This window comes from Podarcis muralis, chromosome Z, assembly GCF_964188315.1.
Source record: "Podarcis muralis chromosome Z, rPodMur119.hap1.1, whole genome shotgun sequence".
Taxonomy (NCBI): Eukaryota; Metazoa; Chordata; class Lepidosauria; order Squamata; family Lacertidae; genus Podarcis; species Podarcis muralis.
The window spans coordinates 39,679,705-39,898,562 of record NC_135673.1 but is presented as its reverse complement, the minus strand read 5'-3'; the positions used below and the strand labels follow the sequence as shown (position 1 = coordinate 39,898,562).

Sequence of the window (218,858 nt, the reverse complement as noted above, 5' to 3'; positions counted from 1 at the left end):
TGCGTAAGAGAAACCTGGTGGGCAAGCAGCAGCAAGGACAGGCCCATCTGCTTCATCCAACCAGGTCTCAGTCACACATGCCAGGTCAAGTCCTCCATCCACAATCAGGTCGTGGATGGCAGTGGCAGAAGTGACAGATGGCAGTGAAGACCGACCTGAAACCATTTTGATTCCCAAACTGACCAAATGTTTTCCCTGGAAGGAGGGGGGGAGGGTCAGGGAGCCTTCCCATTGTCTCAGGAATTGAGTAATCAGCATTTTAATGGGTGGCAGACTATCAAGAAAGGCAGTCAGATAACCTGGCAAACAGGAAAAACAACATTCAAATTTCTATTTTAGCCTGCCTTTTCTGTGATGTAGGTATGATGTATCTGGGGGGTGGTCTTAGGTTACATCCCTTCTGTGATGTATGATGTTTCTGGGGGTGGTCTTGATCTACAGGGTGGCAATTTCAAAAGTCTATATAAGGCCTTGCACGCCATTGCTCGGGGTTCCTCCTCCCTCTTGTGTGGGGTGAGTGAGGACCCCGTTGCAACAGATCAATAAAGATCAGGCTTACTAGCTGCTTCTCAATATTCTCTGGTTGGCCTCTGTTATTTTCTCCTACCAATATGGAGCCTACGTAAGGACTCTATACGGGCTCTTGGATACCCCATAAGGGAAAAGGGCAAATTTTTGTTTACAACATGAGTAAGCAAGCAAGCAAGCAAGCGGGTAAGAGAGCCCAGCCATCTATTTCACCAACCCTTGCTGTTGGGAATGGACAGACAAGTGGGAGACCAGGCAGGCAGGCAGGCACTGTGCTGGCCTTTCTTGTGCTTGCTGTGTGCAAAGACTGCCTGGGAGCTGAGTGCCTGATGCTGAAAGGGAGCCAGTCTGCCTTGGCAGTGCCCGCTGCTGCCACTGCTGCCTCCCGAGGTAAGGTGCTGGCCTCACGTTCACCTCTGGCCAGTCTCTGCTGGGTCACTAAGGCTGGGGGCAATTTCTTCCCAGCCCCCTGTGGGGCAGTGTGAGGAGGCACCTCTCACAAGGCACAGGCAGCTGAAATACAGTCATACCTCTTGTTACGTTTGCTTCAGGTTGCACGTTTTCAGGTTGCGTCCCGCGGCGACCTGGAAGTTCTGGAAAGGATTACTTCTGAGTTTTGCCGCTTGCGCATGTGCAGACACGCAAAATGACATCATGTGCAGAAGCGGCGAATCGTGACCCACGCAGACGCGGGTTGCGTTCTGCTCACGTTGCGAACAGGGCTCCGGAATGGATTCCGTTCGCAACCAGAGGTACCACTGTAAATGTTTAAAAGCAGAGGATGACTCCTACTATAGATTTGGGCTTGCAGCAGCTAAGCAGATAAAAGCCAGCCTGTTAAGTGAATCCTCAAAAGGAGAAGTGGGCAGCCACTGGATAAAATGCAGCTCCTGCTTTACTGCAGCCCACCAAACTCAGGCATTTGAAAACAAAGCTTTTAAAATGCTAAAATACTAACAAAAACCAAGATAAACTGTGGAGCTGCCTCTAACAGGGTCGTCCATTGTTCGATGCGTTGGTACTTTCACACTTACAAATAGGTCTAAAATGCTAATTGCTCTACTTTTTGCAGTATTGCAAGTGTAATAAAATCACACTAACTTTCGAGAAGTCAAAAAACATGGGTCTTCACAAAGTCACGGCCTATAAGCAGCTGATAAGAGGACATACCATTGAGCAAGTTAAGTGATTTAAATACCTGGGCATTTATATCCATTATAAGTCTGGCTGGGTAAGCTGCAGAGAATTTGCTATTAATGCTGCAAAAAGTAGTATGTCAGTGATCACTCATTTCCATTATTCCAAAGGGAACCAGTATGTTCCAGCAGCCCTGAGGGTATTCAACGCCCTCAACTACTGTTCAACACAACTGCATGGTATCCTAGTTTGAATAAATGCCTACAACCAGGCTACTGAAAGACTTCAATCAGTTTTCCTCTGAAATTCCTCCCCTCCCCAGCTATTCTTTGTCTAGAAATAAACCAAAGGCTTTTAGAAATTAAAGTGTGGCTGCTATGATACCCAGCTCTACCTCTCTTTCAAATCAGAACCAGTGAAGGTGGGGAAGGTCCTGTGTGCGTGCTTGGAGGCGGTTGGAGGATGGATGGTGGCTAATGGATTGAGGTTGAATCCTGACAAGACAGAAGTACTGTTTTGGGGGGACAGGGGGCGGGTTGGTGTGGAGGACTCCCTGGTCCTGAATGGGGTAACTGTGCCCTGAAGGACCAGGTGCGCAGCCTGGGAGTCATTCTGGATTCACAGCTGTCCATGGAGGCGCAGATCAATTCTGTATCCAGGGCAGCTGTCTACCAGCTCTACCTGGTACGCAGGCTAAGACCCTACCTGTCCACGGACTATCTCGCCAGAGTGGTGCATGCTCTAGTTATCTCTTGCTTGGACTACTGCAATGCGCTCTACATGAGGCTACCTTTGAAGGTGACCTGGAAATTACAACTAATCCAGAATGCAGCAGCTAGACTGGTGACTGGGGGTGGCCGCTGAGACCGCATAACACCGGTCTTGAAAGACCTACATTGGCTGCCAGTACGTTTCCGAGCACAATTCAAAGTGTTGGTGTTGACCTTTAAAGCCCTAAACGGACTCGGCCCAGTATACCTGAAGGAGCGTCTCCACCCCCATCGTTCTGCCCGGACGCTGAGGTCCAGTGCCGAGGGCCTTCTGGCGGTTCCCTCATTGCGAGAAGCAAAGCTACAGGGAACCAGGCAGAGGGCCTTCTCGGTAGTGGCGCCCGCCCTGTGGAACGCCCTCCCATCAGATGTCAAAGAGATAAACAACTACCTGACATTCAGAAGACATCTTAAGGCAGCCCTGTTCAGGGAAGTTTTTAATGTGTGATATCTTAGTGTATTTTTGGTCTTTGTGGAAGCTGCCCAGAGTGACTGGGGAAACCCAGGCAGATGGGCGGGGTACAAATAATAAATTATTATTCTTATTATTCTTATTATTATAGCATTTAAGTTTTGTTTGTAGCTGCATTACAGATCTGAACCAAATAGTCTTCTTGTGGCCATGTTAGCTGAATAACAATCATCAGGATGATTAAGGAGGATTGAGAACAAAATTAGACAGATAGGAATCCCATTAGACTCCTAATGTACTGCTTATTGGAAAACCCCTGCATTTGAGATAATTAAATGCAGATTGTTAAGACAAGGAATTTCAAGAATTTGGTAGCCAAATCAGGAATAGCATCTGTGCAAGTTTGGAGATGTGAAATGTGAATAGCCAATGACAACTTATCTCCACCATCCAACCAACCCATACCACTCACAGAAACATTGTGCCCGAATCAGTTGTGCATGTTCTTTTGCATTGCCTCTTGTGTTTAGACAATTCGATCCAAGTTCATTAATCAGTTGGCTGTTAGCAGGAGTGGCAGTCAGATGAGTGTAAGGTAGCCTTCCTAATGTTTACCCAGGGTGGGGATAAGATGGAAATAGGCAGGTTCCTGCAACATGCAATGAGGATTCGTGAATATTATACAACAGTATTTTTAATGTTGGGTGCAGATTTTGCTGAGTGATGTGATTGTACTGAACCTTTCAGAATTTTGTCTATATGCCAATAAAGGTTTGAGAATGAATTAAAATTGGCAAGTAACCAGTCAAGTTCAAGTTGCAGGTAGTATCTTCATATGTATTGTAAATCACTTTGAGATGCCTCATAGGAAGCCATTCTTCATAAATGGAAAAACAACTGACATGCAGCCTTTTAAAAATTAAAGTTGCAGTCAGCTGGGTGGACGGGCAGATGATTAACAGGATCATAAATGGTAGGATCAAGGGGGAATTTAACCCTCTACATCTTGCTGCAGCAGCCAGGTGGAAGATCTCTTTTCTTTTTTATATTTAAAATATATATATATTGAAAGATTATTGAAGTCCACCCTCATATGATATTGGACATGATAAAACTTCAAAGACACAAAGATGCTAAATAATTACATAAAAAATACTAACAAGCAATTTTAAATGCTACTTCATAGAGTTTTATTAAGTATCAAATAGGGTACTGCCACAAAGAGGAGGTACAACTCTTAGCAAAACTTTCCTGGGTTGCCAGATGCTCTACAGCTTCGGTAAAAACAGTGCACAATTAAAACGGATCATTTTTCCTATGAGATACCAGGAAACAAAAGAAGGTCGAATGCAGGGACTGTTGAGGACTATGCAGCTACCTTCAATATACATCTATATCTGGACTTTAGAAGACATGTGTAAAAAACAACAACACGATTCCTATGGCGAGGTTCATTTGCCTTCAAGCTATACAAATGTTAAGTGAAAGAACAAAGAAAGATATTAGCATCCATGCCTTGTTCTGAAAATTCATTTTGCAGTCGGCTACAAGCAGCACACCAGACAAAAAGATGTCTTCAGTACCAAGATTACGTTGGACCTTCCCACGCTACCTCCAGTTAATGAAACAGGTCAGAAGACCACACTCCACACAGCACAGTGGTAAAAGACATTTAACACTTGAACAAACATGAGGCTCCAACATGGCTGTATGTTAAGTGCAAATACTGGTTCGTGGCTTTTATCTGAAAGACAGCACTCATTCTGGGCAACCACTCGTCCTATTTTAGGGTGACAAGGCCTTTCCACTCTTCAGAGATGGAAGTTTTCTCCCCCTTGTGGTTTTGCTGCCACTACCTCCCACAACTGAAAATGTATTGAGGACGCCCAAGCCCACAGTCCCAAATGTGCAACGAGGACCTGAAACCAGATACATCCAAAAGTACTGTTCCCCCTTTATTCCCTCCTCTTTTCTACAAGGCACTTTTGGACTACAAAGTTAATGCTCTTTGGCTGCTAGGTCAGTGAGGAAGCACAACACTTGTCACTCTTCTTTTGTGTTACTGGTCTCGCACTCCTGCTTCTTATCCACTCCTTGATCGGGTGACTTTGCAGAGCTTTCATCATAGCCTGACAAACGACTTCGATTCCGAGCTCCTGGTTGGTAGAGCTGCATGGCTGGGCGATCCTTAAATTAAGAATACATAAAGCTGTGATGCATAACAGTGAAAGAGTACCAGACCTGGAACAGAGATATAGGTCCAATCCCCTTGCTGCCACCCCACCCCTCCGCCTTGAAGTTCCAGGGCTTTTGGTCAAGGGGAATATATGGGATAGCCCCACAGGTGCTACTCCTGAACTTCTTGCAAAAAAAGAGCAGAAATAAATGTCACTTACTAGATAAGCAAGCCAATCATTTCTACAATCCTGTAATTGCAATCCTATGCATTCCCAGTGGGAAATAAGTTGTACTACAAAAAAAACTTATTTTGTAATGTCCTTAGATGCAGTCATATTTTTTTAACATTCTGTGTCTATAATAAAGAGCTGCATACACCCACAGCCTAACAAAGAACAATGATTTTATTACAGAACCAATCAGCACCTTGTTTCTAATGCGATCCCTCTTAGCCATATCTTCTTTTTTCTCCTCTTTGGTTACTTTCTCGGATTTTTCTGCATTGCCCATGTACTCTGCCAATTCAGCTCTCTTCCCTTTCTCTCGCAATGAGTCTCTTTCCCTTTTCACATCTTCCTCCTTTCTTCTAAAAACCTTCTCTTTCTCGAAGCGCTCTTTCTGCCTCCTTCTCTCTTCTTCTTGGCGTCGGAGTTTGTCTCTTTCTCTTTGCATTCTCTCATACTCTCTGTCTCGGTCATATTCTCTCTCTCTTTCTCTATAGTCTTTTCCACAGTCATCTTCCAATCTGTATGAAAAGAGACTTGGGAGATTCAATCCGGAGAGAAGACAGTAAAATGAAGGCCTATCGCCACTATATTGCCATGCAGGCACTAAAATGACGCCCTGGAAAGAGAGCATCCTGGAAAGAGTTCTAACCAAGTATCAGCTACTGTACATTTCTTGAAAACCACAGCCAAAGATAACACAAGGCTATTTACTAAACCAGAAATTCTCAAGGCTGTTTCTCATGCTTCGAGCGGCAACAAACCCAGCTTTGCAGCTGAACAGCAGTCAATCGTAGTTCTCTGGCATTTGTAACACTTCGCTTTTCAGTTTACACTTTGAGAAGCGTACTTAAAAATAATTAAATTCTAATATGCGAAGGGACCCTAACTGAGCTGCATTACTGGCGATCTGATCTTCAGCCATTTGGAACTGCGAGAAAGACTGGAAAGACCAAAAGGTGGTCCCTCCACAGTTCTAATCTGGAACACGAGTCAACTATAGAATTTACAAGCAGATCTGGTACGAGGCAGCCTAATTAATAATCATATTCTGAGAAATAAGGATATGTACTGAAATGAAAGCACTGACTTTTTGGACTTCTCCTCCTTCGCCTCCCCATCGGAGCGCCTGGCTGGCATACTGCTGGTTGCACTTGCTGCCTTTTCCTCCCTCAGGCTCTCTTTCTCTGGTTTCTTGACCTTTTCTTTCTTTTCAAAGTCTCTTTCATCTTTTTCTGGCTTCTTAAGTAGCTAGGAAGAGAACAAATTTAGTTTTCCTTACTAAGTTAATTCTGCTGCTAACTGTGCTAGGATGCTGGTCTGCACTGAAAGCCAAGGGGGTACCTGGTGCATAATACAAGAGTAAAGATATTAGCATTACGTGACTAGCTATTTCCGTGATTCACTGTTTCTTATCATTACCAGAACTTTGTTTTTTTTAAAAAAAAAATCCTAACGCAATCCAATACTTCTGAGCACACATCCCACTGAGTCCAGTGGTGTTTACTCTCAGGCTTAATGGTATAGGATTATGGCCTTATTCTATGTTCTGCTTTTTATTCTCAAGAGATTTCTACTGCTAGCTTCTGGTGCAATAAATAAGAACTTGTCACCACTGTTTGTTTACACAGTGCCTTCAAAACACATGCTGTGCAGAACTGAGTACTATTCTATAATACTTTAATCTAAGTCTGTATAACTTAGTCCCAAGCATGGATAGGATTGCAACCTCAAATAACTGTGTGCATGCAAAAAAAGAGCACACTTTATACAAAGCCAAATGCAAAATTTCTCTCATATTTCACGAGTGTGAATACGAAAGCAACATATGGCCAATGCATCCTACAGGAATGAAGGCATACCTTAATCTTTGGTTCATCCTTTGATTTGTCCCTTTCTTTTTCTGGGCATCGCTCCACTTTCTTTGTTTTTTCGGCTTCTTTCCTTTTCCTTCTTTCTTCCTCTTTCCATTTTCTTCTTTCTTCTTCTCGTTGTCTCTTCCTCTCTAGTTCTCTCCTCCTCCTCTCCTCTCGTTTTTCTTCTCTAAGCCGCTGTAAGATGGGGGGAAAAGATGTAGTGAGACTTTAGCCAAGTCTTTATGGTGGGACAGGAGAGATTTTGCATCATAAACTGCTCCAAAAGCTCCAAACTGAGTGAATGGGTGGTAAACCATAGAATCGTAGAGTTGGAAGGTACCCTGGGGATCATCTAGTCCAACCCCCTGCAATGCAGGAATATGCAGTTGGCCCATACAAGGGTTGAACCTGCAACCTTGGCGTTATCAGCACCACGCTCTAACCAACTGAGCTATCCAATTGGCTAATGGCATATAGCACTAGGAACAGTTCTGTATATGTATTAAGAAGTTAGAAGCTCACAAATAGAAAAGATTTATTTGAGCACTGTAATAACAATCATTACCTTTACCCGACAACATAACCTATTGCTCTCCTACCTATTAACCATGGATCTAAGGACGTCAAATAAAAATTTTAACGGAGGATTTTAGATATAGATCTCCGGGAGCTTCAAGGAGCTGCAAGGGTACTCTGCTCCCCATAGTCACTGGGGTTACTATGAACCTTTGTAAAGATGGAACGCCATACTTGAGTTGGTAAATAATCCTTAAACCTAGGAAGTATTTCTCTCTGGCAAGGTTTAATGTTCTTCCCTCGAATTTATCAAGGTAAAGGTAAAGGTACCCCTGCCCGTACGGGCCAGTCTTGACAGCCTCTAGGGTTGTGCGCTCATCTCACTTAAGAGGCCGGGGGCCAGCGCTGTCCGGAGACACTTCCGGGTCACGTGGCCAGCGTGACAAAGCCGCATCTGGCGAGCCAGCGCAGCACACGGAACGCCGTTTACCTTCCTGCTAGTAAGCGGTCCCTATTTATCTACTTGCACTTTGACATGCTTTCGAACTGCTAGGTTGGCAGGCGCTGGGACCGAACAACGGGAGCGCACCCTGCCGCGGGGATTCGAACCGCCGACCTTTCGATCGGCAAGCCCTAGGCGCTGAGGCTTTTACCCACAGCACCACCCGCGTTATTAGATGGCAATAAAACTGCTAGCACATTTGCGAAGCTAAGCAGGGTCTAGTATGGTTTCAAATTAGATGGGGGACCACATGTTGAGATTCTTACAGCGGGTTGGCCTGGTTAACCCTTGGTGTCCCTTCCAACTCTACAATTCCATATTATAATGCTGAAGAACCACAAATGCTGCCCCTGTAACAATGCTGAGGTGAGGTCTGTATTGCATATCTTTTTCCATTGTAGTTTTCATCAAGGGGCTAGGAAAGACCAGTATATCCTATTACAAAGTCCCCCTTGCCCCTCTGCGTCTCTAAAGATCACTTTGCTTCACAGTTACAATTGTTCCAGAGTAACCAATTGTTAAAGAACAATTGGCAAAGTGTTTGAATATTTTTATTAGATGCCTTATGACCAATGTACATATATTATATCTACTATATATTTTGGAAAGTGGTTTGTCTGCCGCTTCCTGTTCTTCATAAGTTTCAGGATATTGTCACCAAACATGGCCTGAGAGTTCTGGAGCTGGCAGTCATCATCAATGCTTGGATGCTGGCTGCCATTTTGATTCAAGATGGCAGACCAAATCATGACCTTGGTGTTACCTTGCCCCAAATTTTTGGCATGATGGGTCCAAATTTACAAATCTCACTATCCATTTTTTTTTTAAGAACACAGCATTTTTTGGTTTCTACAAATTCCCATGCCATGCGCTTCCCACATATATTCATTCTAGAATTTTAATTCTGTGTTTTCCAGCTGTATTAATATTTTCATGAATGTTATCAAGACTAATTGTCAATTGCTATGTTTTAATGGTCTGCTGACTGCTATTTAACAAAATTAATTTGAGCAATTACCTTTACCCCAAAACATATATTCTGAAATTATGCAAAATTCAGAGTTGCTGTATTAGGACACCTGTGGGAATAATGATTTTAAAACATTCATTTCACCCTGGTAGCCTCTTCCAAAGAAAGCTGGAAATGCCGAAGTACACATAACAAGATCCAATAACAGGTTTTTCAATCTCACTCACTACTGCCATGAGATTAAGTGTTATTGGACAGCATTCAAATATTCAAAAATGCCAACATAATTAAGCAGGCTGTTCTGAAATAATTGTTACCTGTTTATTCTTCAAGAAGTTCAACAGAGGAGTTGTTTTTTTTGCTAAAGAATGTAAAAGAAAGTGCTTTTTTATTTATTTCAACACATTTTATTTGTGGAAATAATGCAAGAAGAATATTCATATGAAAATGTTAAGTTACAAAACAAAACTGAAATTATGTATAACCAAAACTCATCAAAATGTAGTACAAATACATATAGTTATGCTGAGACAACAATTCTTTTCTGTTGTTTCCGTATAGGGAAATAAAAATGCTGTCCATCTTCATGTATCTAACTAAATTAAGATCTTCCCTCATTACAGTGGTACCTCAGGTTACAGACGCTTCAGGTTACAGACTCCGCTAACCCAGAAATAGTACCTCGGGTAAGAACAGTTTCAAGTTAAGAACAGACCTCCGGAATGAATTAAGTTCTTAACCCGAGGTACCACTGTATTTGTTCTGGAGATCTGTTCTTAACCTGAAACTGTTCTTAACCTGAAGCACCACTTTAGCTAATGGGGCCTCCTGCTACCGCTGCACCGCCGCTGCACAATTTCTGTTCTCATCCTGAAGCAAAGTTCATAACCCGAGGTAATATTTCTGGGTTAGCGGAGTCTGTGACCTGAAACCTATGTAACCTGAAGCGTATGTAACCTGAGGTACCACTGTACTATTTCAAAAATAGTAATTGATTTTTTAAAAGGTAAAACAGTAAAAATGAAAAAATCACGACCATACTTTAAAGCATACAAAAGTTAAAATACTAAAACAGATTAAAACTACCTCAACTTTCTAATCCTCTAGGGAGGCTTGTCTAAACAACAGTATTTTTAGCAGGTGCTGAAAAAGGAGTGAAATTGCCTGCTTGGTTTCAATAGGCAGGGAGTTCCAAAGATTAGGCGCTGCCATGCTATGTTCTGTAACTATATGCTGTGTAACAATACTTTTTATACCTATTAATTCTTTGTTTCTTGCTTCTATTTCCTCCAGCAATGTCTCAGGGGTGGATGTTAATTTTTCATCATCAGCACTATAGTTTTCCAAAAACTTCTTATATTCTGGATCTGATGAGGAACCAAAGGGTAAGAACCATAAATATACGCACTTAAAAATGATACATAACACGTAAAGCTAAAAGAAACAAGACCTCCAGCTGTCATGTTAGATATATGTCTACTTTTGAATAAAGTATGTTGTTTCTACAGTACTGTTTTTATCTACCCGTAAAATACAACAACCTAGGGTGCAGTTCTATACATGCTTAACTGGGAACCAACCCCATTAAATTCAATGGACTTTACTTCCAGGTAGACATGCAGAGGTTTGTGCTGTCAAAAGGCTCTTTACACACCAGCAAGTGTGCATCAACCAAACATTAAATTCTCCCTAATAACCAGACAGAATAATCACTGTGAATAGAAATTGTGGTAATACCCTTAAAAATGGTTAATGGCAATACTGTGTAACATTATTAGATCACATTAATAAATATTATGCAGTATTGCCATTAAGGGACGCGGGTGGCGCTGTGGGTAAAAGCCTCAGCCCCTAGGACTTGCCGATCGCATGGTCGGCGGTTCGAATCCCCGTGGCGGGGTGCGCTCCCGTTGCTCGGTCCCAGCGCCTGCCAGCCTAGCAGTTCGAAAGCACCTCCAGGTGCAAGTAGATAAATAGGGACCGCTTACTGGCGGGAAGGTAAACGGCGTTCCGTGTGCTGCGCTGGCTCGCCAGATGCAGCTTGTCACGCTGTCCACGTGACCCGGAAGTGTCTCCGGACAGCGCTGGCCCCTGGCCTCTTGAGTGAGATGGGCGCACAACCCAGAGTCTGTCAAGACTGGCCCGTACGGGCAGGGGTACCTTTACCTTTACCTTTATTGCCATTAACTGTGGCATATGGACTTCTGACATGCAATAGGTCACTTTGATCACAAGATTTTATAATCTGTATCAAGGCAACAGCTTCTTCTGTTGGCAATTTTCAATTGGTTTTAACGGCAGGTGCAATAAATTTTGCTCCTCGCCCGCCCCACCCCCCACAATATCATGCCTAATATCTGCTAATAGAAAAATGACCCAACCCCTTCAAAGATCTGCCCAGACAAGGTACAAGAAGTGGACAAGCCTCTGCAAGAACTGCACTAAAAAGGCATCAAGTCCAATTTCCAACTTCATTGGACCTATACAGACATTGACACCCTGCGGAGGAATTTCTGCCATGAGACTATCAACAAAGTAGACTGTAAGGAATTAAACCTAGCAAGTGAAAAGACTTAGCTCCGTCAAGTTTAGTAAATGATCTAGGCGTGAGAAAGGTGAAAAATTAGGGCATGTGGGGACAAGCAGAGCAATACTATGGTATGCTGGTGGCCTGTATCTAAGAAACTTTGCCTCAGACACATTATGAATTGATTTTATGAATGTAGTGTCATTTAAAACTGTTTGTATGTGTGATTGCTCTTTGTATGTTTTTATTGTATTGTAAATCACTTTGGGATGGCTCATGGAAGTAAATGAAACCCTACACTGGAAGTATTTTCATCGAATGACAGCAGCGACTGCTACTACTCACCATCTTCAATGGTTCCAGCTTTGGCATCCTTTTTCTTACTCTTCTTTTTGGCAGCTTTTTGAAACGGCGCAAATTCCACTACGGCAGGATATTCTAGACCTGTTCATATATAAAAATATTAAAGACAACAACAAAAATGTTAAGAATGGAAAAACCTTTTCTTTTTGTGTGTGTGGGGGGGGGACGGGACTATATCTCAAAACCAAGAAACCCCACAATCAAGATAATGTTTTGAGACATGAGATTCACAAAACTCATTTCTTGCCAGACATGAGCTGTCTGTCCAGGCCTCCTGCAACAGCAGCTAATTGGAGAAAATACCTCCATTGCTACCCAAACCAATACTATGGTTTATATCCTGCTCACCTGGGAAAACAATTGAACTGGCCCTGAAACTACAAAATAGTTCTGATACATTTTATGAACTGGCAAATTGGATCATTTTTTTAAAATTTTTTAATCATGATATGAAAGCTACTTGTCTGGTTATTCAAAAGCAAACACTTACATGAGACTATCCTATCAGAAACAATAGAGGGGGGAAATTGGCAGTATGAAGAAGGGCAAGCAATCAAAATAATATAATTCTATTATTCTAGAGTGCTATTTCAGCTACTCTTGAACAAGTAGAGAATGCTAAAGCAGCCTCCCATACCATGCAGAGCTAATGAACTCTGTTTTGCATGTCAGTACTGTACAATTAAAGTTATTATTACCAGAAATTATGTGTGCCTTGCAAATCCATAAAAAGGATTGGGTCTCTCTGGATCCACAAGACAAATGTGGCACTAGCTGTGCTTCTTCGCCACACCCAAAGCCATCTGCTTATGCAGTGCAAAGCAGCAGCTATCCCTAATTAGATTAAGGTAGATCCTCAGTACAGTAGAAGATAGGATTTAGACAAGGGACAGGGTACTTTGAGCCTCCGCAGATGTTGTTGGACTCTAACTCCCATAAACTGAAGCAGAGATGGCCAATGATCAGGGGTCTGGGAGTTGTTGTTTAACAACATCTGGAGCGCCATAGGTTCCCCATTATTGATGCACACTACAAACCTAAGTGTACTTATTCAGAAGCATGTCCAATTGCCGCTTGTGCAATTTACTTTCGAGAAAGTGTGCTTAGGAGTGGGCTGTTAAAACAACAGTCCAAGAAAGATTACTTTGAGATGAACTGCACTAAAATCAAAGGTACCTACTACCACATTATAATGCACTGAATTGGGCTATAAGCTGTCCTTTGAAATCTTTAGTCAAGTAATAAATGCATGGGTTTTCCAGAATTACAGTTTAATTACGGTATAAATGTATGCCAACATGTTTTAAAGCAGATATGATATACAGAACCAAGTTTTAGGCTTACTTGCCTTTGTGATCAACAAAAACATAACCATCAAAGCGATCCCTGAACAGAACAATGTCTTCTTGGTTTTTAAAGTTGATGTATGCTCTGGAAAACATGTGAGGGTACAAACTGCAGAAGGACAGAAAATGGCAATGTATAAGGAAACGCCGCTGAGTGATGATTGTAAATATACACAACACAGACGGATGTAAAACAGAAAGACATTTATGACATGACATTGTTACATGAAGCACAGCCAAATGTTTATAGTTTCTTTTACCTGGAGTCATTAGCAAAGAATTCAAAATAGTCATGTTCAGGCAAAGGTTGGAGATGTTCTTCAAGCTGTTCCTTGGTCAAGCTGGGAGGCAGGCGTCGAATCACTACCTTAAAGAAAAAGTTGCATTTGTTTACAAAAACTAGGTGTATTATACAATATTTTTTCTTTTAAAAAAGCAAGGGGTGCCTGGGTTGTCAAACCACTTAGTTGTCGAACAAATCGGCTCCTGAACCTGGAAGTGAGTGTTCCTGTTTGTGAACGTTCTTTGGAAGCCAAATGTCCAGCACGGCTTCTGGTTCAGTGCAGGAAGTTCCTGCAGCCAATTGGAAGCCACGCCTTGGTTTTCGAACCGTTCCGGGAGTTGAACATTTTCCCGGACTGGACTAAGTTTGACAACCAAGGTATTTCAAAACAAAGGAAAATACCTTAGATAGGGTCACATTTCTACCACAGATTTCATAATAAACCAGCTTCTCTGCAGCCCGTGCTCTTCTGGCACGTAAATCTCTGTGTAATTAATTCCATCAAGTAAAGAAAAAATGCTGACCTGTCCTACAACAGTCTGATTGCTATAGTTTTTTTGGATTCACACTTGTATATACACCAACACACACACACACACACACACACACACAAAGATCCACTAGACTATATGCTTTGTACACAAAAGGTTCCACGTTTAATCCCTGGCATCCCCAGGTAGGTATGGAAAAGGTAATCTTATCCGACATACTGCTGGAGCCACTTGCCAGTCAGCACAGAGAAGACTGATAGGTCAATAACGTTAATCAGTACAAGGCAGCTTCCTACGTAATCTTTCAACCAGTCTGTTGCATCATGTTCGTTACAAATGAAAGACATTTTCGCACACCAATTATTTACTGAATAGTAATGCATGGCAAGTAATAATGCTCTTTGGTGACCAGAATGTGAGTATTCCCTAATAAGAGTTTTATCAAAACAGAGATTAAAAAATGGTGCAATCTGAGGCCAGTTTATACAATGAGCAGAACTGAAAAGAAAACCCCTGTTCTGGGACCACTTCTGGTATAGGCCAGCTAAACCAGGTGAGAGCAAACCCTTGGTGAGTTTGGAGCACTTCCCCTGCTTACGAAGACAAGTTCCAGCAGATTTGGCAGATGAGACCAATAATGGATCCAATGGTCAAGAAGGCTGTCTCTGCACATTCTGTAGAAGGAAGCGAGGGGCAGGTGGGGCTGGGAAGGAGCAGGAAAACCCCGATCCCAAACCTCCTCTGCCTTGTGGGAGATCTTGGGAAGAAGAAAAGGCTAAAACACTGCACATATCCGGACTGGGGTTGTACGCCTTCTTCCAACAACTTCTGCAGCCAAGCTGATGCCAAACGTTTTGCTCTGATTTCCTTTGGACTGGCGAGTCAGCGGTGAAGCCCAGGACCTCTATTGCACAACACTGCCCAGCAGTGGCGTAGCGTGGGGGGTGCAGGGGGGGCCGGCCGCACCGGGCGCAACATCTGGGGTTAGGGCAAATCCACAGGTTAGGGGGAGCAAATCCACGGGTTAGGGGGCGCAAATCCACAGGTTAGGGGCGCAAATTACTTGCCATGCCCCGGGTGCTGACAACCCACCCTACGCCGCTGCTGCCCAGGCTTGCAGTGACCCAGGCAGGTGCTAAATGCAGCACTTTGACTTCACCCCAGGCGCTCCATCGTCTCTCGGGGTACAGACACAGACATTTCAGGCTGCAGGTGACAGTGGTGGCCGTCAGCAGAGTTTATGCGATGGTAGGGGAATGGGGAATAACGCACGCGCGCGCACCCGTCTTTTGAAACCTTGCGACTTAAAAGTATTCCCGCACCTCCTCTCTCGCCCCCCGACCCCCAAAAAGCCATCGCGTCAGGAGAGGCGAAGAGCCTAGTTCTCCATGCACTGCTGGGGGAAACCGCACGCGAATATTTTTGCGCTTGAACTGTCGCCCCACGAGCGAGAGGGAGGCTGACGCCACGGGGCTACGATGCGCAGCAAGGCGCCGTCGGCCCCGCGGAGTCCAGCCCAGCCCGAGGGAAAGGCGCCGCACCTGCCGGGGGACCCCGACCCCGACGGGCCCCGCGCGGGGAGCTTCTCTGCTGCGCGCACCTTGCTCAGGATCTCTTTCTTGTCCTTCGGGCGCTCCAGCCTGTCCGGTTCGCCTCCCGCCTTGGCGTCCGCTGCCACCGCCCCCGCCGCTGCTCCCACGCTGCCGGTCGGGGTGACGGGAGCCCCGCGCTTCTCCTTCGGCCGCGCGTTCTCCTTGTCTTCCTTCATTGCGAACGCGGAGAGCCCCACCAGGCCTTCGCCCGTCAACGCCCCCGCCCGCGCCGCCGATGCCTCCCTCCGCCCGCGCCTCGCCAGATCCGCGCGCCCATTGGCCGCCGCTGCTCTCGCAGGAACCGGAGGGGGAGAGCGGGACGCCGGCGGAGGCGGCAGCAGCATAGTAAACAACGGCGCCACAGCGCCCCCTCGGCCGGCGAGAGGAGAGCCCGGCGCTCAGACCCAGTGGAGAGGCGCTTTCCCGCGACTACATCTCCCAGCATGCTCCGAGGTTGCCCGTCTTAGTGGGGCTCTTCAATTCGCTTGAGGCTTCGGGACTACATCTCCCAGCATGCACCGCGAAAGGTGTCCTCCTCTTAGTGGGGCTCTTCAATTCGCTTGAGGCTTCGGGACTACGTCTCCCAGCATGCACCGCCCCGCGGAGAGATTGCCTAATTTTAGTAGGGCGTTTCAATTGGCTGGATGCTTCGGGACTACATATCCCAGCATGCACCGCCCCGAGGAGACGTTGGCTCATCCCAGTGAGGCGCTTCAATTCGCGAGATGCTTCGGGACTACATCTCCCATCATGCTCAGCCCCGCGGAGAGGTTGCTTAATTTTAGTGGGGCGTTTCAATTCGCTGGATGCTTCAAGAATACGTCTCCCAGCATGCACCGCCCAGCGGAGAGGTTGCCTAATTTTAGTGGGGCGTTTCAATTCGCTGGATGCTTCGAGACTACATCTCCCAGCATGCTCCGCCAACCCCCAAAAAAGTTTCCCGCATCTTTAAAAGGTTCAATTCCCGGCATGCACTGCGGCCTGTCAGGCACCTAACAGTTGCAGTATATATCGTGGCTTTTATATATAGGTATAAATATACTGTAAGATATAGTGTAAGATATATAGTGTAAGGGCGGAGAGCGATATCCACTGAGCCTTTAAACAGAAACCAAACAAATCGCCTCAGAGCGTTCCGCGGGGCTTGTCGCCATAGCAACATCACCCCTTAACCCTGTCGTGGCCATGACAGGGGGGCGGGGGGCACATGCGCAGCTGACGCCTTTGGAGCGGGGGAGGGAGAGAAGGTTGCCTTCTGGGCCACGGTGCCTGAAGCTCGCGATAGTAGGGCTGTTGGCGGAGCATGCGCAGGAGCGCCAGCTCTTCTTTGAGGGCGAAGTCGTGTGGCAGCTCTGCTGACTGAGAGGTCGCCAGGGTCGCGGAGGGAAAGAGCCGCGCAGCCGTCGGGATGTGGTACGAGATCTTGCCCAGCTTGGGCCTGATGTACGTGTGCCTGGTCATCCCCGGCGTGAGCACCGCCTACATCCACAGATACACCAACGGGGGCAAGGTGCGTGCCATGGAAGCGGCTCCTCACGAATCCCCATCTCCCCTCTCCTTTTCTGAAATCCCATATTGCTGATTTAGGAATTGCTGTACCTTTAAGAACTTGTTTTGCGTTTATGTGATCGATAATGAACAACGGATTTAAGAGCTTGAGTTTGCTCTTCCCTTCCCCTCCCCCCATTCTTTCCCCATGACTTTTTAGAGAGTCTCTTAAAACTGGTGGGGTTGGGGGGGTGTTAAGCTGCCCTGAGAACCTTTTGGGTGTAAATAAAATTTTTAAGTGAATTGCACGCCTTCTTTGAAACTCTCTGAAGAAGTCGTTTAATATGCACAACCCCAAATCCAACGTGCAGTACTTGCGTATAAACGCCAGGAGGCCTAAGAGACCGAAGAAAAAAAGCAAGTGACCCAGAATTTCTAAAATGTAATCAAAGCCAACAGCAAAATCATAATAATGAAAGCAATACATTTCAGGAGAAAGCTAGCAAGAAGAAAAAGGAAAATTGTTTTCAGACCTTTAGTAAAAGGGCTGCAGTGTTGATTCTGTTGACAATGAACTCCAAAGCTGTGGGGCTACCATGGAGAAGGCTTTAAGAGAGGGTGGGACAAATGTATGGAGGACAAAGCTACTCACCATCATAGCTATGCTCTGGTGCCTCCACAGTCAGAGGCAGCAATGTTTCCAAATATAAGTTTCTGGAAATGACAGGGAGAGTGCTGTTGTGTTTGTGTTTATAGGTTTCCCATATGCATCTGGGCAGCCACTGTGAGCAAAAGAACGCTGGATTTGATGGCCCATTGGCCTGCTCCAGCACTTTGACTTATTTCTTAGACTGCCTTGTGCCTGGCAATTCACCTTCACCTGGTGGTTGGTCTCAGAGAATGGGCAGCTGGGTGTGGGAACTGACAGCCCTTCGAATAACTGACAAAAACCTTTTTAAGGCTTTAAAACCCATAAGGATAGGGAGAGGGAGAGTCATGTTGTCGTCCCCAGTCCCCATTTCATAATATTAAAACCCAGGGCCATCCAATGAAGCTGAATGCTGGAAGATTCAAAGCAAACAAAAGAAAACACTCTTCTACTATGGAATTCACTCCCAGGAGATGCATTGATGGCCACCAGCTTGGATAGCTTTAAGAAGTGGTTGGTCGAATTCACTGAGGCTAATGCTTTCAAGGGCTATTAGCCACTGGTATGTACTACCTCATGTGTCAGAGGCAGTATGTCTCTGAATATCAGTTGCTGCGGTTCACATGTTGGGAGAGTGATGTTTTACTCAGGTTCCCATAGGCATCTGGTTGGCCACTGTGAGAACAGGATGCTGAAGTATCCAAACTTTCTTTAATGGCAGCCCTATGTAGAGTGCATTTCAGCAGCCCAGTCTGAATGTGACAAAGGCACAATACATGAGGCCTGGACAAGTTTTATTTATTTATGTAATTTATATCCTACACCAGAGGTTTTCAACCTTTTTGAGTCCATAGCTCCCTTGACCAAGTACATTCTTTCTGCGGTTCTCCTGTGGGGCTCAGAAGCCCAGTTATGTCACCCCTTGCCTGCAGAGCTGGCAGCCTCTCACCCTTTCTCAAACACCCTCCCTTGTAGAGTGTTCCCTCAGCCTCTTCCTCTCCTCTCCTCTGGCCAGCCCAGAGGCACCATTCACCTGTGGTGCTTGTAGTCAGGGCTGCTGCAACAAACAGCTGTACAAACCTTTGGGAGGCAGAGACGTGATAGGGCATTAGAGGAGGAAGGGAAGGAAAGAGGGACAGAAGCCATTGTTGCCCGCGGCACTCCTGACCACCATTCAACTCACTCCATGGTGTCACGGCACACTGGTTGAAAACTACTGCCCTACACTATCATTGTAGGTTTATTCTAAGGCAGTTAGTAGAGTATTACAGGAGAGGAAAATAAATATTTTAAAAGTAGTTAACAATAACAGATGGGACGCAGGTGGCGCTTTGGTCTAAACCACTGAGCCTCTTGGGCTTGCTGATCAGAAGGTTGGTGGTTCGAGTCCCCTCGACGGGGTGAGCTCCTGTTGCTCGGTCCCAGCTCCTGCCAACCTAGCAGTTCAAAAGCACGCCAGTGCAAGTAGATAAATAGGTACCACTCTGTCAGGAAGGTAAACGCCGTTTCTGTGCACTGTTCTGGTTTCGGTGTTCCGTTGCACAAGAAGCGGCTTAGTCATGCTGGCCACATGACCTGGAAAAACTGTGGACGAACGCTCCCTCTGCCTATAAAGTGAGATGAGCGCTGCAGTCCCAGTCTGCGACTGGACTTAATTGTCAGGGGTCCTTTACCTTTACCTCTTACCTTTAACAATAACAGACAATAATTGCCATTTGAAATGTGTACCTTTCAGATCCCTGTCCCAGTAGATAGGCAGATTGATGCAGAAGAAAAGTATCCAACTGGTGTCTGGGCTCTAAAAAATAAAAGGTTACATATAGGCCACCCTGAACTCTGATTGGATGAAGGGAGATATAGCAATGTTTTAATTAGTAAAGGTGAGGATTTTTTTAAAAAAGGAAAATAAAGAAGAATGGTAAATGAGGACTTGTAAAAAAAGCAAATTGAAATAATAATAATTGTAAGAAAAAGGCTCAGTAGGATGATTTTTTATTAAATTTAATAAAAATTAAATTAACAAATAAAGCATGAACAAATATGTTCAAGCTGAAACTCTAGTTGATTTTCTTTGTTTATGAATAAGTTCTTTTTGGGGTGGACATATTAAGTGAAACGAGCCTCACTCACACCTGCAGTTTGCAGCAGTGCTGTTCAGACATAGGCTTTCTTACTGCATCCATTGAACCCCACAGTGTTGTCCCCTGAATTGCCCACGACATCCAGATAATCATACCTTCAGCTAAGAATGACAAGGACAGTCTGTCATGTGTATATCTGAGCCTCGGTGCTAGGCTGGGAAGCAGGGCTGAGCAATCTGCTTTTCATCTCAAAAAAGGAATAGGTCTGCCCGCACCGGTTGAATTTTTCAATATTTCACATTTTTTGTCAACTTTGCTTTAAGTCTTCTCACGTTATCTGTCTCCCACTGCCTCTTGTTTACACATTGTCCACCTTATTTCTTATGTGCCCAGGAGAAGAGAATTGCTCGGAACACCTATCAGTGGTACCTGCTGGAGAGAGACAAGCGTGTGTCTGGAGTAAATCAGTACTATGACTCCAAGGTTGGTTTGAACAAACTTCCTTGCATGCTGCTGTCTAGTTGCAAAGTCACAACACTACTTTTTGGTGGGGGTGGGGAGCTAAATGCCACAACAGTTTACATTTGTTTTGATCCCTAAATGATTTATGTACCTCTGCACAATGTTATTTTTATCCTTAATCTGTGTTCAATACTATAATGCGCACGGCATGTTCTGCTCATAGCAGAGCCCTTTTCAGATGTGTTTCTCCACATTATGTTAATGATGTGAAGAAAGAAACAGGGATGACCATGCATGCTCTGTCCCCTCTTGTGCATTCCTGATCATCTTCCACAAGTTGGAGAACAGCTGTCATTACTTGTGTAGATTCCCCATGGGTAGTTATGTGGCATCTTTAAAGACTAAATAACTTTCCAAACTACAGCTCCCATCATGCTTGGCCATTTGTCGTATTTGCTAGGACTGATGCGAGTTGCAGTTCAACAACATCTCAAGGGCCAAAGATTCCCCACTCCTGCCCTAAGGAGTCTTCTTTCCTAGTCCTGTGATGGCAGAGCACTTCTGTCAGTGGCAGCCTGATGTAGCAAAGGAAAGCGCAAACCTGCCTGCGCTTGCTAGTATTAAAAGTTGAGCAACTTGCTATGTGTTTGCACAATTAGTATTTTTCTGTTTCTGGGATTAAGGAGGACACCACCTTGAAAAGAGGTTTGTTAAACCTGATTATATAGTGTAATTTGATAGCAGCAGCGTTGTGCACAGCAGACACATTTAACTCATTTGCTTCACTTTTTATTTTCCAGGGTTTGGAGAACATTAAGTAAAACCACGGTGCAATGAAAGCAACTTAATAAACATGTATTTGACAAAGTGTGGAGCATATTGATCATAATCTCACGAGGAGAGAGGACAATAAGCTTCTAATACTGTACCAATAAAATTGCAATAAAGAAATAAAATACAGATTGAAATAATGCAAATGTGAGAATGTTGACAAGACAGACAGAATACTGTATTGGGTTTGTTTTTCATGCTGACCTTCATGAAAGGTACATTTGATACATTACTCTTAACACATGGTTGCTGTTGTTGGCTTGAGTGATGGCACTTGTAGTCGAAAACATGTGGAAGGCATCATGTTGACTTATCCCTATTTTAAGGGGTGCCAGATTGTTCTTCTTTGCTCTTTGATTACTACGTGAAACCAGTGGGAAACATCAGCTGCAGAGTTGGGTATACTGACAACAGTTCATTCTCATTTTCACCATCTAAGCCAGGTGCATCATTGGCCATGTTTGCTAGGACCAATGGGAGTCACAGTTTAGCAACAATAGGAAGGCCAAAGGTTTCTTATCCCTGGTCTAAACCTAAGGAGGTGGTGGTTATCCTGAATCAGTGTTTTGAAATTCCTTTTTGGCATGATGAAACTAGCTAAAACTTAATCCTGATAAGATGAAAGTACTATGTTTAGGGCTTATGACTTTACTATTCCTGAAGGAACAAATATGCAGGCATGGTGCTCCTGGACACAGCTTTATATTTGGATCCTCAGGTAGTATCTACCATTTCACAAGCTGTGGATGTTTCTAGAACAGGCCTATTTTGGCCCTTTAGGTTTCTATGCAGCCAAAGTGACTTTCCCTAGGCCAGTTCCTCACCCTCCCTGAGTAGTTTTGCCTGGCCGGAATGTTAACTATAATAATAATGCCTCCCACTTGCCTGGATAGAAAAATGTGTGGTATGGTATGGGAGTATAGAAAACTTTGACTTCTGCATGGCTGAAATGTAGCCTCCTGTTCAAAGGTGAAAGTCCACCACTGGCATGTGCCCCCATTCCAAAGGTTGCTCATAAAGGAATGTGGTCCCTCCACCCCTGATCTAGAGAAAATATATCTATGACACTGGAATTGAGTGGTCAGAATAGAATGTTTGTGGGTTTTCAAACTTGGAGCATATTGTGCCAATTTTATATCAATTGGCTAGGTTGCCTGTTTGCTTTTAAGCCTAGTTTAAAGAATTAGACATTGACCCTTAAGTCTGTTAATAGCCTGGGACAAAGTTACCAGAACTTGCCACATGAATTTGTCTGAGCCTCCAGTTGGTTTCAGGGGCTCTGCTCTCAAACATGCCTCTGTTAGCAGATACTAGGTGCAGAGCCTTTTTATGGTAGTGTCATCATAAGTCTGGGATACTTTCCCTGGAAGATCCAGCAAGCCTGTTAATAATAATAATAATAATAATAATAATAATAATAATAATAATAATAATTTATTTATACCCCGCCCATCTGGCTGAGTTTCCCCAGCCACTCTGGGCGGCTTCCAATCAAGTGTTAAAAACAATACAGCATTAAATATTAAAAACTTCCCTAAACAGGGCTGCCTTCAGATGTCTCTTAAAGAGAAGATGGCTGCTTATTTCCTTCACATCTGAAGGGAGGGCGTTCCACAGGGCAGGCGCCACTACCGAGAAGGCCCTCTGTCTGGTTCCCTGTAACCTCACTTCTTGCAATGAGGGAACTGCCAGAAGGCCCTCGGCGCTGGATCTCAGTGTCCGGGCTGAATGGTTGGGGTGGAGACACTCCTTCAGGTATACAGGACCGAGGCCGTTTAGGGCTTTAAAGGTTTCACCCTTTAGGTGAGTTAAGGCTCTTTTGGAGACATCCAGTGTCATGGGAATGAAGTCTGCTTGTACAACAGGACTGCTTTGTTCTCTCTGCAACTCCATCTGTAGCCCCAAAATCTGTTCTGGAGAGCTGAGGGATGCTTTGGAACAGATATTGTGGGGATATGAGGAGCTGTAGGGGGGAGAGAGGAACCAGAAGTCCTGTTGCAAAAGGGAATTTCCTATGTACAAGTGGATGAACATCACTGGATGTTGCCCAGTTTTCATTAAACATGCACTTGGGAGTGTAAACACTTTTATTTTTTTAATCTATCCCATCCCCAGTGTCTTAAAGATTATATTAGAAGGAGCAGAAAAGCTGTACACAAAATGCCAATTGAAACAGCAAGCACAAGTTTAGGAAAGTCTTCACTGCAGTGAGCAGAGCTTTTTATTATTTAATGCATAGCCCACACAAAACAATGTGTTTAGATTACTAAAGAATGCGAGTAAATTGCTGTAGGCTGGTTTCTAAATGTATCCCAGTAAAATCGGGAGCAGAGAGAAGATTGCTGCATTAGCAGATAGTGACCTTGTAAATGATTCCACTCCACAGGTAGCTTTGGAATCTGCAATGGTGGAAAGAAAATCAGAGTCATGAAGATACAGGTTAAGTTGAGATACAAGTGGAGCTTGCAACAAAATGTTGTGGTGTGAAATGGGCCTGTTTGGGTTGTCAGACCCCTAACCAGGCCCTTTCCAGTATATTTCATTTCCCCCCATTTTCACCTGGTTTTCTGTTTCCGCCCCATCCATCAACAATCGGTCAGCATGTCATGGCCATGCTCCTCATTGTGTTAGTGTGCATTAAGAAGCAGGCAAGGCACATCATTCAGACCATTGGGCATTTTTTCAGTGCTGCTCCAAAAATTACATCAGTACATTGTGCATCTTTTCCAGTTAATGTTAGTTGCTTTTGGCTCCAATGGGGCACAAAGCATTAAATTTGCAAAACTACATCCTGACACCTTTTGAATTTTATTCAGCATTCAGTTTCTGCCCCAACAATAAGGTGTCTTTTTAAAATGAAAGGTACACGCATCAACTTCCATCATAGCTAATGATTTTACTAGGGCCAGAGACTATCAAACAAGGCAGTCTCATGTAAACCAGTAACCCCTTCTGTCTCATAATAAAACAAGGAACACTTCTCATGATCCCATGGCGGGGTATCAAGTATCCAAGCAAAGCATTATACCAGCTGATACGTTATTGCCCTTCCCCAGTCTTGTTCCCTTCAAATGTTTGACTACAAGTCTAAAGCCATCCCACAAGCAATGCTGGCTGGGGTTGATGGGGCTTCTAGTTACTAGCATCTGGAGGGCAGCAGGTTGGTGAAGGCTGTGTTATTGGGATATATTTAACCCAATGCCATCTGTACTTGTGGCCTATTCAATTTCAGGGGAGATGCGTAGTTACCTTAAGACTGGGAACTTATTTCACATAACAGAGTGGTAAGTTACTCACTTCTCCAGATCACTTTGGATTTGACGTTGGTCCAGTAGATGTCATGAGACTGGGCGACTGTAGCCCTGATACAATAGGAAAAGGGACATCACAATTACAATGCATATTGAGATTGGGCTCTGCCTACTCCTGCAATCATCATCATCATCATCATCATCATCATCATATTATTATTATTATTATTAAAAACCCCTCCAGTTTGTAATTACTTTGATGCAGTTCCTAAAGTTCATTATACGAGGGTTAAAGATTTCCCCTGATATACTTCCCATAGACAGAGACAAATGAAACTCGGCACAGTTATTAGTCCTTCTCCACATAGATACCAGCAAGAGTCAAAGCACTTTCCTCATCACTCTATGCAGTTGTGGAGCCTCGTGAGTAGAAGTCAGCAGGTTGTGTCAGAAGCCACGACTTGACCTCAGAAATCAGCATTTCATCATCTGGAAAAAGCTTGCCCTTCAAAAATAACTTAATGGTTGGAAAGAGGTGGAAGTCTGATGGTGCAAGGTCGGGAGAATAAGGGGGGTGAGGAAGGATTTCATAGCCACAGGACCATGCTTCCGTCTGAGCAACATGTGAGTTGTGAACCGGGGCATTATCCTGCAGGAGGCAGACGCTTCTGGTCAGCATACCACGCCTCTTGGTTTTGATGGCCTTCCACAATTTCTGCAGCAGCGAAGCATAATATGTCCCGGTAACTGTGGTAGCCTTTGCCAGGAAATCCATCATCACTATTCCACGCTGGTCCCAAAAGACCATGAGCATGACCTTGCCTGCTGATGGTTGGAGGTGGTGAGGTGGAATGTTTCCATTGTTTGGACTGGGATTTAGTCTCTGGGTCATAATGATGGACCCATGTTTCATCCTGAGTAATTAATAATTAGTCTGGCAAAGAAGCCATCATGGTTTTTGTGACACATGGCCAAACAAGCCCATGAGCATGTGGCTTGTTCCTGCTTCTGGAAAGGCAGCAGCCAGGGAACCCACCGTGAGGACACCTTTCCCATGAACAAATGGTCATGGATGATTTTTTTTCTACAGAGCCCACACTGATCTTGACATCTGCAGCTAGCTGGCAAATGGGTATGTGATCTTCCTCCAGAATGGTGATCTCCACTTCATCAATGAAGTGGCTTCATCAATGACGGACTATGGTCGCTTGGGAATTGGAGCTGTTCCACCAAAGTCTGACCACACTTGAACTGACGATGCCAGTGCTTGACTACGTCATACGATGGGGCATCTTCCCCATAAGTCCCTTTCATCTCATCGAACGTCTGCCGTGGTGTGTGCGCTTTCAAGTACAGGAACCTGATGACTGCCCTGCATTCAAGTGGTTCCATTATCAGACTTACTCCACGTTAGCACCCGTAACAGAGAAACTGTTAGGAGCTCAAAGCTACAAATTACCACATTACCTAGGGAGAGATGTACATGTGCAATTTCATCCTCCTATGATAACCGGAAGTGGGTCAGAGGAAATCTTTAATGAACGACCCTCATACTCTTAAAATAAACTTGCCTTCTGCCTTCTTGCAGAATGAAATCATAGCATGCAGACAGAGAAAATTATCTCCCATTAATTGCCTGGTAATGTTTGCAGCCATCAAAAGAGGCTTCTGAAGCCATGGGAAGGAGCTTAAATCCAGATCAGGAATGGGGAGCCTTTCCCTTGAACTACAATTCCCATCAGCTCTAGCAAGCAAGACAGGGATGGCCAGGAACAAGAGTTGTATTTCAGCAATATCTGAGGATTCCTCACAATTGTCTTATGATTTAGGGAAGGCAGTATTTTAGAGAACATGTGAAACTTACACAAATATAACTACTGAAGGGCAGCCAGAGTTGGGTGGAAGCCATGTGTAACTGTCTTGTCCTGTTTTTAAATTGGTATTAGAATGAGTCACTGCGCCTTGTGGATTTCCAGAACACTGCAAAAGGAGACACGTCACTTTAAATAAGCTTCCTCAAATTTATCTATTTTAAAGCAGAACCAAGACCCCATCACACTTTTTATAGAGCCAGTCCAGAAATATTGGGAGATAAATTTATTTAGTTCACCATCCATTAGTAAACAAAATTCATTTCCCCACATTGCCCAGGTTCCTGCTCTGATTTTTAATATTGCAACATTTTTTTTTAAGCAGCCACTTAGTATTCATCCTTTACAGAGATTCGTTTGCCTTTAAAAGCTAACCAGGCACGTTCAAATTCAAATGTTGAATTTTACAATCTGAGTTAAATTGATGGCATTATCTTGAAGGTTATGATTCCTGACACATTTTATAGACCAAGAGTGGGGGGCCATCCCCCCTCTAGCTGTGGCTGAACTACAACTCCCATTATCCCATTATCTGGAGGGCTAAAGTTCCCCCAAACCTGTTTTGGACATTTGGAACCAGCCATTTTAGGACTTTTGGTCACTTCTGCTGTCCAGATATCAGAAGTGTTGAACTTCCCACTTATTTTAATAAAAGACACGTGGGCCTTCCTTTCTGACTTATGATGCATTGCTCTCCTGAACATGTTGCCATTTCTTCACAGACAGGCTGTTTAGGGCAGGGATGATTAATCTGCGGCCATCCAGACATTGTCAGACCCCAGCTCCCACTAGCCCAAGCCAGCATGTCTAATGATCAAGGATGATGGGAGCTAGAGCTTCAACAGCATTCAGAGGACCGCAGATTAGCCACCCCTGATCTAGGATGTGGCCAAATTCTCTAATGCAGCTGATGGGAAGTGTAGCCCAAAACATCTGGAAGACACCAGAGTGAGGAAGTCTAAACTAACCTCATCCCCACATCCCAGAGATGGGGATATTTAAGTTGTCCAGATTTTGGGCTACAAATCCTATCATCATCTCTGACTACTGGCCATGCTGTCTGGAGCTGATTGGAGTCCAGCAACATCTGGAGGGCCACACACTCCTTAACCACTGGCATAGGGTCTCATCAAACTGTAAGTGCAGGAAAAATGAATAACTAGCTGGATCAACTATGAGTTATATCGTTCAATCTGTGACCCTTCTCTGGTTTGGGGTGGGAATGGGGACTGTTTCTGGCAATGATTTTGCTACAGCAGACACTAAAGAATGACCGTTTGTCTCTTACCTGTAATAATTTAGTATTATTGGGAGGAGTTTGCCAAAAACCTAGTGCAGCTGTGGAACCAAATGCACGAGCTTCCAACAATAACCCTCTGTATGCAGAACCAAGGATCTGAACTGGAGAAAGATGACAGGCATCAAGTAACAAATAAGCCTGGTTTGGTTAAATCGCTTGTTTTCCGCAGCTGGATCTATAATGGTGTTTATAACCTGTCCAGGAACAGGCTATATATTATGTTTGGAGAGCCTTTGGTGGTCCAGATGTGGCTGAACTACAGCTCAAAGCCGTTGGCTATGCTTGCTGGGACTGATTGCAATTTTAGTTCAGCAGCATCTAGAGGACCAAAGATTCCCCATTCCTTATATATTCTCTGGCTGTTTTTGACCAACTACATTCTTTCTTCGCCCCCCCTTGTGGGGCTCAGAAGCCCAGTTATGTCACCCCTTGCCTGCAGAGTTGGCAGCTCCTCACCCCTTTTGAAACACCCTCCCTTGTGGAGGGTTCCCTCAGCCTCCTCTCCTCTCCTTGGGAGTCTTGGGGAGCTGCAGCTGCTGCCAATGGTCTCTAAGCTGCCTCCTCACACTGCCCCACCGAGGCCTGGGAAGCAGCCGCTGGCCAGCCCTAGAGGCACCATAGCCTGGGGAGCTTGTATGCGGCACCTCTGATTATCCTTAAGTGCCATGGCAGGCTGGTTGAAAACCACTGGCCTACACCATCCCTGCTGGAACCCTAACCTTTTCCTTCTCTGCCCACTGACACACACATTTGGAAGAGAGCCCCCATTCCCTGTCTTTCACAGGCGCCACCCAATTGAAGGGTTGATGCCTGGCCATCACCAGCCTTTGTTGTTCTTAATGACTTATACCCAAAGTGATACCCTGGTCCAGAAAAACAAAGTTAGGCTGCATTGTCCCACTGTTAAATGAAACTGTCTATGAGCCCATCTTAATTCTCAAATAACTGATTAAACTCCAGCACTGAGGAATCTAGAGGAGGTCAGGGCACCCAAAAACAGGGTAGGGTGGGTGGATGAGGGTACCCATATACCCACAACAAACTAGAGACATATGCAGCAACATTATCAAAAGCCTTTTCTGGAAAGAGACTAAGTGCAAACTGTAACTCTATCTGGTATTCAATTAAGTTTTACTCCAATTACACCTATGGAACTTAACGGACAAAACTTAGTCACTTTGATTAATTTCAGTAGGTTTACTCTGAGTAAAACTTAGTTGCATACCACCATTATGATGAAGTACAGAGAAGGTTGCAAAGGGTTTTGCATTTGTGCCTACCTATATCTTAGGAGGAAAAACTTGATAAATATGTTAGCTCGGGTTAGTAATTACATTATATAACATTTTTCTTTTGTGTTTTTTTAAAAAATAATTTTGTGAGTTAATTAATGAGAATATATAGATTTCTTCTCCCCTCATTTTTAATAAATTATTGAATAAAACAAAGGTATTATTACAGACATCTATCTATCATCAACCAAAGTTTTTAAAATCCAGTTTAGGAACTTACCATTAACAGGCTGCCCGTTTAGGAAATAGGGTGTACTAACTAGGAATTCATAGGGTGCTGGAGTCTGCTGAGGCTGGGTCCCTGTGTGAATAGGTAACATATTCTCACAGGCTGATGCAGGAGCACCAGTTGGAAAGGCATGAGATGGACAGAGCATGATCCAAGGGGCCATCAAGCTGAAGAGAAGGAAGGGGTTCCAATAAGCCATGTCTGCAAGAGAAGTAGCTGCTAGTTCTCTCTCACTCTCCCCTGCTCCTTGGAAGCAAGAATGAATTCTCAGAGGCTTGAAGAATCTTCAAAATGATGAAAGCATGAGCTTTGCTGAGTCACTGACCCATAACAGATTCACTTTCTACTCATTTCGGATGCAATTATAACCCCCTTCTCTTGCTCACATGACTTCCAAATTGAGAATTGCATATTGTTTCTTAAGGTTTCCATGTGGACACGAGCTAAGGAAATGGATTATGGAACTTGCACGGTGAGGACTTTACAGTGCTTTTGCCTGTTTCAAAGGGGCATTAGTTTTCTCCACTGTCCACTTCTATATTAAAACACACACACACACACACACACACACACACACACACACAAGTATTGTGTGAACTGCATCTGTTGGGAAACTGCAATCGGTTGCTGCTTCCTAGTGTGTGTACACACTACACTGACATGTCATAAAACAGAAAAGTGTGCAAACTTTTGGTTCATTTGTTCATCAGATAGAGCACAGGGTTATCAAGACCACCACAGCAGAGAAAAATATACATACAAATTGCATGGAAATTGTGCCTTTTAAAATAAGAGTATAACAAAACCCACAGATTTAAAGTACAGTTTTGACCCACAATTCCTATTTATTTTAATGATTACCGTATTTTTCGCTCTATAGGACGCACCCGACCATAGGACAAACCTTGTTTTAGAGGGGGAGAACAAGGAAAAAAAAATTCTTCCCCTCTCTGCTTAGCGCCCCTTCAGCGAAGCGGCAGGAAAAACGGAGCCCCTTCCATTTCTCCTGCCGCTTGGCTGAAGGGGCGCTGCGCAGAGAGGGGGAGAATTTTTTTTCTTGTTCTGCCCCTCTAAAAACAAGGTGCGTTCTGTGCATTCAAGGTGCGTTTACCCAAAGCCTCCGGAGCAGCTCTGGAGGCTTCAGGCGGCTACCTTGGAAGCCTGGAGAGCGAGAGGGGTCGCTGTGCACTGATCCCTCTCACTCTCCAGGCTTCAGTGAAGGCAACCCGAAGCCTCAGGAGTGCGGCGGGAGTTCCCGCTGGGCTCCAGAGGCTTCGGGTTCCTTTCGACCTGCTCTTTGGGGTTGGCGGGGGGGGCGGAGCGCTGCTTTCCCCCACCGCCAGCCTCAAAGACCAGGTCGGGGAGCAGCGCAAAGGCTGCGCGCCACCTTCCCGCTGCCCCCCGAGCTTATGGGGCTGGTGGTGGGGGAAAGCAGCGCTTCCCCCCCCCCAGCCTCAAAGACCAAGTCGGGGAGCAGCACAAAGGCTGCGCGCCACCTTACCGCTGCCCCCTGAGCTTGTGGGGCTGGCAGTGGGGGGAAGCAGTGGGGCAAGACTCTCCTGGCTTCAGCGAAAGGAACCTGAAGCCTCCGGAACACAGCGGGAACTTGCACTGCGCTCCGAAGGCTTCAGGCGGCTATCCCTGAGAAGGCACTTCTTATGTCCTTACATGGTTCAAGGGTACAGATTGTGAGAAGGCATCTTCCAAAGCAATCCCACCCCGCAAATAGCTTTGGAGCCTTCTTGCCTCTAGCCTAGCCCTCACCCCTTTTCGTGTTCCCGCTGGAGTCTTCTTTTGCTTGCCACGCCTGCGGGCTCTCTTCCAACCAACGCTGCCAATGACAGATCTTAAAAACTTGGGGCCGGTGAGATTCGGCAATCGCAGCACCTTGCGCCTGCTGGACCTCCTGAGCGGAGCGGGTTGTGTCTTGCTCCTCGTGAAGTAGGGTGAAATGTGAGGAGTGTTGCAAGCCGGTGCCGAGGCAGAAGGTCTGGCCGAGATGGTAGAGCACAACTTCTCTGTCAGGGGCTTCTTCCTAACCCAGTGGAACACCAGTATCATACGCCTCTTAGATGGGTTGGACATACTGAAGAAGGTGCTGGAGGCCCAAAGACCAGGGTGACTTCAAAGCGGAGGATGCAGCAGGCAGTTCCCTATCAATGGTGCCAAATCCAAGCAAATGTTAGCTCCAGTCCTGTTAAATCGATCCAGCAATTATGAACGTTAAATAAGGGATTAATTCCTCAGGCAGTATGAAAAGACTTTCTGTGGCTTTTTAATAGATGGGAGCCCCCAACTACTGCCACTGTTGACAGCCTGTTGCCCCTTCACTCTGCTTGAATGGGTTATGTCACAATGGTTCCTTCATCAGGTGTTTGTGAGCATGAAAATGCTGTTGGGAGTTTCAGCAATGAAGGCTCAGGCATAACATACTGTTTGAACATTTCCTCTTTTTTTATTTAACAAAATTTATATACCACTTTTATAATTTATATACAAATTATTAGGAGAGTAAGTTAAAAATATACTGTGGTTTATTCACTTAATAGGCTACTTTACATACTTTATTCCTTCTTATACTTCTATCCCACCTTTCCTCCACAGAGCATACACACTTCAGCCTCCACCTTCTCCATTTTATCCTGACAGCAATATTGTGAGCTAGGGCCATAGCTCAGTGGTAGAACAACTGCTTAGAATGCAGAAGGCATCAGGTTCAGTCCCCAGCATCTCCTGGTGGGTACTGGGAACGCTTCCTCTTGGGAGGCTTTGCGTTGCTATCGCTGAAGCCAAGGAGCCTGCATTCGCTCCATAGGACACACACACATTTCCCCTTAATTTTGGAGGGGGAAAAGTGCGTCCTATAGAGCGAAAAGTACGGTACATCCTGGTTTTGATGGATTCGGCAAGGAGCTTGGCTGCGTAGAGTTCCCTGGGAAGAGGGACTAATTGCTAAAGGACTCTGGAAGTTGCAGCTTTGTGAGGCAGATACAGTTCTTTGAAAAATTATTAGCACCCTCAAATCACAGTTCCTAGGTTCTTTAGGTGAATTCAAGATTGTTTGAAGTGATAATGCTGCTTTATATGTATGGTACAGATGTGGTGCTGGTGGAGGTTACCTGTCAGCAGTTAGCACTAGAACAACAGCTTAAGCCAGGGGTCAGCAAGGTTTACCTCCCCTGGGTCGGTTCACTCCAGCGGAGATCCCTCCGTGGGTGGATCGTGCACATGTGAGTGTGCGCACCCACTATTTCTGATGTCTGCGTCTGTGCAGACACAATTTCCAGCATCCGCGCAGACAGGATTTCCAGCATCTGCGCAGACACAATTTCTGGCGCCGCAGAATCAAGTCCCCGCACCACGCTGGTTTGGTGCAGCATGCGAGGACTTGCCAAGTGGATGGCTCAGTTTGGGGGCGGCTTGTGGGCCAGTTAAATGACCCGCGGGGGCCGCTTGTGGCCCATGGGCCTTAGTTTGCCGACCCCTGGCTTAAGCACATGGGTCACTTGGTCAAAAAACTTTCCCATTACAGTGGAATGCACTGCATTTCTTTTAAATAACTGAGTTCTTCTCAGGGTAGACACATTTAATGGACCTGAATGAACCACATCTATTAATCCAATGGTTCTACTTTAAGTATGACTACCAAGCATGGGCATAGTCAGGAGTTTTGTTAGTGGGGTGCAGGACTTATGTTAGCGGGGGCAGAACCTCAGTTAGCTATTGGTTTTTATTGATTAGGGGGAGGGTAGCTGCACCTCCCTGCCCCCCCCCAGCTATGCCCATGCTACCAAGGGATAGTACCCATTATTTATCATTTGCATCTATACTTATTGATTAGCATATGCAACATATTTTTTCAACCATTAAGCACTCATCATCACCTTTTTACATTCCTCTGATGTCTGGCATACAGTTGCAGCTGTTGGGTTAGATCAGCTCCAGTCCTTGAAAGTCTTCTTCCTTTCTTCCCTTTCAAACTCACCCACCCCCAAAGTGTTTTTGGGCCAAAGCAATATTAATAGTAGGACAAATTTGCAAATGCTGATCTGAATAGAATGTGTTAGTAGTGGGTGAAGATAAAGCAGCAATGGTGAGTGGCTCCACATTTTTGGAACTGTGGGACATGTACCCAGAGAAGATTAAATGGCTTATATTATTAACTATCTCTCGAAAGTCTCTGTGTCATTGGCTCTCCTTGCAAGCATCAAACCACCTGTGCTGGCTTTGTAGTCCAACACCAACAAACGAGTGTTTGTTCTCAGTCTTATTGAGGTATTTCCAACTAGGGAGAAACAGAAATTCTTTTTTGGGTGATCATCATCTTTGTCAAAAACATCACCGTATTTGTTATTATGTCCAACCTGCTCTTCTGTTTTCATACCCAACAACAGTAAGTGAAGGCAAGCATCATAAAGTACAGCACAAATAATCAAATCATGTCAAAGCAGTGATAAGAAATGCATTCAAGCGAATAATGGGGAGGAGTGAAAAATCAGACGACATAATGGAAGTGTATAACATTATGCATGACATGCAGAAAGAGAAGAGAGAAATGCCCTTTCTCCCTCTCTCATAACACTAGGGCTGGATCTACGCAGCTATTAAAAAAACACTGAAAATGCTCTGCGAAAAAACGTTGCAAAGCTCACAATCAAAAATATTGAGATGTGATTTCAGCTCTACAGCGCCATCTGGTGTTGCAGTGTTATAACGCATTTATCATGCTGTGTTTTGACAAACGTAGCTGAGTCCTAGAACTTGAGGCTATCCAATGAAGCTGAGCATTGGAAGAGACAGGAGACACAAAAGAAAGTACTTCTTCACACAGCACATAGCTAAACTATGGAATCCATTCCCACAAGAAGGAGTGATGATGACCAACCTGGATGGCTTTAAAACAGGATCGGAGAAGGCTCTCAATGGCTACTAACCCTGATGTCTACATCTTACCTGTACAGTCAAGAGGTAGTAATGCTTCTGAACAGTGGCGTAGCGTGGGTTGTCAGCACCCGGGGCAAGGCAAGTAATTTGCACCCCCTAACCCGTGGATCTAGGTAGGGGCAGAGAGCTGTGAGTGCGAGCGCGCCCCCCCCCCATGTTGCGCCCGGTGCGGCCGGCCCCCCCTGCACCCCCCACGCTACGCCACTGCTTCTGAATACCAGTTGCTGAAACCTGTTACATTCAGGTGCTGCTTGTGAGCTTCCCAGACGCGTTTGACTGGTTGCTGTGAGAAGACTGCTGGACTAGATGAGTCATTGGCCAGTAATAGGTACAGAAAGGACTATTCCCTGGATGCCAAGTTCCAGGTTTGGGGCGGCGTGTACTCTTTGCTGAGAGAGCCCCAGTGGAGATTTAAAATCACAAAACATGCAGCAAAGTCAAGCATGGAAATATAGGCTGTTAGACCCTTAAAATATGCCCTTGCGAGTTCCAAAAGTTTCCTCGTCCCCCAGCATAGGAAAAGATGGCGCATTTGGTAAGCTAAAAATGGTTTACTTACAAACTTTCTAAAAGTCAAGATTCATGTGCTTTAGAAAGTTGCACAGGCAGTAAAACTTGGGATTACGGTAGTTACAGTGGTGAAAGTTCCTATTAGTATAGGAATTTAAGAGTAGCTTGTGAGAGCCATCCAGTCTCAGCTGCAGCACCCACCTCAAACCTCTTTACACATTGAGCTTCTCAGGTAGATTGATGGTGAACAATAGACTTGATTACTTATTTTCTTCCAAGATAAGGGGAAGTGACCTAAGCTAAGACTGGCAGAACAGCTTAATCTATGGTCTTAACCCCTTCATGCGTTAATTAGTCTTAATAATGTTGGTTATATGAGACTGGTTATCCCACACTTATAACACTTTAAAAGCTTGCTAAAAGCTCCAGTTTCTGGTGAATTATGTCTAGTACTTAATACTAATACTAATAAACATTTCCAGCAAGTGAGAGACTAAAACCATTTCTGCTCTGAGAATTTGTGGATGTTCCTTCCCAAATGAGTGACAATATTTCATCTGTGTTTCAGTTTCTAAAGTTTAGTTTATTGTTTTTAAATAATGATTGGGATTGTAGTTCAAAATCAGTGAAAGAAGAAAAAAAGACCACATTGCTTGCAAAAAAAAAAAAAAAAAGATTGTTGTTGTTGTAGAAAACTGTTTGTAGGACTTGGCCCTCTAATAATGGCAAATTCATTGTGCTTCCTATCCGCACGTGTCTTTTGCAGCAGTTGAGGTCACTGAAATAAATAAAAAGCCTGGTTTGTTTTTCAGAGAAATCCAGAACAAGCGTTTGAAAATTGATTAAAACTGGAAACCAGATTTCCTGTCACAAGCAGTTAGAGGAGATGGCTGATCTGGAGGCTAAATATCTCACACTCAAAAACATGAAAGATCTCGATCATTGTTTCCAAAACTTCTGAGATGACATTATTGTCGCTTCTAAAACTGGGGGCACCAACATGCATTGATTTCTTTTAGAATGTGCAAGAACTAAGCACCTGCACATGAGATGATCCACTGTGGTTTATTTTATTTTATTTAATCCAAACGCTTTTACCCTGGGTTGTTTTTTAGGGGGGTGGGTGGGGGTGAAAGAGACCGTAAAAGCTCTTCCAATCCAATCCAAAATTAAAATGGTAATTTCCAGAAGACTTCACAGCAGAGGTACTAAAACCCAATGCAGACTAAAGTCCTGGGAAAGCTGGGTGTTCTCTTTTGTTACAGCTAACAAAAAGGCCATTATTGAAGGGGCCAATCAAGTCTCCCAGGGGAAGGGAGTTCCATATCCTGGGAGCCATAACCAAACAGGCCCTGCCTTGCATCCCAGCCAGAAGTGCCTTAAAAACAGGAGTGGCATGGTGAAATATACTTGGAGTCGAGTGTGGATTTCATGCTCTTTATTCAGCTCATAGTAGTGAGGAATGGAAGTTCCTCCAAACTGTCTACTTTATATACATTATTTACACAATGGGCCCCACGTGATTGGCTAATTCCGGGATTCTCCTGTAGGCCAATCAGGTTGCGGATTCACTTTCACCTGGAGCTGGATTGGGTGGCTCCTGCAGACCAATCAGACTGCTGCATTTTGGATCCTATTCAACTCAGTACATAACACGTGGCTATAGGCCTCCAGGTGTTGAAGCACTACAGCAGGGGTGGGAAACTTGGAGCCCTCCAGATCTGGTCAGATTCCAGCTCGCCAACCTGCATGGCCAATGGGCAGGGCTGAGGGAGCAACATCTGGAGCGTTGCAGATTCCCCCATCCCTGCACTACAGCTTCCAGCATCCCTGGTGTTTGGCCAGGCTGGTTGGGGCTGATGATAATTTCAAGTATTATATCTGGGCCACGAGTTCCCTGTTCCTGACAAAAAGGTACAGGGCCTCTGATTACAAACAGTAAGGAGTCATTATGCATGAGTCATTGTTCTTGGCATATCTCCTGATATGCTTGTGAAGAGTTGCAGTATGTAGCCTTCTGTAAAGGCAAGCTATTCTACAGCTTCTCTGAATGAGTAGGGATACAGGCATGATAACATTCTATGCAGAAATGTCACTTGTGTGCTTTCAAATGCCAATTCAGGCTCCACCCTGGTGTTGGTAATCTAATAGGATTATACAAACATCACTCCCTGTCAGGATTTTAACACAGGCTTGCGACAGGCTTTGTTTCAGGCCATGGGAAAAGAGGGAAGGATGAGTCTAAATTATGTTTTAGGGAACAGCACACCGTTAATTTCCCATTCCTGACAAGTATACAGCTAGGAGACAGAGGCTGATTCGATAGTGGGAAAGCCAGAGCAACAAATCTTGCAGAGATGCAGTTGGCCTCCTCTTCTGTGGTTGTTCACACGTAATACATTTAATGCTCATTTAAAGCATTTGACTGTACCCAGAGAATCCTGGGACCTGTGGTTTGTTAAGGGTGCTGGGAATTTTACCCTGGGGAGGGGTGTGAATTATAGTTTTTTGGGGAAGCAGTGGTGTGTACGCAGCCTATGTTTGGCTATTTAATGGTTAGCGAGTTCACAAACTGGGTTGCTGCATGCCCAAATTTTGTGGCCTAGAAAGCACCAATAATTTTCCTCCCTCCAGTCAAATGCATCTTTTAACCATGGTCATTCTAAAGGGCTTCACCCCCAATTCCCTCCCACCCCTCCAAAAAATTAACATGCAAAAAGTGCACGTATGATGTGGGCTGATATGCCCTGCTCTATAACGTGAAAACACCACCCAACTCGCATTAATCCCTTCCCAGCCTCTTGAACGCCTAACAATATCATTGGCTGCACGCTGTGTGCTAAGAGCTGATCTCCACCAGCGTTCTTTTTTCCTTTCAGTAGGATGGAATGCCTGTACATCAAACCTGCAGCTCTATTGGATGAGCTGCTGTTGCCCAGGCAATGATTGTGACCAAACACTTGTCACAGAGGCCTGAGAGCCCGCTGCTTAATGAGCCCTGGGAACCTGGATCTCGGAGGAAATAAAGCAGCTCCGATCACAAGAGAAAAGCATCTGGAAAGCACTTTCAAGCTGGTAATGGAGTGATCTACTATCCTTTGCGGGATCAGAGGAAGTGCTGACTTTCGTACAACATCCCTTGGTGATTATTTCTCAGAGCAATGAGTACCCACTTTCTCATTCTTAATTATTTGCATTTGTGGCTGAACGCAGTGGAAATGAGAGGACTAAAGGAATGCAAAGGCACAGGCTTGTTCATGATTTCTCATTCCCTCTTTGCAGATTATGATTTGCAGGCATACACCGAATACTTTTCAAGGCGTACACTGCAAAATGTCATGAAAGAATGTGACAAAGGTGTGTTTGAGCCATAGCTCGGTGGTGGAACCACATGCTCTGCAGCAAAAGGGCCCAGGGTTAAAAAAACAACAACCCATCTCTAATTGGGGTTGGGAAAGAATCTTGTCTGAAACCCTGGAGAACTGTTGCCGGCCCGTGCTGGCAAGCTAGGTAGGCCAATAGGCTGACTCAGTATAAGGCCCTTTCGGTGTTTTTACAGGGAACCAGGATTAGTTGCAGCTCGCAAGTGAGCATACACTCAGTGGTAAACCAGGTCTGCCCTGTGTAACAGCCCAAAATGTTTTTCTTAAGAATGGCGATGGGGTTTTGATCTTTTCTATGATTAGCAGTGGCAGAGTAGGTTATTGCTTGCTGTGTAGGTCAAATTCTGAGCAATGATCCTTATGACCCTGTGTGCTATCCTCGTCCTCTCCTTCTAGACTTGTGGACAATGGAGGAGTTGACCAGTAACGTGGAAGGCAAGGATGCACCTGTGAAAGCTGTAGATGCATCCATGGAAGCTGAAGATCCAGCTCTAGAAGCCATCAGGAAGGCAGCAGAGTCTATTGTGAAAAATGTTATCAGAGATGCAATATACACTATTAGACACCTGCAAAAGACAGAGGCAGGTATTGCAATATTAACTTGCTATGATTTTGATGCCTCCTGGATGGTATAAAAGCCACCCATACCGGAGATTAACTTATTCCCTTCCCTTCAGTTCCAGGAATCAAATATCCAGTACCAAATATTACATGGATGAAGTGCAAGGATTTCACAGTATTTAATGGACTGGCACAGATTGAGGATTATTTAAAAGTAAGTTTAAAATTGGATACTTACTCAATGCCTTTAGCCAAGTGACATGACTGTCTGGATGCATGAATATGCTGTGAGAATCAGCTGGAAAGGGCCTGTATGTTTGGTGGCATTGAAGGTAACACACAGTGCAATCCTTTAGATCAGTGGTTCCCTCAAGGGGTCTGCATAACCCACCCAGAGTGTCTGTGGCACCCTTCACATAACAAAAGCTACCATAGAGATTTCAAATTTTTCAAAAGTCCATAGCTTGGCTATGTACTTAGTACTTAGCTATTTGGGAACCACTGCTATAGATGTGTATGTGGAAATAAGTTTCACTGTGTTCAGTGGGCCTGAGTCCTTGGTAAGTGGGTTTAGGATGGCAGCTTTATTGTACCAAATAATTGATACTATGTTAATAAGAGCAACAATATTTCTTTATATTTTTTTCTAAATTTTAGTGGGTAGGTGCTGCAAGTACATCAAATATACAGCAATGAATGACTAATAGCATAGGTAAAGGTAAAGGGACTCCTGACCATTAGGTCCAGTCGCAGACGACTCTGGGGTTGCGGCACTCATCTCGCTTTATTGGCCAAGGGAGCCGGCATACAGCTTCCGGGTCATGTGGCCAGCATGACTAAGCAGCTTCTGGCAAACCAGAGCAGCGCACGGAAATGCCGTTTACCTTCCCGCCAGAGCGGTACCTATTTATCTACTTGCACTTTGACGTGCTTTCGAACTGCTAGGTTGGCAAGAGCAGGGACCACGCAACGGGAGCTCACCCCGTCGTGGGGATTTGAACCGCTGACCTTCTGATCAGGCAGTGAACCTGGCTGTTATCATTAATTGCAAGTTCTTCCGCACCTCATGTGAAAAAGACCAAAGGAACGTGCAGTCAATGTACATCCTCAACCACACAGTTAAACATTTATGCTCATTTATAGTCATCGTTTTTCCACCATGGAATTCACGGCAGAGTACATGCACAAACCCCACCCAACCCTGTTTTTCTTCACTATCTGGCTGCTGTGACAGAAGGTGGGGGAGAGGCCTTTTTCTCTCCCATCCTTTAATGACCACTAGTGCAGGCAATCCATTCATGCCAGCGGCTCTCAGGTAGGCCAGCACCACATTCCCCTTAGGATCCATCTATGGCAACCCTATCTTTGGGCAGGTAACACTTTTGTCACATCCTTATAAATAGTGGTGCACATTTTTATGTGTATGCAGGTTCACAAATGAATCATCTTTTTATATTAGGTAACAATTATCAGCTCCTATGGGGAAGCCTCCACAGACTTTAAGCAAGGAGCAAAGAACGGTTTGTGTTTGTAAGACTTTTAAAAAGTTGCTGCTGTTGTTAACTGCCCTTCACTAGTAGGTCAGTTCTATTGCAGCTACCTACAAATGGGCTTCTGATCTCCACATTTGTTGCAGTATAGATGGGATGGTCAATTGGGCAGACAAGGGACTGTATGGCAACAGTCCATTTTGAAGAGTTTCTTACCCAGGTGGGTCTTAACTGACAGCTGGCCTGCTCAGCCAATCACAAAGGTATTGATTGCCTACCATGGACATAGCCAAAAGATTCCCAGAGGCTGTGGGTGATCAGTACTGGGCCATCTTAAAGTGAAAGGCAGCCATGAATGGGGCCTGGATCACACCTGCATCATGTGCCCTCAGATCACAGCCTCAAACCTTCACCTGCTTCTAATCCTCCTCACTACAACCTTGTAAAGTTGGGAGAAAGCGAATGGCCCAGTCAGTCAGAGAGTTTTTGCAGCCTGGCAGGGGATTTGAAAGCAGGAGTCCTTATTGTGTGACTCATAACATTGCAATTCTGATAACACCAAAGGCTTGACATGTGCTTGACACAGCAGGTTGTACCCACTATGTTCAATTGCTGGCAAAGGCGAGCAAATGCTTGTGCATGGGGCCACATCATGGCTTATGTTTATTCCACAGACATGGGAGCTTCATGAGAGCTGGCTACATTGGACAAACTATATCAGCGAAGAGGAACTGGAGTATTCCACGAGATACTTTTACCGGGTCCGCTGGAGTATCCCAACCTGTAGAAAGCCCATCCCACGAGCAACAGCATGTGTCTATTTCGTCATAGAGATTTCCAAAATCAGACCACCAGTAAGTATTTTGACATTGCCTCTGAAGACCTATAAGCCCAGAGGATAATTAAATATTCTTATATAAAATAAAAAAAGCAGGAAGGGGGAGAGAACACCGTCATTAGGATCAAGTTTGAACTTCTGAGATCTATAAACTTGATCATTTGCCAAGTGCTTGATCACACTCCCTTCATGCCCTTTATTTGAAGGCTCACATATTTAGGCAGAACAGTCCCCTGAACTTGAACTTCCTAAGAACTCCAACTAAATAATTGTGCTAGTGGCAGACAGTCTAAAGACTCCTGTCAGCATTATGAGACTTCCCCCCCCACTCTTCTGCCCCATCATGTCCCCACATCCCCCACAAATTGGAGGAGAGGAATATCAGAAATACTTGTGCTGACGAAATGATTATGAACCATGACATTGAAATCCACCCTCCTCATTTAATTGTTTATAAACTATTTAAACTGTTGTACATTTATAGTATAGTCTAATTATGAAAGCTTTTAAGGCTTTGATGGAATTGTTTTGTCATGTATTTAAATTATGTTTTGATTTTGTAACTGATTTTATACTTGTAGAAGCCATTTTGGCATGTAAGCAGTTTCTAACTTTAACAATACTAGTTGCAGTAATACTTCCGTTAAGGGGCGCAGGTGGCGCTGTGGGTTAAACCACAGAGCCTAAGGTTTGCCGATCAGAAGGTCGGCAGTTCGAATCCCCACGACGGGGTGAGCTCCTATTGCTCGGTCCCTGCTCCTCCCAACCTAGCAGTTCAAAAGCACATCAAAGTGCAAGTAGATAAATAGGTACCGCTCTGGCAGGAAGCTAAACAGCGTTTCCGTGTGCTGCTCTGGTTCGCCAGAAGCGGCTTAGTCATGCTGGCCACATGACCCGGAAGCTGTACGCCGGCTCCCTCGGCCAATAAAGCGAGATGAGAGCCGCAACCCCAGAGTCGGCCACGACTGGACCTAATGGTCAGGGGTCCCCTTTACCTTTACCTTTAATACTTACATTGCAAATAACCAATAACAAGTTTGTAATGGTACCAACAGGAAAGGATCTTCTCATATACTTCTGTCTCTAGGTATGATTTACCTTGTCATCCACCCAAAAAACAGCAGAGGCGGGGAATGTGACCCCACATGTCTCTAATGTGAATTGGTTTATGTATAGAACTTACACTGCTTCAAGGGGGTCTGCAGAAGCAGTGAAAACAATACAGTACAGTAAACCAGACTGCAGCAAAATGCCAGGGATAAAAACAGCAGAACAAGGCAAGAGAACCTCAGCTAAAAACCAATAGAGCAGGTATGGGGAACTTTTGGCCCTCCATTTGTTGCTGAATTACAACCCTCCATGAACCCCAGCAAGAACAACCCATAATGGTAAAGGATGATGAGGTCAGTAACATCTGGAGAGTCAAAGGTTCCTTAAACCTAGGAGCACTTCCTTTTGCCTGTCCTGCATCTCTCTATCAGCTTCATCAGATGTCCTGGCTTCTTGTTTTGTAAGAAGAGGAAAACTGTTGCTGATCCACCCAACTCATAATTTTACACACTTTGACCAAGTCTTCCTCTCCTTTTTTTCCAAGTTAAAAGACTAACTACTGCTGCCTTTTTAGGATACTGTTCTTTTATTATTATCATTATTGCATTTTAATCTGCATATGCAGTACACCATCCTGGAATTTATTTTGATGAATGTTTAAAAATAACTGAAATACAATTTTGTAACCTTTCCCAGTTGGAAAGGTTGAGCCGCAGAGGCTTATTGTATACATAGACCCTAGAGGCGCGCCCATCAGACCCCAACATTCTTCTCTTGCTTGCAAATTTCCTATTGCTATTACATTTTGAGTTTACTAGTGTCCATGAGGACCAGAATGCCCTTGTAGGGAAGAGTGATTTTAAAAAGCAAAATGGAAGCCCAACATTCTCAGAGTGTGTTTTTTTCCTCTCCCTCATTTAATGCAGACATTACCTGTTGAAGTATTCTTTGTGGTGGAGACGAATAAGCTAATTCACAGGTATTTTCTATTTTAAAAATAATCCATGAAATAATGGTGGTATGATAAATTCTGCTGAATGTTTTGTTATGGGAAAAGATCTGCCCATCTTGCAAACCCATCTAGGAGTGAATTGTACCTGCCTTTCTCTGTGTCTCTTTGATTTGCAACTAGGACAGCTGGCTTAGAAGAGGCCAGGCCTGCTCTTGTGCAGAAATCAGCTGCAAAAAAATGTACCATAATCTGCTACAGTTTGCAGGACACATGGCTGTTTTTTGTTTTTTTTCAACTACATTCACTGAAGATTCATCTCTTAGCCTGCAATCCTATACCTACCTCCCAAGAATGTCTAGGATTCTGCTGCTTAGTGCTAAAGGATTGTTTATTCAATATGTGCCCTGAGTTTAAGAGGCTTCCTCAAAATTTGATCACATGCTCATTACTGGACACCATGCCTATGACTGACTGAGATTTGTTTTACATTAGGGACCTAAGAGGGTTGCATCCAATGTAGTGTTAAGTAACCCATTCTGGTAGTGCAGGAATTTACACTTGTGTAAAGTGCGCACCTTTGTATACCCCTGTGTGACTCGAAGATCTGTCCTGGGTTTCCCCCAACTCTCAGGAGTTGATTATGAGTGTGCAGAGAGGGGGCAAAATTCAATTGTGCAAGTGTAAATCCTTCTGCTAATGTAGGGTTGCCATATTTCAAAAAGTAAAAATCCGGGACACCCAGAAAGTTGTTGAGCTTTGACAAAGAACGCCCCCCCCCCCAAAATCACGATTTTTCGATTGACTTGCCTAAGATCCAGGATAAAGTACTGCCTTTCAGAAATTGCCCCCAGACATCAGCTTTGAAATTCTGGACTTATGGCAGCCCTAGCTCATGGAACAAGTTCACTGGATACCATCCCTTGACACAAATTTTGTTTTAGTTTTTCTGTGTGCAAGAGCACTCAGTTTTTGGTTGCAGAAATTTAAGTTTTTTTCCTGTGGGTTTTTTTAAAAGTCACCATAAATGGGTTAAAAGGCACAAATCAGTGCATTAAAAGTACAGATGTGTGCAGGAACAAGCTAAAGGTGGCACAGACATCAGGACAGAAGTGTTAGCACATAGTGCATTTGAGTAATGTCAAAACAGGCCATTTTTAAAAATCAGGATCCACCCTATTCATGTGACCGTAATGTTTTTTATTTTAAACTGTTGTAACCCGAACTTAAGACCTGCAGATAGTAGATGATTATGATGAATATTGTAAGGGAATTAAATTTTCAAACAAACAAACAAACAAAAACAAACAAACAAACCATAGTTCCCAACTCAGATGTGTTAAGTAACCCAACTCTTGTGTTATATTTCTTCTGCTGTCTCTCTCTATAGGCCAGGAGAGTCTCGATTCAAAGAAAAATGGCTCAAAGATGTGATTGAAAGCAAAATAATCATGATGGAGACCATCACTTTTTAGTTCCTCTAGAATTGTTACAAACTAAAAACCCTCTTTTAGGTTTTCTGCTAGTTTTTATAAATAAAAGTTGTGCATATCTGTAGTCAGCTTCTCAGTTTTGGTCTTTCTGTGTTGTGTTAGAAGGCTTAATTCCTGGAGAGTAAATGTTATTTGATCAAACCCGCAAAGCATCAGTGCCCTTAATCTTGCAGTAGACATGGCAGAGATCTCTACTTACTGCAACCTTCCAAGTCTATGTAGGCCAAGGGTAGCAAACGTGGTGCTCCCCTCCCTACATAATTCATGACCATTCACCAGGCTGGCTGGGACAGATGCAAATTGTACTCCACAACATCTGGAGGGTACCATGTTAGGAAACGAAGCTTTGCTTACACAGATATGGCCACACTGCCAATGTCTGCAAAACTCTTCTTAAGGGAATTTGCAAGGGGTTATATTTGCATGTCACTCTGTGTCATAAGCTAGACCGCCAGATGTTTTGGACAACAACTCCCATTATCCCTTACTATTGGGAATCCTTAATTATATTTTACTGTTGTATTGTTATTTTTGTTTTCCTCTACCTTTTAAAATGTTTTATGTATTCTTTTTCTTTAAACTCATTGAAATATGCTTAATGGTTTTTGTGGAAATGCTAAGGATGGTAGGGAAGGATATACAGTGGTACCTCGGGTTACAGACACTTCAGGTTACAGATTCTGCTAACCCAGAAATAGTACCTCGGGTTAAGAACTTTGCATCAGGATGAGAACAGAAATCGTGCTCCGGCGGCACGGTGGCAGCAGGAGGCCCCATTAGCTAAAGTGGTGCTTCAGGTTAAGAACAGTTTCAGGTTAAGAACGGACCTCCAGAAAAAATTAAGTTCTTAACCCGAGGTACCACTGTATTTATAAAGTATTATGATGTAGCAGAGCAAATTCCCCTCAATATAGCTGGAAGCTAGTTTGCAGATTCGTTTGAATCTCGTAGTTAAGATTATTTTCTGGTGTTGCCTTTAATTCCTCTTAAAAGAATAAAGACACGAGCGTCTTTCTGAGTAAAATAACAAAAAGTTTACTCACATTTCAGTTCACAATATGATTCCTGAAAGGCAGACTTTAATTAGTAGTTACACAAAGAAACTGAGAGTTCATCTCATATGGAGACTGAACTTGTGCTGCTGGCTAAGAGCCAGCAGACAACAAAATTACATGAAGAATAGAAAATGGTTGCAGGAGAGCAGCGTGGCAGCAAAAGATCAGCAAGGAAGATAAGAGGAAAAACAAGAAGTGAGAAAATGGCTGCATGACTCGGCTCTTTTAAGGAGTCAGCCAGAGCCATGCCCATCTCCCAGGTCACAAGCAGCGGAAGGAGCTCCCGACCGGTGGTATAGGAAGTTACACTGACTGGATGTCCCCCTGCCTGTGTCCACTCTAGGAAAACAAGGAATGTTGCATTTGACTGCACCAATGGATTACATCCCACAATTTTATTATTGGGAATTCTTGCTCTCAACAGTCCCAGTTGTTCACCTGTTTGAGTAATAGTACCATAGACTGCTTAGTCATGCTGGCCACATGACCCGGAAGCTGTCTGCGGACAAACGCCGGCTCCCTCGGCCTATAGAGCGAGATGAGCGCGCAACCCCAGAGTCGGTCACGACTGGACCTAATGGTCAGGGTTTTACCATAGACTGCAACATGCACACTAAGCTGTTGACATGTGATCTTTATTCAAGACCTGCTTGTGAGCCACAGCCCCGAGTTCCAATTTTCCAAATGGCAAGTGCTTTCAAACACTGTCAAATGTTTATTTTTATAGTTGTTTGAAAGAACGAGTCATGGCTTGAAACTGACAAGCCATAGATAAAAAACAACTAAGGTGCACCCAGGGGAACAATTTTAAATGTAACTTTCCAGAAATAATACGTGGTTTTGGAATTGTGAAAGGAATGGTACACAGGATGCACATCAAGCCCACTCCCTGTACACATTTTATGACTTCACCACTCCCTCCCAAATTTTGCATCACAGTTCCTTGTGCCCCTGACGGTCCCCTGAACTTGGGAGGGAGATTTTTTAGAAGGGGTTTGAAGCTTCTGAAAGAGCAGAGGTGCTCAGAAGTCACAGTGGATGGCACATGCCAGACACATTTCAATACTGGCATAAAGACTTTGCCTACAATAGGGGTCATGTTTTCAGCCCATCAAAGCCTGTGGATATCTATCCTGTTTCATTCCACTGAAACTCTATTTGCACAATGAAGTCAGGTAGGAAGATGCTTCCAATCTTCAAATAGTTCTCTCTCTTGATGAGCTATCAGTCAGACTCCCCATACTAGTTAATGTACAGGATGATGAAAGCAAATCTGTACTAAGAGAAACGGGAGGGCGCAAATGCCCATTACACTGCTGGCTCAGTAACAGGCTAGTCACTGGAAGACACTCTGCTGCAGCATTATACAGCTTCTCATTAAAATTATAAAATATATTAATACTTAAACTGTACAAATCTGCACAAAGTGAGCTGCTCCAACTTTATTTACAAGGAATCAGAGCCACTGAAAATGACTATAATTTAAGTCACTTAAAATCTAGTAAAAGAGAATCAAGTCTCACTAATATACAACAAACAAATCTGTTCTGAAGCTTAAAAAGGCTGTGTTAATGACTTTTTGTCTTTGTGCAATCAATGGTGCAATCAATTTGCACCATCTGTTATTGTGGGATAACTAGCCCCATATAACCAACATGCTTAAGTCTAATTAACGCATGAAATGGTTAATACAATAGAGTTAGCTGTCCTGCCAGGCTTAGCTATGTCAGTTCCCTTACCTTGGGAATCAAACCTATCATTTCCTCCCAGTCTACCTGAGCACCTTAGCATGTGAAGAGGTTTGAACTGGTTACTCCAGCTTAGCAGCATGGCTTCTCACAAACCACTCTTCACTTCCTATGCCAGTTCCTAGGCCAGTTCACTTCCTATGTCTAGGAACTTTCATCACTTTGTAACTAAGTTAAGTTTTACTGCCTGTGCAACTTTTCTGACTGATGTGTGGAAGAGCACATGAATCTGACCTTTGGAGAGTTTGTTAGTAAACAATCTTGTAACTTGCCAAATGTGTGGTCATATCCCATTCTGGGGGAAGAGGGAAAATTTGGAACTCACTTGAAAGCGCATATTTTAAAGGTAAAACAGCCTATATTTCCATAGTTTACTTTGCTGAATATATTGTGACTTCCATTTCCCTGCTGGGGTTCTCTCACCAAAGAGTACTTGCCCAGAACTTGAGATGTTGGCATCCAAGAATTCATATATATATATATATATATATATATATATATGCGCACCAACATTTATTTGGTTATCTAATGCCATTTGAAGATCACTCTGATCCACTCTGTGACTCGTACTATACACTCAACATTCTCTTAGCAAAGGATTGAAAACAAAGCAACTTTAACAAAATGCCAAGTTTCAGTTCCACAGGTCTTGATTTGCTGCTCAGAATTTTACAAAGTGTCTTTTAAATCCACCAAGTGGCACAGTACCTTGGATTCCTAGCAATATTTTGGGATAGTCTGCAATAGAGCCTTGTCTCATTTCATTTAGGTCATTGTCCTTCTGCTGCTGTTAATGCCGTACAGCAAATTTGTGAACAGGCTATCCACATACACCTGTCAAGGTTCCTATTGATACATATAAACCATTTCCTGAAGTTCAACCAGTAGTACACCCTACAAGTAGGGCTGTGATGCTGGACACCTGTTTGTGAATCGCTGTAATAGGAGACGGTTGTCAATATGCACAAGAAGAGCATCCTGCTCATTTGTCGTCTTTGCCCTTGGTTTTCCTGTAGACCATCTCTCGGAAGCTTGCCAGAATCTTGTTCTCTCTCTTCCGCCTCTCCTCCTGGTTGAAAGATGCCAGGGCCCTCTTTTCATCTGCACTGTAGATCTGGTTCTCCTTACGCAGACGCACGGCTTCCATTCTCCGGTGCCTGAAGAGAAACATGATGCACATCAAAAAACCAGTAATGTTCAACAGGAAGAGAAGACTTCCTTCATTACTAGCTCAATTTCTATTAGCCATTACCCAAATGTCTCCCCCTACACTGTAGAACAGCAGCAAAATTTCACAGCAATCCCCACCAGAACGCTCACCTGCTGCCGCTCATCACATAGCCAGACTTCTCAAATGATGCAATCTCTTCACTGGTTAGACCAATTTCACCTCTCCTAGGGATGCGTTTTCCAGCTTTTACATATTCCGCCATGGCAGCGCCTTCACCGGGGAGTAAAGCATGTCCATAGCTTTAAGAAAGAGACAGGATCATTACATTACCAAAAATAAAAATAAAAAATGGCATCCCAAAGCCCTGCTGACTTCTCTCTCAAGCTATGGATACAGAGAAGCTGCAAAGGACAAAGCAAGACAACTTAAAAGTATTATTTCATATACAGGCCCATTTTGTGCAAGAAGACCTAGATAGGTAAGGGAAGCCGGAACCTTGAATCCCTTCTCAGTTCACCATTGCAATCCTAGAATCCTTACAAAGTGCCTCTAAGATAGACAGGGCAAAAGGAGGTAGGTGGGTCTTTTCTCCATTATCTTAATTCTTTTGGCCTCATTATTCCACCTGGATTTCCTCCTGTTAAACTCTCCATTTTGTCTGGGCACCAATAAGAAAATGCTGGGACAAGCAGTGCAGCCAGAGTTTGTTCTTTTCCACATTGCTACCTGTTTCCTTTCACTGTCAAGGTGAGACATGTTAGAAAAGGAAGTGTAAGAACATGTAGTTTAAGCATATGTCACAGCATCGAAAGCCAAAATATAGAGAAGTTTTCATGAGGCTCTAGCACAGTTCTCTCGCGTGCATTAGCACTGGGAAATTAGGGAGATTATAGTCCACCAGAAGGTCAGGGCACACAATTGTGGCCCATATTTTCAACTCATGAAACGACCCCTTCTGGAACATACATCCAAGTGCCAATGAGAGCAGGAAGTTCCCACATCAAATTTCACCTTAGTCACAAATGAAAGAGACGGACTTAAAGCAAGCTACCATTTTTTCCAGACTCACTCAGCTGTAGTAGTTGTATATTGGTTCTCAAATGGCTTGGTTGTCAAACAAATCAGCTCCCGAATGCTGCAGACCTGGAAATGTTCTAGTTTGCGAACATTTTTCCCTGAAGCCGAATGTCTGACGTGGCTTCCAATTGACTGTAGGAAGCTCCTGCAGCCAATCAGAAGCTGCACCTCAGTTTTTGAATTGTTTCGGGAATCAAACGGACTCCCGGAATGAATTAAGTTTGAGAACCAAGGTACCACTGTACAGGAAACATAGTATAGATCTAACTTATAGGATGCTTGCTGAGGATTATTAAGGATTATATATGCTCTGTTATCTGAGCTCTGTGAACTCTGTAAATGTGCTATATAATAGTTAAGAACTGTATTTGGATTCCTGGCTACCTTGGATTTCAAATGCTGAAATAAGATAAAGGTGCAGCACTTACTTCAAGGGCCGATCATCTTGAGAGGCATGAGTAATGGGAGCTTCTGGTCCTATGAAATCCACAGCATCTGCATTTTCTGCAAGAAAGCAATAAAAGGAAGAATGAAGCCAAAACCTTCTCTAATGCATTATTTAACCAGTTTTTTTAACCCAACTGTACAAATTTTATCCTTGCCACCCTTTCTGTGGGGTTTGCCTGGCCTAACTTCCATCTTCTCCCTCCCACTTTGAGCTCCATCAGCAGCCAGCCACTCTATACAAAAGGAAGGTAGCCTTCCAGTGGTCTGCTCTGTTTTGTATGGCATATTCATTTTATTAGCCCACCTGATTTTTTTCTGTTGGAAAAGGTAGGGTATACATATAAACTAAATAACCATCTTACAAAAGGAATAAATTTAAAGCATACATCAGCTGACATCTCTTTAGGGATGCCTTTCCTTAGCAAAGACCAATCTAACAGTGAAGGCTGTTCCTGTGTGCAGGCTTTTCAAATAAGCTATGAGCATTCAAAACCTACTTGATCTCTCAATCCAGAGATCATCCTCTTGCTGTTCGTCGTCATCAGAATCTTCGCTGCTTGACTCGCTGAAGTCTTTCCTGCTCTTTTTACTCTTTTTTTTCTTGGACTTTTTTCTGTTGAGAAGTGAGAGGGAAATGGGATAAATATGTAAAATCAAAACAAGAAAGAAGAAAGGTTGGAAAGAACAAGAAGAAATGTTTTGGCTTCGTGTCGCTTACAATAATATTATCAATATTAATAATATTATAAATGAAAGGGTTAAAGAAAAGCCATGTGTATAAAGGATACTATTGGGGGGGGGGACCATAACCCAAGAAAAAACAACCTTTTTGGGGCCAAATAAAAATCTTGGGCCTTTTGGGGAGCATACAGAACACACAATGCAGAACAAAGCTTGCTCACAAGGAAGATGTGAAACACTGAGAGCATAAACACATTTGGTCCCCCTTCTCTTTTCCTTTACAACACAAACTCAGAAACCACTCTCATCAAGTTCAGTGAGGCTTTCTTTCAGATGAACGCCGTCTTAGTTTTGTTCCATATATTTTTACTAACAAAACTTTAACTACATTATTGACATAACTGGTGACAATAACCAGACCAAAAGGAAAGCAAAATAAAATCCAAAACAGAAATAAACAATGCAAAATGAAATAAACAAAAAAGCAGAAGTTGAAAGCTGAGTCAAGAGTTCTCTTGGTGACAACATAGTAGCTGGGGAAACAGGGAGTTTGATACTAGTGTTATGAAACACACAAACCCTCCCCAATTTTACAAGTTTTTTTTTAAAAAAACAGCTCTTACTTCCTATGCTTCTTTTTCCTCTTCTTGGATTTCTTTTTTTCCTCATCACCTGAAATGTTAATAACAAAGAAAAACAAAAATAAGCAGGGGTAAGGCATAAAATGTTTGAGTGAAAGAAGGGTGGAAAACCAGTGTGGTATAGTGAATGGTGTTGTGTTAGGACTGGGAAGACCAGAACAGAAATTCCAAATCAGCCAAGAAGCCGACTGGGTAACTTTGAACCACCTGCTCACTTTCCCAGCCTAATATACATTACATAGCAGCTGAATAAGGAATTCAATTATTCCCCAGTGCATAATGCATTGCAGTCCTGGACTATTCACAGTAGGGATGGAAAAGCAGCGGCCTTCCTGATGAGAATCTGCAGCTGTCATCACCCCTGCATTGGCTGAGGCTAATGGGAGCTGGAGAGCCCAGCACCACTATGCCACATGTGATATTCATTTTTTAAAAACCCACTATGATTTTGGACATTCATGCAATATCATTCAATTGTAGCTCATCTTCCTGAGAGCTTAAGGGTCCAATGGATCAATGTTACTATGGGGTTATTGTGATATGATTCTCAATTTGCCAAAATTCTTGACAACTGAAGAAGTTAATACTTCAGAATGAATGGAATAATAAATATGACTTTAAAGACTATGGGAATTTGCTATTCCTTATTTGAACTATAGTGTAGGTGGGTTGGGAGAATCCCCTTTAAGTGTGCAGCTCAAAAGAAGAAAGAGGCCAATTCCAAGCTGGGAACGCAAGTCTTGCACAACAGGTTCACACATACGTGAAGCAGCTTTTCTCTTCCTTTTCTTCTTTTTCTTCCTCTTCTCCTCCTCTGAAAATAATTTGAAAATGAAATGTTTTTACAATCAAGCCAAACAGTCCACTCCATGGGTTGTTACTTCCTGACCAACAGATTGCATCTGCTACACCTATGAGGCCAGGCTGCAGCCTTGTTTTCTAGAACAGGTAGGGGACTGCTGTTGCATAGGGATGGGAGACATCATTTGCAAATAATATGACAACTGTTAAGGCAATGGGAAGGGTCACCGAGTCAGGAACTGGTGACATTAATTATTATTGATGCAATTAACTTTAGCAATTCCATTTGGAGTGCATTCATTCTAGGAAGGAAAGACAACTCAGTCCCTACAAATACTAATGATGGTACCCAAATGCCACCAAATCAGTGCAAAATACCTTCTGAGCTGGAATCAGAAGAGCTGCTCTTTTTAGATGTACCATCTTCATCTTCTGCAGGAGTGTGTTCATCAGAGCTAGATTTAAAGGCAGAGCACAAAACAATATTAGTGTAGGTAGAAGTGCAAAATATATAATCACAATTTGAAAAGCTGCGGTCAAAAGCATATAAAGACTTCAGTGTTAAGTATTTCAATAAAATAAATTTCTGTATGAGAGCTTACCACTGTTCAGATTTTAAAATATTAATTATATATATGGGGCTAAATATGCCAAGGGATTCTACCATTTGGTTTTAGGAATGCGGCAAAGTTGAACACAAAATGCATTTGACAAAACCATGATGCTAAATAAGCCAACATGGGGGGACAACAAAACAAAATGGATAAAGGTAATCACCATCCTCCTTATTAGAATTCAGGAGAAGGTCCTCAAGACAGGTTACAGCAATGAAAACAGAAGTATTTATTTATTTATTAAAAAACCACAAACCTACTCTGGGTCAGGAACCTTTGGTGAGAATCCCCAAACTTCAGGTGCTCCAAGTTCACCTATTCTCTCTCTCTCGTTTAATCGCCTGTAAAAGATGCATCTCTGTTAAAACCCAGGACATATTTTCCATGTATAAAAATTAAGCACAACACAGGGATAAGAGACGGCGTTGCTATAGAGCAAAAGGGTGGCTGGAGTGGGGAACTGTTTTTCAGCCTGAGAACCACTTTTCCTCACCGACAACCTTCTGGGGCCCACATGCCAGTGGGGAATGGGGTCAGAGACAAAAATGGGTAGAGCAATATTAGCTTTGCGCAGTAGACTATATTCCTGTCATGCAAACAGTCAAGAGATTTCTGCACACACACACACACACACACACTAGGGCTGTGCAATATATTGCCATATTGTATCAAAATAACAACATAAGTGTTTCAATAAGGCAGAGACTTGACAGTTTTCCAGAAAGTAGCTCAGCTGAATGGATACTTTGCAGCAGATACCGATACTGCTGCAAAGTATCCATTATAATAATTTGTAGAAAAGTGTATACAGCTTTGTTTGCTCTTTCCCTCCTCTCTCCTAACCCATGAGAAATGAAGAAAAACCTTCACACAAACCAGCAAGCTCTTTCAGATTCACTGGTCCACTTAAGAGCTCAGTCTGCTAGCAATCCAGGAGGGACCCTCCACAGCTAGTCAATCAAAGAGGCAAAGTAAACAGAGAACTGGAAAGCACATCTTTCTTCCCTCACCAGTGGAAAAAAGAGGGGGAAGAGTTTTTGTTTTTATTTTCTGGTGCTGTTTATGTTGTTGGTTCCCCCTAAAAAGCTTTCCTCCATATTAAAAAGGGTGCTTTTTTTTTTTAGTTTAAAGGAGACTCTCTTTTTGCTTGTTTGCCTTCCTTCCCTCCCTTTGATAAAAAGGGAGTGATTGGTAGGATGAGGGCTTGGGTGGGGGGCCGTGGAGGGTAGAAGATTTACCTGGCTGCCTTATGCTGAAATGGGAGGTTGGGTACTGTGTGAGAATGATGAGGAGAGTGTTTTTTCAGTATTAGTTGAACTCAATGGGGCTTAAGCATGCACAGATTCCACTTAGACCTCTGTGTGGGGAAGCAGATGCAACATGACTAGTAAATCACTTAAACTACTCATAAATTAGTTGAAAAATATATTAAATATAATATATGGAAGTTCATTTACATTTTTTATTAAATCTACTACTTTTACATTTTTTAGGGCCTCCACTGCCACAGGGAGCCTCGTCAAGGCCCTCAGCTGCTGCAGGGAAGCATAGCGCACCCTCCACCACCATAAGGAGCTACAGCGGCACCCTCTGCTGCTGCGGGGATGCACAGTGCACTCTCCACAACTGTGGGGAGGTACTGTGATACCCCTACTGCTGCAGGGAGGCCTGGCAAGGCCCTCTGCTGCTGCAGGAAAGCAATGTGCACCCCTCAGGGCTGTACCTAGGAGGTGGTGAGGTGGGCCCCCACCAGGGGCGCAGGTGAGGGAGAGGTGCAAAATCGGCTACAAATATGTCCATAAATATGTCCATAAATAAAAATATCAATTATTGCCTCATAAGAAAAGCTTTTGAAATAGAGGGTGTATTGAATGGGGGGAGGTTGGAGGAGAGGTGGAAATAATAATTTGTCCATGGGTAGGGGGCGGAATCTGGACGGTTCTGCCAGGGGCGCAAGATCACCTAGCTGCGGCTCTGCACACCCTCCACCGCTGCAGGGAGGTATGGCAGGACTCTCTGGCTCCGCAGGGAGGCCCAGCAAGGCCCTCCGCCACCACAGATATATATTGTGCTATATCAAGATATTGTGATATTTAGCTGGTGATATATTGTGATGTTGAAAACCAGATACAGTATTGCCCATCATTAATACATACAACACACACCTCTCTGTCTGGGTAATTAAGAAGCTTTATCACAGTTCAATGATACATTTAAGCCAGCAAGGAGGGTGTGAACAGTGCAAGTTTGGGTGTCTCAGAAGGAGAGCATGATGTAGGGAGTCCAGGAAGACTGTCTTTGGACCTGGGCTGAGGTTCCCCACAGATGAATGGAACTGCTAAGGCAAGAAACAACTTGAATTATCAGTAACAGTATTTGAATTTTTTCTTAAAGGGAAAACAATCTCCCCAGATCAGAGCTTTCCAAACATTTCATGTCGGTGATACAGTTTTTGGACATGCATCATTTCGCTACACAGTAATTCAGTTTTACTAGCAAACCAGAGGTTAAACTAACCCCTTTCCAATCCAGGGAGGAGCGCAGGGAGTATTTGCACAACACACCTATGCACTGCAGCCAACACACTAACAAGTCACGACACAAAATTTGGAGAGCTCTGCCTTAGATGCATAGCATTGCTGAACACGCTAAAGAGGTTAGACAAATTAATGTCCAGAGGTCACAAGAGAGGTGAGATCATTGAAGGCTCGTCTTAACTGTGAGTCCTGGGGCACCTGCTCCCTCTGTGCATGTCTTTTGCCACTTGGCCTGGGAGAGAAGGGCCTTGACTAGCTACAAAAGCTGAGACTTCTGAAGAGGCCAAAGACCATCTCGACTGTCTCTTAGTACAAACCCAGGTCCTCAAGCCTGAACTTCCACAACTGCTATCTGCCATGAAACCCCACTGGCAGGATTAGCAGCAGTGGCAGTAGTAACGTTATGTGGTTATAATATTTTAGTCTCTTGTTAGTTATGCTGGTTTAAATGTGCATTTTATATCTGAATTCCTTTAGTAAAGTTTTATTTTGAAATCTTTAAAATAATATTTAAGCTTCCTGTTAATTATATTGCTTTGGATGTATACTTTATACTTGACTTTCTTCTGTAATGTTTTATTCTGGATTGTTTTACTTGATGTATTAATGCGTTGTAAACTGCTCTGATATTTCTCCTCCTTAAGAATATAAAGTGATACAAAAAAGATATAAATAAAAATAAATATATTGTTTTAAATCAGAACAAAAGTTACACAACAGCAAAATCAACATACAAGATGCTTGCATCAATGGACTAACATTTAGTGATACGTTGCACAATCAAAATCACTACCCGACCTAACCTTTGCATATGTACTCAAAAGCAAATCCTCTCTGAATTGAATGAAACCTAGTTCCATGCAGGTATGAACAGGGTTTATGCTTGAGACTGAGTCAATTTAGCCATGACTTCATCAGTTTAAATTGCACTATGTATCACACCTTAAACCTCCATGGCTAGGAGTCATGGTAATAACTTTCTAGCTGTTATGATATAACAAGGGTAAGGGATGAGTTGGAATACTACTTGCCACAGGCAAAGTGCTGCCACCAAGAAGATCCTATTCTCACATCTCTTCCCCATCCCAAGCTCTAAAGTCAAAGATGATCAAAACTTCTGAAGGCGGTAGGCTGTCAGCAATCTGGTCCCAATAAGGATTGGAACCCATATAAAGCCAACATATTAGATCTTATGTCTCAAATGGTTTTGTTATGGTTTAGAATTAGAATTGTCATAAAACCCCCAAAACAGCCCTGCTTCTGTGCTTTTTAACAGCAACCCTGGTATACAGAAATAAGGGAAGCATGGAGACCTGCAAATATGGCAAAACTAACCATATACCTACATTCTGAAAGGGTGGGAGAGAAACGACTCGGGGTGTAATAAAGGCACAACCACTCTTTGTGTTAACTTTTTACGAGAAACTGGTTAAACTTGGACACTGATTCGTATAGATTGGGGATGGGGAACATGGGACGTTTCATATGTTGCCGGGCACCAACTTCCAGTCTGCATGGCCAACTACATCCAGAGAGCCTCAAGTTCCTTATCCCTGGGTTGAGATCCTCCACACTGATTTCACAGTTGTCCGTTTTGTAGTACAGCTAGCAAAAGGGGGGAAATGAACAGGCACCCGGGGAGGAGGCGGGAAAGGGAAGCCTCAGCCGAAGCTGCACCTTTCCCTGCACAGCTTGCATGTAACTTTCCCCCCTCTCTCTCTCTTGGTACTTTATTTAACCTTCCGATGTTTTTAAAGGAGGGCGGCGAACGTGCCTCGGCGCTGCTCTCTTTTTGAAAGCCTCAATCAAGCGGCGCATTAAATAACGCGAAACAGGTAAGGATGGGAGGGAGGGATGAAATATTCGAAAGGGGAGATATTCAAGAGGGGAGACCCCGCCAGGACCCTTTCCCGGATGAGGCCAGCAAGCAAGCCTCCTCACGTACCTCTGCCTCAGCGACTCCTCCTGCTCCTTGCCGTAGTGCTCTGGGCCATGGCGGTGGCCGAAGTGGTGAAGCGGGCCGGGCCGCTGACGGAACCCGCCTCCGCCGCGCTCGCGGGACCGAGAGCGGGACGGAGACCGGGCTCGGGACCTCTTGCTCCGGCTGGACCTGGGCGGGGAAGGGCTGGCTGAGCTGCCGCTCCGATCCCGCCGTGACGGCGGCGGCGGCGGCGGCGACTCCTCTGGGCTCCGCGAGCGGGACACCGGCGCCATGGCCTCGGCAGGAGGTCCTCCGACACCTCGAGTAGCGGAAGCGTCGCCAACAGTCAACAGAGAGGCCTTTTCCTTCCGCCGGATGTGGCGTCAGGGTGTGTGTGTTTATTGCCCCTTCACCTCACTTCCGGCGCTCTTTTCAAACTCCTCCGTCAAGCGTTTGATATCCTATATTGATGGGTCTAAACGTCTAGTTTTTCTATTTTCTGTGGCATTTAAAAAATAAAGGCACATACACACACACACACACTCTCTCTTTATATATATATATATTTAGCCTCTGTGTGAATGATGCCGTTTATAATATTCACGGGTCAAATATTACGTAGATTACGTTTCTTTAATTTTTATCTCTACGGTCACCCTTTGCATCCGGGCGCAACACCGTATAGCGCTCGTGCTGCTACAAGGTGACTCGCAATGGTTCCTAGAGACGGTTCCTTTGTGCTTGGATGGGCTGCAGCCCCTAAGGAGCGATGGAGGCTGGCGCCATGACCGAGGCGGGAGGCCAAACTCCAGGTGAGAACAACCTTTCCTGGCAATTCATTGCGCTTCGGAGGTGCGGCTAAGGAGCCGGGCAAACAACTGAAAAAGGCGGGGACGGGGGAGGTTTATTAGGGACCATTTGACCCAACCCCTTTGGATAATAGAAAAAGCGAAGCAAGGTCCTGGCTGGGTTGCTGCGCGCCTTTCTTTTCTGTGGGGTGCACAGAATACTGGGGATTCAAATACTGGGGATTGTTTTTTAAAAAAATAAGACTAAGAACCGAAGGGCTTCTTGTTACGTTTTCTGATTCTGGGTAGCAAAATATAGGAATAAAAAATAGTTCTCTTGGCGTTAAGAACCATCTCAGTTCCTGTTATCATATCTACCACATAAGAGTCTCTCAGATATAAACACACACACACACACACACACACATAAATCCAGACGTTCATAAAACCTTTTATCTCTACAGATTAGTTGAACTGGCAATTCTGTTTTCCCAGCTAAGCTTTACCAGGGCTGAGATCCACAAAACCCATTGTTGTAAATAAAATATGCCCTTTTCCCTTATGGGAAAAGAGCCCATATAGAGTCCTTACATAGGTTCCCTATTGGTAGGAGAGAATAACAGAGGCCAACCAGAGAATATTGAGAAGCAAAGCAGCTAGTAAGCTTGATCTTTATTGATCTGTTGCAACAGGGTACTCCCTCACACGCAGGAGAGGAGGAGGACCCACAAAAATGCTGTGCAAGGGCTTATAAAGAGTTTTGAAATTCCCATCCTCTAGATCAAGACCACCCCCAGAAACATTACACATACATCACAGAAGGGGTGTAACCTAAGACCACCCCTCAGATACATCCCACCTACATCACAGAAATTTAAATGTTGTTTTTCTCCTGTCTGGCAAGTTACTTGATTGGATTTTCTGGGGAGCCTGGCCATTCTTTTGTAGTGGTAAAATACTTATTTCCTGGGCCAGGTCACAGGCTCACACCTTATTCATATCTTAAATGTGTCCTTAAGACAGGATTTGTGAGGAAAGAGACAATGGGGAGACTTTTCCAGTTTGACCTTGCAGAGAAAACATTTGGTCAGTTTAGGAATCAAAATGGTTCCAGGTTGGTCTTCCTGTGTTGATCTATGTATGTGCAGTTATGAACATTACCATATATCTAAGACCATAAAATTCCTATCACACCATAAAGGAAAACAGTGTTTTGATATTCAGCATTTTGATACCTATCATATATGCAGGATAGGTGGCAGATTCATTGTTCATTTTGAAGTTCTGGAATGTGATTCTCAGGATAGGTTGGATCCTAAAAGTTACTAGAGAACATTGTTGGGAAGCTACACAAATACTTCTCTTGTACCCTAAATGTAGACAACATAATTAGGAAGTAGTTTCATAGAACTGTAGAGTTGGAAGGGATCCTGCGGATCATCTAGTCCAACCCTCTTCAATACAGGAATGTGCAGCTGTCCCATATTGGGATTGAACCTGTGACCCTGGTGTAATCAGCTCCATGCTCTAACCCAGTGGTTCCCAATTAGCTAATTGCTGAGGGACCCCCCCCCCTATTTTTCAAAAGCCAAGCCACGGACCCCCTACTTTCAAAAAGCAATTTTCTGAACAAAATGTGGGGTAGCCCCTAATAAGCAAAGGATTTTAGGTATACTGAAAAACAGACTAGGGCTGAGCGATACCTGGTTTTCAACATTGTGACACATATTGCTAAACCTTGCGATATTCTGATACCTGAAATTGGGGGTGAGGGAAGGAGCAGTCACATAGATCCAGTGGGTGGGGTGTGTGCAGAGATCAGAATGGGTTGGGGAGGGGAGAAGAGGAAGCAGAGTCACCTCCACCACATTGTTTGAGGGGGATGGGATGGGATGGATGGTGTATCAAGCCCCCTTCAATGGGACAGCCAGCAGTGGCAGCCAGCTAAGATGCCCATCCACTGTGGCTGCTGCTGCTTTCCTGCTGACTGAGAAAAGCTGCTCCACCTCAGTGCCAGGGGAAGATAGTGCCATGGTGCCTTGAAGTGAAGGCGATCAGTTGCTCTGTTTGTCAGCATGAGTGAAAGGCAGCGCCTCACAGTTAGATACCCTGTTTTCCCTCAGTGTGAGGGAAGACTGCAGTGTTATCGGCTGCCTTTGTCTCCTTCAGCATGAGGAAGGCAAGCTCAGATCAGCCGTGTTAACGGCTGAGTTCATCATGCGGTATCAGTGGTGCCTTGAAACTGGCTGCCTTGCTCTCACTTGCGTGAGGAGCAATATATTGCTGCGCATTGCTGGGTCAAAATTGTTATCGCGATGTGATATCCAAACCGAATTTGGCCAATTTGTTGAAAAATCACACAGCACTAAACAGACCATAAAATGTGAGATATTACCATGCAAAAATGACCCAAAATATAGTTTGGGTCCCCGAACTCCCTGGGTGTGTTCTGCAGACCCCCAGGGATCCCCAGACTCCTAATTGGGCGCCACTGCTCTAACCAACAGAGCTTTCGTAGTGCAGTTCAACAAGCATTCTTCATTATGTGTTTGGGACTAAAGAAATTACAGTGCTTATAACGCTTTTCCCTACGCCTTCCCATTTTGCGAAAGATGAAATATCATTAGCACCTTAGGCAACTGAGAGAAATTTTATTTGAAGCCTGTCTTACAGGAGTAATAATAAAAATGTGAACATTAACTGGACTGAAGTATAATAGGTAGAGCTATTTGATTCACTTCAGTTAAAGCCTTCTTCTTTGGCAATCGCTTGTAGCTGAGTAAGATTGTCTTCCATGAACACGGTTTTAACAGTGAGTCCGTAAGTGACTGTGGAGGCCAATTCTGGATCCACACATCCTTCCACATAGGTTTCTGGGCGGGAGTTGAACATGGTGAGGGTTTGTCAAACGTGCCTTCCTCTTAGCATGTTTCTTCCTTTTGTCCTGAATTCAAGTGTCTTCAAAGCCCATGACACCTTTGGTAAAAGCTGTTCTCCAATTGGAGCACTCGCAGGCCAGTGTTTCCCAGTTGTCGGTGTTTATACTACTTTTTAAAGATTTGCCTTGAGAGAGACTTTAAACCTCTTTTGTTGATCACCAGCATTACGCTTTCCATTTTTAAGTTTGGAATAGAGTAGTTGCTTTGGAAGGTGATAATCAGGCATCCGAACAACATGACCAGTCCAACGAAGTTGATGTTGAACAATCATTGCTTCGACACTGGCTATCTTTGCTTCTTCCAGTACACTGGCATTAGTTTGCCTGTCTTCACAAGTGATGTGTAGAATTTTTCATAGACACCGTTGATGGAATCTTTCGAGGAGTTGGAAATGGTGTTTATAAGAGGTGCATGTTTCACAAGCATACAGTTGGTAGTACAATAGTAGTGTACAAGCAGTTTTGTTTCCCTGCGACTGTCCTGGTCCTCAAACACTCTGCACTTCAATCTGGAGAAAGCTGCACTCGCAGAGCTCAGGTGATGTTGGCTTTTGGCATCAATGTTGGCCCTTGTAGAAAGATAACTGCCCAGGTAGGAGAAGTGATCAACAGTTTCCAACGTTACACCATTGGGTTGGATTTGTGGCACTGCAGAGGGGTTGCTTTGTGCTTGTTGGTGCAGCACTTTGGTTTTTTTGGATGTTGAGTGAAAGGCCAAGCTTTTTGTAAGCTTGCGTGAAGATATTTAAGATGGTTTGGAGGTCATCCTCTAAGCATACTGAAGCTCTATGACAGAAGTTAAGGTAACCTTACTATTTGTTTTCAGCCTACTCAGATTAAAGAGATTTCTATCTGTTCGATATATGATTTCTACTCCCCCAGTGGGGAGTTTTCCTTAGACAAAGTGTAGGATCATGGCAATGAAAATAATCAATAGAGTTGGGACGATAACACAACCCTGTTTATCACCTGGTCCTAATGTGAATGGTTCACTTTGAGAACCATTGCTGCTGTTGCTGTCATATCATCATGGAGGAGCCAAAGGATGTACACAAATTTATCTGGGCAGCCAATTTTCAGAAGGAAATGCCAAAGGGCAATAAGATTTATAGTGTCGAAGGTCTTAGTCAGGTCAATAAACACCATATACAGGGGCTGGTTTTGTTCTCTGCATTTTTCTTGAAGCTGTTGAGTGGTGAAAATCATGTCCACTGTCCCCCCTAGAAGGTCTAAAACCATTTTGGGATTCAGAAAAGGTAGCCTCGGATATTGTTAAGAGATGGTTTGCTAAGATCCTTGCCAGAATTTTGCTGGCCGCAGCTAATAAAGAGATGCCTCAATAGTTTCCACAATCCATTCTGTCACCTTTTGATCATTTTGGCATCCCTAAAGTCTGCTGGGATCTCCTCTCTCTCCCAGATTTTTTTGATGAGCTTGTGAAGTTGTTGTGTAAGTTCAATTCCACCCACTTTGAAGATTTCGGCAGGTATCCCATCAGTTTCGCTGGCTTTGTTGTTTTTCATTTGGTTAATAGCTGTACACAACCCTCCCAGATTTGGCCTTTGAAACCATCGACCCTGACATCCTTCTGGACCGTCTAGAGGAGCTTGGAGCTGGGGGCACTGTTATATAGTGGTTCTGCTCCTTTCTCCTAGGCCGTGCCCAGAAAGTGGTTTTGGGGATTGAGTGTTCAGTCCCCTGGGTTCTCACTTGTGGGGTGCCTCAGGGTTCTGTCCTCTCCTCCATGCTTTTTAACATTTATATGAAGCCGCTGGGAGAAATCATCAGGGTGTTTGGGCTGGGTGTTCATCAGTATGCGGATGATACCCAGCTCTACCTCAGCAGTGAAGGCGGTGAATGTCCTGTGTGAGTGTCTGAAGGCTAACAGATTGAGGCTGAATCTTGACAAGACAAAAGTAATGTTTTGAGGGGACAGGGGTTGGGCAGGTGTGGAGGACTCCCTGGTCCTGAATGGGGTAACTGTGCCCCTGAAGGACCATGTGCACAGTCTGGGAGTCATTTTGGACTCACAGCTGTCCATGGAAGCGCAGGTCAGTTCTGTGTCCAGGGCAGCTGCCTACCAGTTCCATCTGGTACGCAGGCTGAGACCCTACCTGCCTGCAGACTGTCTCGCCAGAGTAGTGCATGCTCTAGTTATCTCCCGCTTGGACTACTGCAATGCGCTCTACGTGGGGCTACCTTTGTGGGTTTTTTAATAATAATATTTATTAATTTTCCAACAAATTGAACACAACACTACAAAACACCAAAAAAGAAAAAACATACAATAAACATACAATAATACAATACAATAATAATAAAAAAACAAAAAACAAAAAACACTAACATAAAACTAACAAAACAAAAATCCTTCTTACACTAATTTCCACGACCTCCTCACACCTCCCTTTTTGTATTCTGCTTCTATTGATTGTTTCAGCAATTCCTTTCCATCTTCCTCTATTTTCTATCCTATAATTGTCTTAACACATTCTAACCTTATTTTTCCCTTTAATGCTCTAATAATCTATTTATACTTAATTCCTTATAACATTTCTACTAATGCCATATAACTTCATTGCAACATTTTTCTAACATTCATTAATTTTACAGTATTTCTGTAAATAGTCTTTAAACTTTTTCCAGTCTTCTTCCACCGACTCTTCTCCCTGGTCTCGGATTCTGCCAGTCATTTCCGCCAATTCCATGTAGTCCATCAACTTCATCTGCCATTCTTCCCTGGTGGGTAAATCTTGTGTCTTCCAATATTTCGCAATGAGTATTCTTGCTGCTGTTGTTGCATACATAAAATTTTTTTCTATCCTTCTTTAACACCAATTGGCCGACCATGCCCAGTAGAAAGGCCTCTGGTTTCTTCAGGAAGGTATATTTAAATACCTTCCTCATTTCATTATAAATCATCTCCCAGAATGCCTTAATCCTTGGGCATGTCCACCAAAGGTGAAAGAATGTACCTTCAGTCTCATTACATTTCCAACATTTATTATCGGGCAAATGGTAGATTTTTTTGAAGCTTAACTGGTGTCATGTACCACCTATAAATCATTTTCATTAAATTTTCTCTTAAGGCATTACATGCCATAAATTTCATACCTGTGGTCCATAACTGTTCCCAGTCAGCCATCATTATGTTGTGTCCAACATCTTGTGCCCATTTAATCATAGCTGATTTCACCGTTTCATCCTGAGTGTTCCATTTCAACAGCAAGTTCTACATTCTTGACAAATTCTTAGTTTTTGGATCTAACAATTCTGTTTCCAATTTTGATTTTTCCACCTGGAAACCAACATTTTTATCCAATTTATATGCCTCCATTATTTGATAGTAATGGAGCCAATCTCGCACTTTGTTTTTCAATTTTTCAAAGCTCTGCAGTCTTATTCTCTCTCCATCTTGTTCCAGAATTTCCCAATATTTCGGCCATTTGGCCTCCATATTGAGTTTTTTCTGTGCCTTTGCTTCCATTGGTGACAACCATCTTGGGGTTTCCCCCCCTAACAAATCCTTATATCTTATCGAAACATTAAACAATGCTTTTCTAACAAAATGATTTTTAAATGCTTTATGTGCTTTTACCTTATCATACCACAAATATGCATGCCATCCAAATACATTGTTAAAACCACCTAAATCCAACACTTCAGTATTTTCAAGAAGCAGCCATTCTCTCAGCCAACAAAAAGCAGCTGATTCATAATAAAGTTTAAGGTCTGGCAGGGCAAATCCACCTCTTTCTTTAGCATCCGTTAATATCTTAAATTTTATTCGAGGCTTCTTGCCCTGCCAAACAAATCTAGAAATATCTTTCTGCCACTTCTTGAAACAATCCATCTTATCTAAGATTTGCAATGTTTGAAACAGAAGCAACATCCTTGGCAGCACGTTCATTTTTATCACAGCAATTCGGCCTAACAATGATAACTTCAAATTTGTCCATACTTCTAAGTCCTTTTTCACTTCAGTCCAACATTTTTCATAATTATCCTTGAATAGGTTCACATTTCTAGCAGTCATGTTAACCCCTAAGTATTTCACTTTTTTAACCAATGTTAGTCCTGTCTCCTCCTGAAACTTCTCTTTCTCATTCATAGTTAAATTTTTCTCTAGAACCTTGGTTTTCATCTTATTCAACTTAAAACCTGCAACCTGTCCAAATTCTTGAATCAGCTCCAATACCCTTTTAGTACTAGGTTCTGGCTCCTGTAAGGTCAATACTAAATCGTCAGCAAATGCTTTCAATTTATACTGTTTAGCTCCCACCTGTATACCTTACTTGGGGATACCTTTGAAGGTGACCTGGAAACTACAACTAATCCAGAATGTGGCACCAAGACTGCTGACTGGGAGTGGCCGCTGATTCCATATAACACCGGTCCTGAAAGACCTACATTGGCTCCCAGTACGTTTCTGAGCACAATTCAAAGTGTTGGTGCTGACCTTTAAAGCCCTAGATGGCCTTGGCTCAGTATACCTGAAGGAGTGTCTCCACCCGCATCGTTCACTGAGGTCCAGCTCTGAGGGTAGTTCCCTCCCTGCGAGAAGTGAGATTACAGGGAACCAGGCAGAGGGCCTTCTCAGTAGTGGAACGCCCTCAGTCCCTGTGGAACGCCCTTCCAATAGTTGTCAAGGAAATAAAAAGCTACCTGACTTTTAGAATACATCTGAAGGCAGCCCTATTTAGGGAAATTTTTAGTGTTTAGTGTTTTATCATGTTTTTAGTATTCTGTTGGGAGCTGCCCAGAGTGGCTGGGGAAACCCCACCAGATGGGTGGGGTATAAATAAATAAATTAGTTATTTATTTATTTCTATCTCTTTGCCATATCTGAAAAGCCTTCCTTTTCTTGTCAATAATGTCTCCAATCTTACTGTTATTCTCATCAAACCAGTCCTGGTGTTTCTTGGTTTGGTATCCAATAGTTTGTTCTAATGCTGCAGTAATGGATGTTTTTAGCTTGGTCCAGTGTTCCTCAATGTTATCTGGGAACTCCAAATGCAGATGGTCCTTAAGAGTCGCTTGGAAGCAATCTTGAGGGGCTTGAGTGTTCGTTTTGCACCTTGGTTTCCTACCTTGAAGCCTACGTTGTGGTATAATCTTGATAGCCATTGTGGAGTGTATTAATTGGTGATCTGTCCAGCAGTTGTCAGCACTCATCACAGCTCTGGTAAGGAGCACATAACAGCGATCTTCTACTCGGACAATTACATAGTCTAAGAGGTGCCAGTGGTTTGACTGAGGGTGCCTCCATGATGTTTTAAATTTTGTTGTTGAAAGAGTGTGTTGGTAATAACAAGGTTGTGTGCTGCAGATATAGTCAAAAGTAAGATTCTGTTCTGGTTGCTGTTGCCAGTTCCTTCTTTCCCAATAGTCCAAGGCTACAGATCGAAATCTCGCCCACCTTTTGCATTAAAATCACCCAGGAGAATAACTTTATCCTCCTTAGGTGTCTCTGGGAGGATGGTATCCAGCTGAGAGTAAAAAAAATTCTTTAATGCCTTCATTGGCATCCAGTGTTGGTGCATAAGCACTTAGAATCATCGTCTGATGGTTTATTGTGAGTTTTATTCGAAGGGTTGAAAGTTGCTCATTAATGCTGATAGGGACTTCTGACAAGAGCTTCACAAGCTCTTTTTGGATAGCAAAGCCTGCTCCATGTATTCAATGTTCTTGTTCAGGTAGACCTTTCCAGAAGAAGTGTAGCCTCCTTTCCGTCCTTCAATTGTCCCTCACCAGTTCTTCGAGTTTCTTGAAGCACTGCAATATTGATGTTAAAACGTCGCAGCTCTCTTGCAATGATGGCAGTTCAGCGTTCAGAATGCTCATCATCTGTGTTATCCAACAAAGTCCATATATTCCATGTTCCAAAGATCAATTGTCTTTTATGACCCCTGGGTGACCCCACTGTGCAAGGTAATCCAGTCAGGGAAATAGGGACTCAGACTATGTTTAGGGCACTTTTTCTAGCCCCTCCCTCTTTTTGGGATGAGCAGAGTGGATCCTAAATAGGGCTGCTCAGTCATGGATACAGCTGCCGAGCTGCTCAACTGCCTCATTCCTTGAGTCAGAGTGACTGAATCTGTATCCACCGCCCATGTACTGGTTCATGACTAGGGGCTTCCAGATTTCACAGTCCTGCCCCTGTTACCATTTGCCGATCACCATGGGACTTTTGGGGTTTGGGTTTGGGATGGGTTTTTGGAAGACACCTGTGCATGAATTTGTTTTATGTGTCTAGATTAGTGCACGCTGACCAACTTACAGTCTTCGCAGTAAGGCTCTATTGCGATGGCTACTCACGGTAGATTCTTATCTGCTGCAGCCTTCATCTGCCTTCACAGCCGTTGTATCTTCGCTGTATGTTCTGCCATTGAGGACTTCTTGGATCATTCTTGGTCTAGTTCCTCCCTTTTGACCTTACCGCCTTTGGTGACCCTGCTGGGAGTATGAGACTCCCGATGGCTTCGCTCACAAGGGTCTTAGGAATGTGGAAGCCCACTCACCACAAGGTGATGATCCAGCGAGTCACGCAATAGGACTCCCTGCTGCCGACACCATCTTGCCCAGGAAGTGACCTGGGGACTTGTAAAGTTAAAGTAGTATTGGAGTTACAAGAGACTGTGGAAATAACAGGCACTACCACAATTTCTCTCTCTCTGAGGAATTGACTCTGTCTTAAAAGGGAAAAGAGATGTGGGTAGGGAGGAGTATTAGAAATACTTACCCAGAAAGAAGGAGAATACATCTACATTCTCTTAACTATTGGAAGGTCCACACTTATTTTCTAGTGGGCAAGCATTCCAAGGGCTGCTCACCAGTTGAGCCTCTCCCAGAAAACAATAGAGAACACTTGCAGATTCTACTGAGAAAGCAGGGTATGAATCCCAGAACTGTGCTAACTGCAAGCGAAGAAAGTACATTAGCAATACAAACAAACGGCAGCCATTTCTATTGACACCATCAATATGCAGGTGGGAATTAAATGACAATAGGTAATTACAATTAAATGACAATAGGTGATTTAAAGGATACTTCTGCTTTTTGTGTTTTTTTTCTGTTATTGAATCAAGTTCTTTTTTATATATATGTTAGGACCCGTTGCCTAATCTGAAGTGATTAATAAATGGCTTGCATTGTCAACTTGTAGGCAGCTCATACGCTTGTGGATTGACTGGATGTGCATAAATCAACAGTTTCCACTAGTAAAAGCCAAAGCCTAGCTAGGGGCAAGCTGCTTTCTAGGCCGTCTTTATCAAGATTGACAAATGCAGGTCAGGGCATTAGCATAGGTATCTAGCATTTGAAGTGGCTCCTGGGACACCCAGATAGCATTTTGCAGACTTGGTAAGTAAATCTTTATTTTTGCCCCTGCTGAGATTAGCTGCAAGGTATGTTTTTAAAGAATGTCGGAAGCATTTTACATGCAAGTTGTGTTTTGACTATGCATCATAAAGTGAAGTGTGCCCAGCTACCTCCAGTCATTCAGTGGCTGCCTGGAATAAGCTTCTGTTTCTCAGGACATTTGATCAACTTGCTTTTCTTTCTCAGTACAGTACTGGCGAGTTTAACACCAGCACTCTTGACTGGAGTGGGACTTGTATTTGTAGTAGGTAGTCAGGTGTAGCAGCAGCATAATTTTTTTTTATAGCCAAAGTGAACGAGTATTTAAATGCTGATTTTTATTTAGAGTCTGTGGGCTTTGAGGGTAGAGGCGCTGTCTGATTATGCCTCCCCTTCACCCCCGACCCGAAAAAACAACAACCCGGTGCTTGCTGTACTCGGAAGTAAGCTTCAAAGAGACTCCTTCCCAAGTACAGAGCACGCATAGGAGTCCGCAGCATTCTCCTTTTTATGTTTACACGGAAGCCCCATTCTTTAGTAAGACTCGGACTTTCCCTGGGTTCTGGGGCACACGTGGCTTGAGAGCTTGCGATGATGCTCTGATGTCTCTCAGCCACGTGGGCGGCGGCTTTCTAGGACCTGGCTCTGTGGTTGCTGAGCCCCATCCATCCATCCATCCATCCCTTAATTCTTTTTATTCATGACTTTAATTACTTTTAATTAATGAAATTTCGGCTTTTGGAGTGTTCGAGGTGACCGCATTCTGGCAGCTCCATTTTATAATAATAATAATAATAATAATAATAACAATAATAATAATAATAATAATAATAATAATAATAATAATAATAATAATAATAATAATAATTTAACCACCCGATCGATCAATTAATTTTTTATTTTCTTTAAAAAAGATTTGGAGCCGCGCAGAATGCGGACCTCGTCCCAAAAGCCGAAAGTTGCCGAAGAGCTTTCGGGGTTCCTTCCTGGATTTCCTTTCTTTTCGCCGGAATTTTCCGACAGCGGCCGAGCGCGCTCTCCTTAAGGCTCTCCCTTCGAACGCGCCCTTTCCCAACGTTGCCGTGCGCGCTCGGGCGAAGTCGCCGAAGCCTTCCGAGCGCGCGCGCGTGATCGCCTCCCGATTCTTGAAACCGGGAGGCGGGGCGGGGAGAGGAAGCGGCGCTGGCGCTACGGAGAGCCCGCAACAGCGGCCCCTGGCGGCGGCGCGGCTAACGGGGAGGCGTCTTGGACGTCTGCGGACGGCGAGTTTTCGCGTGCGCCTGTCTTCGGGGCTGGCGGCTTTGGGCGACGGTGCAAGGAGCGCGGCGGAGGTATCGGGCCCGTATATTCTTTCTCCCTCTCTCTCTCCTACCTCCCCACCCCCCACTTGCGCGGGGTGCGCGCGGGGTCCCAGGGAAGGTTAAGCGCCGGGTGAGGCCGGCAGGAAAAGAAGGCGGCGCGCTCTCCTTTGTGCAAGCCGGTGCCGCCTTGCGCGTGCTTCCCCCACCGCCCCCAGCATGCTACGGGGAGGCGGCTCAGCGGCTTCCCCCATTAGCTCAGCTGGAGAAAGAGGGTGGGGGGAGAAGGAGCCGCGGGGAGAGGAAGCAGCCCCCTGGGGTGTCCCCTGGGGTGTCCTGGAGAGCCGCTTCCCCTTCCCCCGTTATTTTTTGCGCCCCCCCCCACCCACTCCACCAACTTGTGCTGAACCCTCAGAGTGTGTTGGTTTGCCCCTACTGGGATTCTTCCGTTCCTTTCAGGGATAGAGCACTCCCCCCCCCGCCGCCGCCGATTTATTTTCTTTTTGGAATCAAAGGGTAAATAACAAATAAGAGGACAGCCCCCACTGATCAGGGCTTGTTCATACTTCCGTTTGCATCTCCCTGTCCCCCCCCCCCCCACCCCCCTGCCCGCCAGGGAAACACATGGTTTTGTGCTGAATCGGGGCAAACAACAATTGAGTTTTCTGCAGATTGCCTTTTGTTCCAATTCAGTGGGGGGAAGTGGCTGGTTAAAGGGCTTATCCCTAATTCCTCTTGTAAAGGCGATTCGGGTTTCCCCTGGATGGCCATCTATCGCTCAAGAGCAGGTTTGCCCTAGGAATGGAGAGGGACAAAGGGGAAACCACTCAGACATATGCCTAGAATGTGGGAAAGCACTTGGACCCATGCTTTCTAGGTAGAAGTGTGGACGAGCCCCCTGGTCCAGCTATGCTTGGGGGGACAAGGGCCTAGAGAGCATACTTGAGCTGTACAGTAGATGCTTAGTGTAGGGGGACTTGCAGTGTGAGTTGCTCTGCCATGACCCCACCCCACCCCCTGCTTTCCCCAGTAGAAGAGCTGCAACTCAAGGGGTAGAGGACCTCCTTGGCGTGCAGAAGTCCCGGGTTCAATCCCCAGCACCTCCAGGTAGGACTGTCTGAAATCCTGGAAAGCCCCTGCCAGCCAGTGTATACGTTACTGGGCTAGATAGACTCATAAATCTGATTTGGTATAATGCAGCATCCCATGTTCCTAAGGTGCTACAGCACATCCCCTTCCTGAGGTTGCTGTTTGCTTCTTCCCTCCCAGGTGCTCATTGTTTCTTTTCCTCCCAAGTGTTCTCCCCCCCATCTCTGCTTCTGCTCTTTTTCCACCTAGCATCTTCCTCTTGCAGTTGCATCTCACCCCTCACTCACTTCCCCCCACAAATGGCACCTTAAAACCTCTTCCATTTCACACACTTACAATTTGAATACCATCATTTACACTTGAAAGTGTTACACAGCAGCCACCCAGAAGTTCTCCTTGCTGCTGCTGCTGCTGCTGCTGTTTGCAGTGATTCGGTCAGCCTTCAGTTTGGGGCATGTATAAAGCAAAATCGCAAAAGAACTGCATGCACTAGCTGATTGTCTCTGGACACAGTGTGAAGCTGAGTGGAGTTGAGCATAGAATATGTGTATGTAGCATGTAGCAATCAAAGATTTCCCAAGGTTTTTGCTTTTCCTATAGAAACTTGTTGCTCCAGTTTGACAAATATATTCTGCATGATAATCCTCTATGCTTCACTCCTAAGAGTTGATGCTTTGTTTACAGGTTCTGTTTCTCCAGCTTTGACTGCAGCTGAAACTTTCCCCAGCTGTGGTTAGGGTTAGGGTGCTGTTTCAATTAGGGTAGGAGTAACTGAGCCAACTTGGCAAAGTGAGCTTGATTTCCAGGTGATGTAGCCCTGAATTGAGTCTCCAAGGGGGAACCTCAAAACTCTGTTCTGCCCTTCCCTCTGCAGCCAATGGAAGCTTCAGTCTGGTTATCCCTTTTTACATGTGCAGCACAGGGTGAGAGGGAGCTGGTCTACAGCTCTCTTTGCCATTGATGGTGGTAGTGGCTGTGGTGGAGATAGATTTAGTCCTGAAAGTGGGCCTTTCCCAGGCTTCATGCTCTCACATGCTCTCCTCCCACATATCCAGTCTATAGTCCCTTTAAGTAGTTTATTTATATATATATATATAAGCAAACACCTCCAAGGATATGTCTCAGCATGCCTATACTATTTAATCAAGCTGGCTTCTCAGTCTGTAGGATCTTACAAGCACTGAATTTCTGACTTCGTTCTCACTCTCTTTCGTACGGGACAGGAGCTGCCTGCACTTTAATTATTCTAATATACAACGTTGTCTCACTGGGCCCATCCTAGAAAGCACAGGTCTAAGCAGTTTCAGCTATAGATCGGAACAAATGACAGGTAACATATGAGGAAAAGCCAAATTGTCATTTGTTCTGACTGGTCGCTAAAGAGCAGTTTTTCCCCAGGGTAAAAGCAGCTGCACAAGAAGAAGGTTGGATAAGCTCTTTGCTCTAAGGATGCAATAGGGAACTGGGCTCCCATGTCTTTAACAGTTGCCCAAGACTGAGTATCACAACAGCTGCAACTTTTCTCTCCAGTTATGGGAAAGGTGCAATTGTTAAGATGCTCCTTTCACCTTGTACTTAAAGGCTTGGGAGCTCAGTGACTTGTTTGCTCTGACAACCTGACTAACAATACACGTGTAAGGTAGTAGCCCTCGGTTGTGTAACAATATATAAATGCCGCCTTGCATTTTCTTTGCTTCAGTTAACAGTATTCTTTAAAAATATTTTTAGTTTTCCTCTTAATTAGGAGAATGAGAGATGCATTTATCCCCAAAGAGGCTGATATAATATAACCAGTCTTCTTTATGTATTGGATTTGCACAGACATTTGAGGTTTGTAAATATTTATCATTTTTCTGCAAAACAGTTCTAGGAAAAGCGTTGTCACTGACAGCGTTGCTTAGATATTTTTCAAAGCTGCTTTTCCGTCAACCAAGAGGCTTCAGCCTTATAACATTTGGCTTTATTTGAAGGGAAACAGTATTTAGTTTGGGACATTAATAAATTATTTGGTTTTTTAAGCACAGCTTTTCTATCTGATAGTATCTGGAACTGAACCCAGTCTTTGTACACACACTCTCTTAGATGATTCCCCCCTCAGTAACACATGCAACTTTAAACACATTATGCAAAAATAAGGGCCATTATTGTTAAGAGAATTTACTTTTAAAATAAGTACAGTCATACCTCAGGTTGAATATGCTTCAGGATGAGTGCTTTCGGGTTGCGCTCCGCGGCGACCCGGAAGTAATGGAGCACTTTACTTCCGGGTTTCACTGCTCACGCATGCACAGACGGTCAAAATGATGTCATGCACATGTGTGGAAGTGGCGAATCGTGGCACGCGCAGACGCGGGTTGCATTCGCTTCAGGATGCGAATGGGGCTCTGGAACGGATCCCGTTCGCATTCTGAGGTACCACTGTAGTTTAAGATCGTAGCCCAGGTTACTGGGAAATGTAGTAGTAAATATTCTTAATGCTTTCCGTTTTGAGGAACTCTGAGTTGTTCCTTAATACATGGCTTCCAAGCAAGATAATTTCATAAGCAAGATAATCTCAAATTCATTAACATTCCAACTTAAAAGCTTTCATTCTGGTTCAAGATGCTGCTACTGAACATTCAAGATGATATTTGGGGCACAGAGTATAAGCATCTCCTTCTGTTTCTCATTGTAGGAATGGAGACCAGGAAGCTAATCACCGCAACAGACAACCAGTACTCTGGCATGTTGTTAAAGGCTTTGGATGAACAGCGAGGACATGGACTTTTCTGTGATGTTACCATCATTGTGGAGGACCGGAAATTTCGAGCCCACAGAAATGTCCTCTCAGCCTCCAGCACTTACTTCCACCAGCTTTTCGCGCTTGCAGGTCAAGTGGTTGAACTGAACTTCATCAGAGCAGAGATTTTTGCAGAAATTCTCAATTACATTTACAGCTCCAAAATAGTCCGGGTAAGATCGGACTTGCTCGATGAGTTAATTAAATCAGGGCAGTTGCTGGGAGTTAAATTCCTTGCTGATTTGGGTGGGCCTTTGCAGCAGGTGAAAAGTATGTCAGGAAGTGTCAAGCCTGGCGCTTCAGAATGGCCCAGCTCTGAAACTAATGGCCTCGAAGTACAGAAACCTCCAACACCAGCTGGGGGCCAAAATCTAATTGATGAGAAGCCCGCCGTAACGGTCTCGTTGCATGGGGGAGCGTGTGATTCTGCAAAGATTACCATTAGTGATTCTGACGATGACGATGTCATTTTCTGCTCCGAGCTTGTGCCTCCAAAGGACTGTCCCCTGGAGCCTACTGTAGTAGCACAGAGCCAGCCTTGCCTAAATCCTGTGGGAGTCCCTGACCAAATAAATTGTACCAGCAGTTCCCCGCCTCAGTCAGCGACAGTGACAGCTCCGAGGCTTGACTCATGCCCTGGCCAGTCAAATGCAACTGAAAACCAAGTACCTGCTGAGCCATTTGTCCCCTCGCTTCCAAAACCTGCGGCTTCAAATATGCTTGTGTTAAAAAGGCCGCAGATTGGAGCTTTGCCGAATGCTGGCTCATCGCATGAAATAGAGGTATCTCCTATCCCCGAAGAGAATCAGCAGCCATCTATTAACGACTCCTTAACTGACATGGAGACCAATGCCATTGATGAAGAAGAGGATGAGGATGAGGATGTTGAAGATGACGACATCCTCGGTTCGTCCAGCCCAGGGTCAGCAAGCAGCAGTTCTTTGGTCCAGCAGCCCACCACCCCTAAAGCAGCCGCTGCACCTGATGCCACAGGACTACAGAAGAAGCACAGTCCTAGCTTTCCCCAAGAAGCAGTCTCCCAACCCAGGAAGTTCAAAAAGGAAGTTTCTGATGTTCTTCCTGGGAGCAACAAGGAAGCTCCAGTGGGCTCTGTGCCGAAGCACGTGACGGAAGGCCAGAAGACCATCACTTTAGATAAAGCTACTGAGATAGAAGGCTTGTCGACAGGTTGCAAGGTTTATGCAAACATCGGTGAAGATACCTATGACATCGTAATTCCTGTGAAAGATGAAGCTGATGGAGAAGTGCAGTCGGATGACATGCCCAGAACATCGGGGGACGATTCTACAAACAGGAAGCGCCTCAAAGTGAAGCATGATGATCACTACGAGCTCATCATGGATGGCAAGGTCTACTACATCTGCATTGTGTGCAGGAGGTCTTACGTTTGTCTTACAAGTTTGCGGAGACACTTCAATGTGCATTCTTGGGAGAAGAAGTATCCATGTCGCTATTGCGAGAAGGTTTTTCCTCTTGCAGAGTACCGCACCAAGCATGAGATTCACCACACCGGGGAGCGGCGGTACCAGTGCTTGGCATGTGGCCAGTGTTTCATCAACTATCAGGTCATGGCCACGCATGTAAGATCGGTTCACAGCCAGGATCCTTCTGGCGAGTCCAAGCTATATCGCCTGCACCCCTGCCAATCTCTGCAGATCAGAAATTATGCATATATTTCAGGTAGTTCCAGCAATATACCTATGGTAAATGACAATGCTCTTGTTTATCCTGTTGACCCTGCAAAAGAAGCCCCTCAAGAACCAGCCCCTAACCCTTCAGCAAAGCCAATGACCTGGGATGATATCTTTGTTCCGCAGGGAAATGAATCACTATTCAAACAAAATCCATCGGATGGCAGTACTGAATTTGAGTTTGTTATACCGGAATCTTACTGAATCTTCTCTCTGATCGAAATAGAAATATAGATATATATATATAGATATATATAAAGAAAAACTTCTTTAAATGGGCTGCTTGAAAAAAGTTGTAGGACATCTCATGTTATATAACAAGTCAGTGTGTTAACTCCTAGCCAACAAAATGTAGTATGTTAAGACTAGAATGCCTATAAGTTTCAGAGATGCTTGTGAAAGAAAATTGGTCAGGGAAAGAAAAACGCTTCACTTGAATATGGGAAAAGGCACTTGAGAAGCTAGGTGTTAAATGTGTTTGGTTCATTATCATGGATCGAAATCTGGTGAAATAGTTGTTTGAAAAGGTGTGGCTTCTTTACAGTAAAGGTAACTCACAACTTATGCATTTATAACCCATGCGCATTCAGCTTCATGTGTTTGGCAAAAAAAAATTTTTTTTAATTAAACAGGGGGCAGATGTCCAGGAAAAAGGACTGTGACAATCCCTCCTGCCATTGAACCCAGTGTGTTTTGACCAAACATGACTTTGGCATTAGGTGCAATCCCTGGAACATAACCCCCACGTAAGTTGAGAGTCTTTTGTAATGAGAAATGACCCCGATAACTTGTAGAATAATGGGAACATTTCTTGCCTCTTTAACCACTTATTATGTAATCCCTTCTTTCATGCTAGCAATTTAAAACTGATTTTTTTTTTAATTGTTTGAGACTACGTAAAGGCAGTCTGGATAGGTTTCCTGATTATAGCTAAGTTCTTTTTTTATAGTAGAAATCATTGCACTCCTTTTAACTTAATGGAAAATACAGTGTTGTTGCGGGAGGGTATGTGAAGGTCCAATCATCCTGTCCATAAATCAAATTATTTTCTAAGTGGCATCCTAAATCTGTTCTGCTCCAAAATAACCATTCTGCCTTCACAAAAATTGCGCATAATGTAAGCTTGTTATCTTGGAGGAGAAAAGATGCTATTTGTTCGAAGAAGCCTGAACAAGTTTTATTTATATTTGGTAATTAAAAAGACACAGTGGCTGGACCATTGTGTTCTATCCTTCAACACAGGAGGGGCTTTGTCAGCAAAATTGTCCAGTGACATTGCCCTTCTTCAGTCTGCCCACATTTTCTACCCTCCAATATCAAGGAATTATGTCAGACCCTCCTTTTGCTGAAATCATGTTGGTGGTTTGGATTAAGCTGCCGTTTTCCATTTAGCTTACTACCATGGGAAAAGGTGGTGACAGATATAACTGTATAGGTGGGTTTTTGTTTTTGTTTTGTGCTGAAGGGTGTGGAAGCTGTTTCCCAAAGTTACGCTTCAACTTACATTTAATTAGCGTGCATTCATGTGCTTGGCAAAACGTTTTTTTAAAGGGAGCAGAAAGGAGGAGAGTGTTCAGGGGTAAAAAAAGGCTGGCAATTACAGCTGCTATTGCACCCAATGTGCTTTGACTCTCCCCAGAACATAACCCCCGTGTAAGTTGCGGGCTTACTGTCATTTCCCCCCTAATTGAACTTATAGTTTTTCATGAACTTAGTTTGACTTCATTTCAAGGTAACTGTCAGGTTAGTTAGGAGTTCTGATAAGGATTTAACATCTCACATACGTTCACTGGCAGGGGTGTGTCAGGTCTCAGACATTGTGCCTGTTTACTCCCCCCTCTTGCACAATGTTACACATTTTTTAAAAATGCTGTGGTTATAGTAAAAGTCCATCTTTGGGTGGGGGGGGGGGAGCTTGTCCCAAGTAAACTGCTCAGCAGTCATGTAGTCTGTTGCTTTACACTGAACGACGTCCTAAATTTTTGTAAATTACGCGGGGTTGTAGGGGGTGTGTGGAGACGTTATAGAAGACAGGAAAGGATTGTGATGAATAGAAGTAGCTAGAAATCAGTGGTATGTCGTTAAAATCTCTTCTTCCCACCACTTTAGAATTCCCTCTCCCCATGTTTTGTGAAATAAACATTTCATTTTAAACGCAACCACCTCTGGACCTTAATTTTAAGAACATAAGAATAGCCTGCTAGATCGTGCCAATGGCCCATCTAGCCCTGCGGCCTGTGGCCAACCAGGTGCCTGCGGGAAGCCAGAAAGCAAAACATGAGCACAAGAGCACTCTTCCCTTCTATGGTTTCCAGCACAGCTATTTGGAACCATTGCTGCCTCCAACTGTGGAAGTAGAGCATATAGCCATCATGGCAAGTAGCCATTAATAGCCCTCTCCTTTAGGTACTTGTCTAATACTCTTTAGGTACTTGTCTAATACAACCATCCAAGTTGTTGGCCATCACTGCTTCCTGGGGAAACTAGTTCCATAGTTTGACTATGTGCTGCATGAATAAATATTGAACCTTCAAACGTTCAGCTTCATTGGATGTCCATGAGAGGGGGAGAATTTTTTAAAAATCCACTTCTTTCACTATTTTATAAACTTTTATCATCTTTCCTCTTCCTAGCCCTTTCTCTAAACTAAAAAGTCTGTAATCTTTCCTCTAAGGAACGTCACCCCCATTTTTCATGGCTGTTGCACCACTGGTTTGACGTCTTAGCCAAGCCCTCTGCCATGACCCCCCAAGGTCTTGCTCCTGGTCCTTCACCTTTAGATTTTAATCCCTTGATTAAAAAAATATATATCTACTTTTCTGGCAAGAAAGTAAGGTCTGTTGAAATGTGATAAGCTATGACAAAAAGGATGTTGGAAATCTATGTTTGCAGTAATGGGCAAAGGTCCTTTGTTATCTAGACTGAGAATACATTTTGTTTATGGGGGAGGGATTAAAAAGAAAATATTTCCATAAATCATGTTTTAAAGTGAGTGGTTCATATTTAAATCTGTCATTTGTGGTGGTGATGATAATTTTAATCACTAGTTGAAATTGGTGTGTTCCTTCTGGTACAGGAGGCATGCTTCAAGTTTCTCTAAAATTTAGGAGTGAACCAGATCCCTGTTAAAGAGAAAATATTAGTAGTTCTTAGCAAAAGAAAAGTTGCTTTGTGCTAAGTAAGAATTGCTCACTATTGCTTCAAATGATAGGTTTTGTGCATCTTATAGCAGATGCTGGTTAGGGAGTTAAACAACCTACACTTCCAGAGAATACTAGTGGCAGCGCAGAGGAAGGAGTACAGAAATAAACCATGATACACAGCTGAGAATAATAAAGGCCACAACTTTATTGATTGATTACAGCGAATAGATTTAGTGTAGGCCCAGGGCATGAATCAAAAGACTGAACAGCCTGAGTGCTGGTGGATACTCATACAACCAACAGGGGGTTGTCCAAGGTCAGGGTCCCCTATAGCATGTACAGCTTTGAAGCAAACATGGACAACCTGGTAGGGAGTGCTGTGACCCTTCAGCCCCCAAACTGGTCTTTTGGACAGGGAGCACCACCCTTCCAAGTTCCCTTAAGGGGAACTCCCCCTTCTCACTTCCCTTCTTAGATTCCAGACCCAATGCCTTTGCTGCCACCAAAGGAAAGATGAGGGCAAATGGAGAGGGTGCCTCTCCATTTAACACCCCCCTGCAACTATACCTGAGAAAGGGCGTCTTATTCCAGTCCCGGGTTGGGCAACAGATTCCTGCATTGCAGGGAGTTGGACTAGATGATCCTCATCCCTTCCAGCTCGCAGCTCTGTCCCTGTCCTACACTGCGCCCACTGCAGATCTAGGCTCCCTGGTAATTTCAGGAGAACCGGGACATAATTGCTGAAACTTTTTAAAACTTAAAGGGATTGTATCCTACTCAGAGTAGGCTGATTGAAATTAATGAACCCAAGTTGTCCACGTCCATTATTTTCAGTGGTTCTACTCTTGATGTTGGATACAGCCCCTTCATGTTGGATACAGCCCCAAATCATGCCTATAGAAGGCGTCTTTTTCTTTTTCTCCTTTTGATTAAGTGTAAAAGAAAACTGGACAATAGGGTTCCAAGCTGTATGTTTTTGGTAGAAGAATCATACATGCAGGCATCTCAGGTTCCTTGCTTTTCCTAGGAAGAAAGTTTCAGTATCCAAAGTTGAAAAGTCCGTATAAAGTGTGTTTATATTTTTGAAATCCTCTGCTTTTAGTAATTATGGGTTGTAGATGACGCCTTTCTGTACCTTCAGCCATTTTTGTGACACCCTATCGTTTCGATATTAAAGCACCTACCTGACTTTTGCTTTTTGTAGGGTTAAAAAGAAACACCTTTGGTTTCTATCCTCACTTATCACCTTTCTGTAAATATTAGCATGTTGACTGTGGGGAGGAAGGTTACTGTAACCTAAAAATGTGTTTGTACAGAAGAGCTAGATATTAACCAGAAACCCCATAGCAAATCTGTACTCAAGGTTAAAATAATAGTGGTTTATTGACACCATTCCAAACGTGTCCTGCTTGGAACTAAGTGCCCTTGATTTTGGTTGAACTTGTTTCAGGCGAGTTCTGCTGCGTCCATCTTGCACGTTACCCAGAATAAGGTGGCACACTTCTGGAAGTACCACATCAGTCTGCATTCGTGTTTTTCGAGTGCTTTGCCCATCACCTTGCATACAGCAAGGGAGAACAGTTCAGCATATCCCTCTTCTTGCAAGTTTAATGCATGACACCTGACCATAGCTGCCAACCTTCCCTTATTCCCTTATTCCAGCGCCATTTCCCACTGCTTCCCGCTATCCCAGATTGTTAGATATCCCGTAGACTGTCCCCGGGACAGGTGAGGCTGCTGATCCCTTATTTTCGAGGCTGCTAATCCCTTATTTTCAAATCTGAAAGTTGACAGCTATGCACCTGACCTACCTGCAGACTGAGGTGGTACAGTCTTTGATTCTGCCACCACCTTTCTGTATACAGTTGTACCTCGGTTTACAAACTTAATCCGTTCTGGAAGTCCGTTCTTAAACAGAAACCATTTTTAAACTGTGGCATTCTTTCCCTAATGAGGCCTCCCACCGCTGGAGCCCTTCCACCGTTCGGATTCTGTTCTTAGACCGAGGTATAGTTCGCAAACCAGGACACTACTTCCAGTTTTGCAGAGTTCGTAAGCCGAATAGTTTGTAAACAGGGCTGTTCTTAAACCGAGGTACCACTGTAATGTATACAAACAACCCTTAAGTCCAAGTAAGTGGTATTGCGAGGGTGAGGTGGGTAGGAGAGTGTTAAGTTCTCCTTAATGATTTCTTTTCATAATCCATATCATGACATTCCAGTATAAAATTAAAACACGTAAGGGGGGGAATATCAATGCATTGCGTATTTATTTCCTACTAAAGCATAGAACTTTCTTTAAGGGGTGTGGGCCGTGGTTTATTCCATACTGGTTTCTACTGAGCTTTATCCTTTTTAAAAAATAATATTGAATCAATACAGTACTGTAATGTATATAATTTGTAGTTTTTTTCCTTAACATACTTTTTTGGGAATTGTGTTTTGCTTTTCATTAACCAATACTTGACCTTTAGTTCTTAGAGCTTTGTATGGCAAAAAAATAAAAAGCTATTAATTTTCCCAATGCGCAAACAGTTTATTATTGAGAGAAAAAAACAAAAACAGTTGTTTCTGGGATTGCTGTTCATGGATGGCTTTTGCTGCTGCCCAGTTTTTGAAAGTCAGATTTGGATTCCTTTGCAGGCATAAACTGAAGGAAAGAGGCGATTAATCTGAATAGGGACAATGACAAGTCTGCAGGGTCCAATGTCAGGTCCAGAAGCGGTTTAGTCATGCTGGCCAAATGACATGGAAATCTGTCTGTGGACAAACGCTGGCTCCCGCGGCCTAAAAGCGAGATGAGCGCTACACCCGAGTCGCCTTTGACTGGACTTAACCATCCAGGGGTCCTTTGTCTTTATTTACCAATGAAAAACCATTGTTTTAGCTCATTTATATAGTATGTCTCAAAATCTAATTGGTTTTGCTGTTGTTGTTTTCAAAAAATATTATTTATTCAGACTAACCCTGCAGTTTAGCAAAACAACAACAGGAAGTATCCCAGAGCACTTTACATAAGCTTATCAAAAAGGCTTGCATTCTAGAAGACATAAGGGGAGCCAACAAGCAGAATTCTTAAACAGGAATTATAAAAAGCAGCTGAGATTAAAACAATTCAGGGAGAAAAGGCAATGGAATGGCTCTGCTTTGCATCTCTTTATTTGCTGTCGCCTGATGCCAAATGAGGAAGGGAAGCATGGTAGAGCTGGCATGGTAGAGCTGGTGGCAATCAAGTTACCCAGTGTCTCTTCTCCCTTGGGAGTAATTCTCAGAGCTCTACATCCAACTCAAGGCGCAACCTACTTGTCCCTTATGACAATTGGTGACCCTGGGTCGAGCTGCACATCAAAAGATGGACCTATCAGTTCAGGAGAGTTAAACTGTGATGCAAACGGGACATTGGTACCAGCTACGCACGAGAGAGGCTGCTTTTGTGCACATATTTTTGGCTGCATCGGGGTAAAAGAATGTGGAGTCATTTTGTTATTATTCCATTCATTTAGCTTGTGTTTTATATAGGTGATTGGTTTTAAAAACGTTTTTGTTTAGGAAGCACTTTCCACGTCAGCCCCTTTACTGTGGAACTTCAGAGCATCTACTGCAGACACACACACACACCATTTTGCAGCAGATGGTGTGTTTTCAAGGGTTCACACAATTCGCTGGCTAGGCCTTTATTGCCCATGTGAGCTGAGAAGGCACCCTGTAGCAGCACACCCAACATTTCCCCCAAATTTCCCTTGTTGAGAAAGTCCCTCAGCCCCTCTAGATTGGTGTCTTTTTGTGAATGTGTTCTGCAACATGTCTTTATGCAATAATAGTGCATTATTATTCTGCTGTACTAGTAGTTCTCTGATGCTTCCCCAATGTTATCTGGAGGGGGCACTCTTGCACTACAGCAGAACAACTAGGACAAAAATAAAATAAACCAGGACATCTGTAGTACGAAACGTGCATGTTCTGTTAACAGGGCTTGATGCTACGTTGCTACATGTCCACTTAGGGCATGTTCTGTATCTGTCCCCAGACTGTTGCAGGCTCGATCAGTATGGAAAGCACGACTGCGTATAACTGCCCCAATACCATTATGAGCAAAAATAATAAATAAGCTGCTCAGAGTCGTTCGCGACTGGACTTAACTGTCAGGGGTCCTTTACCTTTTTTTTTAGGAGCATAGAAAACTGCCTTGCTCCAAGTTGATGCATTTGCCCATCTAACCCAGTATCAAGCAGGCATTTTCCCTATCACCTGCTGCTACCTGATCTTTATTTAAACTCTAAGCCTGGGATCTGAATGCTACCTACCACTCATTTATTGGCCCTCCATTTGTTTGCTAGCTGTGAAAAGAAGCAGCGTACTTTTCATGTTCACCCTCAAATGCTTCTCTTTGTTACCAGTGCCTTAAATACAAGCAGCTCACCTCACCTCTCTCCTTCTCTGTCAACAACCCTTTCTTGCCTAAGTTCTTTTGGTCAAAAGCCTGTACTTAAGAATTCTTGCAGTTATTTACAGTGACCAAAATTCAGATGCAGAAGCGGGATTATAATGGAAGCCATGTTTCTGTGCAAACACGGGGGGGGGGGGGTGTCCCCAACATGGTGCCCCTCTATATATCATTAGACTACATCTCCCAGTAACCCCTCTGCATTGGCAATGCTGGCTGGGGCTGATAGGAGTTGTAGTCAAACAGCATTTGAAAGGCACCATGTCTCCTTAAACACTTTGTATAGCTGGGAGTGAAACCCTTTGTACTGCCAGCAGATGAGAGTTCGGGGCCAGGCTGTTTAAGCATGCTGTTCCTTTTAAAAAGCATGCTAGGGTTTGCTGTTCCTACTTGTATTGCTCACCTACTGCCTCCCTTTATTCCTTGCCCAACCCTCCACAGCTCCTTCAAGGCCCCCCACCCACCCATATACACAGCTCTTCTGCATCCTTCCAACCCTGCTTTATTCATACCTCTGCTGTTGTTTATAACCACCATTCTAAAACCTGTCTTCTCCCCTCCTCCACCTTGAATCGCTGCAAATCCAAGTTAGGAGGTGCTACACATTCTCTTAATGGGGCTGTATAGTGACAGCCTTACGTTTTTATGTATATAGGCAGATATGCCGTTTATAGGGATAAGAATTTGGGAACGAGCTAACCCTGCCACAAAATTAAAACGTAAACAAAATTCTTACCATTTTTATTTTTATAAATTATTCCGAGGGCACATGAACCATGTGTGCATTACATTCTCACAAGAAATGGATTTGAAGATGATAATACAGCGCATGTGACTTCTGTGTTTACATTTACAGGTGATTGCATACACTTCTATCAAAGCTAAAAAGCAACCTGGTCACCAGGGTGGAGATAACTGCTATTTTCTTCATGTAAAAAAAGAGACTTTTTTAAAAGCAGCAAGGACACTGTCACATAACCATTCCATTTGTTCAAATGTATTTGGCACTCAATGATAATGAAATCTAAAGGTACTTTTAGAGGCCAGCCCTGTTCTAGAGTAGACTCTTAAAGAGTATGATAGCAGGGATTGCTATACAAATGAGGTTAACACAATTAATGAAATCTTAGCGCAGAGTCAAACCCTCCCACTCCAAAAAGCTTGTGCCCCAAGATATTCTGGAGAAAAGGTGGACATGGGGCAAGGATGTGTTTAACTGCTCTGCTGAAGTTGCTTTGAAACCTGACAAACCTTGAGCAAAGCCCTGCAGATGGGAATGAGAACGCCACAACATTTTGGCAAACCTTGGGCTTATGATGCAAGAGAGCACGCCCGTTTTATATAATGCCGAATGAACTAGAAGCTACACTGAGGAACCTGTGGACTTCAAGTTGCCGGTCTCCAGCTTTTGGCGTCGCTGATGACGACTGCTATCTGCAGCTGATGGAATTTAGAGTCCAATGCCATCCAACGGGCCACAGGTTCGTGTGGATGGAAAACATCTCTTAAAATCCTCAGATGATTTTAGGCAATGGGTTTTTTAGGCAATGAAAAACTTTTATAGCACATTCCTATCTTTGGCTATTTTGGAAGTAAAACTCACCGAGTTTGATTAGGCTTACTGCAAAGTAAGTAGATGCAGCCTTGCAGCTTTAGTGTGATGTCGAGGCAGTGGCATTAATGAGAAGAGAAGATCCAGGCTATTGAAATGCACAACTCTTCAGCTCAGGCTTTTTTACCACCTGCTTCTGTGACTTTACACAATGAGGTTGGCCTGGAAGATAGGGGAGGTGCCAGTGTCTGGAGTCTACCTTGCTGGCTAACCCTGGTTTGTGCAAAGCATTCTGTGAATCCCAAGCAAACAGTGAACCAGTGAATGAATTGACAAGGTGAAAAGAACATGCTCTGATACCTGTTTTTGTACAACTCTTTCCTCCCCACCTCCCCAGAATGAATAGCATTCAGTCTCTGGCCACAATCCAGAACAGCACTCAATTGGTGATAGGACACACAAGCTCACAAAGTCTTGAGAGCTCCCTAGTATCAGTATTAAGATGCTTAGCACATATATTAAGCCTGTGGTAGCCAATGTAGCGCCCTGGAAATGTTGCCGGACTACAACTATCACTCCAGCAGGCATGGCTAATGGTGTAGAATGGTGTAGCTCAGAAACATCTGGAGAGCACACTGGATACCCCTCTATTAAGCAATGCAATGCATGGCTTCCCAAACTCCTCCATCTCTTACAGCTTAAAATACAGACTTGATTAGCTACCATGAAGCAATTACACAATTCAGGTATTTAAATGTTGCAGTAAAATCTCTTTCATGTGTTTTCCTCCCAAACGCCAAAAAGTAGGTTAGGCTGGCAACTCAGTGGGAATTTGAACCTAGGTCTGCATTGCTGTTTGCAGTGAACCATGGTCCGATTCACGAAACCGGCCACACATACAAAATGCAACATTCTAAATTGCTAGAGCTGTGAAAGCTAAAAGTTTTCCAATTGCATTGTTCTTTAAAATACTAGTTTTTCTTATTCGGGGCAAATCCCTTTGCTTCGAACTCAGTCACAAGCAGAAGCAGCTCTTTATAATAAATTCATTAAGGTGTTTGTTTGTTTTTTAAAAGCAAGAATCTACGGTCCACTTCATACTGTGGTGGACTTTGCAAATAAGGGGAGAGATCTGTAAGAAGACACAGTGAACACTCACTAAGTATCCGTGGTTTTTTTTGGGGGGGGGGATGACGACTTGCAATTATATACCGTATTTTTCACTCTATAAGACGCACCAGACCACAAGACGCACCTAGTTTTTGGAGGAGGAAAGCAAGAAAAAAAATATTCTGAATCTCAGAAGCCAGAACAGCAAGAGGGATCGCTGCGCAGTGAAAGCAGCAATCCCTCTTGCTGTTCTGGCTTCTGGGATAGCTGTGCAGCCTGCATTCGCTCCATAAGACACACACACATTTCCCCTTACTTTTTAGGAGGGAAAAAGTGAGACTTATAGAGCAAAAAATACGGTACATACCTGCTTCAAACATTTGAGTGTTCCCTATTAAGATGTATGAGAGACTGCAACATAAAGTGTAAATCAGACCACGATTTCCTAGGATTTGTACAAGCTGAAGATTCTGCATGCAGAGTTGTGTGTCATTTGAAGCTGACTATGTAAGCCTATGAATAATGCAGGCATGCAGTGTAGGTCTGGCTGCACAGCTTAGAGGACAGTTAATGTTAGCCTCAGTTCCTGATCACCTAAGAGTACCAAAATGGCTACACTGAACACTCTCTACTTGAGGGACTCCAGTGGTGTGAAGACAGGTGGGGAGCCTCCTCTTCTTGTGGAGGCTGAGCTGCTTGCACTATTTAAACCCCCCTATTTGTGTCAGTTTCACGGGGAGCCGGCCTTATAATGAATCAGAACAATGGTCCATCTAGCTGAGGACTGTGTGTATACTGCCTGGCAGCAGCTCTCCAGGATTGCAGGCAACGGTTTACACAGTAATGCCAGGGATTGAACCTTGGAACTCCTATATGCAGGGCAAATGCCCTACCACTGAGCAGCAGAAGCAGCCACTGTGAGTACGGAAGACCTCCAGTTGCAGAACTTTAATATAAAATGGGGTGTGGAGGATGAGCTGTAAGGGGTGGGCTTTGGCACCCCCTCCCCACATCTCTTACATGTGTTTGTTTACATGCAGAGTGCCTGAACACCCAAACAGGGCTTATGTTGGAACAAATGATGGAAATCCAGTGCTTGAAGGTGCTAAGCAGCTTAATTAGCATCCTCTTGCAAGGAAAGAGGGGGAAGTTACATTTGATCATGTGCATCCAGCCAAACTGTGTGGCTCTTGTGCTGTTCAAAAGAGCAGAAAATATTTGGCATAGCACCTATTTTTGATTGTGGCTATATTAAAAACCTAACGAGGAAAATAAAGGCTGGTTTATATGTATCCATCACCAACATATGTAAAGATAAAAACTAGTGTGTGAAGCAACCTTTGTTTTTCTACTGTGAGGTAATGCTCACAGAATGTCGCTAGGTGTCAGTAGAATGCCATTGCCTAACAAACAGCTGCATCTACAGTGACCTTCAATTCCCATTCAAAGGCCTATTTTCAGTGTGCAAAATTAAGGCTTCATATATCTATTATTATTATTATTATTATTATTATTATTATTATTATTATTATTATTAATTCCTCCTACTAGTCTAGAGCAGTGTTCCCCAACCTTGGGCCTCCAGCTGTTTTTGGACTACAACTCCCATCATCCCTCCTTAGCAAGACCAGTGGTCAAGGATGATGGGAATTGTAGTCCAAAAACAGCTGGAGGCCCAAGGTTGGGGAACACTGGTCTAGAGCATTCATTTCATACACTCAAGCTCTTGGGTTCCTCCTTTAAATCTTCACCGTCAGCTACATTCCACTGAGCCCAGCAATTTTGTTAAAGAGGACAAAAGGAATTAGGAACACCAGTTTATCAACACCTTTTGAGAAAAGCAGGGTGTGCCTGATTAGCCACACAGCACTTTCAGCAATTTGCTCAAAGTGACCAAACCCTCAAAGCAACAAGTCCACAGCGGCCAACTAATCATGATGGATTTTGAAGAAGCAAACAGAGCAAGACTGCAGGTGCTGAATGCAGGATTTGTCCCTTCTTGCTGCTGGCACTTAGCATCAATTTGGCCTAGGCCTGGTCTATGGGAAGACTGTTGCAGGGTTCCCCTATTTTAAATGGATTATGTATGCTATGTAATAAGTGTGCCCCCTCTCTCTTCCCCACCCTCCCTCCAGTACAAAAAGGTTTCACAATTAGTGGCACAGTTTCTACCCGTTCTTCATGGCGTGTAAGGTGGTGGCTTTTCAAAAGGTGGAAAATACGGTGGGGAGTAACGAGGAGGAGCAGTAGGGGACCAGACGTAGCTTGGCGACGGCGACACCGACAGAGGATCGTCAGAAAGGCCAGATGGTGTGGAGGCCGGGAAGACACTGGAATGCTGCAACGAAAGGGAGAGAGGTGGCTTCAGCACAGAGAAAGCTGCCTCAAACACAGCCCAATCTTTGGTCCTTCTAGCTTAGCATTGTCAACACCACCGTGGGAGGGGGAATCCTAGTCCTGAGAGCCAAATGCGGACTCTAGGCCCCTATTTCTGGCCCTCAGGTCTCTACCTGGGCAGGCCTCCCCAGCCCAGGTGATACCTCTTACCTGAGAGCCACTGCCAGTGAGTGCAGCCCGTACTGAGCCAGGTGTAGCAGTGATATGACCTGGAATTAAAACAGCTTCCTAGGTCATGCACTTCTGAATTATATACAGTGGTACCTTGTTTTGAGTCCGGGATCCGTTCCAGAGCCCTGGACGCTCAACAAAAGGGATGCTCGATAAAGCGCCGTTCTGCGCATGCGCGTGGAGTGGTTTGTGCTTCTGCGCATAGCACAATTTAGCGCTTCTGCGCATGCGCAAGCAGCAAACCTGGAAGCAACCTGTTCCAGTACTTCCGGGTTTGCTGCGGACATTCGCCAAAATGGATAGTGGACGGGGCGGATGTTCACGGAGGTATTACTGTATATAAATCCCTGCTTCATAGAACTGTAGAGTCGGAAGGGACCACAAGGGTCATCTAACGCCCTGCAACGCAGGAATCTTTCTGCACGATGTGGGGCTTGATCCCGCCACCTTGAGATGAAGCATTTCATGCTCTGCTGACTGAGCTATCCCAGTAGCCCGGTAGCCCAGTTCAAGGTCCTTACAAGAATTCCACACATGACGAGGCGCTGGTTGTTACCTTTTACGACCTGGCTATTAGGCATTTCAGGGAGAGTTTATCTTTATATCACCTCCCTTGCTAGGGCATGTTGAATTTTTAAGCTTTTGAATTCCAGAATGAGGGGTGCAAAAAAGTTGTAACATGGCTTGGGAATTCAAAAGATATTTTGGTTAAATTAATATAATTTAGTTTCGCTTGGTTAAGTAAAATGTGTGTGAAATTGCATAGAAATCATTAAAAGAGACTGTCAAGTACTTGCAGTTATACTGTATGTTTATATTATTTGTATTTATTATTCCTATTGTTTAGCACTTGACATTTTCAGAAGGTAAAATTGGAATTCTTTGGTTTTCCGAAAGCAGTTTATGTGCTTCTTCATCAGGCACAGACTTGCCAAGCTAAATGTTGTCCAATCACAAAAATAATAGCAGATTTGAATTCCTCACACCCCAAAACACATATTCTTACTGAAGAAATTTGTAAAAATTAAGTTTCATGCCCTACTCCCCCATGCCAGCTTCAAGGACCAACTTGGTGAAATATGAAGATCATCGCAGGAAGAGGAGGATCAATTTACCCCAGTAGTGAGAACCCTGATGCCCTCCAGATTAGAACTATAGAATCCAACTCTGGGCAATACAGGAATGTTTTGCCCAACGTGGGGTTCAAACCCACAACCCTGAGATAAAGGCTGGAACTACATCGATCTTTTAAACATTATTAAAGGTAAAGGTAAAGGGACCCCTGACCATTAGGTCCAGTCGTGACCAACTCTGGGGTTGCGGTGCTCATCTCGCTTTATTGGCCGAGGGAGCCAGCGTACAGCTTCCGGGTCATGTGGCCAGCATGACTAAGCCGCTTCTGGTGAACCAGAGCAGCGCACGGAAACGCCGTTCACCTTCCCGCCAGAATGGTACCTATTTATCTACTTGCACTTTGACGTGCTTTCAAACTCCTAGGTTGGCAGGAACAGGAACCGAGCAATGGGAGCTCACCCCATCGCGGGGATTCGAACCACCGACCTTATGATCGGCAAGTCCTAGGCTCTGTGGTTTAACCCACAGTGCCACCCGCTAGGACGATATTAAAAGTAACATTCTATAACGTTTAACATGCATTCCCCCTTTGCATACATGAGTGTATATCTTCCCAAAGAGTCTCATGCTCTACCGACTGAGCTAAACTCCCATCATTCCTTGATTGTCAGCCATATCATCTGGGAGCTGATGGGAGTTGAAGCCGCATAACAGCTGAAGGCCCACAGGTTCTCTACAATTAAACAGGCTGAAACTGAGCAGAAAAGTGAAATGTGTTTCACCAAACTTGCAAAAAAAAAAAAAGGTGAAATTTGGAGCCAGGAACAGAGGCGAAATGACAGCAAGATGAAGGCAAAATAGTTTTCTGTCCTCCAAAAGATGGAACATAAAAGACTGCATAGAAAAAAGAGGCAGTTGTAACATAACTGCTTGATGGTGCACCCCCTCTGTAAAAAAACAGATTACTCTCTTAAGTAAGCACAGCAGCCATTTGACCCAACATACCTGGAAGTCATAGGCTGAATATGGCGGCAGGTGAGGCGTGCTGTGGTAATATGTATTGTATGACGTCACCTGGGGTCTCGAGTAGTAAGATACAGTGGGCCGTGCATTTTCAACTGTGCAGTTTATAGCAGGAAGTGAGGGAGTCTATGAACACAATGGAAAACAGAAAACTCACTTAGCTTGTGGTCCATTTATTCAAATGGCCGGAGGAGATCAGAATACTGCAAGAGAAATGGAAAAAGTACAGATCTTGCCTCAGGGGTCCTTCTCAAGTGTCCCACTGTTGGGAACCTCCTGGCCATGGGCCAAATCTGGCCTGAGAGGCCTTCTCATTTGGGCAGCTGGGCTGCTCTTCCCAAACCGCAGCCACCAGCCCCACCCCTGACATCCTATATGACATCAGGTATATGGCGGTAAAAAGCAAGGTTGAAATATTCCTGTGCATCATCTGAAATGGGAGGAGTTCCGTCCTAGTTGGTTCAGGTGTGTAAGGAACTCTTCTCTGCACCAAAATCCTGCAGAATGTAAGATTAGATCCCTCTGCCCATTAGCTAATGCATGGGGGAGTTCAATCGCCTTTACTCTGTGGGCCAACTCTGACAGGTGGGTGGGACGATCTACCCGAGATCAATAGGATGACAGAAGATGGAAAAGGTGTGTAGTCATGTTCACCTGTCAAAGCTGGCCTACAGGCGGGAGGATATAATTATCTGACTTGCCAGGACAAAAAGATTCCCCACCCATGAGTTTGGTCGTCATGCACAAGAAACATGGCCTTTCCTGTAGTGGCTCTGAAAACTACGAAACACCTTCCTGATGGACTTGCACCTTGCCACTTGAATTCTGGCATTTAGGGAGGCCACAAAGCCTTTCACACTTCATGGCTGCCTTTAGTAGCTACCAAAAATGTCTCATCACCTTTAACTGGTGCCCACTCAAAATTGCTCTGGTCTCCAGAGCAGCTACTCATTTTTAATCTCTCTATCTTCTGCTGTGTCTATTTCAGTGTTTCCTACCTTGGGTCTCCAGCTGTTTTCAGGCTACAGTTCCCATCATCCCTAACCACTGGTCTTGCTAGCTAGGGATGATGGGAGTTGTAGTCCAAAAACAGCTCAAGGCCCAATGTTGGGAAATACTGGTCTATTTTAACTTGTCTCTCATTCCTTTGCACACCACATGGTGGGCACATAGCTCTAAAAAGTGGCACAACACGCTTGAAATAAATAAAAATTTCTACTTGTCTACGTTTCCTATGGACATCCTCTTACCATATCTTTAAAGCCTCCTAGGATTGCAGCAGTGATGATCCCGAGAAACAAGCCCACGATGTTCAAAATGGTTGCTGACCAGAGCAGGTGGTAAAGGTGAATGATATCTTGGCAGCTGCTGACGTCAATGTACTCGTAATAACCACCGGAAATCTCCACTCTGTTCAATCCAAAGAAAGGCAAAACATCTTTCAAAAAGGCAAAACATATTTCAGTAGATAATCCTCATTTTGGGACACCTTTGCTAGAGGGACGTAAGAACATAAAAGAGTCCTGCAGAACTACTGTTTTGGGGGGCAGGCAGGTATGGGGGTCTCCCTGGTCTTGAATGGGGTAACTGCACCCCTGAAGGACCAGGTGCACAGCCTGGGAGTCATTTTGGACTCACAGCTGTCCATGGAGGCGCAGGTCAATTCTGTATCCAGGGCAGCTGTCTACCAGCTCCATCTGGTACGCAGGCTGAGACCCTACCTGCCCGCAGTCTCCCAAGTATGGTGCATGCTCTAGTTATCTCCCGCTTGGACTACTGCAATGTGCTCTATGTGGGACTACCTTTGAAGGTGACCCGGAAACTACAACTAATCCAGAATGCGGCAGCTAGACTGGTGACTGGGAGCGGCCACCAAGACCACATAACACCGGTCTTGAAAGACCTACATTGGCTCCCAGTACGTTTCCAGGCACAATTCAAAGTGTTGGTGCTGACCTTTAAAGCCCTAAATGGCCTCGGTCCAGTATATCTGAAGAAGCGTCTCCATTCCCATCATTCAGCCCGGACACTGAGGTCCAGCTCCGAGAGCCTTTTGGCGGTGCCCTCACAGTGAGAAGTGAGGTTACAGGGAACCAGGCAGAGGGCCTTCTCGGTAGTGGCGCACGCCCTGTGGAATGCCCTCCCATCAGATGTCAAGGAAATAAAACAACTATCAGACATCTGAAGGCAGCCCTGTTTAGGGAAGTTTTTAATGTCTGGTGTTTTATTATGTTTTAAGTATTCTGTTTGGAACTACCCAGAGTGGCTGGGGAAACCAGCCACTCTGGGTAGTTAGTTAATTAGTTAATTAAAAATAAATTATTATTATTATTTGGCCAAAGGCCCATCTGGTCCTACATTCTCTTCTCATAGATGCCATTGGCAGAACCGCACTCCTTCACAGAGTGCGAAGTTAAATGAGTGGGATTTGCTGTCACAAGTTGTGTGATGATGGCCACCAACTTAGATGGGATTTAAAGGGGGGTTAGGCCAATTCATGGAAGATAAAAGTTATCAATGATTACTAATCAAGGTGGTTAAGTGCCATCTTTAGGATCAGGGGGAGCATGTCTCTAGAGATAACATTTGCTTGAGATGGGAAACAATGGGAGATGGTTTATTGCCTTTTGTGCTCTGCTTTGTGCTTCTAAAGAAGGCTGATCGCCGAAGAATTGATGCTTTTGAATTATGGTGCTGGAGAAGACTCTTGAGAGTCCCATGGACTGCAAGAAGATCAAACGCATCCATTCTTAAGGAAATCAGCCCTGAGTGCTCACTGGAAGGACAGATCCTGAAGCTGAGACTCCAGTACTTTGGCCACCTCATGAGAAGAGAAGACTCCCTGGAAAAGACCCTGATGTTGGGAAAGATGGAGGGCACAAGGAGAAGGGGACGACGGAGGACGAGATGGTTGGACAGTGTTCTCGAAGCTACAAACATGAGTCTGACCAAACTGCGGGAGGCAGTGGAAGACAGAAGTGCCTGGCGTGCTCTGGTCCATGGGGTCACAAAGAGTCGGACACGACTAAACGACTGAACAACAACAACAAATTGTGCTTCCTAGAGGCACTTGACTGCCTACTGTAGAAAACAGGGAGTTGGATGTGTTAAGCCAGGTGTGGGGAACCACTGGCCTTCCAGATGTTGCCAAACTACAACCCCCATCAGCTGCAGCAAACATGACAAAACGCCAGGGGTGATGGGAGTTTAATTCAGCAAAATCTGCAGGGACAAAGGTTCCCCACACCTGATATAAGCCTTGGTCTTTTCCAGCAGGGGCTCTTCTTATATCACTGTATCATTTTCTCTGCATGGTAAATTTATAGTATTTCAGGAGGGCCTTTGGGGACCAGTTAGTCTTTCTGTTGCAAAAAAAAGGAGTCCATTGTGGATTTTTCTGCTGCTCTGGTTTCAGATGGCTGTGATTGTTTAACATTAAAAACAGCTATCTAACAGGGGTTTTTTTGCACTTTCAAGTGTTCAAATCTTTTCACAAACATAATTTAACTGTAAGGTAAATCAGTGTTATTTTCCCCATTTTGCAGATGTGGGGAATAAGGCACATGACAACGCTGCTAGTCTCTGGTCAGTGAGTCAACAAGTCTGAACCAGGGACTTTTGGATCTGCAGCTCAGGCTGCAACCCTATATACCCTAGGGGTGGGGAATCTTCTTGGGCCAGATCTTTATCTCCCTCCACCCTGTGGGCCAACTTTGACAGGTGGGTGACACCACCCACCAGTTAATTACCTAATGATGCTTACCCAACCTTGGTAGGCTGCATTAAACCCTCCTGACTTTAAGTAAACCACCAAGAACAGTAAACAGAAAAGAGTACAGAGGGACGATCTGACTTTGCTGGCTGCCAGCTGAATGACATGACCCACTAAAAGTTATCTCTGTAGCACAAAGCTCAGACCTCATTTGCACTTTACACTTAAAGCAGTATAATGCCACTTTAGTCATCGCTTGCCTCTAGGAATCCTGGGACCTGTTTTTTGTTAAAGGTGCTGAGAGTTGCAAGGAAGCCCCTATTCCCCTCACAGAACTATCATTCCCAGAGAAGTCTAATAAGCAATCCCTTTTCCCAAGGAATTCTGGGAAGTGGAGCTCTGCGAGGGGATAATCCTAACAACTCTCAGGGATGTGGGTGGTGCTGTGGTCTACCACTGAGCCTCTTGGGCTTGCCGATCAGAAGATCGGTGGTTTGAATCCCCATGACGGATGAGCTCCCATTGCTCTGTCCCAGCTCCTGCCAACCTAGCAGCTCAAAAGCATGCCAATGCAAGTAGATAAATAGGTACCACTGTGGCGGGAAGGTAAACGGCGTTTCTGTGCACTGCTTTGGTTCACCAGAAGTGGCTTAGTCATGCTGGCCACATGACCCGGAAAAACTGTCTGCGGACAAACGCTGGCTCCCTCGGCCTGTAAAGCGAGATGAGCGCCGCAACCCCAGAGTCATCTGCAACTGGACTTAACTGTCCGGGTCCTTTACCTTTACCTTTTCACAACTCTCAGTGCTGTTAACAAATTACAGTTCCCAGGATTCTTTGGGGGAGAGCCACGGCTGTTTAAAGTGGAGCGATACTGTTTTAAATGTATAGTGCAGATAGGGTCTCAGCCTGAAACAACTCCTTCATACTCAAGACTGCAGGATTGACCCAGGGGCTTGAGCTCCCCCATTTCACTCTCTGCCTACAGGTGAGGCTTTTCCATGTCACTCACCTCCCACAGTTGTAGAGGTCGCAGCAGAAGCAGGTGTTGCCTTTGATCTTGGGCGTGCAGGGGCTGCGGTGCTGGGGGTGGCAGACTGCCTGTTTGAACAACAGAGACAGGGCTTACAGAAGCTGAAGGCCACCTCTTTCGGGAATTGGCAGGTTTGCTCCTACAGCATTTCCAGAAGCCCATTTCTGATTTGTACCACTTCTGCTTAATTGCAAATGGAAGAGCATGCAACAAACTCTTCAATATGCACTGATTTTATTTTTTTAACACAGAGGAGCATGTGCTTTCCTCCCCCTGTAGTCGTACAGTCTAGAAACATCATTTTCTGTTTATGAGAACAGGATTTCTGAAGGGCTGGAAAAGTTTGGTTCCTGCAGACCAGACAGGTGGAGTATTTGAACAGGCAACTTTAGAGATCAACAAATCTGCCAATTTGGGTTTTTCTCTCTTTCTCATTTTTCCAGCTCAGTTCTCCATGTTTCTGCATCCTCTCAAAAATGCTTATCCTCTCAAAAAGTCCTCTCAAAAATTTAGTGCAATTTTGTCCTATCATGCACATTTTTGTAGACAATTTTGTCTGATATACACATTTTTGCAAAGCAATACTATACATGATTTCCACACATTTTTAAATGCACACTTTCCCTTAACATGCACATTTTTTTACACAATTATTTGGTTGGAGAATTGCATCCCAACATTTGGAGAAGTGCAGATTTCAAAGGATGGCTGTGTTTCAGTTTGTGTATTGTTTTAGAAAGCATGAATTAGGTAGGTTTGCATTAAAATTCCAGCCAAACTGCATTTCTCCCCCATTTATCACCCAGAATTTCCTGTTCACTCATGTTGCAGAAACTGAGAGAACAGCAGCACAGTTACCTACCTCTGGCTGAGCTGTACTTTTGGAATAGTAGTGACATCGTCCTGCATACAGTGGTCTGAGATCCTGTAAAAAAAAAGAAAGAAAGAAAGAAAAAGAAAAATAGTAGGGTAGAGTTTAAAAAATTGAAAAAAGAGGAAGTGAATCAACCCTGATTTTTTTTAAAAAAATTTGCTGAAACAGTGGGCAGATGCTCAAATTAACCATATTTTCAGACATCCTACTGCCTGCTTGAAGGAAGCACAAAGGAAAACGACACCCAGTAGTGCACAAGAACATAAGAACTGGCTTGCTATCAGAAAAATTCTGGGAATCTATTTATAATGAGCTAAAAAAAATTCTTAAATACACCTTCATAAAAAACCCCGAGGCATTTCTGCTGGGGATAATTGGAGAGGAAATCAAAAAGGAAGATCAAACACTTTTTCAGTATGCAACAGTGGCTGCCAGAACTTTAATAGCGCAGAATTGGAAGACATCAAAAACCCCAACCATAAATGAGTGGCAATCTAAACTACTGGATTATTTAGAATTGGCAAAAATGACACAGAAAATAAGAAACCAAAAAGGCATAAAGTTTAATAACGAATGGAATAAATTTATGGTATACATGGAAACAGAACTAAAAAATTTAAAAACCACAGTAGGTGTGACATAACGCCTGTGACGCAAAGAGTTTTTTGAGGAAAAGAAACTGCAGATAGAGAAATTCTTAACACATTCCGAAACCGAGATGAAGGGAAGTCAATTAAGTGTTGTGTAAGTTAATGTAAGGTAATTTGTTGATGTCTTATGTCAGGTGATGTTCTTTTTCTCTCTTTTTTTTCTTTTCTCTCTTTATTATTATTATTTTTAAGTTTGTCTTATGTATTTTTTCTCTGTGTATTTATGTTTTATATGTTGTCTTTGTTTTATAATGAATTAAATCCAATAAAAAAAAATTAAAAAAAAAGAACAGGCCTGCAGGATCAGGCCAAAGTCTACCTTCCTGAGTGCTATCTGCAGCTGCTAGGGTTCCCATATGTCCCTCTTTTTCCAGGACATGTCCTCTTTTTCATGCATATGTAAAATGAGAGTCGTCACAGCGATCCACAGTTGAAAGTAGAAGTCGGCAAATGTGTCCTCTTTTTTTTTTTTTTTTTTTGCTCTTCAAAATATGGCAACCCTAACACTACAATACCACTAAGCACTATAATACCACTTTAAACAGCCATGGCTTCCCCCAAAGAATTCTGGGAGCTGTAGTTTGCTAAGGGTGCTGGGAGTTTTTAGGAGACCCTGCTATTTCCTACACAGAGCTACAATTCCCACAATTCACTGGGAAAAGGCACTGATTGTTAAACCACTTTGGGAAGTGTAGATCTGGGATGGGAACAGGGTTCTAATAATTTTCAGCACCCTCTGCAGTTACTTGTAATTATTTGTGATTCGGCTAGGAGGAGTACACTCCCAATACAACCTTTCTATACATCTCTTCCTCCATTCTCAACCTATTTTTTATCACTTTGAAAAGCTCTTTGTTTGGGCTTTTATTGCAAATTACAGCATCCTTAATGGCTAATATCAGGAAAAGCCTCTGCAGTGCCCTTCAGCCAAGGAAGATAAGTGCAATAACACCCTCCTCATTGGTGCTCCCCAGCAACAGATACCTCTGATACTGGAGTCCTCTTGTGGAACACTCTCGTGTTATAGCAGAACAAAAGTGGCACAGAAACAACAAGGCAATGGAATATTTGTGGTTTGAAAAATGTGAGAGAGGCAGCCTGATATAACTAGCATGTTTTGCTCTAGTTAATGCATGAAGGAGTAAAGACTGTTGTTCCTAGAAGTGACCAGGTCACTTCCGCTAACTTCCTCACACAAAGAAAAGTTGGATTCTGCATCCCAATGCAAACTGATAGGCGTCTGTAGAACTTTGCATTTTATCTCACTATTATAACTACTTCACATAACTTATTTTGATTCTGCTAGTCATAGCAAGGGGCAAGCTGCTATAGCAGGCACTGACTTCACCCCCCAAATGCTACGGATGTTAAACCTGTAGCTGAATGAGGTGGTAAAACAGGCTATACCACGTGTGTGTGTGTGTGTGTGTGTGTGTGTGTGTGTGTTTGTGTCACATTTTGAAATGCTTTTTCCTCTACAATGAAAACGAAAACACACCATGCAAACAGAAAATCAGCAAAGCAAACTGGGCTGGGCTATCACCTTTCTCCCTGGTGTGTTAGGTTAAGGATTTTTTTTTTTTTTAATTGGTAAGGTGTTGTGTGTTTTTTTTAAAAATAGAAGGTAAGTGTTAAAAATCGGCACCTCCTCATCTGAAGCCTGAAATGGAACACCCTATGCTGCCAACCAGGGGCACCAACTTGGGCCCCAGGTTATGGATGGCCAGCACACCGATGTGACTTCATGACATCATGTTGAAATGTGATGTCATGACGCCCCACAGCCTCAGAACCTGACTTCCAGTGGCACCGCAAGCCAGGTTCTGAGACCTCACAAGGCGTTGGACAGCATCTCTGAGGTCTCGGATGTGACTTCGTCTGCTTTGCAACGCACTGGAAGTTGCATCAGGGGCCCTGCAGTGCGTGCTGAGCACCCACAACCAAATTTTTGTGCGTGCTCGGGCCCCGCTACAGATGGCGCCCCTGCTGCCAACTCATTCCATTGCATGCATAGGCCAGGTCTCATGAGATCCTCTGGACTCCCCACTGAGCAATGCCCACATGCTTTCAGGCATGTTCATTGGCATGAGGACTAGTCTCTGGCTTTTTAAAAGCAACGCTGAGAATACCAAGAAACTGGATTCTGCACGCAAATCCTTTATTTTGTGCTTTCCCACAGCTCTCTCTGGCGTGCAAGTATACAGCTCTGCTCACAAGCGTGGAGGACGTGGCAACGCAGTCACATATCGCAGTCGGCTGGTACTCACTATGTGCCTGGCAGCAAACACACCATCCACAATGGCACAGCAGAAGGCAGCGATGACGCCAAAGCTGATGAACACGATTGAAGCAACCAGCTGTGGGAAAAGATAAAGCTACATGGAGTCATCTGCTTCTATATTAAAAGAAAACATGCAAGGTTTTGCCCTATCCCCAATTATATTTTCTGGAGTTGCTGATTTATTGATATGCTGGCTGACAACTGCCCATTCCTTTTTTAAGCAGGTTTGTATAGTTTAATAACCCAGCTCAATCTGCTAATAGGGGCTAATGGTTAGATTTCTGCCTCATGAAATATCCTTTAAAATATTAATGTTTGGATATGAAAATGACAAGAAAATCACAGTATTTATTTTTTTTAAAAAAATCACATACCACAATACATCTATGCATATGATTCTTAAACACTCTCTCTCACACTAAATAATTAATAAACATTCAATGTGTATACAATTTCTTATTTTCACGAAAAAGCTATTGCTATTATTTAATATTATCATACAAAAATAGATTACAGCAATAAGCAACTACATTTTGACCTAGTGAACTTCTAGAACAGGAGTGGGGAAACTTTGGCCCTCCAAGTATTGCTAAACTACAACTCTCATCAACCCTACCAAGTCTGGCCATGATGGGAGTTGTACTTCAACAACATCAGCAGAGCCAGAAAGTTCCCCACACCTACTCTAGAGGTCAGTTTCTATTGCTGTTCATCCTTTAGTTGTCATTTTTTAAAAAGACATATAGGGTGATGATGAATTTATTAATACGGTCACAGACCAGCGTCAACACACACAATATCACAGATCATAAAAAATATCAGAAATACAAGGGAAAATATGAATACAGCGAGGATTTAAATATAAAAATTAAAATTAATTGTTAGCATGCCCCTGTAATTAGCAATTAGGGGTTTATGCATTATGGGATACCACTTGCTTCCTGCGATTGATTGCAGACGCACAGAATTTAGCTACATTTAGTGTAGTCTTGGGGTTCTTGTCCTCTAGCAGTAGTTTTAAACTATGGTATTCCGATTCTTTCCTGGACTTTTGCAAAACAGGTGTAATAAAAGTCAAACGTATATCCTCATAAAGACAACAACGTAATAGAACATGTGAGGCAGTTTCAACTTCCAACGAGCCACAAGGACAGACCCGTGCTGTATATGGTTTACCCTCAAATCTGCCCTGAAGTAAGGCAGAGGGGAGAAAGTTAAATCTGGCGAGGGTAAAAGACCGTCTGTATTTGGGTACCTGAAGACCTGACAGGTAGTTAGCTGGAGAGAAACCTCTCCCCTGGTCCCTTATTGCTGGATGTTTGACCATTTCGCTCATGTAGGTAATCTACTCCCCTCCACAAGATTCTCAAGTCTTGTTTTATATCTTTGGCTAACGAGTCCCAAACCATAGTTTTCTTGATCAATCATCATTGCAGCTTGCTCAAGTACTTTTAATTGCTCACAGAGCTTTCTCAGTAAATCAATTTTTTTTAAAAAAGGCTTCCATGAGTCCTTGCTCTATGTAATACCTACAAATAATAGAGGCTCCCTTCAGCTCAATGCTACAGCAATTGCCAAGCCATGTGTGCAAAATGCTACTCTCCCAAGTTTTGGGAGGGTTAGGACTGGAAGCATCGCCCCAAGTCTGTGGTTGGCAAAAGGGAAAGAGCCAGTGTCTTGAGCTGATGACAGAAGACAGAGGAATGGAATTCTGAAAGCACAACTCGGAATGCAAGATGGAACGGAATGACCAAGATTAGCTGATCCCTGCATGACTCCTGCAGCCTGGGCAACCGGCCACTGAGGAAGACTACTGGGGCAGCATCCCCTGGGGCTGCCAGGCCACTGCTGTTCCACCTGACTACTTCCTGATTACCTGCCCCAAGGTACTTGCATTATTACATAGAACTACTGCTTCTCTGTCACAACGGGTCGTTTATACAGTTTAAGAGAAGAGCTGTGGGTTAGGAAAATGGGAGGAGAAGGGAAGGGAAGCAAGCCAATTCAAGATACCGGCTGTTTCACAATGTTATTATTTGCGAAATAGTTATATAGTGGAGCTCCAGGAGTCAGTTCTGGGAAGAGAAGGGGCCTAGAAGTGGCCGTTTATTTGATTATTTTGACATAACAGCAGGGATCGGATTCTGAAAGCTGCTTATGCCAATGAAAACCCCAGTAGAGATATATACAACCACTGGGGTTACACAGATGTCTTTCTTTTTATGTATGGCGGCCTCTTCAGGCCTGTGGCAGTTGATGACATAGTCTGGATTCTAGGCTCCTCCCTATAGAGCAGTGGTGAGGGACCTATGGCCTTCCGAGATGTTGCTGGACTCCATCAACCCCAGCCAGCATGGCCAGTGATCAGGGATGATGGGAGCTGCGGCCCAACATCTGGAGGGCTAGAGTTCCCCCCACCGTGGCTCCAGGGAGAGGGATTTGCAGGTGGACTCAGGGTTGGCCTGGCTGATCTTGAGGTTGCTAACCCACAGAAAGCAGCCGTTCAACAGACGGGAGGGCCCTGCTGGACCACTTTCCCCTGAGGTGCAGCCTGATGGAACTGCTACCAACGGAGGCAACGGGAAACTGATAGCTCTAAGTCCGAGTTGAGTTGATGGGGTAACCGCCTGGCTGGGGGGTCTGGCTTTGCTCCCTGCTTCTCAGACCCATCCATCTGGGGAAAGGTGGTGGCCGTGTTTAAGGGTTACTGCCAGAGGCAGGAGTGACATATCTTTTGGGGTCCACGGGCACCTTGGCAAGCCACAGCGAAGCACACAGCTCAATCTGTTGGCAACCTCTGGCTTGAGAGGCAATGCTGAGCTTTTTAGGAGAAGGGTTGCTTCTGCTTCAACGTTTTTGCTGTCTTTTATTATCTGCTGTTGATTTTTATTGCTATACAGTGGTGCCTCGCAAGACGAAATTAATTCGTTCCGCAAGTCTCTTCGTCTTGCGGTTTTTTCGTCTTACGATGCACGGTTTCCCATAGGAATGCATTGAAAATCAATTAATGCGTTCCTAGGGAAACCGCCTTCAGACCAGGTCCGGGGACAGACTGTCCCCGGACCTCTTCTGAAGGCTGGGGGGGGGGGGACAAGGGCTTTTCTTCCCACCCCCAGCATTTTAAAAAACCCTGGGACAGCGGAGGACTTCTCCGCTGTCCGGGCGATCTTAAAATGCTGGCGGGCGGCATTTTAAAATCGCCCCGGGACAGCGGAGGACTTCTCCGCTGTCCGGGGCGATTTAAAAGCCCCTGGGAAGGCAGGCAGGGGGGACAAAGACTTTCGCCCCCCGCCCGCCTTCAGAAGGTGTTCCTGCCCCCCCCCCCCGCTTCGGACTGCTGCCAGTCAGTGTCAGGAATATTGAGCCAACATGACAATTAACTTAACATTAACTTTACAACAGTAACTTTACAACTGTTAAAAAACTTACCATTTGCCTTTTATTTTCTATCAAATTTGATCCAATAATTCCAAGAAATGACCCAAAGCCAAGCTGGAAGGCAAGGTTTTAAAAAATGTTTTAGATCTTTTAGAAGCTATCCATTTTTAACCATTTAGTACAGATGCAGAATTAGAAACCAGGGCTGGGGAGGGGGGGAAGACCACACACCACATACTCAGTCAGAAGCCTTAAAAATCTGAGGATTTTTTTAAAAAAAGAAACAAAACAAAACAAAAAACCAGAATCACCAAAATATTGCAACAGTATTCCTGATTTTTACCAGTGGGAGTAAATCATGTAATAAAGAGGAGCTTTTAGAAATTAGGCAAAATGCATGCAAAAATAATTTTTAATACAGGTTGACGGCAATAATGCAGCAATGGTCTTACAAATGCTTGACATAACTGGAGTAGCCAACTGAGGCAGACTTCCAATTGAGTCAAGGACTTCTTATTCATACATCTCTTATGATACCTGCTTAATAAATGTAGTTGGCAGACACCACCAATCTCAGAGCCATCACATGGATCTGGCAGTAGCATAAAGACTATCCCACCTCAGGCAGAATTTTTGGTCTTTTTTCTGCACCAAAGCAACAACTATTGCTACACGCAATGCTGCTTCCACAGGAAGAGGAGAACGGCTTTAATCAGCCCAGCTACACAAGCTGCTGTTTACTGGGAACCCAGAAAGACAGGCATGCTAGGTATTAGGGGCAAAACAGCAGAACAGAGCCAGGTGCTTGCCTCAAACAGCTCTTCCGATTCTCAACTTTGACCTCTGGGTGCAAGAGTAGGAAAGGATGAAGTTGTAAAGAAGAGGAGGATTCTGCAGGCCTCTTTGCAGAAACTAATATGATCATAACATGGGTTCATTCCATTCTATCCTCTCATCAAGCAATAACTTGCATGCATAAATGTGCAATCACTAGTTAATTGTCACAAACAGGGTTTCCATACCAGCCAAGGAAGAAATGCTTCCTCGCTGAAACATTTCACACGTGTCTTGATGAGAGTAAACACATGACATATGTGCACGTGTAAACCAACCTGTTAGCAACTGACCATGTGCTGATTAGTAAACACCACTGCTACATGAGAATTAAGACTTCAGAGTGGCCAAGATCCCTGTAGAAATGTGCAACTTTCCGTTCAGTGAGCAGTGCATAAGGTGACTTAGTGAAAGTCGCTTACTCACCCCAATTGTGATGGGCTGCCTTGTCTTGTCCTCCTCTATATAGTTAGTGATTATGGATGGGGGCAGGGAGAAGAATTCAATGCAGCACTAAGTTCAAGTCCCTTAGTGGTGCACTAGTTGCGCGAGCGTAATATTTGACACAGGATATGGTACAGCAAGCCAGCGTGGTTCTCATGGCTGATCAAAGAATAGACTGCTGTTGCCCCAATACATCCTGTTGCATAACAAGCTTCTGCTAGCAAAACTGTTGCATAGGACATCATGTTATGCAACCATTATTCTCACCCTTGTACTAGCACATCATCCTTGATCAGAGAACACTGAATCCAGATATGGATTCCATCTGCCTGTGCATCTAATTACCCATAACCTGGGTCATTTGCCGGGCGCAGTGGTTGCTTAGTGAGCTGTCCATCCACCAGAGCGTATAAGTGCCAAAATGCTCTTAATGGAATAAATTAGCAAAAAGCCCATGATGGATGACAGATGGGACATGATTGAAGGAGCGAAGCGTTATTAAGGGCAGGGTAACCCTGTGTCAAAGGGTGGTTTTATTCTTCTCTGTTGCAAATGTTCTCAAATGCGGCACCTCACTTCCCCAACAGTAGCAGATGTGGCAGGGAGGAAAATGAGATGTATTTGTATACTAAGTTTGCTCCTAGTGGTTCCAGCTGCAGGGGTTGGGAGTCAATCAACTGAGAATGAAGTTGCTTCTATCTGCGCACAACTCCTTCCAGCATTTTGTTGCCCAATCATGCTAGAATGTGACAGAATGGTGGCTCACTGTATGGCAGGAGTGGAGAATCTGTGGTCCTTCAGATGTTCTGTGCTACAGCTCCTGTCATCCCTAAGAACTGGGCAGGCTGACTAGGACTGATAGGAGTTGCGAGTCCAGCAACATCTGGGAAGTCACAGGTTCCCCTTCTCAGCTGTAAGCTGTGGAAGTCTTATAGTACATAAGAGATCCTTAAAACTGGATGGGATAACTTCCAGATCTGTTTCTATGATTTTGTTAAACACTGGCAGGAAGTAACAGTGGACTTTAGAGTACTAACAGATAATATTATAAAGGACTTAAACAAGATGTTGTGTAATACAGCTGTTTAACACAGAGGTGAGGAATCTGTAGCTCTCCAAGCCTCAGCTGGAATGCCTCATGGTTAGAGTTGAGGGCAGCAACATCTGAAAGGCCACAGAGTCCCCATCCTTGATTTAATGCATCAGTTTATTCAGTAGAGTACTGATTACATTAGGGGCTGGTTCATATGCATGGTTAGCATGGGAACGAGAGCTAAGCAGGTAGCAAAAGCACAGATACCCAAATATGGCCCCTTCTGAGAACCTCTTTGAGCATTCATCCTTATTTGCATGCAGAATGCTCATGCTGCATGGTGGTTAGACCAAGGGCACCTCCAGACTAGTGTTTCACCTCCAGTCACCCATGGATGCATTTTGCAACATGTCAATTATCATGCACTGGTGATGGATTCTGACTGGACCTCCCCAACATCATTACGCTTTGGTAGTTCTTTGATGTTTCCCCAACATGACCACATTACTGCCACCTGGAGGGGCACCCTTGCGCTACAGTGCAACAGAAACGGGACAAAGGAGCATTTGTGGTATGAAAAATTACAGGACTTCAGCAGGAAGCCACAGTTCTTGCACCAGTTGAAACTAAAACTTTTGCAGGTGCAAATGGGATGACGTGTAACTGCCTCAGCACCTTCATGAGCCCAAATCATCATGAATGCTCAATAAACAGAATGTCTGCAAGGGCCCTATATCTGGTCTTTACTTAGCAGTCATTCCAATTTGTTTGTGGGACAAATTATAATTATTGTTATAATTATAATTATTGTTTTAAGATAATGGGCATTCATCCTGACTTCCCTGTGGGGTGTTTACACATCTTCCCACTAGTCATTTGTTCATCCCACACTTTTAAATGCATTTTCTCATCACTTTCCAAATGACAAAAATGTTATGTTTTTATTTTTAAGTGGGTTTCTTGTGCTAGGTTGACAGAGTGCCTTAACCCATTTTAAGTGTGCCAACCTAAAGTTCTGATGTCACTACCAGGCTACAAAACCAGCTTACACTCTCTCTGAAATGCCAATTCATATATGACATTAGGATTGCAGCATCGGGCTTGCATGTGTGAACAAGAGATTAGAGGTTTACATGCCAGGGAGATAACATAACAAAGCGCAAATGGTCTGCTAATGGAAACAATTACACATTTAACTGAGAAATAAGGCATTGAATGTGAACCAACCCAAAGTGTGCTAAGCTAAGAAACACTTGCTAGCTTGATGGTTTCTTTCTGCAACCTAGAGATCAGAGTGGAAATGTCCACAGTCTTGTACCGTGTACTGACATTTTGAATCATTCCAGCTGAAATGAGAGTATTTGCTGTGCAGTGCACCTACATTATCCTGCAGCCAAGATTGCATGGACTGACATTTAAGGGGCCAGAGTAGTAGATATTCTGACTCTGCCCTTTTGACGGGATCACTTTCCAACATTCTGATGAGAAAAACGAGAGCAGAAAGTGTTTCAATATTATAAGAGCAGAATGAAGATCCCTTCTGAAAAGGGTTGGTGTATTCCACCCAGAAGAGATACAGAAAAGATATAGAGAAGGGGTAGGACATTGCAAAGACCCAACTATCTTAAGCATGCACTGGGCAAATCCAACATTGGCTTTCTGAGCTCTCATATGTACTAAGCTATCTCAGGACACCCTGCATTCTGAGCCAGCTTGCTAAAAACAAATCCAGATGGCAGAGATAGGCTACAAATTCAGCAGATATAAGTTCAGCAGCAAGGCATTCTGTGGGCTAATAGAGACATGCATGGTACAGGACATGCAACATCAAAGGCAAACACGGACAAACAGTTCAGCATAGAGATTTAACACCAGAACCAAAAAATTTTGTAGCACCCCACACCACACTAATCCAACATGTTTTCATGGGACTAATTCACATGTTCAGCTGTAAAGCAACAAGGTCATAGTACTTAAGGGCTGAGCAATGGAGGCTGGTTCATGCATGGATGTACCAAGCCACTGTCTTGTGTCCTCAGTGTGACATCAGAGGAATAGCTCACACGTAACAGCAGCAGATTTAAGACTTGTTTGTGGGGCACTTGTAGCATGTGAAGAGGAGCTGAATGCCTCTAAATGGGTGCTGGCCTGTCAGTTAGCTACAACCAAATGCAGCTTCCAGCTAGTTTCCTCCAAGTGATTGGAACCATCTGTGTAGCCTCCATTATTTTATGCACCTCATTAAGTGAGTAGGGGCATAAATATGGCAGATGAGCCTGCAGCAGTTAATTGTGAATCACACCTTGGTGCGACTGCAGACATGGGTTTAGAGGCATTTCTGCATTTTCCTGCTCCAGAAGACTAGACCCTTCCAGTAGTCCCAGGTGATCTTTCCTCTGCATTGATGTTGCAGTTTTGGAAGGAGTTGAGCATGCATTCACTGCACATCTGAAACCCACAGCACAGGCACATAGAGGCTTTTTCCATGGTGGTCCCTTTTTGATCTACTGGTGACGATCTACTCACCACCAATGGAAGTCATTGGGAGACTAGCACAAATACCCAGTTCTCACCATTAGTTCCAGGTATGAGCATAACACTAGTTCACACTTGCATGTGTGGTGTGGCACTAGGCTGCAGGTGTGAGCCCTCAGCTAAATAGCCACAGAAACAACTTGCATATGAAGTTGAGTGAAACACATTGTCAACGGAGGTGGGTCACACATTTGGTGGATGAAGCACTAAGTGACAAACCATGGACTTGTTCAGGGGCACATGTTTCTCGCTGGATAACCAAGGGGACCTTTGCATGCATAAGTGAGCCACCACAAGCCTAACACCACAGACAGAACATCCATATCACTTCACTCCCAACACTACCCAGCGGAGTCAGGTCAGACACTCAGCTACCAGCCAACAAGTGAAGAGCAATCTGTAGAGCAGAGATAGACCCTCCAGATGCTACTGAATTCCCACTGTCACTGAACACTGACCTTGTTGGCTAGGGATGATAGAAGCTGGAGCCCCACAACATCTGGAGGGCCACAGCTCCTTCACTCCTCCTATCAGGGGTAGATACTCATGTGTGTACCAGTCCCAAATGATTTGCCACTAAATGTGACTCCATATGGAAACCATTGGCTCAAGGGTGTTATGCCCACACATGCAAGTAATCGTGTTGCAGTCACCCAGTGATGAACATGCATGTGTGGACCAGACCCCCACCCCCATATTTTAAGGCAGAAGTAAGGAACTTGTGACCCTCCATAGGATGTTGGACTTTGAGGCCACCAGCTCTATCCAGCATGGCCAATGGTGAGGAAGGATGGAAGCTGCATTCCAACAAAATCTGGAAAGTCTCAAGGAAACAAAACATTCAATGAAGGCAGAAAGCAAATGAGCAGAGGTTAACACTTAAGACATTCTAATCAATTTGGAAGGTTTGTGGGGACTTGGGCGGGAGCAACACAGCTTCTTGACCTACCTAGGAGTTCTATACTTACAATAACCCCTGGGTAATAACCTCCAACAGTCACATTTTGCGTTCTTGTCGTGGCAGCAAGACCAACCGTAAGAATTAACAGAGACACAATGAGAAGAGTCACCGTTACGTAGAGGGAATTTCTTTTTCTTCTATTGAAAGACCCTAAAACACACACACATATATACATATGCAAAAAATGTGCTAATTCCATCAGCGTTGAATAGCAAAGCATACCCTCTCCCCATAAGCATCATATTCAGTTTAAGTTCTCTTGGTGGTATCATGAGATACCATATCAAGAACATAGGAAGCTGCCTTAGACCAGGCCAGGCTATTGGTCCACCTGTCTAGCCCAGGGGTGGGGAAACGTTTTGGCCACCTGTCAATCATCTGACATCACAACGTTGTTGGGTGATTGGCAGGTGGGTAGTCCTGCCCACCTGTCAAATATAACCTGTGTGGGTGGGAGGAAATACTGTCCAAGGAGGATTGAACTATATTCTAATGCAGCCTTCCAAGGTTCTCCATCTGGACCTCAAGACTCTTCCCAGCACATGCCTTCTCCCTGGGCCACACATCTCACTGGCTACACACCTGCTGGGAAGGTGTCCTTGAAGTGTTTGCCTGGATGGAGAATGGATAGATGAGTGGGTACAGAAACCACTGGCTTCTTTATGGCTATACAAAGTTAAAAGCCACATCTGTTGCCCCCTCCCACCTTTTTGCCTCTGGCCCTGCCCAGCACTGGCATGTGGCCCCCGGAATGTTGTCCATGAGGGCAATATTTTATTGGACATATTGTTCTCAGGATATTACAACAGGAGAAGCAGGAAGCTCTTAATTCCCACAAGAGAGAATCCCCCATTTGCATAATATGTTTAAAACACAATGATTCCACTTTAAACAGTCATGACTATCCCCCAAAGAATTTTGGGAGCTGTGGTTTGATAAGCGTGCTGAGAGTTATTCCTCGCAGTCCCAATTCCCAGAGTTCCTTGTGAAGAGGGACTGATTGTTAAAAGCACTCTGGGAATTATAGTGCCGTGAGGGGAGCAGGGGTCTCCTAACAACTTCCAGCACCCTTAGCAAACTACAGTACCCAGGATTCTTTGTGGGAAGCTATTACTGGCTGAAAGTGGTACTACGGAGTTTTAAATTGAAATATACTCAGAGTCGAGTAGTAATTTCATGCTCTTTATTTCAGCTCATAGGAACAGTGATTGAATCCTGCCCCCCAACTCAGGCTTTATATACCTTATTTATACAATGAGTACCATCTGATTGGTTGATTATGTTTCCCTCCTGGAGCCTGATTGGGTGGCTGCTGCAGGCCAATCAGTGGGTGCATTCTAGTATCCTACCGGCCTAATAGGCTGATAAACTTCCTCCTGGGGTCTGATTGGGCTGCTCCTGCAAGCCAATCAGGTTGTTGCATTCTAGGATCCTACCTGCCTATTCTTCTAGGATCTAAGCTTAGTACATAACATAAATGTTATTGTGATTGTAGCCTAAGTCATTGCACAAACAGAATTACTTTTGCTCAGGGAACAGTGTGCCCCTTCCTCCTCTTCCACCCACATCACCCCATCCCCTGATCTGTCCTGGGTTCTCCCAACCCTCTAGAAAATATCTGGGAACAGTGCAAAGTTGGTAAAGTTCTGTAGTGTGAGCAGAAGTTGTTCTGCTTACACTGTGACTCAGATAAGATTCAACCCTATAGAAATATATAAAAGGCTGGCACACTTGCAAATCCCCACCAAGGCAGTTCGAAGAGTTGAACTAAGGACACAAGTTATGGCCCTAATCCGATTCCAGCATAAAAACAAACAAATCTCGAATCACCTTCCTGACATCAATAGCTTCTCAAGGACACTTTGCAAAATACCAGGAGCAATGGTACGTGCTCAGTTTTCAGCAAGCCAGCATAGTTTATAACCCACCGAACTAATTAATCCATCAGACAGGGCAGGTTAATCATTATTTTTAAATAAATAAATAAACCCAATTTCAAAAAAGAAAATTCTGTTAGGCATCTTTTTAAAATACCCTGGTTTAAATACAAAATCTGAATTTAACAACAACGAAAGTTAATGTCTGCACTTAAGGTCTCTTAAAACTGAATCTGTGGCCCTCTGTGAAATAAACCAAGTTAAAAGTCTGTTGAATGAACTGGGCAAAAACTAGAATAAAAGCTGACTTTTGCAGTGGTGTGATTCATGCAGAACATTATGAATTGGAAGAATCCCACTGCCCTAAACTCAAGGCAATTTAGTTTAGCATTTAGTAAACTGATTTTTTTTTAAGGATGCCATGTTAATCTTACATGCTGTATACAATATATATATATTTCAAGTTACTGAAATAATCATAACTTAGCTGAACAAATATTTGATTAGGCAAAAGAATTCCATAAAGCACCACTACAGCATGGTTTAAATGTTATATTCAAACCAATCTGAGGCTTAACTTGGAAATTATTTTTTATTCTGATATTTATAATCATTTTAAGACAGGACAACCCAAAACCTTACACTTCCTGTTCATCTTGAGGTGCTGAGAAGTGGTATACTGATTTTTAGAATGCCTGAAGAGCTGTGTGCATGAATATTATTTATTTCATTCCACTCCATGTATTAATTGCTTCCTATAAAACACCTTGGGACGTGGGTGGCGCTGTGGGTTAAACCACAGAGCCTAGGACTTGCCGATCAGAAGGTCGGCGGCTCGAATCCCCGCGATGGGGTGAGTTCCCATTGCTCGGTCCCTGCTCCTGCCAACCTAGCAGTTTGAAAGCATGTCAAAGTGCAATTAGATAAATAGGTACCGCTCCAGAGGGAAGGTAAACGGCGTTTCCATGCGCTGCTCTGGTTTGCCAGAAGCACTTAGTCATGCTGGCCACATGACCCGGAAGCTGTATGCCGGCTCCCTCGGCCAATAAAGCAAGATGAGCGCCGCAACCCCAGAGTCGGTCACGACTGGACCTTATGGTCAGGGGTCCCTTTACCTTTACCTTTATAAAACACCTCAAAGCGATCTAGCAATGAAAACACCAACTGGGGGGAGGAGGCAGACAATTACACATATAAAGACAAAATCAAAACCAACACAGAGCCAACTGGGATAAAAAGTGTTCAGTTAAAAGTCTTGTTGGAAAAGGAAGGTCTTTAAAAGCTGCCAAAAAGACAATAGAGATGGCACCTGTCTGACAAGCAACAGGATGGGGAATTCCAAAGGGTTTGTGTGCTTTCTAGAGAAAGTCACCTTAAAAAGTTAATAACCACTCTGATATTAGATCTGTCAAGAAGTAGTGTATCTACTCTAGTTGCCCAATTTGACCTGCTCTGCATTTTTCACTGGCAGCATTCAGATGATCAAATCTCAGCCAGGATATGAACATGCTCCATGTGTCTACACACAGATGCTCTGGTCTTCCCTTTGTGTAAGCAAGGAACCATTATGTCCATGGTATTCCAAATGAGCAGAAATATGAAACCATGGTATAACGTCAGCACCCATCTCTTGGCTTGCTTGTTTTATTGTTATTTATTTTATGGAATTTGTAGGGTGCTTGGTTGTGAACAGAGCCTCTAAGCAGTTTACAAAAAATAAAAAAAAACAAGCATTAAAATTATCAATAGAAGACACTTAAAAAAACACAACAGGAATTGAAAAATCCCAAATATAATTAAAACCAACAATAAGCTAAAAACAGGTTAAAGCACGTTTCCTTTTACGTGTCTGGACAGGCTTGACCACAAAAAAATGTTTTTAGCAGACACCAAGAAGAGTACAGCAAAGGTACTAGCCTAATGTCCTCAAGCAGGGAGTTTCAAAGTGTAGACACTGCTCCACTAAAGGACTGGGATTTTTAGTTTTTTACAAGAGTGGAATGAATATTATGTGGCACCTGTAAACAGAGCCAGTTCCACAGATTGATGCAATTGAGTAGGCACATACAGGGTAAGGTGATTTCTCCAGTAAACAGGCACCAAGCTGTTAAGGGCTTTATATAATAATATTAATACTTTGAACTTGGCCTGGTAACAAATGCGCAGCAACTAGCACAGGTCTTTAAGCAGAGGTGTTGTGTGCTGACAAGGTCTCAGTAACCCAGCTGCTGCATTCTGCAGTAATGGCAGTTTCCAGATCAAACACCATTGTTTGCAAGCCATTAACTAAGAGGCTCATTCCTGTCTCGGCTTATTAAGCAGAGATCTGATTGTCTGCCCACAGCCATTATGTTACTTATTAATTTTATGAAGCACTTGATTCTGAGAACTCTCTTTGGAAAAATACAGCAGCAGAAAATGTTCCATCCCACATCGCTGGGCGTTTGAAGTCAAACGACTCTAAATATGACACAATAAGTCGTGTATATTGCATTGATTATTTGCAGACTATGAATATTTAATCCGTCAGCAAAAGAACGGGGCCATTTACATCCCATTCCCTGCAGAGAGTAGGTGTTGTCCAGTAATCACCAACTCTTGCCTCTAGAAAATTCTGGGCCCTTAAGAATTCTGTTCTGGGAGTGTTTGGTGTTTAGAGGGGAGCATCTAGGGAAGTCAAGTCAGGGCAGGTAAAGCCCAGTCCGGTTAAGCAGGTCAAATCACAACAGACAAGATCACACCAAGCAGCTAAAGTCTAGCCACAAGCAAGCACTCTTTGCATAGATAGCGAAGAAAAACAGGACCTTGGTTAGCTCCAAGTGTTAGGTAATGATTCCTTCTTCAAAAGCAGCTTGAAGAGTCGTCCCAGCGGGAAGCTATTCTCAAAGGAAGGGTTATGCAGGTTGCTAATGTGGCTTACTCTGCCTCTCTAGAGCAGCTGCCTAGGTTCTTTAAATGTTATCATGCTATTTTCCTTTCTTTGACTTCTGCAAAGCTGGGGAAGTGGAGCAAGGGACTCATCCTGTGAGTCTGCAAATGGGCTGTATCCTCCAGCTGGGAGTGACCCAAGTAGGGTGCTGATAATTTAACTCAAAAGAGACCTCCATTGAACACTGCAAAGTCCCAGGATTAGGGGTTACAGCATTAAATGCCGCAAATATAAATAAACGTGGGACTTCCTTCAGAGAAAACATATTGGCTGTGAGTCCTGGAAGACCTGCTCCCTGCCTTACAGGCTTTTTCTACCTGGCCTGGGAGGGCAGGGCCCTGACTGACTCCAGCTACAAAAGCCAAGGCTGCTGAACAGACTCTTGTGTTGGGGTGTAGTTTGCTGGAAAATTGTTGCTCGTGGTTTTTATACCTTTATTTTAGATCTTGTTGCGATTTATGTGGAAATTGTTCTGTTTGTTTGCGTATCTTCATTTATTTATATTAACTTTGTATACTGCCCTTCGTCTGTAGAACTCAAGGCAACTCACAGCATAAAAACACAAGATTAAAACACAAAACACATGATAAAAAACCGTAACAAGAAACTGAAACCTTTAAACTGAAACACTTAAAGGTATATAATGAAGGCGCCAGCCAAACTTCCCTGGGAAGAGCATTCCACAAACTGGGAGCTACTGCAGAAAAGTTCTTGTGTTGGCACACTCTGGACCTCTCATACAGGAGGCGCACAGAGAAGGGCCTCGGGGAATGATTGCAGGAATCGAACTGGTTCATATGGGGAAAGGGCGTCCTTGAAGTACTGCGGTCCTGAGCCGTTTAAGGCTTTGTAGTTAAAAAACAGTGCTGTGAATTGGACCCAGAAACAGTGCTGTTTGGCCAGAATTGGTATAATATGCTCAAACCGACCTGTGCCAGTGAGCAACCTGGCTGCAGAATTCTGCACCAGCTCAAGTTACCATACCCTTTTCAGAGGCACCCCTACGTATAAGGCACTGCAGTATTTTAAATGTTTTATTTATTGTTTATGACTGCTTTTATTACGTTGTAGTTATATATTGCTTTAATGTTGTAAGCCACCTTGAGCATGGTTTGAATTGTGGAAAGGTAGCATACAAATAACATTAAGTAGGACTTTGCCATTGGTTTTCCAGGAAACGATCTTTCTTAGTGTCCTTGCATATGTACAACGAACCAAAATAGAGCTCCTTAATTTTATTGTTGTTCCCCTGCCTAATTTTTTTCTTTTGAAGTGCAAAAGCCTTGCGGGCTCTATCACAAGAGGTGTGGGATTATGATCCTTGGCAAAAGAAAGGCTGTATTCAGTCGTAATCATCTTTAAATGATCAAATAACTTTGAAGTAGACATTTTGAAACTTCATTTAAACCTGCCTTTTCCCTTAGTGATTTAAATAATGGCCCAAATCAACCCATCCCCCCACCAAAGGCTTGAGAAACAAGCATGCCAGGAAAGGCAAAAATAAGGGGAATTGTCAAGAACTTAGCGGGTGACTATATGTGACCAGAGGGACGTGGGTGGCGCTGTGGGTTAAACCACAGAGCCTAGGACTTGCCAATCAGAAGGTCAGTGGTTTGAATCCCCGTGACGGGGTGAGCTCCCATTGCTCGGTCCCAGCTCCTGCCAACCTAGCAGTTCAAAAGCACGTCAAAGTGCAAGTAGATAAATAGGTACCACTCTGGCGGGAAGGTAAACAGCGCTTCCGTGCACTGCTCTGGTTCGCCAGAAGCAGCTTAGTCATGCTGGCCACATGACCCGGAAGCTGTACACCGGCTGCCTCGGCCAATAAAGCGAGATGAGCACCGCAACCCCAGAGTCGGTCACGACTGGAACTAATGGTCAGGGGTCCCTTTACCTTTACCTTATATGTGACCAGCAGGCTGTATTCAGGTTGGCGAGTCACAAATTGTGCAGGTTTGCGTCACCTTCCTAAAATCCTGACTTCCCAACTCAGTGCAGGAAATCCAGAACAGACTCCCAATGGGTGGCCGTCCATTCTTGAAAAATCTCCTGTGAAGCACAGCCCACTAACCCTCTAGGTCAGAGGTGGGGAACCTTTCTCAGCCTGAGGGACATATTCCCTAACTGTGTGAGCCACAGTCCAGAGGAGGGCAGAGCCAGAGGCAAAACTGGACAGACCAAGTGCTCTAAATCTATACTCTAGCCTTCATCTGGGCAAACAAGAAACATGGTTCGAGTTCCAGGACACATTCCAGCCAGGCAAAAGTATTCCAGGAGGGTAAGCAACAGGGCTGGTAAGGGGCATGTGGCCTGGGAGAAACCAGAGGGCCAGTCATCAGTCTGATGTTCGCCATGCCTGCTCTAGATAGTTATTTTCGTAGTTGCTCTATCAAAAAGTTTCACCCAACACTCAACTTAAATGTACCCTAGCACAACATTAGATCTAGCACTACCCTCTACATAAGAGAATAGGAAGCTGCCTTATACCAAGGCAGATGACTTAGTCATCTAGCTCAACGCAGTCTGCACTGACTGGCAGCAGCTCACCAGGATTTGAGGCAGAGGATGTTCTCAGCCCTACTTGGAGGTGCTGAGGATTGAACCTGGGGCTCTTCTGTGTGTAAAACAAATGCTCTGCCACTGAGCTATAGCACTTTCCCTCCAAGGCAGCAGAGAGAAGCAATGCTTTGCCCATTGAGGGACTCAAACCATTGACCTCCTGAGTGTAGTAGTGGCTGGCCGGCCAAATACACATCACAGAGGTCCCGTAGTTCATAAAGGCTCATCTCACTGGCATAATCCTCACAGAAGAGGATTAGAAAAATTCTTGGAGGCTAAGACTATCCATGGCTACTAGCCATGAGGGGCTATGCTCTGCCTTCATAGCCAAATGAAATAATGCTTCTTCAGCTCTGAAAACTGCAAGAGAGGAGAGTGCTCTTGTTCTCGGGTCCTGCAATTTGGCTCCTCATAGACATCTGGTTGGCCACTGTGAGAACAGGATGTTGGAGTAGGTGGGCTATTGGTCTGATCCAGCTGTCTCTCCTTATGTTCTTATGCTCCCAGCTAAGAAAGCTAAATCACATTGCAAAGCACCAAATAATGAGGCATATCCTCCCTCAAAGAATGCACTCAGAGTCCTAACCAGTTCTGCATCTTGAACCTGCTTCAAGGGGGGCTGCCCAGCATTCAGTTGAACGGCACAAACACGCGCTTGCACAGGCTCCCAAGCTCACGTGAAAAGACTTTGCATTTTACGCCCCCTCTCCTGTGGGATTTTTAAGTCTGAAGATTTACTCCTTTCTGATGGTACCACACCAGTTGTGCTATCAAGGCTAAGTACATTAAATGTGGGGAATGCTCTTGCTGATCTTTGAGAAAAGGGACATGAATTCACATTTGCAAGCAGCAAGTAGTGCCTCACATTCTCCAATAGGTGAAGGGTAAAGGGACTCCTGACCATTATTAGGTCCAGTTGCAGACAACTCTGGGGTTGCGGCGCTCATCTCGCTTTATTGGCCAAGGAAGCCGGTGTACAGCTTCTGGGTCATGTGGCCAGCATGACTAAGCCGCTTCTGGTGAACCAGAGCAGCGCACGGAAACGTCATTTACCTTCCCGCTGGAGTGGTACCGATTTATCTACTTGCACTTTGACGTGCTTTCGAACTGCTAGGTTGGCAGGAGCAGGGACCGAGCAACGGGAGCTCACCCCGTCATGGGGATCCGAACCACCGACCTTCTGATCGGTAAGCCCTGTGGTTTAGCCAATAGGATGTGGCAAATAAGAAAACCCATGGCAAGGAAAAACCTCATTCAGTTAATTTGTTAAAAGAGAAGAGGAGGAAGAACACAACCAGATTAGCAGCAAGTTAACTCTGAACTAACAGCTAATTAGATTTGTTAATATCCAATATGACTTCTTTCTTTCTTTTCCTTCATTTTCTTTCTTTCTTTAAAAAAACCCTTCTCTTCTGCAATATGTCTGTCCTGTTCCCACAACTGGCATCAGAAGTTGGCACGGTAGGGCATCTCCCTTAAGACCACACCACAACAGAGGGGCAGCTGATGACCCTTGAATCTCTTCCCCAACCCTGAGCCAACTCCTTGCTGTTGCTGCAGCTCCCTGTTCTTCTGCTGTTCTCTAAGTGCACAAGCATTTCCAAAAGCAAGGACAGGTCCATTGCTCAGCAGCAGAGTACCTGCTTTGCATACAGAATGTCCCATGTTCAAGCCCTGGCATCTGCAGGTAGGCCTGGGAGAAGCCCTCTCTGAAACGGTGGGGAGCTGCTGCCAGCGTAGACATACTGAGCTATGTGGACCCAATGGTCTGACTCAGTATAAGACAACTCTCTATGTTTCTAACAGAAGGTTTTGCTTGCCTTTCTATTTCTTTATGCCCAGAGATACAGACTGGGTTCAGAGGGAGAGGGCAAATGAATGGGCGGGGGGGGGGAGGAGCAGGGCAGTTGCAGAGGCAGATTTAGGGGAGTGTGACTGGTTTGGTCACACTGGGTGCAGAGACTTGGGGGTGGCACAGCTATGATTTAGAATACAGTTAAGAGTGCAGTAAGTTTGGCATGAATTTGGTGCTGAATTTTGGCATCACGCAGGGCACCACTAAAATCTGAGATCCCAAGGTCCATCACTGGCAGTTGGCCCACTCAATCTGTCCCCAGGAAATCTGCCTCCCTGATTTAAGGAATTGTCAAGTTCTGCCCAGCAACGAGGCTTCCATATTCAAAAGCTTGTGATATATTGTATTTCTGCATCTTATTATATCAGTGTTGCAGAAATTCTCTCTTAGCACAATCCTATGCAACCGGGATAGAGAAATGGTGGCCCTCAAGATGTTCCTGGGCTCCAACTCCTCTTAGCACCAGCCAGCAGGACCAACGGTCAGGGATGATGGGCGTTTGAAATAAATAACAAGGACACAGGAAGCTACCTATGAGAGATTCAGACCACTGCTCCATGTAGGTCATTACTGCCTTTCCCAACCTGCTCCCCTCTAGACCGCTGGACTACATCTCCCACCAGCCTCAACCAGAAAAGTAACTGCAGCAGTTATCTAGGCAGGAGTATTTCCCAGACCTACAAGGAAATGCCAGACTGAATTGAGGCTCTTTGGCATGGAAAGCACAAGTTCTACTGAGTTAAGGCTCTCCTCCACCTTGTTTTACATGAAGCCCACCTAACAGGGGCTGAGGAAGGCTGGTCTACACTGGCTGGCAGCAGCCCTCCAGGTAGGAGTGTTTTGCAGCACTGCCTTGGGGTTGACCATGGGACCTTCTGCATGCAAAGCAGATGCTCTCCCACTGAGTTGCAGGCCTTGCTCCAATAAATGAATGGAGTAGCAGCCTGGTGACCACATATTCAGCCTACTCACCAATAGGGCAAATTAAATCCTCTAATAACACAAGGCCACTCAATCAGTGGGGGGAAACAGCCCCGTGGCCTCCAGACCAAAGGAAACCAAGTGATGCAAACCAAGGGTCTCCAAACAGCAATAACCTAAGCCTCCTCCCCACAACCCCCTCCCTTATTAAAAACAAACAAGCAGTGGCGATTTTAAATAGAAACGGTCCCAAGCTTCTCTGCTCAGGCATGTGGAAAACAGCAAGGCTCGCCTTTCACCCGGGGCCTCCTCCACTCCCGTTGCAAGCTTTTTAAAAAAAATTATTTCTGGCCTTGAGCTGCAATGCGAGCGCCGGGGCTGCAGGTTGAGAGAGAGCAGCGGGCCTGGGGCGCGTGCTGCATGTCCAGGCGATCAGGACTTCCCCAAACGACCCAATACCCACCCCACGACTCTGGTTTTTGCAAAAAAGAGGGGAAAAAGGACCCAAAGAGTGTTGCGCAAAAGGCGACACCCAGTTACACCCCGTTCCCGCGCGCGCTCCTGCCCCACTTGCTATGGGAGCCCCTTCCCCAAATCCACACCCTCCTTTCCTTTCCCCTCGGCGAAGAGGCGCCTCACCCACAGAATCGGAGAGGGGGATCGCGCTGGGGCGCGGCTGAGTCAAGGCCTGGCGCATAGTGGCGGGCCCTCAATGCAAGGTGTCCGGCGGGAGCTACCGGCCGCGGCGCATCCTCCTGCGCTGCTCGAGGTTCATGCTCCGGGCAACAGCAGCGGCTCCCTCCAACCACCAGAGCCGGTCTGTGGCGCTTGCGCAAACTGGAGAGACAAACCAACCAGACCAGCTCGCTATAAAATGTGGGCAGGGGGAGAGGAGAACCTTCCTGTTTCGCCACGGTTGGGTTGCAGGCGGGTTTGCTACCTGTCGTCCCGTATATTTTCCATGCGTTATTCGATGCGCAAGATTCCAAGCTGGGTGGCTCCTTTCCTTTTTTTAAAAAAAGAAAGAAAGGCGCAAACATGCAGAAATCAATAGGAGAGCTCGAGAAATCATGTGGTATGTGTGTGTGTTTTTAACCGATTCAATAACTTTTGCCGCGCTTGGCAGCCTGATCCTATACAAATCGACTCGGATGTCTCTCCGGGTTCCATGCGACTTAAAAACCTTTGCCCGAGGCGCGTGTGCGGTCTCTCCAGGTTCCAGGGCGAGTTGCCGCAAACTAAAAATCAGTTATTAAAAACCATCAAAACAAATTGCAGCGTGGGTCCTGAATGGCCCTTGGACTGAAGGAAGTGAAAGAGAACTTACAATTTAATGCACAAAAATTACTAATCTTTGCAACAAGGAAATGCCACTTTTCATATTAGTAGTTTACTGTTACAGTAACGTGGTCAAAATAACCTTAGAAAAACACAAGTGTGTTCCCAGCTCTTAGTCCTAATGATTAAAAATTTCCTCCTTGATTAATTTACTAAATTGTTGGTTGATTTGTCGATCAGTTGAGCCAATTAAATATTGCTATCCTAGATATTATGAAACAACAACCACCCAAAACTCTTATTTTTCTTAGTGGTGATGATAATAAAATTGGCAGTACTAGTAGTAATAAATCATTATCAGGAATGCCTTAGTGGTATAAGATTTCCTGGTTGGTCTAGCCTAGATGACATATGAGATACTTTTCTATTACTTGATTTTACAGTAATTATTCTTTTGGAACTTTGTGGGCCAATGAAAAAAGAAGATCTGGATTTAGGGGGGCATTTTGAGGAAAAACACAATTACTTTAAAAATATTGTGAATCTGCAAGTGCTTCTATATGGGGTAATTGGTTGCAGTACTTAGCTTTTTGCATTCATAAATTATTCTTTGGCATCTTTTAAATTAACGTACATTAACCTTTTTCTAAAAAAAGTTTAGCTTTGGATTTCAAACATGCAAGTGTACTAAATGTGAATTAATAACCAAGGCATAGCCAATGTCCTTTTTTTGTTCTTGGTGATTAATTTCTAAAAAGAGCAACATTTGCAAGCTCCGGCCCACCTAGGTATTCTACTTTCCAATCCCAGAAGTATGGAGGTTAGCTGCAGTTACTCTGTAATGGAGGAAAAATGCACTTGGCACGTGATCAGAGGCATTCTGATAATTACGACTTTGCATTCTCAACCAGATCTACTGTTGATCCACAGCTCAAAAGAATTCAGCATGTAATACTGTGCCTCATTTAGTGATAGGCACATCTATTTTGATGCCAAAACGAAAACCAGCCCACGTATTTACTGAAATGTTATTCTTTTTGGAGCTCAGCCAGCAGCTTTAAAAATCCTTGGTTTTTGTGATCAAGGGACACTGAGTGGGGCAAGGTGGTGATATTATACAACCCTAACTATGTCTACTCAGAAGTAAGTTCTATTGAATTCATTGGGGTTTCATTCATTGCATCAAAATATGTGGGATTAGGATTGCAACCATAACTGGGTTAATTTTTGCATTAAGACTAAGGTTGCAGGCCTACCCCGCTTAAAGTAAAATCTATTTCTTCCAAATTTAAGCAGTTTTCTCCTATTAATTCAGTAGGAAGAGTGAAGGATTTCCTTAAGACTGAAAACCCATGCACACATACCTGAGAACGTGAATATGTGGCTAAGGGGCAAAAAAACGCCAAGAATACTTATTTAATAATACAACAGAAGTCTAAATTAAGAGTGGGGAAGGCAAATGTCAAACAAAACTGAAACAAAATTTGGAACCACCGAGTCAAACCATCACAATTTGTGGGACAAGCCTAGCTGCTTAGTCGTGTACGCATCTACTCAGAACTAAGCCCCATCGAGTTGGGGGGGGGGGGTTACTCTCAGTTAAGTGTGTACAGTGGTACCTCGGGTTAAGTACTTAATTCGTTCCGGAGGTCCATACTTAACCTGAAACTCTTCTTAACCTGAAACACCACTTTAGTTAATGGGGCCTCCCGCTGCCGCCGCACCGCCGGAGCACAATTTCTGTTCTCATCCTGAAGCAAAGTTCTTAACCTGAGATAATATTTCTGGGTTAGTGGAGTCTGTAACCTGAAGCGTATGTAACCTGAAGCGTATGTAACCTGAGGTACCACTGTATATAGAACTGTAGCTTAAGTTTATAGTTAATAATAATAATAATAATAATAATAATAATAATAATAATTGCAAAGAAGTAGGAAAGTACAAGATGAAAAAAGCAAGGCAAAGGAAAACAACAAAATATAAACCTCAAAAGGAAAAGTTAAAATAACAACAGTGCAAAAAAAATAGTGGGGAAACCACATTAAGATTAAACCATGGGTAGACAATGTGGCCACCTCCAAATTCTCTTAAGACACAAATCCCATATTTCCTGGCTACTGAACATGCTGACTAGGGTCGTTGGGTGCTGTGGTCCTGCAAAATCTGGAGGGGACAACAGAGGTGGCAAATCTGAGGGACTCCCAGAGTTGCAGTGGACTTGGGTTGATGTGATTCGGAGTCAAAGAACACCTGGAGGGCCACAGGTTCCCCATCATTTCAGAAAGCAGAAGATTACCACATGTTGACAAAGTTTCTTTGCAACGAATGTCTCTATTGAAAACAGCTGCTGCCAGTTTATAACCTGCCTTTTTCGGGTTGTGCCCATGTTTGGATGTGGCTGTCACTGGAAGAGATAACAGTGGCACATTGCCGCAGAAGATCCAGTGCCTCAGGACAGAAGGGGGCAGAAGGGAGTCAAACAAGATATTGAAATGAAACCTGGGCCATCAACTACTGTAACACGACGCAGCTAATGCGGACAGCAGCCTCAAACCAAAATAGAAAGCATTTTGGAAAGCATTGCAGAGGAGACAGTGTGTGTGTGCTGCTTCATGGAGCAATGCAGGAAAACATGCTTCATTGAGGCTGTAATTCATCTGAGCCTTTAATTGCGACAGGATATTGTGTGTCACAGAATGTCCCTATTCGAAAGGACTTTCTTGTTTTTACTACTCTTGGGAGGGGGGGCTCGGGGGCGGTGAGAAGTGTTTGACTTGGTGTTTTTAGGAAGAGCTAGGGAGGAGAACATAGTGGGAAGTTAATGTCATGATAATAATAATATAATAATAATTGATTATTTATACCCCGCCCATCTGGCTGGGCTTCCCCAGCCGCTCTAGGCAGCTTCCAACAAAACACTAAAATACAATAACCTATTAAACATTAAAAGCTTCCCTAAACAGGGCTGCCTTCAGATGTCTTCTAAAAGTCTGGTAGTTGTTGTTCTCTTTGACATCTGGTGGGATAGCGTTCCACAGGGCGGGTTATTGGTAAGTTAGCAGAATAAGTCCATTTATTTTCCCACCTCTGTCCCTATTTTCCAGGGACAGGCTCAGAATTACGAAAGCTATCCCAGCTTCTGATTTGATCCTGGAATGTCCCTATTTTCCCCGGCTATGCATCTCAGAGCCAATGTGTCCCGTGGGGCTGGTCCTCGGTGGCAGCATCCTCTTCTCCTCCTCACCTGCTTTCCAGCGGTTGCTATGAGCTGCCCAAGGGAGGAGGCCAGCAGCAGAGGACACGGAGAGGCAATGGGATGCTGCCTCACAGCTGCTGGAGCCGCTGACACCTGGGACAAGCGCCGGTTCACCCTTTCTCCCAAGCTTGGTGGCAGCAGCACTTGCGGAGAAATAGGAACATTCCAGGATCAAATCAGAAGCCAGGATGGCTTTCATAATTCCGGACTGTCTCTGGAAAATTGGTACAGTTGGAGGGTAAGTCATTAATATCACCAGACCGACCTTCTCAGTAGTGGCTCCCTGCCTGGGTAATTCTCTCCTTTGGGAGGCCTGCCTGGCACCATCACTATCTACTTTTACATGCCAGGCAAGAAACATGCTTATTCACTTAGGATTTTGGACCCTAGATTTCTGGTTGTCTTTCAGTGGGGTAGGGTTGAATTGGATCTCTCTCTCTCTGTATTATATATATATGTGTGCGTGTATATATATAGATAAGCATTTTAGGTTGTTTTCAAGCTTGCTTTTACACTTGTTTTCAGTGTTTTATTTTTGAAAGTCTCTTTGAACAGAGAGCTTTCTGCAAAAAGCGACAAACAAACAAGCACATACGATGGTGATGCCTTTGCTTGTTGTGGCAGGCATGTGGATAATGGGATATGACCACTTCTAACCTGATAGTGCCCCTCCAAATTCCCTCTCCACACTGTCCTTCTTGGCTCTTCTCCAGGGATCTTCAGATGGTTCCTGGAATTATGGGTGGTTGGGAAACTGACACTGCACGAACCCACCTCTGGCCTGTCTGAAGGCAAAGTGATAAATATAGCAATGTCGGACCGTGAAAGCAATTTTGGAAGCATTCAGATAAGGGGCCTCCCCATGACTGACAGGGACATATTGGCACGTACATTTCTGTCTGTTAAGATCTGATTATTTTGTAACGCTCTATAAACAGGTGATCCTCAGCCTCCCAAGGCAGAAAGATTTCCTTCCGGGCAAGATTCTTGGTCTTTCCCCCTCTCTGGGATATTTCATGCGATAGGCTGCTTTTTACACGTGAATGACTTCTGGTGGACGAGGGCCTGAATTCTTGTATGGAATCCTGCTGCGTGATCTCAGTTGCCTGATGAGAGCAATCGGCTTGCTGGTCTCCAGCTTACATGCTCCGTCTTCGCTGCAGTGTTGAAAAGCAAAACTAGTCACCTGGTGATAGTCACAAAGCCCCTGCTCCTGCTTGATTTTTCTTTTCTTTTTAAACCACTGAACCAGCTTGTGCAATGGGATTGCTGGATAATTCCAGGGAGAGGGTTCAGTGAAGAGACGTGACCTGCATTATTAGACCAGGAGTTGACATCCTGACATACTAACCATCTCATATTTTTTTCCCTTTTTTCCTTTTTTCACCATGGAAGTGAACGCCACCTCTGGAGGTGCCAAGGACCACCCGCTCAACTATCACCAAATGCCAGTAAGTAAACAACCCCTTAGAGTAATGAGGAATAGATTTCCAGAGGTTCCTGTTAGCAGAATCGTACCCATTGTTTCTGCTGTTGATGAGCAGGGCAGAAGGTTTGTCCACACTCTCCTCCTAAGTGTTGGAGGAAGAAAGGGGGAAAGTATGACCATGCATCAAACAAAGCTAGATTCCCGCCCCCCGCCCCAGATGTCAGGAGGAAAAGGCTATCTAGATAATTGAGAATTAGTCAAATCATAATAAGAAGAAAGGTCTGCATGCGTGAATTGGCTCATTGATGCAAATAATTAACTTGTCTGTCGAAGATGAAAAAGAACCAAGCTCATGGAACAGTGCTCCATCTGAGTGCTTTTATTAGAACCAAAACATCAGCTCAGAATGGTACGTTCAGGACCAGCTCTACAGTTAGGTAGAGTGAGGCGTTTGCCTCAGGTAGCACATACTGGAGGATAGGAAGTGGTGGTGAGGTGCTGGATAACAGAGCTGTGCTGCCCTCAGAGGTGGTGAAGGACACTGTTCAGTTGCCAGTGTTGAAGTGAGATTATTTATTTATTTATAATAAACATTTCCCCAGCCACTCTGGGCGGCTTCCAACAAAATATTAAAATACAATAACCTATTAAACATTAAACGCTTCCCTAAACAGGGCTGCCTTCAGATGTCTTCTAAAAGTCTGGTAGTTGTTTTTCTCTTTGACATCTGGTGGGAGGGCGTTCCACAGGGTGGGTGCCACTACCGAGAAGGCCCTCTGCCTGGTTCCCTGTAACCTCACTTCTTGCAGTGAAGGAACTGACAGAAGGCCCTCGGCGCAGGATCTCAGTGTTCGGGCAGAATGATGGAGGTGGAGACGCTCCTTCAGGTAGATTAAATGCTGGGCCAACTGACTTCTGTACATGGAATTAGGAGGGTGCACCATCTTGTCCATCATCTCAGGCATCACAATGCCTTGGGCTGGCCCTGGGTACATGGGGTTCCAGGGCACTTGACTGAGAGCAGCTTAGCAGTAACTGTACAACAGCATCTTGCCCCACGTGGTGGCACTCTTCCATCCAGGGTACATCAGCTCTGGTGTGTATCTGGTGTGATGGATACAGCACATTGGGTTAGGAGCATTAAAATATGTTATCCATTCCACTTGGGATGCAACTAAAGGAAGGGGTGGTGTGTTTTTTGGGTTGACATAGCAGAGGTGATACCTAAACTAGCTCAGAGCCAGTTTGAGAACATGTTATGGGATGGGGGACTTAAAGCTGCCTAACTTCCTATATTTCTGGTTGTGAAGTTAGAATGGTTGTGGTGATGTGGAACTCTGAGATCACCCAAACTGGCAAAAGAATAACTTCTGATACCAAAAGGCAGCCTCTGAACCTTTGCAGATGGCTTTCGCCAGTTGCCATATTTAGACAGGAAGGGAATTCCTCTTCCCAAGTTCATATTGGCTAGTAACTGTAGGGTTGGTTTTTGTGCTTTCCCCTGCAGGCTCTGACTTGGCTTGCTTCCACACTAGCATTCAGGAACTTGGATAGGCACCTGTCTTTTGCTTGTCTCAAGTGGTTGGCTTGATCAGTGACAGTTGGTCAGAAAGAAAGCTGCTGTACAGGATACTTGATAGTTCTAGAACTGGTGTGGGAAAGGTGTTGTCCTCCAGATGCTATTGGACTCCAACTCCCATCAGCTTTAGCCAACATAGTCAATGATAGGAGATGATGGGAACTGTAGTCCAGATACACGGGGGGGGGGGGGCGGCACATCTCCCCCACCACTGGTCCAAAGGCTGGTTCTCATATGTATTATAATGCTTGATGACTCACCTCTTGAAGACTCATTGTTTCAATGAGTTGCAGGAGTGCTGAGCATGGTCATTGGAGCTCATGCATTGGAGGCCATGCAAGGCAACATGGACTTTCTGTCAGTGGCAGCTCGTTCACACATTGAACTTGTCACTAGAGGGACATACATGTGGGGAACCGGTCTGAAGGTTCTTTGAATCAGATGCACTCTGCACTTGTGAAATAAGATCTCACACACCCACACAAGGGGGAACAGATTTAACTTTTAAGCAGTTTTTAAAAAACCTATTCCTTAGCTGTTGAGTGATTTTGCTTTGAGTTGATCCTTCGTTGGCAAGGGAATGGTGAGAATTTGACTTTCCACACTTTGCTAGCCCAGAAGGAAAGCTACAGAAGAGAAGGGGCAACCTTTGGGCATTTTTATGAGACCAGATTTCATTTCTATGGGAAGGAAAACCTTGCAAAAGCATAGTTAAGACCCATTGATTCAAATGAGAGAGATTAATGCAGCAATTTTATGCACAGGTCCTTGGCAATAAGCCTAATTAGTTAGCTCAGTGAGACTTCTTCTTTGGCACGCCTAAAATTGTACTATTAATCTGGTGTTTAATTCTCCCACTGAAACTCAGGGAAGTGCTTTCAGGGGGGCCAGATTGTGCTTTTAATTTCCTGCATTAATTTTTTGCTTTCTCTCTCATCTTATGTGACTCATGCACTGATGATCCATTGATGAACAGGCTGGCCTATGTGAACCCATTATGTAAGTGACAGGAAAGGCTTTTTCCTGGGTCAGCCTTGGATAGATGGATCAAATTGTCCTAGCCAAGTTGCTCCATCATCAGGTCTGAAGTGACTGACTGATGGCAAGTTCAATGTTCATAAGTAACCTGTAAAAACTCTGGGTGGATTGTTGAACGGTGGACTTCATGAAAAGATGGCCGAATATGAGATGGACTTGGCAGGTTCAAGCTTGGAACTTTTTTGGTCATACAGTCAGAGAACTTGGAGAGGGCCTCAAAGGGCTTCTAGTACAACATGGAGCTATAATACACCTGAAAAAGACAAACATCAATCATGTCTCCAGGTTTTCCAGGCAGCAGGGGATCCAGTTAGAGGGGGAAGAGAAACTTGATTCTGATGGCAGTTAAAATTATCAGTTTTTCTGATCACCTCCTCTGTAGCTTTCTGTTGCTTCAGGCACACCTTGGTGACAATTCTTGCTTTGGCATCTTCTTCTTCTTCTGATCATCTTAGAAATACAGGGGGTTAGGAATAAAAAGGAAGCACCACACACACAAAAATGAGGTGTGTGGGGGTTCAGGTTGAGGAGGTGCTGCTGGAAATATCACACAGGGAACAACATGCCAAGTAAGAACAAGATAAAATGTTTTTGTCTGCAACAAAATGCTGCTGCTGCTGTTCAGGATTCCAGCCTTCCCATTCGCCCCTCCACTGGTTTTTCCATGTTTTCATCAACAGTGAGTCAAAAGAGAGTCAGCATTCTGTGGCCACTGAGCATGCCTGGTCTTCATAGGAGAGACTGGGGGTTGGGGTTTCTTCCTGTAGGTTTCCCCCTAAAAACGTTTGCAGTTTTTGCAGATATTGCGGTTTCCCAGAGCCTTGTGCTATTTCTCTTTAGTGTGCTTTGGTGCTGCTTTGGCTAAATAAGGAATGGCACTCACAGCATGAAGATTGGAACTAGAAGGAACGAATAGACATATAGGAAGCCGCCTTGTACCAAATTGGAACATTGGTTTGTCTAGCTCAGTATTTTCTCCAAGAAGTATGGGGAACCTCTGGTTCTCTAGATGCTTCTGGACTACAACTCCTATCAGCCCCAGCAAGCATGGCCACCTGATCTACAGTGATCAACAGCAGCTATCCATAATAGTTTCACACAAGGGTCTTTCCCAACTCCACCAGGAGATGTGGATAGAAGGGACCATCAATTTTTGTTCTCAGTTTCTTATTTTGCCAGTCTTAACTTCAGTTCACCACATTTTGCAGCAATTTGCATATTTAAAAACCTCATGAAAATTCACTAGCATTTTAGTGCATTGTTTCTATAAAGACATTTTTATATGCAGTTTTGACATATTTTTGCAAGCAATCTCACCATATATAATGTACTTTTAAATGTTATCTTCAACAATATATTTAATTTTATGCATGTTTTCTCCTTAAAAGTGCATTGCTTACTTGGAGCACTACATTGTGAAGCTTAAGCGTGAAGAGATGGCTGTGTTTCGATTCACATAATTTGTAAACAGGATAGATTTAGCTTTACATGTGTACTGAATCAAAATTCTCCTCCATCCCTACCTGGTGCTGCCTGAGCTATGGACCTTCCCCAAAGGATAGCAAAAATAAGGACAAACCATTTATTCCAAACCATACTCTCGGGAGGAGAGAGAGAGAGAGAGAAGTAAATAAACTGTGCCTTTCTCAGAGGCATACTGTACGTAGAGTCCCTTGTGCCCTTGGCAAGGAACTATATTGCTCCCTGAAAACTGCAATAGAATTGAGCAATTACTACATTTTACATGACCCAAGTGCTCAAAGCATCCAGAGTGAGGACAAGGTGAAATAGAAGGGCGGAAAAAATTGCGTGTTTTTGTGCCATGGTGTGAGAAAGACATAAAGCTTCTCCCACATTTGATCTTGCTGCAACAGCAATGGCACAGCACCACACACATAAATGTCCTACACCCCATAGTTTGATAGGTGATTTTTGCACACCTTGCCCTGGGCTTGCACCCTTGACAAGAGCTGGTTTCACCAGCCCCTAGGTACTTCTCTGGCCTTTCTGTAACATAAGGAGCAATGATGAGAAAATGGAAAAACTCCAGCTAGTGAACTCACTGGAACTCACTGGCATTTATTTTTGGCTAATGGAATACCCTCCATTAGTGGGGAGGGTGGGGGAGTGGAAAGAAAGACAACAAAAACACTGTTCACATGGTGTGTGTCTGGGGTTTGCTTTGTCATCATTCCAGGGAAATAAGAATGAAGAGGCAGCTCAGCGACACGGCAATGAGGAGGAGGAGGAGGAGGTTAAGAAAGAAATGGGCAAGAAAACCTGGGGCGATATGGCCAAGGGTATGAAAACCTTCCTTTGGAATCCTGAGACAAGGCGGTTCATGGGCAGAACAGCTCACAGCTGGGGTAAGTCCAACATTTCCTCCCACCCCATCCGAAACGGGAGGCAACCGCAGCAGGATGTGGACAGAGGAATAAATGCAGGAAAGCCTTGCGCTGATATCATTTGCACCCGCTTAGGCTTGGCTACTGTTGGGAATCATGGACTGGTGCCAAAGATGGGGGTAAAGAAATGAAGGTGGTATGAAGGGAAATGGAATTGCAGAGGCTGTTTTGGGAGGCTGTTCCAAGCCACAATGGGCAGTGAAAGAGGCAGGGCAGAGTCTTGTGAAGAAGCATGAGATCTTTCAACGTCTGAGGCTGATGTGGAGTTGAGTCCGTGAAGGTCATGGCAGGGATGTGTCGGGGTTTAAGGGCGATACGAGAAGGGCTTTGAAGTTATATAGCAAGAATGGGGACCCTGAAAACTTTAGGGTGGCCATTTATTTATTCTGCCCCCAAAGGCAAAAGGAACCTATAATTGCAGGTGGTAGTGCTAAATGTATGAGCTACGATTTCTGGTGTTCTTATACCCTACAACATTTATCTAATGAAAATAGGGACGTCCCATTCCATAATGATAATTTTACTATTTGTACCCCACCTATCTGACTGGGTTGCCCATCCATTCTGGGCAGCTTCCAACACATATAAAAACATAACAAAACATTAAACAAACTTTCCTATACAGGATTGCCTTCAGACGGCTCAGTGGATCAGATAACTCCATACCCTCTAACATTTCTCCAATGAAAATAGGGACGTCCTAAGGAAAAGTGGGACATTCCAGGATCAAATCAGAAACTCAGACTGCTTCTCTAAATCAGGGACGTCCCTGGAAAATAGGGACACTTGGAGGGTCTTGTGTTGTACTTCCACTAACAGAGGCAGTGTGCCTTTGGGTACCAGTTGCTGGGAGTCACAGGTGTGCACAATACTGTTGCCTTCAAGTTTTGTTTGCAGGCTTCCAATGAGCATCTGGTTAGACACCAGGCTCTTCTTATATATATGAGAAAACTGGGAGTGATCCTGCTTCTTAAAGGAATTATATTAGTGATGATTACCATGTTGAATAGAAAATTGTGATCAGCGATGGCTGGCACCCATTGGAACCGAGTGGAGCAGAAGACAGGGAGACCAACAGAAGGTGGATCCAGAACCAATGACAGGCAGAGCCCAATCATTCTTATTTTGTCCCCATCCTCCTCCCTGCTGAGTTTTACAAGGACGAACGCTAAGACTAAGGAAGAGGAAGAAAGCAGACAATGCTGCTTCCTGGAATGGTTGTAAGTAAGAAGGCAGGCAAGTGGCCAAGCCATGACTTGTAGGGCAGTGCCCCATTTGCCCTAATGAACCAGCCTCTACTGATTCTAGTACCCACATGGGTGGATTCCCAGGCTGCTGGAAGGGGCAGAACCTGGTAGTATGGTACCCAGGTAGTGAAGAGCTCAATTGGATAGAGTGTGGTGCTGATAGCACCAAAGTTGCAAGTTCAATCCCCATATGGGACAGCTGCATGTTCCTGCATTGCAGAGGGCTGGACTAGATCAGCGTTTCCCAAGCTTGAGTCTCTCCAGCTGTTGTTTTTTTAACTACAATTCCCATTATCTATAGCTAGCAGGACTGTAGTCAGGGTTGATGGAAACTGTAGTCCAAAAACAGTTGGAGCCTCAAGTTTGGGAAACACTGAACTAGATGATCCTCAGGGTCCATTCTAGCTCTACAATGCTATGATTATATTTGCCAGGCTAAAATTTGACACCCACACCCTTGGGGTGGCTTCCCAATGCCAGCTAAGCAAGGCACCGGACTTTGGGAAGGAGGCACGAGGCTTTAGCAGGGTCCAAGAGCCCTCAGGGCTATGGGTGCCGCTGTGGTCTAAACCACAGAGCCTAGGACTTGCCAGTCGGAAGGTCGGTGGGTCAAATCCCCGCAACAGGGTGAGCTCCCGTTGCTCGGTCCCAGCTCCTGCCAACCTAGCAGTTCGAAAGCATGTCAAAGTGCAAGTAGATAAATAGGTACCTCTCCGGCGGGAAGGTAAACAGTGTTTCCGTGCGCTGCTCTGGTTCACCAGAAGTGGCTTAGTCATGCTGGCCACATGACCCGGAAGCTGTACGCCGGCTCCCTCGGCCAGTAAAGCGAGATGAGCACCGCAACCCCAGAGTCGGTCACGACTGGACCTAATGGTCAGGGGTCCCTTTACCCTTTTAGGGCCCTCAGGCCTCCTTCCAAAAGCTAGGTAAGCACTAACTTGGCCAGCAAACTTTTTCAACAGGAGGCCGGTCCACTGTCCCTTAGACCTTGTGGGGGGCCAGACTATATTTTGGGGGGGGAAATGAACGAATTCCTATGCCCCACAAATTACCCAGAGATGCATTTTAAATAAAAAGACACATTCTACTCATGTAAAAACACGCTGATTTCCCAGACCGTCTGCGGGCCAGATTGAGAAGGCGATTGGACCGGATCCAGCCCCCGGACCTTAGTTTGCCTACCCATGAACTAGGCTTTGGGAAGGAGGCAGAAAGGTAACCCTCTGGCTCCTGCACCCTTTGTGGTGGAACTGGTTGCACTGCCCTCAATCCACCACCGCTGCTGGTAATGGGTGTTGGAATTTATGACATCTGCATGACATTTATTTTCTGTTACCCCTGCCCAAGGAATGCAGGGCAATGCACATTCCCCTCAACATTGGAAAAACAACCCACGATCCTCTGAGGTAGATTAGAATAAGCAGCAGAGAATAATCCAATGGCCGCCCAGTGATGTTCATGAAGTGATTCAAAACCAGGACTCCCAGGGTTCATTCTGACACCCTAGCCAAAATGCTACACTGTCTTTCAAGGCAAATTGGTGAATATGAGAGAGAGAGAGAGAGAACTTGGGTGCAGGTTCCAGATCTGAGGGAATGCCAGAATTAGCACCAATTAGCTTGTCCTTGTGAATTATTAAAAATGTTTTAAAATAAAGGAAAGAACAATCACAGTTGTTCTATTGCCTATTGCATTGATGCTTTTCTATGCTCCAGTAAGGATTTCTTGCCCTCCCCACCCTTGCTGGCCCCTTGCCAAAGCCACTAACAGGCCCAAATTAAGTTTGCTCTCCTCCCCGCCTGCCCCAGTTTGTTCTCAGACCTAAAAGTTCCTCTCAGCGTAAAAGCCTCGGGAACGTGGAGGTGAAAGGGCACATCTGCATTCTCAAAGATTGTCCTGAAACTGGACTTGGGCTTTTCCTGGGAAATAAACACACAGAAATGGGTTGGGTTAGAAGTTTGCTTCAGTATCATTATTATTTCTAAAGCCCCTGGGATTTGTTCTCTTGAGACAATCTGTCCATCATCTTAGGTCTCTGGTCAGGACAGAGCCTAAAGGCAAACAGGCATTTCTGTGCTGTAACCACACGTCTATTTTTAGGGAGGGCTCAACACTTGAGTTTTTGAGGCTGGGTCCCTGGTCTCCTGACCCTTTCTCCTTTTGAGGAAGGGTTGTAGCTTAGTTGCGGAGTATCTGCTTTGCATGCAGAAGGTCCCAGGTTCAATACGCAGGAACTCCAGGTAAGACTAGGAGAAAACCCCGATTGAAACCTTGGCGAGCTGCTTCCAGTCAGTGCAGACAGTACTGAGCTACACACACTACACTTGATCTTAGCCAACAAGCTAAATGGATGCATGTCTGACTCAGTATAAGGCATCTTCCTATGTTTTAAAGAACTTACTTTTAAGAAATTTACTGACATGCAGCAAGGCGTAGGGGCAGTAAGATCTCTGTCACTACCATTTTAATTTGCCCAGAGGTACTTTACACCTGTATGCAAATTTGTGGCAATGGGACTGCACATAGAGTCCCTTAAGTACCTAGCAACCCCCCTGGTAACATCAGGGAAGAGCATTTAATACCATGCACCCCAAATTATTTTCTTCCACATGGCTTAGGTTTGCTAAGCAAATGTGCTTTGAGTACTGTTGTTGTTGTTCAGTCGTTTAGTCGTGTCTGACTCTTCGTGACCCCATGGACCAGAGCACACCAGGCACTCCTGTCTTCCACTGCCTCCTGCAGCTTGGTCAAACTCAAGTTCATAGCTTCAAGAACACTGTCCAACCATCTCGTCCTCTGTCATCCCCTTCTCCTTGTGCCCTCCATCTTTCCCAACATTAGGGTCTTTTCCAGGGAGTCTTCTCTTCTCATGGGGTGGCCAAAGTACTGGAGTCTCAGCTTCAGGATCTGTCCTTCCAGTGAGCACTCAGCGCTGATTTCCTTAAGAATGGATAGGTTTGATCTTCTTTGCAGTCCATGGGACTCTCAAGAGTCTCCTCCAGCACCATAATTCAAAAGCATCAATTCTTTGGCGATCAGCTTTGAGTACTACCTGATCCAAATTACCGTAATAGCAATGATAATTTAGAATTACCATCATTATTATTATCACCTCTCAATTACCAACCTACTTCCACGCAGAGTGGGGAAACATTACTTTATATATATTTCCTTCCATTTTATGCTTCTCCTTCTCCCACCCACAACAACCCTGCGAGGGAGGGAGGTTAGGTCAAGAAGTAGAAACAGCCTCAGGTACCTAGGGAGCTTTATGGTTGAGTGGGAATTTGAACCTAGGTCTCCAAGGTCCTGGTCCAATACTCTAACCACTACACACTACAGTAGCTCTGGAAACAGGAAATGCAGCACCCTCATTACCTTAAACATATATCTATCGATCTGTCTGTCAATCTTATCTCCTTAAAGGCATGCCTCAATATTGCTTTTTATTCAGGCTGGCACCCCTATCACCCAATTAAATAAACACCCTCCTCAACCACACTATCTGCATCTTAATGCAGAAGCACATAGGGACAGAGGGAGCTGCCTTGTACCTCAGACCATTGGTCCCTCTACCTCAGTACTGTCTGCAGTGCCAGGGGTGCCATCTCACCCTCAAGGTTGTGGGTGCCTGCTGCCATAACATGGACGTGCGATGTCACACGCCTGCACTTAGAAGAGAAGGGGGGCTCCTCTTCTCCTCCACTCCACAGCCAGTGAGACACCCTTTTCTGCAGGGAAGGGCCTGGACTCGGGGGCAGACTCTGCCTCCACGTCCAAGCCTCCTCTCTGCAAAGGGTGACTCGCTGGCTGGCTGTAGAAGGTGGAGCTGAACTGCTTCTCAGAGGCAGCGCCACAGAGGTTGGCTGGCTGTGTCCCTCTAGCTTTGCTCATTGACTTTGTGGGTGCCCAGCCCCCACAATTATATTATTGTGGGTGCCCAAGCTCCCACAGTCCCCTGGAGTTGGCTCTTATGACCTGCACTGACTGGCAGTGGCTCTCCAGAGTTTCAAACAGAGATTTCTCCCAACCCTGTCTAGAGATTATTGAACCTGGGACCTTCTTCATGCAAAGCAGATGCTTGACTATTGAGCTATAGCTCCTTTACAAAGTACCAGGGGGCAGCCGATCAAGTCTAGCATCCTTTTCTGTATGCCTGGATAGAGAGCTTTACTGCCCCCTACTCTGTGTTTGTGGGACCAGCATAATTACTGTTGCTTCTTCATACAGGTTACTTCTTACCTCCATGGGAAGTCAACAGTGTTTCGTCTTCTCTTGTCTTGCAGGCCTGATACTCTTATTTTACCTCGTTTTGTACTTGTTCCTGGCTGGGATGTTTGCATTTTGCATGTATATGATGTTAATGACTCTGAGCCCCTATACACCGAAGCACAGGGACAGAGTTGCTCCACCAGGTAAATTATATACTTGAACTCAGATCGCTATAGCTCAGTTGCCTCTGAGCGCAGCTTGCTAGGCTCATGGAATTTGTATCAACCCTACGTATGTTGGTGGTGGTGATGCACCATGTATATCCCAGGCGCATGAGACCACCACCTTGCTGAAACTAAGCAGATCTGGGGCTGGCCAATGCCTGGATGGGGGGGGTGACTACCTAGGGACCACACGTGCACCACATTGGGTTCTATACCAGAAGAAAGGTGTGGGATGTTCATGTTAGAAAGGAAGGCCCCATCTGCACTATGCATTAAAAGCAGTATCATACCACTTTGACAGTCATGGCTTCCCCCAAAGAATCATGGGGATTTTAGTGTGTTAACTGTTCTGGAAGTACCATATTTTTCGCCCTATAGGACGCACTTTCCCCCCTCCAAAACGGAAGGGGAAATCTGGGTGCATCCTATGGGGCGAATGCAGGCTTTCGCTGAAGCTTGGAGAGCGAGAGGGGTCGGTGCGCAGGGTTGTCTAGGCTGCGGATAGCAGCCTGCCGCCCGGTGGGCGGGGCGCCCTCAAGCAGAGCGCCCCGCCCTCCGGACAGACATCCGCAGTGTGGGGAGCCCTGCAGGAGTTCCCCGCAAGGCTCCCCACGCTGCGGATAGCAGCCTGCCGCCCTGCGGGTGGGGCGCCCTCAAGCAGAGCGCCCCGCCCTCCGGACAGACATCCGCAGTGTGGGGAGCCCTGCAGGAGTTCCCCGCAAGGCTCCCCACGCTGCGGATAGCAGCCTGCTGCCCGGCAGGTGGGGCGCCCTCAAGCAGGGCGCCCCTCGCGCCGGGCAGACATCGGCCAGCCCCACAAGCTCGGGGGACAGCAGGGAGGCGCAGCGCTGCCACCCCGCTGTTCCTCGACCTGGTTCGGTTTCCCTGACCTGCTTTTGGGGGGGAAATAAAGGAAAAAATGTTTTCCTTTATTTCCCCCCCAAAAAACTAGGTGCGTCCTATGGGACGAAAAGTACGGTATGTAGGAGACAAATCCCTGTTCCTGGGAAGAAGAGTTGACTGATAAACCCCGCTGGGGATTGCAACTGAGGGTTGTTTGGAGGCCCTATTCCCCTCTCAGTACCAACAGAAAGCCTAGCATGTGGTTTTGGGCTATTGTTACATCCTTGGATAGTTTCTGAGGGTCTGCCTCCTGGGGTGGGGTGGGGGGACATTTCACAGTTGTCCCCTGACCTTCCACTGCTGTTCTGCATGGGGTTGTGCCTCTGAATACCAGTTCCTGGGAAACATGGTTGGGAAGAGTGTGGTGCTCTCAGGTCTGGCTTGTGGGTTTCGCAGGGGCATCTGGGTGGTCACTGTGAGAACAGGATGCTGGCACAGATGGGCCTTTGGCCTGATCCAGCAGCCCACTTCTTGCATTCTTTTGAGATGAGGAGCTATAGTATATCCACTGCAACCTGCTGCCCAAATGGGCAAGGCAGGGGGCAGCCGCAGGTCCTTGCTGCCATTGTTACCCGTTTGCTTCCTCTGGTGCTTGAGCAATGAACAGCTTTGGAAGAAGGAGCAGCATCCTGCTCTCTCGCTCTGGATGGTGGGTTCAGTTGAGAGAGCAAAGGGAGGAGGAAAGAAGGAGGAACCACCACAACTATAGGAAGCGGTGCTATAGAGATGGGGCATCAAAGGGCAGGGAAAGCCCATCAGGGAACTTCTTGCCAACCTCTGTTCAATTAAAAAAAGCTCCATTTTGGATTCACACTTCTGTTTTCTGGCTTTTTCTGTTGCAGGAGTTATGATTAGACCACACATTAGCAGCTCAGTCAACATTGTGTTCAAATCCACTGACGCCAATTCGTGGCAGAATTATGTGGATAACCTGCATGCGTTCCTAGAAGGTGGGCTTTCTGTTTTTTTGTATATTACTCACACCCCGCCCCACCCCAGCTCCATATAAATTAGCCAATCTTTTTTTTTAAAAAAATGTTTTCTATTAAAAGATTTACCATAAGTAACAAAAGTACATTCAGTGTCTCTGTTTTTAAATGGTAAGAATCCTTCATACAGGTCAATTACAGTCAGTTTGAGACATTTTTGTTGCAGGCAATATGGGGTTGAGGGGGAAAGAGAAGTGGGGATAGAGAGAGTGGAGGAAATAGAAAAAGAGGGGAAAGAAGGGGGAGGAAGAGGATAAATTAGCCAATCTGATGAAGCCAAACTGGGAAGAAGAATCAGTTAGTGATGACGTTCAAGTCATGTGACTCAGCCAACCTGTAGGAATCTTATGTACCTGAAATATACTCAGAGTCACTGACCCATTAGTAGTGACTAATGCTCCAGCCAGTCGTTGAGCTGGGGGTGCTGTGCTGTGCTAGAAGGAATGTGGCAAGGCGGTACTCCCAATCCCCTTGCGTCATGCGGCGGAGGGTGTCCTTGGTGGTCCGCACCAGGTTGAACGGCGAGAAGCTGCTGTCGGTTGCCATTCTGAGTTCCTTGAAGCCTGGATACACGGTGCGAGGCAGCGGTGCGGCAGGTGGCAGTGCTGCGGTGCTGTGTGTGGCAGTCAGCTCAGCGAGATCCCATCCTCGTTGCCAGTGAAATATACTCAGAGTCGCAAAGTGATTTCATGCTCTTTATTCAGCTCATAGTGGTGAGGAGTAAGTCCCCTCAAAGTATCTGCTTTATATACATTATTTACACAATGGGCTGCACGTGATTGGCTAATTCCAGACTTCTCCTGTAAGCCAATCAGGTTGTGGATTCACTTCTATCTGGAGTTGGATTGGGTGGCTCCTGCCGACCAATCATACTGCTGCATTGTTCTAGGACCAATCAGACTGCTGCATTTTGGATCCTATTCAACTCAGTACATAACAGTACCCACTGGCCCTGCCTACCACTGGCACGTGGCCTTTGGAAACAGAGGCCGATTTAGGGCAGCACAACTGGTTCACCCACCCTGGACGGCAAGCCATTAGGGCCCCACAGGGGATGCTGCAACAACAATGTAGGACAGAAGGCGGGAAGCAGGGGGTGCTGAATTCTGGCATTGCACAGGGTGCTGCTGAATTTTGAAATCCCAAATTCTGCCACTACTTGGAAGGATAACCAAGTGAACGTGGAGCCCTTTGGACCTTTCTGCCTCCTGTAGCAAGAGAAAATGTTGCGGTGAAAGACATACGGAATATTAACGTTCGCTGTATTATTACCTTTAGATTATGATGACAAAGTTCAAGAACAGAAGAACATTAAATGCAATGAAGGCAATTATTTCATCCAAGACGGTGAAGAAAGTGGCCAGAGAAAAGCTTGCCAATTCAAGCGATCCACATTAAATGCTTGTTCTGGAATAGATGATCCATCGTTTGGCTATTCAACAGGACAACCTTGCATCTTGCTGAAGATGAATAGAGTATGTTCCCTTTTTATTTCTTTTTATGTCTCCTGGAATGGGAGAGGTGTATGCTCACATACATGTGGTTAATGAAGAAACACAAGAATTGCCTTGCTGTTCAGAAAAATAAGTCTTTTGAAGTGGCATGCTGTTTGCAGTGGTGGCCAATTTTTGTGCAGATCAAGGTGACACGCATGCTCCTAGAATACGCATGTTTCTGACTATGCAGGTTTCATTTAACTCACATAGTTCATGGTTGTGTCAGTGCACTATCCTCTTAGTGTAGGGATGGGGTTCCTGTGGCTATCTAGATGATTCTGGACTACAGCTTCCATCATTCCTGAACATTGGCCATGCTGACTGGGGCTGATGGGAGTTGGAGTTAACTAACGACACTATTGGTTCCCCTCTTAGTGATTAAAAACAACTGTTGTCTCGTATCTGCTTATTTGCTTTGAATCATAGCACAGTAAATTTGTGTGAGAGGTGCAACATATTTCATTTAAAATGCTTCTAATTTTTGGTAAGAAGTTAAGAGAAGGAACATTACTCTTTGCTGGGCTCCTGTTTTATTAAATTGATTTAAATGAATGTACATTGTGTGATCCTGACACATAGTGGTGACTAATGTTGCTTTCATAAGCTTGCCTTTTCTGGACATTTTACTGAAACCACTGGATTTGCTTCCCAGTAAATGCACTTTGGAGGAGGGCATTAGGCTGTTCTCAAAATTGGCAGTGTGGTTATGGGGTTGGGAAAACCCCAAATCATGGAGCTACATCACAATTTGTTGCAGGGAATTTAAAAAGAAAGAAATCTTTTTAGTCGCACATTTCTGATGAACAGATTTTTTTTTAATCAAATCACCAGCTGATTAAAATGTGTTATACTAGGGCTGTTACTTCACTGAATGCACACTAGGATACTCAGGTTCCTGTGTGTTGTGTTGACTGCTCAATAGCAAAAAATACTTCTTGGACTGGTTTGCATATAATGCTAAACCATGACTAAGTGTTATGTGTAAACCCTACCTAGCAGCTTAACCAATCTGATACCATGGTTTGTGGATGGCTAACAAACCTTGGTTTGCTATAACTATGGCTTGGCATTTTGTGTAAACCCTGCACCCTTCCTTAACCATGATTTGTTTGCCCACATGGTTCCAGATGGCCACTAAACTATAAAGGCACGAGGCAAAAACAACTGGAAAATATACAAAATGTTAGAGAAAAGGCCCACCCTTTGTTTTATTGTCTGGGAGACAACTCATGATTTGCCAAACAAACCATGGGATACTTTATGTGCGAACCAAGGCAATGTATTAGAGATGTGTATCCTCCTGTGCTTTGCGGACCTGCTAAAACCATATAGCAAAATAGGGCTTCATCTTAATCATAAGCTACCTTTTTTGTTTTTAATTCAAAGATAATTAAAAATACTGTCTTTTGTCATAGATTGTAGGTTATAAACCTGGTTATGGGAATCCAGTGACTGTGAGCTGCAATGTACACGTGAGTCCTTTTCCACCTGATTGTATTGCTTATTGCAGGGCTGGCATCAGCACCATGAATCCATACTGTGTTTATCTTACTCATGCCCCTATTTTCGTTAATGCAGAAAGGTGATGCGGCAGATATCAAGACAGTGGCTTTCTACCCATCTTCAACATTTGATCCCATGTACTTCCCTTACTATGGCAAGCACACACATGTAAGTAGAAATGCAGCTGTTGGGCAAACGTGCCTTTCACTTGCCTGGTTTTAGCAGTTCGCCAAGTAGCAGAGAATAAGAAGAGCATTTTTTAAACAGAAGAGGAGAAAAAGGTCCAAAGTAGGCAGTGGGTAACTAGAGTTCTGAGATAGCAGAATGGACTGCACCACTTCAGAGTGCAGTGGGTGGTGGGTCTCATTTTTTTAATGCTTCCACTTAATGGAAGTGTAGCACAGCTTCTTCCTGATGTGCTAGAGACCATTTGGGGTGCAGGGCTGGGAACAGGGATTCTTTATTTAATGTGGGGAAAACATTCAACAGTGGCATACCCCCCTGTATTCTAAAATGGCACAGTTTACAGATGTGTTCAGTTGTAAGTCTAGACAAGGTCCTAATCTCCTGCAGTTGAATGTGTAAACTGACACCATTGTGACATATTGTAGTTGAGAGGATGTGCCAAAGTCTGTGACTTGTGTGCATGGTAGATATACATTAAAAACTTAGAAAGGGGGCAGCGTTCTGGGGAAAAACTGACTTTGGTAATCACACCTACCCTTGAACCCAATACGCGATTTTTGCATAAGGTGCAGTTCCCGGAACGTAATCCCCACGTAAGTTGTGGGCTTATTGTAAAGCAGGGTATTTTAGGGAGGGTGTAGGGCAGGCCAGGTGACACCTACACCTCTGTCCTCCAACACCTCACTGCTCTTTGCCATTCTCCAGCATCTGCCGCCTGAGCCATACGCTTCCCTCTGTCTAACGTTGGGACAGGCCATGCCAGTATACGCAATGAAGTATCTAATGCACTCATTCCTTTAGTGTAAGGATGTATACTTACACAATGGAACTTTCTTCCTTCTCCCCACCCCCTACACACCCCACACCACCCCCAGATCTGCTTCAGTCTATTGCACAAGGGTAAATCCTTGTGCTAATAGATTGAGTGCATTAAATTCCACTCTGTGTATACCTTGGAAGTTGAACGGAATCTGTTCCGGAAGTCCACTTGACTTCCAAAATGTTCAGAAACCAAAGTGTAGCTTCTGATTGGCTGCAGGAAGCTCCTGTAGCCAATCGGAAGCCGCAGAAGCCCGGTTGGACATTCGGCTTTCAAAAATAGTTCGCAAACCGGAAGAGTCACTTCTGGGTTTGCAGCGTTCAGGAGGCAAAACATTTGAGAACTACCGGTAATCCGTTCAAAAACCAATGTACAACTGTACAGTGGTGCCTCGCAAAACAAAATTAATCCGTTCCGCGAGTCTCTTCATCTTGCGGTTTTTTCATCTTGCGAAGCACGGCTATGACGTTTCGTCTTGCGAATCAAGCCCATAGGGAAATTCGTCTTGCGGAACGACTCAAAAAACAGAAAACCCTTTCGTCTAGCGAGTTTTTCGTTCTTGCGAGGCATTCGTCTTGCGGGGCACCACTGTACCTGTATCTGGCTCACGTGACATATATATTGGATTCAAGCCACAGAGCACTTCAGCTGACTTGCCCCCTGTTTACGTTTTAGCCCAATCATTCCCCACCGAGCTATTCTGAGCCATCACTGGACATTCCTATTTCTCTCATCTGCTTATATTTTTTCCAGGTAAATTATACACAACCATTGGTGGGCATTCATTTTTCGGACGTGGCAAAGGACAAAGAGATAAATGTTCAGTGCCAACTGAACGGCAAGGGTATCATCAACAACTTCAACAGTGACCGGTTTCTGGGGCGAGTAGTCTTCATGCTGAAAATCACAACATAGGCCAGAGCAGCATTTGCTATCGCTCTTCCAATGGAGGAGGGAAAAGAAGAAGAAATAGGCCTTTCGCACACACTAGGAAAATTCAAACCTGATTTTGGGGGGGGGGGGATTATTTGGCTTTCATAGCAAACAAAAAGAAATATGGATAACTCAAATCTAAATCTAAGCATAGGTGACATATTTTAAAACATCCATCCTACGAGCAAATGAACACATGTCATGTTGGAAAACTTTTATTAAAACATAAACACACACAATGTATTTATGTTAGATTTTTCACTGGCACATCAACAAGTGTGGTATTTTGTATGAAGCAGGCAATTTGGACTCTAAAAGGAACCATTGCTAGTGTCACTCACCCCCCACCCTCACTGGGCCCAGGCAGATGCAAATCAGCTGCTCATCAATTAACAAACACCCCAAAGTTAATATGTTGTATGTGCACTTGAACTTGAGCAAGGGAGTCTGGAGATTATATAAACCCCGGAAATCTCCTCTCTGGATAGTTGTGTGTGTATTAGATTATTAAAAAGGCACCTGCTCCAAGGCTCGCTGCTCAAATGGAATATTCCATGTCCACAACTCCTCTGTTTGAGGCAGGCAGTTCACAGACATACCAATTTAGAAGTTAGAAAGCATAAATGTCATGTTGATGACTATTGGCCTATCTACTGAGACCTCCTGGCTCTGATCTAGAACAGGAGAAATACAGCGTGTTGGTTGCCTTTTGCTTTTCAAGCTCAGTTCTAAGTAGTGGCAATGACCTCTAAACAGCCCTGGGCCCACCCTAGCCAAGAGATCATTTCCACCCCTGCATTTGCCTACAGAGAGAATGCTCTCATTTAGCTTACTGTTTCTGTGCACTGTAAACACAAAGTGTACATAGAAATAAATTATCTGGGTCTGCCACTTGGCTCTGGTGTTCCCATCCTCTGACAGCTCATTGTAGCCCAAGCCAACATGCTTTCTGTTAGTGCTGTAACACTGATTTTTTTATCCATTTTGGCTGTGAGCAGCAAGGGCCAGGGCCAGGTGGTAGGTTTAATCAGTGTAACTGGGAGTTTTGTTATGAATGTATTTTCACTTCGACCCCACACTCTTTGGAAAGGGTGGACTATAAATCAAAATGAATTAGTAAAAATCTTCATAATGTGCACTGACCCCATTTGTCTCTTTATTTGTGCAGCGTTTCAGACTGGGAGACTAAGGGTGGGGGAACGTTGCCATCAGAACAGGCATCAAAGGTTGGTGTGGGATTGGGCTATGTTAACATGCACGCACAACACTTAACCTGAACTTGGAAAAGCTCATTCAAAGTTACACGTTTGTGCTCCAAGAATTATTTAACACAAAGTCAGGTTAGACAACCATGGTTGACTTTATTGTTTAGCACAGACATACGTCCATCTTCATTATCACTTGTCATACATACTATGACAACATTTAAAGTGCTGGCTTGTTTTCAACACCAGAAGAAACCTAAAGTAGCTTTTGACAATTCAAAATACCATTGAGGGATATGCCATGCCTTCATGTTAAGTCATAGGGCAATTCAATTGAGTTGAGCTGGGTGTGCGTTGCACAATCCAGCTTGGGTACCACCTCATTCAATCATGAAGAAAATGGGCTAGGATGGGCTGCTGTGCGAAGCAGCAGGGGCAGACTTTGGTAATCCTTCATAATGTGGTGCCCTGTGCAAGGCCAAAATCTGGCATCTCCAAATGGATCTTCTCAATTTTGCACACATCCACAGCTTTACCTTGCATGGAGGAACCACCTGCACTGCCCTAAATCCAGCACTGGAAACACTTGTGTGAGAGCCCCGGTCACCAGAAAGAAAACTGTGCAATGGCAATGGCATCATGAAGAAGGAGAGTAAAGTAGTGAGTCAGTAATTGAATGAATGAACACAGACAAAGCAACTGAGCCCCTACATTCTGGTGCTAAGTCACAGCATAGCAAGAGCCTGTGTCCTTTCAGATCACTGCATAGCCTCCTTCCCCTTCCTATCCCTATTCATCTGGACGTGAAAGTACATACCCATTCACTTCTGTCAGCAATGGGAAACCTCCAGCCCATGAGCTTAATCTGGTCTGCCAGGTCAACCCATATGGCCTGTGAGACCATTTTGGCCCAAGCCACACACACAACTTGATGTTATGTAAAGTCGGGTTTGCAAGCACCGCTGTGACTCTTGAGTGCTTGCATCACAATCAGATGATGTCTGGCACCTGCAAAGTGCTGTGTCTTTGCCTATGTGGTATTATTTCAGACTGTGCAAGGAAAAGAAAACATGTCAGTTGATTGACTCACACCCACTTGTCAAATTTGGCCCAAGGGGTGTAGTGGGAAGAGGTAAAGATTTGGCCTTGCCAGTCAGATGCATTTCCCCATTCCTGACTTAGGTAACTAGCCAGGGCAAAAACAGATGGATCAGTGCTCTCAGCAAATCCATCTGCAAGGACAACTACCAGCGTATACATTCCAGGTCTTTGTCAGGGATACAAGAGAGCAGCTGAGAGTCATGTGGTACCACTCACAGCACCTTGCACTTCCGCCTGATTTTATTATTGTGAACTGCTCCGAGTAGCCTTGGGAATGAAAAATGACATACCAGTATGATAAATCAAGTTGTATTTACATTGGAGGGAGACTCTTCACATTACCTTAAGGCTAGGATGAAGACAGTGTGACTGTCCAAATGCTGGCTGACTCCCAATTCCCACCAAACAAGGCCAATGGTTGGGGCTGATGGGAATTTTATTCCAACAGGGCTACAGATTCCTCCCCGACCCTATGGCATAGTGAAATGCCTACAAAAATAACCATCTGTGATGGGATCTCTAGCCAGGCAGCCAAAATTCTTCAGGCATACATGTATGGTGACTATCCTATGTTTTATGTGTCTTATGCAAACCTATTTATAAGTAAGTCTCATTGGCCTCAACAAGACTTACCTGCTTATACATCTCCAGAATGAGTAGCAAACTTCCATAGGCATTCACATTTTGCCTGTACTGTAATAGGTAGTACCTTGGTCACTGTAAATGAAGTATTTTGGACCTACCCAAAGCTAAGCTTCTGTGCTGTAAGTAATTGTACTGTGGGATAAATAACCCACCTGTCCAGTAAACTTGTTTGACCTTTTCATTCTCTTTGAACAGGCATGTCTCCTTCCATGCAGCTTTGGTGTCAGAAGTAGTTTGATATGTGGGGTGACGTGGTTAAGGGGTGAGGCTCTTGCTCCAGAAATTCAAGTCCAAAGCTCCCGTGGGTGCATAGCAATTTGGGCCTTGTGCAAACTACTTGGGAACTTGTGACCTTCCTGATGTTGCTGGACTACAACTCCCAGCATCTCAAATCACTGGCCAACAGTTGACCCAACAGCAGCTGGAGGTTCCCAGTCCCTGGAGAAGACACAGGGAAGTGGTAGAGCATCTTGTTTTGCATGCAGAAGGTCCCAGAATCTCGAGGTAGGGTCTGGGAGAAACCCATATCTGAAACCCTGGAGAACTGTTGCCAGTCAGACAATACTAGATAGAATTTTGAGCTGTCTCGGTATAAGGCAGCTTTCTATGTTCCTACTTTGCTTGATGACCAAATAGCATAGTCTGCTATAAGGCAGCTGATTTACTTTCATCTACTAAGTCTGTTGCTTACAACTTGCATCATCCTCAACTACCTGCCAAACATTGGAATCCAATAGCACCTTGGAGGGTCACAGTTTCCCTACCCATGTACGAAGTGGCCACAGAAATTAAAGTTACAATCGACCTTTAACTAGAGCCTCACTCCCACAAATGTTGAAAACCTTTAAGGGGAAAAGCCGTATCTCAGCAGTACAACATCTGCATTAAATGCAATAAGTCTCTGGTTAAATCCAAGGCATCTCCAGGTAGGGCTGGTTAGTTCTCCTACCCGAAATCCTGGAATGCTGCTGGTGGTCAGTGTAGACAGTATCAGGCAGTGCTTTTTTTTCTGGGGGTACGCAGGGGGTACACATACCCCTAAACATTTTGTGAATCTAAGTTTGGCCTCATAGGATTTCATAGGATTTCAATATGAGTAGGAAAATGAGAGTACCCCAAAACATTTTTTAGGCAACAAAAAAGCACTGGTATCAGGCCAGATCAGGGTGGTTCAATGCATAGCCTGAGAGTTGCCTGTGGCCCTTGGGACCTTTTTTGGTGGCCCTCAGCAACATTTGACACCTCATCCCCAGCCCTCCTGCTGCCTTCCCAAAGCTTGGTAACTGAGGCACTGGGCTTAGGGAAGGAGGCTTGAGGGCTCTACAGGGTCCTAGAGTCCTTCATCCTCCTTCTCAAAGCCTATTTAGTGCTTTCACAGCTTTGAGAAGAAGGTTGGAGAGCTCTGGGACCTGCCCAAAGCCTTCCCAAAGCCCAGCCCCTTGCTTATCTGGCTTTGGGAAGGCAGAATGAAGGCTGGGTGCATGTGTCAAATTTTGGCCTCACTCCCGTTCCTGTGCAAGGCAGTGTACAGCCCGTGGGTTCCATGTCGAAAACTCTTGCGGCCCACTTGGTATGAAAAGTTGGACCGCCCACAGTCTTACTTGGTATAAGGAAACTTCCTCTGACATTTACTGCTGCTCCCTAAAGCTGTAAACGCCCCCTGAAAGTTTGCTATCTGTTTCAATACCCACACCATAACTAGAATCCAGGAAATGCAAATCGGAAGCATAAGCTGAAGAGGGATGAGATTTGTTTCCAACACTTCTTTCTTCAGAAAACAATCAGTCTTGTTTTCAAGTGGTGAAGGGGAGTCCAAAAAAAGATTCTCAAAGTAGGCAGCAGCCTCAGTCAGCAGTTCCTACCTCCTGTTGTATGCACAAAATATATTTACCTTGCTTGTGTGTGTTTTCCTTCTTCTTTTCTTTTACTGTAAGAAAACCATGAGCTCGAAAGTCTGTTAAGGGTACGGGGCGAGCGGAGACAGAAAGGAAGAAAAGCAGAAGCAGCAGCACATAACAGGGTTATACAGCTTGGTAGCCACTGTCACTTTTCCGCCTTCCGATCATATAAAAGACAAAGGCAAAAACAATAAGGAGTCCGATGACCACACCCACCACAATGGGGATGATAAAGAGGAAATCAGAACTGGTACATTCTTCAGCTGTAGGAAGACAAGATTGAAAAAGAGAGGAGGGAGAGGGAGAACACAGAGCGAGGGACAGGAAGTTAGTGAAGAGAGCAAGCATCTGAGCACAAATTAGCAAAAGCACAAGTGACATATTTGCAACTCTTGTTTCCTAACGTAGGCCCCATCTACACTACACATTTAAAGTGGCATCCGGTCAGTTTAAACAGCCATAGAGGCTGTCCCCCCCCCCAAAAAAAAAAACATCCTGGGAGCTGTAGTTTGCTAAGGGTATTCAGTGTTTTTAGGACGCAGGTGGCGCTGTGGGTTAAACCACAGAGCCTAGGACTTGCCGATCAGAAGGTCGGCGGTTCGAATCCCCAGGACGGGGTGAGCTCCCATTGCTCGGTCCCTGCTCCTGCCAACCTAGCAGTTCAAAAGCACCTCAAAGTGCAAGTAGATAAATAGGTACCGCTCCAGTGGGAAGCTAAGCGTCGTTTCCGTGCGCTGCTCTGGTTCGCCAGAAGCGGCTTAGTCATGCTAGCCACATGACCCGGAAGCTGTACGCCGGCTTCCTTGGCCAGTAAAGCGAGATGAGTGCCGCAACCCCAGAGTTGGTCACGACTGGACCTAATGGTCAGGAGTCCCTTTACCTTTATTCCCCCTAACAGGCCTACAATGACCAGAGTAGTTTAACAGTCAAAAGGCTTCCTACGAGGGAAATCTGCGAATTCTGGCTGTGAGGAATTGGGGTCTCCTAACAATTCTCAGCACCCTTAACAAACTACAATTCCCACAATTCTTGGGGGGGGGGAAGCCATGCCTATTTAAAATGGTATGCTGTTGCTTTAAATCTATAGTGCAGGTGGGGCCCAAGTTTATGATTTCGTTTCTCCGGCCAGCCACCTTTGAAATTTTGGAACATCTACAGTGCTTGGTGTGTAAAACGGAACCAGTGAAACTTGCGCCGATGTGCCCACCGGCTAGACTCACAGGGATGTCAGGAAAGCCAACAGATGACCTTAAGATTTGCCTGTTTTATTTATTTGCTGCATTTCTAACCCAAGGATCCCAAGGTGGCGCACATCTTTCTCCTTCATCCCTCCATTTTACCCTCACAACCTCCCAGTGAGAAAAGGTTAAGCTGAGAGATGGCGACAGGCCCAAGGCCACCCAGGGAGCTCCATGGCTTGTGTGGGGATTTGAACTCTAGCCTCAAAAGTCCTGGCACAACACACTTAACCACTACAGTACGGTGTCTCTAAATATAAAAATTTGCCAGTTTTATAGGAAAGCACACAGCTAAAGAAAAGCAAAAAACCCCACACCTGAAGTCTAGATTTAGATTAAATATGTAGTTCCGTCTCTTTTCCTCATCACTACAGGACACCCCATTGCCTCACTCCTGATAAATAGACCGCAGAGTACTTATCTAGTGATACGTGCAAGTCACTTTAGCATTGTGATCAGTGAAGTATTAAAGCTCAGCTCTGAATGCTTTTGCAGTTAGCACAGATTTTCTTCATTCTGTTTGCAGTGGCTTCCACGCTCTAGGAGGAGGAGCATATTTCCTTTGACCTCATTCTTAGAACTTGTGACCGGGTTTAGGAGCAGAGCTAGCCGTCCTATGAGACAAGAGTGAGGCTGCTGCCTCTGCGGATAAATGCAGGGAGTGGGCAGGGCAATGTCTGCCAAGCACTCCCTCAGCCAGGCAGCTGACCTCAGCTGCAATGGAGTACATTCTGCTGCCAGTAGGTAGGATTGAACTGCTTTTGTACACATAATAGGGAAGAGACGTCACTTTGTTCTTTAGCCACAGGCAGCAAATTGTCTTGGACTGGTCCTGGTTAAGAACTGGAGGGTTTCAGCCCCGCACAGGATCTTAGCATGTTTTAAAAGGGAAATCTCCCCCAATTGTCCATGCATCACTTAGGTTGCAGTCCTAAGCATCATTACTAGGGAGTACATCCCACTGAACTCAGTGGAACTCATTAAGTAAACATAATTAGAATTGGATTGTGAATTGCTGTTAGCTGTTAGGTGATGTATGTAGTGTTGCTTTCAGCATGAGATCAATGACATCCACACCTTTTAGAAAGCATGGTTTCCACCAAAGAATCCTGTTAACTGTAGCTTACCTACCCCACAAAGCTACAATTCCCAGTACCCTTAACAGACTGCATTTCCCGTGATTCATCAGGAGAAGCCACGTGCTTTAGATATACGGTGTAGATGTGACTCAAATATTTTCTGTAAACAGATCACTTTGCCATCTGGCCATCTGACAGGGAGATAACACAAGTCTGTGCTACAGAAAGGAAAGTAACTCTCTACATTTATCCATGAGTTACAATAAACTGAAGATTTAGCACCATCCTGCAGAAACAGCAGGAAATACTGTATTAGGCAAAGAGGAATTTTAAAACAGAAAGCAAGGAGGCAAAGAGAACAAAATGGTCAATCGTTGGCTGCACAAGGAACAAGTTATTAAATTTTCTCAGCATGTACTTTATTATTATTATTATTATTATTTACATTTCTGTACTGTCCTTCATCCAAAGATCACAGGGCGGTTTACAATATAAAAACACAAAAAATGCATACCATAATAACAAAAACGATAATCCCATGCACAGTTTAAAAGCTCATACATTGTTTACTAAGAGTTAGCAAGCCGACAGCAGAATTTTAAGGCAATGCAATGTTTGGGCTACTGTGCCATCGAAAAACAAGCTCGCTCATTTTGTACCTTCCTTTCTTTTGGTATATTACCTTTGATCTGTATAGGAATGGACTGAACTGAAAATTCATGGCTAGCTTTATTTCAGAACCCTACCCACCTGCCCAAGGGCAGGCAGGGATCTCTTTAACCAGAAAGGGGTAGAAAATAGGGTGGGGCATATAGAGGGGGCACTGCAGGGCTCATATGAGGAACCTTGGCCCTCCATGCTTGCCGGGGCTGATGGGAGTTGTAGTTCAGCAACATCAGCATCCCCAAACCTGCCCCAAAGTCTTGAACCCTGATAACCTCCAACCCTTCTTGAAAGGCCAGGTTTTTTTTAGCATAGCCTTTGGTGAAGAGGCTGCAATTCTAACGCCACTTACCTGGGAGAGAGCCATATTTTACTGGGTAGATACAGTTGGGACTACACCATTAATCCTAATTCCCAATTGCAGAAAGGATTACTTTTTTTTAGATTATAAACTCCTTGGGATCAGGAGCCTATCTATATTGCCCCATATAACTCTACCTGGGGTCAGGTGCATTGGTGACACTTTAAAAACAGTAATGCAAGATTCAATGTTAATGTAACATTGGTCCAGAGCTTTATGTACAAATTTGGCATCACTGTTTGCTTTTAAGCAGAGGGCAGTAACAAGCCTGGCATGGGGAAAGAGAACATCATGCAATGATTTGGGAGGTTTGCTCAGTTCTCACCAAGTCCCAGCTAATCTCACAACCCTAGCAGATGTCGCTATTTTGCTGTTCTCTGCAGGCAGATGTGCAGGAAAAGGCGGCAGGAATAATATACCTGTCTAGTTGTGTTGAAACAGCCTTGCAAAAAGCCACTAGCCCATGATGGGTCGAAGTCTCCTCCAGGATGCCAGGTAGCAAATCTCAATGGAAGTTACCGGTACTTCGTTTTAAGTAAATAATCCATGCAACAGATATACTAACACAGGTACATAGCAGCAAAATAACTAGTCTGTTTTCGGGTTAATAACTTTTTTTTTTTTTTTGGCCAGGCTGTACTGACTCACCCCCAAAGGTCTAAACTCTGTTAAAGCAACTTATTGTAACTTGCTTAATTCACAAAATCCCAGCATCATTCTAGCCTCAAAAAAGTCTGATGCTGGTGCCTTGAAATTGGGAACTGACCTCTAGTCTGAGCCAGGAAGTTCCCTTATCTCAACACAAACAAGACAGGAGAAATATGGCATCTCAAACTCCATCTGTGTATGAACTGCAAGGCCACTACTGCCTGTCATGATGATGTTTGCCTCAAGGCAAGAACAAGATAGAGCATGAGATAGGCTCTGTGCCCTGTTCTCCTTTTGCAGAGTTGATGGGAAAGCTAAAATATTATTATGATTACTTATTGCATTACATCCTTTTTTCAGAGAAGGTGACACCAAGTGACCCAAAAATTAAAACCAAAACATAAAAACCAGAATAAAACTAAAACCCAACAGCACATCTGTAATATATATAAAAGGGCAGGTATAAGTAACTCAACACCCCCGCCCAATAAAAAGACAAGCAAAAAAGAGACCACCATAGAAATACCCAATACCCTCCACATTTAACGATTGAAAGCTTGGGTGAATAGGAATGCCTGATGCCTGAAAATGGGTAATAATGGCATCAGGAATGCCTCATGGGGAAAGCATTCCACAAACAGGGAGCCACCACTCAAAAGGCCTATACTTGTTTTGCCACTTTCTGCACATGGAGAAGGGCCTCAGATGAAAAATGCAGGCTGTGCGGTGGCTTCTGTGGGGAGGAGAGGCAGTCTCTAAGGTATTGGGGGTCAAGAACTGCATAAGGCTTTGCATAGGTTGAAGCCAGCACTTTAAATTGAGCCTGGAAACTTAACTGACAGCCAGCAGAGTTGTTCCGGAATTGGCATCTTATGCTTGGACTGCCTTAAACAGGTGCACAATCTTGCTGCGCAATTCTGCACCAACTGCAGGTCCCAAGCAGTCTTCAAAGGCAGCCCCACGTGTAACAAGCTTCAGTAATCTAACCTGGAGTTTAACAGCGTGTAGGCAACAGAATGTCAACACTTTAAATAGCAAGAGGCTTGGATTTCAGAAGCAGCCTTGGGGAAGATTTTCAAGGAAGCCTCTGGAAGAAGAGCCAGATAATAATCCTAAGGCTTCACCCAGCTCCCCTGCTGCTTGAATAATAAGGCAAGTCAGTTTATTATCATAACATTTTCAACTTCCAGAATATTACAACATCCTCATAAACATTTTTTTGTTTTTGTTATTACAGAAAGTCCTTAAACAAAGTTAAGGATCCTGACTTACTTTCTTTCCATGTACGGTACTGAAACATAGTTATGATGACCCAAAGGCTATCTTGCCTTATAGCAGGAAGGGGAAGCTGTGGCCTTCCAGATATTGTTGGAGTCCAACTCCCATCATAGCCAAAGGTCAGGTGGCAATCGTACTCCAGCATCATCCATCTGGAGCGCCACAGGTTTCCCATCTCTGCTTTACATAATTGAATGTTTCTTTCAGTAACAGTGTTCATTTTTATTTAAAAGCATATATTCTGTTCTTCTGCCCCAGGAAGGGACGTCAAGGCAGCTATTTTAGTAAACAGTGCACAAGATGAAAAGCCAATTCTGCCAAAATGATAGGCAGTGTATTACATACACAATGACTCTATAAACACAGTTATTTAACACAACCCACAGCAAGACAACTGGTAGTCCTTCACAAACATTAGAATGAGGCTACAGCGAGTGCCCTATTTTATATAATGCTGGCTGGCACAACCAGAGTAATGTTTGGACTATTACTATTTTTTTAGTAACAGGGTATAAGTCACTTCTGAAAAGTAGAAAACTCAAAATGCTCAATTAATGGTAGAGGGACCCAATAATGCAAAATATTTACTTCACAAAATCAGGAGGTAAATGGCTTAAGGCCTTTTTAATACACATCACTCAAGAAGCCCCATAATGAGTCCACAACATTTCATTCATCAGATTCTCACCTGAGCTTTAAAATACGCTCAAGACCTGCTTGCTTGTGTTTAAAGCTGTTGTAAAGTCTGGTTTCCTGCACAGCCAGCCTTGTGTCTGTTTGCAAACTACGGCATGCAGGAAATCAGTATTAGCTTTGCATCAGGTCTGAGAGGACAAGACATCTGAGGTGGCTTTGTGCCATCATGGTAGTTGGCACTGCAATGATTTTTTTTTTTTTTTGGAAAAAAGTACATTTGGCTTAAGCTGGCCTATCCACATTCAAAACAAGTCACTTCACACTTAATTATTACGAGCACGCAGTAGGCTTGTCTCTCTGAACAACATGTGTGTGACAACAGAACTCTCTTCTGGTGCAAATCACTCCTCAGCGGGTTGAAAGTGGAAGTGCTCAGCCCAAACTGCACCCCGCTTTTACAGCTGCTCATAGCTAGCATTATGACGAGTTTTGCGGCCGACAAAATAAGCCATAAGAACGAGAGCAATTAATCCTGCCAGACATGCTCCCACCATAATGGGCACAAAGAAGTAGTCCACCTCTGGGATGCAATCTTCAGCTGGATGGAGAAAGGGTAATAGGAATGTTAAGCAGTTGAGAGGTCCCGTTTGGATGACAAAGTAATTCTGCCCCCTTCCCATTTGCGGCATGTGTGGGAAACCTAGAGGCCTTCAGTGTGGGCATGCAAGCACCCAAGCTGCCTTCTCAGTTGACACTCCTCCAGATGCACTATCTCCAGCCCACCAAATAGCCTTTTGGTGGCTGAGGGGGGGGGGCACAACTGTGATGGGAAGGAGGGATTGTGTTGGGGAGGATAACATACCGGGATATTTATCCCCAACAGTCATATTCCTGGCATAAAGCCCATTCCTCCCTGAGCAGCTATCAGCAGCAGGTTATAACCCAAACCCAAACCTTTTCTTTTCCCCCACCCACCCCACTGTGTGTACATGGTCTCACTGCTGGGCCTGAGGCGCAAAAAGGTTCGGTATCAAAGTAAACTATTCTGCAATGCATTTCCACCATGGATATCAAAACAAAGGAGAACCTTACTGGGACAAAAACTGTTTTCTGTTGCTCAGAACCCTGTTTCCATAAATAGTGAGCTAGATGTTTTCTGGGAAGGCCAAAACCAGGGCCTTTCGCTTTTGCAAAAATAATTTCCTGGGCTAACCCTGGCCTTCCGTGGTCCTCATCACTCCCCAAAAGCCGTAACTTAGCTGAAGGGAGCATACTAACACGAAACATCTCTAGGGCTATTAGAAATGTGTGCAGCTTTCTTGCATACAAAAGGCCAAGGATTTGGTAGAATGTTAGGGTATCATTACAGACCACGAAATTGGGCCCAAATCTACCCAAACATGGAGGCTCAGAGAGCCCATTTTATGAGGTACAAATTCAGGCAATCTGCAAAATTCCTCCACTTCGCTCAGGAGTTACTGAATTAGGATGTCACAGAGTTTACCCCCTACAGGAAATACTACGCTACCAAACATAGAAATAGTTTACCCATTTTATAGTACAGAATGTGTGTCTCTAGCTGCAGAAAATACAAAGATTATTTACAGATGCAGTCCTTCCCACCAACAGTAGGAACTTGGAAGCTCTATTTCCTTCTTCCAAATGCACATGACAACATAGTCTTGCAAACATTCTCTTTCCCTAACTGTCCAATCTTTTTGTTATCCAGCAACTGTTGGGGTGCCGGACTATTGCCCCTCCAGATGTTGGACAACTCCCATCAGCATGAGAGCTAGCTTTCACCAACAGCTGGAGGATCAAAAGTTCCCTGCCCTATGGCATTATTGGGACTGTGACTGTAAAAACGAGCAGACTGTAAAAATGAGCAGATAATTCTGCTGCCGCAAGAAGCAACACCTACGTATACTTAAAAAACTACCCTTTTTATACTGGACATGTATTACAAGCAGAGGAGGGCACTAGTTCACTTTCAGAGTGCCTGTGATTTTCTAGAGCTAGCCTAACACAACTGAAAGGAGCTTCTCTTACTACTATGCGCGTTTCCAGGATCTGCAGCCTGATCCCAGCCATGCTGATTTGAAAGCCTTGCCTCTACTTCAGCGATACTTCAAGCACAAGGTCAGACAGCTCAGCCTTAAGCCCATTTAGGCAGGAGATGGGGAACCAATCACCATTCAGATGTTCAGTTGCTGGGCTCCCACTCCCCTCTTCCATGGCCATTAACTGCAATGGCCAGGGCTTCCAGAAGCTGCAGTCCAATAGCATGCGGAAGAGCACAGGTTGCCCATGCCTGATTTAGACCATGCACATCTTATGGCAAGGCTAACGATTTTCCTAATGCTACTCTCTAGGGATGTGGCTGCCCTGAAAGTGTCCTAACAGCAGCCCAAATCTTAGCTCCAAATGAGTGCCCAGATACAGACAGTAAGTCATACATGTGTACCTTCCCGGATACCACCTAGTCTAAGGGGGTTTCAGGGTAGTTTTGAAGGACATCAGCTAGTTTATACACCTGATGCCTTCTAGTCCAAGCCAAAGATAGGAAGGACTTGGCCCCACATTCTAATCCTCCATGCATAAGGCAGCATGGCCATCTTAGCTGCAAGCCACCATTTTACACAATGCAACTGATAAATAGTACAAGCACACCCTAATTGAGTGAATCAAGCTGCCCTGATATATACTACCTGGACACTGTAATAGGGTCCAACTATTGATGCTGCAAATTCTATGCCCAAGTGAGTGCTTTCAGAACATCTGAGCATGCAGGGTTCAGCTATTAACATGGTTTTCCCAGCTCTTCCTGTTTCTTTTCAGATAGGATAAAAATATGGTATTAAAGACATCTAAGTGTATAAAGAGGATTTATGGAGAGGCAGGATCTAGGCAATATTATAGTCTGCACTGGAATGATTCTTAGGAGTCTAATCCTAACCACAATCCAGTCTTGCGTAGCTTACATACTTAAACTCTGCAGGATTGCAAAAGCTGCATGTAAGTGTATCCTGCTGGATGAGCTCAAGGTCCAGCTTGCCCAGGATTATTTACTCTGTCTGGTCTACTTAGTCTACCTTTTAGCCATCTCTGCTTTTAGAGCCAACTTTTGGACTTGCAATCATATTAGTTAAAAATAGCAAGGAAGGATTTGCCAGGCCCACAGAACACGGGGAGTGGAGGTTTAACCTTTTCCTCTCATGCCATGGTCCTGATGTCCCCACTCTGTTATTTTTAACTGATGCATCAGCCCTCGCAAGGAAGTCTGCACTGGTGCCAACAGAGGCTTTTCTGTCCAGACCAGGAGCAACTTTTTAGGGTTCTTAAATTTCTCAGGATTGCATCAGGGAGGAAAAGTTTTAAACCTCCCCATCTTCTGCGATCCTCATATGCTTCCCCCTGCCCTCACAAGCTTTTGCTATTTTTAACTGCAAGTGATGAGTTGATGTCATCTGGCTTAGCCCTTGCAGCAGTAGCTTTCAAACTGTGTTCCAGGAAAATGGAGAAAGAGGCAACCGTGGAGTTTCAAAAATGGAGATAAGACAAGGGACAAAACATTCTTAAGAGACAGTTTCCCCACCACTGCAGATCATCTTCTATGCTGTGCAAAGCAGACACAGGATGCATTATAGGGTGCAGTCGAAAGAGAGTGGACAGCAGCCCCTCACCCCAATCTGTGGGTATACTAGGACTTCTGTAGGGTTTCCATGATAGATGCACCAATAATTCAATCAGCAGGTAAGTTACCTGGAAGGAGCCATCTGGAAAACCAAAGCTTTATAGTAACACATAATCTACTGTCCAACCTTAGAGAGAGGGCAAAGGTGATTGAGGAGATTTTCCAGAAAAGCTTTTCAATCAAGCAATGTGACCAAGCTTCCTTAGGAACAGAAGATTCTTTATTAAAGCATTTTGTGCACAGACAATCAAGTCCTTACGTAGAAATACAATTATATAAGAAAGACAGTGGCTTCAACAGATTAAAGCAGACATTAAAGTTTCAGGTGTTTTAACACAAACCAGTCACTTTGAAGCTGTACAGGTTTTAAGTAGAAAAGCTCGTGTGCTTAGCAGAAGCATTTCTATACCTTCAAGATGAAGGTGTGCACTTTGCTTAGCTTTCCAGGACACATTTTTGCCATCATTTCTGACTCACTGCGTCTGGTCTAAATCTGTTATGGCATATGTGCAATGACAAATTGCTATGACAAATTCAGTAAGCTGGTTAACACAAACACACATGCAAAAATCATCAGATTGCCAAGTCAAGGAAAGACTTTTCTAGCAGACAGCTCACAAGAGAGATTTAAGCAAGTTGATTTATGTTTGGAGGAGGAAACACAAGCAGATAAATTGCAGCATGGGTGGGGATTGCCACCTTGTTCTCTTCATTCTTAACATAATGAGCCACGAGGGCTAAAGGGCCACAGTGAATTAATCCTTGATTTAAGGGGAATCCCACTCTTACTCATCTAGGCTAGAGGATTCCAAACCGAGGTGGTTCTGAACAGACACAATTTAAACTCTCAGAACAGATAGCTCACTTTTGGAGGGTGCTCTACACATTTAGAGAATCAATTGTTGCAGAAACGTATTTCAGTGGTCTTTTATGTAACTAAATCTCTTACTGGAAACTTGAGTAGTACATTGTACACCAAAGTCATTTGCTGCAAAATGTAGAGCAGAAATTTATTTTTGATCACGTTTTCTCACCCTGCCCATGGCAGTATACTTCAGGTAGCAGCTTGCCCCAAATGTAGTGATAATCATGAATCTTATTTTTTTAATATCCAAGATTGTATAACCAAGAACATAATTTTCATTTTAGCACACAAGTATAAACAGACTTTTAACAGCTTCAAGCCAGTATCAATGGCTGCAATGGAACCAAAAGACTTTTAACAGCAAGCCCAGTTATTTGCTGTAAAAGTTAAGGGCACTTTGAACTCTGATTCTCTCTCTCTTTTATTTTAAAGAAAGGAATGAGAATGCTAAGATGAAGGGTTCCTCCTCTATCCCTGCAGATAGCAAGAAAGCAATACTAAGCTCCCGCAAGATCCAGCTCTGCGGTTTTCCAAATGACCAGGTAGGACAGGACAGTAATTAGGATTTACAAGCTTCAGAAGTTACTAGTGCCATGGTGCTAGTAAAGGAAAAGCTTTTACATCCTTGCCGGCATTATTCAGGTTTGCTTGGGCCGAGGTGGCTACAAAGGGATTTTAATGAGCTGGGAAAATGCCGCTTAAGCACTGTGCAGCTCCCCTGGCTGGTATCCTAGGCTACAGTCACTAAGTCAGCCAGGTTACCTTTCAGTTGTAAAGGATGGAGTGTACAAAGCAGTAAGTATAAACCCCAGCTTTTCCATGCTGTTCTGATACTCTAAGTGGGTCACCCTAAGTGTAATTCCTTTTTGTACCATTGCCTGTTTTGCAGGTATATTTCCACACATGAAATTCGCACACAAACGTATTTGCAAGGTTAATTTTCCATGGGCTGGTTTTGCCATGGCCATTAGTCAGTCCCAATACATTTTTATGATGTCCTTATTATGTTCAGAAGAGGTACGTTCTTGATCATGTTTTGTTTTGGGGGGCCATCTCCACAGTTTTAAGGAGGAGAGAATCGTGGACCTTTTTGGTGGCTGGTTTCCATTTGGGAGCTTGCACTTTTCTTTAGACATCACAGCCAAAGCCAAGAACAAGTCACACAAAATTTACAAGGTTTGATATCCGGGTTGGCTTTGTCTTCTGCCAAGCGCGTAAGCAATCACTATAAGCATAATCAAGCCCATAAGACCAGCGCCAACTATAACTGGGATTAGATAGGTGTCATCATCCAGCAAACATTCTCGTGCTGTAGACAAGAAAGGTGGGAGAAAATATATATATGATGTCTGCCAAGAGCTATGCCTTCGCCTTTATGCGAGCAGCATTACAATCCTACATGCTAGAATTCTGGCCTTTGGTCTGACAAACAACCAAGTTATCCCAACCCTCTCTAGACTTGGAAAACAGAAGATTTATTAGATAACTAAAATGATTCAAAATTTGCAGATTTATGCCTGAAGTTACTAAGCTTACAAGAAAAATTTGTTAGAAATCAAATGCTTGTCATAATAACATTAAAAAGAATCCTGATGGATCAGTCGAGCATCCTGTTCTTGCAGTGACCAGGAGATGCTCGTGGGCAGCTCACAGGAAGTGTCTGGGTGCAATAACACCCTGTTGTTTACAGCAACTGGTATTCAGAAGCATACAGCTTCTGGGAGTGGAGGGAGAATGTAGGAATCAGGGTTGGCAGTCACAGGCAGGCTTATCCTTCATTAACTTGACTAATCCCCTTTTTTAAAGCCAACAATTTTCACCTTAGATGACTGATGGAAATACCAAAAGATTGCACCAAAGGGCCTCGTTTCCTAGCACTAGTTTAGATCAAGGGTTGAATTCATGTACTGGGACACTGGTTCATCCAATTAAATTAAAATCTTTCGGCTGTAGAAAGGATTTTGTGGGTATGGAGAATGAAGCAAGTTTAGAATTCATTTTTGGGGAGCTCACAGGTAGCATGTCAAGATTAACCCTGATTATGGCTATAAAAACTATGAATGCTATAAAGGAAAAATCTATTTTTCTATATTATAGTAGATCGATTTTTGCGGTAAATAAAAGATGCTTATTCCTAATTGCAGAATACATTATGCCTTAAAGAAATGTTATCTGAATCCTGAAATACTGGGGTTGGGGGTTGGGGAGCAAATTTACATTTATATCTTTAATCACTGTTGCTCTTGCAATATAGTTGTTGTTTTTTTTGGGGGGGGGAGGTGACAAGCAAGTCTGATGCCTAAAATTTATTATTCTGTAACTACCGGGCTCAAAGGCTTTTTGAAAGCTAACCATCAAGCCAGATTCAAATAAATGAATGAATAAATGAACAAATGCCACATAGAAAAAGCCTCTGCTTTTGGAGAGTCACCTGCCAATGGTTAGAACGTGACATGCACTTGTCTGAATCAGGTTTGCTCTTTAAGATCCACTCCATCCTTCAAATAATTCCCCCTTCTCAGAAAACAAAAAATAAGTGTAACCTTAGAACCACACTAACAGTACACAAATACAATCCCAGGTTATGTCAGAACTGAAAGCTTTCGGCTGAAATAAAACAGGCTTACTATTTAATTGCAAGGTTGATCTCTGCCAGGATATCCCTCCATAGGAATGGTGCAGCTGGGAGAGGGCTTTGCCCCAGCTCTTACAGATCTCAAATTCAACCGCAGCAATTTAGTCAAGATATACTCACTCCCACCAATAGTACTTTTGACAAAACCTGCATTTCCATTATTTCTAGCACAGCTGTAAGTTTAACTACTGCACAGCATCCAATTGCTCCCTGAGAGCCAGCCAAGATACTATTCATTGCATTTTATTGTATTATCTATATATTGTAAATAATTTTAAGAGTTAAGCATAAAGCAATATACAAGTCAAATAAAATTAAACGGCTCACTTGCTGGGCTCAATAAATCACTTGAAAAGTGAACAGTGAGTTTTCTTTGCTGTTTTATACCTATCTAAAACTTTGGTCTTTAAACTCAAAAGCTTCCGAAGGCTGCTTTTCTGGGGGAGGGGATGGGGAGAGGGATTCATTCTTACCTATGGAGAACTGGCCATTCTGTACTTGAAATGGCTGGATCCTTAAGTTGAAGACGTGCAGGCTACATGAAGGAGTCACTACAAGAGTCTCCTTTTTTCGACACATGTATGAGCTTCCGAGGGAGGCCTCCCAGAAAGTGAGATTGTCACTTGCAGCAAACTGCGTTCCTGTGGAGGAAAAAGACGTTTGCGTGAAGACTTGCAGGGGTACAGTTTATAAGCTCCCATTTCTAAAAGTACTACTGCAGGCCAGTTTTGTTCGAGGGGGTCTATTAACTGGGGAAATTTACCTGCTGTGAAATGTGTACAAAATGAGGAGATCTGAATTGAATTTATTAGAGGATAATCAGTTTTCAAATCAGGGCTGTAGTAAAATGCCATGCTCAAATTTGCTACTCCATTTGTGTGTGGCAAAACAAGGAGAACTTGGCTGATTTTGTGGGTGTCTGAATTCTGTGAACAATTTCAGAGGGAGCACCCACTTGCATTTTTTAGGCAGTAAGGTATTTTCTCATGGTGCCTTGATGCCACAAGGTGATCTCTTGTTGACACTGCCATCTTGGGTGGCAAGGAAACAGCCACCCCCAAAAAGTCGCTGCATTTTATGGCCCGTGAAATCTACCTTTCAGTTTCTCACACAAGGATACCTTTGACTCAAAGCAGAGTGGCCTTAACTTTGCATTAGCCCTAGTATGCATACAGCCAGCTAAGTACAACCAAGGTGTTGGCACACTAAAATGTTGCTTAAATATTGAGACTCAATAAAAAGATCTGACTTGACAGCTTACAGCTAGAATCTTACCATTTACAGGGTTGGTCACAGTGACGTCCACCGCTTTCAGGTAAAATCTTTCAAAGCTTGTGTTCTTCTGTTTAAGCAAGCAATTCATCAAGTTACATATACAACCTAAAAATACCTTTGCAAAACTTTCTAGTTCAGCATCAGACAGAATTTAAGAAGTTTTAGGGCCCCAACTTAACAATAAACGGGTGGTGCTGTGGGCTAAACCACAAAGCCTAGGACTTGCTGATCAGAAGGTCGGCAGTTTGAATCCCCGTGACAGGGTGAGCTCCTGTTGCTCAGTCCCTGCTCCTGCCAACCTAGCAGCTCAAAAGCACGTCAAAGTGCAAGTAGATAAATAGGTACCACTCCGGCGGGAAGGTAAATGGCGTTTCTGTGCGCTGCTCTGGTTCGCCAGAAGCGGCTTAGTCATGTGCCACATGACCCGGAAGCTGTACGCCGGCTCCCTTGGTCAGTAAAGCGAGATGAGCGTGCAACCTCAGAGTTGTCTGCGACTGGACCTAATGGTTAGGGGTCCCTTTACCTTTACATTAGCATTAATAAATCTCAGTTTTGACACTAGAGAAGCTTCTTCCCTCCTTAGTCATCTTGAAAAAGAGATTTTCTTCAATGGCTTATCACCAAGCTGCTGAACTTCTTCCTTAAAAACTAGGAGTTGAGGGCATGTGACATAGCAAGTAAAACTTAATTGCAATGTAAGGGTGTGCTGTAGCTCAGAGGTGGAACATCTGCCTTGCATGCAAAATGTTCCAGGTTCAGACCTCAGTACCTGTAGGTAGGGCTAGGAGAGGCCCCTGTTTGAAACCCTGGAGAGCTGCTGCCAGTCAGTGTACACAGTGCCGAGCTAGATGGATGCAATGGTCTGACTCTGCACAAGGCAGCTTCCTATGTCAACCGTGCCTGGCAATACTGCTGCGACTTTGTCAACACGCAGCAGGAGTTTTTTAAAAAATAAAAGTTTGCTTTCTGGTTATCCTCCTGCACTTTTGTAAGAGGCACAAACAGGGCTCTTAACACTCATGCAACCCCTCCCAATACAATAGCAGAGTTGTTATGCTGCTCTTGCGAGAGCGACTAACAGTAAAAGGGTGATGCAATCTGAATGGAGAAATAAGTTTTCAAGAACCTGCAATGAAGCTGAATTCATTTCCCACATACATGCACACAGAATAATGAGTTACTTACGACAGCAAAAGTGAAGACAACCACGATGTCGGTATCTGTCAGGGTGAGGACAGAAGTTCTATTGCCACAACGCCCGCTAGCTGTAGTTGTGTTTGGATTAATGTTCATTGGAGTCTTTGGGAAGAACAGTGCGATATAAATTCAATAAATGAATTTAATAAAGAAATGAAAACCCAGAGCAAACCGAAAATTAAGCAGCTCACAACGCTTCTTTCACCTTGCTTCCCCATGCCCATAAAGAATGTCAAATGCTTGTTCATAAACACTGAATAGCTTCTATACTCTGTTGTAGAACTAGCTTGACTATCCAAGCAGATCAGCACTGCTAGATTCCAAAAGAATAAAAGGGGATGCTTATTTCCCCTTCCATTTTACAGTTCCAAGGAGAGTAACTGATCTAAACTGGTACCTTAACAAGCACCAGCTTCTCAGCCTTATGCACTTGGGCTCCCTCTGTGGGTGAGCTGTGCACTTACAATTTGCAGAACAGAATGCTGTCTTCAAAGATTTTGGGAGGTCCTATCCCAAGGCACTTTCACCTGCTAAACACACACCACAAACTGCATTCCTTTCACCAAGCATACAACTATACAAGCCAGCAGTTGCAGAGCTAAAGGTGTGGGGCGGGGAGAGGATCATCCACCTTTTGATTTATGCAACACCTTACAAGTTGTTGCATTTTCTATGGCTTTAATCTGTCTTTCTGCTGTTTTATCTGCTGCTAATGGATTTTTTAAATAAATAAATAAATAAATAAATGCATTTGTTAGCAATTTATGTTTAAGTTTGTTAGATGCCCTGAAACCAGAGCTTATGTGCCCAATAGATAAAACATTGACTAAAATCATTACATTTGTCATGTTCAGCTGCAGCCCCATGGTTGCCAGAAGACAGATCTCGGTGTCACTTTTAACAGAGTAGGTTCCTGTGGCAGGTATCTCATCTGGTTGGCTGATGGAACGTGATGATAAAATTGTTGTGTTAGCCTCCTCTGTGGTGTCGTTGGTGATTGAGGTGGTATTGGCATTGGTATTGGTATTGGTATTGGTATTGGTATTGGTATCGGTATTGGTGATGGAGGTGGTATTGATGATGAAGGTGGTATTGGTGATGGAGGTGGTGTCAGTGGAGCTGGTATCAGGAACAGCAGGCTCAGGGGTGACTACAGCATCTTTATCGCACACAGTCTCTGAAAAATAGAAATATATACACTAGCAGCACAGAACTAAATTCACAGACCCTGAAGAACATCAAACTGTTCACCTATTTCCAGCTATGAAGATACTATCAAACTATGAAGACTATCAAAGGGCCAGAACTCAGTGGCAGAACACCTGCCTTGCATGCAGAAGGTTCTTGGGTTCAATCTCCAGCATCTCCTGGTACAGCTGGAAGAGGATGCTGCCTGAAATTATGGAGAGCTGCTGCCTGGCAGTGTAGACAATAGTGAGCTGATGGACCCAATGGTCTTCCTCTGTTTAAGGCAGCTTCCTATGTTCCTACAGCTTGTGCACACAAAAGAGGAGACAACCAGTAAGGGCCAACTAGCAACTTTTTAAACTAGAGGAGTGCCAGAGATTAACACTCTGGAACCACAGCAACAGAACCTATTTTCTGGAAGTGAAAAGTAAATAAAAATAAAAATGCATTCCTAGAAGAAGCAAGAAGCCTCCAAAAAAAAAAACCTTAGCAGTCCCCACATCAGATCTCTAAACTCAGATAGGGCACCTGAAGCTAATGAAATACATATGCTGACTAGATAAACTGGCAAAGTTCTTCAGAAGCTTTGTAAAACTGCTAGAATAGGAGCCTTTCAAACGTTGTCGGACTACAACTCCCATGATTGCAACCACTGGTCATGAAGGCTGAAGCTATAGGAGTGGCGGTGCAACAACATCTGGAGGGGCACAGGTTCCCCAACCCCTAGGGTAGAAGGGGGAAATGTTTGCACAAGACTATGAACTACTAACTTTGGTCACTTAGGTTGCCAGACGGAAGAAAAGCCTCAAGAACGACATTCTGGAAGTTCTGTATAACACTGCCAGATTCAACGAAGTCCATATTTTGACAAATGAAAACTGTGTCTAGTTCAACTGGATGCAAAGGATAGTTTGTAGAGGTGGTAATTAGTCCTATTAAAAAAAAAAATAACAGATGCTTTTAAGACAACTGATATTATGAACATTAAAGCCAAGCAAGCAGGTCTTTGTGTGTCTCAGGTACATAGTTGTAATTTTGGCTACAAAAAGCTCTGTGGTTAAATTGAAGGCTAACCAATATGGCATAAGCCATGGTAGGCTACAGCCTAGCTCAAGACAATAATGGTTTGAACTATCAAGTTTCCAGTTGCTGGAAGCCACAGGGGGGGAAGAGTGGTCTTATGCTCAAACTCTGCTTGCTGGTTTGCCACAGGGAACTGTTTGGCTATGGTGAGAACTGGATTAGATGGTCCAACAGGATGGGCTGATGACCAGATCCAGCAGGCTCTTCTGACTATCTTACTACAAAAATACGTTTTATCATGTACCAAATCCTAAATTTGTCTTACTAGAAGGCATTTAAAAGGCTTATAAACTGCCTCGGCCCAGTATACCTGAAGGAGCGTCTCCGCCCCCATCGTTCTGCCCATACACTGAGGTCCAGCTCCGATGGCCTTCTGGTGGTTCCCTCGCTGCAAAAAGTCAAGTTACAGGGAACCAGGCACAGGGCCTTCTTGGTAGTGGCGCCCACCCTGTGGAACGCCCTCCCCCCAGATGTCAAAGAGAACAACAGCTACCAGACTTTTAGAAGACATCTGAAGGCAGCCCTGTTTAGGGAAGCTTTTAATGTTTGATGCACTATTGTATTTTAATATTTTGCTGGAAGCTGCCCAGAGTGGCTGGGAAGGCCCAGCCAGATGTGTGGGGTATAAATAAATTATTATTATTATTATTATTATTATTATTATTATTATTATTATTATTATTATTATCGTCGTCGTCACCACCACCACACCTAGCAAGTCCATCCTAGCTAGAGTTGCAGGGAGGTGGCAATTGTTGGAGGGGAGCAAGAATAGCAGTGGGCCTAGGACTAGGATCATGGAAACAGAGTGCCACTTTTGATACTTTTTTAAAAAAAAAATCTCTGCCCTTGCCCAGATGCCACCACAGGGACTTCTGGGCCACATGGTGGAAAGGAGCAGCAACTATAGGTTGGAATTATACAAAGCTTTGCAATATAACACTTACTATGTAATATCCTCATCTATGGAACTTTCACAAATATAAAGTTGTGCAAATTTTTCAAGTAATGAATTAGTTTTGCTGTAAACTTGAATTATTCAGCCTCTGAATTTTAAAAAAGGCATTTATTTCTAAAGTGAGGAGTTCACCCTGTTAAGAGCTGCAACAACTTTTGCAGGGTAACTTGGAATGCCACCTTTACCTTTCATTTTAGCATCTGGAAACAGTGCTGTATCATTGGTGTTGTAGGTGAAGGAGATGATCCCTTGATAGGTGTCGTTTGTTTTCGTGAAGCTGATATTCCAAGAATGACCTTCTCCAAACTCTATTGCTAGCACAGGGCCAGATATTTCGTTGTCACAAGTGCTTCCATCATACCTTACATGTTCAGGGAACGTAAGAACTGTGTTTCTCTGAAACATTTTGAAGAAAACAGACAGCAGTCACTGACCAGTACTCCCAGTATCAGCAGGAGGACTTTTGTCTTTTTTCTAGAAAGCGCCATCTATATACAGACATACCTTGGTTTTCAAACAGCTTAGTTCCTGAACATTTTGGCTCCCGAACATCGCAAACCCGGAACATCCTACAGGGCTTCTGATTGGCTGCTCCTGCATGCTTTGGTTTCCGAACGTTTTGGAAGTCGAATGGAAAACTGGAATGGATTCCATTCAACTTCCAAGGTACAACTGTACTGTGCTTGAGTTTTGGAATAGAATTCAAGTTCTCCTACCTATATCCAAGACAATCCCTTTTGTTAGATTTGGTACATCCATTTAAATGCAACCCATTTACTGCACTGCTTTTAAGCCGATTTTAAAGGGATTTTTCTTCCAGGGTGTTGCCAAGAATGGTGCTGTGCAGTTGTGGGGAACCTCTGGCGAGTGAGTGGACCTACCTAGGCCCACCAGATTCCTCGCATTTGGCCTGTAGGGCATTTGGGGAGGGAAACCAGACCTATCTGCCAATTACCAAGCATCAGTGTGGAACAACTAAAGCAATCTCTTATGTCTCTTATATGAGCTCTCTGCCTGTTCTTCTGAGACTAAATGGCAGAATTTTCCCCACCCCAGCACTGGGGTAGGTAGAAATGCTGCCTTTTACAATTCATGAGCAGGTATAGGGGCTTATCTCGGAATTTGGTGCTATGATGCTTAGTGCTAGATGGGGAGATAAAATGCCTCTGCCTTTTTAGAGATCTTGTCTAAACAGGGATGCCTCTTGTCACCTCCACCACAGCGTTGGAGTGGGGAAGGCTAAAATTACCAGTTGTGGCTGCATGTATGCATTTGTTTGCTTGCCTATGAGAAAGTGTATGTATAGGGGGGTGGGGTCTGAATGCTTGATGCAGGTGCCTGGGGGAGGTATAATGTACAAGTATTTTGGGGGAGGGAGACGTTGAAAGTTGGCCAAGCTCCAATCAAACCCTAAAGCTGCAACAAACACTACTATCAGGATTGTAGAACCCAGGTCTGCTGTACTGAGCATAGCTGTCAACGTTTCCCTTTTTTTAAAGGGAAAATTCCCTTTTTTTAAAGGGAAATTCCCTTATTCCGAATAGGATTCCTCGCAAGAAAAGGGAAAAGTTGACAGCTATGGTACTGAGACTGGAGAGAACCAGGCTGAAACCCTATGACCAGTTATGAAGCTCACTATATGACTTTGGGTCAGTCACCATCACCTAAGAGAAGAGTGGGATATTAAATTTAGCAAGAAATATTTTAACACTAGTAGGTATATCTTGCTCGTGCTGAAATAGCATCTTAATTAGGAATTAAAGTGCAATGCTAATATATTTTAGAATTAAGATACCCAAATAGGAACTATTCATGGCACATACTTAATATGGAAGCATATGTTTACACACACATACACTAGATTTTGAAAGTTTCAATAACAGGTTAGATACTTACATATTCATTGTGTTCAGTTTCATATGTTATAGAGAAGCTCATAATCCATCTTCCAAATAGGCATGTCTCATTGGATGCATCTTTCACTTCTACATCCACAGCATAAGCCTGGTAAACAACTAGAATATTGTTTGCTCATTAGACAATGTGTTATAATCATCTCTAGAAACTCACACTTTGCATTCAGGCTCCTTTGACAGGCTTACATTTTTACACAATAAAATGGTCCTGAATAATCCTCTGCAGCAGCACATGACAGAGGGACATTAGCAGTGGAAAGCAAGCTGTCTTTCAGAGGAACACCATCGCTGATCTTACTGGTGGAACTCCAAAATGCTTCTGTGGGACCTTAGTGCTTTTGGGTAGCATTTTGTGTGAGCCACTTCTTTAGAGACACAGAGCCTCTTGTGCTAGCAGAAAGGGAAAACTGGGTTTCAAAAGCAGACAGACTGAAATTAGCGGACCTAGATTAGTCATGTTCATTTTCAATGGGTCTACTCTGTGTAGGACTAACACTGGATACATTGCATTTGCACTTGCAGCATTACAAAGCAGAACCCATTTCTACGGTCTGCATTCGTCCATCTGTCCCTTTCATTTGTCCATTCTTTATTCATTAATGATGTGCAGATATAATTAGAAGGAAAGGGGAGCAAGGAGAGATGTAGTCATTTAAGGGGCGGGAGATATGAAGTGTTTTTCCACCTTACCCAAAAGAGGCTTCCGAAGAGCTTTAGAGCACTCCCAGCTGTTAACCTCAATGCTTGCTTGTGTACAGCAGTGAGTACATGGTCCTTTACTCCAGGAGAATGAGTAGAAGGGATTAAATAAGCCTTCTTGGGAGAAAGTAGCTCAAGTACCCAAAGAGTGGGTGAGTGTAGGGTAAGAGCCATAGATACAAGGGGATTTTGTTGGAAACCCAATGCATAGACCTAGGTCCACTCACCTATCCCAATCACCTATCCAAAATGGCAAACACATTGGGGTTCACCATTTAAGTGAACTTAGAAGTATTCATTCTGTTTTCCTGCCAACTACAGGGCAGCCTGAGAAGTCTTATTAACTACATTAAGCTTGCAAAATAATATTACCTGCTAAAACCATTATTATAAGGCATGATAACATGCCCATCAACTTTAAATAAAAACACATTTCCTATCTAATCCCAGCCAAGGCACACCATACATTCTTGCTAATTCTTACAGAACAGGAAGTGTAGGTTAGTGTTATGAAATATGTGTCAAGGGATGGCTGCTTGTCTGAAGCTGTCTACCAGATATCTGGACATGGTGATATTTAAACAAAGGACTGAATCACCACATTTAAAGCATGGGCCATGGTCAGGAATGATGGGAGCTGTAGTGCAAAACATCTGGAGGTCACCAGGTTGAGAAGGCTGTTGTAGAAGCACGAATTTCAATTTTACAACCATTTGTTCCCAAGCATGCTTTCTCTCCTCCCCTTTCCCAGCTGCCAACACCCACATCAAAATTTATTCTGGAAGAATGATCACTACATTTGTAATACCCACTGTTATTCTTTCCATGGCTACAAGCTTAGCATTTGTAACTCTGACTTGCAACTGTGACTTCCTTCTGCTGATGGAGGACACAGATTATGCCAGATCTTTAGGGCAGAGTAATGACACTACAGTACTTGATCTTTTAAAGAAGGCGATAGGTAGGCTTTTTCAGCTGCTCATCTGAAGAGGGGCCATTTGTCATTGAAACTGTTTCTCTGTGCTATGAGTTTAACTTTCTGGTAAGGGGTCTCCAAAGAAACCAGCTTTCTCTTTTGCTTAAGAGCAAACCACAAAGTGAGTGATGCATGAGAGTATGTTTGATTCTGGATCTTTACAGTGAGTAAACCTTAGTCCTGTTCCCACGTGTCTTGGGAGCCTGGGAATGACTGGGGACTTTGGTTCACCAAATGCAAGAACATAAGCATAGAACCCCAAGGTTCTTCTGAAGTCGCTTTATTTCAACCAGCTAACTCTTTTGTAAGAGATCTTGACTGATAAAACATTGCTGCAACATACTCAAGCCATGTTTAACTCATATGTAGGTATGGGAAAGCTTCACGCTTCGCTTCTTAACCTAGGACATGTTGCTGCCTTAAACCAGATTAGAGCAATGGTCCATCCATCACAGTAGTTGTCTTTTCTGGCAACAGCTCTTCAGATTCTTTCTCAAGAGCCTTTAAACTGGATTTGTGAGGAATCTCTGTGCATACATTGCACAGAGCTATGACCCCTGAAGACTATGTCCTGCTCTTAGCAGACAGCAATGCCTTAGTGCCATGTCAAGTGTTTAAAGAACATCTGCACATATAACAAAACATTGTTTTCTGCACTCTCATTAAGGTAGTAAAGTGCAATACCCACACTTTTTTTGTTTACCATTTGAGAGGAGAACTTTATGGGCCCATCTCAAAATCCAGGTAATCATGCTTTTAACTGGGCAAGTTATGGACAGTTCAGTTATTCACCGCCTGAGTAACATTTAATCATGTTTACTGGAGAGCAAGTTCCAAATTCAGCAAAGCTTACTTCTTGGGGGCAAGAATGCTTAGGACTACAATCTTAACATTTCAGAGTTAGCTTTGCTGCCCTGTCATTATTTGAAAAGAAAAGAAATGCTTATCTTTAGTTTTTCTTCAGTGCTTTCAAGAGTATGCTTTAGAAGTTATAATTCCAAGGTTTCTATTTTTTAATTAACTGGAGCTACCTCTGGAGCCTTACTTGGCCGAGAAGCAGGTTAGAATTTTCAAAGGGCTAGGAAGATATAATATGTCAACCTATTTCCAAAATGGCTCCTTACCTGACCTTTACTTTTCAGATATTCCTCTGCCCCATGCTACAGCCCCTCCCAATCCTGAATACACCCCAACTTTTTGACTGAAGGCACAGTTCACTCCTGATCCCAAAGTTCACTTTTAGCAGGGAGGAGCAGCAGTTACCCAATTTCCTGCATTTCTGCACACTCCACTGTGCTGAGCACATCTCCCACAGGAAAGAGGCAAGTCTCAATCTAGGCAGAGGATGCAATAACTGATTTTGATGTCCATACAAATCAAATGACTGAATACCCTCCCAATAGAGAGGTGGAAGAAGGCAACTGACAACTGAATCACTCAGCTGTTCTCAAGGTAGAGGTACACCAGCAGAGTTCTCCTGGGAGGCTAACAAGCCCTGCCAGGTAATGCAGACACATACTGTACAACACAGGCCATCTCCTTCCCTAGAGTAGCCAGTGTTGATGTGCACCTCAGCATCACTAGCAGCAGTGGTCCATTCCTGTTCAATATAGTGCATGGATAGACCAAACCCCACATCCCCAATAATGAACAACTGGGGGAAGCAAGCAAGCCTGGAACACCCACTCAAGCAGGGGTGTAGCAGGTGAGCCTCCCCTGAAGACAGCCCATTCTTCTTGATCTGCTAAATTCAGCAGCTGAATATCCAGGATGCACTAGTCGCAGAGAGGAAGGCTGGACAGCTGAGATAGCCCAGGAGGTAGAGCATGAAGATCTTAACTCATCTACGCAGCTGCAAATAAAATGTGTTGAAAGTGCAATATACAAATGTGATACTACATGGCAAGAGCAAGCTATGCAAAATTCAATGTATTTTTCAAAATTTTTATTATTATTATTTTAAAAAAGCATCTTCACAGAGTTTTTTTTAATATGTGTGTAGATTCCACCTGAGGTTCAAGCCCCATGTTGGGCAAAGGATTCTAGCACTACAGGAGATTGGACTAGATTACTTTCATGGTCCCTCCCAACTCTACAATTCTATGATTAAGTCATTGCTTCCTGCACTGAAAGGGGTTGGACTAGATGACCCCCGTGGCCCCTTCCAACTCTACAATTCTGTGATTAAGATTCATGAAGGGGGCCAACAGGCACCCTCCCAGCTTGAAGCTCGCAAGTCATTTCAAGAGCTTCTGTTCTCCAGCAGCTCAAAAAGCCTAGATGCTACTTCTATCAACACAATATTATTATTATTATTATTATTATTATTATTATGGCTACGGAAACAACACAATGGCGACGGACACAAAGCAGTCTGGTGACTCACACAGAAGCCCAACAGGCACCCTCCCAGCTTCAGTCTGGGTTCTCTGCGGTGCAGTGTGTGCGCGTCTGGTTGTAAACACCAGAAGGCTGGTGGTTCGAAACCACCCAGGGGCACCTGTGGGCGGGATTCCCGCATATTGCAAGGGGGTTGGACTAGATGACCCTTGGGGTCCCTTCCAGCTCTTTTTTTGGTGGGGTGGGTTGTCTATCCAATCCCACTGCCCCTCCCCCCCCCCCCCGCAGCCGTTTCAGCCCCGCTTTCCTCCCAGAGCCGGCGCTCACCTGATCCTTCGAGCAAGAAGAGGACGAGGGCGCAGAAGAGAGCGCGCGGGAGGCGACCGGCGGCTGAGCGCTGCGTCTCCATGCCGGCGGCGGAGAAGCGGCTTCCTCGGAGCCGGAAGAAACGAGCGGGCAGGCGCAGGTGGCGACGGCGACCTCGATGCCAGTCACCTGAGTAGAACGAGCGAACGGGGCGGAGGAGGGAGGAGGAGGAGTCGCTGGGCGTGGCCTCGCGGCGACAGCCAATCACGATGCCGACCCCGCCCCGCCCCGCCACCGTCTTTGTGGTTCACAGCCTCAGCCGCTTCTCCGGCAACCAGCGAGGGAGGGTGACGTTGGGCTGCGCGTGATTGTTTACAGGCTGTCATCCTCTTCCCTTCCTCACTGTTGCTGTTAAGATTGTCTTTGTTTATTAAACTCCGCCTGACGGGACTCTAGGCGGCTAACTGATTAAAAAAAAGAACCGCTAACGGTTCTTAATAGAATTAAGACAGTATATACGGATATAAAATCTGTTTAAAACGTACAAATAATTACAATAAAACTAGCCCATGCATTAAGCCCTGTACCAAGCCCACCCTATCTCCTCTTCCACGTTGTTAAAAGCTTTGTTGAGGGGCTATAAAGGGGAAGGGGAAGCGCTGCAAAAATAGTAAGACACAGATCGGTTTTGTTTTAAATGATAAAGCAACAACACACACTCTTAGTTGTTACCGCTTACCTGTATTTTACACTGGAAGCGCCTGGGGGCAGGGACCTTTTCCTCTTAGGTTAGGCAAAAGAAATATTATAGGCATATTAAATACACCTAACCTCTCATTATTTTATTTAATAAAATCTGTATATCACTTGATTGTAGTAAAACCAAGTGGTTTGCAAGATATACTAAAAAGTATACACAAAAAACCCCAGTTAAAAACAAACATAATCTTTTTAAAAATAATAGCACGAGAGATTAAAGCGCATCCAGATCTACATATGAGTTGTAGACAAAAAAAGACAAGGTGTGTATGTATGTGCACTCTCTCTCTCTCTCTCTCTCTCTCTCTCTCTGTCCCTCTGTGTGTGTGTGTGTGTGTGTGTGTGTGTGTGTGTGTGTTTAATCACACTACAGTATCTGTGCTAAGTGGCTTACCAAGGCCAGAACACCTGTCATTCAGAGCTGTTTTGTGAATTTCCATAAAGTTAGCTGTGCTTATTGCAACAGAAACAACAGTCTTCAGACATATTAAAAACCAAAAAGTTTATTAAGGATGCATCCAGCACCGGATTTAAGGTTGTGCCACCCTTACTGGGCACCAAGCCGAAGGGATGCAAAATGATGACAATACAGTATTGAGAATATCCATTTTAAAAACAACTGCGCCAAAATGAATTATTGTGAAAATAAGGAATAATTAGCAGGCGTGTGCCAGATTTTGTCCTTACTCAGGGCATCACATTACCAAAGTCCTCCCCTGGGGGAATGAGATGCATAAGGGTTCGCTCAGGGACAACCTTGATGGGTGGGTAGCAAGACTTATCCGAGTCTGAATACCTGTATTCATACCTGCATTCACTTCCGTGTGTGTATGTGTCTAAAGAAATCTACTGGATCAGGCCAAAGGCCCATCTAGGCCAGCATTCTATTCTCTCAGTGGCTAACCAGATCCACACCGGAAGCCCGCAAGCGTGTACAAACATGCAGAATATGTACATATCTATATGAGAGGCCACAAGACTTTGTCAACCTACACAGGCATGCACATACAGAGGGCCTGCCACTTACACGAGGGTTCAGTTCCAGGGGTCCGCATGCAAAGGTAAAATGAGGCAAAGTCAGGAAGCCCCAGAACTGCCAACCCACCCCCTATGTGAGGCAGAAGGCTGTTAGCTATGGCAGTTTCACCAAGGCTATCCCATGACATTCCCAGAGCCATAATACGTGTATACAGGTGAAACTCGAAAAATTAGAATATCGTGGGAAAGTTCATTTATTTCAGTAATTCAACTTAAAAGGTGAAACTAACATATGAGATAGACTCATGACATGCAAAGCGAGATATGTCAAGCCTTTATTTGTTATAATTGTGATTATACAGCTGATGAAAACCCCAAATTAACAATCTCAGAAAATTAGAATATTAAATGAAATCAGCAAAACAAGGACTGGAAATAGAGCAATATTGGACCTCTGAGAAGTAGAAGCATGCATATGTACATTTTCCCCCTTCAAAATATAGTCTGGCCCCCCACATGGTCTGAGGGCCCCCTGTGGAAAAAGTTTGCTCACCCCTGAGCTAAATTCTACTCAGAACAAACCTGAGTAAGTCACGCTATTTCTAATTTGAGTGGTTCTCCTGAGTATGGCTGACACACTACACCTAAACAGCACGGTGATGACAAGAACCAACAGCGGTGTTTTGAAAGAAAGTCAACCAAACAATTAAACCAAACAAACCACAGAGAGAAAATGCTGAGTTATAAGACACATCCCGCCGCCCACTGTCCCGTCACGTGCAGCTTCTGTAATAATTGCAAATAAAGGGGCTGGTGTTGTTGTGCGGGGGTAACGAGATCGGGTGTCAACAACAGCAAAAAATAGATTTCAGGCTGCAGTTTGCAACTCACATCACGAGAAAGTGCTTCTTGTATGTGCATGTGGGTGTGGGTGTTTGCAGTGTATGTTTTGTATACAGTATTTGAAATTGTAAAGGTCGGCAGCACGGCTGATGGGCTCCGGCACTTTCGCACCCTTAGCAGATCAGGAGAGGGATGTATACAAAAAGCAGTTTATGTGAAACCTGAATTCCCAAGTGGACAGACAATGGTCTTTTGTTTTTGTGCTTTTACACACTAACAAATATGCTGTAATTTATTTTAAGTAACCCCTTTTTTGGGGGGGGATGCATTTATTTAGATACCTAGGAATTCAGGTTGTTATTATGAAACACATTTATTACATTTAGGAGTAAACAACCACCATGACAGTAAAAAGGAGAAGATGCTAATATAAATCAACAATTATATACAGTACTTAAAGTGTTCATCTATATTTTCTCTTCAAGAGTATCATGATCCTACTTTCACAGATGGAAGACCAAGGTAGAGACAAAGGGAAACTTCCAATTTGTTGGAACCACCTTTGTGGTGATAATACGGTACTTGCATAAAGGATAAAGTCCAATTTTATGCATGTTTACTGAGTAAGTCCAGCTGAGATCCATGCGGTTTACACCAAGCATATGAAAGCGGCAATCCTAAGCACACATATTTGTAAAGTCCACTGAAGTCTTATTTTGGGGGGGGGGGGCAGCACGCTCAGAAATGCATTGCAGAAGTGGAAAGAATTATCCATGCCAGGCTTGATTGGTAGCATCTAGGGATAATAATAAAATAAAATAAAATACTGATGTGGAACTGTACTGTTGCTGAAATTCTAACTTCACCAGATAGGATGCTCCTAACACTGGCTGCTCCACAGTGAAGCAGCTCTGTAAACAGGGTAAAAAAAGGTAAAGGACCCCCTGGATGGTCAAGTGCAGTCAAAGGTGACTATGGGGTTACATGCCTCTGATATTCTCTTCTTCGCCACTGGTGGTCAGTGTCTTACCATGCTTCGTGAATGTGAGGCTGTAGGCATGGAGACAGAGAGTAATCAGACGAGGCAGAGGTGTGGTGAGGGAGAGACGCTTGCTGGTTTGTGGTCCTTCCTGAAGCCTTTTATTGTGGCTTCTTGGCACACATCCCTAATTATGCTGACAGTTTCTAGGAGCACAGGTGAGAGCTGAGTGCAGGGTGGGGACCAAGCTACCCTCTAAGGAGCACCCTATGTCCCCCACCAGAACTACTCCTCCTCCCCTAACACCCCATATGCCCCTGTATTAGTATTTTAACAACTGGTGGATCACGTCACAGGAATTTTCCCTATACCAGGTCAGATTGTTTGATTATAGTACTTAATATTTGTATTGTGCTTTCAAGTGTTTAATACATTTTGTGTGCATTATGCTTGCTCCTTGCAGCAACCCTGGAAGACAATTCAGGAATATTATGTCCAAATATTACAGATGTGGGGGGTGATCAAGGCTAGTAGTATCTCATCTGACTGGCAGCAATTTTCCATCAACTCAAACAAAGGACTTTCCCACCACCTGATCATTCTAAACTTGGCTATGCTCAGTGCAATCTCTGAAGCCCCTTCAGCATCTTCTGTACCTACCTTGGATTAGTGCTGCCACCACAGCACACATTCCTGCCCCTCTCTCCCTCTCCCTCCTTGAGAATGCCACTGTGATCAATACCAAGCCCTCCCAGTCATAGTTCAGCAGCCTCAGCTTTTGCAGCTGGAGTCAGTCAGGGTCCTGTCTTCCCAGGTGGGAAGAGGCCTGCAAGGCAGGGAGCAAGTCTTCTGTCAGAGCCTGGGTGGACATTGAGGAGCTGTGGCTGGATTTTGATAAGTGTGCACCAGGAGAAGTGGGGGTTGGAGGCTGACTTGGAAGAAAGGATCAGTGAACTGAGGGGACCTGTTACAGCTAAGAGATGAGAGTCAGAGGCAGGAGAAGTTGCAGGATTGGCAGGTGAAGAACAGGTGCAGAAGGGAGAGAGAGAGAAAGGTCCAGCTGGTGTAGAGTCCAGGGCTGCCACACCTCTTCCTCCTGCTCCCACCTATCTCCCCCAGGACCAGAAGAGGATTGAAGCGGGAGGAGCAAAAGCTTGCATGCAGCTTTTTGGGGGGGGGGGGGGAGATACATAAGCTGAGAACAGGGGCGGGGCCTCTGTTGTAGAAACTGCCTCACTGTGTGCACACCTAGAAGTAACTGACAGGCATGCTACTGATGGACTTGCTTTCCCCTAACTTGTAAGTGTACGTTTGACAATAGATAAATCCTCACTCCAGACATTCCTTGTCTGTTAGCACCATAATAGACTGACTTGTGATGCACCAGGTATTTGGCAACAATCCCTACCCCCTACTTTTGCAGTGCCAGGCAAGCATCAACCCAGGTCTCCTATCAACCAATGGGCAGTATTTAACAACAACAACTGCAAATGAGACTTTGTGACTTCATTGCATGCAGTACTGTGCTACAGCCTTTAGCCATGTAAAAGGACTATAACCACCAATGGGTTCTAGCTAGTTGCCTGCAATCATTTTATTCCCTCTAGAATTTGTGATTCATGACTATGCTGAAACTCATCAGAAGTGTCATTCAGAACCACTTTCCAGTCGACTTGATCCTCTTAGGAGGCAAGGTCTGCCTTTCAGGATGATTACCAAGCTGCTAGGCTTTGCTCAGCTCTGTGACCTCAATACTCCAAGCCAGCTGGTGTCACAAAAGACTGCTGCTGGTGGTTTCTGTTAATTTCTCCTGCACATAAGTCGGGGGGGGGGGGAGTGGCAAGCATCCTCTGTTCAACCACACAAGAGGGCATTAAACAGAACAAATAAAACAACTAGTCAATGGGCAGAGACCTGGTGTCATGGACTGCATGTCCCATTTCCTTAAAAGGAAAGAAAAAAGCTCAACAACTTTGACTGCCCCCCCTTAACAAAAATCCTGGTGATGCCCATGGTGGACTGCCTGGATGCAGAGGAGTGGTGGGAGGCAGGGGAAGAAGGCTCAGAGCCAGGGGAGTGAGGTGGGAAGATCAGTGATCAGAGGGAGAAGAGGGAGCAGATGGGAGGAAGTGCCATAACCTGAAGAGGCAACAGGGTTTAGTGAAGAGGAAGAGACTGGGGCACAGAGGGGTTCAGAGGCAGGTGGTGTGGGGCCAACAGGCAGAGTGGAGGCGGGTTGCTGAAGAAGTCAGGGAATCTCATCCTAATGCAACCAGCTCCTCTCTCCCCCCCCCCCCCCCGGTCTCTCAGAACATGCAGAGAAATGAAGAGGGTGGTGCAAGAGGGACCAGGTGAAGGAGCATTAGAAGCCAGGGACCTTCAGTCCTCGCATCTGCCTCACTGGGGAAAGACCTACTGATAAAAGTTGCTGTTATCACTGCATTGTTTTGATTTCTTTGAATAATGCAGGGGTTGGCAAGGTTTACCTTGCCCGGACCAGTTCACTTCAGCAGTCTGCTCCGTGGGCTGGATTGTGAGCGTGCACGTCTGCGATTTCTGGCGCCGCAGAAGCAAGTCCCCATGCTGTGCCAGTTTAGCACAGCGCGCAGGGACTCGCCAAGCGGGTAGCTCAGGGCCGGTTAAACAACTCCTGTGGGCCGTTTGTGGTTCATGGGCCTTAAGTTGCCGACCCCTGGAATAATCAATTAGCTTCACCAACACTGGGTGTTTTACTGCTGACCTGCCCAATTGTGGCTTCTGACACCTGGAGGATCACATTTGGCCCCTGGGCTTAACAAATCTTGGCTAGGTCAGCAGTTGTTGGCCCATATGGCTGGCTAACTTTAAGCAGGTGGGTGACGATGGAACCAGGTTTTTCCTGGCACAGGGATCTGTGCAGCTTTTGAAAGTTCATTTAAGTCTTCTCTGTATGTTACATCCAAAATACACAATGAGTGCATACTATCCCGGGACAAGGAGCCCAGGTCATTTGCTTTACCCACATTCATTGATTTCAATCTGCAGTTGATCTTCCTGGAAATACAAAGGAACCAGCCTCAGGGGGTTCTTATAGACATAGGGAACCAACCCCATGTCTCTTCTGTCATCTAAGAATTACTATTATAATGGCTAGAAATGCTATGTGAAAATGCTATTTTATTGGGCTTTTGGCCTTGAAAACAGCTGTATCTAAAATCAAATTAAGTTTAGCCAGATGTTTACCCACACTAAAGCAACCTTCTTAAGAACCACCAAGGAGTGGGCAAGCAGGCCTAAAGACAGCATCAATGTGGTATGCACACCTGCACAATGGCACTGCAACAGTTTTTGGTACAGACCTCCTTGTGTCCAGCAGCCAAGAAAGGAGGCAATTTTACAAGGCTGTATAAGTTCAAAGAATAAGACAAAAACTTGAGTCGCGTGTGCATGGCACTTGTGCATGGCACAAGCAACTCTGGAATGTGAGTGCCCCCCCTTTCCAATTCCTTCTGCAACAAAGCTGTCTGACATTTCTTCCCAAAGTGGTAAACTACAGTTGACCCTTCCCCTTGAAACTAGTATCAAATTTTGGCTTGCAATTCTGGTTTGGTGGGAAGGAAGCACAAACCATAATTTGGTAGCTTGGATTGAGCAGCAAACTATGGTTTGCTCTGAAGAGGGAAGTACAGGGGAAGAGGGCAGGAAAGTGTGCATGAAGCTGAAACTTACATGTAATGCCAAACTAGTTTAAGTGCTTTCTTTGGGTTGGTTCAGGTGCAACTTTTTTGGCTGTGAGAATTCTTATGAATTTGTAAGCGGTCAAGAGAAAACAACACATTTAACACTCCCAAACGTTCCACACCACATGACAAAATGAAGAGTTTAGCAACACAAAACTGTTTATTATTTATTAAATGACACAAAATACCTAGATAACAGACTCACTCTTTTTAAAGGACACATATTTACATTATTTACCAAAGGAAAGACTTGCTGTACCCATCCACTGACTTTGAAATTTTCACTCTTTTTTTTTTGCACTGAAGGATGCAATGCCCTATTTGCAGACCTGTGTATGTAGAACATTTTTTTTGAAGGAACAGGTTATTTCTCCCTCCCACAAATGTGTGCCTCCTCCCACAACCCAACTCCAAAGGTATTCTTCTGAATAACTTCTTTATACAAAAAGTATATTACATTTTTGAATGCTGCTGTACTCTTAGAACTTTGTTTTAAAGGAGGAAATGCTCAAAAATGAAAGTGATACTTTAAGAATGCACAAAACCAAAAACATTTTGACTTAAAAAGAAAGTTACGACAGATGCTCTGCTTTGGAAAAGTTAAGAGACCAGGACACACATATATATACACACAAACAGAAAAATAAGCATCTGAAAGAGATCAGGAAAGTAAAACCATAGCTAACGTAAGTTTTTTTAAATTCTACTTTTTAAAAAGTTTACCATATATACTTTGGCACCTTTTTGTAAGCTAGAGAACAAAACAATCTTTACAACACATTTGCCATTAGTTTTGAAACAAAATGGTCACGGTTTTCTTTAACATGTATTTAAATCAGAAAGAAAGAAAAAAACAATTCATTTTGTAGGGTATAAAGTTTTTGTTTTTTTTACAAATCCCCCAAACAAAAATATTTGTCAGAATAAATTTGCAGTTTTTAAAAGAAATGCAACTGCTTTGAACTGCACACAACAGAGGAAGATCTGAAAATGTCTGGCCAGACAGACTGTTTGGGTCACAGTCTAACCCCACTGCAAGAAAATGTATTTATATATATCTATTATAAATATCTTTATGGCTCAATAAAGCAGGCACATGATTCCAGCAAAAAACAGGAAAAAGAAAAAAGTTGCTGGAGAATATGGCTGGAAAGTAGTTTTGCCATAGCTCAATATCAATTACAGGAAGATAGGGAAAGTGACTTAGTAATTTAGTAATGCTCATTGGGGGGAAAAATGTGAAGCAAAGGCATAGTTTGTTAGTTTTCTTATTTGTTCATATTTTAACACACTGCTTCTGGAAAATGTTTTTTGCAGAAATGTGACAATTGAATGGATCACAATCACAATTTTGGGCACATTTCAGAATAGGATTAAGGTGCAGTTTCCAAAGAACTTACCCCAGATAAGAGTTTGCTCTAGTTGAAATTCATCTTTTAAAAGGAATTATTTCCTTCCCCAAAAGGCATTCAAATCACAAATTTGTATCAGGCACACCAAATTGTACAGCAGCTTTCATTTCCATCCACCCCCCATTGTGAACTCCTCCTAAGTTTATTTTCTATAAATAATGCTCATTCTGGGGGACACTTTTGAGAAACATCACATATAAGTGGAGCAAGTATGGCAACAGCAGAAGAGGCATCCTGCAGCTGACGCAGAACAATCTTTAAAAGCACATCCTGTGATGAATTCTTAGTTACCGTCTCCCCAAGATTTCCCAAACCTCACTTGATCTAGCAATATTACTCTGTAAATGGCAGGCTCTCATACTTGAAATGGGTCTGTTTTGCTGCAAGCATTGCCCTTTCCTAGGTGACCAGGGCAGAATCTGAAGATAAGCCATCAAAAGATTTTCTGGCTTAAGTAGTTGTGGGGAGCTTTGGGAAGTCAGCTCTGGTGAGCTGTAACTGTTATCAATACTGTGTCATGCTCAGTATAGAATCGCTCAGCTTTTGTTAAACAGGAGCACTCCCAACAGAAGCCTGAAGAGAAACCATGAGAACAAAAACAAATTTAACAAACAACATTCAGAAAAGTTGAGCTTCAAAAACAATGTAACACACAAAAGAAGGTCGAGGATATGATTATTCCCCCACCCCTGCAGCCAAGCTAATGTTGACCCATTCGTGGGTATAAAGGTTTTTTTGGAGGGGTGAAGGTTGTTCCAAAGTCAGAAAGAGGCTTCAATGCCCTTGTTGCCTTTCCCAACTTCCTGGTATCTTCTGAGGGTTGTGCAATACTTGAAGACTAGCTTTCTAGATTCTTTGCAGCTATACAGTTAAGGAGAGCCTGGGAAGCCTGGCAGATTGATTCAAGGCACAATGCAACTGACATTAGATGCATCTCTACAAAAAAGCCATCTAGATTCCTGGCCCAATAGGAAGCCCCATAGGATTCTGCAAAGGATGAAACCCCCTGCTTTTTGTTCTTGTAGTGCTTACGTAAAGACAGAGGGAATCCCAAACCAACAACTGTGGTATTATTAATTTCTGAGTACACAGTGTTAACATTTTCTTCTTTGCAATACTAAAAAAATGTATTTTACAAATACTAAAATACATTAATAATGTTTTTTATTTGTTTGAAGGCAACGAGCAAAGGGAGCATCAGTAGTTTTAACCCCTGCACTTCCAAGGTTGCACAAATCCAAGCATGGGGGTGCCACAACAACGAACAGTATCAGCCTTACAAGTGCATTCACAGGAGTGTAATTTTATTTCCAAAGAAATAAAAACTTGGGTGAACATGAGATTGGCCTTTGTTATTCAGAGTGATAGTGAAATCAATACTTTGGCTGTTTATTATCAAACCCTTAAAAAGGGCTTCCCTTTAGACCAAGGACCCAATGGAACCACAAAGACCAGATACTTCCATACAGTTTTCTGCACACCATACTGAATATCATGCGAAGAGTTCAACAGCATTCTTCTGAAAATGTAAATACCAAAATGGGCATGTGAAAATCAATTGAAATGCCCACTCTACTATACCCCCACCCCACCCCTTGTGTTGCTTCCATTCAGCCACTGGTAGTAGAAAAAGTTAATTTAATGGGATCAACATGTTTGCTTATCCATCAGCAACCAAGTAGAACATCAAGTGTGCAGAAAAGGAAAGAAAGAAAGAAAGGCCCATTGTGTGTTTATGCAATGTAGTTGTACTGGTTCGGGTTCTCCTTGTCTCTTTCCATGTAGTCTCTGTCAATCAACGACTCTATTCTCTTCTTAAGGTCCGCAGGCTGTGAAAGCAATTCAGGAAGTCAGCAACCATCTTTTAATCATGGTAGTATTAAAATATGTATATAATGATCATTCAGTTTTTACATATTAGTGTACTAATTCAATTCCTTCACATGGGTGCAATGGTTTATAAACAGAAAGAAATTAAGATTCACAACACAGGGGGACTTTGGACATGCACTTTACTGCATCTACAAAATCTTCCTATTTTAATAACACATAGCATATAGGCATATGTTCTGAGTGCTGAAAGCTCACAGCCTTCCTAACTTATCCTATACTGGAATTCTTTATCATTTGCTGACTAAATCTTCTGGTTTTGCTATACTAAAGGTAAAGGTAAAGCGACCCCTGACCATTAGGTCCAGTCATGGACAACTCTGGGGTTGTGGCACTCATCTCGCTTTATTGGCCGAGGGAACTGGCGTACAGCTTTCGGGTCATGTGGCCAGCATGACTAAGCCGCTTCTGGCGAACCAGAGCAGCGCATGGAAACGCCGTTTACCTTCCCGCTGGAGTGGTACCTATTTATCTTCTTGCACTTTGTGCTTTCGAACTGCTCGGTTGGCAGGAGCAGGGACCGAGCAACGGGAGCTCACCATGTTGTGGGGATTCGAACCGCCGACCTTTTGATTGACAAGCCCTAGGCTCTGTGGTTTAACCCACAGCGCCACCGGCATCCCTTTTTGCTACACTGGACATTCTCAAAAACAAAACTATTTTTCACTTGAAAGTTCTGTAACAAGCAGAGAATTTTCAGGACTAATTTTGCTGCCAATAGTTTAAGAAAGAACACCCATACTCTACCTTTACTGGGAATTTAAGCTGGTTGTATACTTCAGACACGAGCAGATTGTGGCTCAAAGTCTTGCGCATTTTCATGATTCTCACAATTGCAGCATCAATTTGGTACTGACGATCCTGAAAGACTCTCTCTGTAGTGCTTGCTTGTTCTTCCACCTACAGGAGCAGGACATTTGGAAAAGAAAGCATATCAGAAATGGAGAAAGTTTTTACTATGTCAACTCTAAAGTGAATGGATTAATTTAAATCAGCCATTAATTTGGGATGGGTAGATGAAATTACATTGGTGTTCCACGAGGTACTACTTCCGATAAGAAAGGCCACCCCCCTAAACCTGAGTATCCTAAATATATCTTTGTATTCTAAGCCACCTGCTTCTACACAAGCCATCTCTGTTCATCAAGTTAATTATTTGGGTGTCGCCATTTAGAAGTCAGGCAGGCAGGCAGGCAGGCAGGCAAGCAATGACTAATAATTAGGATCTCTCAGGAGGAGAATCCTGCCTTTGAAATACTTTCCCATAACTGTATATGCCTACTATTCTGCATTTTAAGCACCAGTTTGAAAAGCTGTTATTTGTTCAGGCCTTTGCAATAGTATTTAAAGGCTGGTTATTGTATATCTGGCTAAGAACAAACAGGAGTCCTGCTAGATCATACCCAAGGTCTAGCTGACCCAGCAATCTGTTCTTGCAGTGGTGAACTGGACACCATTGAGAAGCTTATAGCAGGGCATGAGCACAACAGCCCTTGGCCATTCATAGTCCAACATCTGGTGTTCAGTAGCATCCTCTCTACAATACTGGAACAGGTACATGGCCATCATTACTAGTAGCCATTGATAACCTATTCCTCCATTGATTTGTCTAACCCCTCTTTAAAGCCATCCAAACTGGTGACTACCGTTACATTGATTCAAATGTTTTAGTGTTTTATGACTTCTATAGCTTTAAAAAAACAACAACTGCCCTGTTTGCTTTCATTTTTAAATGGTAAAGCTGCATGGAAAGTGATTTTTTTTTTTTTTTAACATTAAATAAATATTAAGTCTTTTTGCTGGGGTGCGGGCAGTGTCAATGAGAAGAATGCACATTTTGTAACACCAACAGCAACTGAAAAACTGTGTGGGGTGTAAGACCTGGTGGATCAGAGGAAGCTCTGATTTAAACATTTGCGATGAAACATGATTTCCACCCTCTTCTTCCTGGTCATCTTTTAGAGGGCGTTTAGCGGCAGGAAGGAAATGGAAATAAACCAGTACAGTGGTACCTCTGGTTGCGGACGGGATCCGTTCCAGAACTCTGGTCAGGCCCCAAGGTTTCCGCAGCTGGAGGGACCACTTCTGCACAGGCGTGGCGGCAAACCACTTCTACGCATGCGAGAAACACTTCCAGGTTTGCCGCTTTCGCAACCTCAAGTTCACGTTAGCTGAGGGTAATGTAAGCCGAGGTGCTACTGTATATTATAAGAATAAGCTATAGCTAGCAAGCCACCCAGCAAGGAACTGATGGCAATGAATAATTCAACCAGTAAGCATGCAATGTAAATAGATGCTTTGCCAAACACTAGGAAAATGAAAATCTAATTTAATGTAAAAGACAGCTTTCGTTTGTAATGAGTCAAGAGCAAGTGTCTTAATGTCCCAAGCTCAGAAAAAAGAAGTTTGTGTAACCCCTCCCTCTGGCATATCAAATAGCTCCTGATGACTCCAGCAGCATAAATGGAAAGCTGGAGTCAACACAGCTGCTACTGATCTGCTTCTGGGTGATTTAGGCCACTGATCAGGCGACCAGAAAACATATGTGAGTAATCTGAAGGGGGTTGGGGGAAACAGGTACCGTTTCTTTCATCTGGATCTGATTGATTTTTATCCTGAATAGCTTATGCCTGAAGTCATCATTGCAGGTAAATTTGTCACCATCTTCCACATCTTTGCCTTTGGGGCTTTTTGTTAGCACTCTGGCCTTGCCACAGGCTAGTGACTGGAGGGTTCGTCGGAGCTCTCCATCCTCTAGAATAGAAAGGAGATGGTTTAGTTTTTTAGTCACTAGTACTCAGAAACAACAAGGAGCATCCAATACTAACCTATTCCAGTAGCTTGTTTTATCTCCTCTAAACTGAATTCTTCACCTTCGTTAAACATAAGCAGCACTAAAGTCTGGAATAATGAAACCTGCAGCTCCTTTTTCCCCTGTCAGAAAAAAAGAATGATAAAAACATTTCTGCATTTCCTTAGAAAACTTAAGAAATTTGTTTAATGATAGTTCTATATGCATGCAGAGGGAAGTCCTACAGCTTGCAGAAATAACATCCATTCTGCAGAAAAGGAAATATTATCCACATGACAACTGTGTTGTCTTTAGAGCAGAGTACTTAATGCCCTATGAAGACATAATGTGTAACTATGGTTTGCCTTCCTTAAATATGTATCTGAAACACTTAGACCAGTTTAGGATTGGCTATGAATGTGGTTGTGAAATTGCAGACAGTATGAATTAACAATGCTGAAATCTATACCGAGCAAACCCTCGTTAGGACAGTTTTCCCGATTCTCCAGCTATTATGTTTCTCTGTTTCCCTGTTTCCAGGCTTAATTCAAAGTGCTGGTTTCAACCTAATAAAATCCTTTTACAACTTGGAAACCAATACAAGTCTATGCTCATCCAGGGTTCAACCCCCCACAAATATATTTATACTTATATTTGGGGGGGGGGGGAATGACCCTAACTCAATACTTTTGATGGATCATGGAAAGCCTTGTTCTTGTGGGTATTCACCAAAAGATGGGCATTTCATCCAATGATGGCACAGGATGTTGGTGGCAGAACTGATGAAGAAACGAAAGCACATTAAATGAAATAAGGCAGAAATGGTTCAATAAAGCTGAACAAAAGCCAGAAGCCAATTTTAAAAAATGGGATTGATCACTTAAAAAGACCTGTTACATTCCACATTTACTAAATGACTTCAATGAGTGATTAACACTATACTGGTAAGAAAACATTACCTCTTTAAATTCTGCTTTGAGTACACAGTGTCCTAATGTTGATTGCCACTGAAGTTTTCTGCCACTGTGCTTTCCCAGATAAAATGTCTTGAATATCTCTTGCAGTTTCACCATCTGAAGAGAAGAGAAATATGAGCTTAAAGTTGAAATGATCAACTACTATTTCCTTATTTCTGCCCTCCCCACCCCTCCACTTTTTGACTGCTTATCTGAAAAGCCTCTGTCACTATTATATTTGTACCACGAAACTTTATACTCAAGTCATTTTAATACTAGCATTTTATAACCAAAAGGGTTTAAGATTAGAATTAGTTTCTAATTTTCAATTAAGGACTGCTATTTTCAACTAAGTGAATCTTTATTGTGCCACAGCTTCTTAAGAGAATTATTTAATAAAGTCACCTCTATCCCAAATTGTTTAAATATAATTTTTTTAAAAAAGTGCAAGAAGCTTCAACTCTTCTCGAAGTTTTGTATATTTATTTTTGCTGCTACAAAGGGAGAGGCTCCCAAATTACTTACTTAACCTATTTAATTTAAATAATCACCCCTCAAAATATCCAATCTAAAGCTTGATGCAATTTCAGACATTTCTTGGCCATCTTCCAGCTTTCTAATTATTAGGTAACTAATGTTTAATTTTAACTTAACTTAAACAAAGTTTATAGTCATCAGCATCAAAGAAGGGCAATAAATTTATTTGATTTTGGAAGTGTTTATCAGCTATCTTACCTCTGGTGGCAAGTGCACCTCCATAGGCACATAGGTTGGCCAATAACCCATAGTCAAGATGTTCACGGTGAGTTCAATGTTACCAGGTACATTCTGATTTTGCATATACTACAACAGAATCAAATGGACAGAATTGCCATAGAGAACTACAAACAAGCTACAGGCATTATTAGCCATTCACCCACTCCATATTTAGATCCTATCCTTTCTCCAAGGAGCTCAGAGTGGCAGAAATCAACTCCCACCTCCCCAATCACCTTCAAACTAACAGAGATGGAAACTGGGTATAGGCCACCCTGTAAATTTCATGAAATTGAAACCCAGATTTTTCAAGCTGAATTTCCTTATCTACTGCTACATCATACTAGCTCCAACAAAAAACAAAAATCCTTAACAGCATTACAAATTTGGCATGCAGAAGCCAAAATGTGTTGATGGAACTAAAGTATGCGTAGTTCAGTTGGTAGAGCATGAGACTCTTAATCCCAGGATTGTGCGTTCAAGTCCCACATTGGGCAAAAGATTCCTGGATTGAAGGGGGGTTGGACTAGATGACCCTTGTGGCCCCTTCCATCTCTACAATTCTATGAGAGGCAGGTATGCGTGTTGTGAGAAAGCAAAGCAAGAGGGAGTCCTTGCAATGTCCTTTTCAGATGTAACTGAACACAAGCAGATAATGATGAAATAAGGATGGCCACTTTGTACCCATACCTGCTTAAACTGTATCATGATGTCTTTAGAAAGCTCCATGTCTTTAAACATTCCTTCAAGTTTACTGGTGAAAGCAGCTCCACATTCTACAAAAGGACAGTTGTGTATTGAAGTTGCAGTTAGGAATTTTGTCACTGTCAACAAGTGACTAAGAGCACATCATTAACAAGAGGGCAGAGATATATTTTCTGTTTCAGTTCAAGTTGAAGATTAGGGCAGTATTGCAGTGCTGCTCAGGAGTGGCTGGTTTGGTGGCCGCTGTTGCAGATTGGTTCTGCTGGTGTTCCCTCAATACTCTGTCCTAGTAAAGCAGCAGTGACACTTTCTTTCAGGAATCCTTCACACATGACATTGTTTTTCTATACAGTGGTACCTCGGGTTACATACGGTTCAGGTTATATACACTTCAGGTTACAGACCCCGGTAACCCAGAAATAGTACCTCGGGTTATGAACTTTGCTTCAGGATGAGAACAGAAATTGTGCTCCAGGGGCGTGGCGGCAGCGCAATGCCCCGTTAGCTAAAGTGGTACTTCAGGTTAAGAACAGTTTCAGGTTAAGAACGGACCTCCGGAATAAATTAAGTACTTAACCTGAGGTACCACTGTACAGGAATACGCTCTGTGCAGGAAAAAGGTATGCACATCACAACGGCTAAAGAATACTCAAGTGACTTATTGTACAAAAACATTCATTGGGGATTTCCTATGAAAAGTATACACAGAAGAAATTAGCAGAGGATAAAACAAAAAAAACCTTACCATGTTTGAGCTTGGAAAGCATAGATTTTTCAGCATCGACTGATGCACTTTTGCCGACTAATAGCCGCTTTGCTAAATCTTTTTTGTAAAAGGCCTCAAAAACATCTTTTCCTGTAGAAGAGAAGCAGATTTAAAGCTCCTTTCCAAGTACATGTTCTCTAGAGGGGAACCCTGAAGCTCCCCTCATTCCAAACAGGTCTAGGGGCTTGATAGATTATTTTGAGATGGCAGAGAGATTCAGTGGAAGGTTTGACCCAACCTTCTTATTATTTCCTCAGGGTGGCTCTATGCTAGAACCAGTTGCTATCTATGCATTCCGACCCACCAAATTTAACAACACAAATAGTTTACAGATTCATTTTAAAAAATCAATGTGCGTAGTTCCTGTGGGTTAAGGCAATGAACCTGAGTTATGCAATCTTGAGTATTTAATTAACTCTGATTCCTGCAGACCTAAACCCCAAAACAAGCTGGGAGAATAACAGTCTTATTCTCATTCATTAAGTCTTATTCAGTCAGCATTATTGGGCCTATATTTTTTGCTGATATGCATGGGTGCCTAATGTAAAGAAGAAGACCAGGTCTTACCATAAATAAACCTAAATATAATCATAATTTTATCCAACATCTTTTCGAGCTCTTCATCAGTAGCCTCTTTGTTACCTGCACGAAGCTTTGAATCCACATACTTAGCTGAAGAAACACAAAACCAAAAAGGAAGAGATAGATCTGAGTAGGAACTCCTAAATCAAGTCTTAGTTTATTCTTGACTAGGCTAGTGTTCTATAACCTCTACTGGCTCACTGTCAGTTCTAACAGAAGTGTCATGCCAGCAACAGCCTTAGCATATACCAAATGTGACATCACTGTGGAAAGCAAAAGGGAACTAAAAACTCTGAGCATTCAAAACCACCATCTTCTCCAGCCTACCTTGCTGCTCCTAAGTACAGTGGCACCTCTGGATGCGAACAGGATCCGTTCCGGAGCCCCGTTTGCATCCTGAGCAGAATGCAACCCACGTCTGCATGGGTCGTCTGTGCATGAGCGAGCGGCAAAACCCAGAATTAGCCCGTTCCATTACTTCCAGGTCACCGCGGAATGCAACCCGAAAATGCTCAACCTGGAGCTACTTTAACCCGAGGTATGACTGTATGACCAATTCTTAAATATCAGGTCTGATTGGAAGTCAGCCCTCTTATTCCCTCTCACAGCCAAGGGGCTGCAAAGCTCCATCAGAGGAACTAGACTGACCGAGAACCAAACTCAGAAATACAACCTTGCACAAGGTATCTGCTAGCTATAATAAGTATTTCACTAGACTATAATTGTGCCAGCTGTGATTACATGAATGTTTCCAGGAGTACTGGAGTTGCTGTCCAAGTTGGTTGCTGTCTTCTATCACTTGCCTTTTCTCCAAACTAAAGAGCCCCAAATGTTGTAATCTTTTCTCAAAGGGGAGTTACTTCATCCCCTTGATCATCTTGGTCACCCTTTTCTGAACCCTTTCCAGTTTCACAATATCCTTTTTGAGGCAAGGGAATGAGAATTGTACAGGGCATTCCAAGTGCGGTTGCTCCATATATTTGTGTAACGGCACTATAGTATTAGCAGCAGCTTTGTTTTGGATGCCTGATGATTACTAGCATGCAATTCATCTTTTTTACATGGTTCAGCATCTTCACTGAGCTTTCCACTACCATCTTGAGACTATTATTAGTAGGAGTCTTAATAAGTTGAAATAACAAGAAGAAGAAAAAGAAGAACTACCACCTATAAGCTCAGCTGGTTTATTTGGTCTTTTGTTGATGAAGGTCTCAAAGGCTTCTTTCATGGCATTAACAAACTTCTCGTTCTTCAAAAAGCAAATGTCAATTATATGATCAACTTTATCCTTGAAGTCTAGTAGCTCTTGTACCATGGTTTTGTCTTTTTCTGGATTGATTACTATGGTGCTGCCGAATGCCTGCGAAGGAGGAAAGTTATTTATCACACACTTGTGGCTGGATGGCACATATAGTTCGAACAAGATCCAGTGCGTAAGGACACACATTACATGCTTTACACAAAAGCAGTATGCACTAATCAATTTATTGCCTATTTCATTACACCCTGCCCTTTATTCAAGGAGCTCAAGGTGGTGTACATGGTTCCTACACCCCCATTTAATTACCACAACAACTCAATGAAGCTGGTACAAAGTCAGCCAGGGAAGCTTTATGTTAACCCATGAAGATTTTCAGAATGTTAAGTCAAGAAAGGGAATGAAATGGATCCAATAGAGATGATGGCTCCCCACTGTGCTCACAACAATGTTGATGCAAACTTGTTCAGCCTATATTTTAGAAAACTATGGTGACAGCTTAGCCACATGATTTGTCATATATGGCTTATAAACCAAGATTTTGCAGACATCTTTCCCCACCTCAATAAATTTAAAGACTTGCTCCTCCAAGTTAACTTTTCGAAATAAGTCACATATTGATACCTTTATATATTCAATCCATTGCTGCAAGAGAGCTTGCACTCCATTTTTCACCCTACTGAACAACTGATACAATAGAGACAAATCCTGAATTCGATTTTCATCCAAAAGGTGATTTAAACCTGCAAGATAAAAATGTGTTACTAATTACTCCAAATGAAACAAATGCAACTGAGAATATTTAAGAAACTACAGGTCTAAAAGGTGGGAGAAGACTGAAAGTGAGACAACAGATGAATTGAGAAACCACATTGGATGAGACAGTTTTCAGAAGTGAAGGTCTTAAATCTATTGCTGAGGCTGCTGCTCCTGCCACATGATTTCTAGTGAAGAATGGGTTTTTTATCATTAAAATGGGATAACATTGAAAAAATGGTGGCAAGGAGAATAACAATGTACACTTTCACAAACTCCTAGGATAAAGGATGGGATAAAGCAAAACAAACACTTCCATTCTGCACAGCTAGAGGGAGCAATTTCAGTGCTTTCACACACCCCATAATAGTAAGCAAAATGTGATTTTAAAAACACCCCCTTTCCCTCTATCAGCTTTGGCACAATAATGGCAGCATTCCTGATGTTGCTCTAGAGTCTCGTGGACAATGCTTCTGTCTGTATCTCATGCACCCAACTCCCACCAATATGGGTTACAGGCTCTCTGGTAATCCTATGTTAACTGCCCTTCAGGAAAAGCATATTTCATTCTCTTTGAAAAGCATGGTGTCTTAAGCATAATGACCATTTTTAAAGGCAAGAAAGCAAAACATTTAGTTTATCTCACCTATCCCTTGTCTTCCACTGAAAGTTGACATCCATATTGCCTTGAAACTCTTAATGCCATATAGGGTTGACAAATCTTATCGGACAACCTATACCCAAACTTTCTCTTTTTCTGTTCCTAGGAATATTATGTTTTCATTCTGATACACATCTGAAGGCACTACAGTGGCTCCTTACCTGCAATGAGGACAGGACTTGCAAGCAGGGGTGTAGCAAGGGGTGTGTGGTGAATGCAGTCTGCCCTGGGTGCCATCAGGAGGGGGGCGGGTGACAAAATGCTGGCTGAACTCATCTCTGAATTTGTACTTGAGGCGAAGGGCGCACATGCAATTACCTCGAGGAACCGAGTGGGGTTGAGACTGAGTTGCAGCAGGCGCTGTCGGCCAGGCCAGGCCCTGCTCTCCCTGGCCATGCCCTGCCCTCGTACGGCTAGGAACTGAGCGGGGTTGAGTTGTATTGCATCCCCTTTGCACCTCCATAGCCAGGCCCTGCTCTCCCTGCCTGAACACGTGCTGGGATGGGCCCCTGCGATAGAGGGGTGCCACTGCCTGCTCCTCCTGTGTGCCCTGCTCTGCGCTTCTGGGGACACTAGCGTCGGTCCAGTAGGGATGGGGAGCCCAATGTTGCCAGCAGCGGGGGGCGGGGCTCAAGGCAAGCATCAATGGTATATTTGCCTGTTGATGTGACATTCAGACTAAAAATTAACTGAAACCCATTCTTTATTACCTTCAACTGGATTTATAACTGGATTGTGAATACACCTTGGCTGGAGTGGTTTAAAGAAGATTGAGTTTGTTTTCAAAGAATTCTTATAGATAAATTGGAATTTTAAAGTTTGGAACAGACTAGAGTACAGGAAAGTACAGGAAGTGGTGTTTCCTGGGAAAGCAGCCTTGACAAAGTGATAAGGTACTGTTGTAAAACTGACTGTTTTGAGAACCAGGGAAGGCAGAGTAAATTATGTGAATTCCACACGGTCCTGAGTATTTTGAGTAGTTAAAAACATATCAAGGAACAAGGTTTGCTTGGAATTGAGGGGACTTTCTCTGTGTGGAAGGAAGAATTGATTAAAGAGATGAAGGAAATTTGGGATAATTTAGCAGACAAGATTCGAGCCCAAATGGATAAAAATATTGAAATAGTGTCAGAACTGACTACTAAGATAGAACCATTGATAACAGAAGAATTGAATGTCTTGAAGCAAGGAAGGGAGGAAATTAGGAAAAATGGATGAGACTAACATGAAAAAAACTCAGGAGACAGATAGGGTAGATATGGATGGTAGGGGTGGGAAGCAGGCAACACTTAAGAATGCCTTGATGGTTGAAAAGAGATTAAAAATACAGTCTCTGAGACATAGTTAGGGAAAAAACATTTTAGGTGCTTATGCTCACAATGTTAAGTAAATAAACCTGAAAATAACCCTTGTGTAAGTATCTTTCCTTTTAATAATTTCAAATGGGGGGGGGGGGGTTTGACAAAAAAAATTCCACACTGGGTACCACCTGGCCTTGCTTACGCCACTGCTTGCAAGTCACCATTTCGTATACTGTTCACTGCTATTTCATGAACTGGGTGGGCAAGAGGGACTTTAGAATCTGAATGGGTCATTTCTGTTTAGTATAGGGAACTGAAAGCCCTGAAGCAGTAAGAAGAAATATTTATATGAAGGAAGATAGGTTACCTTTCTGTAGAATGGCTGTTAAATGTTCACCTAGCAGCTGCTTTTCTACAGTAGCAATTAGTGGTTTCCTATAGGAAAAAGTGTTTAGAATTACATTCTTTTTGCTTATCAGTTAACCATTTTCAACCCAACTGGAACACCTAGATGCTTCAAACAATAACATTTCAATTACTTGTTAACAACGTGTTTATGGTCCAGATTGGTGGGGTGTGTGTGTGTATATAAAAAACTGCTTCTGGTCTCTCCTGTCTTTTATATAAAGCAGATAAATCATCTAGAGCAGAGGTAGCCAATGCAATGCCCTCTCGATGTTGATGAGCTACAACTCTCATCTTTGACAATTTATTCCCAGAACTTGTTTAAGTTTTTCATGGTTTTAATGGTGTCAACGCTTGTCTTTTCTTCTGGAAACTATGTAATTTCTGACAACTGATGCGAGTGTGGCCTTGCTAGACATTATTCTTTATGTCTAGGAAATTAAACCACACTTTGGCAAAAAGAAATGCTGAAACCAGGTCATTTTTAACATGTTTAACACACCAGGTTGAGGGAGTCCACACACTTACTGAGTGCTTTGATCCAAGTAGGTGATAATCCTGTCTGCTTCTTCTTCCAAGCGTTTGTTGACATGATGGAGGTACTCTGGAACCTGACAGATTGAATAAATTATGGAGAAAAGTTAAATAAGGTGAGAATGGTATATCCTTTATTGCGGGGAAAATGTCTGAGAAACAAATTGGAGGGGCATTATTATATCTTGTCATATTATTGCTGAAATACTTAATTGTAGCCCGTGTCAGCACAGCAAAGCAAGTCTTGGGAGCTACTGTTCTGCCCTCATTAACCAGGAGGTTAATGTCCCCATGGTGCCCATGAGCAATAAGATAATAAAATACCTCTCTTTCTTGCATAAGCCTCTGTCCTTCTGCTGCATACAGGCGATTTGTTTCTTCTAAGAATCTATGTTCAAAAGAATCCTGGTAAATCTGTGGAAAACAGAAATGGGTCATTTGCTTAGGATGCTCTCACAGCTTACTTTGACATTATTCATTCATTCATTCATTCATTCAATTTATTTATTAATTAAATTTATATACCGCCCATCATCAGATGATCACAGGGCGGTTTACAACACAACACAACAAGTACAGGTTCAATGTGATGGGGCATCCCTTGCTTACCTGAAGATCTGAAAGCATGCTGAGAAGGCTGCGAAGAAGGCTCCTGTCAATAGCCTCACCGCTCCTCTCTCGCTCAACCAACAGAAGGATGCCATCAATGGTCTTGTTTTGGACCTTCTGATCGCTAATTATATGAGTCCTAAACAATTCTAGCCCCATATCCCTGGAAACGAATGAATCATTATAAGGAAGCAGAGACCAACACAGAGAGGCAGCTTTGTTCTGCATTTATTTTGTCTAAGTGCTCAACTGCAGAAGTAATCTACAGGCCTGATCAGGTACTACTTTCTGAATACAGCACAAGAGAAAGTGAGTCCTTGGCTCTTTCATGCATTTATGACCGAACCCAGCAAGCCAGATTCTCATAAAGGGTTCAGAAACTAGTAGTTGACCAGGCCTTAAGTGATCTGGGTAAATGTCCATAGCAAGCTCTTACCCCAAGGGTGGAATGGGCCCATTTTACCTGCACATTTTTCCAAGGACCAAAAAATGTGTGTAAATGCATTTAAGAGGCATGTATTCATATGAATTGGATATACCTACTCATATAACCTGAAATTTGGATAAATACATACATACTAGGAACTCTTCCAGAGTTAAGTTGAGAATGGGATTTAAAAGATTAAAAACAGGCAGTTGGCTGGGGGAGAAAGCAACAGGAGTGCTTCCAGAATTTAATACTAGTAGCAAGTTTAATACAAGCAATAAATAGGTTGGAAAAAACCTTATAGCTCCTTTCATGAAAGGAGTCCTTCTATAAACGGTATGATAAAATGAGGTCCAACCTAATGTGCACCACTTATAACACTGATACTGCACTGGGAACACAAGGCTCTAAACCAAACTCTGACACATTTTGTTCCTGTAAAAGTCACTGAGGAGATTTTAAATAAGTACACAGACAATGAGTAGAGTTCTGGAGGGCATAACCCAAAGGTCTGCATTTTGTTAAGCATGCTTAACTACATGGTTGAAAACAAAAACAACCAGTCAATTGTTCCAGGCTAGCAGCATTCTACTTTTGCATCACCTGTTTTAAAATTTCAAGACTAAATTGCTATTTGCTTTTGCCACTGGTCTGTTTCATAGTAAAGCATAATTAATGGTTTACCATGAATGCGTCAACCTAGATTGTTTTGCTTCTCACTGTGAGCGTGCAGAGGAAACAAACCATGATAACACCTGCTTGGCATTATACCTGAACCAGGAATTGTTGTGCTCACGCAAACAGTGATTGAAAAACCAGGAACAAAAGAAACAATGCTAATTGTTCTTTGTTTCTCCACAGTGCTGGTGGAGAGGCAAGACGCAGGCATAAATGGCTTGTGTATGGCTTATTGTGATGTTTGAGCATGGTGCCAGAAGACAGAGACCCTTTTGCTGGTTCCTGATGGCTCAATTGTTCCCAACATGTAGCACTGCTGCCATTCTTGGTATCCCAACAATATGCACAGTGACCTCGTTCACCGTTCTGGAGCTAGTTGATACTTTCAAAATATGAACTTGGTTTAGCTTAACTTTAGCTTTAAACTGCCACACACACCCCTTGTGAAAATCTGGGTGGTCAGAATAGCAAAGAAAACATATATACCAGCCATGCTACAAAGATTTTCTATTCACTGTCAGTTTACTGTGGCTCAATCTCAATCACAATGGAAGGGAAGAAAAACTGAATCTATATTTTTGACAAAGCATCTGGAAGTCTAAAATCAATACTTCTCTTTTCATTCTCACCAAATTGATGGCAGCATTGAATTTTGAAGAACATATGTTCGATCCAGGAACAAAAAGATACTTCTAATCATTATCTGTAAGGGGGAGGGGAAAAAAAAAATCAAGCCATAAACATTTTGACATAAAGCAAGATCATTCTTGTGCCCTGATCCTAAACATGATTACTTGGTTGGAAAGGCCACCAATTTTAACAGGCCTTGCTTCTAAATATGCCTTATTGACTGCAACTTTAGAAAATCAAACATATGAACTGACCGACTTCTCCCTCTTGCTTTACCATGTTCCTTAAGATGAATGGTGCATATCCTCATTAATGTGCAGGTTTCCACAACCAGGACAGGGTAAGAGACACTGAAAAGCTGCTGCACTTCCTGTCACCTGGGGAAACTTCATTCCCTCCAGAGACTGAAGTGAGGGCACATTTTAATCTAATTCTTCACATAATATTCTGATGAAATACTTCTTTAAGCAGGTTTTATGGCGCTGCCCTTTTAAAATTACTGAGGCGCATTGCAAAAAGGGTTACCTTCCTAAGGGACCCCTAAAAATTATGAAGCATAATGTACCAGATTCGAAGTGACAGAAACTGTCGCCAAGAGTTGCGAACTGAATGCCTAAATGTCAGGACACAAAAGCAATACAGCAAAAATAGGTCCTAAGTATATAATTGCTTGGGGACGCAGGTGGCGCTGTGGGTAAAAGCCTCAGCGCCTAGGGCTTGCCGATCGAAAGGTCGGCGGTTCGAATTCCCGCGGTGGGGTGCGCTCCCGTTGCTCGGTCCCAGCGCCTGCCAACCTAGCAGTTCGAAAGCACCCCCGGGTGCAAGTAGATAAATAGGGACCGCTTACTGGCGGGAAGGTAAACGGCGTTCCGTGTGCTGTGCTGGCTCGCCAGATGCAGCTTGTCACGCTGGCCACGTGACCCGGAAGTGTCTCCAGACAGCGCTGGCCCCTGGCCTCTTAAGTGAGATGGGCGCACAACCCCAGAGTCTGGCAAGACTGGCCCGTACGGGCAGGGGTACCTTTACCTTTATATAATTGCTTGAGTCATTTCCTTATATTGGTATAAAACAAAAAGTTGTATTTGTCTAAATATCTGTGAGCAGAAAGCACTTCTCTCTGCACGGCAAATGAGCTCCCCTGCCTCCACATCTATCTGTGACCCCTGGAAAGCTACTCAAGATAGTTCCTGTTCCAACTCGCAAGGCAGTTTTCAGGAAGCTGCAGGTGTTTGTGGGGGGAAACCATCTGGGATCCAAGTTCACAAAAGTATTATTTGGAAGGAAAACAAGCCTTACCATTTGTCTGCAGTGGTCTTGCCAACATTTGTCTATTTTCTTGAGAAAAAGAACACTGTCCAATGAATCCATGATGAAGGAGTTAAGAAATTTAACACAACAACTGGGACAACACCAATGCCTGATGACATTGTTCTTCTGCGTCATCGCTGGAAAACTCAATAGAAACAAAAGAAACTGCCAGCCCTATTCTAAAGCCTTTGTTTTAGGCTAGGATGTGATCATGAAAAATATGTTTATTTAAAATCAGCTAAAGGCCAAGAGACCACCATTCTAATTTAATGAGCTACTATGTTAATCAAACACTTGTGATGACACAATTCCATTGAACTCATTAGCTTTAAAATTATGAAAGAACTTACTTTATCTTTCAAGTTAGGTGTCCACATATGATAATACCCATATTCAAAGCATTGTGATCTAGTAATATCACAAGCATACACATAGCCTCAGAGGATATGAGCACCAAATTTCACCTACTTCCCAGTACTTATTGTTTCAAAAGACTCTATCCTAGACACTAAACTGATTTTTAAGACTCCAAGGATGTAAATATCCACCCTGAAGTTTGACAGGGAAGATGCTCAGAGGGAAACACAGAAGAACACAGATGTGTGTATGTATCTGGATTTCAGGCATTATAAAAATGAAGTCCACAAACAGACTTACTACACAAAAAGGATATTCTCTGAACTGATGGATCTGTGCTTTGATATGGTCTTCACAAATCTGTCTTAACTGCTTGTACAAATTTGCAGAAATCTTATATGAGCAGAGATTTTCAACAGCCTAAAAAAAGGAAAAGGAGGACACATGAAAAAAACTCCACCAACATTTGCAGGACTCCATCTACAATTTGTAACTTTTTCTGTACATGCCAGCTCTCAGAAAAACACAAGTCAAAATGATTCTTCCCAGCGAGTTTTAAAAAACATACCTATCTGATGTGGGGGCATCACTAGACAATTAGAGATCAAAGTTAAGGGTGGTATTCAAAACTAGACCTACTTTGATTAGACCCAATTAAATGAATATGACTAACCCACAAGAGTGGCTTTTCAGGAGATGCCAAGAACTACAATGAGCGTGGGAAATCCCCAGTATGTGAATGGAAGTCTGCTCACAGGTCTCAAGTCATTTGCAGTCTTTGGATACTTTCTGCACAAACACTACTCATTTAAAATGGGACTCCAAAGATCTGGCTCTCAATTTTGCTGTTAGTTCACAGAACAAAATACATGCCAGAATGCACTGCAGTTGCATTCATGCTCCCCTGGGCAGAGTGCCTTTCAGCTGACTGAGCTCATTTAATATAACTACAGTAACATCATGAAGAAGAAAATGGAAGAAAACAATGGAATACCAGACTAGCAAATGAGCAACATTTTAGACAGAGAACTCTGACACTTAAAGGACATGCAGCCCAAACGACCCAGTGATGAAGACTGCATAGCCTTAATTTTGCTTAGCAAAGATTCACAATTATAGTTCAAACATAAAATTATTTGTACACTACTCTAAAACCAATGCTGCAATTTTAAGAACATTTACTAGTAAGTAAACTGCATTTTGAGGGACGCGGGTGGCGCTATGGGTTAAACCACAGAGCCTAGGACTTGCCGATCAGAAGGTTGGCGGTTCGAATCCCCACGACGGGGTGAGCTCCCGTTGCTTAGTCCCTGCTCCTGCCAACCTAGCAGTTCGAAAGCACATCAAAGTGCAAGTAGATAAATAGGTACCGCTCCGGCGGGAAGGTAAACGGCGTTTCCGTGCCCTGCTCTGGTTCGCCAGAAACGGTTTAGTCATGCTGGCCACATGACCCAGAAGCTGTACGCTGGCTCCCTCGGCCAGTAAAATGAGATGAGCGCCGCAACCCCAGAGACAGTCACGACTGGACCTAATGGTCAGGGGTCCCTTTACCTTTACTTAAACTGCATTTTCCGCAACAGAATTTACTTCAAAGTAAATATGGTTATGCTTCCATGCAATAAATATCTGCTGGGTGTTACTATTGAAGCCTGCTTGAATTTACTGTTTTACTGGCTGTTGAAACCACAAGGAATATATTTGTTGTGTTTTATTTTAGGTGCTGTATTTTAAAATTATTCAAATGTCATTTCAGTTGTTTGCTGGTATATGGAGACAGTACTCATCAAATAAGAACACAAAGCACTTATGAACACTTCAACTTCACTATGTAACTACAAGAAGCCCTGAAACACGCTGAAACATGGAGAACATGTGACCCTCCAGATGTTGGACTCCAGCCACATCAGCATGACCAATGGTCAGGGATTATGGATCAGATAATCCCTTTGTTAGCCTTAAAGGCTAGCAAATTTATTGTGGCATAATCTTTTGTGGACCAGAAATATTATACCATAATACATTTGTAAGCCTTCAAGAGTCTACAAGATTCTTTTGTTTTGCTGCAACAGTAATATAGCTACCTCTGTGAACATTGTCTATAAATGCTAAGTACCCTCATCAACTAAAACAAAGTCCATGTACATCTTAGTTGTATTTGCTCATATTAATTCTAACCTCTCGCCCTCCCCATGTTAAAGCTTAGTGATTGTAAGGACTTCAGGACAGAAATCTTTCTTTTGTTTATGTCACTTGTTCCTTTCTTCTGCAAAAGCACCAGGTCTACTGGTGAAGAAGTTTAAATAAATTATTATGGACTAAATTAAGACAAACCTTGAAACAACCCTATGAAGAAGAAGAAGAAGAAGAATTAGAAGAAGAAGAAGATGATGATTTTGGATTTGATATCCCGCCTTTCACTCCCTTTAAGGAGTCTCAAAGCGGCTAACATTCTCCTTTCCCTTCCTCCCCCACAACAAACACTCTGTGAGGTGAGTGGGGCTGAGAGACTTCAAGGAAGCGTGAGTGGCCCAAGGTCACCCAGCAGCTGCAAGTGGAGGAGCGGAGACGCGAACCCGGTTCCCCAGATTAGCAGACTACCGCTCTTAACCACTACACCACACTGGCTCTCCAGTGTGAGAGCAGCTTGGAAAAGGAGATCCAAATTTATTCACTAATCTGAAATTTAGCACATTTGAGAGAAGGGGACTGGTATAAATAAGTTCACCTCAAAGCTCTACTAAGGGGGTTTGAAGAAGTGGGAGACTTAAATAATCTAGTGTTGCTTTACAAGGATTTTTTGCCAGCAGGGGAAGTAGTGCACTAAGAGGTTTATTGCTGATCAAAACAATAGTTGTAAGAATCTTTTTGAGGAATGTGGGAGAAAAATATCTTGATGCTGTGGCATACATAATCGTGCATTAAAATGCACATTTGGAATTGGATACATTTACCAGGCAGCTGCTCTTTAGCAGAACAGTTTTATCAAGTATTCACATCACCAGCAACTTATATTACTATTTTTAACACATGTTAAAAATAGATGCAAACGAATAGTGTCAATAGAAAATACAGTTACTTTACTGTAAAAATATCTGGTGCTAGCTGAGAGATCACTTTGAACACATACCAGAGGGGGGTCCCCTAAGGCCTTAACCTCAGGAGGCTGACAGATTTCCACAGTACATATATATATACAGTGGTACCTCGGGTTACATATGCTTCAGGTTACAGACTCCGCTAACCCAGAAATAGTGCTTCAGGTTAAGAACTTTGCTTTAGGATGAGAACAGAAATTGTGCTCCGACGGCGGGAGGCCCCATTAGCTAAAGTGGTGCTTCAGGTTAAGAACCGTTTCAGGTTAAGAACGGACCTCCAGAACGGATTAAGTACTTAACCCAAGGTACCACTGTAATAGGATATCTTACCCTAAGATGTCAGAAGTACTGGTTGAAAACATGCAAGTTTATCCCCAAATAACCCTTAAATGAGCTTTTAACTATCTTCCAGAAAGTTGTTCTACTGGTAAGCCACAAGGCTCGTCTATGGCATGTGGAAGAAAGAGCGGTTATCTAGTCCAAGCCCCTGTTCAGTGGAGGATCTACAATACAAGATGAAATTCCTGCATCTGTAACAGATGACTACCTCCTGAAGTAGTCAATTACTCTGATAAATAACCATTATTTCCTAATGTACAGCTAAGAAGTGGAGCTCATTACACAGGCTCTGCTGTGACACACTGACTAGACCCATCAAGCCTCCTCTCCCTCAACTGTCTTCTGAGGGAAGCCAGTCCACCAGACTGCCTCAATGGGAGAGGAAGCAGGGTCAGTCCATCGGCTCTGCTGGAAGCCCAGCATCAGGCACCATCTGCCTTTGAACTGTGCCGACAGGTATATAGGAAAAACAGTCTAGAAATTGGTGCCAGAGTTTTTATTTTTATTTTCCTCTTCCATCCTTTTCCCCTTGTGTGTTGTGGGGTTTGTTTGGTTGTTTTCTCAGATTGTCAACCTGTAGGTAGAGAGTGTCTTGTTTTGATTTTATGTAAGTCATTTTAGGGGCCTTTTTGGCTAAAGAGCAGGGTACAAATGCTATAAATAAATAATACAGCAGAATGCCAATTGAATGCTTCGATAATTAATTCTCAGTAACTGCTGTGTGCCAGAAAGCACAATGCATTAACATTATCAATAACGTAGCAAGACACCCTCCTCAAAGTAAGAGGTAAGAGAAACATGGAGATAAGCCACAAGACAATTTGCGTGGTATGCCTACAACTCAATTTCTAGTTACTATTTCTTTTAAGGGACTCCCAAGGAGACAAGAGGACAAGATGTTGAAGGTTCTCCCATCAGCCGCAAAGCTTGGAATATGAGCTATATGTTAATCAACCTAGTACAGTATTCTACCTATGTGAATTCAAGAGTTGACACAGTTTTTGTTGACCACGTAGTCCCATTCCTTGCTTGAGGTAGAAAATCCAGAGGAACATAGGAAGCAGTCTTGTATATAGTGAGACCACTGGCCCATCCAGCACAGTAGCATCTACACTGACTGGCAGCATTCTCTCCCAGCCCTGTCGGGAGATGCTGGCTTGCCCAGCCAGTGCTTGTAGGGTTTCAACAATGGAAAGCCTATCTTCAAATATCTTCAAATATGGTCTTCAAATAAAAACATCTTGAAGGTCCCAGGCCACAGAGAAGTTAGGCTGGCCTCAACTAGAGCCAGGGCTTTTTCGGCTGTGGCTCCGATCTGGTGGAACGCTCTGTCACAAGAGACTAGGGCCCTGCGGGACTTGACATCTTTCCGCAGGGCCTGCAAGACAGAGCTGTTCCACCAGGCCTTTGGCTAGGGCACAGCCTGACTCCCTCCCTCGGCAATCTTCGCGGAGCTCTGGCCCAATGGTTGCTAGTGGCTTGAATTAATTAATTTTTATAAGGAATGATTTTAGAATGTTGTTTATGTTGTACTTTTGTACTGTTTTATTGTTGTTAGCCGCCCTGAGCCCGGCTTCGGCTGGGGAGGGCGGGATATAAATAAAATTTATTATTATTATTATTTATTATCTTGTAATTGGTTCTATGGTTGAATTTCTCCAACCATTAAGATGTTTCTCCAAATGTTCAACCAAAATCTACCTTCTTGTAACTTAAGCCAATTAAATCTAGCTTTATTTTCTGAGGCAAGAGAGATTCCCACAAGCCAATTAGAACAACAGCTCTTAGAAGCAAGGGCTGCCTGCTCGAGGCCATTCCAACTCCAACTATGCAACTGTAAAATTTGGACTTTACTCCATTTGAAAGTTATGTCAGGAGATGTATGTGTATCAGATTTGTATCACAAGCAATAGGACTTATTCATATGATGTTACTGTGTTAGCATTTTCTGTATTTTGTACTATACATTGTTTTACATTTTCTGGCTTTTATTGCTTTTATCTGCTGTATCTAATCTTGTAAGTCACTTTGAGAACTTTGTGGGTAAAAAACTAATTAAAAAAATATTAATAATAATAACTGAGTGTTGTTTTTATATTTTAAATGTTAGAAACTTTTGTCCTAAACAGCCATGCAACAAGAAGCACTCTAACAAGATCCTTCCCACCCCCATTTTAAAATAGCAACATCAAATAGCCAATGTTTCGGTCATTATTTTTGTTCAGTCTTTGGGTTATACTATCCTATGGAATAATGTTCACTTCTTAATAGTGATAATAGTGATAATTTAAGAAATAATTCAACACCCCCCTTAGATAAAAAGTACACTTAACAAGTGATATCCAAATAGTAGTTTCAAAGATTCAAAATCCTACACAGTTATTAACCGTAATAGCTACAGAATACTCTACATTAAGAAGACCTTTGAAAGACAGGTATTGAACAAACTGAATACAAACTGCATGCAAATTAAGAATCTTTCCTTTGACATTCACAAAACCCAAAGTAAAGGTTATCTTTCCAAAAATCAGTGAAGATGCAAAGTAATTCCATAGAAGCACACATAATCAGATTATAAAGTCTTAAGCCAAGGCTTAGTGCGTCTGTGAAATACTGTGGTTCTACAGAAAACTCAACAGTTAACTGGCAAAACTAAAGTGAGAGAGAAAAAACATGCATTCAAAATAATATAGGAACAGATAAGGAAGAAGGGATGGTAAGTGATAAAGAAGATGAGGTAATCCTGTAAAATATACACGAAAATGATACAAATGCTTAACTCTGCATATACCGTATTTTTCACTCTATAGGACACACTTTTTCCTCTCCAAAAATTAAGGGGAAATGTGTGTGCGTCCTATGGAGCGAATGCAGGCTCCTTGGCTTCAGCGATAGCAATGCGAAGCCTCCAAAGTACAGAGGGAGCGCTCCCTCCGCGCTCCGGAGGCTTCGGGTTCCTTATGCTGAAGCCGGGAGAGCAAGACTCCGCCTGAAGCCTCCGGAGCGCAGTGGGTTCCTTTTGCTGAAGCCAGGAGAGTAAGACTCTCCTGGCTTCAGCAGAGAGGGAGAGCTGTACAGCGCCCTTTCAGTGAAGCGGGAGGAGAAATGTAAGTGGCTCCGTTTCTCCTGCCGCTTCGCTGAAGGGGTGCTGAGCAGAGAGGGGGATAATTTTGTTTCTTGTTCTCAACCTCTAAAACAAGGTGTGTCCTATAGAGTGAAAAATGCGGTAAATGCTGCTTCTTTAAGGTAAGGGAATCTGTTACTTTTAAGGCAACAAAGAAAAGAATATACCAAGCATTTGTAGTAAAAGGGACTACTGAAGTTATGTCTTTTGATTTCTTAAGTGTGCTTCCTATAAAAACAAGCAAAATCCCAGGTGTTCAAGTATTTGAGGCTGGAGTTTGAAACATTTCATCATTGTTTCCTGCTTCTCTAGAAGTAGGTAAATACCACAATAAAAAAGTCAGTAAGTAACTTAAGTTCCCCATTTTTAGCAATACTGTAACTTGGATCTACTTATGACAACTTGCCTTTCTAGCTTTTTCAGATTACTTTAACTTTACTCATTTGAAGAGTAAACTAATGGTAGTACACTAATTTACATTCCCACTAGCATTAAAAGTATTTTGAGTGCTGCAGAGCAGTGGATGACCTCATATTTCTGCAAGCACCAAGAATTCCTCTTAATGTTTTATGGTATTTTTTTATGTTCTATTATATGTGCCAAACACCATCTTGATACAGTGGTACCTCGGGTTACATATGCTTCATGTTACAGACTCCGCTAACCCAGAAATATTACCTCAGGTTAAGAACTTTGGTTCAGGATGAGAACAGAAATCGTGCTCCGGCAGCAGGAGGCCCCATTAGCTAAAGTGGTGCTTCAGGTTAAGAACAGTTTCAGGTTAAGAACGGACCTCTGGAATGAATTAAGTACTTAACCCGAGGTACCACTGTACTTTAAAGGAGTGTGCAATATATAATATATACATATATTACTAATAAATAATATCAAAAAACTGGGGAAGTTCTACTTCAATTTCATGTTAAAAGCCTCCCTGCCTGCGATGTTTCGGCCTCACAATAGGTCTGTGTCAGCACACTAGGAAGAAGAAACAAACTGGGATGGAAGTTGTCGTCCCAGCAATAAGCAGAACCTTTGTTTCCCTGTGAAGCTTATCATCCTACCTATCCAGAGAATCTTTGGTCACGCCAGCATAGTGAAGTGCAGGACACCTAAAATAGTGGCCAGTCTTCACTGTTTTGTTAAAGTGCCACTACAAATTCTAGAGTGACAGGTCCATGCCTGAACCATAGTGAATGTACCAGAAAAAAGCCATTCAGATGAACATCTGAATATTTTACTGTGTTGATGGAAAAAGTATATCTGGCTTGATGAATTTGTGACGGAGCTCTCGTTAGTTTTCTAAAGTACCATCAGTCCAACCTGGTCTTCACTGAGTGATGATGGGTCCTTATCCACACTTCAAACCCAGATAGTTTGAGGCCCTAGAAAGTGGGCTAAAAACCTCAGAGATGTTTACAGTCTAGTACGGCTTTACCTATGTTATTGAACGCTACAAGTTTTGACACTTACCTGATAGAGCTCTTCTAAGTTGTACTTAATTGAAGTACTGTTCTGAATAGCTTCTACAGCTTCCTTCAGTTTTTGCCAGGTTTCATCTGTGTAATTTTCAGGCAGTTTAGGTTTATCTGCAAGATATTAAAAATTAGTGTCTTTTACAGCAAATATATAATTTAAGAACGTAAGAACAGCCTTTCTGGAGCAGACCAAAAGCCATTTAGTGAGCTTTCAATAGTGACCCACAAGATTTACTTCTTTGTCAAAACTCATAATCAAGGAAGCATTTGTACTAATGCTTACATACAAATAATCCCTCTAGGAGATGCTCAACGTACCAGTTTCTGCCCCATCAGTAGCCAGGTCACAATAGTGACTTGCAAGTAAACAAATGAAAACTAGACATTGTCTCTGAACAATACAGATCTCTGCTAAACTAACCCATCAGAAAGGTGAAATGGTTGAATTCGGGATGAGTCAAATGGATTGCAGGATGCGGGTGGCGCTGTGGGTTAAACCAGAGCCTAGGACTTGTCGATCAGAAAGTCGGCGGTTCGAATCCCTACGATGGGGTGAGCTCCTGTTGCTCGGTCCCCGCTCCTAGCAGTTTGAAAGCACGTCAAAGTGCAAGCAGATAAATAGGTACCCACTCCAGCGTTTCCATGCTCTGCTCTGGTTCGCCAGAAGCGGCTTAGTCATGCTGGCCACATGACCCAGAAGCTGTACGCCAGCTCCCTCGGCCAATAAAGTGAGATGAGCACCGCAACCCCAGAGTCGGCCACAACTGGACCTAATGGTCAGGGGTTCCTTTACCTTTACCAAATGGATTGCAGATCATGGGGACTTTGCTACTGAACTTGACAGTTCTATTAAGCAATAGTTGACCAGTACAAAACTAGATTGCCTTGGATTGCCAATCCCCGTCCCCCTAATTCAGAACTAAAAAGCATTTATGTTTTAAAAAATCAGCCCCTGTAATGTATTGTGTGCAAAGCTTTCTTGATTATTTTTCAGTATCTGCAGTATACAGACAATGCAACAGCCTGCCTCATGAAACGGAAATATCACAAGGAGCACATTACACAAGTATTCCAATATGCAAGTCTTCAAGGCAGGATTCAAGGTACTGGCTTTTACCTTACCACGTTCTAAATACTATATCCTACTTACGAAGTGGATAAGATTCATTCCTCATGTGCTACCACAGTTTCATGGATCAATTTTAAAATGTCCCCTTAAGCATATCATTTGTATGGAGTTTGAAAACCAAGCCATACAAATGTTCTTATTGACTTAGCATCATTTCAACATAATGTAAGATCAAACTGATTAGTAGCCAGGGATACCAATAAGCAGCTCTTGAGGCACTGTGCATATTCCTCATGTGGTGTGGCTTGAACATCAGATTTGCAGTACAGTTTATATGCTAGCAGATGATGTTCCCTTTCTAGATCTACCATTTCAGCTGAAGACGTATCCTATCCTCATCCACAGACATTTCTACACTCTTCAATTGTGGCAAGAGTAGTATATATACAGCAAGGAAAGGAAAAGAAATGCAGATTCTTCACAATATATACACGCTTGGTACCATTAATTTGTCAGTGAGGCATTTGCCCAAAAGAAGCATAAAAAGAGTCAAATGGACGCTCAGTGAGAACTGGACTTATATACGAGTCAGGAAATGGAAATGCAAGATTCACATTTACCAGTCAGAAGCAAAGAAATGAGTGGGAAGTGTCTGGGAAAGGCAAACACGGTTTAACAAAAGACAGCTTGACCTGCATGTTAAGGGTAGACAAACAGGAATGTGTGTATGGTGGTGAGGCCAAAATTATAAAAATGTTTTTTGTAATTACAAAAATAAGGACCATCTGTATTGTTTTCACTATGGCACGGTTTCAAACATTGCCAACTGCTTATCTGACCGGTAGATACACAAAAACCCCAGTAGAACATCGTTTATGTCCTTGCCTTATGAAAATTAAAGAGGATCTTACACATTACCTCCTCTATTGCCCCATTTACTTGGGCTTTAGAGACACATTGCTGCAAATTATACCCAACTCTATAACCAGTCCTGAAGATAGAGTAAAATTTTTGTTAGTTGATGCAAACCCACGCATTACCCATGTGGTAGCGGTTTTTGTGATGAAGGCCATGAAAGCCAGGGAAAGATTTATGGACGACAATGTAAAGACCCCTTCATCGTCTGTTTAACTCGTTGCTCGTTTTCCCTCCTTTTCTATTTTGTGGGAAGAAGGTTTTGTTGGCATAGTATGTAATGAATTTTAATATTTTTAACTATTGTAGTGTTGATGTTTGTGCACAGGCATGGTCCTCACAATAAACGGATTTTGATTTTTTTGTATTGTTTTTCTTTTGTAGAGTGATGGAAGGTACTTAGAAGTAAGAAACAGCCAATATACTCTATCATTTCCTGAAGTAAGATACTTCCTTTAAAAAAGCAACAGTTAATAAACTTGATTAGAAAGCAGAAATGTTTTGAGACAGATATTTAAAAACAAAATGTATTTTTTCAGAGACATAACGAAGCTCTTCAAAGCCAGAGATTAATACATCAATGCCTGCTTTATCATTCTTGGTATGTGTATATCCATAAACTCCCCCTCCCCTTACGCATACAGATATCAAAATTCACTAGAGAATGTTATATCCACCATTCACCCTAAGGTGGGTTGCAGCAGTTGTAACACAGTATTAAGAAACAGTTTAAAAAAACTAACAACAGCTGAATTAAGGTTGGTACATCAGGTCCCCCATGGCTTTTTTTGTCTTTTTACTGCAACAAATTAACATTACTGCCCCATTTGTAGTTACAGTACCTAGCTTTGAGACTTTTGGTTAGGAACGGGCAATCTTCCCACTGCTCTGATCTACTATTTTTATTAGACTCCCAAGATTTGCCAACCAGCAACAAGTGCAAAAGAGGTGCAGTTAGAATTAAAGAGCAGGGTGCCTCTGAGCACATTCTGAGCATAGGAATTTCTTTTCAGAACCAGAACCAAACAGAACTCATTCTATCTAAGGAGTGCTACAACCCTAATTTAACACCCACATTACATGCTGCTTTAAAAACCTGAGTGTCCAGGCAAAATTCTTTGGCTTCCTCTCATTTTCCATCTAGCCTCCTCCATGTAAATAAATATATGTATGCTGATTACAAGAATAATTTTAAGCTTTTTACTTGGGACTCAACCAAACATTAGAGGGAATATTTGACAGGTTCTCAAACTATGGAGACACACATGCCTCGAGAAAATACAAAATTCCAGAAATGATAGGATCCTCTCATTTCCTTCCCTACCATCTAAGATGAAGGTCTCTGGCAAACAACTGTACAGGATTCACGTTATATTTGTGGAAATAGTTGTATCCCTACAATTTTATCCTAAACTGACTGAGAAATAAGAAAAGGATGAAATAGCTGCTACCTCATTCTAATAAAAACTCCCAGTGTATGATTTTAAGAGGTCAAGGATGCTCTGCCCTGTTCTGTACCAGCACTGCATACTAGTACTTCAGAGCAGGGATCCTCACATGCAGCTGCAGGAAATAGCATACAACTTTGTTTAAAAATCTCTAAACACATGATTATGGTAAAGAGCTGTAATTTCACAAACATGTTTAAGAAACAGAAGCATATACATCAATCTAAGTTTTTCTAAGCTGCAACTTAAAAATAGTCTGTCTTCAATATTATATATTTTTGTCATACTTTTAAAAGCTTCACATTCCATTTAACTCGAGAACTGCAGCAAGAAAGGGGAAACTGGAGCATGGATGTATAGTGAAGAGCTGGGGATATATTGAGGGGGACTGGTTTCATTTTTAGAGCCATTGGAGAAGGAATGAAAAATTCCTGTCCCTCCCCTCTGCAACCACCAATTACAGGGAGAGTTAACTCCACGAAACATATCTTTTTCAAACCAGCTATATGAACGAACGCCTGACACTTTTTTTGTTTGGCAAAAAAGAAAGCACTACACTTGGGGATAAAATTGTAATGGATCCCTGGTAAGTGGTCTGGTTTCCCCTAACAAGGGATTCCGTGGCAGAGTGGTGAATATGATCCCACACACCAAAGATTTCTGCAAAGTACGTGCCATCCCTCTTTATGTAGATACACATTTCAAAGTTAAGGAATGAAATAACCATGTTACCTTTAAAGTTCTTGATCACTAACTTCTTGGCTGACCCAGGTTTACTGTTGGCAAAACTGGAGACAGTGGAAGAGGCAGCTTTGGTCAGGCCATTTGCGTGGTGTCCCACAGCTGAGGAAATTAAGAGGCTTTTGTTTTTGAACTGCTGCTGCTGCTGGTGCTGCTGAGAAGAGGCAGCAGGTGACGAGGAGGAAGAGGAGGAGGAAGACTCTTCAGCCATCTTCGCATCAAGTCCAAAAAAATCCAAGGAGTCCTCAAAGCGCAACTTCTTCTGCAGGTAATGGTTGGAAGAGGCAACTCCTGATGAGGAGGAACAGGAGGCAGAGGTGGCAGGGGTGGCGGTGGTGGTGATGGTGGTGGTAGTAGCAGCGATAGAGGATGTGGAAGAGTTATTTCTGGGAAGAACGGAGGAGCAGGAGGTGATGGATTCAACCTCTTCTCTATCAGTGCTGCTGCTATTACTATTTAGCTTTCTTTTCTTGGAAGAAGACGAGGCGCCGCCGCCGCCCCCACCACTGCTGCTGCTGCTGCTACTACCATCAGTGGCGGGTCTGACCTCCTGAGCTGCTGCTGCTGAGGGGTTGGGGGAAGTGAAACCTGTGGGAAACATGAACACCACAGAGGTGAGCAGGCTGAAGGGCATCAAATCCTTCTGGTGGGACAGGTATGCAGAGCAAGTCGTGGAATATCTCTGCCTCGTCCTTCCAGGCAGAACAAGTGCCTCCTTGCCAGCCGGTTCGCTTCTCTTCTCTTCCCTCTCAGGAGGAAAGGAAGCCCTTGTCGGCCTTCCCTTCACCCCTTCTCGCTCGGATCGATCTCTCAGAAAAGGCGTCTGGCTCCCCGAGAGGGGTAGGGCAGCTCCGCCTGGCCACCCTGCCCCGGACTCCCGCGAACCTCTCTCAGCGACTCTGCCTGTCCCCTCACTCGGCCAGGGTCCCCTCCACTCTCTGCCTCGCTCCTTTCCCCGAGATCACCTCTCTCCCGAGGAGGGGCGGAGAGGGGAGCCGGGCTCCCTTTCCCGCTCCCTCTCGCTTCCCCGCCACCTCCTTCGCGGCCGGGAGAGGGGGAAACGTACAAGGGAGGCCGCCGCGCCGCTTGTTATTGTCAATACTACAGGCACAAGAGGCAGGGAGCCCAAAACATGGCGGTACATCCGGCCGCTCGGCATGCTGGGAGACCAACCCCGCCCGGAAGCTCCGAAAGGGGCGGCTGAGGGGGCTCTTCGGCAAGGGGAACTCGCGCTCCGGGTGTGCGGAGCCCGCGGGGGGGGGGGCAGTCCCGAACGCCCGGCCCTATTTCTCTCACTCACCCGCTCGCCCTCGACCAGGCCCCGCGCCCCAACGTTCCCCCCCCCCCCGGCTACCTGGCACCCGCTTTTCCTCCTGCCCTCTGACCTACCGGAAGTGCTCATGTTGCCGGGCGGCTGCTGCTGCTGCTGCTGGTGGTGCTGCTGGCGGCGGCGGCGGCGGCGACGCTGACGGCGCTGGGGGCGCGAGTCCTTCTCGTGCCCAGGCGGGGTGGTTGGGGAGTCCCGCGCTCCAGGCTCTGGTGATGTTTCTTCGCGGGAAGAGGCGGGGTTGCCGCCTTCGGAGTGCTGCATCTCCCCGGCGAAGTGTGTCGGCGGGTCTCCCGAACCACGCCGCTTGCCCTGGTCCTGGTTCTTGCTGCTTGCAGCAACTCTTCGTCTTCTGGTCTTGGTCCTTCTTTTGCCTCGCCTTCCCAGCGCCCCAAACCCTCTGGCTTCCTTGGCTTCGGAGTTGCCTCGCGCACACGCGAGCGGAGGAGCTGGAGCTCCTTGAGAAACAACCTCTCCGTCTCACCGCTCTCTCCTCTCTGCCTTTTTGCAGGGGAAAGAGTGAGGAGGCGCGTGTCCCACCCCCTTTATTTCCTGGACAGAAATTGGTTGAGGGGATGGTCCCGGTTCCCGCCACGCCTCCATGCTTTCTTTTTTTTTTATTGCAGTTCAGGAGCGACGTGAAGTGCGCCTCCACTTTTCACCTACATTTAAAAAAATATAATAATAAAATAATAAATGCACATAGCATCATCCTGAGCAGGACGAGTGGGAAGTTGGACTTGGTAGATAGTTTCGTCCTCCTTGCTGGCTGGCTTGCGTTTTTTATAATTATTAGCCTGAAGATCGTATTTGCATTAGGGGAGGGGAGGGGTGAGATGGAAGCATCCAAGATGCTAATCAAAGGGTTAATACAAGGGCAGTAGAACTCTGTGATGTCATACATCTGAGGCAAGTTATGTCAGTGGATATAGTTATGACAGTTATGAACAGCCTTTTGTGTGAAAGCAGCTGAAGTGTTGCACTGCTGTTTGCCTCAGAGTTTTAACCTGCAAGTGCACTAAGTAAAACTTATTTGTTACTTAAACTTTAAACAGGGAGTGTCTTCTGTAGTTTTTATAGGAGTAAAAATAGAACTAATTAAAGGGTCAAACAACCAGGCTCTTTTCCACATACCGGTAATTCTGTAGAGTCTTAATTCCCACAGTGGGGACATTTAGGTAAAATATATTTAATGTTATGTTTGTGGAGCAAGGAATCATTTCACAGTGGATCATACCTGTGCATTGTTACAAGAATTTAAAGTCTCAAATATGTAAATTAAATGTACAAGGCAAACACGTACATAAATATATAAACCACATGTCCGAAACAGTACAGGAAGACAGTCCTGAAACCATTTTGACTCTCCCAAACTGACCAAATGTTTCTCTGCAAGGAGGGAGGAAATGAAAAAAAAAACTCCTCATTGTCTCTGTGCTCACAAATCCTGCCTTAAGGGCACATTTAAGGTGTGAATAGGGTGAGCCTGTGACCTGGCTCAGGAATTAAGTATTTATCATTACAAAAGAATGGCCAGGCTGCCCATGTGATCCAATCAGTGACCATTGATGGTTTTTTTTTGCCAGACAGGATTTTGCTGGAGACTACCTCTTTCTGTGATTTATGTATGATGTATTGGGGTAGTGGTCTTGGGCTACACCCCTTCTGTGATGTATGTATGATGTTTCTGGGGGTGGTCTTGAGTTCGAGGGTGGGCAATTTCAAAAGTCTATACAGTGGTACCTCAGGTTACATACGCTTCAGGTTACAGACTCTGCTAACCCAGAAATAGTACCTTGGGTTAAGAACTTTGCTTCAGGATGAGAACAGGAATTGTGCGACGGCGGCAGTGGGAGGCCACATTAGCTAAAGTGGTACCTCAGGTTAAGAACAGTTTCAGGTTAAGAAAGGACCTCCAGAACAAATTAAGTTCTTAACCCGAGGTACCACTGTGTAAGGGCTGGCACACCTTTGTTCTGGGTTCCTCCTCTTTCCTGCTTTGCTTCTCAATATTCTCTGGTTGGCCTCTGTTATTTTCTCCTACCGATAGGGAACCCACTTTCCCCATAAGGGAAAAAGGGCAGATTTTGTTTACAACAGCATATATGCTGAGAAATAAAGTTAATGAGGAATTTTTAAAAAGGAAGCATGATTATCATTTCACTCTTGTTTACTACAGAAGGCAACTAGATGACCCTTAGAGTCAACCAATCCTACAATTCTGTGATTTCACTAGGGCAGGAAAGCTGGCTGTTTGTTGCTGTAGAGCACAATGAACTCACAGTATGCTACATTGTATATTAATAACAGCATTCTACAGTGTGGACCTTCACACACCAAAATGGCACTGCTCCCAGACAAACACACATGTGAGGTATTAGTAAGCTTAGAAAAACCATAGAGTTTACACAAGTATAAAAGAAATATCCTGAAGGAGCACTCCAGAATAGTAAAATGAGGTTAGAGCATGCCCTGCGGTGGTGAAATATTGATTGACTTGGGAGTGTGAGGAGGAAATATAAGAGTATATTGGAAAAAGTTATGATTGTCTGAATGGAAATCTGAATCAAAGGCATTCTGCTCTGCAGTGTTTTGCCGTATATCTCACTTTGGGACCTGGAAATCATGTCATTTGCCCTCTTCACGAGTACATTGGAAGCTGTATTAAACTGAGTTAAATCATTGGCCCCTTCAGCTGATAGGAGTTGTAGTTCAACAACATCAGGAGGAACAAAGGTTCCATGACGTTCGGACTACAACTCCCATCAGTCCCAACCAACATGTTCAGTGATCAGGAATTATGGAAGTTGTAGTTCACCAACACCCATGGTCTACCCTGAGTGGTAGCAGCTCTCTAGGCTTTCCTAATATGACTTATCTAAAGATGCCAGGGATTGAATATGGGATTTTGCAAGCTGTATGTGATCTCAGAGACACAGTATGGCTATCCTAAATATACACACAACTCAGTAGTAGCCAGACTTTTAGCACTTCTGTTTGAAGAAGACTTTTTGCAATTCAGAAGTTTGTCAACTTCGTCTTATAAAAATAGAACATTTCAGAATGTGGCACTTGTAGACACGTGTTAAAATCATGTGAAATGGAGTTCGGCAAAATCTCCAGGAGAAGGAGGGTAGGGCAGGAAAGTTGTCTTGTTTTCCACAAGTATAGAATATGGGAACGCTACTGTCCTAGTTTTGGTTTGTTTTTATTTTGAATAGTTTTAAAGTCAGTTAGCTCAGCAGTGTTAATTGCAACATACAGACAAGGAGCATATCTGTATTATCTGTTTTGCTTTTACGTGGGCTTGAAAGCCATATATTTTAATTGGCGGACAAGCACTGGGAGTGCAGCTGCTTTGGCTCAGCATTTAGCTGATAAGGAATGCTTACCCACTCCAACTTGCCCAAAGGATGCTCTGTAGTTTTAAGATGGTTACCACATAAGCACGGATCCGCAGTGTTTTATACAAATCCTCCAGAATCCTGCCAAATTTAGTCCAGAAATTGTAACCCAGCAATAGGAGCAAGGGAGATGGAGATAACTGTAAAGAAATTGTAGCAAGACCTTCTTCTTCTTCTTTGGTGATCACTCGTAGCTGAGTAAGATTGTCTTCCATAAACATGGTTTTTAATAATGAGTCCGTAGGTGACTGTGGATGCCAATACTGGATCCACACGTCCTTCCACTGTGGGGACATTGGTTTCCGGGCGGGAGTGGATCACAGTGTGGATTTGCCAAGCGTGCCTTCCTCTTAGCATGTTTCTCCCTTGCGTCCTGAGTTTGAGTGTCTTCAAACCCCATGACACCTTTGGTAAAGGCTGTTCTCCAGTTGGAGTGCTCACAGGCAAGTGTTTCCAAATTGTTGGTGTTTATACTACATTTTTTAAAGATTTGCCTTGATAAGTCTTTTAATCTCTTTTGTTGACCACCAGCATTGCACTTTCCATTTTAAAGTCGGAATAGAGTAGTTGCTTTGGAAGACGATAATCAGGAATCCGCACAACATGACCAGTTCAACGAAGTTGATGTTGAAGAATCATTGCTTCAACACTGTAGCAAGATATAGTTAATATTTCTTGTATAGATAGCCCTGGTCCTTTACATGGCAAGTGTGCAAGAAATTGAGCTGGATATGCCTTATCCCAAGTCAGAGGTTTTGCTACTTGTTCTTCTAATGAAATCTTAGCAAAGTGGTCAATTGATCTGGACTTGTTAGGAGCTGATACATATGCCCATAGGCAACCTCAACTTTCTTCATAGTACAAAACCTCAGGAATGCAGAATAACTATCTTTGCATAGTAGGCTCAGCCACAAAAGAAAATGAAATTCCCTCACTGTGGGAACAATGCAGAACCACTATCTTTGCCTACTAGGCTCAACCACAACAAAAAATTCCCTCACCATGGGAACTTTTATGTGAACAATGTTTATTGTCTAAACAGATGTGGGGGGAAATCTTTTGTGTGCCGTAATTGGTACACTGGTCGGGTTAGTGGAGACAGGAATTCTGACTAGCCCTGCAGAAAATACCTACCAGCAAAGAAACTGAAGTTAGTGATGGTTTGAAGGTACATCAAGATGGGGATTGGTCTGATTTTGCTAAGTCCCTTTCAGATTCTGTAACTAAAGAATTAAATGACATCCATAAATATTGGAACTTGAATTCAGAAACCTGCTTTTGCACCAATATGAATGATCAAGAGATGGGCTTAGATGAGTTCTTTTCCATTCTTAATCTAAACCCTTCAGATCCAAGGCTACTGATAGTGGATGAGTATGCTGACAACTCAATTACTACCTTCCAAAGAAATTATATTGGCCCTCCACCTACTCTAATTTGTGCAAGACCCAATCTGGTGTCTTTTGATGGAATTTGGGAGGTTTCAGGTCAGCTCTCCACATTTCTTGCTGTTCAGGAAGGAAGGAAAAGGCAGCGAACGATGGATAAACAAACATGCTCGGAAAGGTATGAGAGGGAAAGTCCAAATTCCAATGATGATTCTTCTAGGAAGAGGCCTTCAGACATATTGTCCTTCATAACTGGCCAGTGAAGAAATCCAGCAGAATAATGAAAACAAAATATGAACTTCAAGCAGGAATTCAAGCCATTTTTGGGACTTCCTTGGATTTAGGAAACTGTTTACATCATAAATGCCTGCCTAATTGTAACCAGAGAGGCAGTATCAAAGCTTTCAGGATCCTGATGTATAAGATAAATTTTGGTCTCTAACACATGTTTGCTGACAGAGTGCTGTTATTTGAATTAGAAGGTTGTCAAAATAATCACCCTCTGATGAAAAGTTAGATATCCATTCCCTGTACTTTCTAGAGAAAGGGAACTGCAGCCTGGAAAAGGCAACCTGAAAGGAAGGGGCAGGAAGTTTTTGAACCATAAGATTCCTGCCTTTGTCACCTGTCCTAATAATAATATAGATATGCTCCACTGGAGAAGGTAAGATTCATTGTATTGGCCCAAACACAGGTAATGGAAGAAATATGCCCAGGTTAGAGGAGCAAAACTCCTACCCTGCTAGCAATTTATTTCCAGAAATCTATCCTGTATCAGTTCTGATGTTTCTTACGATATACTGTGTTTTGATGCATTTTCCCCTAAAACAGCTTCAATCCAAATTGAGAAAACAACCTTGCTACATTTTAAGCTGGTAATGTGTACATAGCTCAGATCTGAATCTGATCAGTCCCTGTGCATGGTACATCACTCATATATATAGAACCTTGAATTCCATGTAGGAACAGTACAATGCAACTGTAATAATGTTTATTTATTTACTTATTTGTATTCCACCTTTCACCCGTAGATCTCAGAGCATTTCACAACATTAAAAAATACAAGATAAAAAAACAAAATACATAATTAAAACCAAAACAAACCAAAACAAAACAATAACCCCCTCACACAAACGTTAAAAAGAGGTACAAGATGTTAATCAGCCCAAAGCCTGGTTGAAAAGGAATATTTTCACCTGGTGCCTAAAGATATGTAATAATCTTTAATCCCTTGGGAGTGTTGCCACTATCCAGTGTTATACAGTGGTACCTCGGGTTACATACGCTTCAGGTTACAGACTCTGCTAACCCAGAAATATTACCTTGGGTTAAGAACTTTGCTTCAGGATGAGAACAGAAATTGTGCTCTGGCAGTGCGGCGGCAGCAGGAGGCCCCATTAGCTAAAGTGGTGCTTCAGGTTAAGAATAGTTTCAGGTTAAGAACGGGCCTCCAGAATGAATTAAGTACTTAACCCGAGGTACCACTGTATATTTCTTTTACAGCACAGACATAATGGGCTGGATCAGTTAAACGTGTTGTAAACTCATACAGGGAAATTTGGTAGGGAAAGACGGGACTCCACAGCGCCATCTGTTGTCACAGTATTATTTCATATACTGTATACAATACGTATAAGATGCTTTTTCTTTACCAATCTAGCCGAGTCCATGGTTAAGCAAGACAGGGTCACAAAACCTGGACCCTCTTATACCAAAGGTAAGGAATTAAAATATTCAAATACCCTGAGTCACTGCATCAGCCGTATTTGGCCAAGGGAGGAGCTCAGCCATGTTCCTCCTCAGAAGTGAGTAAGTAGGAAGATTGGCCCTGCTTAATTCCGCCGCCCCCCCCCACTGCAGCGGGAGCTTGTATTCTATCACTTGGTGCCCCCCCCCACTCCCCATATATTTATTTTCAATAAAATGTTAACAAAGTATAACAACAGATGCCACAATAAAAAATGAAAGGGGCATTCTAGAAGTGAACACCGAGGAAGAAAATGTCCATGCCAAGATCAAGTAGAATAGATTATTATTGCAAGGGTTTATGTTGTTCCTTATTGCTCTAGTACATTATAAAACAACCAATGGATACTTTAGCTGAGATTCCTGCCTTGCAAGGGGTTGGACTAGATGACTCTCAGGATCCCTTCCAACTCTACAGGCCTATGATTTTCCCCATAAAGATATTATCTCACTGTCTTCCTACACTTCTTGTTACTGTGGACTGAGCTACATTAGTACAGAAAACTGTGACCCCAGATGGCACTGTGTGTTCCATCTTTTGCCAACATGATTTCCCACTTTGAGGTGTGCAACATGTTTTCCTGAATCCTTTTTTTAAAAATGTGTCTAAATCCAGCCTTTATGTGTAAACTTAGCCATGCACACTATGTCTCCCATGAATGGGAATTGAAGTATGGAGGGCGCCAGGTCAATGAAGCCTCATTTGCAGGGTTAGATAAGAGAGAAAGTGATGCAGGTCAAGGGCAGGAATTCAAGATGAAACCAGAGAAGTTATGGTAGCGGCGGTGGATTTTGGGTTTCAAGCCATATCAAGTCAGCAAGTCTTGCGGCTTGTCGTCTCAAGTCCTTCACTACTCACTTTCTGAAGAAGAGATTCTTAGATTCAAGCAGCGAAATATGTTTCTGGCATTTCTTCTGCTCTTGCACTTGAGCCCCCACCTGACACCCACCCACCCCCACCCCAAGTTTAAAAGGAAATTACTTCCTACTAAGAGCACTTATAAGAAAACTTCGGATGTCACATGGATATAATCAACTAAGTAAATAGAACTGCACACTTAACTTCGATTGAGCTATTGAGTTTACCATGTCTACAATCAGGCTACATGACAGTAGGCTTCAGCATGGTGCAAAATGCTCTCATGTACTTACTTCCTTGTGACTAGCTGACACAATCCAACCATACTTCCTTCACTTTCATGGCATATGGCCTGAGCAGCAGATGAGTGATTTTATCCCAAGATTACTTCTCAACATACCAAACACTGTGGAGGTTCACCAAACCCTGAATTATCTAATTCTTTTAAAAACCTTCTTTTTAAAAGGGTCAGCAGCCCACAACTTCAAATAAAGTAATGGTTGTTTCTTATCTCAGATGCTACTAGGGTATGGACCTTCCTATCAGCACAACATGTGCTTTGGGATGCTCCATACTTTTGCATATCTGACTTGGCAAGCGTAGCCTTTAAAAAGCAGGAGTTTGTTTGTTTACTGCAAAAAGTCCAGAACTGGGAAATACTGGGTTGCAAA

The 218,858-nt window shown here is 43.7% G+C and overlaps 10 protein-coding genes across 25 annotated transcripts; 4 read left to right on the top strand and 6 right to left on the bottom strand.

Annotated features, from left to right (window-relative positions):
- Positions 1-4,013: 4,013 nt before the first annotated feature.
- Positions 4,014-16,044, bottom strand: UPF3B (UPF3B regulator of nonsense mediated mRNA decay). 3 transcript variants are annotated; one of them, XM_077922756.1, is made up of 10 exons: positions 15,704-16,038; positions 13,590-13,696; positions 13,332-13,438; positions 11,966-12,064; positions 10,350-10,460; positions 9,411-9,454; positions 7,112-7,300; positions 6,340-6,491; positions 5,452-5,770; positions 4,014-5,034 (listed from the first exon to the last, which is right to left on the bottom strand). In XM_077922756.1, exons 1-10 carry the CDS (start codon positions 15,869-15,871, stop codon positions 4,891-4,893), a joined length of 1,440 nt encoding a protein of 479 aa, XP_077778882.1. In that variant the 5' UTR covers positions 15,872-16,038; the 3' UTR covers positions 4,014-4,890. The 3 variants fall into 3 exon arrangements, with proteins under 3 accessions (XP_077778882.1, XP_028570931.2, XP_028570932.2); XM_028715098.2 differs by having other exon boundaries at positions 6,340-6,500; positions 15,704-16,031; XM_028715099.2 differs by lacking the exon at positions 5,452-5,770 and having other exon boundaries at positions 6,340-6,500; positions 15,704-16,044.
- Positions 16,045-16,983: 939 nt separating this feature from the next.
- Positions 16,984-21,346, top strand: NDUFA1 (NADH:ubiquinone oxidoreductase subunit A1). The gene is made up of 3 exons (XM_028715101.2): positions 16,984-17,205; positions 20,307-20,396; positions 21,176-21,346. The coding sequence occupies exons 1-3, from the start codon at positions 17,104-17,106 to the stop codon at positions 21,194-21,196; spliced, it is 213 nt and encodes a 70-aa protein (XP_028570934.1). The 5' UTR covers positions 16,984-17,103; the 3' UTR covers positions 21,197-21,346.
- Positions 21,347-23,388: 2,042 nt separating this feature from the next.
- LOC114589464 (putative defense protein 3) lies at positions 23,389-29,465 on the bottom strand. The gene is made up of 5 exons (XM_028715822.2): positions 29,141-29,465; positions 27,617-27,729; positions 26,322-26,437; positions 24,504-24,568; positions 23,389-23,605 (listed from the first exon to the last, which is right to left on the bottom strand). Exons 1-5 carry the CDS (start codon positions 29,346-29,348, stop codon positions 23,508-23,510), a joined length of 600 nt encoding a protein of 199 aa, XP_028571655.1. The 5' UTR covers positions 29,349-29,465; the 3' UTR covers positions 23,389-23,507.
- Positions 29,466-36,984: 7,519 nt separating this feature from the next.
- AKAP14 (A-kinase anchoring protein 14) lies at positions 36,985-44,431 on the top strand. 3 transcript variants are annotated; one of them, XM_028715724.2, is made up of 6 exons: positions 36,993-37,678; positions 38,383-38,571; positions 38,664-38,761; positions 40,712-40,891; positions 42,852-42,904; positions 44,265-44,431. In XM_028715724.2, the coding sequence occupies exons 2-6, from the start codon at positions 38,394-38,396 to the stop codon at positions 44,347-44,349; spliced, it is 594 nt and encodes a 197-aa protein (XP_028571557.2). In that variant the 5' UTR covers positions 36,993-37,678; positions 38,383-38,393; the 3' UTR covers positions 44,350-44,431. The 3 variants fall into 3 exon arrangements, with proteins under 3 accessions (XP_028571559.2, XP_028571557.2, XP_028571556.2); XM_028715723.2 differs by having other exon boundaries at positions 36,994-37,745; XM_028715726.2 differs by lacking the exon at positions 42,852-42,904 and having other exon boundaries at positions 36,985-37,745.
- Positions 44,432-46,039: 1,608 nt separating this feature from the next.
- Positions 46,040-57,433, bottom strand: NKAP (NFKB activating protein). Its single transcript, XM_077922619.1, has 9 exons — positions 57,085-57,433; positions 52,863-52,943; positions 52,367-52,443; positions 51,951-52,001; positions 51,170-51,218; positions 50,363-50,478; positions 49,847-49,922; positions 48,491-48,640; positions 46,040-48,327 (listed from the first exon to the last, which is right to left on the bottom strand). The coding sequence occupies exons 1-9, from the start codon at positions 57,351-57,353 to the stop codon at positions 48,153-48,155; spliced, it is 1,044 nt and encodes a 347-aa protein (XP_077778745.1). The 5' UTR covers positions 57,354-57,433; the 3' UTR covers positions 46,040-48,152.
- Positions 57,434-57,734: 301 nt separating this feature from the next.
- ZBTB33 (zinc finger and BTB domain containing 33) lies at positions 57,735-80,685 on the top strand. Of its 3 annotated transcripts, none has more exons than XM_028714519.2 (2): positions 57,735-57,872; positions 73,207-80,685. In XM_028714519.2, the coding sequence occupies exons 1-2, from the start codon at positions 57,830-57,832 to the stop codon at positions 75,225-75,227; spliced, it is 2,064 nt and encodes a 687-aa protein (XP_028570352.2). In that variant the 5' UTR covers positions 57,735-57,829; the 3' UTR covers positions 75,228-80,685. The 3 variants fall into 3 exon arrangements, with proteins under 3 accessions (XP_028570352.2, XP_028570353.2, XP_028570354.2); XM_028714520.2 differs by lacking the exon at positions 57,735-57,872 and adding an exon at positions 69,326-69,476; XM_028714521.2 differs by lacking the exon at positions 57,735-57,872 and adding an exon at positions 70,151-70,550.
- A 2,648-nt stretch (positions 80,686-83,333) lies between these two features.
- Positions 83,334-118,834, bottom strand: TMEM255A (transmembrane protein 255A). 4 transcript variants are annotated; one of them, XM_028714529.2, is made up of 9 exons: positions 118,452-118,834; positions 107,679-107,721; positions 101,916-101,978; positions 98,473-98,562; positions 95,544-95,606; positions 94,661-94,749; positions 91,187-91,346; positions 89,919-90,062; positions 83,334-87,609 (listed from the first exon to the last, which is right to left on the bottom strand). In XM_028714529.2, the coding sequence occupies exons 3-9, from the start codon at positions 101,916-101,918 to the stop codon at positions 87,451-87,453; spliced, it is 708 nt and encodes a 235-aa protein (XP_028570362.1). In that variant the 5' UTR covers positions 101,919-101,978; positions 107,679-107,721; positions 118,452-118,834; the 3' UTR covers positions 83,334-87,450. The 4 variants fall into 4 exon arrangements, with proteins under 4 accessions (XP_028570362.1, XP_028570360.1, XP_077778749.1 ...); XM_028714527.2 differs by having other exon boundaries at positions 107,679-107,821; positions 118,452-118,633; XM_077922623.1 differs by lacking the exon at positions 107,679-107,721 and having other exon boundaries at positions 118,456-118,632.
- On the top strand, positions 99,823-142,446 carry ATP1B4 (ATPase Na+/K+ transporting family member beta 4). Of its 4 annotated transcripts, none has more exons than XM_077922620.1 (9): positions 99,823-100,372; positions 123,742-123,797; positions 128,590-128,758; positions 134,331-134,459; positions 136,226-136,333; positions 137,651-137,847; positions 139,284-139,340; positions 139,447-139,539; positions 141,131-142,446. In XM_077922620.1, exons 2-9 carry the CDS (start codon positions 123,792-123,794, stop codon positions 141,290-141,292), a joined length of 921 nt encoding a protein of 306 aa, XP_077778746.1. In that variant the 5' UTR covers positions 99,823-100,372; positions 123,742-123,791; the 3' UTR covers positions 141,293-142,446. The 4 variants fall into 4 exon arrangements, with proteins under 4 accessions (XP_077778746.1, XP_028570356.2, XP_077778747.1 ...); XM_028714523.2 differs by lacking the exon at positions 99,823-100,372 and adding an exon at positions 118,717-118,887; XM_077922621.1 differs by lacking the exon at positions 99,823-100,372 and adding an exon at positions 123,266-123,284.
- On the bottom strand, positions 141,392-171,421 carry LAMP2 (lysosomal associated membrane protein 2). 3 transcript variants are annotated; one of them, XM_028714526.2, is made up of 9 exons: positions 171,216-171,421; positions 166,854-166,972; positions 165,143-165,353; positions 163,687-163,848; positions 162,568-162,905; positions 161,717-161,830; positions 160,532-160,598; positions 159,730-159,897; positions 141,392-146,422 (listed from the first exon to the last, which is right to left on the bottom strand). In XM_028714526.2, exons 1-9 carry the CDS (start codon positions 171,295-171,297, stop codon positions 146,283-146,285), a joined length of 1,401 nt encoding a protein of 466 aa, XP_028570359.2. In that variant the 5' UTR covers positions 171,298-171,421; the 3' UTR covers positions 141,392-146,282. The 3 variants fall into 3 exon arrangements, with proteins under 3 accessions (XP_028570359.2, XP_028570357.2, XP_028570358.2); XM_028714524.2 differs by lacking the exon at positions 141,392-146,422 and adding an exon at positions 148,851-152,660 and having other exon boundaries at positions 171,216-171,408; XM_028714525.2 differs by lacking the exon at positions 141,392-146,422 and adding an exon at positions 155,959-157,930.
- A 7,192-nt stretch (positions 171,422-178,613) lies between these two features.
- On the bottom strand, positions 178,614-211,312 carry CUL4B (cullin 4B). Of its 2 annotated transcripts, XM_028714303.2 has the most exons (21): positions 210,853-211,311; positions 209,455-210,051; positions 205,286-205,401; positions 197,571-197,674; positions 196,886-196,955; positions 195,589-195,662; positions 193,855-194,017; positions 193,570-193,659; positions 193,240-193,322; positions 192,674-192,741; positions 190,213-190,331; positions 189,498-189,690; positions 188,316-188,420; positions 187,728-187,838; positions 186,968-187,053; positions 186,257-186,364; positions 185,525-185,638; positions 184,603-184,708; positions 184,356-184,528; positions 182,522-182,674; positions 178,614-181,713 (listed from the first exon to the last, which is right to left on the bottom strand). In XM_028714303.2, the coding sequence occupies exons 1-21, from the start codon at positions 211,052-211,054 to the stop codon at positions 181,618-181,620; spliced, it is 2,931 nt and encodes a 976-aa protein (XP_028570136.2). In that variant the 5' UTR covers positions 211,055-211,311; the 3' UTR covers positions 178,614-181,617. The 2 variants fall into 2 exon arrangements, with proteins under 2 accessions (XP_028570136.2, XP_028570137.2); XM_028714304.2 differs by lacking the exons at positions 187,728-187,838; positions 188,316-188,420 and having other exon boundaries at positions 210,853-211,312.
- Positions 211,313-218,858: the final 7,546 nt, after the last annotated feature.

Coding starts and splice junctions, on each gene's coding strand:
- UPF3B (XM_028715098.2), bottom strand. CDS start 15,871: ATGAAGGAAGACAAGGAGAACGCGCGGCCGAAGGAGAAGCGCGGGGCT. Junction 13,439..13,589: donor TTCTTTGCTAATGACTCCAG/GTAAAAGAAACT, acceptor GTCCTTCTGCAG/TTTGTACCCTCACATGTTTT. Junction 6,501..7,111: donor AGGATGAACCAAAGATTAAG/GTATGCCTTCAT, acceptor TTCTCTTCCTAG/CTACTTAAGAAGCCAGAAAA.
- NDUFA1 (XM_028715101.2), top strand. CDS start 17,104: ATGTGGTACGAGATCTTGCCCAGCTTGGGCCTGATGTACGTGTGCCTG. Junction 17,206..20,306: donor GATACACCAACGGGGGCAAG/GTGCGTGCCATG, acceptor TTATGTGCCCAG/GAGAAGAGAATTGCTCGGAA. Junction 20,397..21,175: donor ATCAGTACTATGACTCCAAG/GTTGGTTTGAAC, acceptor TTTATTTTCCAG/GGTTTGGAGAACATTAAGTA.
- LOC114589464 (XM_028715822.2), bottom strand. CDS start 29,348: ATGGCTTATTGGAACCCCTTCCTTCTCTTCAGCTTGATGGCCCCTTGG. Junction 27,730..29,140: donor AAACGGGCAGCCTGTTAATG/GTAAGTTCCTAA, acceptor ATCTTTCTCCAG/TTCAGATCCTTGGTTCTGCA. Junction 23,606..24,503: donor ATCCAAAGTGATCTGGAGAA/GTGAGTAACTTA, acceptor CCACCATTGCAG/ATTCCAAAGCTACCTGTGGA.
- AKAP14 (XM_028715724.2), top strand. CDS start 38,394: ATGGAGGAGTTGACCAGTAACGTGGAAGGCAAGGATGCACCTGTGAAA. Junction 38,762..40,711: donor AGATTGAGGATTATTTAAAA/GTAAGTTTAAAA, acceptor TTTATTCCACAG/ACATGGGAGCTTCATGAGAG. Junction 42,905..44,264: donor ACGAATAAGCTAATTCACAG/GTATTTTCTATT, acceptor CTCTCTCTATAG/GCCAGGAGAGTCTCGATTCA.
- NKAP (XM_077922619.1), bottom strand. CDS start 57,353: ATGGCGCCGGTGTCCCGCTCGCGGAGCCCAGAGGAGTCGCCGCCGCCG. Junction 52,944..57,084: donor GAGGAGTCGCTGAGGCAGAG/GTACGTGAGGAG, acceptor CATCTTTTACAG/GCGATTAAACGAGAGAGAGA. Junction 51,219..51,950: donor GAAGAGAAAAGCTGCTTCAC/GTATGTGTGAAC, acceptor TTAACATTTCAG/GTGATGAGGAAAAAAAGAAA.
- ZBTB33 (XM_028714519.2), top strand. CDS start 57,830: ATGGAGGCTGGCGCCATGACCGAGGCGGGAGGCCAAACTCCAG. Junction 57,873..73,206: donor GGCGGGAGGCCAAACTCCAG/GTGAGAACAACC, acceptor TTCTCATTGTAG/GAATGGAGACCAGGAAGCTA.
- TMEM255A (XM_077922622.1), bottom strand. CDS start 105,781: ATGTCCTACCCCTTCTCTATATCTTTTCTGTATCTCTTCTGGGTGGAA. Junction 94,750..95,543: donor AAAGTACAGCTCAGCCAGAG/GTAGGTAACTGT, acceptor TTGTTCAAACAG/GCAGTCTGCCACCCCCAGCA. Junction 91,347..94,660: donor GACCTCTACAACTGTGGGAG/GTGAGTGACATG, acceptor TGGATTGAACAG/AGTGGAGATTTCCGGTGGTT.
- ATP1B4 (XM_028714523.2), top strand. CDS start 118,851: ATGCAGAAATCAATAGGAGAGCTCGAGAAATCATGTG. Junction 118,888..123,741: donor AGAGCTCGAGAAATCATGTG/GTATGTGTGTGT, acceptor TCACCATGGAAG/TGAACGCCACCTCTGGAGGT. Junction 139,341..139,446: donor CTGTGAGCTGCAATGTACAC/GTGAGTCCTTTT, acceptor TCGTTAATGCAG/AAAGGTGATGCGGCAGATAT.
- LAMP2 (XM_028714524.2), bottom strand. CDS start 171,297: ATGGAGACGCAGCGCTCAGCCGCCGGTCGCCTCCCGCGCGCTCTCTTC. Junction 165,354..166,853: donor AAACTGAACACAATGAATAT/GTAAGTATCTAA, acceptor AAAATGTTTCAG/AGAAACACAGTTCTTACGTT. Junction 159,898..160,531: donor TGTGACCAACCCTGTAAATG/GTAAGATTCTAG, acceptor TTTCCTCCACAG/GAACGCAGTTTGCTGCAAGT.
- CUL4B (XM_028714303.2), bottom strand. CDS start 211,054: ATGCAGCACTCCGAAGGCGGCAACCCCGCCTCTTCCCGCGAAGAAACA. Junction 210,052..210,852: donor CGGCAACATGAGCACTTCCG/GTAGGTCAGAGG, acceptor TGTTTCCCACAG/GTTTCACTTCCCCCAACCCC. Junction 186,365..186,967: donor TCATGATACAGTTTAAGCAG/GTATGGGTACAA, acceptor ATTCTGTTGTAG/TATATGCAAAATCAGAATGT.